The sequence below is a fragment of the Denticeps clupeoides genome, chromosome 5 (genome assembly GCF_900700375.1).
Source record: "Denticeps clupeoides chromosome 5, fDenClu1.1, whole genome shotgun sequence".
Lineage (NCBI taxonomy): Eukaryota > Metazoa > Chordata > Actinopteri > Clupeiformes > Denticipitidae > Denticeps > Denticeps clupeoides.
In genome coordinates this window covers 29,996,310-30,256,974 of record NC_041711.1, presented here as the reverse complement: position 1 = coordinate 30,256,974, position 260,665 = coordinate 29,996,310, and the positions used below count along the sequence as shown (strand labels likewise).

The window sequence follows — 260,665 nt, the reverse complement described above, 5'->3', positions numbered from 1 at the left end:
AATCAGTGGGGGAGGTGTCCCCTGTTAATTAGATCAATCATTCTATTGGTTCAAGCTACATGCTGGGACTGGGTAAGTAATCAAAGCCAGCTTAACCTTGGATCCCATGGAAATTTTTGGGCTAGACGCATGCACGAGGGGATTCCGCCACATGCAAGTCATATCAGACAACCTAGATCATGTGACCTGGGAGTAACCCTACAATAATCCTTCTGTCAGAATTAATTGGGCAGTCTGGTTATTTGCTTATGAAAGGATTTGCGGTGACATGCCGTGATTGATAAAAGGTTATCAAAGAGACAACAATTTCTTTAGGCTGCTTACTTAATTCTCGTCCTTCAAACATTCCACATGTGTGGCATCAAAAGCAACGTTGCCGTTTTTGGGTTCATCATAGGGCTGAATGGTACAAGACACAAGGGGTGTGTTGTGATGCTTGATGGGTCATAGCAGCCCTTGAGGGATGTTCCTGGTCTGCAGTGCTCGGGTCACCACACACTGCCTACTTCTCACCAAGGTGATTAGTGAAATGCAGAGGACACATCTTGTTGTGTGCACTGTGTGTTGTGCTGCAGTCTTTCACAATGACGCTCACTTTACTTTCACTTCACATGCTAGCTGAGAATACGTTTGCAGCCTTTCAAAATTGAGCTCAGGTGCATCCTGTTTCTCCTGATCATCCTTGAGATGTTCCTGCAGCTTAATTGGCATCCAACTGTGGGAAAAAAACAATTGGACATCATTTGGAAAGGCACATACCTGTCTATATAAGGCCCCGTAGTTGACCGGTCAGAACACAAACCAAGCATGAAGTCAAAGTAACTGGCTCTAAGCAAAAAATCTGGGGAAGGTTACAGAAAATTTTGTTCTGGACTGAAGGTCCTAATTATCATCTAAGTGGAAGAAGTTCAAAACCACCAGGACTCTTCCTGGAGCTGGCTAGCCACCTAAACTGAGCAATCAAGGGAGAAGGGCTTTAGTCAGGGCGGTGACCAAGAACCTGATGGTCACTGTCAGGGCTCCAGAGGTCCTCTGTGGACCGAGGAGAACCTTCTAGAAGGACAACCATCTCTGCAGCAAACCACCAATCAGGTCTGTATGGTAAAGAGGCCAGATGTAAGCCACTGCTTAACAAGGATTTTGGAGGATTCCTCATTTGGAGGAAACCAGGTACCACCCATCACCAGACCAATATTATCCCATCATGCTGTGTGAATGTTTTTCAGATGCAGGAACTGTGAGAGTAGTCTGGCTAGCGGGAAAGCCAACCACTGCAATGTACAGCGACATCCTCGATGAAAAACTGCTCCCGGACTCTTTTGAACTCTGGGACTTTTGAGACTGGGGCAACGATTCATCTTTCTGTAGGCCCTAAGCAACATCCAAGATATCAAAGGAGTGGCTTCAGGACAACCCTGTGAATGTCCTTGAGTGGCCCAGCCAGAACTGGGACTTGAATCCGATTGAACATCTCTGGAGAGATTTTAAAATGGCCGTCCACCGATGCTTCCTATCCAACCTGATGGAACTTGCGAGGTGCTGCAGCGAGGAATGGCCGTAATTGGCCAAGGATCGGTGTGCCAAGCTTGTGCCATCATATTCAAAAAGGCTATAATTGCTGCAAAAGATGCATCGACAAGTTCTGAGCTAAGACTGTGATTTCTCAGCTTATGAATTTTTTTATTAATAAATTTGTCAACATCTAGTGAACGTTTTTTACATTGTCATTAAAGGGGGTTTTGTCTAGAATTCATGAGGAAAACAATAAGCGTATGAATGTCCATAACATTTAGACAAATATTTACAGAGAGACATGACTGCCTGTGCCTTGAATAACTAGTCCTCTGATTTTTGAGGGGAGATTAGCGATATTTATTAGAGATATTTTAAGTAGTGTTGGGTTTTTGTAAACTAAACCAATGAGACTAAATGTGTACAAAATATCACTAAAATGTCTTAATTTTTGTTAACGAGAAGAGACATTATTATTAATGACATTATAATTATGCAGCATTTCTGTGTTCTGCGTCTTCCCTTCAGTCGCACAGATGAACGTCACTTCCTCAGGCCGCGTTCGTGGCATAATTTAGATTTCAGAAGATTTCACTTGTGGTGGGTTAGCATGTGGCTGGGAGAAAGAGACAAAGTGACTTTTGGATACACTTTCTTTACAATGAAGTGGAAATGAAAACAACGTGTGGTCAAAAAACTGGAACAAACCAGAGCGTCTTCTGTGTCTGGGATGGATGTAGAGTATTCTTGAATCTATATGGTAACAATAATGTAATACTATATTATATTATAACCATGTTAAGGTCAATACGTCAAATAGCATTGTATTACTAAACTGGTACTAGATCATTCTGCTGAGACTTTTAGTCAACTGACAGGACAAGCCGTTGGATTGAAGCAGGCGTAGTATATTTACTGATGTTTCCCTGTGGTGACATCTTTACACACTTCATTCATCTTGAGTAAAAGGGGTAAAAAAAAAAAAAAAAGAATGCCATCCCATCCTGCAGTACGTTTTATATCTACGAACCATCTGTCTTGAGGAAAAAATCTTATTTACACATTTGCTCTGCCTCTACTATTTCACTATGCCCTTTTTACCTCGGCCAAATGACTTTTGTTGAAAATCTTTATATCTGGTTCAGGTTTTTGTGACTCATGCCGGGAAGTGAGCTAACGGAACTGATTCTGTCACTTTGGCAGGGTTGAGGCCATTTATTCTATTACTTACAGTAGCCATGTAGGAAAACCATGCTTCCTGCTCACTCAGCACAAGCTGTTGAGACACATTTTGGCCTGACAGGCTTGAGCCTTGTTCTCGGCCGATTCGTGCAGGGTATGGTGAGGTTGTTTGGTGTCGTCCTGGAAACAGTCCCCCGGTGACCTTCTGTGCCAGTCGCGAGGACTCTGTCTCCACCTGGGTTGTGCATGGATTGGCCCATGTCATGACTCAGAGCGGGAGTGCCCACATGGAAAAAACAGTGTTTAACAGGCCCCCAGACCTCCTGATCTCATCCAGTCACAATGGCACCAGGGTGTTGCAGTGCCAGGTGGGCGCCAAGCAAAAGTGAGGCTCTTGGCTTTAGCATAAGCTAAGAGATATTTAGCTTTAAAGTCTGGTGGGAAACAAAAGTACACTTGCCAGCACCTTCACCTCAACTTCTTGGAAAGTTCTTGGCCATCGCTCAGTACATGTGACGCACTTCTCCATCACAGGTTTCCGTTCTGCAACTGAATGTTCTGTTTGCTAAAACAGGGCCTGTTGCTGTCAGGGTCTGAATGGCTGCTGGTGTCAGCCCATGTTGAGCGTGGTTTCCATTTACCTCGCGCTGGACTTCTGGACACAATGCAGAATTTGCAAAAAAAACAAAAGTTTAATCAAATTAGAAATGCTGTATATCATTAATAGTAATCATAATAATACATATACTCAAAGGTTAATCATTTAGCTGCTTTGGCATGTAGTTGGTAAAAAGCCTTCATGCTTGACTCCTTGATGGCACCGTGGTTGCGTTACACAGCTGTGTATTTGTTTGCTTGCTTGGCTGGCACCCTTATGCGGTACATTTACCGTGCAGCTCTTAACACGTGCATATTTACACAGCTGGATATTTACTGATGCTGTTTCAGGTGAAGTCTTTTAACACAGGCGGGCTGGGCAATGGGGTACACACCACAAGTAGGATTTGAACATTCACAGAAATGTCATGGGTTGGAATAAGCACACATGCAGACTGTGGACAGAACATTTAATAGCTGATTAAAATAAGAGTAGAATGAAGGGGCAGGCTTGAAAAATCACAGTAAATCCAAAAAGGCTGAAACGTACGGTTAAACTACGTCAGAGTGGTGAGCTAAATGTCTTTAAACCCACTGTTGTTTAGCTGCGGCCTGTGGATAATTTTATATTTCCATTATTTGGTTGAGAATCCTGTTGTAAGTAGCTTGTCTAATATCTCACAGAGACCCCAACTCTGATAATGCTGAGATTCAGACCACCAGCCCACACCCACTGTACTGTACAAAGCACACATGTTGGGTCTGCTTCTAATCTCGCTTTTCTGGGGTCTTGATTTGTTTTGCTTGTCCAAAAAAAATGTCATTATGTGCCAAGGACCAACTCAGTGCAGATTTAATTAGATAACCACGAAATAGAAAGGATTTAAATTGGACATGGTGTTGTACAGACAGCCCCTTGGCTTAGCAAAATTAAACACACATAGTAAAACTCCGACTGTCACTCAGACCTGTCACATATGGCCACTCCATCACTGAATGTGACTGGTCTGACCGTATCCATCTTCTCAGTGTTTCTTCTCTCTCCTTTTATTTTTTCTCTCACTAAAAATACAGTTGAAAGCATGGCCTCACTGTTGATAGAAATCAGATTGCCTCCAGTAGACTGCAGTCTCAACTCTCAAGAGAAATGCACAGGCATCAGTTTGCCAGTTCAGTATGCCAGGTTTTGTCAGGAGAAGCTCAACTGTGTGCTTTGAGCAGCTGGTGATTGTGAAATGAAGATAAATGAAGAGGCCTGTTCTGATGGGAGTGAGCACAGGGCCTTGACAGCCACACTCTGGGCAAAGGTTTTGACTTTTCAAACTTTGAGCAGACTGAGGACATTTTGTTATTGCAAAATGGCCGTTGTGAGAAAATTTTCAAACAGGAGGTCCTTTGGGAGGTTGTAAAATTCAAACTGTGTCACAGTGGATCAAGAAAGTTTTCACAGCCCATCACATTTTCCACAATTTTCAATTACAGCCTCAAGTTTTTTTTAATATGATGCCACAAGCTTGGCACACATATCCTTGGCCAGTTGTGCCTTTCCTCATTGCATTACCTCTCAAGGTCCATCAGGTTGAATGGGAAGTGTCGGTGCACAACCATTTTAAAAGCTCTCCAAATAGGATCATTCAGATTCAAGTCTGGGCTCTGCTTAAGCCACTCAACAATATTCACAGAGTTTTCCAGGATTTCTCTGTACATCTGTCCCTCTGTCATGACTAGTCTCCCAGTTCCTGCAGCTGAGAAACATGCCAACAGCATGATGTTGCCACCACCATGCTTTACTGTAGGGACGGTATTGTCCTGGTGATGAGCGGTGCCTGGTTTCCTCCAAACTAGACGCCTGGTATTCACACCAAAGACCATAGAGTTTGGTTTCTCCTTCAGGTCCCTTTTTAGCAAACACCAAGTGGGCTGCCATGTGCCTTTTACTAAGGAGTGGCTTCCGTCTAGCCACTCTACCATACAGACATGATTGGTGGATTGCTGCAGATGGTTGTCCTTCTAGAAGGTTCCACTCTGTCTACTGAGGACCCCTTGAGCTCTGACAGAGTGACCATCAGTTTCTTGGTGATCTCCCTAACTAAGGCCCTACTCCAACAGTCTTTCAGTTTAGATCGGGAGCCAGCTAAGACTCCGAGTGGTTTTGATCTTCTTCCACTTACAGATGATGGAGGCTACTGCGGGCATTTGGTCCTTCAAAGCAGCAGAAATGTTTCTCTCACCTTCCCTAGATTTGCGCCTTGAGACAACTCCTTTGTCTTCATGCTTGGTTGGTACTCTGACATGAATAGTCAACTGTGGGACCTTATATAGACAGTTATGTGTCTTTTGGACTCCAATTAAGTTGCAGAAACAGCTCAAGGATGATCAGGGGAAACAGGAGGCACCTGAGCTCAATTACACAATACACAATACTCTGAAGTAGCTCATAAAAAGGAAATATGAAGTATGATAGTGCACAGTATAAAATTACAAATAAAATATTTTAGAGAAAAGGGAGCCTGGAATTACTGAACAGTCAGATAGAGAGAGTCTGGACAGATTTTTTTCCACCACAGTGTATATTATTTGTATATTTTTATTGTAGTTTGAAATTTGAAGATTATTATCTTGTAACATTAAAATGCAATGTGTTTAATTTTTTGTCGTTCAAAATATACAAATGCCCACCACCCTGCCTACTTTTTTTGGGTGATTAAATATTTGTCACATCATTGGCTTCTACACCCATAGTCGTGCTAGTACAAAATAAAGGAGTTCTGACAGAGTTCACCCCCAAATTCGCTGTTCATCAGACATACCTCAGTTGGACTTGACATTCTTTGATTGATTTTGCTGATGACTGAACCGCAGGAAGTTGCAACAACTGTTTGTTTATACCAGTTAGTCCCTGGAGAGCTTGTGACCACAGCTTCTCTGAAACAAGGGCTCTAATGCAGAAGTTTCTAGCATTTACGTGACCTTCGGAGGGAAATTGCAGATGCCTTTGATTATGACCTGTACCCTATTTTCATTAGTTAATGAAAATTGAGAACCTTTGAAAAGCTCATTATACAGCTCCAGACCCTTGTATCCTCTTATTTAATATTGAAACAACAATGCTTGGTGACTCAGGTTCCAGATGCTGGAGATCTGTAATGCCCGGCATGCATAACCTCAAGTGACTGAAGACACCTGCAGGGATGTTCATAACATCAGCTTGAAGCAACTTGCCACGACAGACTCATTGGCTCTTAAATCCTCCAGGTTTTGTCTTGCTGTGGCGAGAGATAGTGAAGCCACCCCTGATTTTTGACTCTTTCCTGGTCTTTTTCCAACTGTCAGAGCAAGTTGGAAATACCCAGGTCCAGAACTATTCATCAAACAGACTCCCTGGCCTTTTGCAGGGCCCTCATCATATTAGGCCCTTTATCAGGGTGTGCTGGCGCTGCACTCCTGTGTGTTACGCATCATCTAATTTTTGCCAGTGCTCTCTCTCTCCAGATTTCCTGGTTTTAGGGGCTCTTATGCATGGTCTAATTGAGTTTTCTCCCTGTGCCCGATTCCCATTATAAAAAAAAAACACTTACAGAGGTTTCATTGAGGCCACCTGAATATAAAAGGACTTCATGTGAATGTGTTCACATTTAGCATTAATTTGAAGTTTATATGAAAATAAGACTCCATAAAGTCTTCAATAATGCAGTTTGGAGAACCTCATAATCTTTGTTTTTTAGGGTGAAGTTGATATGGTATAAGGTTTTGGATCAGATTCCATTACCCTCTGAATTTTGAATATGGATGCACAACTCACATGGCGAACCTCTACGTGACATATATGATAGTTGTCCTCTCATATGTATGCATGCCCTTGTTTGCATCTTAAGAAATCCCAGATGTACTCTCCAACAAAGGCCAAACATCTGGCCACTGGCACCATGTGACAGGTCTGCAGTAGATTGGTGTAATGCACGAAAACACACTCACATAGACACACTCCACTCCTGCAGTTTTTCACTGACCACCAAATGCATATCGTCATGCCACAGAACACTCTGGCTCTCCTCGGGTCCCAGTTATTAATTTTTTGTGAATGGCACCCACTGATGTGGTTAATTCTGTGACTAATTTCATCCTGTTTTCTTCCAGTCGAATTAGTTTAGGGAGGGATCTTTGCCATTGTTTACCAGTGAAAATGTTAGCTTTGACACACAGTAGAAGCAAACAGCATATGAACGTTATTATTCTTTTAGTGTTTTTTGTGTGAAGCCATCATATCAGTGCACCACAAAGAACAACCACAGTAAAGAATATGAAGCATTAAACCACAAGATGTTGATGCCATTGTAGTAATGTATCCACTGGTTATTTATATTGGCATGCAAAGGTTTGGCCACTGTGGCTTAAGATGTCTGTTTCTGTGAGAATGTTAGGAGACGTATATCGCTACTAGTTAGTTAGTAGCAGAAATGCATTTTAAGCAAAACTTGTGTGCGTAACTCCACATGTGTTCATTCATAGTTTTGATGCCTTCAGTAAGAATCTACCAACGTAAATGGTCATGAAAATAAAGAAAACACATTGAATGAAAAGGTGTGTCCAAACTTTTGGCCTGTACTGTGTGTGTGTGTGTGTGTGTGTATAGATATGATATACATATCAGTATGACTCCAGAGTGTCGGTGTAGGTGAAGTGTGAGTGTGTCCCCTGAGTGAGAGTAACCTTTCCTTTCCCCGTCTGTTACGTCCCTGGACGTCCGCTACCACGTGTTCTGTGTAGCTGGCTGTGTTTTTGTGTCATGTCTCTTTTAGGTTGACTTCGTGGGAGGAGTTAAATCCTACAAGCTCCACCTACCATCTGCCTATACGTCACCACCACCTACATAAAGAGACTTCAGATGGTCTTTCGCGAGGTCCCCAGGGTCCACGTATATCTGCAAGGAGCTCCGTTGGGGATCTCATTTGTGTGTCTTGTTGCTTTGTGTGATAGACCCCTTTGGAGACACCGTCTCCATTTCCATTTGCCCAAAGTAGAGCCATATATGTTTGTTCGTCCAGTTTAAATAAAATGGCTTTTATTCAAAGCCCCTGCAGTGGGGTTCTGTAGTGTTATTCTACAACCTTCATTTATTCGTTTAAGTGTTTCATCTACTAATGCAAGCTGATGTTTTACTGAGGCTAGTACGGTCAATGTTAGCTATGTTACGTAGTGTAAGATTGGACATCACAGGAGCATACTTTTGTTTTGCATAGCGACCGTCTACAAGAAGATATGTGACATTCCTGTGCCAATTGTTGTGCAACACCTCTGTTTTACATGCCTTTTGTCTGACGGCAACGTGTGAAGTGTCGGCCGTCAGGACCGCCCACTCTCTTTGTCTTCCCCAAATGGGAGGCACCGGGGGCGTGACATCAGAAACGACAGGTTCTGATTGGTCAGTGACAACTTTCTGTAGGCCAGTGACTACTTCCTGTAGGCCAGTGACAACTTCCTGTAGGCCAGGGGTATAAAGGTCTGCTCACATGTGGAAAAGGGACTGAGCTTTTTTGCTCAGGGGTTTTTCCATCGGAATCCGGAAGGCTTCTGAGTCTTTTTCTCTTCTCCCATTTTTTCTCATGGCTTTTTCTCTCTCTCCCCCTTTACTCTTCTTCTCATTTTTATTTTCACTGTAACCTTGGTACCTTTTTACATTCAATATTCACATGTAACTACAATAATTATTTACCGATGTTAATAAATTAGAAACTGTTCATTTTTAACCTCTATTGTGCTCCAACTTGATGTTACCTGGCAGAAAGAGGCATGGCACAATCGAGGTTAAAAATGAACAGTTTCTAATTTATTAACATCGGTAAATAATTATTGTAGTTACATGTGAATATTGAATGAATATTATTCCATGTGATAATGACACTAGCACAGCCTAGAGAGGAAAACTGGTTTCTGATCTCAACCTTTCCATGACGAAACTTCACATGTTTCAGATGTGATCTTTGAAGCAGGAGTTGGGTCTTGACTCTTACCAACAGGCCTTCAAAATAGACGATTTATAAAGGCTACAGGGTGTTTGTAAATGTATATATAACTTTTAATAGTTTACTTTTAGGATCATTTCTGGGAGTTATTAGAACCAAATTCTTGTGGATAGCGATAAGGATAATGATATCTTCTGTATTGATTCTCATTGTGTTGCATTTGTATTGATGTGGTATCAGACCATAATGGTCATAGAAGTGTTATGAATGCAGTACCCCCAATTATGGAGGGTTAATTCGCCATTTCACTGGTCTCATGATTGTTATTTTATGATTATTAATACACCGCCATAACGGGTGGCAGTAGCCTAGTGATTAACACACTCCTCTAGCAACCAGAAGACCCAGGTTCAAATTCCACTTACTACCATTGTGTCCCTGAACAAGAAAAATATTCTATAAAAAAATAGAGGAACAATTCACTTCATTGCATTGCGTTTTGCCATGGGTTTTCTGCACATTTATTCAAATGGAAATTCATTTTGCAAATGGAAATTCAATGGTTTTTTTTAATAATAAATAGATTAAATAATAAATAGAATAACAAATCACTGAATTGCAAATCATTTTGCTAATTGTTTTTGCAAATTGTTTTGCACAGTGTCAGAACGCTCATCAAGATGGACCTTTACTAACTACGCCACTTCCTTGTTTAGGGCCTCACCACCCAAATTTCAGGAAGGATTCAGTGGTGTTCTCATTTAAAAATCATCTTTTGACAAGTTTAGACATTGCTTGAGTGGTGGGTGAGGCCTTGAATAAAATGCAGAAGTAATCAGACAATGGCAAATTAAGAAAATTCTGATTAGTGATCACAAAATGTAAGGTATGACTTCATAAATGAGTTGGCTCAGATACATGTTATGTTCCAGAGATTTCATAGAAGATCGTAAGTTGGAATGTGAATGTTAAAATGACCAGTTTTAATGAATGAGTTAGAGATAATGGACAGCATTTCTGAGATAACACATCTAAATTTATTGTGTAGCTATTCATTCAGACAAAAAGGAATTGCACTGGAATGAATCTTTGAATATACCTGAGAAATTCAGCTAATTCAGCTAAAAACTCAAAAGAGCATCTGGAATTGTATCCCTCAGTTTAAAACTAAAAGACTAATGTTGGTGTTAGTAAGTGCTGACGATTTTGGGTTGCCAGACTTTTTTTTCTGTACTTTTGATGATACGTTAATTTTACACTCACTTAACTACTGCCATTTAGAGGCCGAAGATTCTCCATGCTTCTGTATATAAATACACATACACATACCCAAACACAATACCCATATTCTTCCAGCAGTCCTTCTACTTTCTTCCAGCAGAGTGTCTCATTCTTATTTTGGTATGGAGTCAAGAACATTTTCACAGTGAGACGTGAAGAGTAATGAATTTGACTTGTGCACAAATCTGAAGTACGCTGAACAAAAACTTGATGATACAACATGACTGCCGTGAATGTAAATGACTGCGTCACTTGCAGTTACAAGAGCGGAAGCAAGAAACAAATACAGGTAACATGTTTTCTTTTTCTTTTCTTTCATTCTGTGTTTCTGGTCTGTAAAACCCAGTAGGTTTATGTTTAAGCAGATGGATGAGAATTGGCTGAAACTCCCCTGGGTTGAAATCTCCTCGGCCACAGAGCCTGCTCCGTGTTTATCTTTGGGCTTTATTGGATGTTGATGTTGGCTCGGGGAAAGAACCTTTTGTTTAAAGGCTATTTTTAAGAGAAGAACCCGAGGGGTAAGCTCCCGGCTCTGGGTAACAGTGAACAAAATCCCTACCAAAGCAAACTTTTGGTCATCCTTTCAGGTACACATTGAAAACTCTAACAGAATAACATAGTATTTATCCTTGTGTGACCCTGGGCATCTTTGGCAGGCATCACATATAGTCACTGTATGTGATTAGATCAAAGGACTAAATTCATCTGTAAATACTGTAGATCTTCAGTGTAATTGTCATATCTTTCAACAGGATTGGTTTGATTTATTTATTTATTTTGGGGGGTAGGTACACAGCAACATGACCCAGTAGTGAACTGAAGGTCACATAAGGTCACATGAAGTGCTGAACACTTAATACTACCCACTTGCTATCCGTACTCTAAACAAGCGTAGTGCAAGGAAATTATATTTATTTGAAAGACTGATGTTCAATATGTACAGATTGTATATTTTAATAAAGCCGGTTTATATACAGCAGTCTTGTGCTCTGGTAAGACACAATGCTTAAAAATACAAGGGTGTTCAGCCTTCCAATGTTTATGTCAAACGTGTTTTCATGTAATTATTATTGCCAAGGATTTATAATATGTCACGTGACTATTTTTGGTTCAAATAACAGAAGGTGCCAGTGTGGTTCATGAGTAACCATAGGAACAGGGACTAGAAAAAAAAAAAAAAAAAAGTAATGTTTCTGCTGCGCTACGTATTCTTCAGCGAATGACATCAGTGCACCCCGTTTGTAAAATACGGGAGCAGGACGGCGAGCACCTGAGCTGTGTTTACAGAGACTCATGGCAAAACAAACCCGAGGACCGATCACCCTTGACTGTGACTGGCAGGCCTCTCCCTGCCTGCTATTTAGCAGAAATCAACATGGGCACCGAGGCCCCCTCACCCCGTCCAGTGTATATGGTCTCGCCTTTATCCTTTGGTTACCAGGAGCAACAGTTAGAGAGCATTGACACAGCTGCTGGCCCTGCTCACCTTACCTTCTTAATAATGGGGACAAGACCAAATACAGTCTTGAGGAGCTGCAGTTTATGAAACAGTAGCTACAGTGGGTATGGAAAGTTTTCAGACCCTCTTAAATGTTTCACTCTTTGTTATATTGCAGATTTGAAAAAATATTTTAAGTTCATTTATTCCTCAGTATACACACAGCACCACATATTGACAGGAAAACAAGTAATTGTGGAAATTTTTGCAGATTTATTAACAAATAAAATCTGAACCTTCACATGGTCTTAAGTATTCAGACCCTTTGCTCAGTATTTACATTTTTTTTACATTTTACAGCATTTATCAGATGCCCTTATCCAGAGCGACTTACAATCAGTAATTACAGGGACAGTCCCCCCTGGAGCAACTTAGGGTTAAGTGTCTTGCTCAGAGACACAATGGTAGTAAGCAGGGTTTGAACCTGGGTCTTCTTGTTCATAGGCGAGTGTGTTACCCACTAGGCTACTAACCACCCCCTTATTTATTAGAAGCACCATTTGGATCGAATACAGCCATGTGTTTTTTTGGGAAAGATGCAACATGGTTTTTATAACTGGATTTGTGGATCTCTGCCATTCCTCCTTACAGATCCTCTCTAGTTCTGGCAGGTTGGATGGTAAACATTGGTGGACAGACATTTTTAGGTCTCTCTAGAGATGCTCAATTCGGTTTAATCAGGGCTCTGGCTGGGCCATTCAAGAACATTCACAGAGATGTTGTGAGGATATCCCTGTACCCCGCCACATTTATCACATTCATCTTTCCCTCAATTGCAACCAGTCGTCCTCTGTACAGCTGCAAAACACCACACAGCATGACGCTGCCACCACCATGCTTCACTGTTAGGACTGTATTGGACAGGTGATGAGTAGTGCTTGGTTTTCTCCACACATACCACTTAGAATTAAGGCCAAAAAGTTCTAGAAGAATCTTATTTCTCACCATCTTTGGGTGTTCACCAAGTCCTTTGGGTGTTTTTTTAGCAAACTCCATGCAGACTTTCATGTGTCTTGCACTGAGGAGAGGCTTCCATCTGCCACTCTGCAATAAAACCCAGAATGGTGGAGGGCTGCAGGGATTGCTGACTTTCTACAACTTTCTCCCATCTCCCGACTGAATCTCCGGAGCTTAGCCACAGTGATATTTGGCTTTTTCTTTACCTCTCTCACCAAGTCTCTTCTCCCCCAATAGCTCAGTTTGGCTGGACGGCCAGTTCTCGAAAGGGTTCTTCCATTTAAGGAGGCCACTGTGTCTTAGGAACCTCAAAATTGCAGCACAATTTTTTTTGTAACCATGGCCAGATCTGTGCCTTGCCACAATTCTGTCTCTGAGCTCTTCAGGCCGTTCCTTTAACCTCATGATTTTCATTTGCCCTGACATGCATTGTGAGCTGTAAGGTCTTATATAGACAGATGTGTGGCTTTCCTAATCAAGTCCAATCAGTATCATCAAACACAACTGGACTCAAATGAGGGTGTAGAACCATCTCAAGGACAATCAGAAGAAATGGACAGAAGTTGAGTTTAACATATGAGTGTCACAGCAAAGGGTCTGAATACTTCTTTGTTTTTCTGTCAATATGTGGGTACATTAATGTACACACAGTAATGTCTGCAATATAACAAGAGTGAAAATTTTAAGGGGGTCTAAATATTTTTTGTACCCACTCTATATGTAGGTGAAGCTAGTGTAGAGCTAGATGTTGCGTGAAATTAGTAAAAAATTAAGAGGAAAAGGCGACAGTTAGGAATATTTGCATTTCCCGCTGTTAAAAAACCCAGCGGCAAATCTTTACTTGGAATGAAATAAGTTGGATCTGAATAATTCTCTTCATTTAACCACAGCCAGTGAGGCTCGGGATAGGAAAATCTCTGCCATGCCTGGAAATCATGTCTTAAGCCGAGCAAAACAGAGGGTAATCTCAGAAAAAAAAGCTGGCATTGGCACCGTGCTGCCCTTTTGCTGAGTTGCTTTTAAAACATCTTCGCTTTTGGGCGCATGGTAAACGAAGAGAAAGACATGGACATTTTGTGGTTGGAGGTAAGACAGGGACTCCAGTTAGTGACCACTTTCTGCCCATCTTTCCAGAAAAAAAAGCCTGACACACTGACCACAATCCAATGTGTTCCCAATTCCAGCACTGCAGATGATCACTTAGTGGATGACCACAAACATGTCCCTCCATTTCAGGCTCTGAGCCCATTGTGCTGCCGAGGTGCCGAGGACAAGTTGGATTCTCTCTAGGGTTTTAAGACGGAGGCATGTCTCCCCAGCAAGACCAGTATCTGCTAATTTTATCCTGCCACCTTTTAAGCTGTGTTGTTCTCTAGGAGCGAAAATGAGGCCTGGGAATCTGGACCTGGTTCATCTTGCTTGGGTTTTTTTAAGTTTACGATGTTTGTGAGCCCTCGTATAAAAACGCTGCTGGGCCAGATATACTGTAGGCCTTATGATCAAAATGGGTACCACACAAAACATCAGTATTCAGATATAAATTAATGGATATGACATTAATTTGTGAGGACGCTCTGGAAGCAAATTTTATGCCTTTATACCAGTAATAAGTCATGGCAATTTTGCCTGATCAAGTGATGAAAACAGAGATTTTTATCAAGGATATCAACTGTGAGTAATTAATGCATAAAGAAATGAAGAAGGAAGGATTCTGAGTGGTAACTCACAGCTCAGGCTTTGAATAGTTCAAGTTCAAGTTGAGCTTTATTTTCAATTCAACTACATACATGTCAGACCTTACATAGTGAAGGTCTGACATGGAACCAGATGTAGCATTTAAACAAAGTTACACACTGACATAAAATGCGTGTGTGCGACAGACATACTGGCTACATAAAGTGCAAAAATGGGGCACAGGCAGTGCAAGTCAAGTAACATCAAACCAAACATTTGAACAACAAAGAAGACAGGTGCAGAATGAGCAAATGCTGCTGTGGTAATGTGCAAATACTTAAATAGAAATGTAATAGAGATAGGTTCTGATCATAAGAGGTGTTTGTGTTTGTCAGTTCAGTGACGAAATTCCTTGAGGTGTCTGATGACCTGTGGAAAGAAGCTACTGCATAGTCTGGCAGTCCGGATGGCAGGAGGATGAAGAGTGTGTTAGGGGTGTGTAGAGTCCTTCGCAATGCTGGTGGCTTTCCTGATGCAGCGTGTTGTAGGTGTCCATTATGAAGGGAAGAGAGACTCTGATGATCTTCTCTGCTGTCCTCAGTATCCACTGTATGGTCTTGCAGTTTGATGCGGTGCAGCTCCCAAACCAGACATTGATGAAAGTGAAAGTCATTGAGATACACTGCAGCACAGCACACGGTGCACACAACAAAATGTGTTCCACAGGATGTAAAGATGCTGCTGGGCTGTTGAGCTGGTGAACCCAGAAGAGGTTCTCCTCTAGATGAACACTGAGGACAGCCACTTCCCTAAACATACAAGACACTGCTGACAGAGGCATTGATGGCATCCACTGATACAGGCCATTCGTCATCACGGTCCTCTTCCAACCTTAAAAGGATGGGGCAATGGGTTAGGTGGGGTTCATTGGCATGGTGGGCTTAAGGGGGAGGGCAGTGTGATCTTACACCCAGTCTGTGTTGGACATGTGACAACAGTGGCAAGCATATTCCACTCTTCCTTAAAAGTCATGTATAATGCATGAGTAACCATAAAAAATATGGTTAACACAAGCAAATGATAACCCAAAAGAACAAAAGTTGAAACGTTTAGGGTCATTTAATAGAATATGTCATTTAAAAATGACATAAATGACAGTCAGAAATAAAGTATTAACAGTTTCCTTCCATTTGTGGAGATAATTCTAATAACCCAAAAACATTTTTAAGTTTCAGACTTGCATAGGTGAACACAGCATTCTGGAAGTCAAGACTAGTTTTTTTGGTCTCATTAAATTTATGCAGCTATTCTATTCATAAACAGCCATTTCCAGCCACAATGGTCTTTGACAGTGTGAGCAATGGTTAGACAGCAGAATTTATCAATCCAATTTAAATTTAGTGGACAAATAATGCTTTCTATCAAGAACATGTCTAGATGGCCTTTGTAAGTCGTTGTAAGTCGCTCTGGATAAGGGCGTCCTCCAAATGCCGTAAATGTAAATGTAAATGGCCCAAAATGTTTGCACACTGGTGTACAAATTCTCAGGACTATTTCAATGTAGCAACAATTATTGGGTTCTAAGTACAACACAGATCATTATAAAAAAGAATGTAAATTGTGCAAGAAGAACACTAAGTGTATGTATGTGCTCCTGACATGTTCAGTTGGAGGCAGTTAGCAGAACGATTTAGCTGAAACACAAACACGACCAAGAGCCTAAATATTCTTCACTGTCAAACATATCAGCGCAGTCAATCGCGGACACTGGGTTTTACGTTCCAATGTAACATATTTTGCGGCATATAAACATTGAATAATTATGAATCACACTGTGGCATGGCTATTTTGACATAATCTCTATCTTACTCCATAACAGCTGTGCTCACTTGATTGGGCGTTCACTGAGTTCAAAACAAAAGCCATTTGATATTCATTATCCCTTGGATATATATAACATGGATGAGGTCTTCCATCATACGTAAGGGCCAATTCAAAGTCTACAAGTATTCTAAAAATCTCTTTTTAACAATAGCTTTATTTAAAAGGCAAACCCAAAAAAATAATGTTTGGTTTATATTGCTTTACTGTGTAGTTCACTCTGTGTTAGGTCATTCAAAGAGTGGACTGATTTAACATCGTATGACCTACACTATGGTCTGACATAGAAATACTAATTGGGGTTTCCTTCTGGTTCCATGATTCCAAAATGTGTTTTAGGTCCCTGACTGGTGCCAAAACAGGCCTGGCCCATCAAGGCATGAACTCTTTTAGATCTCTGAGTTGGATTGTGGTACCTGGACACCTTGAACCTGTTGTTGTGTTTTTAAAACCGTTCCTTGAACCATTTTTCCTGTGTGGCATCAATGACATCAATGAAGGGGTTGGATGTTACCAGATGGTGAACACACTTGGTCTCTCTCGCGCACAGATGCTAGCAGAGTTTGGCGCCTCATAGACAGCGCGGAGCAAAAAAAAAAAAAAAAACAAGCGGAGGTAGAGGAAAGATACATGGCAGAGGCAGAGAACTCTGCGCGAAAATATGCAAAAGCGACATGGCACGGCACGGGAGCACCACGGCAATGATCCAGCACCTGAAACGCAAACATGTTGGAGTGTTTGAGGAGGAAGAAGGGAGTTCAGCAGCAGGGTAAGTCGCTACAGAATCCTACTTTTGTTCCGTTTTGAAGTGAGGAACGTAATGTGCCCTGGTGCTGGTGTTTAACTCAGCGCGTAGGAGGAATAGGCGGGGACTTACAGCGCCACCTACAGGTGTGGAGGGGTGATGAAACAGCGTTCGGACTGTTCTCTGCGTCTCCGCGTGGACGACTCGCCATTTGTGTCCCTGAGCAAGACACTTAACCCTAAGTTGCTCCAGAGGGACTGTCCCTGTAACTTCTGATTGTCGCTCTGGATAAGGGTGTCTGATAAATGCTGTAAATGTAAATGTTAACCCTTCATCCAGCTTGACAAGCATGACAAGTTAGCGTCCCTAGCCTTTTTTGGACCATTCATTTTTCTATCTGTTGTCATGACCTTCTTCCATTGCTCCATTTCTGATACTGATGTGCCTTCTGTAGGTGCTGTTGGTGGTGGACACAGGTCAACATGACTGGTTCACTATTTTTCCTTATCATGCACACTTTTGGTAGACCAGGAAAATCCCAAACTTTTATAGATGCTGTTACACCCTGTGATATCTTGAAAATAAGACTGGTATATAATGTCAAAATAATAATATATCATGCAGCAAGTTAAAATGACCCCAACCCCTTTTTTGTGTGGTGTTTTACATTTACAGCATTTATCAGACGCCCTTATCCAGAGCGACTTACAATCAGTATTACAGGGACAGTCCCCCCCTGGAGCAATTTAGGGTTAAGTGTCTTGCTCAGGGACACAATGCTAGTAAGTGGGATTCGAACCCGGGTCTTCTGGTTCATAGGCGAGTATGTTACCCACTAGGCTACTACCACCCGTGTTTTGTAGCAATAGGTTAAATGGTAGGGCGGAGCAAAACAAACCACTGAGATTAAACAGAGGCATGGAATTAAATGAAAAAAACAAAAAAAAACAAAGTAAATGCTTTGTTGAAATGCCAACAGCTTGTGTGTGCACATTCACACATTTACAGACATACCAACAGTGGTTTGTCACTGCCAGGCCCCGGGACCTCCTTCTAATGGTTGCAGGCAGTGATATAATCGCATGACCACACACACTTTCCTCCACATCCATACAGATAAGATGGAAAGTTTGCCAACCTGTTCATTTTGCTCTGGATTTCTTCTGAGGGAAGAGTGTATTTAGCTTCACTCAGCCTCTTTTAAGCACAGAGTAATTACGGTGCTGCATTTGCTGACAGATTGTAATGTTTAGTTGAAGCCTGTGAGAAATATTGTTTTTTCCAAGATTTTCGTATGCATCTTCCTTGTACTAAATAACTTATCAAGTGGTACATCTTAACATAGAATATCTCTTGACCAATTGCAATAAAAGTCTTTTTCGATATTGATTATCTTATGTCAGTCTGTTTGGAAGGTGTGATAAGAAAACACACTGTATAAAATACCGAACCATTTCACCTTAAATTCATGATTTGTAAATTTTCTAATTCAATTTTTGTTATACACTGCTCAAAAACAACACAATCCAACTCCAAGTTAATCACACTTCTGTGACATCAAACTGTTCACTTAGGAAGCAACACTGAGTGACAATCAATGTCACATGCTGTTGTGCAAATGGAATAGACAACAATTATAGACAATTAGCAAGACGTCCCCAATAAAGGCGTGGTCCTGCAGGCGGTGACCACAGACCTGTGCTTTTATTCTAGTGGTAGGCTACAACCCACACAACTGGCTCAGGTAGTGCAGCTCATCTAGAATGGCACATCAAAGCAAGCTGTGGCAAGAAGGTTTGCTGTGTCAGTCAGCATAGTGCCCAGAGCAAGGAGGTGCTACCAGGAGACAGGCCAGTACATCAGGAGACGTGGAGGAGGCCGCAGGAGGGCAACAACCCAGCAGCAGGACCGCTACCTCTGCCTTTGTGCAAGAATGAACAGGAAGAGCACTGCCAGAGCCCCGCAAAATGACCTCCGGCAAAAAACAAATGTGCATGTGTCTGCTCAAACGGTCAGAAACAGACTCCATGAGGGCCCGAGGTCCACAGGTAAAGTGAAGTGATTGTCACATGTGATACATAGCACACGGTGCACACAGTGCTCTGCTTTGCTCAGTGGCACCTCAGTGGCACTTTGGCGGCTTGGGATTCGAACCAGCAACCTTCTGATTACGGGGCCGCTTCCTTACCGCTAGGCCACCACTGCCCCAAAGGTGGGGGTTGTGCATACAGCCCATCCACCAACGCCACGTTGCACCACAAACTGTCCAGAAGTTGGCAGATGCTTTAATCCAGGTCTGGCATGAGATCCCTCAGTAGACCATCTGCCACCTCATCAGGAGTATGCCCATTCATTGTAATTTGTATGTGGTGTTGTTGTCCACACGTTCAACTATGTAAAGAACAAAGTATTTAATATGAATATTTCATTCATTCAGATCTAGTATGCCTTTTTGTGGTCCCTTTATTTTGAGCAGTGTATAAGCTCAATTTGTTTCAGCCTGCTGTAAGCAGCAGTCAATATATTGTGCCCCCACATGCCCAGCTCAGATGAAGAAGATCTCCAGGTCTTCATCAGAACATTCAGGACTAGACCTTTGTCATAATTCACTTTGTTCCATTGTTGAGGTAATTCAGATGAAAGAAGGACAGACAAAGTATAATAAGGAAAATGAAGTTGTTCTTCCAAATCAACCACCGGTGAGCTCACATCATCAAAACAACACACTATGGCTGTTGGTCTATACTGTAGCTAGAGATCTTAAAAAATCCTAGGGCCCATTTTCATGGTGCTATCTAAGACATAGTCCACCAGACATCTGTGGACAATCTCCACTACCAAAGCAAACATGCTGCAAGATTATCAATGTTTTAATTCATGCACTGGTGAATATGACATTTTTGAACACTCCCAATGCTCTAAATATATTATAATGTCACAAAATAATTCCCAGAATCTGAAAAAAATTATAAAATGAACAATTAGTTTTCATGTGCTACACTGGAAACATTTTGTTTGTGAAAAGTGAAAGTCTGGAAAGCTTTAATGTCATTTTAATGTTTGGCTAGTATGATATGAGAAAATAGTTTTCATATGAGCTGCCCCAGCCACTTCCAGTGTGTGAAATTGGGCCTTTTGTCTTTTTCTCAGAACATAAGGCCATGGGAGTGAAAAAAAAGCTTCTTCCTGCTTTTCTTTGTCTCAGTGGGATGTCCCCACATCACCCTAAGGGGGTTAACAGTCCAGGAACTACCGGTGAGAGTATAATTAACTTTCGTTAGCGCCTAACTTTGCCCAACTGTGACCTTCCCCAGCATACCCCCTGTGAGTGGCATGTTAGCTCAGCATTAGCTTTAATGAGCTTTTATTTGGGGGGAACCCTCTCCCAGGGTTCTGTGCTCAAGTCTTTAGGAAAAATGTGGTGAGAAGGAATGCATTAATATGAGAGGTAAATAAGCTATGTTTAGGTGGGTGGGATGATTATGCATGTGTGTCTGTGTGTGTATGTGTGTGTGTGCAGTGGAGATTGGACTATGGCCCACCCCAGGTGTTTTTGTCTGATGGAGGTATCTACATCATGATGCATTTGAATCAGCTTAATGTGGCTGACCCTGAGGAGGCAAGGGGATGAGAAAATGAGGGAAATTGAGAAAAAGAGGACAAGGTAGAGAGGAAATGAGTAGCGAAAAGGGAGGGGTAGAATAAAAAAAAAATGAATGAACCAAAGAGAAGGAAGATTAAATCACAGAGTCTAGCATAGATAGAGAGTGTAGATTAGGGGTGATAAGCAAACAAGGAGGCCAAAAGGGCACCAGAAAAATACTCAGATCCGCACAATCTCCAGAGAAATGGAGTTAGTGGGTCCAGGAATCCCATCCTGTGGTCTGCAGGAGCCGCCTGTGGAGTGCGGAGAAAAGGCCTCTCCACAGAGCCAGCCTGGAATCCCAGGCCTGCCGCCCTCTACTCATTACTTTTTGGGGTCCCTGCTGGGGACAGAAGAGGGGGGACACCGAGCTTTATCTTCAGCCCCATTTGGGGTGGACTGAGGGAGGTCTGGTATTTACACCCCTGTCCTGAGGGAGGAGACCCACTGCTTTAGTGCTCTTACACCTTTCCATTGTTGTGGGAGTCAAGGGGTGACCTGGGGGTGTCTGTCTTCCACTCGACAAAAAAATTGGGAAAATGAAACCAGTGTCCCGTGTCTGAAGGGTTTAGCCACGACAGGCTTTTTGGAGCCTGCATTTGGGGGATTCCTTCTCAGCAGACACAGCACAGCACGATGATGGGAAAGCAGTCTGCTTGCTCTGCTACTTTCTCTCACACAATCTTATTTGAAATGCCTAAAATGTGAAAATTCCACTCAAACATGGCCTAATGGTATGGAAACGGGCCTGTATTTGGAACCACCGTGGAAAAGTCCATGTGCTGCGAGTTTATCGGTGACTCATGGTGTATTCTGGTGCATTTAGCGAGCATAATTGCGGCCGCAGCTCTAATTTCCTGGGGTTAGATCTTCTGCCTGCTCGGTCCCCCTAAGAACCCACAATGAGTTTTATGATATTCTTGTGTGTGTATGTTTGTGTTTATGTGAGACTATAGTGGACAGAGTTTTTCACGATGGCAGGGCAACACTGCTGGCCAGAGGGCCTGTAAAAAAGCACTTCCCATCTAATAGAGCACGGTATCATTCCTTCAGCGGTAAAGAACAAACACAGAGACAAGAAGGCAGGCAGCTTGACAGACCACATACTGAAGCCCCCGCTCTCTTTCTTTCTTTCTCTTTACGTGCAGCTTTACTCTCTGTAAATAAACACAGCTTTAACAGTGCCCACATCACCTGTGCCTCCATTCCTGTGCCAGATCCACCTCAGCAAGTGTTAGAACTGTGTTTTTAACAAACTCAAATAAGGAGTGAAACACAAATAGATGAAAGGTGCTATAAATTTCCAATTATTTACATCAGTTGGTGGCAAAACTATTTTTTCTCGATCAGACAAAGCCAAAAAGTCCATCTTCCAACATATACATACAGCCTTTTGTACTTTTTAGTATTTGTCTATTTAACTCATTTCAAAAGCAGACTAGATTTCCTTGGCATTAACGTTTCAACTACTTTTTGTAACACTAATAGCTTCTTTGTTATAAGGATAAGAATAAATAAATTAAATCTTATTTCATGAGTCTGTATTTTATGCATTGGTGTATTTTCATTTGATTTGTTTTTTTTTTGTCCACATATGTCGAGGTGATACCCACTGATGATTTATGATTGAACGATCCATAGTCCCATCCACCCAATGGATGGAGCTGAACCCACAAGGCAGAAAAAATGTCCTCACCATGACCCTGAGTCTGCTTGCTTTACACCACAACCTTCTAATAAACACATTCCTCTTCCAAATGACATTTGCACTTCTGAGACACCTGTGTTGAATTTGGTTCACCTACGAACTGCTATCAAGTCCTATTTAATGCTTCATAAACTGCTATGGTGCTGTGTTTATGTCAATATGAAGTCAGGTCCCAATACTGCAGATTGAGTGGACCATTAGCTTAATGGCTGTCTTAGGTTTCGTTCAAAGCATTTTACTGTCATGGCTGGGGTGCTTGCATTTCCCTTTTTATGGCTCCTTCAGATTCACAATGGTGGAGAAAAGAAACAAAACAAACAGTCACTTAGGTAATCTGATGACCAGGGGGGCAAAGTAGTCATTTACGTCTGGTGGGGTGGCCTTCACCCATTACTTTGAAGCACAGAGTAGAAGCTCTTCCTATAAACTAGGTTCAGACTTGGCATCACTGTCCAGCCCATTGTCTACTGGAGTGAACTTTGCCCTGCCCTTACCATGAAGATGTGATCTTTGGCCTCCTGCTCCAGCTGGTAAATAGCTCTTCATCTCTTCCCCCACTTTGGAAGGTCACCATCACCATCATGCCACTAAGGTATGCAAAACATTCACTGCCAGCAATTACAATCTGAGCCTGTGTTGGAGCTCCCGCCTTCCATGTGTGGAAGACCAACTGTACTTCCCAAATCAACTTGGGATTAATGGGGTATTTGAGCAGTCAAGTAACTGACCATATTGTTTTTATTATTTCCATATTTCTGCATAAAGCTAATTATATTTCTTCAAATATATTAATGAACAGTTTTAATCTCAGCATTGCATTATTCTGGTGATTGAGGACCAGCATTAATCGACTGACAGTAATTGTCCTGACGCCAGTCATTACCAGGCTGACATCACCATGATGGTGGCGTAGGGAATGTGGCCTGATCCCATGGACCTGGTGACTCATCAGAATGCCTGGCATGGCTGTTATTCAATTATTCTCATTGAAGTAGACCCTGATCTGATTTGGTAATCTGTGCATTGGTCATTGTTTCTGATACGTCCATGCACTTCAGCAGCCTATTTAAAAAAAATCACGGAGTGGATCATTTCCAGTACAGGAGATGTTTACAAGACCAGAAATACCCTACATCATGACTGTGTGTATGAGTAAGAACATCTTGCCTGAGTTTAGTACCTCAGCAAGTTCAAGTCCTGATATTGGAATTCTAATGCTGAGAGGGCAAACTGTACCCCCTGGAGGTTAGTTTTCCGCTCTTAGTTTGGGTCACCACCTCGGCATATGTCCCAGTGCTACAGTGTGGGGGGTCCTAACATCTGAAATTACATTAAAGAATTCACTGAGTTGAGAGGCACAACTTTTCATTCTCCCACAGCACAGAAGTTCTACAGCCTTAAATTTCATTCACTGCAAAACTAATGATTCCCATAAAGGATACTTTCTGTCATATAGCAGTTCTGCCAAGAGTGTGTGACATGAATAAAGTGAAGGACTAAACTAACAGTTTGACAGATAACACAGTGATGTTGGAGAATGTCTACTCAAATTTGGCATCTCAGTCAATGCAATAATCTATTTTTGTAGTACTATGGTATAAACCTAGATACGTTTTATTATAAAAAATATTTTTACTTACTGGAAAGCGTTTTTTTTTTTCACTGTGGCCCTCTCCATAAACAAATGTTGTATGCTGGATTTCTGAAAGTAGCTAAATGAGGCTATGGTAGTGGTGTCTGAGGAAAGAAAATGTCTAAATAATGGTCCATGTTGCTTCTAAATCTTTCCTTGCTCACAAGTTAGCATGTAAAATTATACAAACAGTTCAACATGTTAATTCTATGTCAGCTTTGTGTCCTCAGAGGAACTCTGTAAATTATGAATGTTAATAACATTTCCAGAAAAGATTTAAAAACGCAGCACTAATTTCCAACAATGTGCCACAGGCTGTCTTTATCAACAAAAATTCTGAAGATCATATATAACAACACTTCATCATCCACAAATTTCATTCAACTAAAAATGTTTTCAAACAGTGCACTATGATTGCAGCAGGATTTAGCATCATTGTGAATTCAAAATTTGGATCCTGTTGCAAGATCAAACAATATAAAGTGGGAAATGCTATTTGCCTCATTTTTAGCCTTTGTGTGTAAAAAGACAATATTAATCTTGCTATGATACATATTTAAAGTCACAACGGCAACAACTGTGGGAAATAGGATGAGGCAGGGAATGATAGGATATGATCTGCTCTTTATAATAATGCATTTGCAATAAATGATTGTAAGTTGATAAATGATTGTAATTTCTTGCAATCATATTAATTGTTAGATCATATTAAGTAATCACAAAATAACATGTTCATTTTGAAAGTCGTAATAAAAAAAAGCAGAGCATCATTATTTAACTGAACTTTAAGTCATATGAGAAAAAATATTAATTAAATGCATTTTAAACAAATTTTACCCCTAAATTATTGTCCCTGTCGCAAATAAATTTGTACATTTTAGGATTAATTCTTAATGAAGCATTAAACATGATTCATCATTATGTCATGTGTGACTGAACCGATTGTGGCATAACCGGACTGATTCACAATTCAAAAATCTACCCACTAGTCATTTTTAGATATTTTTTCAGGAAAATCCAATTGCAGGATAGATAACCAATGTTTCTTGACCAATGAAAAACAAATGTTTTTGTACCCAAACCGACTATGATATTCCCAGTTTTACAGTATGACATTTTTGGTGTATAGTTCATTGCCTGTAGAAGAATAAGGATTGACTAAGGAGAGAAGTCTTCATCATAGGACAGATGGGAAGCTTGCAGGGCGGAGCATTTATCTCCAATTCAACCCCCACAAAGGGACTGTGCCATACTGTCACAGCAGCACTCTTGACCCTGCTTGACCCCACTCCCCCCAACCCCTTGAACGTGGGGGCCACATCACTGGGGGTTATGGTCCTTTGGGCTATTTCCAGTTGCCAGAAGAGGATAATGAGCAAGAAGGCAGAGCGATCCGATCCTCTATGCGACGCCTGACAGAGTGAACCGCCAGGCGTCCGCGGAAGATGCACTTTCTCCTCTGTTCCCATCTGGAGGCTGTGAGGCAGATACTTCATGCGGATGGAGGGAGCCCCCCCCCACAGCAAATGGTTATGACACCCTGCTCTCCATATCTCCAGGGTTTTCCTGGGTGTGTGTCTGACAGAAGTAAATTTACATTTAGAGCATTTATCAGACGCCCTTATCCAGAGCGACTTACAATCAGTAGTTACAGGGACAGTCCCCCCCCCGGAGCAACTTATGGTTAAGTGTCTTGCTCATGGACACAATGGTAGTAAGTGTGATTTGAACCTGGGTCTTCTGGTTCATAGGCGAGTGTGTTACCCACTAGGCTACTACCACCTAGTAGAAGTGTGTCATTTATAGGGTTACTGAGCTATCTGCAATCACTACAGTCACAAAGATCTACAGCAGACAGCACATCACTCAACTAATCCATAATCTATTAGCAAAATGATGAGTTAATACTCTCGATGGTCACCAAAGCATGTGCAGCAAGCATACTGGTTAAAAACTGACCCTAAAATGATTTTCGGTGTTTTTCTGCAAATATTTAACACCGAAAGAGCTACAGGCCATGTGCGGAACCAGCACTGTTTAACATTACCTTAAACATGTTATGTAAGCTCCATGGAGACATTTGTTCGGCGGCAGTGAAGGAGTAAAATGGGGCCTTTAACTTCCTTCTCCACTGCTCCACCTCTGACTTGACGGCAGAGAGAAAGACCATGCCACGTCCTGACAAACATTACCAAGTGTAAATTATATTCACAAGGTGCTTTTCCACTTTGTCACCAGTGATGAACGAGTGGTCAGTCTGAGCAAGCAGCCGCTGTCCCATCAATTGCGCTCTCGTCCGCTCCCAGACACCACCATCCACCCTAATTTGGCACTGTCAGGTTGAGTCCATAGTGACAGGCTCTCACCCGAACCTCTCTCCGACACGTAGTGAGGTCAAGGGTCACATCAATGGTGTGAAGAGAGAAGCAGAAGTCACATTGTTGAAGAATCCTTGTGATAATGGTGTTATTTGGAAACGGGCTGAAAGGAGCGGTGTCTGCTTACCAGCTGCTGACAGTGCAATGCAGGGGCCAAGCGTTGATAAATGGTTCTCCTGGTCCCGTGAATCTTTACATGCCAGCTGCTGTCTAGCAGGAGACAGCATTTTCAAATCTGAAACAGTGATCTGTGTTGATACAGACAACGATTTCACATTTCCAGGATGAATGGTTTTGTGTGAGAGCGGGAAACATATTTTTGCTGCAGTATTTAGCAATTGTTCTTTATTGACATTTGAAAAATTTCAATTCTATTTTACACAACATGCATTTAGAGAGGCATTGTTTTCTTATGAAGGTAAGGTTTACCACTCACAAGTAATGACAAACAAGACATTTCAAGTCATTTCATGACTGAAACATGAAAGTTTGTCTGCAACCCGTGTTCCGTACACTCTTTTAATACACCTGACTCAACTTCTTTGCAGCAATGACAGTTGTTTTCTCTCTTTTGCCTCATGGGACTACTGAAATGAATGTGATCATTCCTGTAAACCCCAACAGTAAGACCCTCTGACCCCAACCAGTGGTTACATAAATCTTTGCGACCCCTCCTCAACATCTGCGTGACAGCCAGACAGCGCCAGAAAGACCGTGAAAAGAGCTGGAAAGAAAAGGCAAAAAGAATGAAAGAAGTGAGAAATTTCTCATGTGTTCTCTGTGTGTTTGTGTGTGAAAGTGTATTTACAGTCAAAAAAAAAAAAAGAGTTTGGAACATGTGGCTGCCATTACACATTATCACCTCCATCCCCTGCGGTCACTGCAGTGGACCAGTCCTGTGTGTGGGCTCTGAACAAGAACATTCATGACACACGTGGTGGAGTTCCAGGTGTGTTCTGCTAATTGAATCAGGTGGGCTTGTCAGAATGCAAAAGGAAGTTGGGAATAATAACTTCTGTTTGTATTTACTTATTTCTTAATTTAAATGATTTTTTTTTACATTTATAGAACTAGGTGAAATGTACTGACATTAACAGTTATTGAAATCATGTTCTTTTGTTTTATTAATCATAGCATGAACCGAGCTACATTTCTTTGTGCCAGTCCAAAGCCTGATTAAATGGGTAGGGTTACATCAGGAAGGGCACCTGGCATAAAACTTTTGCTGAGGTCGAAGAATGTGGGAAGTCCTCCTCCGTCATTATTCCATCGCTGGCAGAAAAACAGCCCCAGAGCATACATACCACCACTGCTCTGCAGAAGGCTCCTGGCTGCTCCTGGATGGTCAGTTCATGGTGACATAAAACTTGCTTGACTTTATACACTGACAAATTATTGCAACCTTACAGGTTCCTGGGATTTTCCTGAAAATCCTACAGGTGATTCCCTTTCTGTTTAATCAGTGCCGACCTGGAATCCTCATTCAGTCATGTTGATACATCATTATTTCACTGAACCGATTGTGGCATCGGATCAATCCAGCTCGGTTTTTCAGCCCTGTCCCTAGTAAGCCTGATCCTACTCTCCCCTTTTTAGTCCAACGTGCATGTTCCCTGTTCCTTATTTTCCCTATGCGGTATTCCCTGATTCACATCCATAGAGTAAACATTGCGATGCTCTCCTGCTCCTTTCTGCACATTTGCAATTCACTCGAATTGCAGAAAATTCTGCCCCTGACAGAATGAATATGTCAACTTATGTGAACCTCGTATGTACCTACTGCGCATTTCCTGACCAACTTAAAGCCCTCTTTCCGGGGCCAACAGGGAAACAGATGAACCATGTGAGCAGACTCACCTGGTTTTATCAGCACCTGGGTTTTTAATCACATCCTGGGTTTTTCCTGTCATGCTGTCCTGGGGTCTCTTTAAGCGACAGTTCCTTTTTTTTTCCAAGAGAGATGGGGTACTGAGGTCCTGCATAGATTTCAGAGGCCTGAATAAATTTACCATCTAGTGCGACTATCTTTACCAAGCTTGACCTCAGATCTACAATCTACAATCTTATGCCCATTAGAGAGAGCGACGATGGGCCACTATGAAAGCCTGTGATTCCATTTGGCCTCTATTCTACTCATTTTACTCATTTACATTTACAGCATTTACCAGACGCCCTTATCCAGAGCAACTTACAATCAGTAGTTACAGGGACAGTCCCCCCCTGGAGCAATTTAGGGTTAAGTGTCTTGCTCGGGGACACAATGGTAGTAAGTGGGGTTTGAACCTGGGTCTTCTGGTTCATAGGCGAGTGTGTTACCCACTAGGCTACTACCACCCTGGCACTCATCATCCTTCCAGTCTCATGTCCAGCATGTGAGAGCCGTGCTGAAGACTTGTATATTGTATATGTATATTTTTGACTCTGTGCGGTTTCTAGAAAATCCTAAATAAACTTCATTCCAATCATTCTAAGGAAATCATTGAAAGCCCAAAATAACAATGATATTCATGCCCATGATCAGTGTGTGTAAACGTTTGGCTGCAACTGATTCTTGAAATATTCCAGTAGGTGAAATATTGTGCATATGGGTAATACTTATTGTCTACTAACATCCCAGTGGCACATAAGGCTGTCTTTAAATACAGTAATGCCTGCCCTTTTCATTGATTATGTTTGGCTTGGGCAGCACCATACAACACCCCACTTTGGCAGCAACAATAATTTCATATATAAAACCTGAAAAATGTCAGCTGACAGTGAATGAGAAACATGTCCCACTCACCCATTATCTACCTTCAGCTTTATTTATTTCTCCAGGGAATATAGTGCTAAATGTATAGCTCTTTCTGGCTCTGTAATCCTACAAGGAATTTGCTGGGCTGTAAAAAGCTTAGCTGCTATGCTTGGTGCTATTTCTTGTTGTCCCTCAAATGAGGCTGCAATCTTTCTTTCCCTCCCTCTCTTTAAAGAAAGAGCTGGAGGTTGCCATAGCCCCAATGACATGTTAATATGGTTCATCAGTCGGCACAAGGTGGGAGTACCTCAGGACCACAGCTGCTCTGGCTTGTTTACGGGTGTCCGACAGGCCTTTCAGGGAGGTATCGCCGCACGGCCTCTCAACAAGTCCTGAGGATTAAAATGTAGCAGCAGAATGCAGAGATTCCAATGGCAGATAGCTCAAGCTATAAAAATGTGACTGGAAACAGCAGTTGGACTGACCTTGTTTGAATGGCAATTGGATTGGTCACTTCTCCCGCTCGGGCACCGCAGGAAATTGGCGGGACGGCTGGCTACTGTCTGCGGGGCTACCTGGGGCCTGTAGAGCCGCAGGAAGGAGGAATTCACACCCCGGCAACCGGCAGTCCTGTTTGGGTGTACAGCTGTGTCTCTCTTCCCAGAGCTGTATATTGTGATTGCACTTTTATTTATTCTCAGGCTAATTACTTCCATGCCCGGCGCAGCATTGCGCACACTGTGAATGGAGGAGCCGCTGGCTTCCCGACTCGTTTCCTGCTGCTCGCAGGGTGCAGTGACAGGACCCGGGGGCCACGGAGCAAGATGGATGGGTGTCTGATTATGACATCTTAAACCTGTTACCTCAAAGAGGCTGTTTATTTGAATTCTTTGTCTGCTGATATCATATTCGGGAGAATTCCCTTGAACTGCACCTTAGGGAGAGTAAATATTATAGAAAAGCCACTGAGACATGAAATGTCGTTTTAATTACGGCTCTGATTTACTGAGGTCAGGCCCTTGCGTGTGGACGTAACACGACTCCTTTCCTACGTCCAAATGAAATGAGCATGGAACTTGTTTGTAGGCCCGTGGGAAGTGCCGCTCAAGAGCATCGTGTGAGTCCTGAGGTGTGCCTGAGAGCAACTAGCTATCACCATGGCAATCACGCAGCTATCAGTTCCCACACAGGAAATATTTGTGTATTTTGTATTTTTTTTCGTCCTCAGAACAAGCAAATCCATTAATGTTTTTATGGCAGAACGTCTCAAATTAAAATTTTATTTATTTAGAATCATTAAAAGCTCAGGTAAATGTCAACAAGGAATTCAATGATCTTTTGACATGTTTATGGACATGTAGGTGAAGCCAGGTACATGGCACTGAGCTGAGACGAGTCTGGGGCTGATCCCGGTTCACAGGCCCTGGTATTTGTGTCCAGAGGGAGAAACAACTCACGAACACCCCGCACTCAGTGAAAACGATTCCTCCCAAGTTCTGCAAATGAAAACAATATAAACTTGGGGGGCTTGGGGTGGGGGGGAGAAAAACATGTCTGACATACCTGTTATTACTCTGCCTGGTGCATAATTTAATAAGGCATAAACCAAATGGATGAGCTGCAATAAAGTGGGTATTTACTTTCCCCTGTACGTGGCCGTAATCCAATACTGCCGAGCAGCGCAATTTAAGAGAAGTCCTGGGCCAGTCACAGGATATACTGCCCTGTGGCTCAGCCTAATGACTTACAACACACAGGGAGTTTCCCATGATGCTTCAGTGAAAAGGCAAAGTCCAATGTTTGAAACGGTAATGACCGTGTTTAAAAATGTGTAAAAATGTACAGCCCAGGGCATTATGACCAGCCGTTTGTCAGTTCTTTGTATATAGAGTAGTTCTGTATGAAATCAAGAGATGAAAAAAAAAACAAGACATTACACACGAAATCAGCAAATACTCTAGATCAGAATTTTTTTCTGGAATGTGTGCAAACATGGGCAATCAGCAATCAGGAGCCATTGGATTCTGACCTCAAGCCACAACAATACAGACTCTGCATATCCACATAACATTCAACCTGTTGCAAGTTTGCCAGAGGTTTTGCATAATTTCAAAGGAATATTCACCCTAAAAGTATAAAAACTTTATAGTCAGACATTAAATCTTTAATTTTTTGTTGTGGACGTTTTCACTTACTTTAACCCCTAATATATATGCATAATATAAAATGATTCTTATAAAATGTATTATGATACCAAAATACTGTGATTGCTGAGGTAACCTCAACCTCTTTTGGAAATGTCACCTTCACGCAGGGTCAAAGACTCATATCGTTTAGCAGAAGGAAATATATAAAATACTGAAATATCATCCCTAAAACTATATTTGCATGCATGTTTCCCTGCAGAAAATGTTTTTTTATAATTGGACAGGGACATGTTAAATTCCTGTTAAATTGAATAGGGAGAGAAAAAGATGTGGGAACTGGTGAGGTGCCGGTGTCAATCATTCCCATCAGTGAACCCGTACCTACATGGTCACTGCACTGAAAAAGAACCCTTTTGCATTTAAGCCATTATCTCCTAAGTATCGTAGTTTCAACAAGGAGGCAAGATTTATGTTCTTACTGTCACCAGAGTACTTCAGACTAGCAGAAATTTGCAAATGGGACCCCCTGCTTCCTGTGACATCCAGTGAGAGAAGACATGAGTGAGCACGCCCAAGGTTCCATCCTAATTTCCCCAGAACAGATGTTATCTGCTTGAAATTAAGCGTGCTTGTCATCACCAGTAAAATCCACACAGACAGCTTGCCTGGCTAGTCCACTATTCCTCCACTCCTCTGGGCCCTGGGAGGTTGACGGGAGTGGGGTCTGAACTGTTGGCTTGTGCAGAAGAGATTTCGCTCCTATAAATACCAGGACTCAGATCAGGACCCATCTTGTCCAATGGGGTGAGAGCGGCATATGTGGTGTATGACCTGACACTCTCCATAAAAATTCCTGCTTCAGACTCAACAGGCCTACCTGTATTAAAGCCGCCTGCCCACTATTATCACTACATTTATCTGTAGCAGATCTGGCTGGCTGGAATGTGTAAGAGTGTGTTTAGGATTCCACTTTTTAATGTATAAACGAAGGCTCTGAATAACATTGACTATGGCTGCATCCATCAGCAAGCACCTTTCATGAACTACGACTAACAAAGCTCCTAAAAACACTTTTTTTTTGTCTTATGAGAAATCTGGAGATTTTCTCTACCTAAAGCGTTTCACTTCAGATTTAGCCTGGTCCACCTCTTCTTCACTTATTCACTTCATCTGCATCGCTCCTTCATTAACTCAGAAACATCAGGAGATAAATGACAGTTTTGTGATCATTACTGGTGGCTTACGAGTCTATGCCTCATAACCTTGTACAGGTAGAACAACAAATCATAAAGGTTGACCCCTCCTGCCTTTCTTACATGTTAATACCAGTAACTGCTCTCTCTCCCTCTCTTTCTTGCTCAACATTTTCCCCAGATCCCTAAAGACTGGAAGATGGCATTTCTGTTCTCTCTCTCTGTGCTCTTTATGCAATGGAGTGCGATGCATTTGACAGCTCTGGAAAGGAAAACTTGTCACATTGTCTGAATGTGCTTGCACCGTGCTTATTTGTTCTCACGATTGTGTTTTTGGCAAAACATTAGGTTAAGAAAAATTATGTTATTCAAAGTGCAGCATTTGCTCTTTGAATGCACAGATAACAGTGGCCACGAGAAACAATTGTTTAAAAAGTCCCTAATTTTTGCAGAATATTGCATGGCTATAAGTAGCAAGTAATGTCCAAATAAAATTCTCAAAATAATGAGAATTAGTACATTTGAAAATATCCTGCTCCTACATAGAACACAAGACAAGTGCAAACAAGGCATGACACAAACAAGGCATGTGATTGTCAACCTGGAATTTTCTTCTCTACAGTATTCACCCATCGTTTCAAAATTCTTTACCCCAGCTCAACAAGAACCCATGGCAGCATTTTGGGAGAGAAACGGACCTTTGTTAGTTACACCTGTCAAAATCATTTATAGAAAACTGGCTCCTGTCTGTAATCATTTGTTTCCCTCAATCACTCTAGCAAACAAATCAATTTTAAGAAGCATCAAAGTAATTACCTCTGACAGACTTTCTCAGCGCAGCCCTTACCGACCCTATTCCATATTAAGTCTTTCATCTGAAATTCTGTAACTCAGATCCAGAGAAGCAAAGCAATGGGATGTTCATGGTACTCTGTTTGCTGACAGATCTCATAAATAAAATCCCATCCTGTCAAACGACCTCTTATGAAGAGTTTTAATCTGAAAGGCTTCACTGGAATTTTTGGTTGCTTAATTGGTTTCAGCATTGTAAATGCTTGACCTGGTTTGTGGAATAAATATACACTCATTGGCCAAATGATTAGAGCAACGCCAGCCGTGTACAGATCTTGTCAACGTGGCCTTACGAGTCTTGTGACAATGCACTGGAAAAACACATTTTCAAATTGAGCACGTTCAAGAGAACAGGAAGAAGGAAAGTCTTGACTGTTTTAACTAGACGTACATTGTGAGAGGCTTGTTCAAATAACGTCATTTTTAGAGGGAGACAGACTAGATGCCATGAAGTCCCAGAGGCGGCGGGCGTGGGAAGCCATGGTCCACAGCCCATCACACATTCCTCCCCCACCCACCTGGAGTAAATGACCTCCTAAACGGCTCCAATTACCCACCCACTGACTGACGGACAGATTAGGCTGCGCGATGGGGGCCTGCGGACAGGTCTGATCTACACAGGTAGACTGGGAAGGGCTGGCGGATTAGCTCGAGAAGCCGTGTATGACAGGTCCACTGTGGTAACGACAGCCGGGGATAGAGAAGCGTGAGTAAACAGTTGTGAAGTTGGCATTGGCCAGCGTGGTAAAGACCCTTTTGAGTGTACATGTGCGGTTTGTCAAACCAAAAGAGATCGTTGGGCCAGCTGTACCTTTAAAGATATTCTTTTTCTGTTTCTGAATTCATGTCTAAAACATTCTGCAGTTCACAGGTCAAAATTGCAGTCATAGCCTGTGTGCTACACACTGCTGCACATTTTACAAGACGTTGGCTGCCAGATCATTGAGAAAGTTATATTAACTAGTTTGTGGCAAATAGCTTAACCAGCCTGAAATGCAAACACTAACTCAGCCACATTTCCAAAAGCAACATTTGAAAAAAAGTGGGAGAGGAGATAAAACAAATTCACATGTCTTTCTGTACCAGCCTCAGGGCCCTATTAGGGAATTTGTAGGGTTTAAGTTGTAAGCGACCAGTAAATTGAGCTTTAACCACAACCACCACAAGTGAGTAAGAATTAAAGCTTTGTAGAATGATTTATTATTCCCGAAATGTTCGTCTTTTTTTTTTTTTTTTTCAACTTTTTATCCTGAAAAAATGAAGCTTTCTGAAAGGAATTTGTTTCAATTAAGGCAGTGTTTCACTCGGTTGTGCATAAAGCGATGACAGAGTGGTCCATGTGCTGAGGTATGAAGAAAGAGAAAGCTCATGAGTCTTTGAGGAGATTAGAACAGAGAACACATTGTTTGGAATCCATACATGATTCCTCAGTTACGCCCCTTCTTCCTATCTGCTATATTTTCTTCTCAAGCAGTGTTCAGTGTAACTGAAATTACCCTAAAGCAGAAGTTGAGAACTTACTTTCATGAATAATACAGCAACAAAAAAACTAATCTAGCTATTACGGTGCCTTTCACTATGCTCATAAGGTCTCTTTCTCACCCCAAGGGATGAAAGTAGGACACATGTAATTATAGGTCACAGCTACTTTTATTCTTTCCAGAGATTGATGGCTCAACATGAAATAATCCTTATAGACCAAATCATCATATGATTCTCAAACACATGAGAAATTCCAGTATGAAGCTATAAATGTGTAAATGCTACTGTAAAGCCTTATGCTAGAAGAGGTTGGACCCAGACACCTCCCAGGCAATAGATTGAGGAAACAAATTCACCAATTTAGCCCTCACAGCAAGTAGTGGGATGGTAGTGGCCTAGGGGTAACACACTCGCCTATGAGCCAGAAGACCCGGGTTCAAGTCCCGGGTTCAAGTCCCGCTTACTACCATTGTGTCCCTGAGCAAGACCCTAAGTTGCTCCAGGGGGACTGTCCCTGTAACTACTGATTGTAAGTCGCTCTGGATAAGGGCGTCTGATAAATGCCAATGGTTCCCAATGGAACCTTACTGTTGCATGCTCTCTCTGCATGTGACACAATCAACATTGGCAACCTGAGTGACACAAATCCACAAATGAATGTCCGAAACTCTCGCGCTCAACTACACGGCAGTCAATCGCCAGACAAATAAATTGTACATAGATGACACGTAGGCTTCTGGATCACATATCTATGGAGCCGCCATAATAGAATGATGTTTGTGCAAACGAATGGAATTGCATTAGCTAACAAGTCAGTTGGCACCAATGTCTCTGGTTGCATGACCCACTGTAGCAGAGCCTTCCATGTCATATTGATGGATTTACATTCACAGTCCAAGTTTTATGGACTGTCCAGTTGCTATTTTGCAAAACATAGCCATGTTATAACATCAATAACCATTTTTCATTAGATTATTTGCTGTCATAATGCTCAAAGTTTTTACAAGAGATAGGTCATGTCCCATCGGAGGGGTCACCACAGCGATTTGGTTGTCCACATAATAAGATGCCCCTCCTAACACATCCCTTTCCATACCCAGGCTTGAGACCAGCACCAAGAAACTCACAGTCATATACGTCCTCAGTGGCTGGGTTCTGCTGGTCATGTAAGAATACAACAAACTCACTTTATACTAATCAGCATGGTCCAACCAAAATGAAGCTATCAAAACCGCAGAGGTCTTGCCCAGTTACCGCAGGAAGCAAAGTAAATATGGAAACTGTTCAGTGTAAAATGATATTTCCCTTGAACAAGCACATGTGTGTCTCGTGTAGTTCTACATCCTGCTGGCTTTCTCACCAGGACAGTGCGAGCAATTTGAGGGCTTGCCCTTAATTTGTACTCTTCCTCATTTCTGCTGTCGCTCTGTAATCCCTCTAGTTTACTATCAACACATTCAGCAGCATATTTGCATGTCTGCTGGAAACTTGTCTCTAGATTAATGGAGACGTATTTGTTTTAATAGGTTGAAAATCACTCCAGCCTGCTCGCTGGCTGTGATGGAGTGGTGGAACAGAGGGTGTGCTAATAACCCCCGACACTGTGGCCCAGTCTTCCACAGCGTACAGTTACAAGCCACTCTTCCCTGTTTATTTAGTCAGGGAGAGGGAGAGGAGGAAGGCCTGCCGGACAGCCCTTCAAGAAGTTCAACAATCAGAGAGCCCGCTCATTGAAACCAGATGAGAGCTCCACGGATTGGAAACAAGAAGGAGTCGAGTGAGAGCGGAGGAACTGGCAAATATAGTGGGTTCATTTAATCTAAGTTTAACTTCAAATATCATTTCATCATATCACTGACTTCATTCGCATCATTTTAGAATGCATGTGTTGGATGACACACAAATCATGCCGCTCAGTGAGTTCTTTTTAGCTTTTGATAAACACTCTTTGATGACTGATTGTGGTATCTTGAAGTTTACAGTGTACATCATTTAAGCAAAGTTGTATTTTTTCTTTACTCGAAAAGAGAAATATTTGTTACGGTCAATGGGCAGACCACATCTAGTCTGAAATGTGATATATTGAGTGTTAAAAGTCGTTTAACAGATTGGCAAAACTCATTCAAGACCTACAGCACTCTAACGCAATGCATATTTTTATTAGGTCCTGGAGAGAAATTCTGTAAAAAGGTTATGCCTCTTTATTGGGACAGTACAGATTTTAAAAAGGCTCACAAAAAAGGCAGAACACTTGACTGCCTGCAAATATAAAGGTGGTGCAGTCTGTACATAACACAGACACACACACATATATGGCTTAGTCATGAACACACACATTTACATTTACATTTACATTTACAGCATTTACCAGACGCCCTTATCCAGAGCGACTTACAATCAGCAGTTACAGGGACATGTCCCCCCCGGCGCAACTCAGGGACACAATGGTAGTAAGTGGGGTTTGAACCTGGGTCTTCTGGATCATAGGCGAATGTGTTACCCACTAGGCTACTACCACCCACCACACAAGGCTTAGTCATGAAAAGCCAAACCAAACTTACATAACAAGAGGAACAGGAAATAATTTATGGGTGAGCGTAGTAAACTCGAAACAGGCATAAATGATGAATGGTGCTCAAAACAAGAGCACAAACATAAAACAGGAAGGAAAAACCAGTGTCCTAAGTGACAGGTGGTGACAGCTAGCTGTAGGGGGGGGGGCAGTAGGGCAGACCCCATGGGTCTGGTTTTGGAACATTCTCTGGGAGGAGGAGCAGAAGACCCAGTGGGGCAAACCACTGAAAGTCCCATATCAGGCAAGCGGGCCATGAGTAAGGGTCATCCATGGTGGCTCCACTCCTTCTGCAAGGAGCTGGTAGACTCAAGAACAAGAGAATACAAAGATTTTTTTTAAACGAAAAGAAAACAAAACCAAACAAGATTGGTGTATGTTAGCAACAGGGCAGAAAACCACACTGTAGGCAAATACCAAGAAGTGTTCAGACAAGGTTTCACCAACATTAACAGCATATAATTTGGAGTGGAGCAGGAAACTTGGCACAGGTGGGCTTGGTGAATGTGGGTGGGGACACGGATTTAAAAAAAAGAACATAAACACAAACCAGGAGATGCAAGTGGATGGGCCACACCAGAGTCGATGGATGACAGTACCAATCTCAATGGTAAAGAACAGAGACTACTGGTTCACAGATCACAGTTTCTGAGGTTGTAGAATGGCCCTCTCAGCTCTCTTGCATATCCAAATCAAGCAGAACATCTGCTTTTGTTTCAGCTTTTGCCCTTTCAAATACAGAGAGCAGGAAACTGTGGAGTCGCTAAAAACAATTCCTCTGGTTTCTTTGGATCACATGAGGAGGCCCAGGGTCTGGGATTTAGGCACGACGACAGAGAGATACCAAATCTTGGGATTTGCCGTGACAGAAAACATTCACCCCATTCACGGTTTCTTCTGCACGGCTGGAATGCACTGAAGTTGATGGATCTGGACGAGGACAACATCAAGGAGAGTGAAGAATTTCTTCTTCTTCTAGTCTTTTGGCAAGTCGTGCCCAGCGCCTTCGTTACATGGCGCTACTCCTTCGAACGCTCTGACCTTTTTCCCTGTCCAAATCGTCGGCTTGACTGTTGTAGGGTGTGCCAAGAGAAGATGAATGACTTGTTTTTTTCCACCACCCCTCTCGGCTCTCCTCCCCACTAATTAGTCACTCAGCTCTCAGTTTTTTAAAAAAAAAAAAAATAAAGGCGCCATTAACAGATTTTAGCGCCCCGGCTTTATTTGTTGTTAACCCTGAACTTTTGACTCCTTGGCCCGGCTGTTGTCCTGCGCATCATGCGTCAGACTCCTAATTACACCCCTGACATTCAGACAAGCCCTAAAAATAGGCTAAATAATAAGAAGAAGAACGGTGGAGATGATGGGCAAGTGTTGATGGTGGGCCGGACGCGGGGTGAAGAAAAGCCTCACTGTTCCTCCTGCTGCTCGTGCAGCCACTGTCCTGACCACGAACGCCCTGCGCCCCAGGTCGCAGGTGTGCAGAGGGGGTGTTTGTTTTGAGAACGGCCCGCTCCCACCGCTCCCCCCCGCCCACCGTGGCTATGGAACGTCTGGAATCTGTCGCTCCTCCTCGCAGCGCGGGGTTTAGGTTGCTGTCAATTTTTTTCCACACATCGATATAAAGAGGTTTTCCTACGGAGAACCCCGAAGAAGAACACCACCCACCCCAGAGTTCCGCAATTAGTGAAATGCCGTATCCAGACACGTCCGTGTTGAACTCTGCCAGGAGGCTTCGTATTGGGTGGCTGGGTGGATGCTGGTGTCGATAACCTCCACAACCTCACCCCAGCCTGGTGGAGGGGGTGATGTGTATTAGACGGTCAGCCTTGCCTGCCGTACTTAAAGGATCGCTGCTTGTCACTCATCCAGTGTTGTTTTGCCTCCTCCCAAGTGAACGAGGGATGACGCACCACACAGTGCCATGTAGGGGTTATACAGTGTCAGCATCAGCGGAGGACAAAAGACAGGGAGTCGCAGAAGTGATTGTAAAGGCATGTGTATGGTGGTTGTACACTAAAATGTAATTAAAATCAGCAGTTGGCCCTCAAATTTGATCCAAAGTGTACGATTATGGATTGTAGGCATGCATGTCATGGTTATGTGAGTTGAGTCACTGATTTGCTGAGGTGGAATGATTGGATAATGTCTGTCTTTAAAGATTTCCTTTTTTAAATACAACAATTTTGAATTTCATTTAGGATCGTATTGTTCTTAGGTAGAGCGAAAATGTGAAAAAGTAATTACCTATTCCATCATATCCAAGTATGTCATTTAGGACCAAATGTGTTGTGAGCAAAAGCACAAGGAAAGTTTGTTGGCAGCCTTCTGACAAAATTACACCAGTCGAGGGTCTGGAGATGTTTTTTTTTTCTTCCTGTGTAAAGAATGAAACCATTTGTGTTTATTTGAATTAAACGTGATGTGAACCAGGCACTAGAAACTGCCTGTGGAACAGTTTCACAGGATTAAATATTTTAATTCATTGCCCTGGTTGAGCATTTTGACTGAATGCTGTGTAATGAGCACTTTTTTTTTTACATTTGATGAATACGTGTAAACATACTCTGCTTAATGCAGCTATGACCTCCCCAATCAAGAGTTTCGAACTGAACTTGAGGTGAATCATTCAAACCTACAACATGTCAGCTAGAGCCTTCCATGTAGAGCCTTGAAGCTCTGCAACCTGACCTCGTGAACTTTTGCCATTTTTGCCCTCCATTTGGGCCTGTGCTTGGTATTTGCCATGCTTTTTCAAAGCATTACTAGCACTGATCTTGAAAAATATGCTATTTTGAAAAGTGAAAAGTTGAATTTATTTAATATTGTCAATATAAAAATAAAGTGGTAAAAGTTTTAGTCGAGTACAAAAAACAGTCTGATTGTTTGGTTTATGAAATTCAGAGAAAGTCCATGGAATTTCTGCCACAGTGTTAAACAGAGAAAGTGCCCATGCTTCTTACTGTTGCCCCTTGCTTTAATTAAGGTGTAAATGTCCACTTTTGTAGGGCTATAATTAGAAACTGTGAATCAAATGTTCTTACATTGTAGCACAGAAAAGTTTTGTGCTGCATTTGAGCCTGTTTCTTGTAGGAATGGCAGGAAATGTCTTTTAAACCAAAAAGATGGAAAACTGTGATTTACATGGACTCTCTGGGTACAATTTTTTGAAAAGACACAGACATTAAATGTAATATTTAATAGGCAAAGACATTGAAGGTGTAGATTTGAGTGAAGCCTTAGCTTTTCATTTCTGTCATCTAGGGCTGAACAATAATAGCATACTGGCAAAATGCATAACATGAAAAAAAAAACTTTATGCCACATATACATTACTCACAATAAGTTATGGATATTGTTATTTACATGAGTGTTTTTCCTATTTGCTCTGAATTTTAATGAAATAAGTAAAACTAAAATTTTGATATTTCTAATAATGTATGAGAAGAAACACCATTTTCATTAGTTTAATATTTATTACCCCCAAAATTTAGACAATAAAAGGGATAGCCCCAAATGACAAAAACTTGACAATATCAGTAGTGGGTGTTTCCACCATTTTCCGCAATGACAGCTTGACAGCCACGTCTCATGTTCTTCACTAGCCTCATGATGTTGTTCTGAGGCAATGTGACAAGTGAAGTGAAAGTGAAGTGATTGTCATTGTGATACACTGCAGCACAGCACATGGTGACACAACGAAATGTGTCCTCTGCTTTTAACCATCACCCCTGGTGAGCAGTGGGCAGCCATGACAGGCGCCCGGGGAGCAGCGTGTGGGGACGGCGCTTTGCTCAGTGGCACCTCAGTGGCCACTTGGCAGATCGGGATTCAAACCGCTAGGCCACCACTGCCCCCTGAATAGTAGCTGCAATTTTTGCAGAAATATTGGAGCACAATGTTTATTTTTAACTGGCGATATGAATAACTTTTGTCAGTTCCAGTAATGTGTCAGAACTTTCATCCAGACTCCTCTTAGAGTTTCATACTGTATTATTACAAGTCTGAGTGTGATCCAGCTCTGTTTCAAAACTGTTCTGACTTTCTATGGCACAGTTCTCTCCAGTGCTAAAATGAATTCAGTTTTTCTTCAATGATGGCATTGAACGGCGAAGCTAAGGTTCCCAAAAACATGCACTGCTTTCCTCAGGTCTGTATTGACCACAATGCCCCAACCTTTCATCCATCTGTTCTCAGAGCTCTGTTCCAAGCCTGATGATCTTCCAGGTGCTGCTTGGCACAGTTTTCGGTTTTTCGGGATTCAAGATTGCTAATCTGTCATGATTCCCCGCTTTTTCTTTTCCTGTTGGTGCAGTCATGAACACTGACATTGGCAGGGGTGAGAGAGGTGTCCCTGTTGTTGGTTGGTGCTTAGAAGGATGTTGGTCCCTATAGGAAAAATGCACTACTGTCCCAAATTTTCACTGGTTGGAAAATAATGCAGCAGTCTCCAGAGCTTTAAAATGAACCTTTTTCATGCTGGTCTGCACACTTCTTCAGGGCTCTGGGTTCAAGTGTCAATCTAAACCTTTCTAAACTCAAATTAGCCATGAAGCACACCCTGATTTTAGAAATAGCTAAAGGGAAAGTGTAAACAGCTAAATACAAAAGCAAAGTTTGTGCGATGGCAGTGGGGTCATTGGGCCATCACAGCCAGTGCCGAGGCACCTAATCAAAGAATCCTCAGCTGCAGACCATGAACCATGATTACTTAAGACTCCTTAAAACCTGTTCACCAACACGCAGTGGGGACTACTGCATTCATGTAGATCGTTCGTCTAACCTGTGTGTGTAACCTGTGTGTAGCCCCTGGCAATCGCCACACACCTTAGACCTTGTTTTTGTTCTTCCCGTGTTTTCCCTGGATTTGGCCCTCGTGCCGGTTTCGTTTTGATTTTTAGTAAATCCCCTTCCTTACCAGTGTCTGGATTCTGAGTCTTCCTGCTGCGAAGCCGCCCTGTGGACTGAGAGGACACAGACAACGATGGGAGCGAAGACGAGTCAAAATGGAGGACGGGCGGTGCTGTGTTGATGCCTCCCATTGCACCTTCAATCATTGACAGGTCAGTGTGGGCCCATGTGAATTCCTGTCGCTGTTAAGATCTCTTGCGTCTGACTGGGTCAGCTTGGGCCTGGGGCGTAGCCCTGCGGCAGCAGGGGAGAGACAGACAGCACAAGTTTCAGGGACTTCATGGAGCAGTTCAGGGCGGAGTTTGATCAGCCAGAACCCGAGCCATCGGCTTGCCTGTCAGAATACCAGCTAACCCCCGCACTAGCGCATGAAGAACAACCTACGGTGTGGGATGCAGCACTGGTTGGTTGCCCGAAGGTCACACCTCCCATGCCCCTGGCTGCGGAAACTGTGAGACCTGAGGTATTCTGTGTGTGTGTGTGTGTGTGTGTGTGTGTTTGTTGCTCCTCTTCATTTCACCCAGGTGGCCACCGATATGCAGGCTTGACCCACATTTGCCAGTCCAGGACATGGTGGCCACAGGAGCCACCTGAGTCCAGCCAGGGGGGGGCGCTCTCCCATAGTTTTTTTGGGGTGGGGCGTTATGCGGGTTGCAAGCTCCTCTTCAAGGAGTCCGCTTCGAGAGGAGCTGAGTACCACAGAGCCCCCTGGGTTGTATGAGGATCCAGCCGGGATGGGCAGAAAGAGAGCCTTCTCATCCCAACAGACGCAAAAGGGTCCAGCAAAGCCCCCACACTCACAGAAGGGACGTTCAGTGTCCAGGGAGGACCACTGGCGTATCCTTTGGTTGCGGAGTCCCGACGGTGATGGAGTTCGGCCACCTTGGAGCTGCGCCCTTTAGGGTTGACCCCCGGGGTCATTGGGCCATCACAGCTGGTGCCAAGTGGGCGCTGGTCATGGCTGCCCACTGCTCACCAATGGTGATGGGTTAAATGCAGAGGAAAAATTTCACTGTGTGCACCGTGCACTGTGCTGCTGTGTATCACATGTGACAATCACTTCACTTTTTTTTTTTTTTTCTCAGGACTCCTTAAAACCAGTTCACCAGCACGGAGTGGGGGCTGCAACATTAATTTGGATTGTTTGACTTACCTGTGTTTGTTCGTAGCTCCTGGCAATCGCCACACACCTTAGGGCTCATTTTTGTTCTACTCCTGTTTTCCCTGGTTTTGGTCCTAATGCGGTTTTTGTGATTATTAGTAAATCCCCTTCGGATGTCTGGATTCTGAGCCTCCTTCCCGCTCCAGCCCTCGGGCAATAAATTAATTTATGGAGCAGTAAAATAGTATTTTTGTTCTCTCTAATACTAAACTGACAATACAGATTCCAAAATTATAATGACAAATCAAATGATATTTGTGAAACGAATACAATTATTTTAGAGGTCTGCGAAGCATAAGAGGAGTTTTTAAAATTAGTATAATTGCTTAATTGAGTGTCACACGTCAGAGGATGACCAAAGACCTGAGGATGGGCTGGGAGGACGTTGCTACTGGGGTCACTTGTAGATGTGAGGTTTCAGAGTCCATCACTAGCGGCCTGCTGAAATCTACACTCTTCTCCACAGCACATAAACACCTGCCAGTTCCCGCAGCTCGGCTCACACATTCCCCAGTCTCAGACAATGGAAAACCACCCCACAGGCGACTTCGCTTCTCATTTATTCTCACTTTATCTCTCTGTCCACCTCGCTGTTCTTTATATCTATCTGGAGATTATGTTTACATTTTTCTCCTCTTACCAAGATAGATTCTCCAGATAGAAGTGATGAATGCATGTGAGAATGAAAACTAGCATGGAGCGAGAGTCTGAGAGAGGAAACACACTGATTGTTGTAGAGGGAGCCTTCGAGACACGGTACGTGTCCAAGAGAAACTGTTGAACATGTGGTAATCAAAAAGCTGTACAAATCTCAAGTATAAAAAGCAGACATTCCTGTTGGCAGCACTTGGAAGGACAATGTCCTGCTAAATTTCCTGAGCAGAGCATGGAGGTATCGTTACCCAACATTGTTACTAAACTTGCACTGGAATGATGTTGCTCGACCCATGAATTGGAGCAGATGGAAATGATACCTGTGTACTTAAGGTCATTGCGTGTATGCATGTACTTTAGTAGTGTGTGTGTGTGTGCACTTTAACAAACCTGATCCAGGACATTTCCACATCACTTTGTTTTCTGAACTGTGCCAAAGGCATACATCAAATTTAATAAAATCCATAAATCGCCTCCATGTAATTCTGGTTATTGAATAGCGGACGGTCAGAAGAGAATAAATGAAAACCACCGTGGCAAAAGCCACAGATGGGAAGGTGCAGTACAAAGTGACAAAGGTCACATGGCCATTAATATCCCGCTGATCCCAGGTCAAGTTTCACCATGCTGGGATTCGGACGGAAAGAAAGTTTTAAAAAATGAACTAAATGAAATGCTTTGTGCTAGGTAGGCCACACACATTGACAATTTCCAGAATCTGGGGTACTAAAATGTTCCTTCAAATGACAAGGGGTTAATGGGCCATCTCATTAAGTCTGACTCAATATCTCAACATAATGTAGGGACTCATTAAAATACCTTGTCCCCATAATAGATGAGAAACCAGCCTGGAAGCAATCAATCCTCCATCTCATTCAGTCATCTAATTAATCAAATTGTCTTCAATGTGTGTGAGTTGGGCGTGTGTACGACACGGCACTAACAAAGTAACAATAATGAGATCTTATTCTGTTTAAAATACACATACATCCTGATTAGGTCTCAGGCCTGGAGAATACAACAGGTCAGGCTACAGGAACAGCAGGGTGGGCAAGCAGAGTCCACGGCGCTTAAAAGCTCTTTATTCCATGGAAAGGCACGCGATTAATAAATGCAGGAAAGGAGAGCACTAACCAAAGACATCAGTCTCAGGACAAATGAGGTGAGGTTTCCAAATGTGTCCCGAGCCCTAACCTGACCCAAAAAACGTGGGGACTAGCAATGGAGGCAGAAGCTTCGAGGATATGTTTAGTGTGGGACAGACTGTGTCATGCTGGGGTCGCAGAGCAGGGTGAAAAAGAGCAATTTTCACAATATACAGGAAACCCCAATTGTGGTATGGCGCAAAAAGACTTTTTAATCTGTGACCGTATGTCAGCCTCAGCTGTAAACCAGCAGCGTATGCGGCCATACGAGTGACGTAGATAAGGAATGGAGAAGGGAGGAGGTGAGGGGAGAAAAAGGGATTGAGCTTGGAAGAGGAGCCTAGTCAAGCGTATGGTTCGTGCAGCAATGACTGAGCACCGAGCGCCTGTTTAGCATTGCTTTAGTAACAAACATCACCCACTTCCACATACGTGCCCATCACGCAACCAAAGTCACGTGAGCAGACTGTTATCTCACACGAAATGGGGATGTTTGAAGCTTTCAAGGGTACATGAGGGTGACTCCACGGGTGAAGACGGACAGACAGATGATAGATAAATAGTCTCTAATATCTAGAGGTGTGAAGTAAGGAGTTACATTTACTCCGTTACATGTACTTGAGTAACTTTTTTAAAAATATATACTTCTAAGAGTAGGTTTACAATGCCATAGTTTTTACTTTTCCTACATTTGTGAATTAGAAACTCTACTCTTACTTTGCTACCTTTTTAAACCATTTATATGCTTTGTTTTTGACTGACAGATGCCGGCAATAGATCTATCACATGACTATGTTTCACCATTCACATGTACTTATGCAGTCATATGTCAGCATACAAACCGTGGCAGCACAGCGGCACGAACTCATCACACAGCACAGACACAGAATGAAAAATGGCAGATGCGACCGTCTCCAGATTACGGAAAGAATACAGAATCCCAGTTTTCATACAGACCATGTCTCATGTCACAAGCTAAGTAGACCTCTATACATTTTCTGTAGAGGAAGTACATATATAAGATAGTTTGTATGCTCAGATTTAGTCCGTTCATTACTGCAAATCATAATTTACTTTAACAGGGCTCTCAAGTCCTGAGACCCCCCCCCATCAAAATCTCTCACATCCAGAATACCCATGAAGTTGTCTGAGAGCACAGAAGTTGAGCCACTGCAGAAAAGTGTGTGTGAGTGTGTCCATTCGAGCTGAGTACGCGACAGCTGAGCCTTTGATCCTGTGTGTTTTGAAGACGATGAAGTGGCTCACACACGCACACCTAATAGCTGCAGCCTAGGGGCACACATCACAGAGGACCAATAGATAACTTACGAGTGAAGTTGTAAAAGATGCCAGTGTTTTCAAGGGGCATGTGGGTGTTTTATTTAAACGTGATTTATTTGACCTGCTGTCCTTACTGTAACCGATACACATAACTACAGGAATAGTGTGCAAAGTAAGACTGCCAGCTTGGCAGGGCACTAAAGAGGACTCATTATATAATAAGCTGATGAACAAATGTCACGACTAGTGGGTAACACACTCGCCTATGAACCAGAAGACCCAGGTTCAAATCCAACTTACTACCATTGTGTCCCTGAGCAAGACACATAACCCTGAGTGTCTCCAGGGGAGGACTGTCCCTGTAACTACTAACTGTAAGTCGCTCTGGATAAGGGCATCTGGTAAATACTGGAAACCTGGAAATGTGTCCCTTGTAGGTGGGTGCCCTCCCTGGTGAAGGACAGGTCTCCTCTGATCTGGCTGTGGGATGTTTCTAGATCCAACCCCACAGCAGCTCTAAGCCCGGGCCCTCGAGGAGTGCCTGCATTGGCGGCCAAGGCGTTCCTGAGGGCAGGATTAACCCCTCTCAAAAACGCACTCCACCACCATAAACCTCTTCCCCAGCCGTAGCGCCCCGTTCTTCTTGCACAAACAATATGAAGTGCTGAGGGGTGAGTGTTTGTGTATTTGTGTGTGTGAGCGTGGCTCCATGGTGCCGTGTGCCGCGCAAGGTCTCCTCAGTATTGTAAAAGCTGCGGAAATGTCCTTCTTGTCTGTAGGTTCTGTTTGGGTGTAAATCAATGTCAGGTTAACCGTTACACGCCACATTGCCCTCCCGCATTCCTTTGCTTTTTCCTGGGATGAAAACCCGGATATTTGATTAATGTCTTATGCACAGGGCAACAGGCGTTTGTTTGTGAAGAAGCAGGATGGCAAAATAAAAACTCGGCAATTACGGTCGAGAGATGGCGAGGGGAGAGGAGAGGAGAGGAGATGGATGAACACCTGCTTGCAATTTTGGAACCAGAAACTCCAGACTCCAGGCCTGGCTGGCATGGCAGCGTCTGCATCCTTTTTCAGATAAATCCAATAGAAATCCAATATAAATGTTAGCCCTGTGAGAGCGGGGACGTTCTTGACACCACGCCAGTGGATCAGTGGAGACAGGCCGCAGGAAAGAGCCAACGTTGATCCAGGTAACGTAATGATCCAGTCAAGCTTGCCCAAACATTGGAATAGTGGAGGGCAAAAAGGAGGAAGGAACAGAAGAGGCGAACATTAACATCCTCCGAGATTTAAAGCGAAGGGACTAGTCGAGGACGTGGATTTCATTAACCCCAACAGAAACCTGCAATTTCAAATGACAAACAAAAATGTTAACAAGCACCCCGCTCTCAAGCAATGCTCCTTTTTTTATCTTTATTTTTTTTTTAACAGGAAGCCCCTTTTATTCCACCATGGCTTCACACACCTCCAATTAAAAAGAACGGAACCAACGTGGCCTCTGAGGGAGTCGAGTCTCCTACTGACGGTTCAAACCAAAGGCTGCGTGATTAAGAGGAAATGATTTGTGTTCTGTGCCTGGCAGACGGCGCTTAGCCCTTTAGTGTTGATATAAATATCTGATATTTTGGAGACCAGCTCTGATTTCCCAACCGCTCTTGCTGAACCACACACATGTTGCAGCTGGTTATTATTTTGGTATGCGCGAGATTCCCTCTTTCTGCAGTACCTGCTTTAAATTTGATGCAGATATCCATTTACAAAACCGCAAGGCCATCCATCCTCTCTGTCCTGGCTTGGAGCTGCCCAATTCCGTGAATTTCAAAGGGCATCCGTCTGTTCTCTGCTCCCCCTTTTTACCCTTTTTCCATAGATAGGCTCGTTTTCTATGGTACACTTGCGATAGGGCCGGGGATCCTTTTTAATGCTGCTGAACGGGCATGTGAAGAACATAATATTTGCCTTGTGTTTGTGATTGGGGGAATGCAGCCTCATGTCTCCTCTCATATCCTGGGAAGGAAAAAAATGATAGCTGAGGAGGGGCGGCCTCGGCCTCAGTCCTGCGAGTGATTATGATGGAGGATTTGATACACCGTCAGCTGCCACTTTATTAGAAACACCTACCTAGCACCTACATTCCTAACACACTTCACAAGGCACGTTTACCTTTCAAATGCACTAGAAAAGCCTACAGTCACAGGCTACAGCCCGGCTGCTCCAGTTCAGGTTTCAGACAACATATTTTGGTGGCGGACCTTGCTGAAAAAGGGCAGTGGTGGCCTAGCGGTTAGGAAGCGACCCCGTAATCGGAAGGTTGCCGGTTCGAATCCCGATCCGCCAAGGTGCCACTGAGCGAAGCGCCGTCCCCACACACTGCTCCCCGGGCGCCTGTCATGGCTGCCCACTGCCCACTCAGGGTGATGGGTTAAATGCAGAGGACAAATTTCACTGTGTGCACCGTGTGCTGTGCTGCTGTGTATCACTTTACTTCACAATCACTTCACTTTACTTTAACACATACACCGTTCGGCACCAGCTGAGCTATATTCTGTAACTGTGCACATAAAGGGTTCACTGTCAAGAACCAGCTTGAAGTAGAAGTCCATTTCTACAGGAAGATACACCACAGGTCTAATAGAGCAGTGGTTCCCTGTTTGTGTCCAAGACAAGCCAGGACCCCCCAACACCAATTACTTCCTACATACACACACTAAAAGAATGAAGTGATTAATTACAATCTTTCATTAGCAAAAAATCAGTTTTAGTTGTTTTCTCCTTGTTTTACACTGTAGACAATATAGAGCCTTAAAGAGCCTATATAGCCTTCCGGAATATACAGTTTTGATTGTCATGTTGGCTGTATTAGTGGGATTTTATACATTTTACGATGTGTGGACCCCAGGTTGGGGGCCACAGTAATAGAGTATACATGTCCACCTCAACACTTTTATAACGTAAGCATGTTTATTAAGTTCCTTTCTGAGTTAATGTTGGCAGAATTTAAACTTTTTCACAACCGTACCACCTAAACCCCAAATTTTGTACATGGATATTTTGATCATAGTAAATTTGCTTCAATTAATTTGTTTGTAACGAGCGCTCAGCCTATGAGAGTCTGACCTCTGCAGGGGAGGGCTGTTTTTGGAAGAGCCGGCCCTCGCCGACACGCACTTAAACATAGTGTACATTTCTCGCCGCTGGAGCGGAGGTGAGGCAGGACCACGGCCTCGCTGTCGCTCCGCACCTCAGCCTGCCGATAAGCGCGACGGAACAATGAGTCTGATTGTGTACCTCAAGGCGCACGGCTGAGCGAGGAGCCGTGCCGGAATGCACACCGCCGTCACAACTATGAAAACAAACGCGCTTTGGATGCGCTTCTTCAGGGACTCGTTTCACACACCCCAAAACCGTTCTCTCGCAAGGCTCTGCTGGTGTTGCTTTAACCCCCCCCACAGCTCTGCCTGTTGTTTGCTTTTGTCCTGTGGCGCAGTATTTGTTTGCACACGGCACTTGCTCCAGTGAGTTATGGCACATTGTCCGGTTATAATTAAAGCGTCTAAATGTCTAAAGTTAAAAGTAAAGTGAAGTGATTGTCACATGTGATACAGCACAGCACACGATGCACACAGTGAAATTTGTCCTCTGCATTTAACCCATCACCCTGAGTGAGCAGTGGGCAGCCATGACAGGCGCCCGGGGAGCAGTGTGTGGGGACGGTGCTTTGCTCAGTGGCACCTCAGTGGAACCTTGGCGGATCGGGATTCGAACCGGCAACCTTCCTTAACCACTAGGCCACCACTGCCCCCACTAGGCCACCACTGCCCCGTCTGTATGTCACTAGTGGGTCACTAGTCCCACTCTTCCCAGTCTGCAAGTGTAATTAGTAATAAAATTCAGAGACATCCAGCAGTTTGGAGCAAACCAGCACTTGCACGTTGCACGATTGTTTGTGTTCAAGGGCGCATCCACCGCTGTTTGCTCAGGGGGGAATTGAGCAAGTTTTGATTCGTTCGTGAACATTGCGCAGTAGACCTGCCGCCCCGCTGAAAACAGGAGGCTGCACGGATCATCAAGAGACAGAGATCTCCACATTCTCGAACCACTTAGCGCTGAGGCCCAGAGAGCACGTATCTGAAGGTCTCTTTGTAAATCTCTTTGCAGATAAAAAGTCAGCTTCCCTCATGTGAAGGGGGTCGCCAAGGTCCGATTGGAAGATTTTTTTTGTTCAACAGAGAAAACGGAAACGGGGAGGCTGAATGGGATCTGCACTTTGTTTGCGAAGGACTGATCCACAGGACCAGCCAGCACTGCCAGATGGAGTCTAACGGAGAGGAAAATACCAGCTATCCCACTCTTTTTTTTTTTACTTTGTGGGTGAAAGAAAAACACATGTTTTCATGCCCATGCAATTAATAATATTCTTATTATAAAATGTGTGGGTTCATTAAATCTATGATTATGATTTAGACACAAAATTATAAAAATTGAGAATGAATGCACTGTTATATGCATTAACATATATATATAGTAGACATATATAGAGTCAACATGATAGATAACTTGGTGTAGGATCCAGGACACATACAGAAATCAAGAGATAAGAGAAACGGAAATTGCAGGTTCTGGGCTATCAGGCTTGCTCATCACAGACCTTTATCAAGACCAGAGAAAGTGAGGGAAATGGGGGAATATGGGCAAACACTGGAGCCAAGTCCACACCCTGATTCATATATAAACTTTGTGTTTACATATGTCAGAATCAGTGGCGATCAACTCACAAACAGCATCCAAACTGCCCATCCAAACATACCGAGCTGTAGATCATTGACGTCAGACTGTGAATTTGAAACTATCCCTGCATTAATTGCTTGTACAGAGATCAGTGGAAAACAACAGTGAACATTTGCGGCAGATTCATCAGATAGCCGTGAGTGCTGAGCACGTAGAATAACCACCTGAGTTCAAAGCATCTGTGGGTCTTAATTCAACGTCCCACAGCAGCCAGTCCAATCCAAAGGAAAACAGGATGGCACAGTTCACATCCACAGGAGCGTTATGAACCTTTTGCGTCTCTGCTGAGGTGTTTAGGGGGTGAATCCAAAAGAGCGTGTCGGGATAAAGACTGCTAGATGTTCGATGGGGGCGTCATAATCTTTTTTGTATTGATAGGGGTGCAGAAGTGGCCTCCGGCGTCCTCTACCAACGCCATTCCACCATTACATCCTCACAGCTGCACCGTGTTTCAGAACTGATGCACAGCTCAAACGAATTTACTGTCACGTTTATTCCACTTGATTTATTGGAACATTTCTTTTCATATACTATTCAAATAAGCTGGTATATGAGGGTGGTAGTAGCATAGTGGGTAACACACTCACCTATGAACCAGAAGACCCAGGTTCAAACCCCACTTACTACCATTGTGTCCCTGAGCAAGACACTTAACTCTGAGTGTCTCCAGGGGGGGACTGTCCCTGTAACTACTGATTGTAAGTCGCTCTGGATAAGGGCATCTGATAAATGCCGTAAATGTAAATGTAAATGGCATTCAATGTACACGGAGGACTTTTTCTGCATTTTTTAAAATAATTCATGGTCCTTCTTGCAAGCTACAGTTTGACATGTCCTGTGAAATGATCGGAATTACACATTTTTAACAGCCTGACAAATAGCCTGTCTCCGCTGACTACAGTGCTTAAGGGAAAAGAACAAATAATTGGTTGCATAAATTGTTTTCATTTGTGGAGCTGCTCTTTGTCTCTGTGCAGAGTTGTATCAGAATTGATTGCTCTGTTCTAAAGTCACGATTTGTGCTCTTTAATTGAGTCCTCCAAAGAAATCCTTCATTTCACACGGTGCCTTTTGGGGTTTGTGGCTCATGGTCAAAGTGCTGCTTGTTTGTTGGAGGAAGAGAAAGAGGGGAAAGTGACTGATGTCCCGTGGAGTCTCTCGCACAGCTCAGGAAGCCTCACAGATCATCAGCAAAGGGGTTCACATCAAAAGCATGACAAAAGGAGGCCGACGGCGGCTTTGATACCTAAAGCCATGTGTCCACCTGTACGGCACAGTAATGAGCAAAAGATCGATGGCTGACTGAAGTCTCTGGTTGGCGTGATGAAGTCTGAAGTATTTCTACATGGAATTTGGTATTTGATTAATTTTACAGCTTTAAGAACATAAGATCACGTAAAACCATTAATTTAGTTGTGAGAACACAATATTGTTTGTCTGACTGTCCTGTGTCTACATTTTCTAAGATCTTTAAATGCTCACAAGTTATTATTTGGGCTTTTATATATTGGGCTTGTTATTTTGGTCTTACAGTGGAATGCTGGAATGGAGTTTCTTTTCTTTTTTCAATTGTTTCTCTTCTTGAATGAAGCATTAAGCCTTTGCCACTCATAGAGATGAATGAACTAAAATCGATTTATTTTTCTACTTGAGGAGAATGTGTTTTTCTACATTCTCACATGAGAATGCGGTCACCAACATGCAGTCTTCTAATCCATGTGTGACTGACACCTCTTTATGGTTTATTAACAGATGCCTCAGATATTATGTAATTGCTGTTCACCAAAGGCAAAAAAAAATTGGAACAAATTCCGTAAAATGGATCAAATGAAGGGTGCTGGTGGCATAAGTTATGATATGAATGACTTATCTGCCCTTCAGGAAACATAAGGTTTTTACTGCATGAGTGTAGTCCTGCTTTGAAGGACCGGTGGTCATTCCGGACCAGTGTTTCACCCCATAATTTATGTTTTTGTTTTGTTTTGTTTTTGTGCACCCCAGAACCATGCCTTAATGGCTGACATTGATGAATGCCTGTAAGGGATATGCTGCAGGTAGGATATGGTTACGGGCTAAGCTTATGGAAGGGGGTTAGAGTCAGATTAAAAGCCGTACAGAGAGGGCAGGATGTTTGTGTTCCAATGAGGCATGACCCTTGGAGACCAGGGTGGGGGGCGGGGCACAACATTATTGCTGGGCGAGGGGCTTTGGCGAGCAGGTGAGCAGAGACTAACGGCTCTGGGCTTCTCTGGCTGTAGTTTTCCCCCGTTGACCTTCCTCTAAATATATCCCACACCACCTCCACCACCCACACACACACCCCCGTCCTTTCCCCTCCTCACTCCGCATCTTTCGTACTCTTGCTATCTGTTTCTACCTCCCGCTCTATCATCTTTCCCAGTGGAACAGTGCGTTTCTCTCTCTGCCCGCAGTAATGTCATCGCAGGTGACTCTGGCTGTTGACAGTAGCCTGTGGGACTGTTGCCCTGTTCCAGGCTCTCTGTGTTTGGCTGTCTTCGGGCAGATAGAAGACATACGGCTACACTATATGGGAGATATTTACATTTATTTCAGAGATATTAACATTTACATTTACAGCATTTATCAGACGCCTTTATCCAGAGCGACTTACATTCAGTATTACAGGGACAGTCTCCCTGGAGCAATTTAGGGTTAAGTGTCTTGCTCAGGGACACAATGGTAGTAAGTGGGATTCGAACCCGGGTCTTCTGGTTCATAGGCGAGTGTGTTACCCACTAGGCTACTACCACCCACTACCACCCCACCCAGATATTAACATGTATGATATACAGTAATTATATGGTGTAAGACCTGTGTGCACAAGTACACATATGTTAGTATAAGGCCAAAATGGTTTCTTCTTTGTTAATATGAACTGACAATGACAATCGTTTTGGATGCAACCTGTTGTGATTCAGCTTATTTGTTTACATGGTTCCAAACAGAACAGTCATGTCATTTGCCATGAAATATTCACCTCGGTACCGTTATTTTATTTAATTTTCTTACCAGGGTTGTTTGTATCAGCACTTTCTAGAGACACATTTTGGCTTCCCCTTAGAAGCAGGATGGATAGGGTAATATTCCTGCCTGGAGTCGCCTCTCCCTGCCGTAAAAGAGGCAAGAGACTCAAGGCTTTGGGAGAAGCAGCACAGCGAGATTCACTAAGACCTGTACTTTCCGTTCTCATGCAACACCTCTCAGCGGTCATAAATCTCTCCCATTCAACGACCAACATTAACACGTCGCAGATTAAATAGTTGGAGGATGACTCCATTATTGATGCTAGAGAGAGAAAAATCAGTCTTTATGGCGGGCCAGGCTTTTATCTGCAGTGTTTGTGAGATCTGTGGAGGCTCTTGGCTCTTGGATGGGTAAAGGTGATCTCACTAAATAAGGAATGTGTCCAGGTTCATGTTTAATGGAGCATTTAAAATGCTATATTTTATTATTAATGGGCTACCCAAAACAGTTTCTGCACAGCACAATATTTTATCTGTTCATAAATACAACATAACAACACACAATGAAGGCGAGCTTACAGAGAAGGTCTGAAATTCAATTCAATTTCAATTCAAAGCAGTATCTCCTCTGTTTATGCCGTCCATCCCATGGCTTCATGGAGTCAATAGGTTCCATTGTTGCACTTGCAGCGAGCTTCACGTGTGTCGTGTAAGGCTTAGCTGGCCACCACTCACCACTATGGGCTTCTGGGTTTCAGCACGGATCTTGGTTTAGTTGACTGTCGACACCTGTTTTCACTTTTTTTTTATTCATTCAGTTGAGCTGGCCTTAGTTTCTGTTCACTGACTACTTTTACTTTGGTTCATTTACGTATTAAATGCGCAGAGACGTTGTTTGCCATGCAGCCTTTTTCTGGGACTCGTGTTCCATTTATATTGTGTTCTGTTCTCCTATTTTAATAAAGTTTCAGCTTACTGGCACTGGCGAAACATTCGTCGATTTACTCTGGAGTCTCAGAATTTCTGCAATAATTCTCAGTTTAGTAATAATGGCTGGTAGGAAGAAGCCCCCCTCAGCAGGCTTTAAAAACCTATCTGCCATGCAAGCAACAGCAATTGCATGTGTGGCTAATGTGAAGTGTGTTTGGGAGGGGCTGCAAGGTCACAGAGTGTTTCCCATCACAAGGGGGGGATCAGAGGGCTCGTCCACGCTCCAGAGGAAACACCCTGGAGACCACTGCTACACACACATTCACACAAGCAAGAGTGCTTCCATAGATTTCTTCATTCTCTGCCATGCAGCTGTCCACCGTTCTGGTGTTTTGGTGACTTTCTCCACCTGTTGACGATTAAAAAATTCCAGTAAGTTCCAGAGCAGGAGAGAAAATGAGTCATGTATCAGAGAAATGGCTAATTGTTGGGATGTGCTGACAATGTGGCCCCTTGCTGCCCCGGCTTTGGATTATGGTGTCAAATCACCGGAACAGTTACCACCACATTTCAGCCATTATGTGTCATAAAACTGAAGTCTGGGACACAACACACAGACACATCACGGGCGAGATTTGGTTAATCTCTAATAAAACACAGAATGATCCAGAGAAATAAAATCATTAAAATGACCTACATGAAGAAATCTTGATTTAAACCCACAATGTCCAGTCTTTAAAAACAGGAAATGTGTCACTGTAAAGAACACAAGATCTTTTACAATGACTCCATCAAGCCTCATAATCATTTTATTAGCATGCTTTTTACATTCTCTAGCACTGGGAAGGCAGTTAGTGAAAACAATTTTTATACAGATACGTCTCTTAGAAATGACAGGACAGGAAATTGGTCCCCAATACTGAAGAATTCAAATATAATTTTTATAGGGCTGTCAATGAATAAAATATAAAAATTAAGGAACTGGGTGGTAGTAGCCTAGTGGGTAACACACTCGCCTATGAACCAAATCCCACTTACTACCATTGTGTCCCTGAGCAAGAATCTTAACCCTAGTTGCTCTGGGGGGGACTGTCCCTGTAACTACTGTAAGTCGCTCTGGATAAGGGCGTCTGATAAATGTAAATTCAAGGAATTTCACTGTCCATCTCCATGTAGGGATTGTCTCTGACTAGGATGAATTTCACATCCATGTCATAGGTCAGATCCATGCAGGAAGTAAACAAAATGCCGATTTGTTAATTGCATAACTTATTTTTCCATGTTAAAATGTATAAATGAATAAGTGCAAGTGATCGTCAGATCACAGCAAACAGGAAACACAATGAAATCTGTCCTCTCGATTTGACCCATCACCCAGCCATGAAAGGTGTCTGGGGAGCACTGTGTGTGGACAGTACCTTGCTCAAGGGGACCTCGGTGACACTCGGTGCCCGAGTCTGCTTCCTTACCAGCTAGGCCACCAGTGCTCCCACAATGACGATAACATTTTGACAGTCCTTATTTATTAAGGTGATATTAATAGAGCTACTTTTATACTAAAAGTGTGCCTAAATTTCAGAAGATTGTATTTCAGAACTGACTCGATGCAAAATGGCGCAACTCCCTCTGGGAATGATTTGAACATGAGGCTTGATGTAAGGTTTGTCGTTTGAACACACAATGCTCAATTCAGCGTGGTGACTGGGGATTGGGGCCAGCGCCTAAACAGTCACACAACCATAGCCATAATTAGCATTGGGTTTCTTTTATGGTGGGGCCATTATCACTTGCTATAAACAGCCAAAAGCTGCCCTTCACTGAAACACCGGGTTTTACAGGTTTCACGTGCAAAACACACGGTACACACGTGTTCAACCCGACATGCCAGCGATCGATCAAGGCCGTTCTGGCCTCTCGGAAAGCTGGTCCGTTCAAACAGGGCCACTGCTCTGGGCATTAGCGTTAGAAAATGTTGCCTTTAATTATTCAGAAGGTTTTAATCATAAAAAAATCACACTTTGAATCACACTGTTTTATGGGTCCTCTGGATTTTTTTTATGTGATCTGTTTTAAAAACTTACAATGCGCGCGCATGCCGTCTTATTAACACCAGGTCGTTTTAACAGCTCTGTTTCTTCGTGCGCATTTATTCATTCGTTCATTACTCACAAAAGCACTAATTGAATAAATGCATAACACATTTCTGTCAGAGGTCATCTGTGCAGAGACCGCCGGGGTCATATCCAAGCTCTGATCAGACCGAGGTATGTGTGTGTTAATACAAATGATCCGTGTGATGGATTGGTTATTATTGCCCAACTCGGCAGCCGGGGCGGAGGAGAGCGCGGCTCTAATTAGACGCGAGCCAACGCGGCGCGTTCAGGTGTTCCAGCCATGGGCCGCCCGCCTGCTACCGAGCGCTGGCTGCACAGGAACAGATGTGCTTTCCAACAGACTCGCCTGGAGGGGAGAGGCGAGGGGGCTGGGTTTTTTTTTTTTTTTGATATTTCATCTCGGTGCATTCGCTTAAGCCAATCTGAAGCGGGGGAACTGTGTTTTTCACACATGCTCCATTTCACAAGTTTCCACCTAAATGGCCGAAAATGAAATAAAGCAGCCGTTGTTGCGCAACGAGTCCCACAGCTTCCAGTCTGAAAAGTTATTTAAAGATTATAAACAGTAATCTAAATGATGTCTTAAATCTCTTACCGGATAAACTTTTTACTACTTCCACACGTGAGGTAGCACAAGGTTCAAGCCGTTTTTATTCATCCTCTCAGCAATATTTTTGTGCTGTGTATTTACTAGCTTGCAGGGACATTTACATTTACAGCATTTATCAGACGCACTTATCCAGAGCGACTTACAATCAGTAGTTACAGGGACATGTCCCCCCCTGGAGCAACTTAGGGTTAAGTGTCTTGCTCAGGGACACAATGGCAGTAAGTGGGATTTGAACCTGGGTCTTCTGGTTCTTAGGCGAGTGTGTTACCCACTAGGCCACTACCACAAAACCACAGTAGGCTGGGACTAGGCCGCCTGTAACTCACGCCGCGCCCTTGCATACGTTTAAGTAACTCCCCGCTTCCTAATCCATCCAGATGGTGTCAATAACCCCTCACAGCGATGTCACAACAGAAAAGAAACATTTACTGCTCCAGAGAGAGGGTTTGTGCAGGTTGAGGTCCAAGCGCAAAATGTGGGGAACACAAAACATCCGTGCCGACTGGAAGATATATCGGCTCTCGCGCCCCCAGACGATGTGGTGTGTGTTTGCTTTATCTGATCAGCCATGAGAAAGACGAACGGCCCGGGGTGTGTTAGTAGCGGGGGGGGGGGGGGGGGGGGGGGGGGGGGGGGGTGAATTTTATAAAACGTCGGGCGTGTCTGATTTAGCGCGCCGCCTGTTGAGTTCCGACTGTCAGGCCCGGCGGCTCCAGATGTACGGCCTCTGCCTCACTCGCTCCGTTCGAAGGAAAATATTGCGGGTGGCTTCGTGAACCCCCCCCCCCCGCCGCCGTAAGGAGCGGCAGAGTGTAAATAAACAACCGGAGAGAGGTCAAGGGCGTCCGTAACACAACACCCACAATGCCTTTCTTTCACAGGGCAACAGGAACGCTGAAGCCCAGCACTCTCTCTCTCTCTCACACACACACACACACACACACAGAAGGCTTTTCCCAGTCTTCCCTGTCCATGTGGAGGCCGGAGAGCAATTACTGTGGGACAATAGTGGACCTGGAACAGAAAGACCACCTGTTATGAGAGAGGAGAAAAAACGGCTTTAATCAAAAGTGAAAGAATCTCCCGGCCTCGTGCAGATTAATATAAACCCGGAGCTCTTTACGGATCCAGATTCCTGCTCATGCAGCGTCCATCGGCGACACCCACGTTGCTCGGCAACACAGGAAGAGAATGGAGTGCTGGGACCGCCCTGATTAAATCTACGAATTTCTAAAATACCCTGTTTGTCAGACCCTCCGGGATTTTGTGGGCTTTTTTTTGATGATTGATGTGGCCTAAAATACCTGATTTCACTACAACCGATCTGGAAATTACATCAGAAGTGAACATTTTTAAATCAAAGGCAATTTGTTCCCGTGAAAATAGGATCTGTGATACTTGCCTGGTCTGCCCTTCACGTCGTGCCCAATCAGCACAGGGGTGCGTACAGATTCTTGGATGCATTTTCTATCCGTCGCAAGACATGCGAAAACCGTACATCCGGCGTTTAATACGGTTTGTCTAACATCTCGCTAACTGAAATCAAAGTGCATGGCAACTTTTTTTCTGACCTGTGTCCATGTCCATGTTGGGGTGGTAGTAGCCTAGTAGGTAACACACTCGCCTATGAACCAGAAGACCCAGGTTCAAATCCCACTTACTACCATTGTGTCCCTGAGCAAGACACTTAACCCTGAGTGTCTCCAGGGGGGGGGACATGTCCCTGTAACTACTGATTGTAAGTCGCTCTGGATAAGGGCGTCTGGTAAATGCTGTAAATGTAAATGTGTGTGCGGAGCCACATTAACGGCGGTCGTGATGATTGGTTGAATCTGCATTAATTGTTGCAGTCATGACATGGCAGCGTCCTACAGGGATAATCATTTGTGATAATAGAAGGTGGTTGGGGCAGTGGTGGCCTAGCGGTTAAGGAAGCGGCCCCGTAATCAGAAGGTTGCTGGTTCGAATCCCGATCTGCCAAGGTACCACTGAGGTGCCACTGAGCAAAGCACCGTCCCCACACACTGCTCCCCAGGCGCCTGTCATGGCTGCCAACTGCTCACTCAGGGTGATGGGTTAAATGCAGAGGACAAATTTCACTGTGTGCACTGTGTGCTGTGCTGCTGTGTATCACGTGTGACAATTACTTCACATTCACTTGATGTTTCTCTGGTTATTCCGAATGCAGATGCAATTGGTAGTTTTTGCACTCATGCCAAAATACACAGAGCAGCCATGTCAAAAGGAAAAATGCACAATCTGATGTCCCTCCAGTCAGATGTTTTGCTTTTTATCTCAGGTTTCATTTGTTTAAACTTTTTTCGGTCCAGCAAGAGACACGCCTTGGAAGGAATGCGTACTTAATATCCCAATCACACTCGAATTAGTCAGGGCCGTGGAGGGACTCCTCTGGGGTTGCTGTAATCGGCGAGCGAGTGAAGCGCCAGGCCTGTAAAAGACAACTGCGTAATGCCTCTTGCAGGCACCTGGAGAACTTCTGTGAAACGGGTCCGGGGCTCGTCCTCTCTAGACTCCGCTTCAGAAGCGACGGTGACGTCTGGCCACGAGACAGCCTCCCTGCCCGGCCCACACGTGTCTCCCCCCCACCGCGCTCTTCACACTTTGCTTATGCAGCTGACGACTCCTAACTCTCAATTATCTGGTCTTAGCAGCGTCCACAGACAACATGATCCCCGCGGCTACAGTAGGCGTTTCCACCTCGTGCTTCATGGTTTGATTTAAGCCACCTGAATCCAGATAAGAGACGTTAGTGGAGCAACAGGCTTTTATTAGGTGCTTGGCATATTAAACATCACATTCCTTGGGCTCTCCCTGCAAGTCTTTGTTTGGCTGACCAATGGAAAGAAAGAGTGGGGATCACAGTGGATCTCTGATAATGAGGTCATCTGCTCTGAAGACCAAAGCTGGGGAAGAAGCTCCTTTTCATCTTTGGCTCATGACTGCGCTGGATACAGCGAATGGTTCTCATTGGGAACGTGTGAAGTCATCGTCTGGAAAAGCTCATCTGCATACGGCTCGCATACGGAATGTTTACTCTCTGGTTGGGCCCGGATCTGAGGGGAGACCTTTTGATCCTGGAACGAGACGCCAGCTCAGCCGGCTCCTCGCCACGTTGGGAGGCCTCGGCTTATCATCTCAGCCCCTGGCTCTTGGTTTGATTTGCTCACCTGCCCGGTTTCCAACCGCGCCGCTCTGCGTTTGATTCGTGCACCTGCCCGGCTTCATTTCGGGGCGCTGACGGATCTCGTCGGCGGGTGCGGCGGGAGTGGCCAAGCGACCTCGCCCCTTCTCCCGCGCTCCCAGACAGCGATCTTCCCCTCAGACTAATTTATCAGCGAGCGGGTGGGGGGCACAAAGGACGGCTTTATTCTGCCCTCTCACTTCAAATCAATTCTCCTGGAGCTTCCACCTCCCACACAGCCGGGGGTTAAAAAAATCTGAACGAGCGCGTGTGTTCTTTCCAGCGAGAGTCTCGGTCAAATGCGCCGGGGCACTAACCAGCCGCTCGGTGTTGCCGTTGTGTTCTGCATCACTGTGATTGATGCAGCAGCCACAACAGGGGAAACGCTGGTCCGGCTAAAATTCCTATAAACATCAGCACGCTGGTTAGGAGAAGCAGGCCTCTCCTCCCGGTGCCAGGCGTGTAAATAAGCCTTCCTCCGGGCCCGCTCTCCCACGGCACTAATCACTCCCATGGCAAACACGACGCCCGCGGACGCACAAAAATGCGTGGATTGGTCTTTATGTGGCTCTCGACGCACATCAAGCTGTAGCCGTCCTGAGCGCCCGACCACGCACTGCGCCGGCAGCAAGGCCCTCATCCCACGGACTCCCTCTAGAGCCTGTGGGTGGGAGTGGCCACAGCCTCCCGCTCGTCTCCGTGCTGCTAGTGGAGGCTGAGCAGGATCATCTGGGCCATTGTGCAGGGTTCTCTGCGCGTGAGGGCACTGGGGCAGTTCCTGTGTGAGATGAGAAGAGCATGGGAATAGCAGCCGTCAATCACTGATCATCTGTTCAAATTTATTTATTTAATAATAATTCAAATGAGCAGGTATTTAAAAAAAATAATGAATGATAATATTGGCCCAAAAAATTACCCTATAAATGTTATCATTCGATTTTAGGAAAAAACTTAATTATATATGTTGCAATTAAACTATAAATGTTAGCATTGAATTTTTAGAAATAACTTAATTATGTGTGTGTGTGATGCGTGTGTATAAAGTGCATTATTAGTAAAGGCATCTCTCTCTCGACTCTCGATCACCATCACACCCTAATGGTCGCCACCGTTATCTAGGCGATCTGCTTGAAAGTGTGAATCTAATTTCATTTGCATCAAGTCACCTTTACCTGGCGCCTGCCATTTGGTTCTTGTCTGTCTGCCCGGAACGCAACTACAAGCGGCCTCGTAATTACGTGGAATTATCCACGCAGCCACGCGTACGCCGAGTGTTCTCCTGAGAACCGTTATTTAATGGGGGAATAATTGGGGAATAATCAGGACCCAATTATCTGTGGGATCGAGTTAACTTTTTTTTTTTTGTGAGGTGGGGGGGTAGAAAGTTTGTTTGAGAGTCTGGCAGGGTCTCTGACGTGGGGGTCTCTCTCCCTCTCTCTCTCTCTCTCTCTCTCTAAATAAACTCTGCCGTTCAGAGAGGGGGAAAGCGACGGCAGAGAGCTGAAGTCATCAGTTAGTGAACGACAGACAGGGAGAGAGGGAGGGAGAGAGAGAGAGAGAGAGAGAGAGAGAGAGAGAGCGTCCTGGGACGGGGGTTCATGGCTGGCCAGTGATGATGCGCTACTGCCATTTCGTCGTCCATCACATTTGCGTCATTAATGCAAAAAAAAAGAAAGAACTGAAAGAGTGACGTCTCGGCGAAGCTGATCGGACCGCAGCCGGCAGCATCTGCAGCAAGTTTCGGTGAGATGCCATGGGACCTCCTACAAGCCGGCCGCAATAAAGTAGCCTTCTCACCTGGACCAGTGGGGAATAACTCTGCCGGCGAGGATCCTCCACAGCCCACCGCCATGAGCGTCTTCGTCCGCTGATCCCCCCCGTGAACCCGTGCTGGAGTGCTGGCTGCCCGGATGGAATGAGTTCGCCCCGTCGGATGCCGCCCTGACCTGCTCCCCGCGGTGGCACATGTGCGGATCGCCTCCACGATGTCACTGCCGAGACGGCCCGCGTGCGCTGGGGCCACAGTCCGTGCGACGTCCGTCGTGTCCGAGCGGGGCCGGGAGCTGAGGTCCTTCTGAGGAGTAACGCGCGTCCCCCCGTCCACCCCCCTCGCCGGGTGGCATCGACAGAGAAGAGACAGACATCACCCCCGGGGTTACTATGCACTTGCAACTGGTCTCCTTTGTCCTGATCTTGCACTGTACGAAGTACACTCATAGTCACAAACGTGAGTATCCCGGGCCGCCCACCTGCGCCTCGAACCCCGAACCCCTCTCAAGAGACAGGTCGATGGCATAACTATCGTGTGTTATCATATATATATATATATATATATATATATATATATATATATATATATATATATATATATTTCTTTAAAAACTGTCCCGCTGGAAACCCAAAAGTTGTGTAGATGTTATTTTTTCTGTCTGTCCGGGGCCGTGATGTTATAATTTGAAAGTTGGAATGCTTCATCGCAGTGTTTTTTTATCGTTTGTGGCACCAGAATTGCTTCCTAATATTTTTTCCGTTCGTATTCGCTATACAAATAACAACGAGCTAATATTATAAAACAGAACTTTTTAATTTTTGGCAATTAATCATTTGCGTTCAAAATGTTAAGTTGCCAAAAAAAAAAAAAAACTGGGGTTGGATGGAGAAAATGAGCGGTTGAATTTGACTATTTTAAAATTCCACCTAATACACCAGTGGGCCTTGCGGTGGCGTCCGCATCGCAGCTGTCTGGACCGGTGCCGATAATAAAGTGCCACGCCACGTCGTGCATCGACGTCTAATGTCTTAACCCCCCCCCCCCTCGCCTCACCTCCGGCCACCGGCCACCTGCGCGTCCTGTGCGCGCCGCTTGGACATGTTCGGGTCGCTCTCTAGTGGCCACTTCATTGCGCGCAGCTCAGTCGAACTCGGTTCGCGTTTTCAGCGTGACTCCTACGGGCACAATTCGCCGGCGTTACACGCCAAGGCTAAAGTGGACCGATCAAGAGAGTCTCCAAAGAAAAACAGCGTGCAAACGACATCCAGGCGTGGACAGGACTTTCCTCCAGAACCCAAATAAGAACAAGGGCACCAAGAAAGTTGGTGCCGTTCCAGTGAATACAATGGATGGCGCAGAATGTGTAGTGGTTTGGAGACGAGCGCTTTGTCCAAGATTCTGAAAGCCTCTGTTGGTCGTGCTGCTACACCTCAAGTTATGGCGGAGGTTTTCATGCTGTCACTGAAAACCACTTCCTTAATGAGATGCAGGATTTGGCCGTATCCATTGTCATTAGTTTGATGCCAGTTGCTTGTCGTTGATTGAAAAATGCTAAACAATAGTACAGTTTGTTCCGACAGCACGTCGAGTGTGCAGGCCACTCCAAAGAGTTCAATGGACTGGCACACTAGAAACGTCTTTCTGTCTGCAAATAAGGCCATTTGTGTGTAATGGGCACAGTCAGCCCTAACTCGCTCAGTATGAAGCCTTCCGCGATCTTTTTTCTACCCCCATCTTTAAAGCATTCTTCAAACCATGAGCGAGTGTTCGATTCATAAAAATCCAATTTATGCACCAAAACATCATAAAACCACATCTGGAAAATGTAAAAAAAAAAAAAAAGGTTGATCATCATCATCACCACCACCATCGCTAATTGAAGAAGTCTTTATCAGCAGTGAGACGGGGCGTGGGTGAATCGGCACAGTGAGTGTTCACTGTCACTGTCCACGTGGCCAAACTGGTCACATACGTTTCCCTATCGCTGTCTTGACTATAAGGCCGACACGCATGTGACATATCCCCTCGGGCGACTGCAGAGCACGCATAAAAAGTGCTTTTAATGATCTTGTCCAATGAAGCACCTTCATTCAATATTTAATTTCTGATCTATTAATGATTCCAATGGTTCCTAATGTAAAAATCTTTTAAAAATGTAATATAAAGCATTTTGACTCACGTCTGAATGATTGTGAAGCAAGTTATGCAAGTGTCCATGAGCCCATTTCAATGAGGGTGAGCAGATATCTGAAATTCTTCCATTTTTAAGGTGCTCCAAAATGGAAGGGCCTTGGCAGGAAAGCATGTGGGCAAACGGACAGCAGTTGTAAAGATTGCTCAGATATGTCAAACAGAACACCTGTGATCTATGGCGATCTGGCGCCCAGCACTTGTCCTCGCACAATTCACCAGTGGTACGGAATGCTGAACTTAGGCAGAAAACCGCTCCTTGCAGACCCTCCGAATGCAGCCCAGCAGTGATAAACGCAGAGCTGCGCATGCTTCGCCTGTGCCCTGTCTCCGCATGCCGCTCCCTGCTGCGAGCGTCTACCACGGGAGATTTACTGGCCCGTCTTGCCGTACCACACAACTGCAAGAGCTCACACTGGGGGCTGAGGTTTCTGCATTTTATCTGAATATATTTTAATCTGAATTGCACAATCTGATTGTTTGAACTGAATGTCAATATATTCGTTTGGACCTGAATTCCAATGAAATCGAAACTGCGTTTTTATGCCCCTAAAAATGGAATGCAAGTCTGCTTCTCCAAATTAATTTCATTTTATTGCGTGGAATCTTTGCAAGCACATGTAAAACATTTCATTTCTTTTATTACATTTAGCAGTCGCCCTTATCCAGAGTGACTACAATATTCACTGTCAATTTGAATTAAGAACATGCAATTGTAACTCTTATCATATATTTCACATTCAGTCAATTGGCTGCTGGTTTGTAGATAGTTATATAATATATAGTATTAGCTCATAGAGAAATTAAGAATCTGAGTTCCAATTTAAAATACTGGGGACAATGCATGGGTCCCCTGATTTAAAATCTTGTTTAGTTGTTGTCAGGTTTTGATCCCTGTGGCAGGCAGTCCCAGAAATTGTCCCTAATCTTCATATTTTCAACATAGCAAAACTGCATGTTGATTTGACATTTGGCAACTATACCGACCATAGCGAGAAAGTGAGTGGAAAAACAGACGGCTGGTGGCTTTAAAACACGTTGATGCGTTTATGCCCTTCGGTCGTATACTGGCGGTAAACTGAGACTCAGTCAAAAGGATTCGCAAACTGGCATTCATCACCCATCACCATGGCCATTGATAGACCCCGACATGTAACTGGTGACTGATTGTTGTCCAGATGTGCATGTCCAAATGCCACGTCTCCCAGTTGTGCTCAAAGTAAACATTTAGACCCGCGGAATCTGTTATTTTTCACATATGATGTGACATCCTCATATATAATAATGATGAAGCGATGAATACTTTCAGGGACGCGAACGCCATGCGTTTATTTTCGTATGTGTGGGTGCGCTCATGCTGCTCTGGCTCCATGAGTCACCGCCATCCAGTTATTCAAACAAAATCCTGCCCCGCCAGAATAATGTACACTCAGCAGCGCAGGCGTCCGTCCGCTGATTTATGTCCCGCGCCGCACGGGAAACGAATGGAGTGTGATTTGGGTGAAAACACACTGCGTCCCGGCATGGGGAAAGCTCTTAGTCATGCCCGCGCACTTCCTCCTGTCGCGATACTGAGTCGATAGCTACTGAAAAGATTCTCTAGGAAAGAGAACATATTTTTGGGGGGGTTTCTCCACCTGTCTGTCCGTGATAAAACATGATTTTTAGATTCCAGTGCTTCAACCGCTGACCTCTCTGTGCCACAGACACTCCTGGGATGAGCACCGGGTGCCAGAGCGGGTGTCTGACCTGTTCCGACTACAATGGCTGCCTGTCCTGCAAGCCCAAGTTCTTCATTTTCCTGGAGAGGAACGGGATGAAGCAGACTGGCGTGTGTCTGACGTCCTGTCCCAGCGGTTACTATGGCACCCGCTCTCCCGAACGGAACGACTGTACAAGTGAGGCTTCTTATCGATCCATGCTCATGCGGTACCGTGAGGTCCTGGATTTACTGGACTCATTGCTATAACCTGTCTTCCAGAGTGTCGACCTGAGTGTGACTCCTGCTTCACCGGCAACTTCTGCACCCGCTGCAGGGCAGGCTTCTATCTCCACCAGGGCAAGTGCCTTCAGAGCTGCCCCGAAGGCAGGGCGCCCAACGATGCCCAGAGGGAGTGTGTGCCAGGTGGGTCAACCTGACTCCATTTTTGTCCCTGGGATGCTGAGCAATGACATTATAAATGGTTTACATTATTATTATTACATATGCAATGGTTGCAGTATTGCCCGTAGGCAATGACAGGGCGTGCTTCTGTGTGACGGCGTTTCAGAATGTCCGGCTGAATGCGACAGCTGCACGAACAGTGACACGTGCACCAGGTGTGCTCCAGGACACTACCTCCTTCTTGGGAAGTGTCACCACGACTGCCCAGAGGAGTACGAGCCTAGTGAGCCCCTCATGATGTGCATCCCTCCAGGTGAGATCAGCGATGTCCAGATGTTTTCACCCGAACACCGAGCGCGTACGAGCCCGTTCGGGGAGCAGTAATGCTTTTAACATCCATATCGTTGTGTATGACAGTGCATTGTGAAGTGGGAGGCTGGAGCGAGTGGAGCCCCTGTGCAAAACCAGGCAAAGCCTGCAGCGTGAAGCGGACGAGGGAAGTGATCCAGAGCCCTTCCCCGCACGGCAAGCCTTGCCCCGTCACGTTCGAAAAAAGGGGCCGTGTTCCCGGGAAAAAGAACTGTAAAGGTAAATGACACTGGGCAGAATCCAACGGTTTTACGCCGAGCACAAGCCGCTGCCGAAACAGATTCGGAAAGTACCAGTTCCATTTCCAGGTTTGTCCTTTTATTTTAGAAGGGCAAACAACAGCATATATTTAAACCAAAGCATTCAAATACATTATTATTAGTCTGGAATAATGATTGTGTAAACTGAGCCGTGCATTCCATCCTACAAAGAAAAATGTGGAAAGGATAAGGGAAGTTTTTTTTTTAATTATTATTCCTAACCAGAACTGGAACCAATTGGGAACCATGTGCTGTGATATTTCTATTTACATCACACATGCTCTGTCCTTTTTTTTCCGCCATTGTTCTGTTAGATTTGTTATTATGCAGAGCTCTGATGATCAATGGCCTAAAATATTGCAGCATGGGATGCTGGGGCTGCAAGCTGTGTTCCATGTTGTGCTGGATGATCAGGGTTGGGGCCAGACCCATGTACATTTGTGTCAGGTACAAATCACAGCTGAGCAAATGCCATACTAGCCTGGAATTTCATTGCTGGCACAGATGGCACAGTCTTCCTTCACTTAGACTGATGGAAAAGATCCAGTGATGCTGTGATGCATTGTGAACCATCTCTTTTTGGGTGATATTTTGCCCATTTTTATCAGTTGCAGCAGATAAAATGTGCTACTCTCCCCTCTGGTAGCCTCTCTCTTCCCTCACACAGGCTGAATAAAAATACACACACGTCCCAGCAGGGCTTCCGTGGCGCATTGAAGCTTAGCGAGGAGTCAGCGTAATGTTGATCCTCTGGTCTGCAGCTGTGGGTGCGTGTTACACGCTGCGGCCCCGGTTATCGACCTTGCCCCTGCGTGTGATTACCCAGCTGCCCTTGCTCCTCGAACATCAACTAAGAACTAATTATCTGCTCCGGCCCGTCCCGTCGATGTTTACGTTCCGCATACACGAGAGGGTCAGTGGTCCAACCTCGGAGTAATCCTAGGCAGCCCTCTGACACTGACCCATCCTCCCAGTTCCCCCCAGCCCTGCATCAGGCCCCAGGTTTATTTGTTTTGGGGTTTTCCTGTACGTCTCTGGCTTTTATTCTTCCTCAGTGGTTTCGCTCTCACTCTTGTTTTGCCGTTTTTAAGTCTCTGGGGTTTCAAACCCGCTGTTTAAAAACTGCTGTCTTGTTGTCTGAATATGTCTGAATAGTCAGAAATCAAACGGAGTTGTACTGCAGGTTGGCTTGCAGCGTTTTTGTGTATTTCACCCCATCCAAAGATAATCCACCAATACCAGGAAACGGGCGAAAAAAATTGCCTGTCAAAAGATACTAAAAGGCTGGTAGGCTGCAGCCCAGAGGTTTGGGGCGCAGCCGTTTTCCTTCTAATAAACGAAGTGCTGCTCTGTACTAATTTTAATACAAGAAAACAATCCAAATGACAAATTTCAAAGTGTAAATTAATGAATGTGAGTGTATTCCACCACTTTATCATAGCACAGATTCACCTTTCAACATTCATCCAATTTTTGGAAATAACTTTTTCAAGCATGTAAAGTTAGTATCAGTGCATAGATCAGCGATGGCTGATATGTCTTGTTCGAAAAGCAAAAATGATATGAGCCTTTTAGGCAAAGAAATGTGCATTAAATATTGAAAACCAGTCAGTTACTTCTATTATTTCTTATTTCTAATATATTGCTGTGATGGCCTGTAGTATACATATTTTACATATTTCTTTCTGAATTTTACCCAATTGAGCTCTACCACATTATAGTTTAATGATCAGAAAGACACCACTCAGTATCTCCTGATTGTGAGCGCGTGTGAATATTTACATGTGTGCCCCAGGCCTGCTGTCATAGCCTCTGTGTTTACACCGGCCAATTTTCGCTCTCCCATCTACACCTACTGGCCTCTGCACCCCCAGCGCCCCCTCGCCCCCATACCATCACTACCAGCCTTGCCTTCAAAGCCCCGGGCATTCCTGCTGTGGGACAGACCAGAGCCTTTAATCCATGCATGGCTCCTGCCAAAAGCCCCCGAGACGACAGCATGCCTGCCAGGGAGGATGGCATCCCCTCGCGTCATTAGTGTAATTGTGCCGCTCCATATCCAGTGTCCAGCTACAGGCCAATCAGCAGTGTGCATGTCACACAACCACGATCCCTCGAAATCACTCCATCTGCTTCCAGGCTGGAACTTTCTCGAACTGTCTTCTGCTCCTTCCTTTCACTCAAGCTTTCGTAAAAAAAAGCTTAAATAATCAATGCCAGATGCCTCCCCTCTGGTGAAATATCAGTGTTGAGCCGAGAGACAGAAGAAGCTGAAAGTCGAGATCTGGCAGGAAGTCTTGGGGTTGCAACACACGTATGAGGAGTTAAAAGATGACGGTTCATCCCCCTTGAGAGGGAAGTCTGATAATGCAAATGGACTTTATATATTTCGACAGGCGCGTGTGTGGGTAGGGTGCGTACTAAGTGCTTATAAAAATAGACCACACTGAAAGACCTCCGAAAACATGCCACATCTTTCTTGACGATCTGCAAAATGAATTGTCCAGTTTAATTGTGACGCCCGACAAGTTATTATGAATGTAACATGCTGATAGTGAACCGCAACCAGCATGTTCGTTATCGTCTTTGTATTTTAAGAACATGCAGAGATTCTGACTAATCCACAAATCTCTGAAATGTTACGACAAAGAAAACAATGTGTGCAGAGGGGACTTCCTGTGTTTAAAGAGTGTGTGTGTGTGGGGGGGACTCGGCCATACTCCAGACCACTTGTTGATTCAGACTCGAGATCTCTTGCTCTCCTTGACTTGCACACACATCCAAACAAACAACCGCACACCCTCTCGATCTTCATTCCAGGTCCGTTTATCTCCGAAACCCACAGCGAAAGCAAGCGCGAGCGTACACGGGGAGAAAGAGGAAACTCTACCAAGCGTACCACCCCACCGCGGGAGACGGGCTGGAGGGTCGTGGCCGGGTCTGCGGACAGTTGCGCCTCCTCACAACTGTCATTATTCCCGAGCACGGGCTGGCGCGGCCAGGGCCCCGTATCGCGCTGGCTGGACCCCAGGAATGTGTAGGTCAGCGTGGGCCGGCGTGAGCCCTCCTCGCGGCGAGCTCCGCTGATTAATAGGCCCGGCCGGGAGGGGGAGGTGACGGGCCCCGTGTCTACCTCAGCAGTTTTACAGTCCGGCACCTCTTCCAGTCGTCGGTTGATAAGACTCCGACAATGACTGTACTGCCTTGATTTGAGAGTTTGGCGAGGTGAGATAAACTAATGTCAACAGAATTTATTGGAGAGTTAAAATTAGATTAGATTGTGAATGACACCACACGGGCAGCACAGGAGTGACCTCTCATGGTGTAGCGGGCAAACAGGAGTGCGCACTCGGGGAAATGGAATCCACCCTTCATATACAAAACATACAAAAAGAAAGGTTTATTAATAATAGTACGCGAGTATTGTCGGACGTGCAAAGTTTAGTTTTTGGAATGTCAGCCGTCCTTGTCTGAGGAAGAGCAGAGTGGTTGGGCTCATTAAATAATACGTAGTCTCAAATGCTTCACTGTGTTCGGTGAGATAAGACAGTCCCTCCAGGATTGTGCGATGTCGCAATCGAAAACAGTTATTGCACATTCAACCCACATGAATTCTGTCCAATCGCTGTAACTTTTTTTGCAAATTTGAACAAAAAAGAACATTGTCTCTTGCCTTCATGTGAACATGCATGCATTCAGTACCGGAAAGAGCAGTTTGGCTGAAATAAAGAAAAATAAAAGTTTTTGTCTTGTCTAACACTATGACGTAATATTTCCCACTTTCTTAGCCATTACAGACACATACAGGACAACAGTCGGATGAATGAAAACTGCTGTTATGATCATGGGTTCTCTGTGTTTTTACACTAGACAGACGCAATCGAAACAATCGGAAGGAAAAGGAGAACCAGGACATTCGTCGGGACAGGAAGCGGGACCGGAAGGCCTGTGAACGAGAGAACCCCGAGAACAGGAACAAAACAGAGCGGCGACGGCGCAGGGGACAGGGCCGGAGCGCCGGCACAGCAGAGGGAGATGCTGTACAGTAACACCCCGGACCCCACTAAACCCCCCGACACATACATTTCACCCCCTTTCCCCTCGCTTCGGGGGTGCTGCTGCTACATGTATAATTTAAATGTATAGTGTATGATATGCACATAAGTGAAGGGCCACGTGGCACGCCGCTCAGGCCCACACGGACAGTGAGGTCCACTCGATGGGCAGGCTGCACCCCTGGGACTTATCTCCACCACCTTTAATGGCAAACCAGAGACCTAAAAGATGAGAACTTTGTGGCCTGACAGACAAGGATGGAATGAGAGGACCTAATAGCTTGTAGATCTGTTTTTTTTTTGTTTTTTCTCGTCAGAATGATGTTGTGAGTCTGTTATTTAAAAGGGCCCCAGGTACAACATTGTATCATGGTTCGAATGTAGGTTTTGTGGTATTATATAGAACTGTTGTATAAACATCTATATTTTTTTGCAGAATAAATTAAAATGCTTACCAGCATCATGGACTTCGCCTACATAAAGAAAGAACTCTACTGACCGCATGACGATTGGTGTATGAGATGGTTGGGCTGACTGGGACACTGATGCTAAAAGTGATTTTTTTTTTCCCCCCTCGTTGTTCAGAGTCCTTAGAAGAAGTGTTGCCTTGGCCTGTCTGTACGAACAGGATTTGCGCTTTATTGAAGCCATCTGAACAAAAATGAAAAGCACCTGTATGTTGAATAAAATATATATTACGTTTGTATTTATCTTGTCTGTGTGCTGTTGGCGGTATTGTTCAAAATCAGTAAAATCCCCTGAGTGGGATTTTGTTCCAATCATTTAAATGCTTAATGTTTAAGTGTTCAACCTTAAGAAACAGGATTTGTCAATGTCAGGTCTCCTGGGCGCAGACTTCTCTCTATTTTCAGACAGTCCATAAAGACGGCAAATGGGGATTTTGTCCCAACCATTTAAACTCAATGGTTCAGTCAGGAGGTTGAAAACAAAATCTCTCTAAAAACTAAATCCTGGCGAGGGTTTTTACTTGCGGACCTATTCGCCCCGGGATGTCTTTTATGTCTTCAAAATGATACAGATATTCAAAAACACGTACACCTCGGTCAAGAAAAAGGGGCAGACTCTTCTGAAGAAAAAAAAAAAGATAATTTACAAATCTGAATAAATCATTTTAAAAATGTATTTTCACCTGGAGTAGCTTGAGTTTTCATTTTTATATGGAGAAAGTTGACTCGTATGCCAAACACTTCCTCAATTTCATCAGTATTTTAAGATGCGAAACATTTCAAATAAAGTTAACGGTTCATCCAATTCAATCGCTGGTTCGTCGCACTGCCATAAATAACACACAACAGAGGGCCGTGCGCGTCTTGCGCGTCCGGGGCGTGATGACGCAGTTACGCACGGCTCGTTCCCTACGTAACCATCGCAGCGAGCCGGAGGAAGGAGGGCCGGGCCGGGCCGATTTGGACGACTGTTTTCGGGGGCCCCGTGCCGTTGAGCAGCCAGCGCACCGTGTCGCGGTGAGCAGCGCGAACGTGTCGACCGGGGGCTTTGGCCGCCATTGCCGACGGAGGAGGCTGCGTCTACTGCTTCAGCCCCGGCGATTCTGAAGCCGCGCCGAGAGGAGCGTCGAGTCGGTTTTTATTTATTTTGTAAATATATATATCTATGTATCTATATAAATGTGTGTATATGTACAGGGCTCGGACTACAGCGCGGCTTCTCTCCATTCCTCCGTTGTTTTTAGGACGGGGTCAAAAATAGCGTCGCGCCCGAACATCTTCCGGGTCGCGGGTGGAGCTCTCGGCGTCGGGATCGTTTCTGCGACAACTACCGGATTTAAGCCATTATTCCTCCACAACAAGTCGGGCTTTTTTTGTCGTTGTTGTCGTCGTCGTTGTCCGGACGCGTAGGTTCTTATTTAACTACCTAGATGGAACGGACGAAAATTACACGAAGGCCTCGAGGATTTCGGTGCGTTTTGGGCGCCTGCGCTTAATCTAAAACGCACAATTAGCCTCTAACTAGCCAAGGGGGCTAGTTGTGTTGATCCTGGGCCTGTCGCTAGCAGTGACAGTTTAGCACGCTGGAAAGTTCGCGACGCGTCTCGGGGATGAATTATTATTATTATTATTATAACAACTTTGTTCATATGGTCGCTGGTATCTTGTTTTTGGTCCGGAAAAGAATCTAACCGGGATCTTTTTTTTTTTTTTTTTTTTTTGTCTGAAGTTTCTAGGTTCGTTGAAGAGCAAGCCGAAGGAATAAAAAAATCTTAATAATAATAATCCTCCGACCCGATGATCCAGGCATAGCGCCTGTACAAGACCGCGCAGTAAGTGTTCCCTTCCGTCCGCCCGTGTTTTACAGAGGATTGTGTTTCAGATCGTGCGCCTCTCTTCTTCCTCAGGATGGCCAGCTGTGGCGAAATCGACCACTCGGCGAGCCTGTTGGCGCCCGGCAGGAAGGGCGGCGGCGGCGGCGACTCGTGCCCCTCGCCCGCCCTGCCCGTCCCGGAGTGTGCCATTTGCCTGCAGAGCTGCGTCCACCCCGTCCGCCTGCCCTGCCGCCACGTCTTCTGCTTCCTCTGCGTGAAAGGCGCGTCTTGGCAGAGCAAACGCTGTGCCCTTTGCAGACAGGAAGTCCCGGAAGACTTCCTGGAGCGGCCGACGCTGCTGTCCCCGGAGGAGCTGAAGGCCTCCGCCAGCGGCAGGGGCAGCGGCGAGTATGCGTGGTACTACGAGGGCCGCAACGGCTGGTGGCAGTACGACGAGCGCACCAGCCGGGAGCTGGAGGAGGCCTTCTCCAAAGGCAAGAAGACCACGGAGATGCTGATCGCGGGCTTCCTGTATGTGGCCGACCTAGAGAACATGGTGCAGTATCGGCGCAACGAGCACGGGCGCCGGCGTAGGATGAAGCGCGACATTGTGGACATCCCCAAGAAAGGGGTGGCGGGGCTCCGGCTGGACACGGACACTGTGGTGCAGGCCGCGGTGCGTGAGAGCTCAGCCGACGGGGCGGACACCTCGGGACTCCCTGGCACGAGTGCGGCCCCTGTCGCGGCCCCCGGCAGGACCGCCACCGCTCGCGGGGGTCCCCCTACTAGCCCCTCCGGCCACTCCGACGATGACGCCCTGTCACTAGACGGGGCCTTCGCCCAACTACAGATCAGCCGCGGCGTCGCCGGGGAGGGAGAGGAAGAGGACGAAGACGAGGAGGGCACCTCGCCCTCCAGACTGTCCTCCGCCCCGGACACCTCCGTGGACGAGCTGGGTAGCAGCAGTGAGGATGAGGACGACGAGCAGCCCGACGAGGAAATCGTGGCACAGTACAGGCAGAGACCGCAGCGGCCAAGACCGGGCCCGACGGATCGGTCCCCCCCGGGCGGGGCTCCCGGCGGTGGCGCCGTGGGCTCGAGACGTCCGGATGGCCAGTGTACAGTGACTGAAGTTTGACTCGTCTGACCACTTCACTGGAACTGAAACATTTCAGCCAGCCTTGCACTCAGTAACACAGCGACTCCAGCAGTAACCTTCCTTTTGGCGTCTGAAGGGCCTTCTTATTTTGGGTGTTGTGGATGATGATGATGATGATTGATGATGATTTGATGGTGGTGAACTCCCCAGAAAACATTTCTCTGTGTACGACAGATTTTATTTCAGGTTTTTTTTTTTTTTTCTGTTTAAGTGAATCGTTCACATGACTGACAGTTGTGAAGAATGTCCCCGTTTGTCCATCTTGCCTCCATTGCCTAATGCCCTGACACAAAAATTAGAACACAAGGCCTGACACGACAACGTAGCTTCTGATTTGAAAGCTCCAACATCAGATACATAAAAAACCTTGTTCCTGTTGGCCTGAATAACACACTTTTGAGCTGTATGCCATAAACATAGCATGGTGTTCATTTTTCATCAGTGTGCTAGTTTAGCTTATTATTTGTGCATGTTTAAAGAGAAGGTTCCTAACACTACTGGCAGAAGGACCATGTTTTTTTGTTTTTTTTTTAAGGGGGGGGGGCGACTTCAGCCCCTTCTGTGTGTGTGTGTTAAGTGTAACGTAAGAGAGGATCAGGACTGCTAAAATATTGTTTTAATGTGGGGTTTTTTTTGTTTTTTTTTTTTAAAGTTGCCCATGGTCATCATTGTGACAGTTCTATTTTAGATTTTCATTCTGATTTTTACTTAGTTTTGTTTTGATTTTGGTCTTTGTTGTAATATTTTGTTACAGGGTTTGTAATTTAATAAAGTCTGTGTCAGTTTATCATCCCACGAAGAGAGTGCTGCCTTTTTCCTCTTTCCTTTTACCTCTAGAATTATTTGCTAATACAATTAATAGCAAATAACATTACGGGGCCGCCTCCTTAACCGCTAGGCCACCACTGCCCCTAATAATAAGAAGGTTTTCAGTTCGAATCCCGATCCGCCAAACCTAATGCCACTGAGCAAAGCACCATCGCCACACACTGCTCCCCGGGCGCCTGTAATCACTACACTTTCACTACACTGGGTCTAACATACTACTCTTGTGCTTATTTTACAGAACTGAACAAATTTCATATGAACTTCCCCCGCCCCCAACACTAATATCCACCAGTGTGACTGTCCTTGGATCTCATGACTTTATGAGATCACATCAGTTTTTGGGCATCAATGGCCTCTTTGTGTTTGTTAATCACAGGCACAGTGTGATGCTGACCTTTTCTTATTTAATGGCACGGATCACAACGTATACTTGGGTCACACCAAGATCATGGAGCACATGAGCATCGCTTAAAAGGACTTTATGTTCTCCTTTATTCCTCTTAAAGTACTATACCTGGAGTCAGAAGGCCATCGGGACCAACATAGGATGAGCTTCAGAACAGTCTTGACTGTGGTTAACCCGACTAGCTAAACCAGAAATCGTATTCCAGGCAACCGTAATACGCATCAAAGTAGATTTACCACCAAGCCTGCAGCAATGCTGGGTCTGTGCGGTTTTGAGCGATCACGCAAACACTGAGACAATAATAGTATATTGTTTACCTTTATTCCATTATATATATCAGCACATTGCTATAGCTCATACTTACACGACAACAGCTACCTATAAAGTTTTGTACAAGCCTTCACAGACAGAAGGAAATAGTGTTTCAGTAAAAATAATATGGCAATTTCAAAGAGTTTCGGTTTAGGTTTACATATGCAATGTTTTTCGATCACTTACAGTCTGACAGTTCTGTTTTTTTCCCCAAAGCAAATGTGAAAAGATCCCGGTCACTTATGTTTAGATTTGCCAGCCAGGGCCGCAGTGTTAGCTGGCCCACCCCACACAGTCCCAAACACATCCTTCTCGGTCCTCAGGGCCTCCTCCAGGTGGCGCTCCCGCCCTGAAACCACCACCTCCTTAGCTGCCCTGACCACGTCTGCAGGGCCGGCGACGTAGCGGCTCAGCCACTGCTCCGCCTGGGGCAGCACGCCCCCGTCCGCCGGGCACTCCAGGACCCCATCCGACAGGCCGATCGCAGCTCCGAGCTCAGCATCCACCTTCTTCGCGCCGGCAAGTAATTTCAGGGCGCTCTGGCTCCCCACAATTCGGACGAGCCTCGCTGCCCCACCCCAGCCAGGCACCAGGCCCATGTGCTTGTGTACGAATTGGATCACACTGTCCGGGGCCATGAGTCTGTTCATGAAAAATCAAAGTACACAATCATTTATAGAAAGCACAATTTATGAACATTATATACCTCAAGACGTCATCGCCCTTCATTTACCAATGGGTAAAATGGTTGGTTTAATCCATTTTCAGCATTTAATGGGCAATTGGAAAAGACACACAGTAAACACACACACACAGGCAAAAACTGTTTCGGTTGGACTGTCCAGAACCCAATCAATATTAATAATCAGTTGCGAATATCTTTCCAAGATAAATCAGCAGGGAACACTGAAAAGCTTGTCGCCATCTTGGGCAACATGGACGGAGTCAAAAGATTCTGCATTTAGGCCACAGATTTAATTCCAGCAGACAAAGACCCAACACAACTGAAAACTACGGTGTAACAGAAATTCTAATAGAAATATGGTGCTTAAAAAATCTACAAAAGACACACATAGCTCAAATCCACGCAGCCAACGTTCGGACAGGCGTGCCAGGAGCAGCGAACGTGGTTACCTGAAGTCGCAGGCAGTGGTGAGCTCAGCCCCGCCCCCAAGGGCCCTGCCCTCCACCACTGCGACTGAGATGAGCGGCAGCCTGCGCCAGAGACGTGAGATGTTAGGACAGCAGAAAACCAACACGGGCCCGTGCATAAGTGAAGGCCAGTCACTAAATCCCAGAAAGAAAAAAAAGTGAAGTGATTGTCATGTCACAGCCGCACAGCACACAGTGCACACAGTGAAATTTGTCCTCTGCATTTAACCCATCACCCTGAGTGAGCAGTGGGCAGCCATGACAGGCGCCCGGGGAGCAGTGTGTGGGGACGGTGCTTTGCTCAGTGGCACCTCAGTGGCACCTTGGCGGATCAGGATTCGAACCGGCAACCTTCTGATTGCTCTGCCGTCACCAAAAAAACCTGATGAACTCAACAACAATACACTTCCAGCCTTACGCATCTGATAACATACTGACAATTTTGCACATCTCTGCTCTTTTTGCACATGTTTGTCTTGTCTTGTGTGTCCTGTTTGAAATATCCAACACATCCACTTACAAGCGTCCTACATGATGTTGTCCAGTTATGTCCTGTTCATTGTACAGTTTTACTTTCCTCTTAAAGACATACCGTACAGTATTTAAGTTTTAGTTAGTACAGTTTAGTTTAGTTTAGTGTGTATATGCATTTATATTTTTCTTTCTTTTATGATTGCACTATTGACAATAAACCAATCTTGATTCGCTTACCTGAGCAGCCTGGTCAGCGAATTCTGCATGAACATGCACATCTGCATCCCATCCTGGAGTAAAAGTAGATACATGGGTCTACAGAGCAGGGACCTCCACCAGCCACCTGAACGTGTCGGTCTGCGTGTTGAACTCACCTGCGGGTTAGATATCGCCCTGACAGCGTTCAGATCAGAGCCAGAACAGAAGGTTCCGGCGGCGCCCTGAACTATAAGCCCTTTCCCTTCCTTCCACATCTCCAGCTCTGTAACTCGCTCCTCCAGGTCCAGCATCATGGTCCCTTTAAAATGTACAGGCAGGTCAGAAGAGAAGATGGATTTTTAGATGAATTTCGTCTACTGGTATGTACAACTTTGGTGGGCTAGAGCCCCACCTTGCACCCAGTGTCCCCGGGAGGGGCTCCAGCAGCAATGACCCCGACTAGGACTAATGTTTGTGGAGTGAGAGAAATGCAATGGCGCAGTACAGGCCAAAAGTTTGGACACATCTTCTCATTCAATGTGTTTTCTTTATTTTCATGACCATTTACGTTGGTAGATTCTCACTGAAGGCATCAAAACTACGAATGAACACGTGTGGAGTTATGTACTTAACAAAAAGTGGAAACCTGGCCTCCACAGTCACAGTCGAGATGGTTTGGGGTGAGCTGGACCGCAGAGTGAAGGCAAAGGGGCCAACAAGTGCTAAACACCTCTGGTGTTGAACTCCTTCAAGACTGGAAAAGCATTTCAGGTGACGACCTCTTGAAGCTCATCGAGAGAATGCCAAGAGTGTGCAAAGCGGTAATCTGAACAAAGAAACTAGAATATAAAACATGTTTTCAGTTATTCCACCTTTTTTTGTTAAGAACATAACTCCACATGTGTTCATTCATAGTTTTGATGCCTTCAGTGAGAATCTACCAACGTAAATGGTCATGAAGATAAAGAAAACACATTGCATGAGAAGATGTGTCCAAACTTTTGGCCTGTACTGTATACATACTGCACCTGAAAAGGCGTTCCTGCGTGTGGGGTTGTTGACCGTCATCACCGCAATGCCAGACTCCCGCTTGACGAGATCAAGGGACCCCCCAGGGAACGCCCGGAGCTTCTCCTTGATTTCTTCTGCGTGGTACCCATCAGCGCCAGTGTACACTGCCCTGGCTCTGGCCCAGGCCCGGAGCTTGCTGGCAGAATTTGGATTGTCCTTCAAGAAGCGTCTGCCTGCACTACACAAGGCCATTCCCCTGACCCACAGCAAAAGCATGTCCAACAGACACGGAATTAGACACGGAATTACATCCCAATTATTTCCACGTGCAAAGGATGAAAAACATAGTGTGATGAAAATAAAGGTTATAATACATATTTAGTAATATCTGATTAGTTCAGTCGAGGAGGTAGTAGCCTGGTGGGTAACACACTCGCCTATGAACCAGAAGACCCAGGTTCAAATCCCACTTACTACCATTGTGTCCCTGAGCAAGACACTTAACCCTGAGTGTCTCCAGGGGGGGACTGTCCCTGTAACTACTGATTGTAGGTGGCTCTGGATAAGGGCGTCTGATAAATGCAGTAAATATAAATGTAAATGAGATGAAACATTGTCAACTGTGCATTAAACGCGCCAGTGGACACAGCGGCTTGTATTACAATAACGCGAATTCAGACCGTTTTAATAAATCGCTGTGTGTTTATTTACAACGCTGGTGACGGGACGAGGCCTTCGTCCTTCAGAACTGCTGTATCCGCACACGGCGACGAGCGAAAGCGAAATGAAGAGTCGAGGTCGCGTTCGGTCCGCCACCAACCTGCCAGCAGCAGCGGTGTCGCCGTGAAATGTGTCCCTGGGAAACAAGGACCCTCCGGGCCACGTTGACAGCAGCAACAATGCGAACGATGACAATCCGAGACGACGTCTATTGAACAATTTTGTCCCCAGGCCATGTTAATTATATGTACGCATTTCGATAGCACTGCGATGAAAAAGGCTGTTTTCCCTCCTTGTAAATTAATTTCTAGTACTTTCCATTGCCCTGTGAAACGTTTCCACGTGGGGGCAGACGTTACCGCCATTAACACGTCAACATACAGCACAGAAAAGGCAAAGGTTTGCACGCACCTTCTAATTCAACGTGTTTTCTTTATTTTCATGACCATTTACGTTGGTAGATTCTCACCGAAGGCATCAAAACTATGAATGAACACATGTGGAGTTAACAAAAATTGGTGAAATAACTGAAAAAATTCTAGTTTCTTGAAAATAGCCACCCTTTGCTCTGATTCCTGCTTTGCACACTCTTGGCATTCTCTCGATGAGCTTCAAGAGGTCGTCACCTGAAATTCTTCTCCAACAGTCTTGAAGGAGTTCCCAGAGGTGTTTAGCACTTGTAGAACACTTTGCCTTCACTCTGCGGTCCAGCTCACCCCAAACCATCTGGACTGGGTTCAGGTCCGGTGACTGTGGAGACCAGGTCTCCACTTTTTGTTAAGTACATAACTCCACATGTGTTCATTCATAGTTCTGATGCCTTCAGTGAGAATCTACCAACGTAAATGGTCATGAAAATAAAGAAAACACGTGTACTGTATATAAGCTATTTCCTTGCATCCCTGACAGATTTACAGCCTGAGCAATGTGTTACTGAGATTTCAAAGCCTAAATTCATCGCTCTCATCACATGTTGAGGTGATATATCTGCCACGTTAATGTTCGCTGTTTGTCACGATATAAAAACTGTGCTGTGAAAGTGAAGAGGATCTAAAAGCTTCCCCCGGAGAGACAGACAGCGAACAACGCAGGGAACAGGGCAGGTTCTGGCCTGACTGCAAACAAGTCTGTGTTGCCTCGAGGCAAGCGTAGATGCAAGATGAAATAAACTCACGCTGTATGTCTTGGCCTGGTGTCATTGCGGGGTCATTGCTCAACACACGGGCAGCCGAACGTGGCATGAGGACGGCGCAGAGGACATAAATCCTCTCCGTTCCGTCTGCAGCGGCCCAGTGGAAAAAATGCCTCTCCGGCCGCCTGACTGCGGCTGTGCAGCTGCACGTTTATCTGAGCCGCGTGAGAATATTTACAGTCCCCTGAAATAAAGAGCAGAGGACTCGTGGAGGATGTTACACAGACCTCCAAAAGGGTTTAAAAGAAGCATAGGTTTAGCCTTTCGCGCATTTCTTTTTCATCTGCTGACAGATTGAGAGTGCTCTTGGTCGTGCTCAGTGCACGGTGTTAAACTCACTGACCCCACGGTGCCCAGTCGTTGTCTGCAATTTGAGGTCAGGCTACTATAGGCTTCCACAAATACATGCAATTTAGGCTGAAAACAATGAGCAATTTTTTGAACTTTGAGCTTTTTTGTGTTTTAGAACACTTCAGGACGCCACTCTGTGAGTTCTGTGCCTTGGTTGTGGCCCCCGGATCCAGTAATCTATTCTGAGGGCCAGGAGGGGCTTTTGCGCATCACTTGACGTTTCATGGAGCATTCCAGTGCTCCCCTCTTGGTCCCCTGTAGACGCGCTGCAGCTCAGCGGACTGTGATGGACGGCTCTTTGGGCAAAGCGGTGACAGGGCAGAGAGCCAAACCTGGCACAGACAGGCCGGTGACACACTGCTTCGTCTGTTCCCACTCATAACGGGCCAGTTGTACTTCTTATGCACAAGCGGGGCCACGGCAAAGCACACACCCCGATAAACATTCCGTGCTTCTACTGCACACCCGCTCCAGTTTTTAAACTTGTTGTATTAACACCATCACATGCGATCCGTACGTAAATGTTTCATGAGGCCCGTCTGAAATTACAGTCTGCTAATGGATGCTGCGCGTCTGAGACAGTCGGCACCACGAGCCCCAGAGTGATGCATCCGCACAGATCAATACACGTCCATCTGGAGCGGCACAGGAAGTCCGCGTATTGCCTGGAGTCAGCGGTGCTTCAAATCAAACATTGACAGTAAATCCTGACGTTTCTCTTACTGAGGGAGGACTCCAGTCTTCCTCCTTTTGCTCATATTTAATCAGAAAGGGTGTTTCTAAGCAGCCTGTTCTCTGATAAACCATATATGAAAACTACGTGTCAGACAGACAATTACGAGCCATTCAATCAAAGCCGATACCGAGTCTGACCTACAAGTCAAGAGCATTTGGAGAATTTAAAGTGCTTTGCCCCGCATTCCGTGCATACGGCCGCCTACAGCAGCAGCGGCAGCGGCTTTGTTTCAGGGTGTGGCGGGTGGCAGCACAGCAGATGCCTCAAATGTCTGCGAGGCCCTAGGCTTCCTGTCAGGTGGCTGAGAGGTCAGAGGGCAGAGGGACAGATGAGGAAAGACACACCATGGCGCACAGCTGAAAGAGCAGTTCGCACAGACCTCAATATCGCACGGCTACTCTAATATGTTTGGGTGCATCACACCAAAAGCGGGTCATTTTCATACCTTACAGCGAGCATGCGTCTTCAACACGTCAGTGCTTCATATGAAGTGCCTTTAAGCAGCTTACGCGAATACCATTTTAGCAGAATTAAAACTGTAAGTGTACACGGGCGTGTATTGTAAGGTCAAATCTCCAACTTTTGTGGTCTGTAATTAGGAGGTCTCTGGGGATCGTGGGCAAGGGCGTTCTGCATCTGTCGACAAGATGATTATGGTTAACTAGGCCAGGAATGTCCCACGGGACCATAAAAATACATCCTCTTGTCGAGGCTACATGCTTTAAATGATCAGGCTTTATTATCACATCTTGATCATCACCCTTTTATTGTTTTTAATATTATTAACTTAATTATTATACACAGCAGTTAAATTCAAAGTGAAGATGCACACATCTAGCACCTTGTAAAAATAGGTTAAGTTGTATTTATTGGCCTGTTACATCATTGTCCTATATAGGATGAAATGGTTACAAAATTCGGGATGTTCTATGTACTATGAAAAGGTTCTGAAGCTCGGTATGTAAAATTATTTTAATGCTTATAGAGCTTCTATTCATTCTTGGTCTTTTGTGTGACCTCCTTGTAAGAATTCTACCTGTGCCAGTGCATGACAGAAATAAGAATGATCGCAGGAAAAGATCGCTGTATTTATACCACCTAAGGGATAGGATTTCTGGCTCCAAAACACAGTCACATCGGCTATTTTAGTCGAGGAGTGCCAGGTTTCAGTCACAGATCCAGTGTCTCACTCAAGAGAATTGATTCATTCCCAGGCATTAAAATATCTCTACATTGCTATACATAAACTGTTGGCTTAACAACAATCATTGGCAGACGCTGAAATTAGAGCCTCAATGAGGTGCTTGATTGGTCATCAGACTGTCAAGGTTCTCATCACGTTGGGAGACCACTAGGTGAATGGTTAGTGACAGCTTGGGTCACCCAAATACCCCAAGGCAGGTTAGGAGCCACATAAACTGCACTGCGGAGTAAACGTAGACAATGCAGCTTGAAATATGCTGACTTTGATGCCCTTTGCAGCACGTGTTTTTATTGCAGAATCTTGAACTGAATCCTTGTAATACATGGCTGTACATAAGCAAGGTTTTCACAATTCTATTGATTCCAAAACTTTGTAGAAAAGTTGTACATGTCGAAGCAGAAATTGATCGTAAAGCACTGTATATATATGTATATACAAAAAAAGAGATCAACATGTCTGGAAAACTTCCTGCTATAACTGGTGTTTCTTTAACTTCAACTTTTATAATCTGATACAAGTATATCAGTAACACATCACCAAGAAGGAAGTATGATACATTGCTGTACCTTTTTTTTTGTTGTCCCATCCCTATAAATACGTTTTCTTCATAACAGATGCTTTATAATTGCAAGTAATGCACACTAATGAAATAACTATATAAAACCAGCCTGGTGTGGTCTTGTACGTCACAATTTGGTCTAGTGTTAGCACCAAATCGAGAACAGTGAATACTGAAACGTTTTCAGCAGAAACATTTATTATCAGAAAGGGTGGCAAAGGCATCTATTTACTAATAACGTCACTTTAGTGACCATATTGAGAAGAAGACCATTCAAGGAACTGTGTCTTAAGGACACCCCTCCAATCAGAGTTCATAAAAGTTTTCTTTAATCAAAAGGCATTTATATGCAAGTTTGTAAGTTTTCAATGCAAAATCAAACACATACACATGTAGAGCAGGCCGCTTATTAAGCAATATGTAAATTACGTAGCACTTTCTTCAAAGGTGACATGAGAATAAAATGATTTTATACAGAAGCCTTTGGTAAAGGTGAAAAAGGAACTCAAATGGTCAAAATGAACAACACATGGGGATTTATAAAAAAAAAAAAAAAGAAGAAAAACTCATGCCAGGTGAAACATGAGAGTTTGTTACAGAGGCAACGGTCCACTGTGAGAAACTCCAGAGGTAAAATTCTTTTTAGGTATTATTTACAAAAAAAATAACAAGAAGTAAAAAGTGAAACATTCAGAGAGAGTTTTTTTGAAATATGTACGTCAGTTGAGGTTTCAGATGATGACTGTTTCAGTGTGGAAGGCTGAGTAGGAGAAAGTCTGTTTCTTCGTTGAGAGCGTGGCCTGGGTTACGGGTGAGGACGACGTGGAGGAGGATGTGGACGATGAAGAGGGAGAGCGACTCGCCCAGCGGGAGGGAAGACGCCGGTTAGCAGGACAGGCTGGACGGGAGAAGCTCTTCTTAAGGTTCACGCTGGACTCTTTGCTTTGCTGTAGAAAGAAAGGAAAAACAAAGCATTTATCATTCACTTTTTCATTTCTTTTTACTTTCCCTCCATTTTTGCTATTGTGTTGCATTGTGTTTTAATAGCACAATGCCTAATTGTCCTCTGCAATGGCCCTGGCAATCAGAAAGAACTAGATTGCATCAAAGCCCTTTCCTAATTCTCTTCAGATGGACCTGGCTCTGTTTTTCCCAGAATTTAAAGGCATTTCCAGCACATAAAAGTGATCTTTGCACAAGACTGTTTTTCCTGGATTCTGCACACCACATGGCTGGCCGTTTGGAGATATTCCTGTAATTACGCAACAGTCTCAGCCTCTTGCCCAAAAGGTCAGAAACCGTTCCCTTAAGATGAAAGGCTTGGATTTGGGGCTTGGTCAACTTGCTCGTTCTCCTCCGTGCCACCCATTCCAAACACCCCCCCCCTCAGGGATTTAACCGTTGCTGTGAAATGACTCTTGCATTTTTGTCAAGCCCCCCAAAAAGTAAACGCTTTTCCCTGAACCGGCGTCCTTATTAAGGGGAACGTGGAAAAACTCTTGCTCTCAAATTTGAGTTCTTTTTCCTGATAGCGGTCATAAATCCCAAGCTCCCAGGGATGGCCTCAAAGTTATGAAATCATCGTAAAATAGTGCCAGTCTTCATTGGCCTCCAGTGGCCTGGTTTCGTTTTTTGGCCACACAGGAAGTTAATATATTTTAACTGATTTTCACCAGAAGCTATTTATTTGCTATGGCCAATGTGCATTATTACCTTTCCATGGTTCTTTGGGTGAGGTGAGCCTGTGATTTGTCAGGTTGTTGGTGTGTGTGTGTGTGTGTGTGTGTGTGTGTGTGTGTGTGTGTGTGTGTGAGATGTACTAACCTGCAGTGTTACATGTATCTCTTTGTGGCCAGTTGCCTGTCGGTGTGATGTGTGCGAGAGTCTCTGACCGGACCTGGAAAGGTGCTCCATATCCAGCATGTCCAGGAGCTCAATGAGGTCGTCCTCTTTCCCGGGGCTGGGTGGAAGCTGCTGGGCCTGGTCCGAGCTCTCAAAGCTCTTCAGGATCCTCTCCACAGCTCCGTAATTCGACCTGGAGTCAACAGGCCGGGGGTACGCCGCAAGCGTTGTGGGTTTCCATGGATTTTCATTCAAAATTCTTGACCTGGTTTTTGACACATCCTGTCTCACGTTTTCTGTCTGCCTAAACTTTGTTTCATTTGTATGTCCACCCAGACCCCCCGTTGCAGTGTTAGATGAATCCATCTTGTACTTGACTTGCATGGAGCTCGCGCTCGCAGTCTGGGCAAACCGTGTCAAGGACGCCGCACTCTCCTGAGGAGCAGTGGCTTTGAGCACCGATTCAGAATGAGGTTCTGGTGATTGGCTGGACGCTCCCTTTCTGGCTTTCACCTCTGGAGGGTGTCTACTTGATGTGGGAATCTGGTCTCTGACTCTGACCACTGGATATTGCTGTGGGAGCTCATACGCAAGCCCTTTAAGCTTGGACTCCCCATATGGTCCTAGGAGCTCAACGGTGGCCTCTTCCAACTCCACAACTGCATAATGTGACATTGGATGTTTCTCCTCAAGGCACTGGTTGGGCTGCTCCGTTGATCGGACCTCCAGGTAATGTTGATCAACAACATTCATCTCACTTGTGTTTATCTTTGGCTCCTGTGGGGTAGAATCTATCTTGGAGATTGAAGAATCATCTTCCTCGAACCCCCGTCCCATCTCAGCCTGGAAAAGAGTGCGGTTGAACTTGGCCGTCTTCTGCTCCAACATCTCGTTCCTGCAAGGGGCTTTGGTACCACTGCATGGAGGGAGTATGTCCAAGGAAGGCATGCTTAAGTCTACGTGGATGTCCATGGGCTTGGGATGCCCCCCTGGGCCTTTCTGTGTCCCAGGCGCCTTAAGACCTTGGCTGCAGTCTGTTCCCATTGTAAGAATGTTTACTTCTGACAGGCTTTTTTGGACAGGCACATATGTGGACGACTTGCTGCTTCCAAACCGGCTTGCATCACAGGACCATCGGTTATGGCAGCAACTGACATTGCACTTCGAATCTGCAGGCACTGTGCATGGGACAATTCCAGAATCTGTCAGAATCTTGCCCTCATTCTCCTGCAGCATCGCCTCAAACTTTCTAACCACAGAGGGGCTGTTGCATTTTCTGCTCAAATGAACACAGGGACTTTGACATTTCCTGTCAATTGGGGGTTCTGGGATGCTGATTTCTGGCTCTGGAGCTGAAGTGCTGTTCAGGTACCAGGAGGTGCTACGAGGTGGAATGGGTGGGGCCTCTGTTTTCCTCAAGGGGCTGCTGCATTCAGATTCTGTTCTCATGGGGTCTTTACTGCCAGTTCTGTCCCAGCTGCACTCACTCAGTTCCTGGAGGTCTCTGCACCATCGATTCAAGCTGAGGACTGCATCCTCCATCTCCAGTTTGTTTTTCACGTTCTCCACACTCTCAAACTCCTCTGGAAAAAACAGTGACTCAGTTTGACTTCTAAAGTGAAAAACCAGAGAGAGACAGAGACTCGGTTATGTGGGCCAACTACAACCATCCAAGGCATGAATGACATAACAGCGAAGTCTGGAAGTGTATTCTGCTGTTTCCCCACACCTCTTCACTCCAGATTTCATCCTGATTTCATCCTGGTAGCTGCACAGCTCCTCACTCACGCGAGCTATTTCTCGCAGGGCCTGTAAAACACCAATGAATGAAAAGGTGAACCCATTACAGAATGGTAACTGGTAATGCTGATCCAGAACACCAAACTCACTGCATTCAGAGCGGTAATGTTCTTTTTCTTCTCTGTCCCACAGTTAAACTCTAGGCTCTGGAGTGACCCGAATGGATTCAGCAGACTGTCCTGTCCAGTGAGGGAGGGAGGATAATCCAGCCTCTGTCCCAGACAGCCCTGCAATATGTCCTCCAGCTCTGCTGCCTGAACATCAACATCCTGGCTCTGTGCAAGGTCACACAGACCAGGCGCCACGCTCTGAACGTCGCCGTGGGGATCAGTGACCTCCCTGCTGCTGTTGCTGTGGCGACCTGGCAGGTCTCCGGTCCTGTGGCTGTGCTGGACGAGAGAAGTGGAATAGCTGCTGCTACTGTTACTGGGAGCGTCTGAGGGGTCAGTAAGTGCAGTGGAGCCCGAGCTGGCAGAGTGCAGACTAAGCCTGATGGGGCTGCGCATTTCAGGGTTTGGTCCAGCATCGCCAACCTCGCGATGAGCCTTCACCTCGCTGTACAACTGCAACAGAAGCACAACAGCCATTTAATATGATGTCACTATTAACACAGCACCAATGTCAATAATTCAATATGGGGATATGTTGTTATTCAGTGCAAGGTTTCATATTCAGCCACAGATTGTACATTTTCCTTTTGAAAAACTACAGATGGCTGAATAGCAAATACACTGCAATAAATGCGATCAGTAATGTATTCTGTTACAGTACAGTACAGTAAAAAGGTAATATATTCAGAACACAAAATTAACCATGCAGGCATTAACATGAATAAAAGATCGGCCGGTTCAGAACCGGTTTCTGAACCGGCCGCTTCCTTAACCGCTAGGCAACCACTGCCCCACAAAATTAGTTTGAAAAGAAATTAGTTTGTGTGCCACTGAACAACGCAAATGAGTTAAATGCAGAGGACATATGTGCTGTGCTGCTTCCTTTTCTTTCCCAATCCAAATCCTACTCAGTATTATGCCTTTACGTTCTTGTTTTGGTGGGGTCATGTGTTTCGGTTGTTCTTGGTGGGGGTCATGCGGAACTCAAACGTTATTTCATGGCAGATTGTTCTGAGAGTTTTATGCACTACCCAGTCCCCTTTCTAGTACCTCATTCGTTAAAAACCTAATCTCCATTCCAAACAAGTATCGGATTAAAATCCTTCCAGTCAGATATCCCCTGGGCCCTCCTCCTCCTCATTCACCACCCAGCGTAACTCAGACTGACAGTTCCCCCACGCTGCAGCTGCACTGACCTCAGGTCTGCTACACTGGTGTTACTGTTTCTGAAATAAACCAGGAGGAAAGAGAGGTCAACTGCTCAGCGCAGTGGGGATGAAGCACCTTTGCACTGTATTTCCAGCTGTGTTGCATCACTTATCAAGGGATTTGTTTCGAAATATAAAACCCCACAGACAGCTGTGGAGTCTGCTGCTTCGCTGGGACGTTTGGCACAGTGGAAACTATTGATCTCTGTAATTACTGATATCTGTGAGTCTGCATCCTGCATTAGTCCCCCCCCCCTGTGTGAAGCATCCCACATCAGCCTTCTGCCTCAGATCCGCTCGTCCGGCCAGAATCGCGTTACAGCCTGACCTGGGCGTGGCAGCCGCACATTTTCTCCAATGTACCTCCTCAATCTTCCTCTGCATGTCCCTCAGCTGGCTCTCCCACTCCTTCCTCTCCAAGTCAAAGCGCTCCAGCAGCTCGGACTTCTCCCGCATCCAGCCCCGCTCGCTGTGCTCCAGCCGGCAGCGCAGGTCCATGGCTGCCGTGTGGGTGTCGGCCAGCAGCCTCTTCTGCTCCGCCTGCTCCCGCCGCAGAGAGTCCCTGGGCTCCGCACCCCTCACGACCTCCACACACGGGCTATGATCTCGAGCCTCCAGCTACAGCACACAGGGTGGGCAAGGGAGAGGGGGATTCATGAGAAGGAGGCGTAACAGGAAAAAGAGCGGTGTGAAGAACCGGGCCGAAGTGGAGGGCTGCGGTGGACAGAGAAAAATATGGGGCTGGAAAGACAATAACATCCTGCCCAATTTTAAACGGCCGCAGGATGTGAGAGCTGAGGCCTCCTCATTTACATCTCTAAGGGAAGGTCAGGCAAGCTCATTCAGACAGGAAGACTGTTACAGCTGCAACAAAAACTGAACAACAATGGAACCATTCACATTTCATTTTGTTCCAATCAATCAGGGATTCACTGGGACTACCAAGTTTCTGTGTGTGTGTGTGTGTGTGTGTGTGTGTGTTTAAAAATATGAAAACATAATAACAGGAATCCATAGGTTGGTGTTTTTTTTTTTTTAAATGAGTAAAAATCATGGCACAAGTGGGGACATGATTAAAAAAGCCATAAAAACATGGCAAGAAAGCTACAGTTTCATAAAAACATTGAAATTTAGAAGAATCATCAAGACATCTCTACAAGTCTACATCTCACATGAATGACCCATGGCTTTACACAGGCTTTCTGCAGGATTAAGGAAGCCAGATTTAAGACATTTTTAAAAATCTTTTTCATCCAAAAAAACATTTTTTTTTCACATAACTTGTTGGCCCCAGAGCCTACAATTATAAACATATATAATATAATATAATATAATATAATATAAGCAGACCCAGTACAAACCCATCTTTATACAGAGCACAAGAGCTCTTGAGACCCTGGGCCTGGTAGACCTGTTCAGAAATCCATCCCTGCTTTTAAATAGTTAACAGTGGTGGCCTAGCAGGTAAGGAAGTGGAATATCTGCTGTACAAAACTAATTTACAACATGCAAAAACGTTTACCAATCAATGAAACAAATTTAAGCAGGCAAAGGTAGGTACTTTAGACCAGACGTTCATGTTTGCTGACCGGCATTGTAGCCAGACGTATGATAATTATCATATTTGTATCATAATTTTACCCTCTGTATGATGTATGATCAATATATATATTTTTTAATTTTATGGGCTTTTAAAAATGTTATTTCATTAGCACGACATGGTACAGATCGCTGTTTTCATTTGGCAGTTTATGCACAGTTGTCTCATATGCCTTTAATGCCAATCAATGCCACAATCAATGCACAATGTAACACGTGGTGACAAACCAAGTAAACAATGATGAGTGGTTTAAGCATGGATTTGCACGGCAGAGTTGCAATAACGAAAGACACTAAGAGTAAGCATATGTAGCGTCGCCAGACTTACTGAAATGAATGGGAGAAAGACCCTAGTTTTACTGGGTGGTTAAAGCCTGTAACTTGCACTAACAATGAAGCGTTCTGTCGCTGTTTCAAGGTGCAAATGATTTTCGGTGCTGTGCAGTAGAGTTAAGAGTTGCATTACTATAATATACCCAGTCTATGATAATATGTGTGGTTGAAGCAGATTTTATGAGCAACGTCAAAATGGAAATTGTGTGTACAATAATTTCTCCAAATACAAACATTTTAAGATGCTTGTACAATACTTCAAAATGTATAATCTGGCAACACTGCTGACATTTTTTTTTTTTTTTACCACGCGAGTTTTAATCGACCCGACCTGAGCCCGACTACAATCGATGATAGAAAATGAGTCTGAGCCTGCCCAGAAACACAGTTCTAAAGCGAGGCGTGTTGCATTGCTCGGACTGCTGCTTTATGACCGGTGCTCCCATTCCCATGTGCTTAGTAAACCCGGAAGTGTGCAACGATGGCAGATTACTGACAGACTGAAGGCTTGTTTTGCCAGAGTCACTGGGTCTGCGGTGTTTTTAAGATATTTCAACTCTGGATTTAAGGATTACTAGTTATTTCTTGGTTTAGAAAATCCAATTCAAGATTTTTAAGGATCTGCAGAAACCCTGTTCACAGCTCGCTGTGGTTGCCTAGATGAACGTTTGGGGGCCTCAAGCATGTCACGCTTCTTTTGAACTTCATTGACATTCCGTGGTCACTGCCATTGCGAGGGCAGGCGGTAACAACCTTTCATTTACTGTTACTAGGCAAAACTTCACTCTGCTCAAGAAATACAGTACAGGCCAAAAGTTTGGACACACCTTCTCATGCAATGTGTTTTCTTTATTTTCATGACCATTTACGTTGGTAGATTCTCACTGAGGGCATCAAAACTATGAAAAAGGTGAAATAACTGAAAACATGTTTTATATTCTAGTTTCTTTGCTCTGATTCCTGCTTTGCGCACTCTTGGCATTCTCTCGATGAGCTTCAAGAGGTCGTCACCTGAAATGCTTCTCCAACAGTCTTGAAGGAGTTCCCAGAGGTGTTTAGCACTTGTTGGCCCCTTTGCCTTCACTCTGCGGTCCAGCTCACCCCAAACCATCTGGACTGGGTTCAGGTCCGGTGACGGTGGAGGCCAGGTCTCCACTTTTTGTTAAGTACATAACTCCACATGTGTTCATTCATAGTTTTGATGCCTTCAGTGAGAATCTACCAACGTAAATGGTCATGAAAATAAAGAAAACACACTGAATGAGAAGGTGTGTCCAAACCTTTGGCCAGTACTGTAGGTTCGGTCGAAAGCTGCCACATGCCACCCCGTTGTTTAGTTTGTGTGATCTTGCTCTATTAAGAGACGTTCAGTTTAATTTCTGTCTGAATACTCCAGAAAACGTCCTCTGGTCAGCGTGGTTTTTATCAGATGAATGTGGAAGCTTAAAATGGCATCTTGTGACAAGGACTCTCTCTGTGTGACCTCTGTCTGCGTATTACTATTTTTGACAGTGCCCAGAAGCCATAAAACTCTACAGTGTCTGCATAGCTCAGAGCCTTTCATGGTCTTGACTCTTTTTGCACCACTTTGGAAAACAACTTAAAATGTTCACCAAGCGAACAACAACAACAGCAAAAACAAATGGCCATTATGACCTGTAACCCTGAAAGGAACAAATTAAAGAGTTATGTGTGTGATTTCCCAGGAAGGTTCTAAAGAACATCCATACCGGGACGTTGTGCAATCTGTCTGGAACATCTAATCTAGCAGGCCTGGAGATCAGCTCTCCCGTTGCGGGTTTATGGCCCGTGCGTTTGAGCCACACTTGTTGCTGTGTCTCCGCGAAGAGTCTCTGTCTCTGGGTAACGGTGTCACTCAGCCAGTCATATAAATAGACGGTTCAACCCATGCTCCACGATTTCACATTCCTAGGGGCGAGGCCAAGGCACGGCCCAAATGAGAGGCAGAGTATGGCATTTCAAAATCAAATATAAATATATATATATGGAAAAATGCCCATAAATACACATTCCTCAGTGCCTGGTGGTTAAACCCAGAATGAGGTGTGGTAGGATGTGGCCTGCAAAAAAAAACAACAAAAAAAAAAACAACGTGCACCATTTCTTTTAGAAGCCTTCCAGTAGGCTCCTCCCTGAGCTAACCAACATTTCGCCCTTTCTGTGTAACAAAAGAGTTCTGAAGTTCTCTTTACGCCTCTCGGGAGGAGCAAGAAAGCTGCACAAATATAGCACAGGGATGGAAGGGAAGCAAGAAAAAAAAACCCCCAAAAAACGTGGCCGCGTTGTGCATGGACAGGGTGTAAAACAGGAAGCAGCGGATAATCGGATGTCCTTTCACGCGGACACTTAAAATAATTCGATTTTGAATGTGCCGCTGGGAGGCCGGCCTCGTCCCAGGGTGCCCGCCTCGCCGCTACTGTATTAGGAGCTCAGGGCCTGCGCCCTGGCATTGGCGCGTCAACACCGGGAAGGGATCAGACGTGCATCCATTCGCTTCGTAAACACAGTCTTTATAAGGCTGTTAGGGGAAGCTCGGGGGTGAGAGGGCCGTGGTTTTAAACAGACCAGACCACGGTGAAATCACGTTGGAATTGATGCGTTCTGCGGTCAGCATTGCACAGACCCTCTACCTCCGGTGGGCCAGGGCAAATAACACCAATTCCTCGACGAGGAAATGTTCGATCCGAACCCTGACCTGTGCGACCCTGCACTTCAGCTCGGCCCGCTCCAGCTCCCACGAGCAGCGGTCCTGCACGTACTGCAGCTGCAGCTCGCCGCGCTTGGCCTCCTCCCGCTTCACCTCCAGCTGCACGTCGTCCAGCACCGACTTCAGGTCCAGCAAGATCCTCCGGTTCTCTCCGCCCTGCGGGAGCACATCAACAGACCTCCTGTAACCCCGCCGCCATGCTCGCCACCGACCTCCATGCGTGTGCCACTGGGCGCGGTGTTACTTGGATGTCAGCCACTTGTCTCAGGAGGACCTCCTTCTCCCTCATCCACTCCTCCTTGTCCTGGCCGTGGCGCCTCTTTAGCTCGTCAAGTTTCTTTTTAAGTCGGGCGTGCTGGGCCTGGAGCTCCTGCCGGGCACCCTGCTGCTCGCAAAACGACGCCGGAGGGGACAGGGTCCTCAGGGGACTGCGACTCTTAGCCCTGCCCCCCTCTCTCCCCAGCCGGGAGCAGGGGACGAACTCCCACCCGGGGGCCTTGGCCACGCAGCCGCCACCTCCGTGCGAGCCCGACCCGCTCCCGAACGCGTTCCACATCCCTCCGCCGACCGTCGGACGGGCTTCTGGACCCCGGGCGCCGCGGCGCGTCTCCCTCTCATGCCCCCTCCGCACGTCCCCTGCGCGGACTGACGGGGCCGCCGGCGCGGAGCCGGTCCCCGGGATTATTTTTAACCGCCGCGCCGCGTCATCCCGCCGCGTCAGACGCTCCAAACGTAGCGCGCCGGAAAAAAACTCCAAAAAAAAAAAAAACTAAATATTTTACATTTTTTTTTACCGACAGCATCTACCCGCAGCGAGCAGCATTTTAAAACTCATGTCTAGAAATCTACTGTCCGGCACCCAACAAACGACTATCCAGAAATAACATCCCCGCTCCGGGACTATTTTCCCGGGCGCGAACCGGAGCTCCCCCCCTCCCTCCGCGGGTCCGCCGGTCTTACCTGCGGGCCGAGAGCGCCGGCGCGCCGCCTGGACGTCGATCCGCGGCCGCGGCGCATCCCTCGCCGCGGCCCTTAATAGCCGGCGTGACGCGGGAGTCCCGCGGGAGCCCGACCCGCCCCAGAAACTCCCCCCTCCGCGGACACCGCTCGACTGTCTCGGTTCTTCAAGACCCTTTTTTTTTTTAAGACCCGTTCACCTACAGTACAGGTCTGGACGCACCTTCTCATGCAATGTGTTTTCTTTATTTTCATGACCATTTACGTTGGTAGATTCTCACTGAAGGCATCAAAACTATGAATGAACACGTGTGGAGTTCTGTACTTAACAAAAAAAGGTGAAATAACTGAAAACATGTTTTATATTCTAGTTTCTTTGCTCTGATTACTGCTTTGAACACTCTTGGCATTCTCTTAATGAGCTTCAAGAGGTCGTCACCTGAAATGCTTCTCCAACAGTCTTGAAGGAGTTCCCAGAGGTGTTCAGCACTTGTTGGCCCCTTTGCCTTCACTCTGCGGTCCAGCTCACCCCAAACCATCTCGACTGTGACTGTGGAGGTCAGGTCTCCACTTTTTGTTAAGTACAGAACTCCACACGTGTTCATTCATAGTTTTGATGCCTTCAGTGAGAATCTACCAACGTAAATGGTCATGAAAATAAAGAAAACACATTGAATGAAAAGGTGTGTCCAAACTTTTGGCCTGCACTGTATAGTTGTCCAAAGGCCAGAGTTTTTCTCGGCAGACACTGTGTGAGGTTCAGATGCTCTTCTAAAATACAATATTAATTGTAAGAAATGTATTATTAATGGATATAAGACTCATATTCAGAGTTGGCCACAGCAAGCCATTAGGGGGCAACTGCAATATTTTTCTGCTTCTTATTTCAGGGCTGCACGAAAAAAAAGTCATATTGCGATATGTGAAATGAAAAATGGCACTTACACATCTATCAATAAAAAAAAAAAAGATAATTACTCAATAATAACAAATGTTATTTTCCCAATAGTTCCCATTAGCTCAGGTGGGGATGGATATGCAGTCAGGCAATGGTAGTTAAAAATGCAACAAAACAAGGCAACAAGACAAACATGTATCAGCAAAAAACCCTAAATAATCCCATTTATATAAAGCGGTTCCTATATACTACTATATGAGGTACATATTTGTTAATATGTACCTGTTTTGGAAAAAAAAACTTATTGATTGATTGGTTTATTGTTTATTTTTATGAAGCTGCAGCATTGGGAAAATGCTGAGCGCGTGTGTGTGTGAGACGTCCCACATACGACTTTTAAAGTGTGTGGAGTGCTTTAAGAGAGCAGCGCTGTTGTACGGGATTTCTTATTATATTTCATATTTAGAAATGTCTGTATGTCTCACCTGTTTGGAATTTTCCTTCAAACAGCAGGATAAGCATCTTAGAACCAGCCTAAAACAGAAAGGTTTTAAGCGATCATCACGTTGTCACTAGAAACAGATTACGAAGGTCCGACAACAGAGATGAATGCTCACGGACAAAAGGACCAAAGGGCAAATTCATCTGCACTCATACACATATATTTATATCTGCAAAAACAATAATTATGGCGAGTGCTCATAAATACTTCAGCGTGGGCTTTGATTGACGTGAAAAACAGGGATGTGAAATCTGAGCCGGCCCCTTTACTTCTGGTAAACACCGATTCTGGCTACTAATCAGCCACCCTGCAGCGGGGACTTTGTGGTGAGAGGCGCAGGCCACAGCTGGAAACTGCACACCGCTGCCATTGTGTCCCTGAGCAAGACGTTTAGCCCGGAGTGTCTCTGTCCCTGTGACAATCAGAATCTTACTGACTTGTAAGATGCCCTGGATAAGGGCGTCTGATGAATGGAAATGTAGCGGCTGGCCAATCAGGCCCCAGAGCTGTAAAGCTCCAGTTACATCATTGCAGCTCGGAAGAGAATGACCTTACCGCTGCTGTTTCTACGGTAAACATGACCTCAGCTGTGGTTTCTCCCAAAAATACCTCTGCACGGTCACAGTTATGTTTTACAGGGTTGCTCGTTGCGTAAAAACTGTATTGTTGTGATATTCTGGCCACTGCTGTTACGGTATAAATCTTTTCCGGGAACGTGACTCACCGTATCGATGGGTGGTGAAGACGGCATTCGCCAGCGTTTTGCTGCAAGCTTGTGTTTGTCTGATAACTGCAGCCTTTGCTCGAGGAAGTAAGGAATCTCTTCTGTCATGTCTCACCTTGATGGCATGTTCAAAACCAAAGGAAAGCAAAAAAAAGGGAACAAAAAAATGGGGCAATGACACAAAAAAATGAACACGGAATTTACAGAACGAAGAACAGAGTGAAAAGAAAAACTAATTTGAAGATGGTGGCATAAGAAAGTGAAGAAAACAGGACGAGGATGAGGATAAGCAAAATAATAGGTTGAAACATCTGGGTGGGTGGATGAAAGACAAGATGGTGGAACAGGAAAAGAGATTTAAAGGGTGAGCGTCTGAAAAAAAAAACATTAGTATAGTAGTACATAGTGCATACCCAATGCTATATACACTCACAGTGTATCTACAGGGTGGGCCATTTATATGGATACACCTTAATAAAATGGGAATGGTCGGTCACATTGAACACATTTTATAAGTAGTCGGAAACTTGTAAATAACTCATGAAAGAATAAAGTTATGTTAAAACCAAGCACCCCATTATTTTTCTTGTGAAACTACCAATAAATTTGATGTGTCACATGACCCTCTTCCTATTGAAAAAACAAAAGTTGGAACCAAGATGAACGACTTCAAAATGGCCACTATGGTCACCACCCATCTTGAAAAGTTTGCCCCTCACATATACTAATGTGCCACAAACAGGACGTTAATATCACCAACCATTCCCATTTTATTAAGGTGTATCCATATAAATGGCCCACCCTGTATATTAGAAAGACCCTTGAAAGTGTAGATTTAGAACCCGTAGCATTGCCTGTCATCAGGTCAGTCATCAATAGTCACTGTCAGTTTTAGGATTGTGGCAGCAGGGATGCTGACGTATAAGAAAATAACACTAGGACCATTCTTCATCAGTATCGGTGCTATAATGAGAGCAGCTGACCACTTAAATCATATCTGATCAGCAGTGGACCTTTAGACAGAAAATGGGTGACTGCTACCTAATAAAAAAGCCAAAAAGTGTAGAGGATAGGTCTGGGCGATCATAATATACGTGCTAATATCGAACGATTAGATTTTTTTAATTGATTAAAATTTTTTTCTAAAAACATAAAATGCCAGAAATAAACAGTTTATTAACATATAAAACCATGACTCTCAAGTACATTTTCAGCCATTTATCTCTTTGCTAGATTTAGATTTACACATCTCATGGTACTCCGTGTATTGCTTCCGTATTCCAGCACAACAGCAGCCCAGACACCCAAAAATCTGATGTGAAATGTGTTCATTTAACTTCTAAAGGACCAGTTGCTCGTTCAGTGCAGCATCATAGGAAAAAAAAAAATATATATGTATATATATGTATATATATTTTTTTCCTATGATGCTGCACTGAACGAGCAACTGGTCCTTTAGAAGTTAAATGAAGGCCCGCCTTCACTGAAATGTGATTGGATTATTTAGTAACTATTAAGTAATTCAAGCCGGATGCTCTATGTCTAGCGCGGGCTATGTGGACAGGCAACACACGCAGAGATCCACACATTCTCTCTCTCTCTTTATCTCTCTCCCTCTGATCCTGTCGTGTTCGTGCTTCTCTAAAGCAAGCGATGAACGATGTACTGTCTCGCGTGCATGGTCTCGTATGCTTGCTCTAGTTTCCAGGGACTTCATCCCGTTTGCAGGCATCAGGGAGTCGCTATCAATATGGGGGAGACACCCAGGAGAACGGGGCTGTCTGGCAGCCACGTGTCTCTATTCAAAATGAACGTAAATACGTATACGAAATATGCAAATTTCTGCCATGTTATCCTGATTGTGAAAAATGCCCAAAGCATATCGCCATTCATCGACCGAGATCGTATAATGGCCTGCCCTAGTTCAAGGAATGGTACGTGTAATAAAAACAATAAGACCTTCAAATTGATGAGCTCATACCTGTGCGTGGTTTTTCTAACGTCTGTGCTGGATTATGGATTATGAAGTATGGATTCTAACACTAGTCTGTGTTGGTTGGTGGTTGTCATCATGCAGCTGACTTACAGACAGTGGCTCCTCTGCATCCCTGTCTTCTGGTTTGGGAACCTCTAGACGATCGATGAAACCCTGAAGTTCCTTCCTGAAGGCCTTCATCTGGGCATTCATTCGGTAGAGAAGCTCATGCTCCCGGATGCGGCTGCCGTCGTCGTCCTCGTCCATCCTCCCGAACAGGTCGCCGTTGGTCACGTAGACCCGCGCCTCGGCGATGATGGTGCTGGTGTCCGCGATCAGCCTGTCGATGGTGCGGCTCAGCCTCTCTGCTTCCATGCGGATGTCAATCATCTGCTGGCGGTCCTTGAGGCTTCGGGATAAAAAACGGCCCTCGGGGGAGTAAAGGGAGCGGGTGGGGGTTAAGCAGCGGATGGTGCGCACCTCTTCAGAGTCGCTCTCGCCGCCGATGGGCCCCTCGCGCTTGCGGTGAGGAGGGAGGCGGGCGGAGTCGTCGTCGCTCTCGCGGCGCCCGCTGTCGCTCTCCGCGTCGCTGTCCCGCGGGCTGGCGCGGATGCCCAGGTGGGAGGCCAGGTCGTAGCGCTGCATGTTGGAGAGCAGCACTCGGTTCTCGTACTGCAGCTGCATGACCTTGCCGCTCAGCTCGTTGATCTGCAGCCGGGCGGCCTTGAGCTCCTCCTGCAGCGCCTCCATCTTGCCGGCGTCCGGGCCGCCGTGCCTGGCGCTCTCGTGGGAGCCCGCCTTGTACCTCAGCTTGTTCAGCTCGCTGGTGACCCTCTGGTTCTGCTCCTCCATGTCGGCCAGGTTGCGGCGCAGCAGCTCGGCCTCGTCCTCCACCAGCTGCAGCTGCTGCCGGAGGTCCGAGCTCTGCTCCCGGGCGGCGGGGTCGGCGAGGCCCCCGGCCCCCAACTCGTCCCCGCGCACGTCGTCCAGCTCGGCCTTCAGCCCGCGGTTCTCCACCTCCAGCTCTACAATCTTGCGGCCCAGGATGTTGGCCTCTTCCTCCACCAGGCGCAAACGGAGCTTCAGCTCAGACTCGCGCGTGGTGGGCGGCCCTCCAGCCTCCCCCTTGGGCAGGGGACTGTCCACGTCACCATAGAACGAGCGATACTTCTGCAGCTCCTGCTCCAGCCGATCTTTCTCCTTGTCAATTTTGGCCATCTTCTTCCTCATTAAAACTGCTTCCTCCTTAATGAAGGCCAGCTGACATTTCAGGTCTTCGTTTTCCTCCTGCAAGTGTTCCACAAAATAGCAACAATGTTGGTATATATGCACAGAAATAACAACCAGAGAAAAAATCCAAATTTAGTGTAATAATAGTCAATTTGAAAAAAAAAGCTATATATATATTCATATTTACTAACTATTATTTCAAATATATATATATGTGTGTGTGTGTGTATATATATGAAATAGAGTTTTATGGAATACATATATGCAGAGTGTCAGCAGATCAGAAGCCTGATGGCTTGTGGGTAAAATTTGCCTCTGGAAATGCTGATACAGATCTGAACGCTCGTCTACTAGTGGTGAGGCTATAAAATATTCATTTCACACAAATGCACAACCGTCTCATCCACTACATAAACCAGAGCTGGATCTGGGTGTCAATGGCACTTTATAAACCGAAATAAATGCATAAAAAAAATATTTTCACAGGTGTGCACCCTTCCCCCGTCCCCAAATCCGCAGCATATAAAAGAGACGTGGGACTCACCTCTACTGGAGTCTGTGGGGGCTTCTTATCTGATTTCTGTATCTCCTTTGATCCTTTTCGTTTCAGGGATGTCTAATAAAATATTAATATTGTTACGGCACAACATATATACAAAGTAGGCAAACATTGAGTGTTAATAAAGAATTCTAATAAATTTGTACTAAAGGGTGCTAATACGTTTAAGTGGTTGGCTTAGTGGTTAAGAAAGTGGCCCCGTAATCAGAAGGTTGCCGGTTCGGATCCCAATCCGTCAAGGTGCCACTGAGGTGCCACTGAGCAAAGTACCGTCCCCACACACTGCTCCCCGGGCGCCTGTCATGGCTGCCCACTGCTCAGGGTGATGGTTAAAAGCAGAGGACACATTTCGTTGTGTTACCGTGTGCTATGCTGTGTATCAAAATGACAATCACTTTCACTTTAAATTGACTCTGGATTTAAATGATCATAGACCTGTCTTACAACATATTAATCTTCTATTTTTAAGATGGGGTCAGAAGAAACCACATTTGTCACCTCTTTAGCCTTCTCCAGCTCGTTCTGCAAGGCCTGCTTGGTGACCTCCACCTCAATGAGCTGCTGCCGAAGCCTCTCGTTTTCCTCCTCAGTCTTTGTTCTTTTCTCCTCCACGTTCTCCAGTTCATTGTGTAGTCTCACTGACACATCCTTAGCCACCTGAAAAGAAAGATGTTTTGTCCATGTATACAGTTTTAGAGATATGTGCCATGAATGTGATCTCATATGTGTGCACCCACCTTCTCATCGCATCAGAGGATGACAGGAGGGTGAATTTTTCAAAAAACTACATTTAAAGGCATTTACATTTACGGCATTTGGCAGACGCCCTTATCCAGAGCGACTTACAACGTGCTTAAGTTACCATCGATGAAGAGATCAATTCTGGTTCACTAGGACCCCAACTATGAATACATCTATTTTATTCACTCTGTTGTAGATTCTGTACACAAAGTTCGACAACAAGAACATTACAATTTAATCTAAATATTCTTTAAAGAGGAAGGTCTTGAGCTGTCGTTTGAAGGTGCTCAGTGACTGAGCTGTTCTGACCTCGAGGGGAAGTTCATTCCACCACCGAGGGGCCAAGACGGAGAAGAGTCTAGATGAGGGTCTTCCTTTTACCTTCAGAGATGGAGGGACCAGGCGAGCAGTACTGGAGGCTCGGAGTATACGAGGTGCAGTGCGAGGTGTAATAAGGGCTGTGATTTAGGATGGGGCTACTCCATGTTTGGCTTTGTAGGCCAGCATCAGAACCTGATGCATGCAGCTACTGGGAGGCAGCGAAGGGAACGTAGCAGAGGGGCGGTGTGGGAGAACTTGGGAAGGTTGAAGATTAGTCGCACTATTGCACTATTTCTGCACTATTTCTCACCCATCCTATTCCTGCATTCTAACTGAGTATTTTGCTTTTTAAAACCAGACCAGTTGATGTTATGATTCCCATTAGTATCCACCCCTGTCCCACCCAGTAGTGAAACTGAATGCAGAGGCCATTGATCCCATGGGAATAATAATGAAAATACGCATGTTCAAAAACTGTTGTATCTTCAAGATAAAAAAAAAAATTCCAATAAATAAAAACAAAACTATTATGCAGACCCAGTAAGCCTGTGTGAAAAGATATGTTTTCAGATGTTTTTTTTTAACATTTTGACGGACAGAGATCGTTTGATGAAGCGCTTCGAAGCTATATCTGCAAAGGCCTTATCGCCCTTGGATTTTAAGTGAGTTTGTGGGATGACCGGGAGAAGTTCCTTAGATGTTCTTAGCGTCTTGGTTGATTTATTTTGCAGTAACTTTGCAGTGTAGGCCGGAGACTGACAATTTAAATCCTTGAACTCAAATAATACAATTTTTACATTAATTTTAAATGAAATTGGATTGAATGCAGGGAAACTAAAATTGGCTTTATGTGCGTGTTGGTGAGCATGAAACCCTAGGCCCTGTACATAAGCAGTCTCTGTGGACCCCATTCTATTCGATTTGGGTCTAGGGCTAGGGCTCCCCTACCCAGTTGGGTCCTGGGTCCATGCCAAAACGGGTCCTAGACCGAAATGGTTCTAATGTTAATTCGGGGTGCATGCCAGAGAGATTCCACAATTTGTTCCCAATACCATGACAGTACAATCCTATCTGAACACCGGCACCCCATCCCTCTATCTGTTGGTGGCGGCGATTATAATTCGTAGCCTGTATGGTCATCTAGACTCTTCTCTGTCTTGGCCCCTCGGTGGTGGAATGAAGTTCCCCTCGAGGTCAGAACACCTCAGTCACTGAGTACTTTCAAACGGCAGCTCAAGACCTTCCTCTTTAGAGAATATTTAGATTAACTTGTATAGTATGTGTATAGAAACTACAACAGAGTGAATAAAAAGATTGTATTCATAGTTGGGGGGTCCTAGTCAACCAGAACTGATCACTTCATTGATTGTAACATGAAAGCAGGTTGCAAGTCTGCCAAATGCCGTGAATGTAAATGTAAATGATAGAAGAGGCGAGTGGGCACCTTCAGGTCCTGCTCCAGGCTCCGGAGCAGCTCCCCATCGAACTCCCCGGTCTGCGCGTAACGCAGGCGCTTCCTCTCCGCCTTGCGCAGCCGGTACTGGAGGATCCTGCAGTTCTTGTTGGCTCTCTCCAGGTCCCGGCGCATGTCCTGCAGCTGGCAGGCGTCCTCCTCGTAGAACGTGTCGCGCATTTCGTCCATTTCGGCGCGCATCTCCTCGATCTCGTTCTGAAAGCGGCGCGAACACGACACGGACCGGTTAACGCGCACAAATATTTAACATATAAAAAAAAAAAAAAAAATCCTACCTTTAGATCTTCGTTCTCGTCCGCGAGACGATGGTTTTCGTCTTGCAGATGCTGGTCGGCCGCCGGGGCTTCGGGCGAGCGCTCCGGCTCCTTCGCCTGCATCTTGCCTCCCTTCTTCAGGCTCTTGTTGATGTGGAACTGAATCAGTTCGGACTGCAAGCACCCGTCTCTCCAGAAGCCGGGCCCGCACCCCAGGGCGCCCTTGGCCGCCTGCTTGCCGCCTCCTCCGCCCGGGCTCTTGCCTTTTCCCTGCGCGGATTTGGACGAGCACGGCTGATCGGACACGACTCGGCTCGCCGGCTCGGCGTCATCCGACGGCGCCTTGCGGCTCGCCTCCGCCCTCCTCAGCGTGGGGCTTTCAGCACCGCTGGGCTGGACAGCGGCCGCGCCTTTGGGGGCCGGTTTGTCCTTGCCGCCGGGCACCGTGACCGGAGAGCCGCACCGGCCGCTCTTCGGCTTGGACGCGGCGGGGCTCTTGGGGGCCGACTTGGGGCCGACCGGCTGCTGCTTCTTGCTATTGTCTGGCTGTCGCGGGTCGGCAGCGCCGCTGGCGGCGGGGTTCATGGTGACATCTGCGCCGTCAGTCGCCCATCGCCGCGCCCGGTGCCTGAAATTCACCGGTTTTTTTTACAGCTCAGAATTACAGTGCGAGCGGCGGCGTGACGTCACCGCGCATTCACGCTCGCGAATGTTACGCAAATATTTCAGACGCGTCCGGAATGGCCACGTGAATAAAGTACAGCTTCACCCCGCACGAAACGCGACAGCAACCAAGAGAACGAGGTTTTTTTTTTTTAAAGCTGTCGATTGTCCTTTGATTGTCGCGTTGAAGATGAACCCGGGCGGTCGGGGGGAGGTCACCTCATCCCCCGTCATAATTAGCTCATTATAACGGAGCCGGCCGGGCCGAGCTGGGACACGTTTCCCGCTGAAACCTTTTGTCTCCCGGTGACATTTCACAATTGACACAATTACGAATAATTACGAATAATGTCGAAGAGCACAGATCGCATTTGGAGGTGACTTGCTCATCACTCAGGCCCGCCAATGGTTTAATAATTAGTGCATATGTTACAAAAGCAGCTGATAAACGATGAACGGGAGAGACTGGTATTCCGTACCGAGTTGCTCGGATTGTCGAACGAAACTCCCCGAACGAGTCATTTTCAGGCGAGAATTTAAAATGTTGGTGTTTTTTTTTTCTTTCTTTACCTTGAAATCAACCAAGCTTGTATCCAGGTCCGATGGCGAGAAAGAGATGACACTGTGCATCCGGCGACGGAAGACCACCAATGAAAGGCGAATGGGTGACGTCACGACAGGGCGGGACCCCCGGCAGGAAAAGCGATGTTGAGCCGGTCCCGGTCCAGGCAACGTTTTAAACAACAACCTGTTGTCGGATTATATTATATCTGTTATTACTATTATTATTATTATTATTTCGACATATTTGGACATTTTGATGGAGGTATCAGGTTTTGTCCGCTGTTTATTGTACCAATATATAAAACCAATCATCTAAAAGAAAGAAAAGAAAGGGGCTGGACTGTTGCTGTATATGAATGAAACTGTAGTATAATCCGTGGCAAGATTTTAGGTGACGCCCCCTTGCATCACTGGAAGTGTAGATTTACTCACAAGAAACTGAACAGCCTTTTCTTAGAAACTCTTTTATTTAAAAAATAAACTGTTTTAAAATTAAAATAATTTTCAATAAAAGTAAAGGCTAATTAGTAAAGGCTAATTTGTTGGAAGGACAGTAAGAGAGACATTCCACTGAACCCCGCCCCAATTTTCAATGAAATTATTTAGTCTATTTGCCATCCTGTGATAACGAAATATGACCGAGACTGCCTGTTCTGAACAGACGTTGTCAGTGAACAGGGGGTAAAAGTTTAGGCTACAGACACTCAGCATGAAAAAAATGATGACAATTGTCTGGACAACATTCTCTAACAGCAGTCAAGTTGGCACTGTTTGTGAAAGTGAAAAAAGTGAGTGAAGTGATTGTCACGTGATACACAGCAGCACAGCACACGGTGCACACAGTGAAATGTGTCCTCTGCATTTAACCCATCACCCTGAGTGAGCAGTGGGCAGCCATGACAGGCGCCCGGGGAGCAGTGTGTGGGGACGGTGCTTTGCTCAGTGGCACCTTGGCGGATCGGGATTCGAACCGGCAACCTTCTGATTACGGGGCCGCTTCCTTAACCGCTAGGCCACCACTGTCAAACACATTGTGAATATGCTGTAACATTAAAACAGAAGAGGACTGTTTAATAATCTGTGCTTGAAGTGATGCTCGGAGCTCCCATGAATGGGATCAACACTATTTTCGGAAGAATTCTGGGGTGCCGTTTCTTCGCCCAGATACAATACTGCTATTTTCTGATTGGCTGTTCTGGGGGCCAGGGCGGTCCAGCACTAGGACCCGGCGGAGAAGCGCCTGTTTCCCAGTGAGGCGCTACTGTACCGCGTACAAATTATTTTTCCGCAGGAGTGCGTGACAAATTACTAATAAAAAGAGTGACTTCATAAAAAAAAAGAGTCACTTCAGAGACCTGTAGACGGAGGGTGGGGTGTGTGCGAGTGTGGGGTTACATATTATTATTATTATTATTATTATTATTATTATTAATACGTTTCATATTAAGACATTAATACCAACTAGTTTTAAGAATAGTTAATTTTTTAGTCTTTCTCTGTTTGTGGCATCCCCTGGATGGATGGTGTGTTCTGGCAGATCAGCATACTTTGTCAGAATAGCATACCGGTAGAGCAAACTCATAGCCCTAACCATAACCCTTACCCTAAACCTAACCCTAACCCTACCCACATGTACACTGACATTATGCCATTCTGACAGGTATGCTAATCTGTTAAAACATTGACCCTGTTCATATGTGAACGTATGATGTCCTCTCTGAAGCAGAGAACGCAAACTCGGTAACACAAAGTACTATGAATGTGGACAGCCAAGTCTGCAGCAGACAGATAAAAATGCAGCTCAACGTGGAGAAAGAAAATATTATTTCTGTACTACTTTTACTAGTATTAAAAACAGCTTCATCGGTTATATAAGTTATACATTCAGCCGTGGTCCTGGTTAGACATTATCCTTGATCCAAAGCCTCTAATACTGCCTAATTCAAGAAGTAGGGAGCAGCATGTCTATATTTTTGTGCCTTTATAAAAAGCATGGTTACCAATACTCTCCCTCGCAGCATCAGAACTGTAACTGCCAGACGCTGCAGTCAGAGCTCTCAATGCACTGCCGTCACCAGAACAACAATACACCTCCAGCCTTATGCACCTGGTTTTTGCACATCTCAACTAATTTTGGACATCTCTGCTCTTTTTGCACATTCCTGCACATTTTGCACATGTTTGTCTTGTCTTGTGTGTCCCGTTCTGAAATATCCTACACGATGTTGTCCAGTTATGTCCTTTTTAACCTGTTCATTGTACAGAAAAGCTTAACTTTTCTTATAGAGAAAACCTGTACACTATTTAAGCTTTAGTTTTAGTTATCATAGTTTAGATTAGTGTGTATATACATATATATTTTTCTTTCTTTTATTATTGCTGTATGGGGGGGGGGTCTGTGTGAATCATCATTTCAATACACAATATACTGTGTATACTGTTGTACTGACAATAAACCAGTCTTGAATCTTGAAATACTGAGATTTTGCTTTTCGGTGTGCAAGGGCAGTAGCATCAGCAAAAATGTTTTAAATCTGTGCATGCAGCATTTTGCACAACAGCTCGTGTACATGGGGCATCACAAGTGTTTAATGCCCCATGTCTCGTCTGACATTCATGTAACATTTGTTACTGCCTTCTCATGATAAGACGTCCTCAGCCTAGATGAATTGGATGGCCTTTAAGAAATTAACAGCTCGTGTGGTATTATTAAAAAGGACAAGAATGTTCTGACTTGCAGTGTTTTAAGACTTTCTAAAACCCCCCACCTAATCATTTCAGCTCTCATATGCCTTCTATAAACCCCCACAGCCGATAACCCCAAAACAGCATAAATCAGCCCAGTACAGACAAGTACACCTCATCACTTCCCTGTTGTAGTGTAGTGACCACATGGAACCAAGACAAGGGGATACTTCGCAGCGCGAAGTTGAGCTGAGGCTGAAATCAACAGAATGAAATCCAAATGAAATCCCTCTGGTCAAGAGTGTCCGCAGTATTTCAGCAGTACCGGAGACACGAGCAAACATATCTTAAAAAAAAAACAGTCTTCAGTATTGCTTTTATTGCAAGGGAAGTATTGATTTGTTCTCTTTCAGAGTGGCACTTCAAAGCACAGAATGGCCTGCCCCCACTATGCTGATTGACAGCTTGCAAAGCCACAGAAAATGAAAGGTCAGGCCCAGAGATCAGGGGACATCTGCTCATCATGACAGCTGAGAAATACAAAATCTGTAGAATTACTGCCATTGTACAACTTTACCGGAAACCTCATCAGGTGTGGATTCTGACGTTCTGACAAATTATAATACATCAGGAATACATTTCAATAATGTAAGCTTTATTGGCCTGTGTCTTCACATCGGGAGAAACAATGTGCAGCCATTGTTACACATGGATGGATGTTGCGGCTGGATAAGATAAGGATGTGTCAACATAAGATCTTTCCCATAGGAAAAAACCTCTGGCAATTTTTTTGGCCTTTTATGAAGTACTGTAAAGATTAAACATAAAAACATGCTGTACGGCTGTACATGCAATCTGTGACAGCATATTTAAAATAAATGAAATAAGCTCTATTTCTACCTCAATCTAAACATAACAAGCCACCATGGGCCACTCACCCAGGCTGATGCTTTCAAAGAACCGTGGCCATGTTCAGAGAAAGACAAATAATCTAACATATTTAAGTGTTCTTTTTCCCTGAAGGATACAGCCCCGCTGCCCCAGCTGAAAAACAACACACATAATGTTTTTGCTTTATTACTTTGAAAGCAGCACATATATATATATATATATATATATATATATATATATATATATATATATATATATATATATATATATATATATATATATATATATATATATATATATATATATATATATATATATATATATATATGAGTTTGTTTTATTTTTAGGAAGTCTGATAATTGGGCTGCAGCATTGATCTCAAAAAACACAATGGTGGGCAGGAACCAGAGGAAGAGGCCATCTGTATTCATCATTGCCATAGAAACCTTTGTCTAGGCCTCAACCAATTAATGAGACTGAGGAGTGGCCGTGATTTGATTGGTTCCCTGAAACCCATGTGCTCAGTGAGTAAGTAGTGAAGACAAAGAGGAAGATTTGGGACAGGGTATAAAGGAAAGATAGTTAGAATTCACCCATAAATTTGAACTTAGGTCCTCAAATAAGGCCACAAAGAAGCCATGGACCATACTTTGGACCAACTTAAAAAAGTAATTAAAAAATATTTAGCATTGAAAAGGTTCTACCCCAGATTCCATAGAACATAGATTGTGAATACCATGAGTTTAAAACTAGCTTTTGTCCATGATGCTCTAACAATATAAATTTTCTACATTTATTTTGGTGTAGTAAATCCAACTGTGGCCCGTATGGGTATATGTTCACTTTTAAAGTTCTGCCCTCTGGTGGACTTAAGGATCACTCATTCTTCCACTATCAATGTCCAAAAACTGATTTTCACAATATCTCAGAAATTCAATCATATTTATAGTTACATATTTTATATAAATAGCCTGCAGAACCTTGTCCTCTGCCCGGCCAGCCATGACTTTTTTTTTCATGTTCGAGCCATATGATATTACCCAGTCATCTAGACATGTCAAATTATTGCACATGCACATTTTATTCAGGCCACCTTCAAGGACAAAATGTTTACCTGCTGCCTAATACTTGCCACCCACTTTAACAAGAAAATTATTCATCATTTGTCATGACTGTGTATCTCATTATGATAAAAATATGACATGCAATGCATTAAACAACATGGGCTCATTTGGATCACCATTATGTTTAATTTTATTAGCAGCAATCAGCTGTTGTTCATTTAAAAAAGAAAATAAATGTCATGTAAATGTCCATTTTTACATTGATACGATGCCATTGTTCTTTTCCAAATGCACAATGTACAAAATTGCACAGCATGTACAACATAAAAAAAACAACACAAAAACAGAACCTACAGCAATACAGTTTTCAAACAGAACATATTTTTAAGAAAATGAGACAATTATTGTTTGATATACACTGTAAGAGACTTTCGCAGTTGAGCATGATGATGACTTGCGATAAACAGTCAGCACTTTGTACAATCCTTCATGGTTTGCTGTTTTAGCTGTGACCGTCAAATGTAGTTCAACCGAAGCCAGTTTGTCCTAATTTCAAGACAGGAGTCTGCTCTATATCAGGCCATGACTTGTCAAGACTCTTGCAGCAAAACTTGAAACAGCATGCGTGACTGCTGCCAAGCTAAGTAGGTACAGTCTACGAATATACAGAGATTTACAGCTCAATAAATTAATATAGAAAATATCCTTCATTTGTCATTCCATTTCTCTGTATCAAAACCATCCCCAGATGAAACTAGATGCGTTTTTGGGGCAAAAGCAAAATAAGGAGTGAATGAGGAATGCTTTTATCTCCATTTACAACCCAATCTTATCCAGTTGCTCTTCCCAATGGCTGCAATAAAATGTGACGGTACTTTTAAAAATCGAAACTAAGAATACAATGAAACTAGTAGATTGATTGCGCATAAGGGGACCCTAACGGAAATTTGATTATTCTCATATGCAGTGTCGTACTGTAAACAAAAAGTGCTGTTATGCACACAGTTTGAGCGCAATGATCCCAACGTACAAGAAAAAAAAAAAACTACACACAACTACATAAGGACAAACATGATGTGTATGAACTTAAAAATGATAAAAAGTTTGAAACAAAAGGGAATAATGCTGGATATGCTGCTGAGGAGCAGAACACTGAACAGGAACGAGCGGTGCTGCTCCACCATAAAAACTGCACGTCTTTAACCAGGCTCCTCCACCTCCGGCTGCTCACCCCCCATTATCACCACTGCCTTTACTATTCCTTCTCCTAAAGTCCGTGGTCATCCTGGTATCCACAGAAAGGCCTGCCAACTAATCTCACCTGCTCCCTTAGTCACGTTTTGCCCTGCCTTTCCGCTTCCTCCTCCCATTCTCCACCACAGCCGGCTTTTCCTCCGTTTTACCAGCCATGCCATTGCTTGCTGCTAGGACTCCGTTGGAGATACCATTAGAGATGGCCTTGGCATGTTTAGCAGAACCTTCGCGGCGAGGCTGGCGGCGGTACGTCTGGTAGTAGAAGTTGCCAAAAAGAATGATGAAGGTGATGGCGTACCCGATCAGAGCCCAATGCATCCAGTGAGGGAAGGGGCAGTCAATGTAGAGAGACAGGGCTGTGTGGCCAATGGTTACATGGAACTGGACCTGCAGAACACGGACGAAGAGCAGTGACTGGATGATCAGCTCAGTATTTGAATAAAATAGTATGAACCGGTTAATTAATAATCATTATATCCAGCAACAGTATCTACCGAGCACTAAAGACAACTGGCCAGTAATTAAAGAGATTACCATTTGGATGATGGTCAGGTATTTCTTCCACCAGAGGTATTTCTGAACCTTCGGACCACATGCTGCCAGCCCATAGTAGAGGTACATAAGAACATGAATGGCTGCATTCATGTGTGCCCCAAAAAACGCTACAAGAGATTTAGAGGAAAGAACAAAAATTCAATCTTATCTACTCATTTAAATCAAATTAAGTAAATATATTAGATTTCTAATTATAATCGGGGGTGCAATTCAGTTCTGTATCACAAAGATTTTGTTCACAGAGATTTACATATGGCAAAAAAAAAAAAAAAAAATGATGGCCATGGTCCAGTTTCCTCTTTCAATAAAAACTATTATTTGAAAAAAATCAAGGTTCCAAAACCACACAAATTCCCTGCTTTATGGCCTGTTTTATACAAGACGGAAAGTACAGGAATGCTGCATGTTTCGGCAGAGTTAGTAGTTTTACCTTAGTATTGTTAGTGAATGTTATCACATGTTATCTGTTATCACATTGTTTATATTTTTTTTTATATCCAAATCTAATTCACAACATTAATTAAACTATTTTAATAGTTCTGCTATTTTAACTGCTCTCTGGTGTTTTTGCTCACTGTACAGAGAATCTATGTCTGAATCTAACACTGAAATAACAAAGCAAATACAAAACAAATTTTTGGTTGTGAAACAAAACTCATAATATGAAATTGATAATATTCTATCAAGGGGTCAATCTTTGCTATATTTAGAATGTACAAAAACGTATCATCATAAACGAATAGTCTGTTTTATATAGAATCTCTAAACAAATATTTACATAGCTGTACAAGAATCCAAAGAACAACTGTGATATGAGAGGCGTTATAATGTTACAGCAAACTACATTCATTCAACCAATTCAAGAATGGAATTACTCACACTGTCCGCCAGCCACCCACTTGATGCCAATCCACCAAAGCGTGAACATGGTGCAGTGATGGTACACGTGCAGGAAGCTGACCTGGTTGAACTTTTTACGGAGGATGAAAAACACGGTGTCTAGGTACTCCACCCCCTTGGAGACGAAGTACCACCACAGCGCTGCAGCGATCTGTTCATCACCAACAGTAAGAAGGAATCGCATAAGTAACATGGTAATGTGACAGGATTTGTGTTATCCCCCCCCCCCCCCCCCCCCCCCCCCCCCCCCCCCCCATGCGGTCAACCTTATCCAGGATTCAGCAGTAGATCTCACAACAAACACATCTAAGTACAATAAACAGTGCTTAACTAGACTCCATTGGGTGAGTAAAGTCAAGGGTCAAGTGTGGGGGGTGTCAACTGTAGGGCCTGTCAAAGCCCATTGAGACATACTGTATGTGATTTTGGGCTATATAAGAAATAAATGTTGTTGTTGTTGTTCCAAAGTAACGTATGACGTAATCGTTCCCGTGATATACCGGCCTCCTATCTGTTTTTTCCCAAATATGCTTTATCCATTGGCCAGCGTGGACCTCTGACAATTCAACACCGAATTTAATATCCTGACGCGCAGAACAGCTCCCGATGCGAGCGGACGTGGCGTCATGGAGCAGCGACCGCCCTCGTGATCACGCCAAGATTACCTGGCTCCGTCAAAAGGACAGGGATCGTGTTGCTGAGCCTCAGCCTCGTCTCATTTCACCTCCGGTCGCCGCCTTTTCAAGTAGCCTGGTCGCGGCAGTGTTAATCACATCACATCAGGGCGGCTATGCTCGCAGTTGTACTCACCCTCACTTCGTTAGGATCATCAGAGTAGTCGACCGTTTGGCAAATGTAGCTGTACTTTGCAGCACGTGCAGCCAGAAACAGCTACAACAGAGCAGATCGCAGGACAGGTCCATTAAGAGAGGCGGCAGAGCGACGAGCACAGAAGTTCACACTCTAGTTCACAGGTTAAATGCAATAATAAGAGCGTTGAGCGCAATTCCGGCCATGAATTTTAAGGACCGACCTCTTTGAAGATGAAAAAATTTAGGATGACCATGCTGAAGTTGTAGACGATCAGTGTTTTCCTTAACTGGAATGGCTCACGGTTCTGCATATACTTGGGCCCCAACCAAAGGAAGAGCAGATACGATGAACTGATCGCCAGTGTTGGCAGAGGGGAGTCCATGAGCGGCCATTTCTCTACACGTTTGTCTGCAACAAAAATGGCACACGTCACAAACCTGATACTACTGTTTCTAAAAATACATTTCTTATGCTGAAAGCTGTACATATTTAAAGCTGAGGTCATGTATTTTACAATAATGAAAATGATTCTTGTTAAACACTTATTAGTGGTGGTCCAACAATGTAAGCAGTTTAGAGGGAAACCTTTTCTTTCAGTCCAAGTACATTAATAACGTGAAACGAGACTCGTGTGACCACGGGGGAAACCCAATATTGTAAAGCGTCGACGCCGCAGATCTGCAGCCCACAGGCGGTCCTGAGGGGGAGAGACGGGGGGGTCACCTGCGATGGTGAGACTCCATTTGTAGAACTCTACGGTGTCGTTGATCAGACGCGTCACAATCTCCATGCTGGCAGGACTGGTGGCGAACTTTCCCCGGGAATGGCGTGGGACTTCAGATTCACTGTGGGGTGTAAACGTGCGCAGAAACCTGCTTCTATCACAACCATTCCAATTTTTTTTAAAAATGACACAACAGATCCAGCAATGTCCGACTCGGATGGGAGGGGAGCTGATGGTGGGATTTTGGGGGGGCTGAGCATCGTGCACCAACAAGGGCAAGGGCAGCAGAGCGTGTCAGCAGGGCGTTTTAATGTGAGGGAGGAGTCCGTCCTCGTCCAAATGGTACAGATGTCTGAAAAGAGCCGCCGTGAGGGGGGGGGAACAGGTGCAATTCTGCCCCCGAATATCGGCAGAAACGCCGCAGCGCAACAACGTTGCGATTTACGCCCCCACTTTCGCGACGGGCAGGGAAAGTAAAAGTCTCGTGTATTCTGCAGCCGGTGTATCTCTATCAATTCATTTTATTATCTTATATATATATAAACGTATATATGGTCGATATATTCCGCTACCAACTCGTGTGCAGGTCGGCCAACCATATTTCCTGGCAATTCAGCATCATTAACTGTAATGGATGCGTGATGTAAATGGCTGTAAAAATGAATCCACTGCCACAGCGAAACAGTAAAATGAATTTAAAAAAAGCCTACTCACCGTACGGAGGTAAAAATCCGTTTAAAACGACACTCGGTTCAAGGTCATGCCACTCATGTGACCGGTCGTGTGGTTATGTTTAGCAGGAGGACACGCGTGTTTTGTATTCAGCGGAGATGGTGTTGTGATGGTGTTTGGTGGAGAATTGCCGTGTGAGGCAGACCACGATGGACGCGATTCTCCACTGCGCCCGCTGCTGCGCCAACAAGAGAAGCGCGCAGCTGCTCCGCGCATGCGCGATCCTGGAAGCGGCTGATGGCGGCCAGCTCCGCCGGCAACGAAAAAAAAGTGACAGATGGGATTCCTATTCTTTAGGTGTGGCTCGGTTTACGGCGTGCAATGACACGGAGCCCCTGGTGACATGGGGCGTCCCCACCCAGGCTGTTGCCCTCCACGGGACACGGCAGATTGCAGCGTGGGGGTGCGATGCATTGGGACCGATTAACAGGCCTTTTGTCGTGACTGTTCGTGGGCTAGAGTGCCAGCACTTCTTTTTTGTTTCTTTAGTCTCTCGTTTTTTCTCGTGTCCCCCAATTAATATACGTCATGAATTAATGATAAAGTCATTTGAACATTAGAAGTGGAATAAAATATTGAACTTCATTTTCAACTAAATGGAATCATGTTTCATCAGTGTCTGAAGCATACTCTTTGAGAAGAGACGACATGCAAATTTATTGCCTAATATGTAATGTCAAAAGAAAAACATTATTTTTTTTAGATTATGTGACTGCGTTCCCTCACAAACATGGCGGCCTTTTGGCGCCCGGTCGAAGTATCGTCTACGCAGGCTCTGCGTCATTTCCGGTGCCTTTTCGTGACTGCGCTAATCATGGAAGGCAAGAGCAACATTGAGGATTTAGACGCACGTCTGCAGATCCTTGAAAAGCGTGTTTACGGAGAGAGGGGCGGCAAAATTAACAAACCAGTCAAGGTAGACATCTGTAGCGTGGAACGTCCATATTCACGGAATATCCGTCTTCCACGTTCAACTCTCTCCTCTCACCCAGTGTTTTGCTAGTTACCTAGCTACGTCGCTATTCCTTGTCTTTTTGATTAAAGCGAACGTGTCATTGGTTTCTAATTTTCTTCTGCTACGCATGTGGATTTAGGTGACTCGGTGTAAAGGCCGTCAGTGAGTCTGTTCGGAAGGAAAAAAACGGGTGTGGCGCTGGCCTGCTGTCACGTTCAGTCGGATGTTGCATGTATTTTTTTTTAAAGCAATGTTCTTTTTTTTATTTGTGAAATAACAGTGTGCAGATGCCCTTGCCAGAATTAACACCGCCCTGGCGAACACGGCCAATAAAAGGGAGCGCGTCAAGATACTTCACAAAAAGAGTGAGATGCATTAAATATCGAATTGAACGTTATTGTTATGTATGCTGCGAGTGAACAACCCATGATACTTCTACCCCATCTCAGTTGAAGACCTGATGAAGTATCTGGACCCTCAGTTCACTGATTACATGGCGATGCCAGATTGCATGAAACTGGAGCTTATATTGGCAGGTAATGAGCTTGAAGCGGTCTGACGAACAAGTTATTTTAACCAACACCTAAAAAAAAAATCTAATTATATGTATTTTTTTGTTCCTCTCTCTTAAATAGAGGAAGATTTCCTACGTTCCCAGGCAGTCTTGCTGGAGCAGGTGCATAACCTTCAGCCACTCCTGGACAGCAGTCACATCAAAGGTATGTGAGAGCCGTCCCATGAATGCAGAGTATTTCTGTTTCTTATTTCATCTTCTCTTGTCTTCATGCATACCGGCTCTGTTTTTGTACAGCCGTCCCTGAACTGAGCACTAAAGTCCGGCGACTGGCACAGATTCATATTAAACAGCAGGTGGGGTCAAGTGTTGTTCAATAGAATGCCTATGTTCATGGTGTGGGGGAAGTTGTTAGTGATAGTACAGGCTGAGCTGAACTAATTCTATCCTTTGTCTCCTCAAAAATAGGACCAGAATGAAGAGCTTTCTGGGGACGTCAAGAGATTGTTGGATGAGTACAACAAAACTGTATCCTTACTAATAAAAAAAACTTTGTTCATGACTGCTGTTGAAATGAAAGAAAACAACTTCAGTCGTGCTGTGTGTTTTCACTGACTTTTGATTGGCAACCTTCACACTGCTTCCACCACTGGCCCATATGATATGACTTGCAGCAAAATGTATGCTAAATGATTTTTTAAAATCAATTTGCATTTAAGTTATATGGTTGATATGCCTTGAAAATGTTTTTAAAAGCACTCACTATATGGGATGCTACAACATGTGAAACAAATTACCTTTTGAATCCTTGACTTCATTTTCACTTTAGATGCTTCTCATGTCTAAACAGTTCGTCATGTGGGACGAGACCCTGCGAAAGTTAGAACCAAAACCAGCACAGCAAGTGGAGTAGCTTGATCATCCAAGGATGACTATGATCATACTGTATTAAAGTAGTATTTAACCTGTAACTGGCAGATATGATGCCTGTACTTCCACTTAGAGATAGCAATTCATTTTCAGACACATAAAAAATCATTCTTGATTTCTTTGAGAATAAATCCAAGGTTTCCTTTTGCTATTTTTTTTCATCAGTGTCTATTGTGGATGTCTAGAGCTATTTGTTCTTTTATTTTCTACATGAAATGTCCAAGAGATTTCAGTACTGTTGCAACGCTGCATGTTCTTTTTTTCTTTTATATTCTGACAATAATAAAGCTACAGAAAAGTATTGTTTTGGTTAAGGTTGAGGTTAAAACAAAAATCTCATTATAATGTCTTAAAAATGCATTGGTGGCTAAATGAAATAACGGTGCAGTGTGTATTTGTTACATATAAATGTGCTACATATAAACTGCTTCAGTTTAGTAAATGTGCAAGTAATATATCCAATTTAAGATTTTCTTTTAAACCTGTTCTGTTTCCTTACCAATGCAGCTTTTTAAAACTGCACCCGGCTGTTCAAGCATTCAAAAGGAAAGGAAGGATTCAAAAAGGAAATGTTAATGTGGAATGCTAACTAACGCAGGCTTCTCCAAAGTCTGGCAGCAAGGTTAGCGATAAAGATGAAAATTCTTCCCGGAGGACCCCATCCAGCATGGATCCTACTTATTTGTAATATTAGTTTCCGGGAGGTTGCAGGGCCTGAATACTTGATCTTTATAGAGCTGAGTGTTTGGCATACATCGGCTTGTTCGGGTTCCGGCTGTAAGTGTTCATTAGGAACCGTTTCCAAAAGGCACGGAGGACTCGACAAACACAACTACACCCTCCAACAAAGCCTGCATGAAAGGAGCTCTTGAAACCCAGAAATAATGACAACAGCAGCCCTGTAGCTTTAATGTTACCTCGGTAGCCATTGCAAGTTCATTGAAATAGTGCAAGGTGCAAATTATAGGAAAACATGGTTGCTGTCATATGATGATGGAAAATTCTGGACCATGTAATGGTTGTTGGTGTTAAAAGGGTATTCAGAGGAATCTCAGTGTGATGAGCGTGGATTGAATCTGAGGATCTTGGGTCAACAAGTCAAGAGTGGCCATTTTATAGTGGCTTCATCCTTGTTTTTATGCATCATCTGTTGAATCCACACTGAGCCATTCAAGTCGAGGCTGCGGTGCAGGAAAAACACGGTTTAATTTGTCTCTAAGAATATTTATTTGATAAAGTATTTGTCATTAGTGTGTTTCAGAGGACAATGTAGTGTTGTGATGGAATATTAAAGCAAATGAAGCATTCTACCAGATGGAATTGAAATAATGTAAACAGAATTTCACCTCTGTCGCAGTGTAAATTGTTGACCACTAGTTGGCGCTGTCGAAACGCGCTGGGCACGTCATTGAGCTGGGCGGAGGTTCCAGATACGAACTGGCCAATCAGATTCGGCCGTCAGGGGACGGGGCGAATTTGAAAGTGTTGCGGGGTAAACAGTTTTCGTCCAAAATCCCCCATTTCCATCCAAAACCGTGGGAGGAAATCATATATCAATATACACCACTTGTCACCAGCAGGTTAGTCCGTTTTAATTGTTCCTACTCCTCATTAATGGACTAGTTTACAGGTTAAGCGGTTTGTCACTTCCTCGCTGCAATTTAGCTTCCTCGCTAGCAGCTAACAGGCTAGTGTGGTAAACAACGAGAAACCTGCTAAATCGTTTCATAGTTGGCCTATCTTATCTCCTGATTACAAAGAAACTACGTTTGTTATTATGTTAGGCTCGGAGATTAAACGTCTAGGTTTGTTGATCAGTCATGTGTACCTAATAGCCCGTAATGGTTCAGTGCCAAGCAGCTACTAAGGGACGAACATGCCATGTCGTGGCTTTAGGTTGAATGTTTTGTTGATTCCTTGTCGTGATTGCTGTGATCTTTGGGATACGTTCCTGTGAAGTCGCATGGCTGCTCTTTACTTGTAGGATGGAAGAAGAGGAGCACACAGACAGGCAGCTACAGATCGCTGAGCTGTGTAAGAAGCTGCAGAAAATAAAAAGAAATATCAATGACGGTAATTTCAGTTTCCTACATGGGCACTACGCTGCGTTATGTTTGCAGTTTTGTTGCTCATGGAAGATTTCTCTTATTTGTCTGCATCTCTTATTCAGATGACACAGACAATATTAATCAGATCATCACCTTGAATTCCCCTGAAACATGCCTGACCTACCTGCGAAATCTGGAGAAGAAGGGTGATCCACGCATGGACCACAGTCTTCTCAACAAGTTAATTGACTGCTACACGCAGGTCTTCTCCAGCATGCCATTGGGAAAATACTGTCAAAATCCTTGTTATGCCCGGATGCTTGTCAGATTTGCTGAGCTTAAAGCGTAAGACTTTTATTTTGCTACCACTGAATGTTTACTGTGAATTTTGATGTCTTTTTACACTGCCCATTTTTAGTTTAGTGTTTACCTTACATGATTTGCCTGCATTTCCCCAGAATTCAAGATGTCAGTGAAGCCCAAGACAACTTTCATGTTGCAAGATCACACTGCCAGGAATTTGCTTTTGTCCACATTGCTCATGCCCAGTTTGAGTTATCACAAGGTAAAATACTGCACAGTAGTACTTTTTAAACTGAATTATGACTTTTGTACAAAACTTTTGTGATTTATGGCATCAATAATATTTTTTTTTATCAGGCAATATCAAGAAAAGTACTTGGATTTTGCAAAGAGCACTGCAATTAAAGGCAAAACCAACTGAATGTCTGGAAGCTGCAATGCAAAATTTAAAACTAGGAAGGAGTCGCCTGTTTTCTCAAGAAAATAAAGAAAACACAAGTAATTGATTTTTGCAATTGTAATCAATTTTTATCAGCAAATTTTTTAATTGTATGCAAAAATATTTAAGGTATATTAAATATGTTTTTTACAGCATCAACTTTTGATAATGGACAAGAGAGTATAGTGATGGACTCAGATTTTGGCAAGGATTATAAATCAGATGAATCAGGAGATTCACCACTAGCATGCTCACAGTAAGACCTTATAACCTTCAGTAACATCACATGCCCACACTAATATTAGTTTACAATGTGACCTTTGATAAAAACCACACACACGCTTCTGTATGAACGTTCTTCAGTCGATTTAGGTTCTCCTAATGATTTGGACCCATTCACTTTCAGAACTGATCAGAGGAACAACTCTGCAGGACATGAGATGCCATACTGGAGGTCCTCAGCAAATCGCAAGAGAGCAGTTGCCATGGTAGAGTACGGGCCATTATGTCATATAATCATCACTGCCAATTGTAATCTAATTGTTTTTCCAGCCTGGTAGATTTCCTTTGGTACCACGATTCATCCAAGAGGAGGATAACAGTGATGAAATGGGGGTTATTAACAAGGGTGAGGTGTACGCCTCCAAAAATTATTTATCCAGGTGAGGAACATAATTGCCTAAGCACAGTAAATCTCTTTGTGCGTATGTATATGCCCTTTTTTTCTTTTAAACGCAGGCAAATATCTGGTTCCTGTCTCAACACTAGAATGATTGCCCCAGGCAGACAGAGCACTGGGGACAGCGACTCCTGCAACTTGTTGAATCTAAAGGTAGTGTTTCATATATCTGATTTGACCTGTAATACAGTGTCACGGTTTCAAACCAACATTACTTCTGTTGTGTCCCTGAGCGAGACACTTAACCCTGAGTGTCTCCAGGGGGACTGTCCCTCTAACTACTGATTGTATGTCACTCCGGATACGGGTGTCTGATGAATGCTATAAATGTAAATGTAATACAGCATCTCATATGCCACTATCTATTAATGCAGTTATTAATTTTCAGCCATCAGCTATTAGCCCAGAGCCTCTGCCATGGGAAAATGCTGGGGTTGTAGATTCCACTACCACACTGATGTACAAGACAGAAAAGAAGGACCCATCAAAGTTGGAAGGTGGGTCTGTCATCTCGTTTTCTTCTGATTTGCACATTTTTTGCGCAGTTTGTATCATACTAGGGTTCTTTTGTTTTGTGAAATATGTATTTCTCTTTTAGATTCCACGTGCAGTGTTAACCAGGTCCTCTGTTCCAAATCCCCTGAGTTGTGTATGACGTATCTGACAAACCTGGAAAAGGCTGGAGACCCGCGTTTGGATTCTACGCTACTTGCAAAGCTCTTGGATTCCTATTCTAGAGTGTTTGCCAGACTTGCTTTGGAAAAATACAGCAAGAATGAATGTTATGCTCGTATGCTGGTCAAATTTGCAGAGCTGAAAGTGTGAGTGTTGTCTTCACGGATTTTGATGATCACTGCAACAGTGGCTGTTCTTATTGAAACATGTTTATTTAACGTCTCTTGCTTTGGATCAGGGCCTCTGCTGAATGCCATAAATGTTATGTACTTTTGTTTTATATTTATCATTGCATTGACTTCTGTGAATTAATTTTGGCAGAATTGAAGACCCTGATGATGCGCACGATAATTTTCTTGTTGCCACCACAAACAGCAAAGCATTTGCTTTTGTGCACATTGCATATGCTCAATTTTTGCTCTCACAAGGTACGTTTCATTGACACACATGCTATGCATTAATGTGTGTGTTGTTGGAACTTTTAAAAAAAATAATAATAAAATTTTGGTAAATTTGCATCTTCACCATATTTTGCTTATAGGAAATGTGAAGAAAAGTTATGCAATATTGCAGAAGGCCATTGAGTGTAATGCCAAGCCCACTGAACTGCTGCATACAGCAATGAAAAATATGCAGTCTGGGAAAAAACAGCTCTTGCTCGTTGAAGATAAAGAGAATATTACTGGTTTGTATTTTTTTCATCAAACCAATTTTGACGTTTCACTCAGTGTTGTTGCAAGGTGGGAACTGTGGGCAATTAGAGTAGTACTTCTACATGCTACAGTGTCTCAGCTTGGGCTAACAAAATGTGAATAGTCAGTCATTCAGGCCTAATTTTGACTGATTAATACATTTGTTGGGACCTTTTTTTAAACTGTATTTACTGTAGATCCCCCAACCCTGACCTCAGCTGGGAATCAGATGGATGTTCAAGATAAAGAAGTGAATCGGTGTCAGATTTCCTTAAACCAAGTCCAGCAGAAACCTACGTTCAAGGATTCTCCCTCGGAATGGAAGATTCCTGCACGCATTAACAGATACGTGTCTCCAGAGGTCAGTTAACACTCAGCATGCTTTTTAACATTATGGCAGATATGGCCAGCAGTTTGAATAGGATGTGATGGTTGTTTGGTGGCTTTCAGGAAAAGAGGCCTGTAGAGTGCACGCCCACTCCACGCCTGTTAGTTTCAATACCAACGCCCTCTGTCTCACTGCCATATAGACAGAACGCAGTGGCTCAGACACCCAGTTACAAAGAACCATGTGCAGCCAGGTAATGTATATGTGCTTTTTACTTCACCATTGACAAATAACTCATAAAGGGAATTGTTCTAATATGCATTTATTTTTGGTCTTTGGTTTTACAGTTTTGCCACTTGTGTGTCTGAGAAACCAGCTGTTGCGCCTCACACAGTTCAGAACATGAGCCACGCCCCGTTCCTATGCACTCCTCAGAGTAAGGTGTCCTATGTCCAAGCACCCCTACAGGTAAAGACCAGTGCACAACATAACATCCTGCATTAGAATTTTCCTTGCTCCATTGTGTACATGAAGTAATGAATGCATATGTTTTAGACACCCATCTTCTCGAATGACACCATAACTATTAAGGGTCGGCAATTTTTTATTCTGAAAATGATTGGCCGTGGAGGTTCGAGTAAGGTATAAAGTTTTATTTTTACTAATTTCTGCTCATATTGTTAGTTCTGTTGTGTTTATACATATTGTCTTCGGGTTATATTTTTTGAGAAAGGCATGATTTGCCTCTTTTCAGGTGTATCAGGTTCTGGACCACAGAAAACAGCTCTATGCTGTGAAGTATGTGAATTTGGAGGAGGCAGATGCCCAGACTGTTGAGAGCTACAAGAATGAGATTGAGTATCTGAATCACCTTCAGCAGTACAGTGAGCAGATCATTAAGCTCCATGACTAGTAAGTGCTCGTGGTTCTGAAATGTTTTGGTGTATACTTCTGCTCAAGGGCCCAAAAGGGATTTGCTTGAACGTTGATCCACATCTCTCATTGCAGTGAGATCACTAACAACTGCATCTATATGCTCATGGAATGCGGAAACCTGGATCTGAATACCTGGCTACGCAACCGCAAGAGCGTCAACCCTCTGGAGCGGAAGTTCTACTGGAGGAACATGTTAGAAGCGGTCCACACGATTCACAAACATGGTGATTTGTCAGCACAAAGATCATACTAATCCTTTTTTTTTCCCCCCACTGTGTAATATCGCTCTCATTTTTGGCTCATTTGTTCATAAGGAATCATCCATAGTGACTTGAAACCTGCCAACTTTGTCATTGTCAATGCTTCACTGAAGCTGATTGACTTTGGTATTGCCAATCGAATCCAGCCTGATATGACCAGCATTGTGAAAGACTCACAAGTAGGTGGTCATTCCCTCTTAGCATCTTAACACCAGTCTTCCATTCAAGGATATGGCACTTCAGTCTGCTCCTGTTTCACAGGTGGGTACACTAAACTACATGCCACCAGAAGCCATCAAGGACACATCATCCAAGGCTGGCCATCCAAGCTCTAAGGTAACTTTTTTTTTTTCCTCAACTGTTTTAGTTGGGGCTATGATAGCAAGTTTTGTTCCATTTGTATTCCTCAGTGATCTCAAAGACCTGAGATTAGTTTTACCATCAACATTGGTACTGTGGCTGGCTGGAAGCCATTGGTATACCTTATGAATTGGAGTGGTTTGAGCCATTTTGGTCTTTGTGATCAAAACCTTCTAGAAGTCACAACACAAATTATGGTACCATACAAAGCCCTTTCTTGCAGTGTTCAGAACCAGGTCACTCATTGTTCTCTGATCTTTGTGACTGGAGTCAACCTGATTCCATTCCATTATATTCCAGTGGGAAGTAGTAGGTCAAATGTGTTGATCTTCCTCACAAATGATGTAAAGATCTGGATGGGCACTGTCTAATGTAGTTTTGGACTTTTTTTTTTTTTTTTTTTTTTTTTCTGATCCTCAGATCAGCCCTAAAGGTGATGTGTGGTCTCTCGGGTGCATCCTGTACTGTATGACCTATGGCAAAACACCATTCCAAAGCATCACAAACCAGATGAGTAAATTGCATGCCATCATTGATCCGTCCCATGAAATTGACTTCCCCAACATTGCTGAGCAGGACCTTTTGGATGTATTAACGGTATGTTTTGTTTTGTTATATATATACATAAACATTTTTATTGTGATTAATCACACGGGTGTCTGGGATTAATCATGATTAATCGCACTGTTATGCGCTACATATACATTCTCAATCATTTTTTGCATTGTAGCAATGAGACATAAAAACAAAATGCACTCAAATTAAAACTAAAATAAGAAGGAAAAACAGAAATAGTCCATAACAGAAGAACAATGTTTTTCCACTCATATATATGTCACTTAGCTCCTGATGGCTGTAGGTATTGTCATATAACACACACACATTTATACATATGTACAGTATATATGCATAAACTTATACGTAAGTTTGTTTTAATCAGGTTTTTAGATGCAACTTAATTTAATCAATTTCTATCGTTTTATTACAGCGGTGTTTAGTGCGGAATCCAAAAGAGAGAATCTCGATTGCGGAGCTCTTAGAGCATCCTTACTTGCAGATTCAGCCACAGCAGCAGCCTGAGCCTGGTAGGACATTCTGTCACACATTGGTACTTCGTATTGCAAGTTATTACTTGTGGTGTCTTAATCCTGTTAATGTCTTTTACTGCAGCACAACCCTGCAGTGGTGACTTGAAGAGAATCTTAAATGAGCTTGCTGCTTTACAGTCCCCAAACAGCATTGCAAGGGCAGCAAGCGTAAGAAGATTAAACAAGTCTTGTACTAGATGCTTTCGTTTGATTTCAGATTTGATGTTAAAGTTCTTGTTCTCGACCACAGAACCTGGCCAAAATGTGCAACAGTGGGAAGAAGCTAGACATCTCAGAGTGTGTAAAGACGTCTAGCCAGACCTCCTGGAAAATGTGAGCGCTGTGATCCATGAGCCTTGGGACTGGTGCACACCCTCCATTCCACACGCTACAATGCCACTATAGCACCTTCACACGTACTGCAACGCTCAGGACTGTTTCTGTTTCTCCGGTTGGATTGGACCACTCCCCACACGCCTGTAGCTTGTTCATTTTGCTAGATCCCTCAGGAACTTCAATTTCAGTTGTTACTGTAAAGGATGCAATGCAGAGATACAAATAAACTTTTTTAAATTTCACTTTTATCATGTGATTTGAATGGTTATGATTGTGACCAACTGGATGTTCCATGAAGCACCAATTCTCATCTTCGGGGAAATTGATAGGAGCTTCTTGGTGCCATGATTGCGGTGCACCGAGATAAAGAATCTCCGCTACTTCAGTTGTGTGAGCGTGTTAACACTGCTGCGTATTCCGTTCCAGGGCACCCTAACGGTGCCTCGTGGGGTTTTCAGCAGAAATGATGTATCAAGGCGGCATTGTAGTGCTGCAGTGTCAGGTCGGGTTTCCTCACCTCATCTCAGCATCCATCTCCTCCCGTTCCAGGAACTACAGGAACAAACGGACAACATGTTTGCCGCACCACAAATAAAATAAGCGACATGTGTGCCCATTAGAAGTAGATGGTTGCAGTGGTGGTAGTAGCCTAGTGGGTAACACACTTGCCTATGAACCAGAAGACCCAGGTTCAAATCCCGCTTACTGCCATTGTGTCCCCGAGCAAGACACTTAACCCTGCGCGTCTCCAGGGGGGGACTGTCCCTGTAACTACTGATTGTAAGTCGCTCTGGATAAGGGCGTCTGATAAATGCTGAACATGTAAATGTAGATGGTTCATGCACCTTTCTCTTCGCCTCTCTTATACAAGACGGATGAGCGTCAACATCTCCAGCCGCGGGTTCGTGCAACCTGACTGCGTTAACCGTGCCCCGCGTCCAGCATTTATTCCACTCACGTGTTGCCGAACAAGTTCCTACGTTCGGTGTCCGCGGGAACCTCCTGTCGTGCAACGTGTCACTTCTGGCGGTCCCCGATCGATCTGATCTTGTACGTCGAAACAGCCATCGCGTGGTGTGGGGTGGTAGTAGCCCAGTGGGTAACACACTCGCCTATGAACCAGAAGACCCGGGTTCAAATCCCACTTACTACCATTGTGTCCCTGAGCAAGACACTTAAGTTGCTCCAGGGGGGGGACTGTCCCTGTAACTACTGATTGTTAGTCGCTCTGGATAAGGGCGTCTGATAAATGCTGTAAATGCAAATGGTGTTGTTCCCCGCTTTGGGGTACAAAACCTACTTATACAACCAAGTTTTAACGTTCTTTGGGGTCTCGTGTTTTTTTTTTTTTGTTATCTTTCTTAATTTTTTTAACGTATGAAGCAGGACTGTTATTTTGAAGGGGCGCGCCGGGCCCGATGACGGCGGAAGACGTCTTGTAGGCGGCAGCCGAGACTCCCTCTCCGCCCGCCCGCCCGCCCGACCGACCGACCGACCGACCGACCGACCGACAGACAGACGGCAGGAAGCGCTGCTTCGCTCCCGCACGGTTCCGCAAACTTTTTTATGATTTATTTTTTTTACCTCTCCACCAGAAACGCGGACAGGAGGACCGCCGCCGCCGCCGCCGCCGCCGCCGCCGCCGCCGCCGCCGGTAAGAGCTCCGCGCCCCCGACTCGGTTTGGGTTGCGGACGAACTTTGTGTTCGTGCTTTTTGACGGAGCCGGAGGGTCGAGGGCGCGTTTTGGGGGAGTTTTTGGTTGAAACGAATCATTCGTTTTACACTTTATGCAGGAAAACTCCGGGAACGGGCTGGTCTGCGTCACTGACTACTGTTAGAATTTATTTCGACGAGTTAAATCGGAAAACGTGGAATTTCGTTAACTTGCTGTTGAAATGTTAGCATATGCTAACCGGCGCCACGTCTTTTTTTCTTCTTCTCTCCTTTCGTTTTTTTTTAAATACGAAAGGGGAATAAAAACGACCGTTTCGTGTAAATGCTGGATACAAGCGTGGAATATGTCGTTTCTTGTCCGAGAAAAAAAAAATCCCACAAATGTCGGTCGATGCCGGGAAAGGCGCTTAACACGTTACGTGTTCTAGACGTGAGCTTAAGGGAAGGTCAGGGTTTTTTTTTTTATTATTATTATTATTATTATTATTATTTCTTATTTAAGTTTGCTCTGTGACATGAACTTTTAAAGTACAAAGTCCAATTCCGCTTGCGTTTGCCGAGTGGAGGATCAAACTCCCTCCAGGGAGTTTGGTTTTTCATCAGCCCAGTTTGGTTTTCATCAGCCCAGGAGAAGCAGGGTTCCCTCTTGATTTAATAACTTATTTTTTAACTTATGTATAGCTGTAGTTCCTCTATTTAGATTTTTATTTTTTTATTTATTTTTTTTTGCATGCAAAGTGAACGCCGCCGAGAGGCTCCTCCTCCTGTTAAATGGACCCCACTGTGGTGCCATGACGCCCTGTGTTCTCACCTCCTGAGTGGATTGGGCGCCATGCCTTGGCACGGCCTGGTAGGCGCTCTTTCCCGTCACCTTGTCCTGCCGGTGACACCGCGCCCACCCGACCTACTTCATCTGGGTAGCTGCGAGGAGTCACCTTGTACCAGGAGTGCTGGAAAGTTCCTTCCTTCCTTCCCCGAAGTACTTGTTAAAAATTCCACTTCTCCGAGTGGTTTTAAGCGGTAGAAGGCTCGTGGGATGGTTTCGACCGGCCTTCCAGCACAATTACGGGCTCTTTTAAGAATGGCCTATCATGGAGGCGAGCTCTTACGCGAGTCTCGCTCGCCACTTCAGACGCGGTAAACGGCGCTAACAGGATGTTTGTGGTGCTGAATAAATGGCATGGAAGTTGTTGCGGGGTACGAGATCATACGGTCCGCCGGCTGCGAGGGGCTGGTTCGGTCTCCATCGGCACGTAAACAGAGCGGCGAGCACTCATTTCTAAGGTTTTTTTTTTTTTTTTTTTTTTTTCTTAATTTTTTTAATTGGCCGTTCTTTTTTAGAATGGCAGTGATTTTTGATTTTTATTTTTAATCGTAGCACGGCCTACTAGGCTTGTTAAGGTATGGCCATTTCACACAGGCGGCTGCTTGTGCCGCCGAGCCATTGCTTACCGGAATGGAATCTGTGTTTGTCTCTACAGGCCCTACCAGAAGCAGCCTCCCTTGAGCATCGCGCCGTTGAGGGACACGCCGACTCGCCGGGGCGTTTGGGCAGAAACTCCGGGCCTGGGGGTTCAGGGGGTGCGTCCCAAACACGTTTATTTGTGGCTCGACTCGGGCCGTCGGCTCCCAGAAGCGCGTCCCCCCTCGTCTCGTCGGTAACAGCCTGCAGGGTGGCGAGGGACGGCGAGGCCACAAGGCGCGGGTCACCCGGGATGAGTGAATTCTGGCACAAGATTGGTTGCTGTGGGTTGTCCAAACCGCCACCGGTGAGTGAGCCCCCTTCCCCGTACATATCCAGGTGTTCCTCGGTGAAATGCTAACTGGCTCAATTAAGGGTTTAGTAGAGGGTTTGTGTCAGGGACTACTGGGATGTGTGTCCCCAAGACTGCTGTCAAACTGGTGGCGCAACCCAGTCCAGCATAATAAAATTTGCACAATATGTGTTTAAATGCACGAATAAAGGCAAGGATGTTGGAATGGAGGAGGTCTGGACCGCATTGGCTGTCTGTGGACATGTCAAAGCAAGAAAGCTACTTAATTTATTAAAAAAAAAAAAGATTTACTCTGTCGCATATTCGGATGTTTTATTTTGTGAGGTGTTTTAAGACCGCAATAAGTGAAGCTCTGATGCCGAGAGATGGCGCGCTGCAAGTGGGATAAATGCGTGCAAGGCGTACAGACCCGGTCTCCTCTCTGCACCGCCGAGGTTGATAAAATCTCGAGCGTTGGCGGAAAAACACTCACATAATGAAATCATGGGAAGCTGACCTGCTTTCGATATTAGATTTAGCCCCCGGTCAGAGTTTCCTAAGAAGCATCATGAGTTTTAGTCTGCGGTGCCAGCTGGCAGCGCCTGACGCCACAGTTGGGACGTTCATGCTGTCCGGCCAGTGGGCTCTGTTGAACCAGGGAGGTATGGGGAATATTCGCCCTGTAGCCAGATGCAGGGCCGATCCGGGAATTTTACGATGTTCGGCCTGCTCTTCCGGGTTCAGCATTAGGATGCGCGTGTTTTGCACTCTGTAAACATGCCGTTGGTTTCTGCTCTTAATAAAATGGATGGAAACGTCCTGTGTTTCAAAGGCCAGCTCTTACCACCGCTTCCAGGAACAATGTGTGGGGCTCGCAGGGGAAGCTGGAGTCTCGGGCTATTAGCAGTGAGCTCATTCTCTTTCCTCCCTCCTTCCTTTTTTATTTTTAGGCCTGGGTTGGCTCCATTGTTGAAGAACATGGCTGCGCTGCACTTTGCATTTATAAGCAACCATCCAAGTTGCATCAGAGCGCAGAACTCTGGTACTTTCTGGGCCTTTTTTTTTTATTTGTCCTAATAGAACAACAGGTATCATTATCATCTAATAATTTTAGTTTAATTGACATATGGACCTCTCGGGGGGGACAATTCCAGAGGAAAAACTGCCTCTTTCCATGGCGTCTGTTCCATATCTGCTATTAGTTAAATTTCAAGACCAACACACCTTCAACGTGATTATTAACCCAATCTCACCAAATAAGGAGTAGACTTGAGAACCATTGCTGTGTAATTAACCCTCTGAACTCTTCCGAGGCTACATACTTCTTTATTGTTTTTATAGTGTATATTAACAATTCTAACCAACTGCTTTAGCTCATAAAATGTGCTTTTAACAACTGGAGTTCAAATCAGTAGTTAAAGAAAATCAGTAAGAGAGATTAAAATGTTTTTCTTCCATACTGTACATAATCTGTATCTACAAATTATGTGGAATTGTAATCCCTTATTGTTTTATTTGAAGCCCTAATTTTGAACCCGTCTCCGTGGTTTACTCGCGATTTAGTAAAAGTTCCGTCGAATTCATGTCATCAGGAGTAAAATTCTTGGTGCCACGATTAAGCTCTGCTTGGGCACGAGGAGTTCTCTGCCAATGCTCCATGTTGCAATAAGTGTGTGTTGCTTCGTTTGAAAGCTGACAAGTGACGACAAGCACACTGAGAATGGAAGTATGTACATGGATACACCTTAATAAAATGGGAATGGTTGGTGATATTAACTGTTTGTGGCACATTAGTATATGTGAGGGGGCAAACCTTTCAAGATGGGTGGTGACCGTAGTGGCCATTTTGAAGTCGTTCATCTTGGATCCAACTTTTGTTTTTTCAATAGGAAGAGGGTCATGTGACACATCAAATTGATTGGTAATTTCACAAGAAAAACAACTGACCACTTATAAAATGTGTTCAATGTCACCAACATTCCCATTTTATTAAGGTGTATCCATATAAATGGCCCACCCTGTACTCTTTTTGTTAAGTTTGGAGTACGGTTACATGTCCTTTTGTTTGGTTGCAGGTTCCTTGTTTTCCTGCGCTGGAGTGACCGTTGCATTAAAAACCTGTAACTCTCCCTTTTGTTTGTTGCTTCAGAAGAAGAGGCGGAGGAAGATTGACCGCAGCATGATCGGAGAACCAACAAACTTCGTCCACCTGACACACATAGGATCTGGGGAGATGGCGGAGGGCCTGCCACCGGTACGAACGGCGCTGTCAGATTTTGCCCGCAGCCGCGCACCGTGACGTAATGTCCTGTTGTGTTGGCAGGGGAGGCCCGTTTGTGGTGGTGCCGAGTGAGCGGCGTACCTGGGCAGAGTAGAACAGCCCGGGACTTGCTGGGAGGAATGTTGGCCAGGGGCCTGTGTATACAGAGCCACAACCACTTCGCTCCAGCCAGGGTGTTGGGGGAAACATTTAGTCTTTACCGGGCTTCCGCCACGTCTGTTAAGTGTGTGGTTGCGTTTATTTCTTTGCAAATGTTGCCGTTTTTTATCATTCCTGGGACTTTCTCACATAATTGCCCTGCCCCTGTTGCGTAATCCCGTTCCCACTCTCCGGTTTTAAATGCATGCTGGGGTGTATTGTTTGAGCAGAGCACACTCGATCTCTTGGGACAAAAAGGCAACTCTGCACCTGGACCTGGAGTCAGAATTGTCGGCTTTTTATTTTTTATTTTTATTTTTTTATCTCTCCATTTCTAAATGAAACTGCATCTGCGAGCAGAAGCAGGAAGCTGCGTGCTGGCCTCTCTCCTTATCAGTGCGCGGCAGTTGTCCCAAAGTGTGGAATGCTTATCGTCTGTCCTCTGTAGCGTGGTGGGGGTGTCCCGTTCCCGTAATCCTTCGGAGAGCGCGAGGGTTCGCCGGCGCGTGAAGCGCATGGTACGTGCTCACATGGCGAGCGCGGGAGGACGGTAATTTCCCGAGAGACCGACGCGGAGGCGACATAATCCGCTTGTGATGTAACTGTTGACTCGCGCGGGTGTGGCGCGGAGCCGCTCCGAGTGCGAGAGGCTAGTTCATGCTTGACTGTCTGACGGTTTCCCAGCCCCGGCTCGGCGGGCACGGTGTGTGTGTGTGTGTGTGTGGAAAAGCAGCCGAGTGCCAGTTGCAGCCATTAATCTTCTCGTGGGAGGAGGCTGTGCCCACGTGGTCTTCTCCTGAGCCCCGAGTCCGTCGGGACTTTACCTTCGCTGTCAACTCGGTCGATGTGATTTGGATGACCGTGTCTGAATCCAGCTTGGCCAAAACGTTTTGGTGGCCTAGCGGTAAAGGAAGTGTCCCCGTAATCAGAAGGTCGCCGGTTCGAATCCCGATCCGCCAAGGCGCCACTGAGGTGAAACTGAGCAAAGCACCGTCCCCACACACTGTTCCCCAGGCACCTGTCATGGCCGCCCACTGCTCACTCAAGGTGATGGGATAAATGCAGAGGACAAATTTCACTGTGTGCACCGTGTGCTGTGCTGCTGTGTATCACATGTGACAATCACTTCACTTTTATTTTTTATTTATTATAACTTGGGACGTATCACACTCCATCCCTGCCTTTCCCTTTTCAGTCAGGGGCTGTCCAGGAACAGATGAGGTCAAAAGTGCCCCACGCCAACGGACGCAACAGCCTGTTATGAACCTCCCAGCCTGTGAGTAGCAAGTCACAGACAGACGCCTCCTTCCCAACTGTAAAGAGGCGCTGCTTGTTTCCGTGGCCGCAGTGTCTATATTTTCTTGTCTAATGTGCTTTCGTCACGTTTATCAGGCTGTAAAGAGAGATCGCTTCTGCTCCCCTCCACCCCGGCTTCCTCCGTGGGATGTAGCACTTGGCATATCTGGAGAAGAGATTGGAGCAGTGGACCTGCATTTTGTCCCGTCACTTTTTTTTTACCAAACCCACTTCTGCCAAACAACAAAGAACTTTGTTTTGTGGACTCTCTTGTATTTCAAAGATCCAGTTCTCAGTATCACGTGAAACGTTTTAATAAGGACTATTATTATTATTATTATTTTTTTAAATCTAAAATGAGTGTGAGTATGCGAGAGCGAGTGTTTTTGGGGTGTTGCCATATTTTAGATTCCATGATACACTGGCTATGTTCACCTCAGAGGGGCAGGCGGGTTAAGGGTCCTACTGCCCCCCCGAAGGTATGCATACAATGTTGAGCAATACACTGTTTTTATTAGTCAGTATGTCACTAAGTTTTTTCTTTATTATTATATATTCCCACATGTATACATTTGAGGACCATCTGCCCTGGTGCAGCTTTTCTCACCAGGTTCCAAAGATGAATGGTCGTGTCTGCCTGTAACATGTTGAATGAGGGATTAACTTTTTAAAGAAAAGTCCACCAGCAGTCCAGAAATGTGCGTAATTCCTTTCTGGAAGAAAGCAAATGGTTAATTCAGAATATACTGCCATGGAGCTGAATGCCAAATTTCATTGACATGTACGCTATCTCCTGACCTAATAATACCACAGTTAACCTTTTTTTTTAATTTTTATAATTATTATTATTAGCTGGTGCTCTAGTAGCTTTAGAATTCTAGAGTTCTGTTCCTAAACTACGATGTTCGTGCACCAGCTTGATGTGTAATATTGTGGGATAATATTTAGTAAAGAAGCACCAGGATTCTTTCAGACTGTTTCATGGAAAGGAATTGCACATTAAATTGTGGAATGGTGTTTGATTGTTCATTTAATTCCAAAGTATTACCAAAGGCTTTTTTGGGTTTTATTTAGTGTTATTTAATTCCATTTTTAAACTTAATTGAACAGGATTGAACACTGGATTGTTTGTGTGTGCGTGCGCTCTTTTTGTATTCTGTTGTATTTTGTGCGGTCTTTCATATTGTACTGCACCAGACCATAGCACGAAACGAAATGCATCAAGTGTAGTTGTACTTATTCACAGTGCACAGAGAATTTCTTTACCGACACGGCGCCTTCATTATTAATTTGTCACAAAAATAGCATTATTGTGTAGCACTCAAAAAATAAATAAAAATCCCTCATATTGCATCCTGTACTGGTATCATACATGCTACACATGTCTGTTCTTGAGAACTCTTAAGTAAAAGCCCAAATTTTTCCCCATGAGACAATTTAATTAGCATGACTCATTTCTTGAAAAATTTTTTTTTTTAAATGTTTGGTATTAATCCTGTAACACGTCCCTGTAATAATCCAGGTGCATTTAGCTCGCTGCTTCTGAACGAAGATAATTTTGAGGTTCTTTGCATTGGAGACTGAACTGTTGGATGTTGAGAATGTAGGCGTTGTTTTGTCTGCTGTTTAAAACTCCTTTGTACATCTTGTACTTTTGAAATCGAATGTGTATTGCTTGGTTCGTCGTGAAGTAATACAGATAAATCTCTGCTCACCCCTGTTCATTTTAAACTGCTTGCTTTGTGATTCTTCAGTAGAAAGCATTTTGCCAGTGACCCCTGAGATTGTTTTTGTAACACTGAGGGTTAAATACATCATTTGCTAGGTGAGTTCAAATTCCTTTAGCATTCTTCTCCCTGGATCTATAAATATAGAAGTGCTTATCGCAAATTCCAGACTGGCAGGAGACCCTTGGCGTCTGTAACCATGTGAATCGTGTCTAAAGTTCTTCACGTTAAAGACTTGATAATAATAAAAAAAGACTTGATAAAGCTATTCCTCATAAAACTTGACAGTGTCCCTGATGTCTTCCTGACTGCAAGACTCACCAATTCCAACAATTCTGTTGTAGCTTTTTATTTACAATAGCAAAATATCTGACCACCACCAGGCTTTCAAGAATATGGGGAACTGATTAGAAATCGCATTGAAGAGAGAATTGTGTTAAACCAGACTGACATGGTGCTCCGTAACACTGAACTCTGTTTTCAGATAGATTAGACTGTTGCAATATGGATTCCTGAAGTCACAACTAAATAATCACAGCCTTGAGCCTAAAATCATAATGCAAATTTTCAACTGTCTCCATCAGACCGTACATTATTGAGCCTTCCTAATTGATGCAGTTATATTAATATGAAAATGAATACACATTTTGCTATTAGTTAGCTCACTTCCTCCTGCTACAGATTTCTTTTAGTTGTAATTTTATCAATGAACTGCTTTAATTTTTAAGTATTGCATGAAATTTACTATTAATCGCTTTCCTGTGTTCATGTTCATGTTCGAGCACAAATTGTTCAAGTATTTGCTTGTATAAATACCTGTGCTACATTTAACAACACTACATAAATGCTTTAAATGGATTTTTTTTAAACAAAGTAATGGCCCTTTACTAATATTTCAATACCAATATATTTTAAACAACCCCCTGTTGAGAGTCTTCTCTTTTCCTTGTAACAGGAACCACGGCTGCTAATAAATAAGAATTTAAATTAAATTCATTCCTATTATATCCTACTGTACAGTAATAATACATAGTTTTAATAAGATTGTAACCTCCTTCTAGGATCAATTGGTGTGTAAATGTAACATGAGAGTAAAGTTCTGTTCCTTTTCAGCACCTGGATATGTTTTTGCTGTTATGAATAAGTGTAAAAATAATCCACTGTTTCAACAATTCAGTGTTCATCTGACTTCGACCCCTGCTGGTTTGGAGGAGCTTCATGTTGTCTGTATTTGTCCATTTGAGCATTATATGCTGCTGCCCTTCTTCTAAAAACACTTCACCTGTTCAGGGTCTTATCAAATCTGCAGGAAACAAACAAAAGGAAAAGGTAAACCTTCAAGTTCCCACATGCCGATATGATGATGATGATGATGAGAATGAGAATGATTCTGTGTAAAACAGGACGTCTCCTCACTCCAGGATGCAGTCTGGGATCTGCAGGTGATCCATGGGGATGAACTCAGAGAGATCATTGAGTCTGCGGACGAACCGCACTTTCTTGCTGAACTTCTCACTGAGACAAATCACACCATCGTTTCGAAGAATCAGATTTCACTCGATCGTGATGCACAGTCGTGCCGCGTCTCGTTTTCGCATCGCACGTGGTTTAATGACGATGCCCGGTAGTACGTGACCTCCATACATGCGTGTCCTTACCTGATGAAAGGCTTGACCAGGGTAATCAGGGCCTTGACGTACCAGGCTGGGTGCACCACAAACAGACCTTTCAGATCCTTCTTCAGCCTGTTCCAAAATGCCAAAAACGCATGTTACTGCCACCCTGTCTATCACTCACTGGGCGCAGGGCCGGGAAAAGCAAATACATATGTGGTGTGCATTAAAACGCTAAATAATATTTTCATTTTGAAGGAATGAATTTGACGTCCTGGCATTTAAATGACAACATTTGCAGTGACCCTGTTTTGACGCTGGCAGAGGAAGAGGGTGACGCTATGACCATCTGCATGTGGAGGGTGACACATGGCAGGAGTCACTGTCCTTTGTTTGCCAATCCAGTCTGGGTGGCTACAATCTCGCTGATTCACACTGAGGTCATAATAATAGTAATAGTAATAATAATAATAAAAAATCCCCGGATCAAAGACAAGCAGGGCATGTGTATGAGCGCCAGCAACAGGATCAACAGTTCATACTGTTGACCGGAATTGGTTGCAAAATTCTACCCTCCTATGGAAGGACTGCGATGCGGTGCTGTACTAGTGGATATGGGAAAGGGTTTTTATTGTGTGTGTCCCCCACCAGAAATTAAAATAACATTTATCTGAACGGCTACTTCATCATAGCTCTGTTTGCGCTTTTTAAACCAGAGCTTGTTGTAGAGCGTGGCATGCGTTGCTTTAGCATGAGATCATGTGCTGATTCAGTCAGGGAGGATGGGACTTCACGCGGCTCGATGTTGTCCATCTCTAAATGCCAACTATCGCTCCAGTCGCTCATGAGGTGATGTCTGAAATATTTCAGCCGTGAGGTGGGAGCTTTTGTTTTAGTCAGCATTACTACCGCTGTGAGGTAATGAGACTGATTCGTGCCCACCGAATCTTTAAATGTGAAGTGAAGCACAGCCCAGCACACGGTGCACACAGTGAAATTTGTCCTCTGCATTTAACCCATCGCCCTGAGTGAGCAGTGGGCAGCCATGACAGGTGCCCGGGGAGCAGTGTGTGGGGACGGTGCTTTGCTCAGTGGCACCTTGGCGGATCGGGATTCGAACCGGCAGCCTTCTGATTACGGGGCCGCTTCCTTAACCGCTAGGCCACCACTGCACCACTACCACTGCCAAATGTTGCATTATTTCCATTCTGTAGGTGAAATGGAATCGGCTCTGCTTGTTTTATCCTGTGTGCTATAATTTCCTGGCTCTTTGAAAGTAAAATGCATGAACAGCCATGTAAACCTAGAGGGGATCTGGTGTAAATCTTTTGTGTGAACCATTATGCTGCCATTACATAGGCTAAAGAAAGTTTCATTGGAGCACTGGCAGTAAACACAGAGGAATATGGCGCATGCCTTATGTCCGTTTCATTGTAAAGATGCCGTACCAGCCATCAGGCCTTCGATTATCTGAACTGACAGCATCTGCAAATGGGACACTGCACTGCACAAACTGTGACCATGAACCTTTAAATGGCCGTGCTGTGCTGTGCATTCAGCACTTGAGGTCAGGGGGTTATCTAAAGAATGCTCTCCGGGAACTCCTTTCCTCTGATAGCAAGTCCTCCAGCCTATGAATAATTACAACATTCCCGTCATATTTCATACGTGGGGATGGCTGAGACAGAGCGGCGAGAAAAAAACACTCTCCATCGAGACACTCCCAGTCGATAGGATCAACATTATATTCTTCACCAGAGCGCCCTCTCCTGGGAAACCACACAAACCACTGTCTCCAGGCGAGACGTGTCATGCCCATGAAACAAATTACATTTCGAGTTGCAAATTGAAAGCAGACGCGGCCCTTACCTCCTGTCGATTAAATTGTAACACTCCCGCAGCCATTTCATAGCTGGCATTTTGCTCCTTGGGGCCATTCCACACAGATACACCATGACATAGTTCTCAGATACCATCAGGTCTAACGTACCCACAATGTACCTTACAATTAACACATACAAAAAGACAATGGTGGCATGTCATATAGTTATAGTTATAGTTTATAGTTTAGTTTAGTATAGTTTAGAGTTATAGTTTAGTTTTTAGCACAACTTCAACACGTCAAAACTAAGCACAATAATAATCATTAACCTGATAAGCATAAACAGTGGATTGCACGTATTCAGTAATAGCTCTGTAACCAGGTCTCACCTGAAGAGGTTTTCCATGACATATTCATAGTTCTCAACAGTGTTATCTGGTAAATAACAGGATGAGAACAAAATGATGGCATTCAGGCCATCTCCATAGTAACCTAAACATATATAAAGAGTAAAAAAATTATTACAGATCTACAGGGTGGGCCATTTATATGGATACACCTTAATAAAATGAGAATGGTTGGTGACATTGAACACATTTTATAAGTGGTAAGAAACTTACGTTAAAACCAAGCACACCATTGTTTATCTTGTGAAATTACCAATAAATTTGATGTGTCACATGACCCTCTTCCTATTGAAAAAACAAATGTTGGATCCAAGATGACCGACTTCAAAATGGCCACTATGGTCACCGCCCATCTTGAAAAGTTTGCCCCCTCACATATACTAATGTGCCACAAACAGTTAATATCACCAACCATTCCCATTTTATTAAGGTGCATCCATATAAATGGGCCACCCTGTACACTTCCCATCAGGTCTTTGTCAAGCTCAGACTCACCACCATGGGAGAGAACTTGCAGGTATGGTTCCAGAACACTCATGTTGACATGATAGTCCTGACCAGCAATGCAGAACCGACGCCACCGCCGTCCTTGGCTGTCCACCCGATCCAGCTCCATATGTGCCATGCTTGCGGAGCTGGCACGCCTGCTTTTTCTTCTGCCCATCCTCGGCAGGTCATCTGATACAGGGAGAAGATTCAGACACAGACAACCTGAGCAATCATCTCCACTCCCCGCAGAGTCTGTTCTCAAAACCATCACGTCTTTCCAGCCGAGAAGATCACTGGGTTCTATCTACCGACACAATGGACATTTTACCCCGTTATTCCATCAGAACCACCACCTTTTTACTACAAACTCTCTCTCAGTTTACTGCCGCTTTTAAAAAGCCGACATTATTGGTGATAAAAGTTTACCCTCCCACTCCCAGTTGTAGGATTCGCTGTCGGACGGCGTCTCCAGAGCCTCCAGGTTGATGTCCAGCTCCGTGTCGTCAGGGGAGGGGGAGAGGGCGGCGGCGGAGAACTCCTCCGATTTCAGGCTGTGGTCCAGAGAGTCCGTTTTGTCCAGCGTGAGACTGAGCGTCGGGGCCACCAGACGCTTTTTTCCAGTGCTGTTCCCTGTCAGTGCCAGGCTGGTGGGGGGCACTAACGCAAGACACACAGAAACAATGCTTGTTTAACATATTCGGATATGTGCAGAGCAACAAGCATAATTTACACTAACTACAGTTTCATATTTAAGATTTTTCATGCACTTCTCTCTCTGGAATGTATCAATTCCAAAATAATCATCATGATAATAACCATTAAACAAAGTCATAATATGGGTTCCTTCCAGAGGAGCCTTGTAGGATTACACCTTTACATTATGTTATATATATATTATCGTAAGCATGATTTATATGTTGCTACAGAACTTTCTACAGCAGGTACGGGGCATTTTTTTGTGCCTTGTTTCTGTTATTTTCTCAGATCCATATCACTCACATACTCTTTAAGCTGCAGATCCGCTTTGACAGGGCAGAACTCACCAGGTCTATTTCCGTTGGCATCGGGGCTCTCAGGCTCATCCTCTGGATTCTGTGCCTCTTCTGGCAGCGGCCTTCATGCAAAGGTGTCAAAAAGGACATGCAGCTGATTTAAGGATATATCCATCTCTATACCTCACAAACTTACTCCACAGACCTGGGGAAGTCCTCGTCCTGCCACTCTTCCTGAAGCTCCATATCGGGTATATGTGACAGTGTCTTGCTGTTCTCAGGACACCTGAAGGAAACGCAGACATCCTCTAAATCTGGTGATTCCATGTTATCAGCCAGGGGTTGTATGTGGGTAAAACTTTCATTGGAAGAATAAACCCTATATAACAGTCTACAAAAGGCCCAGTACAACCCTGCTGGTTTTCATTCCAACCAAGTCACAAATACTTAACCAATAAGAGGATCTCACATAAATGCTTCTTCTTTTGTAGGACGTGCAGGTTACGTCTTTTCCCCAGAATTCACAGGCCACACAACACAGTGCCTGCAAACCCGTGAAATAATAACCCTTGAAATGGACAGTATTAATGTCATGACATGATGTCATAATTTATCTGCTGCATGGCTCATAATTCATTATTCTGCATTGTTATATCACCAGCTGTCAAATAAGGCCAATAGTAGACAGACAGATAGATAGACAGATAGACAGATAGATAGATAGATAGATAGATAGATAGATAGATAGATAGATAGATAGATAGATAGATAGATAGATAGATAGATAGATAGAAATGTAAACATTCAAGCTCACCGTTTACTCCTGTCACAAAAGAGTCAGAAACCCTACAAGCTCCGCATTTTCGTCTGTAATTGCGGAAAAAGCCTTTAAACGTGTCGGGACGTTTCTGTTACGATGTTGTCACGGTTCATCCGCGACGCGACCTCACAACAAACAGCGTGTCAGAGTCTCGCAGCCAATCAGAGCGCAGCTCCGGCGGCGGCACCTGGGAGGAAGGTGATTTGCCACGCCCACACCCAGCAATGCGGAACAAGCCCACGTCCACACCCACGCTGCGGTCCCGGCTCCGCCCAGATCCCCGCGAGCACAGCCAGTCCGGTATGATACTGAATAGCTTTAATATAAATACATCAAAGTATTTGCGATGAGAATATTATATATTTAAATAGGCCAAGCTGACTTTACTAATGTCTTAATGTAACAACTACAACGATCATGACTGATATAAATTATACATGTTTATATTAGATTAACATTAATAAATTATTAATATTATATAACAGCCCAGACTGTAAATAATAGCACCAGAGGACAGCAAATAAATGCTACACATTCAAACCAGGGGACAATAGTTTAACTTTCTCCATCACATGGCCACATTAAACACCTGAAGATCAAGCTTGTGCTCAAGCAATCAAAGTATTGATCAGTTGAACAAAAGCTATTGGCAAAGCCAAGTGCCAGACTGCAACCAGAAACAAGCCACTGTGTTCCACTTTACTTGTTCTTCTCCAGGCAGGAATTCACAAATGCGAGCAGAAGCACGAGCAACGCCGTGTACTCTAATCTCTCCGGTTTTACACTAACCTTTGTTTGGGTCACACCCTGCAGCAGACTGGCATCGATGCCTGACAAAAAAAGCCAAGTGGAAATGCCAGCCAAACCTAGAGCTCATCGTTGTAATGTCCACTAATATTTGGTTCTGTCTCTCACTTTCTGTCTAAATAATTACATTTACAACATTTATCAGACGCCCTTATCCAGGAGACACTCGGGGTTAAGTGTCTTGCTCGGGGACACAGTGGTAGTAAGTGGGATTTGAACCTGGGTCTTCTGGTTCATAGGTGAGTGTGTTACCCTGATCTACATTTTATGAAGTTGCCCCAATCTAACCAGGGCTTATTTAGCCATCTGCAGACAGAAATCACTCCAGTGGAGTTTGGCAACACTGTTAGGCTGTTGAGTCACAAACGGTCACGAAGCACTTTCACAACAGAGCGATCGCTGCGGTGAGCTGTGATATACCTGCTCGCCTGTGATGTCCTTCTGAACTGCGTCGTTGTGACTTTCTTGGAATGCTCGTTTCTACACTCGCCGCTTTTCACTTTTCACTGTATAGAATATCCTGTTCAATCTATGGAATTCTGGAAAGCAGAACTCTTTAAGATCAGATTCGTCGCTGACCTGAACCTTTAACAGAGGTCAAATCACAGCTGATGACCAGGTGGCAAGGCCATGGGCCTAAAAGATGATGTGTGTGGGCAGTGAAGGTCTGCACATCCTGTCTGATTCCTCAGAAGATCAATGTTGTCCACTGGAAAACTAAGTTGTCTGTGTGTGCATTGTGAAAGATGGCGCAGAGGGCATTGAAGGGAGAGAGTGGGCTATTGGAAGAAGTGTGATGCTCTCCTGGATGTTCGTACCTAAACACATACTAAGTACGTAAAGACTGTTGCAGGCCACGTGTACCCACTCATGGCAACAGTGTTCAAGGGTGGCATTTCTCTCTTTCTGTAGGATATTCACATTTGTGGGCTGCACACCTTTTGGTAGAGCGTTCTATTTTAAACACCCTTACTCATAACCCTAATGCTTATCATATGAATTCAATTTTGTTTAGTTGAAATGTGAAAAATAACAATTTATACAATGCCCAGTGCTATACTCCAATACCCCATTACACAATACCCAGTGTTATACCCCAATACCCCATTACACAATACACAGTGCTATACCCCAATACCTCATTACACAATACCCAGTGTTATACCCCAATACCCCATTACACAATACACAGTGCTATACCCCAATACCCCATTACACAATACACAGTGCTATACCCCAATACCCCATTACACAATACCCAGTGTTATACCCCAATACCCCATTACACAATACCCAGTGCTATACCCCAATACCCCATTACACAATACCCAGTGTTATACCCCAATACCCCATTACACAATACACAGTGCTATACCCCAATACCTCATTACACAATACCCAGTGTTATACCCCAATACCCCATTACACAATGCACAGTGCTATACCCCAATACCTCATTACACAATACCCAGTGCTATACCCCAGTACCCCATTACACAATACACAGTGCTATACCCCAATACCTCATTACACAATACCCAGTGCTATACCCCAGTACCCCATTACCTAATACACAGTGCTATGCCCCAATACCTCATTACACAATACCCAGTGCTATACCCCAGTACCCCAATACCTCATTACACAATACCCAGTGCTATACCCCAGTACGCAATTACACAATACCCAGAGCTTATAGAAGCCCATCATTGTTTAGTATATATGGTACTAGGCTGAGTGTCTGTGGCGAGCTAGTTCTCTTTTAAAGAAACACCTCAATGTACAATATCAGTAACAAAATGTGGGTCTGTATTCCTTTGTATTTTTCCTTTTCCTGTAAGCTCCTCACATTTGCATTCAAAGCGTACATCAAGACAGAGCTACTGTAACACCCAGTTTAAACTACTCACCCGTTTAGCACGTACTGGTCCCTCTTGTCTGAATACGTCCCCATGTCAGTACGCAGACGTGCGAACTCTTACTTGTAAAATCCTGAGGTCTTGCATCTTCACAGAAGACGTCAATTACTGTGGGTGTGTGTCGGTAACTGAACTCACCCTCTCTGTCAGTACAGGTTTTTCTGCATTTCATTGTGATCTCTCAGGACCTGTTCCCCATTGGCTCAGCTCGTCTTACCTGGGCAACGCTTCTGTCTGTCTCAGTCTGAAGCAAGGCAAACAGGGAAGTAGGAAAGACACCAAAGCTGCAAACAAACCCTGCATGGTCCTAAAACACACAGGCTTTCTTTCCACGCCTCATATATGAACGTTTGGCTCAGAGCTCTTTCTGCCATGCTGCATAACCAAACGCGCAAACATGTGCGTTAATGAAGCTTAAAATTACACAAATGATTAATATATACACACATGCACACACACACACACACATGCACACACACACACACAAAGAGGCTTCAAAATCATTTTTAAAATATTTTTTATATGAACAGAAATTAAACACTGTAGGGTAGAAACACTGAATTTTTGGAAACATTACATTGCTACTAGTGGAGCATATATTGAATTTATAAATCACGTGGAATTTTTCTGATTGCCCTGCTTATCTCCTTGTATGCCATTGGTGATATTTAGTATCTCCATCCAAGCAATGCCGAGCACAATATCACCTTTTAAAATAGACGTGGGTCCATTCGACAAAGTGAACAAGGATTATATAAAGTGATTAAAATTAATCAGAAAAAATTAATCGGTCATTTGAATATGATAGATACTTTGATTCTTTTAACAAATACATTTTATGTTATAATTCCTTATGGTTAATGAATAATATGTCATTACTAGGTGTGGGTTGTGTGGCCCGAAAAGTGATTTCTGTGATTATCACAAAAAGAGCAGTCATATTCAATGTAAAATTGAGGGATTGATGATACAGAAAACAAATATATCATTACACGGTTTGATGTATAAGAACAAGCTGAATATTGTGATAATACTGTTAATACATTTTTCATGGGATAGCACTACCCAAGGGATTATGAATAAATTGTACACACCATTCAAGTCACTCTCTTTGATCAAGTAAAAGCATGCTTCACAATGTCATTTCCAGGTAGCTTGTTTCCATTTTCCCTCACAGCTTGAAGACAACGCTATTAGAAATTTCCTCAGTTTTATAAATGATCTCAGCGATTACATTTTAAAAACACAATTCTTTCAGAAACTGTAAAGACTACATATTCAGCTCAAGCTAAACAAACGCAAAACTGCACTGGTCGCTACTTGGCGTGGCGTCTCCACTTACTTTTGTCATGTGACATCCTGTTTGACAGAACTGACACAGTTATAATCATTAGCTGAACGCCGGGTTTCGTTTCACCCGCACACAGTAGGTTAATAAGAGCGAATGGACATCGGTCGAAGCTCCATGACCAACAACAGGCCAGCGAGCGGTAAAATCACTTCATCTTCCAAACCTACATCACTCACAGGGTTACATTTGTACGTCCTGACAGCATATCAAATACCCCAAATAACACATTCGTTGCTTTGGATGACACATAAAATATGCTTCACAAAATTCAGTTTACAAGTGTCATAAATGCAGAAAGCTGTCTGATATGCACGTTGTTCATACTACATCTTTCCGAAGGTACCGTATACCAATTACATCAAATCAAAAAAGGCATCAGAACAAATTAATGGGAACATCCTAATGTTACACTCAGCTGCAGCTCGGCAAAATGCACTGACGTGGAAAATTGATTCCGGTTTCCATATTCATGCAGTTCGAACCAGTGCATGCAGCTTGGATCAGCTGTATTAACCCTGCTCCAGAGCTGGGGAACGCGTCAGCGTTAACACCCTTCCGGTTCCTTGTCGTCGGGGTCCTCCTCACTAGCCATCTTGATTATCTTCTCCACTATGGCCTCTTCGCTGATTCTGGGGAAGCCATTATCGAGAGGGCAGCCCTCGACTAGGCTATTCATAGGCGTGGGAGGCACCTGGGAGTCCTCCTCTATCCCAGCATCCTCGGGCGCTGCATCACACTGATGAGAGTGATACTGACCGCCTTTCTCCATGGCAGGGCAGCAGGCGCCCTCCAGCTCCCCTAAGTCATCCAGGTTGCCACACTGGGCTATTCTTTTTTCCCAGGACCTCAGGAATTCCTTGATTATGGGTAAGACCTTCTTGCGTGAGGCCACAGTGTTTCTTTGATTGTACGCCTTTATGTCACTATAAGGGCTACGTAGTGGGGAAAGGTCCAGATTTGGATTCTGGGCATTCTCTAATGCTTGACTCATCTGGTAGAAAAAAAAAATATTAAGAAATAGCAGATATGTTGCTTATTTTATCTTGACAAATACAAGGCATGGTACCATGAAAGGTATGCACAGCAGGCATGGGAAAATTCACAGGACATTAAAACATTCAAACTAAAATGTTTGACAATGAAGTGTGAAAGTCACCTCCTCCCTGTAGACTGTACTGGAGCTGTAGACCGCCAGCTGACGGAAAGGCTCATTGTTTTCGCTGAACGAAATTGTCATCGTGACCAAAAGGTTGTATTTGTGTTTATGGCAGAATTCACAAAGTTCTTGCTGCAAGCCACTTCTCTGTAGGAACGCCTGAAAGAGGACACGATTTGATGCTGTTAGTAGGCCATATGGTTCGCAAATACAGGCCTGTCATCAATCAATGATATCAGTGCATAAACTCTGGGTGTGGCAAAAACAGTGCTAGGTGTGTCCTGGTGGGAAACGGGCCAGTTTGAACAATGAAACATTTACCCTTCACTAGTATTAGGGGAATGCATATGTACAAGTTAAGAAACTCTCCACAAGAAAAAGACTTGATTTAAGAAAGAAAGCTCAATAGCAGCCATGATTCTTTTGGAATGTAAACATCAGTGAATGGATCTACATACCTAGTCACGTTTAAGAATAAACTTAAAAAAAAAAAATGCACACAGCAAGTTAAATCATTAATAAAGCCAATGGCACCAAATCAAAAAAGCACAGGATCCAAGTACAACCATCGATCTCACCTCCATTTGCATATAAACGACACTGACGGCAAGTTTCAAGTCCCCTCCTGAGGCTGCCTTCATATCTTTCAGCAACATCTGCTCTGTGGAGAGACCTGTGGCACCAAAAAAGAAAAAGATGCCTCGGTTGACATGTTTGTGTGAATCCTTTTCTGACCTCACACTGTCACATAAGTTCTCTTCAGGCACTCACCTGACACGTCGAATCTGGCGTTCTGCAGAGACTGAAATAGCGTGCCTCTTTCGGGCAGGTTTGGGAACCGTGACTCTAGAAGACTGGCATACTGGCTGTCCTTGGGTGTGACCTTCCCAGCCTCAGGGGCCATGTTAACACAGTCTAAGACTATGGTACCTAGCAGGAGTGCAGAAGAAAATGTGTTAAATTAATAAAAATCACATCAGAATCCGGGTGATGGTTGTCATATCTTCCCCTGACAATATTCATGTTACTGTTTGCTGACAACTGTAAGGTCTGGGATTTAATTTTAACTACACGCTGGCATAGGCATGGTGGGTGGCTGCATTGCTTTGTCCTTTTCATGTCTGGACATCTGTGCACATCTTGTGTTGTGCCCTCTAGTGTACTCCTCCAGTAACACACACACACACACACACACACACACACACACACACACACACACACACACACACACACACACACACACACACATATATATATATATAAATGAATGTAAAAATATAATTCGATTTTTGTATGTTCTTTTGCAAAAACGCTGTGGAAGAAAAATTTAAATCACTACAGGAATCTGCAGCTGATCTTAATAAATTGCTCTGCATGTGGAGCCACCCAGGCTTTGATACAGCAACCAGAATCCTTAGTTAGCACTGGCTGTGACACCAGCTGCTACTCTCTCATGTGTGCCATGTTGCTATGGTAGTTACCGTATAAGAGCTGTGCCACCTGCTCATCAAACACCTCGGGGGCCTTTTGAGCAATCCGCTCAGTCACCAGGGTGGCACAGGAGCCCACGGTCTCTACCGTAATGGGACATGATGGAGAAGGCTTCCTCTCCACGAGGTGATGGTCAATCACTTCCACCACAGCCCCCTCCAAATCACTGTCCCCACTGCAGACAAAAGGACAAGAGGTGTCATGAGAACCTTGCAGGGACACTTATAGGCCATACGTGGTTATACAGTCACGTTTAACCATTTATTACAGATTTACTTATAATGAAGTGCACTTTGTCGTCTGACAGGAGGTGAGTTCTAGTCCTTACTCTGGCAAAGAGATTCAGGAAATTGTGCCATGTCACGGACCTAAAATAGATTGGGTAATCGTCCAGTTGCAACTGGGCAAAAGGGGGAAGAACTGCAAAGTGAACTTACTAAACAAATATGTATAATATCACAACACAGTTGTTATAGAACGCCGTTGTTGTGGCCTAATATAAATGAATTTATCCTGACCTGGGTAAAACATTGTGGTCCACCAGGGTTAAGGCCAGCTGTTTAGCTTTGTGCAGGCCGTGCAGGTCGACCTCGTCGCGGAAAACGAGCACGTCCTGGGGCAGGCCGCACTCCCTCAGAAGGAAGACGCTGTCCGTGCGCAACGGGAACTCTGACCGTGGGATGTTGAGGACAGGCACAGCTACCTTAACAGGGTCCAGAGACTTCCCCCCCCCAAAAAAAGAACAGCAGATGGGTTCACAACTAATACCTTCCCCCTACTGTACTTTCTACCAAAATACCTATAGCTTCTCCATGAATTAATATACTCTCTGGCTTGGTGGTACAGATTTTAGATATATGGATTGTGTGTACTAAATCACCATCTGTTATGACATTTATCCAGAGTGTCTTACAACCAGTAGTTATAGGGACAGTCCCCTTGGGCTGCCAGGTATAAGCTACCGTGATAGCATTACCTCATAAAGGGTAGCTGTTTGTAAGAGGCATTTATTAGGAGGCTCCAGAGGCACTCACCTTGGAAAGAAGGTATGCAAACGTGAGGGCTGACACCACAGAGTCTAAATCGCAGGCCTCGTTTCCCAGGACCACATGCAAGCCAGGCCTTTCTTTGGCGGGACTCTGATATTGAGCAGGAACACAAACAGTAGTCAAGTTCCACATGTAAACACAAAAAGGCAAAAATCAATCAATCACGCGGCATCGTGTCAATCAGCGTTATCAGTGGAATTTTGCAGCTGTAGAGCGATTATACAAATATTATACTGTATAAGCCAGTCTCTACACAACTGACAACTTCAATATAGTGCACATGAACACATTAAATGCAACAAGTATGTGCATTTAAAAATATATATATATATATATTTGCCTGTCATTCAGCAGGTTAATTCATGTATTCTCAACAAATCCTCTTTTCTTAAAAAAAGCACAAATGATAAATCAAATATAATTGGAAGAAAGAATTATAGAATTCTGAGTAATATGCTTTGTCACCATGAAAATATTATATCTTTGCTTATAATGCAGCCTGACACATGATGCTGATGCTGTCTGGCCTCAAAACCATCCAACTGGAGTATTAATCTGCCAGAGGACTTCAATCAGATCTCTCTGATAAATGAAATGAAAAGAAAATGTCTTTTGTGATTTAAGAGAGCAAAAGAACAGTCAGCGGTGCCTTATGGACTCCAGCATTGGTTTAATTAACCGCATATCTGAGGAAAGTCAGCGAAAGCACCCAACTTGAGCCGAAACCCTGACACGTGCAGCGTATAGGATCTGGTCCCTACGCTACATCCCTGCGTTTCTGTTCTCTTATTTCGTATTCTGTTTCGCTCAGCAGACAGCAGCACTTTCCACAGACAGCGTCTGATGCCATAGCTGCGAAACAGAGAAGTGATATATATATACGGATAAAGATAGTCGTGTCATCACATCAAACCTCATGTGATAATTAGGACACCAGCAGGGGAAATAAAAGCGCCTCACCTTTCCCCGGGGTGGATGAGGAGATCAGAGGAAGTGAGGCATGTCTAAGCGAAATGGAGCACGGGACGGTGAGTAAACACCGAGTGCGGAGAAAAACACGGAGAGCCATGTTTGGTCTCGTCTGCGCCAGCACACTGGAGTGGTTCGTTGGACCAGAAACCACACAAGCGAGAGCGCTTCTCGCCACTCTCCCTGGTTCTTGTGGTACGGCGCGCGGCGCCGGTGCGACGCCAGCGGGCCTTATCGCCGCGCCTCTTGTTGACAGCAGGTGGCATTGTTTGGAATGACAACAAGCCCACCCCGCTCCTCGGGGACCAAAGGGGAGACGTGAGCCCTGTCCGGCCTAACCATTGCTACACAGCATGCTCTTTCTGCAGCCACACCTTACTGCCCTGCTGTAGGTTAAACAAATGATTTATATTTATGTCTGTAGAGAGGCAGACTTACTGCAAAAACAAACCTTGAAATAAATCAATAATTACACAGACTAATCCTAACTGGCCGTAAGCTCCTCAGTAATGACTAGTATTATCATGAGGAGGATTTAAATAAAAACCATACCAAACAAAACTATAACTTAAAGACTTACAGAAACGTTGTTATTCTAAAGCTTATTTCTCAGAATTACTTGCACAAAGTAACATTGAACATTGCGAAATTAACCTTACAAAACATTATAAAACACAGGATTAAAAACATTTAAGAAATAAAACTGGCAGATCATAACATGGTCAACTGCTGTAAACTGTTTACTCGGGAGCTCGCGCTTTAGGGTTCGGGTTTTTAAGACGTCGTGACGTCACTGAAACGTTTTACGAAGGCTCGTGGCTTAGTATTGTCTCCTAATTAAAAAAAAAAAAAGAACCTCAGTGAGGTTAAACTTAAAAAAAAAAATTAAAATGAAACAGAAAATGGATGAAGCCAAGCAGCCACGCTCGACCCTGTTGGACGTTCGGTGGCCTTACCGTCAGCGCCTCGCGGGAGCTCCGTAAAAACGCCTCCATCTTCAGCAGGTCGCCGCGGCTCGACAGCAGCCTATGAAGCGCAATGACGCCGCCGTTTGCGCTTGAATAAACCCCGTATGAGCTACCAATGCGCCTTCAGGGTGGCTGCAAATAATGGGCTAAGGGACGGGGACTGCTTTAGTATTGCCATGCGTCGCCTCAGGTTGAAGTTGAACTACGCGAGAATGGGATCATGGGTAATGTAGTTCTACAACAATGAAAATGCCTCGTTCTAAAATAGCGCTAGAGCGTATGACGGCGTATTGGGGAACGCCCCATGAACAATATTCTCCAAAAAAAAAAAAAAAAAAAAAAAAAAAAAAAAAGATTAAAAAAGATTTTTTTAAATTTCAATTATGAATTTTTCAAACCAGGTTTCTACGCCCTAATATTCCCAAATGGCACGCTCTACTTTTACGTGCTAATTATAATAGTATAATTATGTTAGTTGATCATGGCAGTTGTAAGGCAGAGCTCGACAAACATTTAGAACTTTCTTTGACAGTGAAAAGCACCAGACTAAACCTCTTCATTATCAGCATAACATTTCATTACATTTGTGTTTTCTGCAAATAACAACAGGAAATGAAAATAGTAGCAGGGGCGAACACTTTTTACTTGTTGTTTTGAGGGTACTGTACATTATTAATATACTTCAAGTTAAGCAGGATATTGAAAATAATAGAAAACTGTCAGATAACATAAAAAAACTTGTTACTGGATTTTAAGATTTTCTTGCTAAAAGGTCACACATTTCAGTAGTTTAAAATTACAGTAATGAACCTTTTAAAAATATCTACACTAGTCATTTAATAATCTTAAGAGATTTGGTGATACAAAAGGGGATTTACCATTTTTTATTGTGAGATATATACTGTTGGTTTTAATACAGACTGTAAAGTACAATATTCCTGTTAGGATTACTAAAATTAGTATGTTTTTTGATCCATTGAGAACATTTTGGAGCGTAAAGGCATTCCCCTGACTAGGTTCATTGTCGCATTCTTTCTTGTCCTCTTGCAGTCAATGGTCATTTGATCCAAGTTGATCTTATCCTCTTTAGAGCTTTTCAACATAGTTCCCAGGAAACACGCCCTCTTTCCCACGTAGACGCCCAAACCACCAACCCGATGGATCTGGACATAAAAATCACATAAAACAGTGACTGTATATTAGAATAAGGGACAAGTTTACAGTTAATGAGACATTTACAGAAGACTACCAGGCTTCTTGTGAGGTAACTCATTTTGTGGCTCTAAGCAGTTTTTACATGAGGTGTAACTTCATACCTTCATTGATAATCTCCATGACGTCATCTGCATTGAAGCTGAGCTCATCTGTGTCCTGAGCATCATATGCATACAGTGCTCTGCACTGTGGTGTGCGTGGCTTGGGTTTGGGTGGAGGCTTTGAGCGACCTGCACCTGGAAGTGGCCTATTCTCCTGTGAACGTCGACGATGAAGCCTAAAAGACAGAAAAGGCTAAAACAGTGAGGGACTGTACAGGGTGCGGTATGAACGATGCTTTTCAAAGGATCTCCTCCCCCCAACACTCACCCTGCAACTCCCTGATCAGGAACCTTCATAAAACCCATGTCTATTTTGCTGGGGCTCAGATTGCGGCTTTGGCGAGACCCCTGGTGCCGGGGGAGAGTGGGCTGGTCCATGCTGCTCTGCTGACGTAGAAGAGAGTTCCTCACTGAGACCTGGCTGTCTCTTCCACTTCGTCCTCGTGGGTTACCCCTTTGTGCTGCTGACATCCAGAATCTTGTTCTTAAAGAAGGTCCTTCATGTATAACAATATTCATCACATGACACAGGGCAGCTACTTACCACCAGAACATACACCTGACTTTGCCTGTTTCCCCATATACCTGCTCTTCCGCTTGTCCTGTCGGGTAGGCCCTGAGAGAATTGCAACAGATACCATTGAGTAGGGTGCAGAGATGCTGCTGACACACAGCGTTAAAATGATGGTCCCCGTTGAGCAACTTTAAGATTCCACGATCCAGTGTATCCTGCACCTTTGCTGCCATCTCTTCCCCAGGTGAATGGCACACAGAACCTTGTTGACAGTTTAATGGTTGCACAGCAGGCGCACCGCACAAGACCTGCTGTTCTGCATATCTACTGGCTCAGGTGTCAAGTCAGTCAAATCCTTATATTTGGCACCATGTTTGAGTACATTTACACCGGTCAGAGGGTAAACAATTCTCTATGCTATCCACTTAGTCAGTGGTTTAGTTGACTGGTCTAAGTCATTCAATTTACTACGGTGACCTAATACAGCCTATTTGATGAATGAACGCGGTCAAGAAAACGGTGAAAACAGTGGAACTCACTGGAGCTTTTTGGAAGTCCTGGTCCGATACTGACGGTCAAGACTTTCCCGCTGGGCTTGAGCACCACTTCATCTCCCTGGCCTGGTTGGAACTGGATCTGCCTTGAGCCAGATGATACAAAAGGACCCCAGCCTCCCTTTTTCACCTTGAACTCAAGCCTGAGCGCAAAACAGCAGAACAACGTTTGAATAACTGCTGCATTACATTTCATGTAGTCATAGAACAAAATGAAACATAAATACACAATATTAATTACAGGTTGTTGAACTTAAGGGGAAGCTTCTTCTTAGTTTTCTCCTCATAGCGTTTGAACAGCAGACTGAGGAACTCGGTCTTAAAGATGCACTGCAGTACGCTGTCGTAGTTCTGTTCGTGTAAAATGAAGAAATCATCCTGTAAAGTACTGGGAATAAAAAAAGAAAAGTGTGAAAATGGATTATTAGAAATGTATATTATTATAAAATGAAACCAAAAATCTTATTTCCACTCATACAATTTCAAGATTAAAAAGGTGTACCTAAGGGAGACAGACTGAATGTTTTCCAGCTCAATATTTCTCTTGAGGACTTCTTGAATCTGTCCCTTGTCTGGGCCCTGCTTAACCTTCTCTCGACCAATCAGATAAAGGAATTTGGAAGTCAGGATGAGGTCACGCTTCACAGACTGTAGAAGAAAAAAATAATTCTTTAAAATTTCATTTCAAATCAGTCAGAAACAGGAAAAAAAGGACACATGCCTTAAACCTGCGATCATATTTCACAACAACATCAGCGAAGTCGATCCTTTCCCTGCGTCCCACAAACTGACGGATCTCTGGATGGTTTTCTGTGCCAATGTAGTCGCCCACAAAGTTCCGATTCAGACTGTTCCTCCGGCGTTCCTTCTTATTCAACAGGATGTCTGAAGCTACAGCACAAGAACAAATATCATGCATTTGTATTGCTGACTAAGATGCAACGTGTAAACAAATCACAGCTTCTCTTTCACAGACACGGGACTCTTACCTTCTTCTCGCATTTTGACGTACTTGCGGACAGCAATGTGTTTGCGCCACGCCTGCTGGATGACCCGGGCATACCCATTATACTTCCGCTCCCTCATCTCCTCCAACAGGAACAACTGAGCACACAGACAGCTCAAACTGTGATTTCACCTTCATCATCATCATCATCATCATCATCATCACCACCACAGAATGTCCAAATAACGTGTGATAATTCTGTGTGGAAATCACTTGGAATTCAGGGACCAAAACAGGGAACAGGAATAAAAGGGAACCGTAGATGCTTCAAGCAAGCATCTACTGAAATAAACTGATGTACAGTTGAAACCAAAAGTTTACATACACTGTATAAAAAGACATAACTTTTTTTTTCTTACTATCTGATATTAAAATCATACAAAACCCTTTCAGATTCCCAAAATAATTTCTATTTGAATAAATGTCAAAATAATGCGTAAGAATTTTTTGGAGATTTTTTTTATTACTTTCTTCAAAGTCAAAAGTTTAGATAAATTTTGCTTAGTAATCGGTAGAACTGACTTTAAACTAAATTTTATCTCAAAGTGAAGTGATTGTCACATGTGATACACAGCAGCACAGCACACGGTGCACACAGTGGAATGTGTCCTCTGCATTTAACCCATCACCCTGAGTGAGCAGTGGGCAGCCATGACAGGCGCCTGGGGAGCAGTGTGTGGGGACGGTGCTTTGCTCAGTGGCACCTCAGGGGCACCTTGGCGGATCGGGAGGTAAACCGGCAACCTTCTGATTACGGGGCCGCTTCCTTAACCACTAGGCCACCACTGCCCCTGAGCAAACGCTTTGGTTATCCTTCCACAAGCTGCTCACAACAGTTTAATGGAATTTTGGCCCATTCCTCCTGGCAGAACTGGTGTAATTGAGTCATGTTTTCAGCTCTGACCACATTTTCTATGGGATTGAGATCAGGGCTTTGTGATGCACACTCCAAAACATCGACTTTGTAGTCCTTAAGCCACGTTGTAACCAATTTTGCAGTATGCTTAGGGTCATTGTCCATTTGGAAGACCCATTTGCGCCTGACTGATGTCTTGAGATGCTGCTTCAATATTTCAACATACTGTTCTTTCTTCATGATGCAATCTATTTTGTGAAGTGCACCAGTCCCTCCTGCAGCAAAACATCCCTGCAACATGATGCTGCCACCTCCGTACTTCAGTTGGGATGGTGTTCTCAGGCCTGAAGGCTTTTCCTCCAAATATGATGATGTCCAAACAGTTCAATTTTTGTTTCGTCAGACCACAGGACATGTCTCCAGAAATTTGGGTCTTTGTCCCTGTGTGTATTTGCAAAGTGTAATCTGTCTTTTTTTATGTCGCCTTTGGAGTAATGTCAGTAGCCTTTCAGCGCATGTCGGTACAGGACTCGGTTCACTGTGGAAAGAGATACACTCTTACCAGCTTCAGCCAGCATCTTCACAAGGTCTTTGGCTTTTGTTCTGGGATTGATACACACATTCCGCATCAGAACACGTTCATCTCTTGGACTCAGGAGCCGTCCCCTCCCTGAGCGGTATGATGACTGGACATCCCCATGTTGTTTATACTTGCATGTATTTGTTTGAACAGACGAACGTGGCACCTTCAGGCATCTGGAAATTGTTCCCAAGGAGGAACCAGTCTTGTGGAGGTCCACAATTCTCTTCCTGATGTCTTGGCTGATTTCTTTAGACTTTCCCATGGTGTCACAAAAGGAAGCAGTGTGTTGAGGTGTGCCTCCGATCAACTCAAGTGGTGTCAGTTAACCTATCAGATGCTTCCAAAGCCATGACATCCTCATCTGGGCTTTCCCAAATAGTTTAAAGGGATAGTAACCTTAGTGTAGGTAAACGTCTGACTAAGAAGACTAAGACTTTGACTAAGTAATAAAACATTTCTCTCACAAATTATTTTGACATTTAGCAAATAGAAATTATTTTGGGAATCTGAACGGGCCTAAAACTGAAAAGGTTTTGTATGATTTAATATCAGACAGTAAGAAAAAAAAAAAGTTTTATGTCTTTTTATACAGTGCATGTAAACGTTTGGTCTCAACTGTATATGCAGGCACTCAATGTCCTGCAGCACAACGTTACCATTGATTAAACAATGTTTAGGGTCTGACTTTAAAACCTCACTTGAGGTTGTAACGCTGACAAAGAAATACCTGTATTTATTATGAATTTGTTAACAGGTAAAAACTTGACTCAGAAATAAAATATGCTGATGTTTCCAAAAGAAACTAAGGTGACAACAATGTCCAAGACTAGCCATTGTTTATCCTTATTGTGGGCAATATGGCAACGCCCTGTCAGTAGTTGAATAGGAACGTACGGACTCGGGGGCTTTGATAAAGATCTTGCTCTTGCCCAACTGGTACTGGTCAGCGTCCATGTTAACTGAGCTCAGCAGGTGCAGCACCCCTTTCCTCTCCTCCCCTCTCCAACGGGGCCATGTCTCTTTGGTTAGAATGGCATATCTGCATTTGAATGACAACAAAATGAAATATTATTTAACTAATCATTTTAACTATCCCTGCAAACTCTTCAGATGAATACCCCACTTATGAGAATAACTTGTTTAATAAATATACATTACTTAACCCTAATGAACTTATTAAAACACACAAAAAGCATGATATCGTATGATACTGTACATATGACCATGAGGCCCACTGATGTACCTGTTCAAGAACTTTCCAAAGGGTCGGCGGAAGGCGTAGCCGGCCCTACGTACACGGATGTTCTCTCTAAGGCCCAGGTACTCCACCTGATGCTTCACCCTGCTCTCCTCCCAGTCACGTGGGCGCTTCGTCTCGTTGGGCTTGATGCAGCGGATATAGTGGGGTGTGCACTTCATCAGGGTCTGGACCAAGTCATTGGCCTGTTTCTGAAGTTAGAAACAAGGACACAGCTCTAATCAGCATTACACTACAGAGCTTAAAACACGCAGGTCGCAAGTGCCTTGTCCATTATATACTCATTATAACATTTACAGGCTGTAGCACAGGGCATCAGCCTTCCACCTCATTCATCCGTGGTCAGATTCAAAGGTACGTCACATTATTTGAGTAGTGGAAATAAGTGGAGTCCTGACAAAATGTTCATATGTAAATGTGGACAACATTCTGTTGCAATCATGTAGCAGAAAAACTGACAACTGAACTACACAAACTGCATGAGGCATGTGACCATACACTGTAGCAGCTACACATACCAAGGGTAGACCAATGAATGTGTAATAATTATTTTTCATTTGTCCCTGGTGACCAATCTTACTTTGATTTTTGCACCAGCAGTGGTGGGACGCCCTCTTTTCTCAGCTTCAAGATTTTCTGGAAATAGGTCTTTGATGAACACACTGGCCACAATGAGGGGGAAAAAAAACCATTCAGAAACACATTCACATATGAACATGTTCGCAGAAATCAACAGGAGATCTGGCTTGGGACATAAAAAAAATTCTGTAGAAGATCGGCAATTTAAAGAAGGAAACTTACAACTCACTGCTCTGCATGAGTTCAATGATGTCATTGAAAAGCACATCTCTGTTTCTCTCACAAAATCCACTAACATCATAGGACACCTAAACAAGAGGAAGACATTTTCCACATTCAGTCAAGCAAAGTCATTACCTAGTCCTTTTTATTTGAATTCAGCACATTTATTCCAGGATTTCTTCATTCCTTCTTTATGAATATATCTACATATCTAATTAAACCCAGTTTGGAGAAATTAGTGTCACCAACATGGTTTATCATTCTGTTGGTCATTTCCTTCAAAATTTCTTTACATAATTATTAGGTTTGACATATTATTATGTAGTGGATATGTAGAGTGAGACCCTAGTCACTGAAGTATTAAAATTTTGACTCAACTCTATATTATGGTCTGCAATATAAATAGATATATTGCATAAATAGAAATTTGCCAAGGTGTTTTTTTCCACTTCCTACTGGAGTACAGTCTGGGTGCTGATTTATTATTCTCCTCCTCTCTGCCCATGTTATTCCATTTTCTCTGTTCTGCTCATATTCCCTATCTTCCTGACCTGTCTACCCCCTATATGATGTTTGTGTATATGTACGGTTGGGTACTTGTAACTAGTGATATGGTGTATTGCAACAGCAATAAAGGCCTTATCATATCATATAATATCAAAACAATCACCTTCCCAGCATAGTGATGTACTATGAAGCCTTTGTTCCAGCTGTTGAAGTGCTCATGAGAGCCAATCTGGGCCTGAAGCTTCTGGAGAAGAGTCTGGTCTGCACCCTCACCCTTCGCATGCATGGTTGCGCACACATCATCCAGAATGCTCATGACGCCAGGGGGGTTCTGCATTAATAGTATGGATCAACAGAATATTTTAATGATTATGTGGTTTGTTCCAGTGGGGTATGTGATCACAGGGGTATGTCACATGCTCACCACTTTGGACTCAATTAGGTCACACACAACTTTGTTGTTGAAGTACTCAATCGGTGTCCATTTGATTCCTTCTTGTATGTATTCTTCCTGTAAATGAAATAAAATTAATATCATGTCTCCTTTTTGTCCTGTTTTAAACTCCATATGTCTTCTGTACCTGCTCAGCTTTCAGTGTGAGCTCAATGAAAATCTGCTGCAGCTTCTCATTCACAAAGTTGATGCAGAACTGCTCAAAGCCGTTTTTCTATTTAAAAATAGAAAATATTTTCTGCACGAGTCCTTAAAGGCACCAGTTGCATGTTTTAAAGCAAACATATCAGTTATGCACTCTTATCTCAGAGAACGTGGAAACCTCACCTGAAAGATCTCAAAGCCATAGATGTCCAGGACCCCAATGTTGTTTTCCTCAATGTCTTTCCGAATGGCTTTGTTAATTGCCTGTGGCAAAAGCAGGAAATTATCATTGTACATTTTTTTTGCATACTGAAGCAAAAAACAGGTTAAAAGGTTAACAGAGAGCGAAATCATTTTCTTGCTTGATTTACAAAGTATCATTCAAAGCCAATATTTTTATGTTACATCAGGAACAAATTATATCATTACCATGGATAACTGTGGAAATATTCTAAATGTGGGTCTCTACTTAAATCTTCATGCCCAGTTCATTCAGATCATGACATGGCACACATCAACCCCAAGCATGGCTTCCACTTGCATGGATTCATGGATTTGCATTAGTTCTAAACAAAAATGGTCTTACTGACCCTTAATTATTATTTTCTGTGTGTGTATTCTATAGGTGCCTTTTTATTTTAAATCAATAAAATGATTGATTACTATATAAGGAATGCCAAGTAGCACTACAATCAAAAGAAGGCACAACATACACGCCTGTTCTCGCAGGAGAACTGAGATTGGCAAACATGACCAAAATAAAAGCGATTTCATGCCTTGAGGCTCATATGCACCATGCAACAGTTCTGTGTACATGATGATCAAGGCTTCTTAATAACAATTAATGTCATGCCACTCGCAGCAGAAATATGATCATTTGATTGTTGATTAAGACTCACGTCAACAAGGTAGTCAAATAAGCGGGAGTACAGTGCTTTGGAAAGGGCGTCTCTGGAGAAGGCAGCCTGTTCTGTGTTGAGGGTCACTGAGATGCTCTCAGTTTTACCTCCCCACTTGCTGTCCATGACACGACTGGTCAGTTTCTTCTCTAAGCCCTCTTGTGAAATTCCCAGCAGATAGGACGGGAAGGCTAGGACTGTGAAGGGGGTATAAGGGGGACTTTTGTGAGTATTGGTACCGAACTACGCTTGACCAGGAAGTGATCGGTTCTGGCTGAGCTGTTTACTCACAGTCTTTACTCTCAACCACCGCATAGTTGCCCTCCTCTCGGAAAGCAATGTTTCCGAGGTGAAGAATTCCTGCCACAATCTGCAGTACAGTGTCCTGCTCATCCAGGGACAGGCCCACCACTGACATGGCATCCTAATTAACATAATTGATCACTGATTAGACACCAATATTGCAGCGGAACTCTTCATTACTTTCCCTGTGAAGAAACAAACCATGGTGTCTGCAAATTCCTTCCTATCGTTAACATCCTCAACGGTGTATGTACCCGACTGGTTCAGGTAGAGGTAGTAATCCGGTGTGGTGATGCCCAGGTTCTCTCTCTGCGCTGTAGAACCACCGCTCAAGAGCTAAAATATTTTTTAAAAAAAGCAAAATTACTGGATGTTTAGAGGACGTCGTGCAACTCAATGTTTGGTGCACTACCTGATAGTATATATGAAAGTTCCTCTCGCCATGATTCTGAGAGACCACTCTGGACTTTTCCAGAAGGAAGTTGGAAATTTTCCCACCATCAGGTTCACCTCCTCGACTAAACTGGATCTCGAAATACTTGCCCTGGGTGCACAAACATAAACAAGGTCCTTTCCCCACCATTTGAACATCAACTTGTCATAGTCCCAGCAAATCACATGGATCTATATGAAACCCAATAAAGAAAAGCTAATTAACTGTAAATATTCTCTCAAGTATATTTCACTCTACTCTTTACCCATATCAGCCACAACATTAAAACCACCTGTCTAGTGTTGTGTAATGCACCTCCACAAGTCCTCTGAAGCTGGGACCCCATTCTGTATACATTTTTCAGCATGTCCCACATATGATTGACCCGACAGAGAGCTGTGATTTTAACGCTAAGGCAGCCCATACATGGCGGCCTAATATATATGAAAATTGATCTACTTAAAACAGCTGTATGGCGCTTCTGGTTAAAAACTCACAAATCGGCTGGAGTTATTATTCCGCACGGTCTTGGCATTCCCAAATGCTTCAAGCAGAGGATTTGATTTAAGGATGATGTCTTTCACATGCTGAGTTGAACAAAAGACAAACGAAAACACGAGAAAAGAAGTCATTTTGCTGAAAATGGTTCTCAAAATGTGCTTTTACTTTGTGAGACCCACCTGAACCTTAGGTCCGCCCCCTGACACTTTGGAAATGTAGCCCATTATGTACTTCGCTGCCACCGTCTTTCCAGCGCCACTCTCCCCACTACAATGGGCACAGTTTCTAGTCACTATTACACAGAAACTCCCATTGAGAAGCAATGACAAAGCATCAAAGAGCTTAGTGCTGCAGGCTCAGCGGGCCAATGAAAATTATACAGAAAAGCAAATGACAACTTACGAAACTATACTGGAATGCAGTAAAAAAAAAAAAAAATATCTGAATAAGTAGAGCAACTTGAGATAAGTGATGTGAAAGTACTATGCCCCTACCTGATGATGACACACTGGTTCTCGGAGTCAATCATCATGTTGCGGTACATGTTGTCAGCCAAAGCATAGATATGTGGAGGATTTTCGTACTGGGCCTGATGTTGGAACACACACACCAGTAATTAATGCTTCTCCATTCACTTTCAAGCAACTAAAGACCCAGGCACTTTAAACCAACATCACAAATGCAGAATTTGGCTCTTTTACACAATACTTATTGGTAATTAGACAATCTTCCATAAGCTATTCTGGTATTATTAATTTATTTGATATGTCCATATATGAAATACAAGGCACTTTCCAAAATGAAAATGATAATTAAAAAACTAAGTCAAGTACACTTTTTATACTCTATTTCACCGGGATGGATTTTTTTTTCAGAAAAGGTTACTTCCATCCCTGCTTCACAACAGTTTGGTTTTTTCAAGACACATGAACAGTACTTACAGCTCCCTGGTACAGCTCAATTTCCCGGTCAGTGAAATATGGAAGTTGTTTGAATGGATTGACTGAAATCAGCACGGGGCCAATGTAGGTCTTACAGTTAAATAGTTCAAGAAAAGTGACTGATTCAAAACATACACATAATAAGTATTAAAGTAAAGGTAAAGGTATTTTTTTATATTTTTAATTACAGCCAGATATACAGGGTGGCCCATTTATTTGGATACACCTTAATAAAATGGGAATGGTTGGTGATATTAATGTCCTGTTTGTGGCACATTAGTATATGTGAGGGGGCAAACTTTTCACGATGGGAGGTGACCATAGTGGACATTTTGAAGTCGGCCATTGGATCCAACTTTTGTTTTTGCAATAGGAAGAGGGTCAAATGACAAATCAAATTTATTGGTGATTGCACAAGAAAAACAATAGTGTGCTTGGTTTTAACGTAACTTTATTCTTTCATGAGTTATTTATAGGTTTCTGACCACTTATAAAATGTGTTCAATGTCACCAACCATTCCCATTTTATTAAGGTGTATCCATATAAATGGCCCACCCTGTAGAGTCATTGTTGTGCACATCTCACATATGTAAGGATACAAAGATGAAGTCATCCATGTACCTCTTCCTCAGGTTGTCTGTGATGCCATCTTCATTGATCTTGGCAAGGAGGACCATATCATCCACCCCACTCACCTTCACATTCAGCGCCTGCCAGTGGTACCGTTCTTTACTCCCCTGAGGCGGACAAGACAAGAGATTTCAATTCAATTCTCCGTTGCCTTGTAGTACTCTGTAATGACGTTACAACACCGAAAAGCACCTTCATGCCCGAATTCGGTTCACGCTGGTCACAGAATTTTACTGTTTTCTGTACTTCTTTTTGAAACCATTCAAATCAAAGCGAGTGCAACAAACGGGGATCAGATTTCTCACAGTGGACCTGCCTACACATCACAGACGAGTCGTTTTGGTTAATAATTACACGTGCAGACGCACAAAAAAAAAAAAAAAAACAGACACAGGGCGTGGTCGGGAATCACCAGTGGTCTTAACCTGGAGAATGCATCAGCTCTTCTCCAAGCCGCAATCGGACGAGCCCCGGGTCGAATCGAACTTCAGCACATGTATAATGAAAGAATAACACAGCTCTCCTTTTTGTTAATAATAAAGAATTCATTAAGGGAAAAAAAAACAAACAAAAAAACAGATCGAATGTTCGAATCCAAAAACGTCCCAGATGTCTGTGCAGGAAACAGACGTGGTGTTCGGTGGTGAGCGGTTCCTCATAAAGGCACGGGCCGCACTCACTCAGCTGAGCACGCGCCGGCCCCGGGGGCGAGGAACCTGCCTGACGGGAACGCGCGGCAGGCCGGTTTAAATCGCTGCAAGAACCCGAAACCGGGCTCTTCCGACGGGCCAGAGACCACGCGGGAATAAAGCCAGCCTTTACTGTTCATTTAAGGCGGAGGTTTCATTTCAAACGGGTCCACTTTAAACCCCACATGACTTCATACGTCCAGGTGAGACGTATTGACCACTCCTACGTAAAAGCTGAGGATAAATCACACAACTCGAACAGGACTAAATAGGACTGCCCACTCGCTAGCATCCTACATGATGTTGTCCACTTCTGTGCTTATCGACCCGTTCATTGTACAGAAAAGTTTTACTTTTCTCCTATGGGGATAACCTGTACAGTATTTAAGTTAAATTTTAGTTAGTATAGTTTAGTTTAGTGTGTGTATATACCTATATACAGGGGTCTGTGTGAAACATTATTTCAATACATGGTATGCTGTGTATACTGTTGTGCCTTGAACCTTGAATAAAGCAGAAATGAATGGAATTTTACTGTAATTTTACAGGAAAGCCTGTTCTGTTTGTATATTAGGAAGGAACGGCCTCATGACACATCAGATGGTCTGGATGTCGCAACTGCATTTAGGAGTTGGCGAGTGCCAAGAAAACGAACAGCAGCACACGGCGGCAACAACGACAGAAAGAGAAAGAATCCGGGTGAGCTTCTCATCTTCTGAGGCATTAAACGGCGTGCGGGACGCGTCCCAGCCAGGCTTCAGACTCCTGATCTCAGGACCTCCGGGCCCCGCCCAGACACGCTGGCCCTTTACCTTTCCAGCATTTACCAGACGCCCTTACCCAGAGCGACTTACAATCAGCGGTTACAGGGACGGTGGTCCCCCCCGGAGCAACGTTAAGGGTCTTGCTCGGGGACACAATGGTAGTAGGTGGGGTTTGAACCCCAGTGTGTTACCCACCAGGCTACTAACCACCCCCACGATCCTCAACATTCCTCCTCTTTCACGGCGAACCTCGATTAGTTCAGATAACTTGACAGTTGACAGAAACTCGAGTCTTGCTGCAACTCCACATGTGTTGATGGGGTTTTCTTGTGTGTGTGTGTGTGTGTGTGTGTGTGTGTGGAGAAGCTCTGGTAAAGTGGCCGCTGCCGTGAGAGAGAAAAATGTGCAAATGTGCGAACGAGTGATGCCACATTAACCTCGAACAGACAAAGCGGAGTCCAGAAAGCGCACGACGTGTCGCACAGACGCGGTGGCAGGTAAACGCCACCATAACACGTTGGGGACGCGGTCGGTACTTACCATGGTGAGTCGAGCTTCGCGAACACTTCCTGCTCACTTGGCTCAGGAGAAAGGGCCGAAACGCGAGGAGGAGGAGGAGAAGAAAGCGACAGGCGCCGAATTCCAGAACTCTTGCGACTTGAGAGTGTCGCGCCGTCACGTCACTCGCGGGCCCGGATCAAACGTCCCAGTCGGTCCATGGCTCGGTCCTGGTGCCGGAGTTCCACGTTTTGGGAGCGGCCAGGTTGTAGGAAGACGACGTGGAGCTGATGGAACAGCGGCAAGTGTGGACAGGTAGAGCAACGCGCCGGCGACGGCGGAGGCTGCAGCGCCACCCAGAGCTGCGCGCAGGAACGACACTCGTAATAAAACATAAAATCTCCATTGCGATAAAAAAAAAAAAAAAAAAAATATATATATATATATATATATATATATATATATAAAAAACCGACGTCTGCGTATTAAATTAAGAAAACAAATCAGTGGTCGCGAGTGACTTGAAGTGAGTGCTGTATTCATACGCGGGAAATATTTTAATTTACGAATACATAAAAAAAAATGTTTTAAAGTGCTTTGTTTATTATTGAATCGTGCTAGTGGGGAGAACTGATCTTTTGAAGACGCACCAGGTTTTTTCCCCCATGCGGACTGAAGCAGGTTGTCTGTCCGCATTTCCGCATTTTTTGAGCGCCACCCCAGTATTCCAGTTTTAACAAGAAGCTCCGTGTCTGGCGAAGAGAAGCGACCCGGCGTCGCGACGATCGAGCCCGGAGGTTCACAGCTCAGCGGCAGCTACTGCTGTTCTATTAGGAATAAAGCGGGAGACCCGCACCGGTGGCTCTGAAATGGGTTTCCTTTTTAATTTAAATGACATTTAAAAAGTCACGCAAAGCAAGCGCAGATAAAAATGCATGATTTCACCATTGTATTCTACCCTTATGCAGAGTCCAAATAACACATACACGCGTGTTTACTGAAAGCAGAGGAACAAACATGAACATTTAATTTATTATACAAACAGACATTCACAAGTTAAGGGAGGTCATTCACATAATCAGAAGAGCTGGTCCATTAGACTGGTTACAAAGAAAGAGGTCTGACGAAAACAAGAGGAAATTTAGTATAAAAGGTTAAAAATACATATTCAACAGGAGAGGGGGAAAGAAAAACATTCTGCTTATTCTAATAGTCATAACTTCTAGGTAAACCTTGAAATCGTGGCATCTAATGAAGGGCTTTTAAAGACAACAAAATAGGACTTTGGAAGGAACGAGAAGCAGGGGCTGAAGCTTTTCTGTTCCAGCAACGACGAAATGAATATTTGACTACGGGCGTATGAATCTCGGCGTTCCCATTCCCCTCCCCGACAGCCTGGGGCTTGTCGCGTTGAAATAGCTGGTACATTTATTAACTAGCATTGTAGCCCTTTCTGCTCTCCTCCCGAGGCACTCAGTCACACAATTGAAAATGTTGAGTCTGTTTGTTGTCTCCGTGTCCCCAAACAAGAAAACTCCATGTCCTCCTCCTCCTCCAGCGTAGCAAGGGTCAAAAATGAAATACTGAGCAAGTTGAGAAATACTGTTCATCTATCCCAAGCACTGGCTGTGAACGGGCTTTTGCAGTCACTGACAGAGCAACGGTTTGTTAAAGAAAGATCACAAGTGGTCAAGGCCCACGTTTTAGACACAATGATGTCTTCCACATTGCAGTTCCCTCAACACAAGGAACAAGAAAATGTCAGTAGATGTCTCAGTGGCTTGACCACATTTCTCCAAATAAATATAGTATTTATAGACATCAAATTCATGTTCAAATCCAAGGAATAATTTAGCAATGAAATCGATGAAATCCCCCATCTCTATAAAATGTATGTCGATAGGAAATTAATTTGCTTATGATTGAAACAAGAAAAAAAAAAAAAAAGAAAAACCTTAAATGACTTTTACCCCAATTTTACATTTACCCAACAGTCTCTTCAGTCTTCTCCTGTTATAACATTAGCAATAATGGGATGCTGTAGCGGTTTTGCATATGAGAAATTCTACTTTTACAGGGCATTGTGATCGCGAGGCAATGCGTCAAACAAGACACCACTCACGTAAAGCCAACAGGCCTCCAGGCTGGAGTTTTACAGAGGCGCTCCAGAGCTCCATTAAAATAAACTAGATAAATAGACACTCGGAGTAAGAACCAAAACAAGCAGATGAGCTTCAGGGGGGTGTTTAACAGAAGAGAAGATCACACTTCACAGCTCTTCAGTCAGGATACAATCCTCGAGCAGTCTGATGTGCAGTTAAAAAAAATGGGAAAGTCTACAAGGTTTTGAGTCAGGGGTACAAGGGAGAGGGGGCAGTGGTCTTTGCCAGTGGTGCAGTCCAAATTTCCACGAGCACAAGGCTGATCACATGATGCCATTGGTGAGATACTGGAAGCCATCGTACAGCTTGGTGGTGATAGAGCGCATGGAACCATCTACCATCTGCTCCACCAGGACCTGAAGCTGCTCCTCTGTCAGGCTCATGTGAAACCGTTCCTTTAGGTTCCTGATGGTGCTGGATCCATGGAAGCAGGGAAGCTGGGAACCTAAAAAACAAACAAAAAAAAAGGAATAAATAACCTGCTGTAGCCACATGTGAATCCACTAGAAGTTTCTTTCACTCATTGTTCTGCTTTAAAATAATTTACTTTGCTTTAAAATACTTAAAAATAAAATATAGTATTTAAAATTTACTATAACTACTATTACTATAAGATTTTTTATAGTATTTCTATGAAGAAATACCTTGTTGCATGATCTCCACAATCTGAACAACCTTGTCCATATGCTTGCGAGCAGCGATGAGACCCTGAAGCATGAGCATCTTATAGTAATTGAACATGTCACCATCCAGACCTCCCATTACCTGAAGAAGACACAACGCGGCTCAGGAAATGACACAAGACTATTTTTAGTATAAACACTGGCATTAAAGTTATTTTTTCCCCAAATATGGCCTCACGTCAACAAATTCACTGGTTAATTTAAAGGCTGATGTCTCAAAGCCCAAGTTTCTGGGAGAGCTGGACAGGATGAAGCCGAAATCAATATGGATAATGTGGCCCTCGGAGTCCAGCAGGATATTGCCATTGTGCCTGAAAATGGAAAAAAAAAAAAAAAGTGAGCAGAAGAACATTCTGAGCTATTTTAATAAAAAGCACTGTTCATTTGAACTCAACACAGACACTGACAAGAGTTAAGTGAATATCATGAGCACAGCTCTGCCACCAAAAGGCAATCACAAGCAAAAAAATAATAATTTTCAATTTAGCAAATGGCTTGACCGCGTTCCAGGCACTTTTTAACATCTCCACTCTCTTTAAGAGCTTTACTGAAATCAAGGTCAGCGTCTAATGGCCACTCCATCATGATCTCACCTGTCCTTGACCTGCAGCAGGTAGCAGATGAGGCAGTAGCCAGCACAGCTCTGCACAAAGTTGCGCTGGGCTGTGAGGAAGGCCTCGGTGTTGTAGCTGCCGTGCTCCTGAAGGAAATAGTCCAACAAGGACAGTTGGCTCTGCTTCTTCACCTGATGAATGGACACAGCATTCACCACCGGCTCGATCATGCCACTGTCTGAGGAGATGACCAGGATCTTATATGGCTTTATCCACAAGGGAACCCGTTCCTGTTCCCAGATTGTCTGTAGAACAGAGAAAAAAATGGACCCGGAATCAGAAGGATGCTGGCTTGAAACCCGAACCGCAAAGGTGCCACTGAGAAAAGCTCGCACGGTGCCTTTCATGGCTGCCCACTGATCACCAAGCGGAGGACACATTCCGTTGTGTCAACGTGTGCTGTGCATTTACAATCACTTCACTTTCAATCTGCTTTTGGTGAGATGATCTGGTCCAAGTGTAATTTGTTGTGAATGATTAGGTTACCTGCAGTTGCTTCAGCACTTGGAAGGCCAGGAGTTCTTGTCGAAGGTCATCCCCACACTTCACTATCACTGAGAGGAGACGCCAGTTGGGAAGATGGCCATAGGGGGATCCCTCTCTTATCCGACTTTATATGGGAAAATTACGAAAAAAAATGTATAAATAAGAAAACAATAATGAAAGTGAATTGGTATGCAAAATAAGGAAGGAAGGAAATAAAGGAAACTGAAGGACACCCACTGGACTTTTTCCTGCCATGGTTCTTTAAGAGCCACTGCTGATGGATCTTCTGGATCCTTTCTAAATGTTGTAGGGGTGTGAGCGAGTTGCTCAGAAAGACGCCGTCTGAACAACGCAGAGAAACTGTGAACATGACTTCTCGCTAACGAAGTAAAAAAAAGTACAGAATGAAAGCGAAACAGCGTGACATTTGCACCTGATGTCCCCAGCAGCGATGTAGATGGGTTCTTTGCTCTCTTGGCTGGTGATGCTGTCAACTGAAAACTGAGAAATGTTGTCACAGCTGTTGGTGTGGATCTCTGGTAGCTGCAGTAAGAGAGAAAGGAGAGAAGATGAAATGATGCCAATTCATAAGCAAAAACACACACACACACACACACACACAAAAGTAGGTTAGGATACCTCCACCTGGAGCTCTCCAATGTCATCTACAGACCAGGCCTCATCATCATTGTCATAGTTAGACACGGCATAGAAGCTCCCTGTTCGTTGTTCAGCTGTGACACCACAGTCTGGCAGGTTCTCCACCGAACGCGTGCTACGTATGCGTGTCTCCGGAATTCGCACAGGAACGCTGGAGGTTTCAAAGTTGTCACACTCCAAAACTTCCACGTAGATTAAATAAGGAGCCTGAAAAGACGAGAAAAGAATTAAGCAACTCACAGAAAGCCCAAGACACAAAGTAGCAGAATTTTCTTTCTAGTCACCAGGACGCTGTCGCCTCTTCTTGCTCACCTTGTCCTTGGAGTTGAGCACCACCGCCTGCGTGTGTGGCACTCGGACCACATGGTGGTCAAAGGCAGCGGTGGGCAGCCAGACGCGGGCCGGCAGCTTGTGGTTGAGCAGCGACAGTTCGCTGATGAGCCGCAGGGTCTTCTGCTCTTTAGTAGGTAGCGTGGCCAACCGCTTACCTATGCCCATCAGGGACTTTATGAACTCTCTCTGAGGCGTCAAGCGTACCGGCTGGAGGGGTGGTGGGCATGGTGAAGAAAACATTATTTAAGCAGGGCCTACATGAAGCACGAGTAACTGTTTTAAAACAGCAAAACTCAATTTAATGCAAAAGATGTCAAGTATTATTAAATAATTACTGGATTTGTGAGTCGTACAGATGATATAGCTCTGGGTTATGTGATAATATTTAGTGACTAGGCTCAAATCAACCAGTTTCCAGTTGTATTGAGAAACAATTGTTGTTCAGCAACAGGAGACCATCAGATGGCACATGAGAGGCATGCAGTCTAAAGCCATAGGAAGAAAAGTAAGTTAATCTATGGAAGCCTGTATCCAAAACGAAGAGGAGAAAAATAACTTATATATGAATTGAATGTCAAAGTTTATAATGTTTTTATTTTGACTATATCCACTTCAATACCTGCATTCATGTTCCATTACCAGATGAAGCTTCTATTGAATTATTCAATCAAGTTCCAACTATTAAAGCAACCACCGCTTGCAGACTCATGCCATTTTTCCCTCCGCCACATCCCAGAAACAGGCTTCCATGTTTTACCCACTGCCTTGCATAGCACCATCACAACTGCCAGAGCACAGAGCCGGAATCTCCAGAAGACCTATAAAGAGAACCTCCCCATGCCAAATAAAATAAGGCCAGCCAGTTCCCGTTCTTATAACTATGGGCCCCACTCTTCTCAAGGATGAAAATTAACAATTATGCAGATTCAATATTGCTGAAGGAAGCTATATTACTTCATGCCACCTAAAATGCAGCAGTTATTTCCAAGAGCTCCCTGATGTCATAAACTTGAGAAGAGTGGTAAAGCTAAGGATGCTCTGATCCATCAGCTGTCCATCAATAACTGCCGATATTCATTGTAAATAGGTTGATCGGTGCTCTCAGATGACGCATGACCAATCAGATTCATTCTAAGAGACATCTCCATGCATGACAAAAGAGGCCTGCTGTAATGTCATAAATGGAAATATGAACACATTCATCTGAATGTTGTGCAATGCCAGCAATTCAATTATATGTTTGTTTGGAAGCCCAAAAAAGTTTTTTTTAATAACTGTAATAAATAAAATATGATAAAAGGCTCAAGCCACAGCTATGTGGTCCATTCTGGATTAACTGAAATAAATGGCTCTGAGAAACTGCCATGAATTTTTTAACTGAAGATTGGTAACCTGGTGGGATTTTATCAAACCACTACGTTGACTGACCTGCCTGCTGCCACTTTTAGTCACTACACTTCTATTCATTAGAATATGAAATAATTACATTGATTTGTAAACTAATTCTTTACTGCTTTTAAGCAAAAACATTTTACAGATCAAAAGATGAAAACTATGCAACAGACCAACGAAGGCTCAAAGCTGAGGGTGATCAACCCAATCTGCAGTCTGACCAAAAACCCCTGATCGGAGCATCCCTAGTACAGACTAATTTGAGGATGGCATGAAGTTAGAGAAATACAACACTTTGGCCCATCTGAAAATAACTGATTGGGAGTAATTTCAGAGGCAATACGGTCATTCAGACATCAGATGAGCCAAAGTTTACTGTTTGTGATCCTACAACCTCACAAAAATGACCAAATACGTTTTTTTACATTTACACATATACATGTATATCCAGAAATGGGGACTTCATACCCATAAAATAACAGATGTAGACAAAAGCCCCAGCCACAATGTGAGCATCCAATAATGCACAGCAAATAACATTCAGGGGAGGATGTGGACTTACTGTACCAGTCTCTAAGTCAAGACTGTCAGAGCTCGAGCTCCGATCCTGGGAAACAGGGTATGGGTGAGGGACAGGGAAGGAGGGGTTTACACAAGAGGTGGTGGAGCAGGGAGAAAAGCAAAGCAGAGCAGAGCAAAGCAAAGGGGAGAAAAGCTTAGCGTTACTTTTGGAGGATCACCATGGTCAGGGGGCGGAGTGTCAGATCACCGCGTCATTTATCCCCGACTACATCAGCCTCTGCTTAATCCCCAGGGGGCAGTTCAGGCCTGAGCTGGACGGTGGCCCGGCTCGGCACTAATGGCTGCCCATTAGTAAAGTGTACAGAGGCAGTTGCACAGGCAGTGTCGTCTGTTTAGTGCAAACTCTTTACAGACGGCACATGTTATAATCAGCGAAATAATGCTTTCTGTTTTCAATATTTGAAAACTTCCTATAGCGTTCATTTTATTTTTCAAAACCTCTTCTGCACTATACTCAAATCACCATACAATATAACGACACATTCAAAATTAAAGCTTTGTCTTACATCTTACCGCTTACTAAACATTACAAAAAATACATATACACAATAGCCATTAAGGCGGATATAAAAACAAGTGGTAAATGTGCCCAGCGTTGCAACTGGTCTGGGTTAAGGCCTGTTGCCCTCAGCATGACAGCACCTGTTAGGAACACATTGTGCAACGTTCCATTACAGAACAGAATTTCACACAAACCATGGGAACCTTGAACAGACAGGCCATAATTATCAAAAAAAAAAAAAAAAAAGAGGAGGAGTTATAGCATATGCATTCAGAGCCACTCAAGTCAGAACTCACAGAACCAAACAGGTATATATTGCTCTCTATTGTACGTTGTACTGTGTGCTTGAGAGACTCCAATGGCCAGAACCAAATACCACGTATGTGTGCGAACATAAACATGATTCTGGTCTGTGTCTTATGTTCTTGTCTGACATAAATATTTAGTTGCATTTTAGCTTGCTTAATTTTGTACTAGCTGTATTCTTCTTTTATTCTATTTTCCTTCTTCTGTTTTATTTTTATAACTTTATATTTAAAGGCCCCCTATTCATTTTGTGAGATTATTTAACATAAATACAAGTTCCTCTAGCCTGACTATGGTACTGCAGTGGCTAGAAATGGCGACATGTATAAAGGGTCCTTTGGTCATTCTGCTTCGCCGTTCAGAGAGCGGCAGCACAGACGGTCTGATCTGGAATTTGTCCCATTATGTCGTTATTCCCATGCTTTGTCCACCCAGAGAATTTCCCACCCCTCCCGTAAAAAAGTAAAACGTGCGAAGCATTGCAGTTGCAGTCCAGAAATGTAATGCACGCAAGATTTTTTTTTCTGTATAACAACGAAACGACTTCCTGTTGCAGAAAAAAAAAAAAAAAAGTAATTATTGTGAATGCCCGCGCACTCCTATAGGCCACTCGCCTCCTCGTCCCGCCTCTCTCCTCCTCATTTGCATCTAAAGCTACACACACCAAAACGGTGCGTCATGGGAAAAACTCATAGTGTGACTGCCTGAAAGTGGCTGTAATTCTGCACCACAGCTGAATTTCGGAAAGAGATTTCAGATACAGTATTGGAGAATGACTAACACCAATAAAAAAAATAAAAAATTTTAAAAAATCATAATAGGGGACCTTTAACTATGCAGAGCAAAAACAGAGCAGGTCAAGATGCATTTCGCTGCTTGTTGTAATGCTATTACTATTGCATGGTAACAGCGGGGATCCCTCTAGTGGTGTTTCCTTATATGTGGGGCCCTATAATTCCCGCGATGTGGAAAACGTGACGGAATCGCACAATTCAACAAATAAAACAGAATCTGCTATAAGATGCGAATTTCTGGCCACTGCAGCCCACTACACGTGTTTCCGGTTGAGTCGGGACTTTCACACACACACACCAATGCAATGTAAACGCGTAGTAACTCACTACATGACGCACTAAAAATAATGATGTAATTTTTTTTAAGATATCTCGATATCTTGAAATTTCCTCTAAATCAATGGATGTTTCCCCACTATAATAACTGGGATATTTTTGCATATACACACGCAATATATTTGATCATAAATAATATTTTTATCAAATAATATTGTTAGAAGGGGTGTGAACCTTCACTCCTCTCACGATTCAGTTATGATTATCAATGCCTCGATATCGATGCATCCCATACATTTTCTACATGGTCACGTGATTTTTTTCCAAATATAAGAGTTAAGGTCTCGTACAGCTGCCCACCGCTCGTACATCCCACCGCTGCCATTATTTGGGGCAGTGGTGGCCTAGCGGTTAAGGAAGCGGCCCCGTAATCAGAAGGTTGCTGGTTCGAATACCGGTCCGCCAAGGTGCCACTGATCAAAGCACAGCTCCCCTGACGCCACAAACGCCTGTTTCAGGCGTTAGTCGAGCGGGGACCGTTTTTCTGCTCATTTCAGACCGAACGCACGGAGCTCAGCGCAGAAAATATGCGTGTTTCTCTAAACTCACGGTAAGACGACCATGAAGTGTTGTAGATCTCTGGACACTCATATAGAAAGGTCAGCTTTTCCTCCATTCCCGCTTTGTGTGTGTGTGTTTTTAAGCGACAGAATGAACAATCTCCTGCTTTGATTCCATCGGTCAATTATATTATACGAATCAATTATAAGATTAATTTCAACACCCCTAATTGTTAGGATTTATATTCAATATTCATGAAACATCGCACGCGGAACACACAGTGATACATCGCCCACCCATAAGTGACAAATCATGGAACGCTACAAGATGCCAAACAGAAACGTTACAAGGCACCACAAGAATTATAGTCTACATCAGTGTTGCTCAAACGTGTTCCGCCTGATCCCTCATTCCTCAGGTTCAACTCTGATCACACCCATGCAATACCCTGATATCGCTGAATTTAAAATTATTTGACTATTAAAAGTTGCATAATTCAGTTAATAGTCCAAACCCTCCGAGCCACACATTCCCCCAAATTACGGGCGTTCTGAATAAATGGTATAGGAATATCATTGAGTGACTGACTAAATTTGCCCTATGGAATGGTACTGCCATAGCAGGGTTTCCCCATTCCCTTTTTTGAGGTGGCTCATGACCACATCAACACTGACACTTATTTTTCCAGAGCTGTGTGCAGTGCATCGATTCACTCAACTCTCTATTTCTATCTTAAATTTACATTTACAGCATTTACCAGACGACCTTATCCAGAGCGAGTCCAGAGTTACAGGGACAGTCCCCCCCTGGAGCAACTTAGGGTTCAGTATCTTGCTCAGGGACACAATGGTAGTAAGTGGGATTTGAACCTGGGTCTTCTGGGTCTAGCCACTAGGCTACTATCACTACCATCTAGAGTGACAGACCCTAGTCACTGCATGCACACTGAATTAAAAAAATTCCATATATGACAGGGCTGATACAGAGATTGCTGTCAAAAAACCAAATGCTCGAGGCCATGTTTGTTCTGAATATGAAGACAAGGGAAAGGCCAATCAAGGAGACAGGCATGAAGTAAATGGGCTAACATCTTTTTAAAAAAAAAAAAAAAGTATAAGCTGTATTGAACATAAAAATGGTCATGTTTGTGAGGAATCAGTGTTGATATAAAGAGGAGGAATGATGCAACACCGACAGCAGGCCTAATCTGACGTTATATCACTTATGGGTGATAAGAAGTCGCTCAGTGATCCTTTTACATAACGGCCAGCAGCTCCACGGATATTCAAAGCACCAGAGGGGACGTTATTACCTGTCCAATTCCGAATAAAAACGGGAACAGACGAGACAGCAAGATGTCGATTGATTTCTCCTCCACAGGCCCCACGTCAACATTTCCCTCTTTATGTAATCAGGCCGAGGACGTTTCGCGTGTAAGTGCTACTGAATCGATCGCTGTGCAACAAGGCCCCCCCCAAAAAACATCCGACCGTGTTCGATTTGACCGAAATGCATCTAAAAATATTTACGCAAAAGGTTGATGGAAGACGAGGCCAGCAGGCAGATCATTAAATAGCACACGGTTAAACGTTCTTCTAACACGTCTCCACTGCAGACAGGGCGTTTTAACAGTCAGTCACTGTGCTCACCTCGTCCTGGCTGTTCTCCACTTTGGGGTTGCTAGCTGTTCTCTTCAGGTTGCTGCTGAGGCTGATGCTAACGGTCGCATCGGACTTGGAGCGCTGGTGTGTCCGTTTAGAGGGCGAGAGGCCATGATCGGACAGGCCGTGGGACGTGGGCGGCGGGAGCTCCCTGCGGGCCCGGTGGCTGGCTGGCTTCAGCTCGTCCGACAGGATGAGTTTCCGCAGCTTGGTCCCGCGCGAATGGCGCTGCGTGGAAATGTGCATGTCGGAGGAGTAGGCGCCCAGCAACCAGGCACACTGCAGCGAGAAGCTGATGCTTTGCCGGCAACGGTGCACCACGTAGGGCTTGATGGCATCACCCACGTCCTCGTCCATGTGTATGTACATGTTGAGCAGCTGTGGAAGGTAAAAGTCCACGTCGTCGTGGCGGAAGCTGAACAGCCGGTTTCCGATGTACGCCTGTACGCCGGGTTCTTTGGAGTTGTACAGGTAGGAAATGGCCATGGAGATGTCGAAGAGCTTGGACTCGAACAGCCGGAGGAGCCACGACTGTTTGGAAGAGTTGTTCTTCTGACGCCGCTGGGCGCTCTTCACCGAGCCAGGGAGGGGCTCCTCTTCTTCCTCACGGATCTTTGGTGGTTTGGTGCCCCCTCCGTCTCCAAGTTCTGTATGTGCCGTCCCATTGACCAGGTCTGAGCTGGCATCAGGATTTTCTGGGTCCCCTTTCTGCTTCTTGACCTTCTGCAGAACCTCCTGGCAGGCCTTCCTGGCCACTTCTGGGTCAATGACAAGACTCAGCTCACTGACACCCTCTGTTATGATGTCCAGGGTGGGGCTATTGGTCAGCAAAGTGTCACCCGTGCTGGGGCTGTCTGAATGGTGGAGACCAGAGGAGGGTGAAGATGGCAAAGAGAAGGAGGAGGTAGTGGAGGTGGAGGAGACAGAAGGGCTCTTCTGGAGATCCTCCTCCAGCTGGGCAGGTGACAGCTCCAGCTCTGTGTCACCCATGGCCGGTCACACTCAGGCCACTGTGGAAAGATGCAGGAAGAGTTAGAGATTTATTGATTTATTGTTCTGATGTAATACTTATTCTCCACTCCCTATTTTTGTGATTATTGGAAGTATAAATACACAAGTTACCAAGGCAACTGTGAAGACAAGCTAAATAAAAGGCATTTCATCCTGCGAATCCATACACATAAAATATGGCTTCAGTGTGCAGAACCTGAGGTGATTATGCATAGCCAGCCACTCTTCACATGACAACACACTCGATCACATGCCACGTCGCATCACATGCCCAAACACATCTCAAACAGTCACAAGAGAGGGGGCAAAACCACACACACACACACACACACACACACACACACACACACACACACACACACCACATCATGGAAGCTGTCTTGGTTACATATTTCATCGATTTGCAAACGTCATTGGTGACTGAATTTATTTGGCACATTTTCCCAACTCAAATTTCAGCCACACGAGACACTAAAAGCCAGTGAAATTAAGTAAATTACAGCCCTTCTTTGTTCAGACAATTCCCAGCGTCATGGGCAGTTGTGCACTAACATTCATTTGAATTAATATCATTCATTCGTATGGAAGCCACGGCAGTGCGCTGGGTGCGGGCCACCCGCCTCCCTGCTGATCCGTACAAACGTACCACACATTCACATAAATCCCCGAAAGCTGATTACCACATCGCGACCAGTAGCGCTCGGCACCCGGTCCAATAACGGTGTGGCTCGGAATACAGGCCAGTAAGAGACATGTGACACTCCATGTTTCAGAGAATCAGATCAGGCCGAACCCAAAAGAGGAAGGAAGGAGATTCGATTGCTAAATAGATTAAATAGTCAATCAAACCTGCAATAATCTACACGATTAGATTAAATTGATCAATTTCTCAGACGTGATTTGTGAAAAGGAAGAGAAACAACGCCCGCGGAGCTTTATCAAGTGGCCTCACCATGCAAAAGACTCTGAAGCAGAGATGTGACGGACGACCTCTGGTTTATGCCAACGTGACACGCCTGAGTGCAAGCAAAGGCTCGGTGAGAACGAGAGACGGAGAGTTGCCTTGCCCGCATGACAACACGCCAGTGAAACGCCACGCAGATGGATCGGGTTCATTTCCCCCCCTCCGTGTCGTGTAATGCGACAAGCCGCAGCCTGAGCACTGGAGGGGGGGGTGTTAAACTGCCCTCACAAATGCCGAGGCGCATTCAACAACTTTCGAGAAATCCCATTAAAAAAAAAAAATGTACTAACCTTCACAGTAAAAAAAAAAAAACGAGCAAAAGAGTTAAATCTACACCGAAAACATGTTCGTCGATACTGTCACCTGGAAATGTCACAACTAGTTACCATTTTGTAAGTCCAGCAAACTTTGTAAGTAATAGTTACGCACGTTTATCTAGCGGGCTAACCATGCAAAGTCAAAAGTCTAGTCGGAGGGGGAAAAGACCCGAGTTAGCTGCGCTAGCTAAGTCCAAGTTAGCCTGCTGTACGTGCCCGCGGCTGTACCACTTCGCGCCGCATAAAGAAAAGGAAGAACGCGGACCGCGGGCGCCCGCTGCCCGGCTCTTTTCCGGCGTTCGAGAGCGGTCGGTCGCCGCACGCCGACAACTTTACGCCCGGCCGCTAGCTGGCTACGGCGCTCGGCGACGACGGCTAAGCGGCTAGCTGGCTAAACCCTGACGTTTTTTTTTTTTTTTTTTTTTTACAAAAGGCGCCGCGACGCCACCGACGACGACAGCGGCCGCAGGGCTCGGTCGTACCTTTACAAACAGCCGGGCGAAGTTTCGCTCCGTCTAACTCGCCCTCCTCGGCTCCATTCGGAGGCGCGGTCGGCTCCCTCGCTGCCCGAGTTCCTGCCTGCGCGCCCGGGGCTGGCCGACGGCGCCGCCTGCCTGGCCCGAAGTCCCCGCTTCAGATGCGAGGCTGGCGCAAGAACCGTGTGCATTCAGGGGCAGCGTCTCCACGGTGCGTTCTCGGTTCCAGCGCCGGGAGATCGTGCTCGTGTCGCTTGTAACTGGAACTGGGTGCTGGCCGGCCGAGACAAATGCAGCGTGTGGAAACGATATGCACCGCTAAATTAAAAATTAGCTACCGAATCGCACAACAGACTCGACGTGTTCTTTATATTATACTCGAACTTTGTCAGATATCCTGCTTGTCGTGAAAAAGGTATAAACTTTCGACAGATTGCAAACTTTTCCCGAAAACGAAGTGATGGAAAGTCTTAAACAAGGACTAACGTGTACGCCTGTGTCGAGTCACGTGGCATAAATAAAGCATCCCATTGGTTAGAATTATTTAACAAACATGCCAGACAGATTTCTGCATAATACATTTTAACGTCAGCAAATGCATGTATATTGATAGCTGTGAAAAAAAATTTTTTAAACCATAATCCACTGCTGACATACCATTGGAATTTTATTTTCAAAAACTACATTTACGGCATTTATCAGACGCCCTTATCCAGAGCGACTTACAATCAGTAGTTACAGGGACAGTCCCCCCCCTGGAGCAACTTAGGGTTAAGTGTCTTGCTCAGGGACACAATGGTAGTAAGTGGGGTATGAACATGGGTCTTATGGTTCATATGCGAGTGTGTTATCCACTAGGCTACTAGCACCCTATAATGACGTTAACACGGGGCGGTCAGACACTACATAAATGCTACGTCATTATGTGAATATCTTTTAATTACCTACAAAGTGGCAATATGTGTTAAGTACAACCAGTACAATATATGGTATACAGTTGCAAAACAATGTAAAGGATTAGCATTTAATTAGTCAGTTTCTTGTAAAAAGCACACAGTCGCCATCTAGTGGTGGATTACAGAATGTATTCAATAACAAAACAAAAGAAATAGGCTGTGTTGTTCTATAAACAAGATATTCCTAAACAGTCAAATGGTGAGGAAAATTATAGCATGATCTAAATAAAGTACAGCGAAATAGTGTGTTGGAACTACCTGAATTTCCTAATACATGATATAGGAGTGTATCATATTATGAAAATGATATGATATGTTATGAAATATGTTCAGAGTTCTTTGCGGATGAGGCAATTATGTATGATTTTTAGTTTGAAGCCTTAGAGACACTGTCCCTGTTATATAGGGTTCGAAATGAATAAAGTTTTTTTTTTTTTTTTTTTAAATGAAAGTTTTAAAATGAACCTCAATATAACAGGTGGGTTAAGTAGATGTGTGTAATATAGACAGTGCTGGTTGAGCTTGTTCATTAGAGTGAGGTGTATTTAAAACACACCAGTCTGGCAACACTTGCAGTTTCCGGTCGGTCTCCTTCATCCTTCTCTGTTTACTTTATAATAAAACTTCAGTAAAATCTTCAATGGACATCACAAATCTCTATTGTAATCATGTCCGTTACAAAACTAAACATGCAGATAGATTTCCAGCACTTTTATTCAAGAATTCTGTACTAGTCAATCTAACATTCCTAAGGTCATCCAGTCTGCAATGTCTGAAGAAACAAAATACACCCCAGACCAGCTGCTTTTTGCATTTAAGATTGTATATTAGAAAGCACCACAATACATTAAAAAGCATGGTGTTCTGATAATATATTCAATATGTTATATATTTATTAGAAATGCAATAATCTTAATCTTTTTGTAATAGTCTGTATTTGTGTCTCTACAAACAAAGCAAACATATTTTACATCTGGACAACTGACTGACTGATATTTTAAGTAATATCATGGGAGAGGAAGAGAGGTCTTCTCACTTTACACCCAGATGTCAGAAGTGCAATCCCCTCCAGGGTAACGAACCTCATGGGCGAGGGCTGGACCTTCTGGTTCTGCGCCAAAATCCACCAAGAAATTTTCATTGAGTTTAAGCCCCCCCTTTGCTGTGTCCACATCTATCTGCATCATGACCGAGCCTTCTCTGTGGACAGAAAATATCACATGGACAAGTGGACTCAAAAGAGTGAATATTAATAATAATATTTAAAGTTAGAGATTTTAGCATTACTTTATAAGGTCAGGGTAAAACTGCTTATCCCAGGCACTGTATAGAGAAGTAGTCACATAGAGCCTTTTCCCATCCAGACTGAGCTGAAGCATCTGTGGCCCCCCCTGAACCTTCTTCCCCTGTAAGAAGAACAATACTTCCTTATTACATATTCAAATCATAAATTGCTTTATTTCAATTTTAAAAATGTAAATCTTCACAATATAAATTATTGACTGTATCCATGATATTTCAGTATTGTGAACCCATAGTCTATTAATTTGGTATATTGGATCATGAGCTATAAGTTTTCAACAATGCATAAACTGTATATATTCTTTATATATGTATAAATAAAACGTCTCTTTGGGACACATGCATTGCTATAGTCCAAACCTTAATAACACATGGTGGCTGGCACGTGAACTCCTTATCCAGTACTTTAACAGGGCCACCATTTACAATACTTCCACCCAGAAACACCTGAAAGCACGAAACCATGGTTTTGTATAATGCATACAGTCTATGTTTATTTATAGATATCATGTACAGATGTAAGATTAATTTAAGTAATCATTTCACACCTGGCCCACCATTTGTGGATTACGTCGGTCAGTAATATCATACTGGCGAATGTCACCATGCAACCAGTTGCTGAAGTACAGGAAGCGGTCGTCCAGGGAAATCAGGATATCAGTAATAAGGCCTGAGACAAAAATGGGTTCAGTAAATTAATAATACAAAGTCAATTGTTATTGCTGTGTCCTACAGCCAATCATGTTAGTCTCATTACAGCACTCACTTGGCATATCTGGCAGGGCCCAACCTTCCACTTTTTTACTTGGGACACTAATAACCTTCTCTGCAGACCAGTTATCTTGCTTTGAGATAGAAGAAAAAACATTATTTATAATAATGAATTAAAAAAATATAACATAATATTACATATTATTTCAAGATTTGGAAAATAAATAATGTTGAGAATTGGGTTTTGAAAGGTAAACTATTGAGGCTTTACTTACTGGAGTCTTATAGAAACGGAAGATAGAGCCACTGAGAGCACAGCCCACGTATCCTTCTGCTGCTAAAGGGTCATGCAAGAAGCGGATCTCAAGGGGAATGGCACCCTCTTCCCCCAGGTCTATTGTCTGCACACGTTTGTGAGTGGTCCAGTCCCACACATGGAGTCGTTTACCATAGAGACCTGTGCATATATTATGTTCCGCTGAATTCCACCAGGGATATGAGAATAAGACAAACATACAGATGCACACACGATAAGCCTACCTGCTTTGACATCCGCAGGGTTGAAGCCATTGCCCAGAGCTTTGGGTGCTCCCCATTCAGTACTGATCATAACATTATGTCGTGGTTGGTACCAGAAGTCATAGCCCATAGGCGCAGAGTCCCCTGGTGCCTCCCAGTTACCAATCACTTCAAAGGTTTCACCGTCCAACAGGACAAAGCCACCTGATTTTTACAAAAAGCAGTCATCATTGTTTTTCTGTGATACTTGATTTATTGTATTTTTTTAATGCTGTTGAGTTCACTTAAACATTGCAGCAATAAAAGCTTGAAATGTGAATACCACTGTTGTGGATGTTACTTTGATATGTATTCACAACTTCAAGACCAGAAGAATAATTCTGAAAATGGCCCAAACAATTGGGCATTTTACGGAAGTGATGCACAACACTGAAGAAGAACTGGTCTTACCTTTGCCATTACCTGAAGGATCACCCAAGGTACTTATCATGATCTGACCACTGCCTAAACAGTGGGAAGTGTGCGGGTGTGCCAGGTCACATTTCCAGTAGAGGTCCGTGGGCTCTATAATCTAAGGAAATCCCATCTCAATGACTATTCTAAAGGTCTATAAAACACTAATTAACAAATGATAAACCTTGTGCATTCGGGGAGCACGTGGATCCGTCCCCACATCCACCACATAGACGCGAGAGGAAACAAGGCAAGGAAGGATGAGGCGATTCCGTTTCTTTGAAGCATCTCCAAAACAGCTGCTGCAGGCATTCCAACCAGAATGGTGGAGCTCGTCTCTCAGATTAGGCATGGGTAATCTATGGATCACCTGGTAATAGCAAGAACCACCGCAGTGTAAATGAATGAGAGGCCTGGTGTACCCATGACTATTTAGACATACATACATACATACACGCACCTTATTTAGGCCTATATCACAACTGGCAAAATCTTGTTTTATTAGTTTAGTTAATAAGAGTTGATATTCAATGAATAAAGCCTGAACACAACAAAAAAACAACGACAAAGGAAAGGTATTGCATCTTCTTCAAAACTGAGTACAACTGTCCATACAAGAACATTTGGCCAACACAGCAGATACACATCAGCGACTGCTGTCTCTGAATCTTTTTCTGTTTGCTAATATACTGATGGCAGCCACAAGGCAAATATCACCTGATAGCAATTTATGGCAGATATATTGGTGCATTCCTAGCCAATAGGAACATGCCAATCAACAAGACTAGCATGGTTAATTCCAATCATGACACTTTTGTACTGCATACTTTTAGCATATTGTAAGGAAACTTTGCATGCTGATTTAATAACATGAGTAACTCTTGAAAATGAATTGAGCAAGTCTTGGATCAATATTAAGGGGGTTACATTTACATTTAAGGCATTTGGCAGACGCCCTTATTCAGAGCGACTTACAACGTGCTTTCAAGTTACCACCAATGAAGAGATCAATTCCAATTCACTAAAGAAAAGTAAAGTGAAGTGATTGTCACATGTGATACACAGCAGCACACGGTGCACACAGTGAAATTTGTCCTCTGCATTTAACCCATCACCCTGAGTGAGCAGTGGGCAGCCATGACAGGCGCCCGGGGAGCAGTGTGTGGGGACGGTGCTTTGCTCAGTGGCACCTCAGTGGCACCTTGGCGGGTCGGGATTCGAACCGGCAACCTTCTGATTACGGGGTCGCTTCCTTAACCACTAGGCCACCACTGCCCACTAGGACCCCCAACTATGAATACAATCTATTTATTCACTCTTTTTTGTAGATTATGTACACAAGTTAGACAATAAGAAAGTTACAAGTTCATCTAAATATTCTCTAAAGAGGAAGGTCTTGAGCTGACTGTTCTGACCTCAAGGGGTAGTTCATTCCACCACCGAGGGACCAAGACGGAGAAGAGTCTAGATGAGCGTCTTCCTTTTACCTTCAGAGATGGAGGGCCCAGGCGAGCAGTACTGGAGGCTCGGAGTATACGAGATGCAGTGCGAGGTGTAATAAGGGCTGTGAGGTAGGATGGTGCAACTGCACTGGTTATATTTTTCGCCCTTATCCAGAGCACCTTACAATCAGTAGTGTCTTGCTCAAGGACACAATGGTAATAAGTGGGGTTTGAACCTGGGTCTTCTGGTTCATTGTCTCACCCACTAGCCTACTACCACCCTATTTACCTTAATGTAAGATGCACATAAAATGTCTCTCATATTGTTTTAAAGGTGTTGTCCAGCTATATAGACTGAAGAAATAATATTCCACCCCCATACTGCCAACTATTTACAGTGGATACATCACTTCATCCATACTATAGAAAACACATTTTAAAAAACTGCAGCAGTCCCATGCTTCTGACCTTGCAATAGTTTGGTGATTTTGGATCCACATCAACCGTAGCAAGGTAGTCCGGCTTAAGAATATCTGTGTTGCGGTAAATGCAGGGAAGATAGACAATCTCTTCTCGTGGTCCTTGGAAAAACATGCCAAAAACTATATTATTTCCCATTGTATCATTCCTTCACCTTAATATGCTGCAGAAAAATGTTTATTTACTCACCCTTCATGGCTTCCAGTGGATCTCTGTAGCCAGGTCCACATCCTGAGCAGCTGGTGGCTTCGAAGAAAAAAAGCAAATGAGTCAGGTTCCTTGTGCTCTCATCTTGGACACACTGATAACGCCATAAAAAGTTCAGAATGCCTCTTTCACACTGGAAAGTGTTCAGTCTACAGCCTTTCATCATTTCTCTTTTTACGACAGATTGACTGGCCTGGAAAAGAGTGCGCTGAAAGGCTTTTGTTGTTATGCTTTACATTTACAGCTCTTGTCGAGAGCAATGTACATGTAATCTTCCTACCTGTATAGCCAGACTTATAAGTTACATAGTCACAAGCCCTAAAAACAGTAAGGAGAATACCTATAATTGAAGAGCTTTTTTGTAATGCAGAAGTCCAGTAGATAGTCGTTAAAAAGGCGTGAATTTAACAGTCACTTGACCACTGAAAAGAGTTGTCTTGTTTTTTCGATGAGAGGAAGCTCAAGACGAGCTGTGCTCGAGTCCCCGAGAGCACGAGATGTGATCTGCTGTTTCATTTGTGCTGAGAGATGGGAAGCAGCAGGTCCATTCAACTCCTTGTGTTTTGAACATAACATGGGAAGCCACAGGAGGCCAGTGCAGTTTTTTTTTTATGATGAGAGAGATAAGATGGTCCTTTATTAGTCCCACAAATGGGAAATTTACATTGTCACGGCAGGAAGTGGAGAGTACAAGATAAGAGCAGCAAAAGACAATAGTACAGACACTATGTCGACGGTATGATATAAAAAATTCCCTGTACAATTAAGCAAAATAAATAGTCCACTAACCAGAATAATCCAGGTTTTTAAGTATATTTTTATTGCTACATGGCAAACAAGTTACCAGTAGGTGCAGTAGATTCTCAGACAACAAACAAGCCCCAGCATTCATGATATGCATGCTCTTATGGCTGTGCAATTGGGCAATTAGTTGAAAGGGGTGTGTTAAAAAAATATACAAAAATATTTTGCACAAAAGTTTTTGTTTCGAGGATCCTGTGAATCGCTAAACTAATATTTTGTTGTATAACCACGTTTTTTTTTTTCATTTTTGATATCACCCCACAAGTTCTCGATTGGATTAAGGTCCGGAGATTGGGCTGGCCACTCCATAATTCATTTTGTTAGTTTGGAGCCAAGACTTTGTGTGTTTGGGGTGATTGTCTTGTTGAAACACCAATTTCAAGGGCATGTCCTCTTCAGCGCGAGGCAACATGACCTCTTCAAGTGTTTTGACATTTGCAAACGGATCCATGATCCCTGGTATGCAATAAATAGGGCCAGCACCATAGTAGGAGAAACATGCCCTTTACATGATGCTTGCACCACCACGCTTCACTGTCTTCACTGTGTACTGTGGTTTAAATACAGAGTCTGGGGGTCATCTCACAAACTGTCTCTGGCCCTCGGACCCACAAAGAACAATTTTACTTTCATCAGTCCACAACATGTTCCTCCATTTCTCTATAGGCCATTTGATGTGTTCTTTGGCAAATTGTAACCTCTTCTGCACATTTTTTTAACAGAAGGACATTGCGGGGGGAATCTTGAAAATAGATTAGCGTCACACAGACGTCTTCTAACTGTTACTTACAGGTAACTCCAGACTGTTGATAATCCTGGAGCTGATCAGTGGCTGAGCCTTTGCCATTCTGGTTATTCTTCGATCCATTTTGATGGCAGTCTTCCGTTTTCTTCCTCGTCTCTCTGTTTTTTCTCCTCATTTTAAGGCATTGGAGATCACTTTAGCTGAACAGCATATAATTTTTTGCACCTCTTTATAGCTTTTCCCCTCTCCAATCAACCTCTTAATCAAAGTACGGCGTTCTTCGGAACAGTGTCTTGAACGACCCGTTTTCCTCAGGCTTTCAAATGCAGGTTCAACAAGTGCTGGCTTCATCCTTAAATAGGGGCCACCTGACCTGGTTTTTCCACAAAATTAATGACCTCACTATTTGAATGCCACGCTGCTATTTTTTTTACCACACCCCTTTCAACTAATTGCCCAATTGCACAAGAGCGTGCATATCATGAATGCTTGTCTGAGAATCTACTGCACCTACTGTTAACTTGTTTGCCATGTAGCAACAGAAATATACTAAAAACCTGGATTATTCTGGTTAGTCACGTTGCACTGCTATTATTTTGAGCAATACTGTATAAAATATATATTTTTGAGAGATGTAGAGATCTCCACATACGGAGAATACATTTTCACATACAAGTCTTTGCAGTCGTCCAGTAGGGAGATGACCAAAGGCTGTAGAAGACACTTAAATAAAGTCATTTCAGTAAATCACAGCGGAATTATTGTAATGCCGACAAATACGGCCTGCATGTTCCGCATAACGAACATGCTGATTTATATCTTCATTCCAGCCGGGAAGCCAACAGCAACAGCTGCACAACTTCACAATGTCTGCAGAAGCTCGGACTCCAGCCAAAGCTCTACAATGTCCTTTCCCATGCAAATTTTTCTCCTTTTTACTTTGCTTCTGCTCACCATCGCCTCTGTGTGTGTATTTTCAGCACCGGACCCACGTTTAACTGGACGTAAATTCAGAACAAGCGCAAAAATGCCGAACAATTATCGTCCACTTGTGCCTGCTGGAACCCCCGCACAACGTCGTCTTCATCCTGGGATCTCCGAGAAGCGACTTCCCGACCTCCCTCGGTCCTGGACGGCTTTACACCCAGGTAAAGTCGAGTAACCTGGGCACGGATCTGCGAATCATTAACTTTTTTTTTTTTTTTTTTTTTTAGCCCTGGAAGCACGACGACCTGTCGCGACAGCGTGCACGTGGCAAAAAAAAAAAGGTGACGAGCGACGTCAAAAACGGGGACACGTTCGGCTTTCTGGGACTGCGCAGGTCGCGGCGAGAGAAAGTGAAGAGGCTCCACGTACCCATGTCGCGTCCTGGTGGCCCGTCCGTCGGGGCTGTGGCTGTCCGCTGGGCTCTGGAGGAGGAGGAGGAGGAAGAGGAGGAGGAGGAGGAGGAGGAAAGACGTGCGCTGCTGCTGTAATTATTAATGAAGGTCACCAGGGTCAGACCTCTCATGGAAATAAAACGAACAATAATAATAATAATAATAATAATAAAAGGAGTTTTTACTCCTTTGCTTGTAGTCAGTCGAGATAAAAGTTGCTCTTCTGCAGCTACGGCCCGTGAATAAACCGAGAATGAAGGACGCCGTGCTTTCTGGCTGCCCTTTTGCCCCGAAACGACAGATTCGCGTCCGTTGCTGGAAACTAAACTCTTGGCTGAACCGAATGACTTTGTTCTGAACGGAAATTAAAAATCAAATTAAAATAAGAAGAGTGAAGGTGACGTGATTGTCATTGTGAAACACTGCAGCACAGTTTCAAGACCACTTACATTCTCACTGAAGGCATCAAAACTATGAATGAACACATGTACTTAACAAAAAGTGGAGACCTGGCCTCCACAGTCACCGGACCTGAACCCAGTCCAGATGGTTTGGGGTGAGCTGGACCAACAAGTGCTGAACACCTCTGGGAACTCCTTCAAGACTGTTGGAGAAGCATTTCAGGTGACGACCTCTTGAAGCTCATCGAGAGAATGCCAAGAGTGTGCAAAGCAGGAATCAGAGCAAAGAAACTAGAATATAAAACATGTTTTCAGTTATATACACCTTTTAGTACATAACTCCACATGTGTTAATTTGTAGTTTTGATGCATTCAGTGAATCTACGATGTAAATTGTCATGAAAATATAGAAAACACATTACATGAGAAAATGTGTCCAAACTTTTGGCCTGTGCGTATGTGTGTGTGTATATATATATATATATATATATATATAATGAGATACATGCCAATAGCTGCAATTTGCTATGAACATCTCATGTTCATAGCAAAATGGGATACCAAAGCAGATTATCAGAAAGCTATTCCATTAACATGTTCTTATATTGAGTACGATTTTAAAATATTCAATGTTTTAAACAATCTTTTATTTCAGAACATTAAATGGAATGTTCCAAAGTCACTCGTGCATTTACATAAATATTATATACAGGCATCCATGGGTCTTCGACCTCCTCATGAAAATACAAAATATACAATATGAACAATGTTTACCTTGGCAAAAGCTTATCAAAATGTAAAAAACAAGTCTTGAAATATTTTACAATCCTTCAGTGTGCCTGCTGATTTTTTTTATATACTATACATTTCAATTAAGGCTACCAATTTAACAATAAATCTTCATGTGTTGAAATGTGCTGTTGTTATTCATCATACTTTTTTATACATAATGTATAATTATTATACATACATTTATACATTAGGACCATTCAAAACAAACCGAGAAATCAAACAAGCAAGGTGTATAAATGCCACAGAACAATATCAAGGAGTAGCTCATAACATTACTCAAACACGACACAATAAGGTTGTGGTTTCTTCTAAATTTGACATTGTTGCTGGTTAGGTTCCACCGTCAGTCATAAATACAAATCAAAGGTTGAAAACACTGAGGATCTACTGTGTCTCAGACGACAGCAATGAAATGTGTGGTTTATTGGAGGGAGAAGCACGAGGGCTTGTGTTTTCATCTAATATCGCTGTGCTTTTTTCGGCTCCACCGTCTTCTAGTAGACCTGCTGCATTTTTCTCGGTGCTGGCATCCAGTTCATCTAGCTTTGTGGTCGCTGGAATGCTGTCCATTTCTTTACAGGCCCCTGGAGCATGTGGACTGCTCTCAGCTCCTTCGCTGCTTTTGCTTTCTGGTCCTGTGTCAACTCCCAGTTGGTCAGCTGATTCGGCCATTGCCTGCTCGGTTCCAAGCATGGCTTCTACGAGTGTGTTTATCAGCTGCATCTGAGCCTCTGCTGGATCGTCATCGGCTTTCTCTGGTACCACGTGTGCGAGGCAGAAAGACTGTTGCAAGGCTTCAGGCCTGTCAGAGAGAATGGCCAAGGCCTCCACCATCCATGCTACCACCAACTTCACCAGGTCTTTAGGGTTAGCCCCTGCAGCCCCGCCCTGTGCTGCAAGCTGACCCCAGCGAGCCGAAAGGAATTTTTGCAATGCCGGACGAACACATATTTCCAACGGCTGGAGCTTAAACGTACAACCAACAGGAACAATGGCAGGTAGTGTGTTGGTAGCACTGATGGTGCCAACGGAGGACTCAGAAGTGTGTCTGCGATGACTGTCCATGATCAGCATTGCTTTACTTGCATTCTGCCCTCTTAAGTACTTTCGCCACACTTCATTGGTCCAGAACTCCAGTTCCTCTTCTTCAGTGAAACCCTCAACTCGGGCCTCCAACAGGACCGAATCAGGCAGGCTAGCATGCAACCGACCAGGAAGCTGACCTTTGAAAAAGACTACAGCTGGTAGAACTTTACCATCAGCCAACACTGCAAGATGGATGTCAACCAACGATTCACCAGTTCCTACAAACTGGAAGGCTGCGTCTTTGCTCAAGGTGGCAACATTCGCAAGCGTGTCTACGTCCACAAAGACAGACAACTGGACTAATGCACCAATGACAGAGTGACAGAGGTTACTTGAATTGATTTGCTTTTGGACAAACTCTTTAAAAAAGCCCACCTTATCCTCCATGTAGTGGGGAAGCGGCAGACTCACGGTGGTGCTGGTGTGAAGGCCCAGGTTGTGCTGCAACATGAAACTCACAGCCCACTCATACGAGATCCGAAAAGGGATGCTCTGGCTGGTGTGGCAATGAACCTCAGATGCCTTCTGGAAAAGGTTTTCCTCCGTCACTGGCAGCTGCTGTTCCCGCTGCGCAAGCACCCACTCCACCAGCTGGCCAACAGCCGGTCCACCTTCTCCAGTGGAACTCTTACCATGACCTTCGCTTTCCAGCTTCTTCTCCTTCTCCTTCAACCAGACTCTTATCAGCTTTGGTTCAGTGGCCAGCTTCTCTGCAGCTCTATGTACGCCAGAGCACAAAGCAAAGAGGACAATTCGGAGCTGTCGCACGGACAGGCTCTCCTCAGGCTCTTTTCCATTCAGTGTGGCATCCACAGGCACAATGGGCTTCTCAAACAAAAGCTCCTGCTTCAAGTTGTCAAGTATTCCCTCAGGTTTTTGGAGTTCTTTCTCTGTGTGTTCCAAGTCAGAATCGGCATCTTCTAAAGGAGCCAAGTCTTGGTCCAGATCTTCATCCAAGCTGGATGAGTCTCCCATGGAGGCTTCGGAGGTGAATTGTTGCGAATTAGTATCTAACTGCCGAGCGCTCCGGATCAGCTTATTACAGCTGTAAAGAAATGTCAGTAAGTCAAACAATGGCTTCCATTTGTATTTCTGTTTAAATAGTAACAAATTTGCATACACAGAACTAACTCAAAAGCTGTTAAAAATTTCAGGTACCTGCTGATGAAGCCAATTCTAGGGGAGCCTATGAGAAAAAAAAAAAAGAGAGAAATATTAAGTTATTAAATGAAATGTCCATGCCGGGTAATATTAAATTATGCTTTTTTCCAGGATTTAAAATTTATGGCTACTTATAATAGAATTTTTTTTCGTATTAACATGAAGTATATTTGTAGCCTGTGTAAACCTTGTCGATGAGATGATAGGCCATGGTATTCCCAAAAGCAGCGGGGACGCTTGCATAAGTTCACCCCACAGGCCGAGCAACCAAACACACTCTCGTGACGCTGATTCTTCATTGAGCAATTCTTGCACCTCCTGGTCCTGCGGGTAATTTTCGCCCAACAGTGTCTTACTCCTTTGGAGTCGCCTACTGTTTCCTTGTCTTCCTCTATGTCTTGAGCAGACATTGGCCTGGAACTAGCTTGAGGCTGTCTCTCAGCGCACTTCGCCAGCTGATAGCCCAGGCGTTTCCGGTAGTGGGCCTGGGAAAAGCGTCCACCTTCAAACCATACCGGTGGGTTGTCTTTGCGGCTTTCTCGTAGCACAATGAAGGAGTTGACGATAGACAGGTTGACCAAGAAATAGAACAGGCACTGCCAGTTTGTATCAAGGTCCAGCCTACCCAAAGGGTTGCAAGCTAGCAACTGGTTGCAGATATCAACACCGCGCATGTTGTCCTGAAGGAGTTTAAATGCTAACGGACGTTCAATAGCGATCAGCTCACCAACCAGGGTGGGAGACTTCCTCCAAACACGATCTGGCTGACCTGGCTCAGCATTGGTGGAGATGCAGTACATCTCCTTGGTGTCCTTCCATCTGGTGGCAAGCAGGGGGCCAAATGCATGCTGCTGAAAATCTCCTGACTTCTCAACTGGGCAACTGGGATTCCAAAAAGCCTCAGGAAGAATCGGACTTTGAGGTAGGACAGAAGCAGAGGTGTAGATACGCTGATCACATAATTTTTGCATTAGTGGGATCGATGCCAGGGAAGGTGACAGGAAGACATGGTGATGTTTCTCCTGAAGGCCGTCTAGTAAAGGAGGCACAACTGTCAGTCCCAGGTCTTTGTCTTTTCCTGTAGGTGTCCGAATAAAGAGTCGATGACAGTAGCCAGACCTGGAGTCACAAAGAAGCCACACTTGCACCTTGTTCTGTTTTTCTTTGCCAGATTCTATCTCCAGGCACGGTAGCAGGGCCTGATCAATGGTCAAGTTCCTGTTGGGTTTGTAAGCTCTCCACATGCTGTTTTCCAAGACGTCCAACATTCTTCCTAATAAATTCAGTTTGTCCCTACTGCTATCTTCTGTCAACAAGCTTTCCATCCGAATGTGTGAAGAGATCTGCCGAAAGCGCTCATATGACATTGTTTTTACAAAGGTGGCACAGTTAGTGGAATGCCTCCAGGACCAGTAAAGCTGACTCTCAGGAAGACTCTGAATCCCCATGAGGACAGAAAGACCAATGAAACCCTTAATTTCATCGATTGTGGTGGGCATCCAGTCAGGATTCCCCTGGTCCATGAACAGTTGACATCTGGCATTGGTATTAGTCTCATATGTGATGAGATCCAGCAGCGAATTGGGGAAGAGTAACAGGAAGTAGTCGAGAGCGTCACTACTTTTGCCCAGGGAGTGACGGGACCCACACGGCTCTTTGAAGTCTGGAATGGGCAGGATGCTGCAGGCCTCTCTCCAGTTGTCCATGGAAGCCCATTCTGGTTCCTTCCCTACATCACTAGCTCCTTCCTTTTGTGGTTCCTCCACCTCCTCCTCAACCTTGCCGAACTCAATATCCGACTCCAGACATTCTGTGGAGGAGGGGAGGGATCATAGGAACATAAGTTAGTCCTCTGCTCCTTCGAGATATTCATATTCATTACTACTCCATCTTACAACTCGGCAAAGAGGAGGAAAGTAAAATGGCATGTCAAATGCTGTTGATATTGCCTCCATGTATATTCCTTTTCTGGTAAGACAATTTTGAAGCTTCGGCATTTTTGCTTTTAAATGCACTTATTTTCAGTTCCTCTTGTGAAAAAAGTGGAAGGGGGATTGATTGAAAGGAAAAGGATTGTTATTGTGAAACACTGCACACAATGAAACGCGTCCTCTGCTTTTAACCCATCACCCTTGGTAAGCAGTGGGCAGCCATGACCGGTGCCTGGGGAACAGTGTGTGGGGACGGTACTTTGCTCAGTGGCACCTTGGCGGATTGGGATTCGAACCGGCAACCTTCTGATTACGAGGCCGCTTCCTTAACCGCTAGGCCACCACTGCCCCAGTGATTTCCCAGAGTAATTTCACAAAGGCTTGATGTTTAGTCCTGTGGAGTGACTGGGGGTGAAACTTCAAACCCCAGACATGTGTTCTTCCTAAGGTGGTCATCAATTTCAGTCTTCAGCTATATTACAGCTGTATTATGCAAATTTACATTTTGCTTTGTTTCAAGATATAATACAGAACATTTATATATTGAAGATCTTAATGTTTGCAATGTTAAGCAATCTCTAATTGCAAATTTAGAAAAGTAATTCTAATGCAGCATAATGATAGTCAGCATAATGAATCTTAAGAACACAATTGTACAGTATGTTTGCCAAAACAAAGTAAAAGCTCAAATCATAAAACATTGTGCAATCACAATGAACACATTTTAGTTTATTCTTTACAGATTTTATTCAGATAAAATTAATATGCAAACAAAATGTTTAGACAGACATTGAACAATTGTCTTACTGGGTCCAGCATAATAAATAAACCATACTACAATTTGCTAAACTATAGGGCTGGTCATCAAAAGACAAAATCACAATATGAACACATAATAAAAAAAAGTATCTACATACATAAATAAAAGTACCCAAAATAATGTTTTAATAAATAAAGTGAAAATAAATCAAAAGTTGCATTTAAGTTTTCCCTGGGTTTATTTGTCTGTTGGTGAAATTATGACCATTTTGCCTTTATTTCTGTTTCAAGTCTGTATGCAGCCACTAATGCTTGTGAATGACAAATATATTAGACCGTATTCCCCTGATAAGCTTCATTTTACATGACATCAATCCAAACCTGACAATAAAGTCAACCATACATATGGACAAATGTTATGCTGTCCCCCAACATGACAATTACACAATGATTAAGCACTAAAACGACAGATGTAAACTTCTAAATTCATTCAGGATTGTCTTTGGGTTATAAACACCGACCTTTTGGAGTGCAGATACTAAAACAATGGTCAGGGTGCTTGACAAGGTGTTTGGCCATCAGGTCACCATTACAAGTATTGTATTCACAGGCAGAACAGGTCAGCTTTAATGAGCTGCAAAGAAGAAAAAAAAAACAAGTCAAGATAATACAGTAAGTTAGAAGAAATAAACTGAGGTCATTTTTCACAGTTTTGGTGTCAGTCTGCGATATTACTCAATAATTTGACAGAACCATTCATACCTTACTTTGTATAAACCAGGTCAATAAAAAAATTAGTTTACTATCCACATGCTTGAGCGAGTAATAGATGTCTTTGCATCCCAAGTTGGATTGAAAGACATTTAAGAATGTTAACTGATTGTCCCCTGGAGTGGTTACCTTGGAGGTGGCACTGCAGGCCTGTTAAAAAACTTGGGGTTCTTGCGTGGTACGTGGCTGCTGTAACACAAAAATAAACAAATCCAGGTGCAAAATTAGTCTTTTTAATCCCACGCTTACAAAAGAAACACATACAACTTCACTCACTTTATCATGTGGTTTGCATAGGCCCGGGAACAGCAAGTGCTATAGGGGCACAACGAGCAATGAACATAGGTGGGGTAGTGATGGGTGAAGTCCGGGATTTCGTAGTTACACTCAATGCACTTCTGCTCGCCAAGGAACTCTCTGGGGACAATTATAATGACAAATCAGCAATAACCACACATATATTTATGGCATTTGGCAGATGCCCTCATCTAGAGCTACTTACAATGTTATCATATCATGCCTGCTTTTCACATTAATGCAAAAAAACTACTCCTTTACAGTGTTCAGAATTCTTCATAAAACAATGTGTTCCTTGTGTCTAATACTAAACTTGTAAAGTTCAGTAAAACAGAATTTTGTGGCAGCAATAAAGAGGGGATGGTTTACACCACACACATCTCCTACCTCTGCTCTTGAAACTTTGTCAGCAGCTCAATCATCTTACTGATCTGCTTCTTGGGTGCTGTGGGTCTTGTTGGAAATAGATTTATGGGCTGTTTCCTCTCAGGAGCAGCAGAAGATTGAGGGGTGTCTTTATTTGGCTGTGAGGCTGAGCCTCCAGGCAATACAGGGAGGGATTTGTTTTGTGCATATGCTCTTATAGTTACCTGAAAAATACAAAATACAACTATTCTAGAGGGAGAATAAATAAAGAAATACAGGATTTCAGTTTAAACCTCAAAGGAAAACTTACTTTAGTTCCTGGTGTAAGCCCCTCTAGCTGCTTTGGCTTGCGGAAGGTCTTATGGTGGCTCATCTTATGCTCAACCTTATCCTTTGTGAAGAGGAACTGGAGCCGGCACTTATTACAGTGGTACACAGTTGTTTTCTGAAGAAGAAGAAAAGAATTAGCACCGGAAAAGATAAATGTACTGTAACGATCAGAACCACCACCTGCACATGAAAAGCAGCACCAAGACACGTTTCGTGTGGGACTGCTAGGGTTATGAGCGTTCAGAAATACCATATGATACCATCTGATGTGCACAATGAAACTCTGGAGAAATGTGTGTGTGGGTGTGGTTCCAATATTAGAGGAAGTTTGCTGGCCAGACACTACCCGCTAAAACCTTTTACTAAAATGAGGCAAGAACATTGTTGGAAAGTTATGTACAAACCTAACAACCATAAGTATTTTTAGTAAGGATGACTAAAATATTATTATTTCACTATGTATATAGCCAGGTGGTCCAACCCTCAGTCAGTGCAGGATTTGCTAAAGAGGTGGGATTACAAATAAGCAAATTCATACAAAATGCCACTTTAGCCCTCTACCATTTCTATTTATTCAGGCAAGGATGAAAATATGAACGGCGAGTTCGGTGTGTACCTGGTGGCGTGAGTAGTGTTGCTGGTATGCATTGGAATTCTTGAAAACCTTCAGACAGTACAGACACAGTAGCTGACGTGTGTCCTCGTGCCACGTACGAAAGTGGTTGTAAACGTCAATGTAGAAGGAAGACCTGTACTGGCACACCTAAAATTTGACATCAGAATTCAAATCGTTATTAGGAGTAGAGACTGTCTCAAGTAGTTCAAACCATGAGCAAGGAGTGAACTCTTACCTGGCAGACGTAAGGCATCTCACCAGGCTTGTGAGTGTTCTTCATGTGCTGGAGGAAGACGGGCTCGCTCTCAAAAGCCCACTCACAGATTTTACACTTAGCTGCAAAGAGAGGCAAACATTAGGAAGAAACTGCATTAAAATCATGAATGAGATAACTGATGCATGTTTTCTTCCAACATGTACAGAATTTCTGTATACTGGAAGTTCTAGTACAGTCTGTGGCTTTGTTTTTCTCCCTACCCCACCCTTCCCTGCTACATCTTAGTAGGAGGCTGACTTCGTTCAATAGTATACATAAAAAACAGCATCCAGTAAACTTATGTTTCAAATTTTAAAGAAATTCCACCATGGTATTCATTATGTATCTTGATTCCAAAACTGAACCAGTAACATTAACCATAAGACAATCCTGCGCATATATAACTCCAACACTTGCGCATATTCCTTCAAAACATTCTTCAGATTTTGTGTTGCCAACATAATTGGTTTTATTAACAAGTGATCTTAGTGTTGAGTCAACAAAGACATTACTAATGTACTTACTGCTTGACTCGTAGAAACTATGCACACTCTCCAGGTGACACTGTAGCTTGAATGGAGTGGGGAACTGCCGGTAGCAATGCTGACAGGAAGTGTGTTGGTCTACCTCGCCATTCTGCTGCTCCAACTCCACATGATGCTTCATGTGGTTCATAAACCTGCAGGATACATGAAGAAACATAAATAGCAAATTCATTTGGTAAAGTGATACCAGGCAGCTCAACTCCTTTTAATGAGTGCTGTAAAACAGAACCGTGTTGAGGACCCTTTCTGCTTGGTACACACACAAGTATTTCAGGTCTTTGGTATTTAAGGCAAATGGTGTGCTCTCTGACCTGATGTTGTTCCTCAACTTCTTTGCACAGGTGAGACACTTGAACTGAATAGGCTCCTTCAGGTTGTCCATTGCCTCACCGTCTATTTCAGATGTACCATAATAGAATTCATCTACTAGCATAACAATCTTGTCCTGAGACTTTGTTTCCATTCCTGCCGTATTGTCAGGCTGACTGGATGGTTGCATCTCACTAGTACTTGGTGCCTCTGTCAAATCTGGACAACAGAACTGGGAGGGGCCAAGAATAAATTAAATGAATTGCAAAACTCTCATGGGAAATGTAAAAAAAAATGATGGAATGTGTGTTAGTCACGTCACATTGGATTTTATGTACTTACACACATATGACTGCGGAGGGCTTCCATCATTTTGAATTGGGCGCCACAGCGTGGACATAACTTAGATGCTGAAGATGAGGTAGGAGTTGCTGTTTAATAAAAAGAAAGTTTAACTGTTCAGATCTTTGTATATAATAAGAGGCACTGCTATATTACATGATTCATCTGAAATCCTGGGCAGGTTTCATTAAAAGTATGGAACTATATAAAACTTATATAATATGTTTACTCATTCTTTTACTACTAATAATTTCCACCCGGAAATTGTAGATGTCAATAATAATTGGGAAATTATCTGATTATCGATTGCATAGATCAACTTCAAGCCTAATTATTTCTCATAAGGACAAGTCTAAACTTATTCAACACTTCTTTATATGCTTCTATATATACTTTGACAATCACATTTATGCCATAACACAAAACAAACATTCAATTAAGTGTCCGTTACAGACCTATGGTTCGAGAAGAAGGGGAGCTGGATAAACCATTAGTCTTCTGGTTTGCAACCAGTGTCTGATAAGCATTGGCAACACTGCCCTGTCCAGGCTTCAGTGTGTTCACCACATTGCTTGTCTTCACAGTAGTAAATCTAACAGCTGAATGTAAAAATAGAAATTTCATAGACATGAAATTCTGATTTGCAATTGTGTACGTATATTATGCAGAAACCGCTCACCATTGCTGATTTGCAGGCTTGGCGCTCTTATAGAGGTCAGAGTTTGAGGGCTGGCTACAGTGCCAATGCTGGGCAGAACTCGTGCACTTGGCTGCAGCGGGTTGCCGGGGTGTGTGTTGCGAATAGTAAGCGTGGCAGGAATCTGGACCGTGGTGAAGGTGCTGTTTGGTGCCATTGCTGGTCGATTTAGTGTGACAGGAGCACAAGGCCTCATCTGAGTGGGCTGGTTTAAAATTTGGGGAGCAGCAACTGCAGGTTTGAAAAACTGTGTTCCAGGTGCTAGAAAAACCAAACAGATGACTTACAACCTCTTACAGTACATGAGAACTAAAAGCATTTATAGTTAGGGAACTTTACCTGACACCAAAGTTATGGGCTTAATGGTTTGACCCTGCTGAACGTTCAGTACTATACCCAGGGGGTTCTGTGCAGCTGACAGGTTCTGCACAGGCAGACCCTATAGACAGACAGAAATAACATCTGGTCATCCTTTTTTTAATCAGTGAGGGTGACTATTACCAATTTCATCTAGTTCCTGGACTACCCCTGCCAAAATGTCAAAATGGATGTTTCCATTTTGGAAACATTCCTAGCTGCTTTATTGGACCAATACACATTCAGTTGAATTCGGTACCAGAAGATCTGCCAGACTATCAACCTCATTCATCTCAGTCTGCAAAAGAATTGAAATTCTTTTGTATTTTTATTTTGCAAGTTGGCAATATATATTGCTGACATCCTAGCAGGGAGTTAGTGGTTGGCCTTGTGGAAGGTTGCTGGTTCGAATCCTGAACTGCCAAGGTGCCACTGCACAAAGCACCGTCCCCACACACTGCTCCCCAGGCGCCTTTCATGGCTGCCCACTGCTCACCAAGGGTAGTTGGTAAAAAGCAGAGGACACATTACATTGCGTCACCGTGTGCTCTGCTGCAGTGTTTCACAATCTTTACTTCACTTTCACATTGCATTAGGGGTGGGGCCAGCTACATTGCATCATCTCCCACAAAAAAAGTAATGCACCACACAGTTCACAGTCTTTGTTCACCTATTACTTTCTTAACATTTTTGATGAATTTCCTTTGCATGCACTTTAAAGATTTTGCAGTAAAGCAATAGTTCGAATGAATTGTCAGCAACGTTAACAGACTAATACCAAATAGAAACCAACAATACTTGTTGATCCACTGTATAAAGGTTTTAGTGATGGCTATCGGACTGATAGACTAGACAGGTACGGGGTTTACCTGTGTTGTGATGAATATAGGCTGGTTGCTGGGGTTGCTGGGACCAGGCTGAGGTGCAGAGAGCAGAACTTGTGAGAGGGCTACAGTGCCTAGCCCTCCTGCTCCCTGGGTCAAGATCAGCTGTTGCCCAGGAGCTGGTTTTGGGAGACAGTTTGGTACTGAAGACGGCACTGACACAGAGGTCACTGGAGAAATTATGGGCGCTGCAATAAACGTACATCACATACAAAATCTGTAATCAACTACTATTATGATGGGTAACCTGGAAGTGACATATAACACAGGTGTTATAACTAATACCTTGGTCACTAATACCTCGGTCAATGACAGTATGACATTCATTTTTTCTCAATTATGCTTTTTTGTGAGGCAGTGGTGGACTCATAACCAAAGGGTTACGGGTTCAAATCCCAAGCTGCCAACATGCCATTGCGGTACCAAGATGCCCTTGAGGTACAGTCCCCACACACTGCCTCCCTGGGCACCTTTCATGGCTGCCCACTGCTCACAAGGGGAGATGAGTGAAAATTCACTTTTCACTTGACACTGCTACTATTCTCAGTATGTTGCTATGCTATTTGCTACTGCAGGTCCTGCATTATAACAGAGATTAAACCTGACTTCATAGGTGTTAGTAAGGAGTGGAATAACGGTCTCTTTACTGCTGGCTAGTGAAGGACTGGAGATCACGATGTGGGTAGACACCGCTGGAGTGGCAACCGAAGGAACCACTGGCTGCACAGCTGGCTGTGAAGTCACTGCTGACAGAGAACACACACAAAAAAAAAACATTCATTCCAAACACACTGTTGGCTTATTTAAAGTGAGAAATGGTCTTAACATGCTAAATGAAGGTCCAGTATCTTTGGTGAATCTCAAATACAAAATGTAATTAAAATCTGTGCAAACACATACCACTGGTATTCTTGCTATTCACAAAGCCTAAGTCTTCCTCCTCAGTGTTCTCATTCATCTGTTGCCATGGCTCCAGCTCCTCCTCCTCACACTCCATGAACAAGTCTGTGTCAGCCATGTTGCTTAAAAAAACATATATTATGAGTACAGACGTGCATAGAGAACGTAAAACACCTACTAATAATTTTAACCAACCACTTACATGGCTGAAGAGATTATATTTGAGACATTATACATGCTATCTTTACCATATTGTGAAGCTGTTTGTCTGAGATATTAAAGTATTTTTTATATATTCCATTTTATATTGGATCATATTAAAACAGATTGCTGGAAACCAGCAACAGAATACTGTTATCAAGTGTAGAATTGCAAAAGTAGAATTACACAAAATTTTGGTGTAAGATGAACAAACACTACATGGACAGATAAACTGCAGATGTTGTGTTTAATAGAAAAATTGAATTTTGTCTAATTAAAATCGTTTTTATTACAAGTTCTATCTACGAAAAATTCACAGTGGCGGCACTACCTAATTTGACTAGAAGGGGCGGAGAAAAAATAGTCCCCGCGATTCCATTCGAGTTGAATTTCCCAACTGCAGCTCCAAACACCGCGTTTTCATGTTAGTGCACAGTGTAAGTCTCGCTCTATTTTTGTGGCGGTCCGAAAAGTGACGTTAGTCGGCTTAAACGGAAGCCATTTCCCGGATGGAAACAATTTAACAATTGGGAACGGCGTGCTGCGTCCCGCTCCCTCATCGCATCGCGGCGTTGAGTCCGCAGCACAGCCGACAAAGCCGCGACAAAAAGAGGCGAACAACGTGGACACACGTCCACTGCCCGGCCTGTTATACTGTCCTAAAAAAAAAAAAAAAAAAAACGACAGCGACTCACCCTCTCCTTACCCAAAGTGTTTGTTACGACATGTGTTATGAAAATTTCGTTGCGGTCGAGTCACTCGGCGAGACGAATTCCTGCGCCGCGGGGACAGCCGTTTCCCCTTCTCTACGGCGCGGACTGGCGGATCTACATCTTTGCGTAATTTCCCTTTTAGAAAACAAGGCCGCTGATTGGCTGTGGACGCGCTTAAAGGGAGGAGGAGCCGGTAACTAAGATGGCACACTCGTTTTAACCGATACGTTCCTTTAATGGAATGACATATGTTTACCGTAACGATTGTTCTGATTGGAAATGTCTTAGGAGGCGGCCAGGATCGAACACAACTGATCAGTAGTTTATGATTTATTGTACTTGTAAAGTCTAAGAAGCACCAGGAATGCATTAATCCTGCCATGAGTGCGGTGCGTGTGGGCAGTGGTGCGGCTTCCGCGGCGCCATTTCACAATCAGGCCACAATGGACGGTGCCCATATCAAATTAAACCAATCACAAGGTTGATCGATACAATGTGAGTGAGATCCATAAGCGTATCTGAAAGGATTGGTTTTTATTTTTAATCAACTATCTCAAGTGCACAGTCCCTGTACATTGTTTGTCTGTAGATTTCGCGATCGTTGCATTCGTGTGGCCGTATAATGTCGCCATTTAAGTGTCGCCGAAATTACACAAGTTAGCAGTGGCAACAAATCATGATATTGAATAAAACAATCATTACACTATCAGATAATGAGCAGTAACATTCGTCATTGAGTATATCACAAAATAGTCCCAGGATGAGTCCACACTCCACAAAGAGTTTGCAAAACAAATATATCAGAAGAATGTTTTTTTTTCAGATTCATGTGGTATGTGGTAAAAAAATACTTTTTTCACGTATCATTTTGATGTGAAAGGGCAATTCGAATGTGCGTCAATGTGAGTATTTGCCACATTCTAGCCGATTTTTAATTTACTTGCAAAAATTGGTATCTGTTACATTTACTGGGAGATAAGGTGAAGTTAATTTACAAGTACTTTCATGATTAAAATTTCAATTACATCTTAATATTGTATACAAAAATGTTAATGGGAGTGGTGTTTGTATCAGCCAATTAGCGTTCAGTGCCTTAACATCAGAAAAAGAAAGAAACACAATCCAAATAAATATCATTATAAAATTATTGGAAAATATAGCTCAGTCCAAAGTTAAATTTAGTTGAATTTTGATCTTTGAGCTTGCATTGTTTTCTGTTATAGCCATGACTACAGGGTGGGCCATTTATATGGATACACCTTAATAAAATGGGAATGGTTGGTGACATTGAACACATTTTAGAAGTGGTCAGAAACTTGTAAATACCTCATGAAAGAATAAAGTTACGTTAAAGCACACCATTGTTTTTCTTGTGAAATTACCAATAAATTTGACGTGTCACATGACCCTCTTCCTATTGAAAAAACAAAAGTTGGATCCAAGATGGCCGACTTCAAAATGGCCACTATGGTCACCACCCATCTTGAAAAGTTTGCCCCCTCACATATACTAATGTGAACAAACAGAACGTTAATATCACCAACCATTGGAATTATTGGAAAATATAGCTCAGTCCAAAGTTAAAATTTGTTGAATTTGTCGAAGAAGGCGGTATGCTGCTGCGTTGTTTAGTATTGCTGTAAGGTAAACACTGCCAACTTATAACATTTCAAAATGGTTAACAGTTAAGAATATTCATTCATGATTTACAAAAGCAAATGGAATTATTTATATTACTTTCATATAATAATTTAAATTGTTACACTACTATTACATTTTAAATACGGTAACCTGAAATTGCAATTCAAAAGTAATCTTCCCAACACTGCTTGTTGTCTGAAAGTTGAGTCATGGCAACTGGACTTGTCAATCTGAGGGAAGTTGACTTGTGCCCACAAATTTATCCTCCGATCCTAAGCGGATCGTTAAATGTGGCCAACCTGGTGAACGTGTGAATTGGGCCTGATTTTTCCTGGAAATGGATGAAAGGGCAGCAAAATAGGTTGGAGATAGGTTGTGTCTTCATTTAACGATCCACTTAATGGGGGCAGGAAGAACTGCCAGGGCGGGGCTGTCACATCCAAACCTGCCATTCACATATTCTCATCACTGAGTCCCAATATGTGAGTATATAGAATACATGTATACATAACACTGCTACAACAACGACAACATTTCTTTTTTATATAGCCCACAATCACATACACTATGTCTCAATGGGCTTTGACAGGCCCTACAGTTGACACCCCCCACACTTTTGCATACAAGGAAAATCTCCACTAATAAACTCTAAGAGAGATTAAAAGAAAGGACGAAACCTTGGGAAGGAGTGATACAGAGAGGGGTAGAGTGAGCCTCCAACTGGTGTCAGTGCAGGGTTTGTGAGGATTTGTCCTGTGATTAACATGGAAAGAAAGAGCATCTGTCCATTATTGGAGGTGCCAGACGGTGTATTTTAGTATTTTAGTCCAGTGTCGTGGTGTACATTGCATGTCCATTATAATGCTACTGGTCCATTTGATGATCCCTGAAGCTTTAACCATTATGGCGGTGGTGGCTACGAACCTACGAGGGAAGCTACGCTCCCTCCACTGGCTCCCAGTAGCTCCTAGTAGCCTACAAAGCCGAACATTGGGTAGCACCATTCTACCTCACAGCCGTTTATTTTACCTCGCATTCTCCGACCCTCCAGTACTGCTCACCTCGTTTCTCCACCTCTAAAGATACAAGGAAGACACTTATCCAGACTCTGGTTTTGGTCCCTAGGTGAACTTCCCCTCAAGGTCAGAACAGCACAGTATTTTCAATTGGCAGCTTAAGACTTTCCTCTTTAGTGAATGCTAACTTGAACTTTCTTATAGCCTAACTTATGGAATAACTCTTAACCGATAAAATGAAAATGATAGAACCACTTTGTAAATCGCTCTGGATAAGGGCGATTTAGCAACAACTGCAAGCATTTGCAATAACCTGCAATGAGTCTTTTACAGCTCGGTGGAGAAATTCTGGCACACTCATCTTTGCAGAAATGTTTTAGTTCAGCCACACTGGAAGGGTTTTCTGTCGTTAATTGCCTTTTTAAGGTCATGCCACAGCATCTCAATAGGATTCAGGTCAGGACTAGACCACTCCAAAGTCTTCATTCTGTTTTTTCTTCAGCCAATCAGAGGTAGACTTGCTGGTGTATTTTGGGAAGGTTAAGCACTGTTGCGCGTTTTCACCATTTGCAGATAATGGCTCTCACTGTGGTTTGCTGGAGTCCCAGAGCTTTAGAAAAGGCTTTATAAGCTTTTCCAGACTGATAGATCTCAATTATTTTCTTTCTCATTTGTTTCTTTGGATCTCGGCATAATGTCTAGCTTTTGAGGATCTTTTGGTCTCCATCATTGTGTCAGGCAGGTATTATTTAAATGATGGGGCAGTAATCAGGCCTGGGTGTGGCTAGAGATATTGCATTCAGGTGTGATGAACCACACAAACATAAAAAACATAACCAACATAAATTATGTTTTAACACTTTTAATCACTTTGTCACACAGGGCCATGAAGGTTTCATTTCTTTCTCCCTTTATAATAAAATCCTTCACTTAAAAAACATTTCGTTTTTACTTGTGTTGTCTTTGAATAATTTTTAATATTTTTTGATGATCTGAAACATTTAAATGGGACTAACATGAAAAAAGGTAAGAAATCAGAGAGGGGCCAAATATGTTTCACACTGCTGTACACTGTGCATATAATGTGCTGGAAAACATGAGATAAGAACTAAAAATAGGGATTTGAGGGGGGAAAATACTTCCATGATTTGAGAAACTTGATAACAACTAGATTCTTCCTTGATTATTCTGTTTGTCACTGTACTTGAAACAACATATCCAGATGAAATGTAATGGTCATCACTGAGGTTCTCTCGATTTACAGAGGTCCTCATCCTCTAAGGAGAGCAACTACAGCGACCCTGCAACCCTTCATGACCGGCGCAGCGGCCACAACATTGCACATGCTGATCCAGTCTGCTTATCACTCTCACTGTAGCACTTTGTTGAGTTCATGATGCACACACATCCAACAAGAACATTTTATAGTAAGAAACTGACCAGAATACAAAATATAAACAAATCTTAAATGCCAAAACCCAACTTTGATAACTTTTATAAAGTAATGAGTAACAACACCAAAGCAACGCATCGAGAGGAGCCAGTTGAGGTGGTCTGGGGACGCCTTGGGGTCCTGCCGGAGGAGCTGGTGGAGGTGGCTGGGGAGAGGGCTGTCCGGGATTCCCTACTTGGGATGCTGCCCCCCCGACCCGGACCCGGATAAGCAAGGACAAGGACCAAACCAACACAGACAGGCAACAGGACTAGACACAGGAGACTGTTATCAGGACATGACCCTGACCTTTTTTCTCCATCAGTGAACAAGACTAGAATCCACTTGAACTCCTCCACTTGGGGCAGCGCCTCACCCCTGACGTGGAGAAAGCAGTCCACAACATAATGCTACAGTCATTGAGAATTTGAGTTGAGTTAGATCCAAAAACAAGTAACCTGAGAAATTTTACACCTTTAGATGTTGTATGATTTTTTTCACGTGTGTGTGTATATACAGTGTAATAGGAAACGCGAGAGGGAGCTGTAATTAAATATATTTGGTGGTTATGATTCCCAGTTTGGCATAACAAGTGACATTGAATTAATGTTTGTCTGCTTGTTAATGTTTTATTGTTAGAGCTAAGCAGCTCTCATCAGTCAGTCCAGGAAAACGCTATTGGTATAAATGTACTATTTCAGTTTAAATAACTTATATAATGTACGTTTAAATGACAATTTGCTGATTTAAATTTTTTTAATCATGTTTATGTAAATGTCACGGTTTCCGACATTGTGGGGTACTCATGGTGCCTATGTTGTTGTCCTAATTCCTGATCATGTTTACCTGCCGTTATGTATATAAAGCAGTCCCATTGTGTCTAGTTTGCTCTGGGTTATTGTATTTATATGTATGTCTATGTACTGTGTCCTGTACAGTACAGGCCAAAGGTTTGGACACACCTTCTTATTCAATGAATAAGAACCATAAATCAAACTCATACATTTTAATACTTGGTTGCAAATCCTTTGCAGTCAATTACAGACATCACCAGACGTTGGGTTTCATCCCTGGGGATGCTCTGCCAGGCCTCTACTGCAACAGTCTTCAGTTCCTGCTTGTTCCTGGGGCATTTTCCCTTCAGTTTTGTCTTCAGCAAGTGAAATGCATGCTCAATCGGATTCAGGTCAGGTGATTGACTTGGCCATTGCAAAACAGTCCACTTCTTTCCCTTCAAAAACCCTTTAGTTGCTTTTGCAGTATGCTTTGGGTCATTGTCCAGCTGCACTGTGAAGCGCCGTCCAATGAGTTCTGAGGCATTTGGCTGAATGTGAGCAGATATTATTGCCCGAAACGCTTCAGAATTCATCGTGCTGCGTTTGTTAGCAGTCACATCATCAATAAATACAAGAGAACCAGTTCCACTGGCAGCCATACATGCCCACGCCATGACATTTCCAGCACCGTGCTTCACTGATGAGGTGGTATGCTTAGGATCATGAACAGTTCCTTTCCGTCTCCATCTCTTCTCTTCCCATCACTCTGGTACAAGTTGATCTTGGTCTCATCTGTCCATAGGATGTTGTTCCAGAACTGTGAAGGCTTTTTTAGATGTTGTTTGGCAAACTCTAATCTGGCCTTCCTGTTTTGGGGCTCACCAATGGTTTACATCATGTGGTGAACCCTCTATTCACACTGGTGGAATCTTCTCTTGATTGTTGACTTTGACACAGATACACCTACCTCCTGGAGAGTGTTCTTGATCTGGCCAACTGTTGTGAAGGGTGTTTTCTTCACCAGGGAAAGGATTCTTCAGTCATCCACCACAATTTTCCGTGGTCTTCCGGGTCTTTTAGTGTTGCTGAGCTCACCGGTGCGTTCCTTCTTTTTGAGAAATTTCCAAACTGTTGTTTTGGCCACGCCTAATGTTTATCTGCTATCTCTCTGATATGTTTATTTTGTTTTTTCAGCCTAATGATGGCTTGCTTCACTGATAGTGACAGCTCTTTGGATCTCATCTTGACAGTTGACAGCAACAGATTCCAAATGCAATCAGCACACTTGAAATGAACTCTGGACCTTTTATCTGCTCATTGTAATTGGGATAATGAGGGAATAAGACACACCTGGCCATGGAACAGCTGAGAAGCCAATTGTCCCATTACTTTTGGTCCCTTAACAAGTGGGAGGCACATATGCAAACTGTTGTAATTCCTACACCGTTCACCTGATTTGGATGTCAAATAAAAGCTGATAGTCTGCAATTAAAGCACATCTTGTTCGTTTCATTTGATATCCATTGTGATGGTGTACAGAGCCAAAAATGTTAACATTGTGTCGATGTCCCAATATTTATGGACCTGACTGTATGTACTTAACAAAAAGTGGAGACCTGACCTCCACAGTCACCGGACCTGAACCCAGTCGTGATGGTTTGGGGTGAGCTGGACCGCAGAGTGAAGGCAAAGGGGCCAACAAGTGCTAAACACCTCTGGGAACTCCTTCAAGACTGCATTTCAGGTGACGACCTCTTGAAGCTCATCGAGAGAATGCCAAGAGTGTGCAAAGCAGTAATCAGAGCAAAGGGTGGCTATTTTGAAAGAAACTAGAATATAAAACATGTTTTCAGTTATTTCACCTTTTTTTGTTAAGTACATAACTCCACATGTGGTCATTCATAGTTTTGATGCCTTCAGTGAGAATCTACCAATGTAAATGGTCATGAAAATAAAGAAAACGTATTGAATGAGAAGGTGAGTCCAAACTTTTGGCCTGTACTTAACAGGATGCCACAATACTGTACTTACTATTATACTGCAGCCTGCTTTTTTGTCTACTTCCATTTCTAATAATATGAGTTCAGACATGACTACATATTCATGTTTGTAGATATGGTAAGGGGGCACATATTCATGGATAAGCCATGAAGAAATGAACAACGCTCCACTCCTTATTTGGACAGTCTGAAAACCTCTTTTGGTTATGCAGTATTGAAATGTATCTCAAATTGATAAAGACATTATAAATCCTGCAGCACCTTTCAATTTCAAGTTTTTTAATGGTTACTGGAGGAAAATATAGTGACATAGTGAGGGCATAGATGATTTGTACAATGAGCATTTATTAACAGTGTAAGAACTCAGTATGGCAGTGGTGCATGGTCCTCACAATGTAAATATGCTGGAGGTGTCAGATGGAGGTAATGTCACAAAAAACCTATTACTATGTTAAACTACAGCACAGATTAAGAGCATTTTGAAATCCCAGAGAAGTTTGTGACTATAAACATCTCCCAGATTTACCACTTTCCCCTAGACAATGCTGCCCTCTTCAGGCTGCAGTGCATTTGCCGGCCCCCAATATTCACTACAGCTCAAGAATGACCCGTCAGACCCTCTGAATTCTCTCCTTCTAATCTGTTATCTACGAGGCTTCGGCGAACAATAACGGTGAATGAGAAAGGCGTGTGACTGAGTGATAACATTTTGGCCCACGATCCTCAAGGTACTGCGAGATGACCTTGATCTGTAGTGTGATCAACAGGGGTGCAGCACAAAACCCTGAGACATAAATTCCTTTTGATCCAGGATTTGTTTTGGGGTCCACCATCCATTTGGGTCCCGGGTAATCGTAACAGAATTGGAGGTCACGGGAAGAAACAGACATGCTGTTGCACACTGGTCAGACTTACAGCACAACAAATACATCCTTGGAATACGTCCCTCTATGTGTGTTAGTTATTTAGGTTGAACAAAATTAAAATTATTTCTTGGTGAAGCGAACTCGCTTCCACTCTCTGTTCTGTGATTAATTTAACATTTACTTATATTTTTATGAAATCCAAAAATACTAAATTACACTTTCTATTTTTCTAACAGACATATTAAAAACCTGGTCAGAAAGTTAACATTAAGCAACTTTATAAATCATAATGTAGATGTCCTTGTTAGTGGTATGTTTTAATGTAGAAACATGCAAATATATTCCACTGTACTTTTTCTGTATTGGCATTAATGCATGTATGCAGTGCTGGCCCAGGGTAATGCTTGCTATTGGCATGATGGGCAGTAAACCCTCCTCTGCCCGGGGGCTGAGACAGTAATCACCCTATCCGCACCTAACAAGCGTTAAGCTCCTGTTTAAGTTGCTTAAACCTATTGATAGCCTCGCCAGGGACTGGGATGTGGGGAGAGGAAACATCGGCAGTTCAAGAATAAGGTGCGGTCAGGAGTGTGAGCGACATGTGGAAAGAAGTTCCCCAGTACAGCGCGGTCACTGTGATCACAGTCTCTTGTAAGTCGCAGCCTTTGTGTGTCTGTCTATCTGCCATCTTAACACGATGGCCATGATATTATCATCACTAGTCAGGGTTTATCTCATTTTCTCTTAGATGGCGGGGCAGTGATGCATCTCCTTGCAGTTTGAATTTTCCCTGAAAAATACTTTAGACTTGGTCATTGTCCGTTGCCCCAGTACTATAAAGAGACCAATATGGTGTAGACTGGAAGTGCTTGATAGTTAAATTAGTGACATGGTGACATGGTTTATTTATTTATGGTGTTATGTAATAGGATAAGTAGTTATCTGCACCCAGAACTTTTCATTTTAAGTGGGTGCTAGTAGTACAGACAGGTTAAAATTTTTGCTTGATGTTTGATAGGTTTGTTTGTGTTGAGAAAATGGATAGCTGGTGGTAGATGTCACAGCCGGGTTTTTCTGAGGGGTAAAACAGTGGTGATTACTGGGGCCAATACTGGCATTGGCAAGGAGACTGCCCTTGACATGGCGTGCAGAGGTAAGATGTTCTGTTTTATGGTCAGCTATAGTATAGCATTATAGTAAAACATTATTTAATAACAGTTAATGCGGCATGACTTTACTCAAGTACGCTTTAATTTCAGGGGCTCGGGTGGTGATGGCATGCCGGGATTTAACCAAGGCTGAGAAGGCAGCAGAAGAGATTCGACAATCAACCGGAAATAGGAATGTGGTGGTGCGACACATGGACCTGGCCTCCCTGTACTCTGTCCGAGAATTTGCCAAAGAGTTCATTGCCACAGAGGATCGAGTGGACATTCTCATAAACAATGCAGGTAAGAGTGTCATCCCTGGACATATAGTGGTGAATACAGTTGGTTTTTTAAAGATGTTTTAGATATTTATAGGACAGCTTTTTTTTATTTTACTGTAAAGGATATGTAAACAGACCATTTTTCTGCGTCAGGTGTTATGATGTGCCCCAAAAATATCACTGAGGACGGCTATGAAACACAGCTGGCTGTCAATCATTTGGGACACTTCCTTCTGACAAACCTCCTCATAGGGTTGCTGAAGAAGTCGTCACCTAGTCGAGTAGTCAATGTATCCAGCATGTTGCACAAAGGCGGTATAGTATAACATGCACTGAAAAATTGTATATGTATGTACACACATACAAACATACACATAAGTCAGCAAATCAGGAGGAAGCAATAGAATTGTGAAGATTGAGGGTGGGGTGTTAACAGCGTGTTATAATAGACATTACATACTTTAAATAAGTAGATGCATATAGCAATTTAGTAAGTGAATATAAAAAGGGGGGCGTCACATTTTAGTCACATGTAACGTTTAGTCACATTTAGCAACATGTTTTTTATGGTGAATTTTTGCAGGTAAGATCCATTTTGATGATCTGTTTTTTGACAAGAGACAGTACAACTCACTGGTCAGCTACAGGCAGAGCAAGCTGGCTAATGTGCTGTTCTCACGAGAACTTGCTCGTCAGATGAGAGGTAAAGAGCCTTATGCAATGAAAAGCTTGTATGTGCTTAGCAGATTAAATTCCATCCCACTGGCATGCATAATTCCCACACACATAGCATGTATTTAGAATTTCTTTTGTGGTAATCAGTCATATTTCAACTGCATTTCCTCCATGTTCATTCAAGCAAGGTTTTCTACAAATGTTTAGACTAATTCTAATATTGCAAAACCTTGAGATATTACTTTATTACATACAATGAACATCTGTGAAAAATCCTATAGGAAACAATAGGAAGTAGCCAAAGCAGCACCAAATCATTCCTGAGGACACACAACATATACAAGCCTCCTTGGATGGGAATGACATGACCTTCCATCTGCAGAAATATTGCTCTCACGTGGTTTGGTTCTTGGTTTGGTTCTGAAGCTCACTTACAGTAAGACAGGCAGAATATGATCCAAAATCTGCCACCTAAATGAAATAAAGGAGATATACAGTACAGTGCAGCAACTGACATCTATTTATTTCAGCATCATGGACTCTAGTGTACATCTATTCTTTGGTTCATAATTATTCTTTGTATAACTAAATATATTGAAAGAGACTGGCTTTATCATTATAAAAGAGAGCAGGCTTCATTGTTTTTCAAACAGGTTGCAGGAACACATGGCCAATGCTTCTCTGTAGACTTCTTAAATCTTTTAAAGGCCATTGGATTCTTTGGCTATTCACTTTCCCATGATCAGTGAAGTATGAATGGAGTCAGGAGGGTGTTTATCTGCACAGGAACTGGCGTCTCGTCTTACAGCCTCCATCCTGGGGTAATTCGCACTGAGCTAAGCCGGCATGTGGAGAGCTGGCTCCCCATACTAAAGTTCCTGCTTTGCATCCCTTCCTACCTGCTGATGAAGACACCGTGGGAGGGTGCCCAGACATCCATATACTGTGCAGTGACAGAGGGGCTGGAGTGCAAATCCGGTTGCTACTTCAGGTGTGCATTAAAAGCAAATGATCAATTTTAAAATGTGACTTCTCAAAAACATGAAAACATGCCAAAATCTAGCTATGGCATAAAAGCTCGGTTTTACTATAAGAGTTTGACCGTTTACCATTTGCCTGTGACAATTAAAAGCCTGAGCCATCATTTTCCTGCTTGTTTGTGTGGTTTTGTAACACAGCGACTGTGCTGAGACGGAGGCTGCTCCGGAGGGGAGAGATGATGTGGTGGCGCGGAGGCTGTGGGAGGAGAGCGCTCGACTGGTGGGCTTAAATGTGGAGGAGTGAAGGATGCCTCCATACCTGAAAGTCGCTCTCAGTCTGTGTCTGACCCACTCACGGTCAGACGGTCCTGCACACCAACTAAAATCTAGCTGCGTGACCTCGGATGCCAGAGTCTGAAGGGGATAAAGCCCGAAGTGTTCAAAGGGTGTTGTCATGGGAATTCTGGTGTTACCAAGACAACCACTGCAATTTGCATGAAAGCAAACTGATTTTCCTATGCATGATTTTCATCTAGGTTCCTGTTTTCCTCTGCATGGGGATGGAAAAGCCTAATTTCTTCATTTTATAATCAGCAGTGTGTTATGTAATTGAGTGGTTTCATCTAGCACTGCTAAAACAGTTCTTTGTTTTGTAATAAGTTGGGAAAAATGGATAATGTTTCGATGGAATTTATTTAAAATCTGCTACAACGCAGAAAGTGTAAAGTTACAAACATTTGCAAAAATATAAGTGTAATGTTCATAAAAGTGTTAATACCGAATTTCAGCAATAAACCCATGGCAGTTTGGGAAAGAATGAGAAGGATTAAGTAAAAGAAATGGTCATTGTTTTTTCCTGGTATTATGTGTGCTGCATTCAGTTGCTTTTATAAAATTTCACCAGCAGAGAGCAGGATTGTTAAGTAATTTAAAAACATTTTGATTAAAACTAAAGAGAGCAATTACTCACATTGGTGTATATGTTGTATTGCGGTCTAATTAATCAAAGATGATTAATTGAAATGAACTCGATTGAAATGAACTTGCAAAGTACATATATATTCATTTAACTATGTGCCCATTAAAAATATAATTACTTCACAGTGAAAACATAAATGCCTTTAAAAATATCTTTGAATGTTCTATATTATTAGGACTTCTAGGTGTTATTGCTGTGTGCAGCAACAACCTCTGTTTAGACTGTAGGACAATGTACAGATTACAATGAGAGTGAACAGAAGAATTCATGTATTTTTAAAGGTATTTTTTCAATCCGTTAGCTTTAGGAAACAGAGGTGAATACTTTTGTCATCAACAGCCCTACACTTTCAATCACCTTGTAACTTGGTCTAACCCAGATTTGTTAACCAAAGACTACCTCACACCTGCCCTTTCTCATTGGCAACATAATCTGCACTAAAGGGGAGCACTTGACGCACACTGACACCTGCCTTTTGACCAGCACGACCCCTCTGACACCCCGTCTCCAGCTCGGCAGATCCACTCCCTTCAGCTTTCGGGACATTCCCTGCGGCGTGCCAGCCGAATCAATGATCAGTCTGGGCGGGACAACCCCCTTGGCAATTGCACCCACTACCTGCACTCCTTTCCCAGACTAATGCAGTCTGTTGGGGTGAAAGCATTGATCAGGCATGATTGGAAGGGCCTGGAATGAGGAAGGTAATGGGCTGTGTGGTTTCTCTGACACAATCCACTTAAGTTGTATTTAAGTTGTATCCAGGACTTTAACATGTCTTTTAAATGGCTTGGAATGTCACAGAGCTGAAATCACAGAAATCTTGAGGTCAAGTTGTAAACATGTAGTGATATCAGTAAAGGCACTCATGTATTTTGGGGCAAAATTTAGTTCGCCTAATTGATTCTTAATTATGTGAACTCCTCTTTGTGCATCTTTGCCTGTGACCTTTCCCTTTGTGTGGGAACTTGTTACTGGCTCCAGACCTACGCTAGACAGAGGAACAACAGCCCTGAGACGAGGAACATGGTGTTGACCCACTGCAGGCAATAAAAGATCTGTCCGGGCAGTGGGATGAGTTGCCGGGTGAAACTGGCAAACATTGCGAAAGTGTGAGAAATCTAGGAGGCGTTTCACTGGCTTTTCAGACCTAAGCGATGTGTCTTCCCAGAAAAAAGCGGCAAAATTAACCACCGCTGGTTGACTGAGCGAGGGACATCATCATGACCTCCGGCAGGGGGGGAAGGGAGCTTCTGTTTTTCTACCAACACTACCACAAGATTCCCTGACAGGACTGCTGGGAAAAGTTTGCAGGAGTCCAGGTCCAAGCACGCTGACATGCAGCCTGGGCCCGTATCTGTAGGGTCTTACCTCCGGTTAGGTCATTTATGCGCTCCCCACACACCTTTCTCTTACCCCGGAGACAAAAACAAGCCAGGGGGTTGGTGTCGTCACAAATGGAGGCCGGTAAAAATAGCTAGGAGAGACGGAGGAGGGGTGACAGCTCATTTTCATTCATTTACAAAAGAGGCACAGGGCACAGGGACAATCCTTTCATCTCTGAAGGAAAACAACCTCCAGAGAGCTATGGAGGAGGGCTGCCGGCTTTTTCTATTCAGTTCGAGGCTGCTGGAGTAGGCCACTCTTAAGACACGAGTGCCAAATTTCTGCCTAGTGGATTGTAAAATGTCAGTATGGTCACAAAGCGTGGTAGAGGAAGAATGTGACCATGACTTGCAAAAACGCTGGCATATCGGTTTTCTTGTTTTTAACCATTATACGAACATAAAAGAATTGTAATTACCAGCCTTTGTCAAGCAGATCATTGTTAGCTGTTGTCAGATGCCTGAATCTAAATACCTAGGCAGCTTTATTTTGTTTCTAGCATGTACCAAACTAATCTAAGCATGTCCCTATTAAATTTTGTCTGGTTTGGCAATGGTCAGTATTCACCAGTTTTGTATGTGTGGGGAATTTTTCGCCATGGTGGGGCAGTGGTGACCTAGAGGGTAATGCATCAAACACACAATCCTGAACCATCAAGGAGCCACTGAGGTCCCCTTGAACAAGGTACCGTCCCCACGCACTGCTCATTTTCTGTAATCTATGAAGAGGTTTACACCACAAGTCACCAAACTTCATGGATTTGCATATTGATGGTCTAATGATGCCCATAAACATAATGTCACTTGTGTTGTTCTTGTTTAGAATGCACCCATAGCTTTTGTTTTCAGAATATGATCATGTATTCCGTTCCATCTTAACCATGTGTTAATGAGTGTGAGCATATGTTTAGTTGGGCTATGGGTGCTCTAATTACAGTGTGTGAGTGTGTGTGTATGTGTGTAAAAGACCTGAACAGCTGACATACACACAGGCACATAGTAGTGACACAGCTGACAAAATGGCCAACTTTATGACCCTGTCTGCACATGCTCAGTAATGTCATGAATGGAAACACAAATCTGATGACCAGCACTTTATAAATGACTAAAGTGTTTGAAGTATTCATATTTGTGTGTTTGTTTTCTCTGGGTACAGATAACTTTCCACTGTCATAGCAAAGGATGGAGTCTGTGCCAATCCACCCATCAGAGTCTACACCATTTCCACAGCTTTACTATCTGAATGAACCAAGCAGTCTGCATGCTTCTCAATATATTCAGTCTGGTCTCCCTGGTTTCTTCATGAATGGAATGTCTGGTGGTCCTACTGCATTCTCTGAGGAATGATTATCTCATGTGATCATGATCTTTTAATAGTTGTGAAGCAGGCCTGTGTGAGGCAGCTTCTGTAGAAAATCTCCGGGCAGGAGGCCAGAGGCCGTACTGCAGCACATGGGGGAAAGTGAAAGACTATCTGGGGACGATGGCAGCTGCTCTGACCCCCAGACCATGGCACAGATTTACACAGCCAGCAGGCACCTACATATTCACCTGTTCTCACAAGTGTATAAGTGTCTCCTGTTGTGGATGCAAAATAAGAAATCATTTTTAACCAGAAAATATGACATTAAATTGTTCCTTTCAACAGTGCTAAGAACACAAATATGATTTGGAGCAGGAGTCAGATTTACCTCATCATCGTCTCATCATCGTGGATAACGAGACTTCTGACCAGAGTTTGGTCCACCGTAGAATGACTGATTCATAGGCCAAGAAATATGACTGGCTGAGCCCATATGCATTGTAGGAGGCATGTGCCAGATTGAAGCAGAAGACTCTGCCATGGCTGGGTGATAACAGCAAATCCGGTTTGCTGTGACTGGGTGTTTGAACTGTGAACAAAGTGTGACAAAATGTGTAAAGAGTCCCTTGTACAGGTGACTGTTCACCGCCCAGCTGTTTCCTAGAGCCCAGCACAGGCCCAATCCCCCTGGAACAGATGTCCAGTAATTCTAGTGCTTGACCTCTTAACCTGACCCGTTGTATCCCAAACACAAGCTTTGCTCTCTGCGCCACTGGTCTCTGCTTTTGGACACTGTGATTTTGTAATCTTAGCACCAGGCCACGGGCCAAGAGAAAGCAGCTCTGTGGAGTTGGGGGATGGGGGGGTGCAGGCAGGGTGGATCATGCCTGGGGTGTAATTAATGCCACGCTCCGATCGAAGCTCATTGTTGCGGTGCGTAATCTCACTGCTCGCCGCGGCTACACATACCGTACATGTGCTAGGCTGCTCACAAAGAACCTCAGCAGGAGCATTGTGCAGACAGCTGGCTCATTTTAAAACCAGGACAGTTCAGCACTTACCAGACGCACACACACACACTCACACAAATATGGGACATACGCAGATCATGTACTGAAAAGAGACACACAGGAAACACACACAGCAGGCCAGGGTAGAGCTCGCATCATGGGCTGTGGCTGTTTTTATTGGGCCACATGCACTGATGGAGACTGCGAGCACACAGGTCAGCCTCGGCGCTCCCCTCCTGTGCATTTTTGAACAGTGTCAGAGTTGGTTTCCTGAACGCTCGGCATGAAGGTGCTTTTTGCCGCCGACCATCTGGCATGTCCCAGCCTGGACATTCCGACGGGATCTTACGGTGGCATGCTGCCGACTGGCACCGTACGTGCCTTGTCAGAATTTTTAGATTTCTTCAGGATGCCATTTATTTGAGTTTAAAGGTATTTCCTGTGCCACCAGCAAAAAAACATTATTCTTAGAATGTTAAAATTAATTTGTTAGTTTGTTCAGTGACACTTTTGCTAAATTCAATCATATAATATTAGACAGCGGATTGAAAGGACCTCTTCTGGAGCCAGTTGTGACAATTTACCACATGAGAAAAAACATATAGTGCCAATAAGACAAGGCAGTTCATGACAGAAAAGAGTAAACATGACAGTAAGTCAAAGTAGTGCAACATAATAGGATAGACAATGTTAGGGGATTGGAGGTGATAGGTCAAATTGTAGTTGTATTGATTGTAAGATTTGGGTATAATTATTTAGAATTCTTTAGGTCTTTAGCAGCATAAAGCATTTACATTTTACATTTTATGGCATTTATCAGACGCCCTTATCCAGAGCGACTTACAATCAGTAGTTACAGGGACAGTCCCCCTGGAGCAACTTAGGGTTAAGTGTTTTGCTCAGGGACACAATGGTAGTAAGTGGGATTTGAACCTGGGTCTTCTGGTTCATAGGCGAGTGTGTTACCCACTAGGCTACTAACACCCAGACCAGTATAAAACAAAAATGTACACAATATTTTGCTCTACTAATATATATTCAAAAGATGTGGACTGTAAAGAAAGAAAATATCTGATGTGTCCTCAGAGGGTCTGGAGGGTCAGAACAGTTTTCTCCTGACAGCATGGCCCTGGCTGGGAGCACTGCGGCCTGGATCTTGAATCCTATAATTTTCCCTTACAGCCTTAGAGCACTATCAAACCACAGCCACACCCGGAGTCTTCCCATCCACATCCACCACAAACACACATCCCCTAATGAGCAGGGAGGAGAGCGGAGGTATTGATTTGGATTCATCTCAGATAGACTCTACTCCCCTGTCGGTCGGGGGAACTGGATTGCATCTTATTGCCTGAAAGAGTGAATGGACCTCTTGCTCTTTAATGCTGGGGTGGGTTAGAAGAAAAATCTGAACTCATTAAAAAGTCATCATAAATCAAAACCCCGACGACGTCTGTGTTTTACGAGTGTGGAATATTTTAGTGTTGCTTTTTTACAGGTTGGCTGAAAGTCACTGTGACATTCAGTTTTGTTTGTTTGGGCCTGGAACGGCTGTAAAGCAGGATAGGGTGGTAGTCTATTGATTTAAAACATAGTGATTGGGTTATCTAACCTAATATGGCCGGCAGACATTTCCAGTGGTAAATGGAAAAAGCATCAGCCAGTCTGTGACGCAGACAAGGGGAACAGTCACCGTGTGGCCATCTGCCAAATGCAACCACTGATGGACGGGTCCGATCAATATGATATACGCTGAAATGGCCTGGACAAACTGACTACATAGAAGTCAAACAACTAGAGGAAATTATGCAACTTTGACTTTGACTGCCGCTCCCGTGGATTTTATTTTGCCCATAGTGCTTGTGAGAAGTCAGAAATGACGTAACATAGGTCAGTACCAAATGTCTTTCAGAATGCTTCTGTTGATGTTTACACTGTGATTAGAGTTGTCAATGGCGGTTTGGGTGGATGGCGGATCAGCAGAGTGCCCACAGACATTTAGGAGCAGGCAGCAGCTGAGAAAGGATGCCACAGCTCTTTAGTGAGGGCCTATGAATAATGGGCAAGCCAATAAAAGATGCTTTAATTATTTATGAATGGCACTCAGATCAGAGCCTTGTCTGTTACCTGATTTCAACTGCATGCAACATATTTGCATTGTGAGACTAGTAATGGCTATGCTTCACAAAAAGAATCTGGGGTAAAACGATAGCTGGAACCCGTTGCCTTAATTTGAACTAACAAAAGGCCTTCGGACTTATTTAGTGGTGAAACAGAATAACTTGGTTGGGAAAATAGCACTTCACGCAAAATTAAGGTCCGCTCGCGTGGAAGAAACAGGATCCGGCTTTGTGGTCTGAATATCACATGTTGTCCCCCCCAACATGTCAATAATTCCACGAAAGAAAACAGAGCACTCTGCCATGCTGTCATTGCAGTTCAAACACAATCACCAAATTACCAAAAAATATTTGAGCGCTTTAACACCCAATGACTCAAAATGAGGAATGAAACTGAAGCGTTTTCTTGTGTTTCTTCAGCATGGACACCACAGTTAAAGAAAATGGAAGATGGTACTTGTGCTGCAGGCTTGGTACACAGTGAGCGTCTCCCACGATGGAATGCTCCATTATTGATGGGTGTTCAGGGTTGGGTGACAGGGCTTGCATTACTGAGGTACACGCACAGAGAGTGAGAGAGTGAGAGAGAGAGAGAGAGAGAGAGAGAGAGAGAGAGAGAGACAGTTTTTCAGACAGTTTTAGTTTAGCACACATGGGGTGTGTAGCTACTATCAGTCTGTCTCCTCTAACCACAAGCACTGGGCAAAAACAACAATGGCCAATGAAAAATTGATTCTTAAAACATTATCTCTATACACTGACATGGGTATAAAGTTACAGAAGAAGCAGGAACCACAGGACTGTGCAGAAAACAAAGTTGTGCTTAAACACCTGTTATGTTTTAGGTTATAAAAGTTATGTTTCGGGTATTGCATCGGCCTAAAACTCTCTTGGCAGTTGATAAAGTGAGAATGCATACAAACTGAGAACAAATTCTGCACATAAAATCTGCGCATCATTCTGCAAGAGGTAAAAGTTTGGTCAATATTTGAAGACATTTAGTGACATCTAAGAGCCCACACAGGAGGCATAAAGAAGAAGAGTATGTACTTTTTTTTGTACTTCGAGTAAATGTCGGCCCATTTGAGGAATGCTTAAGGATGAGGAGGAGCATGGGGCCATGCAGGGGTGATAAGTTCTCGGAGAAATTAGGCCTTTGTAGGCTTTTTGATCAAGGAAACTAAGGAAAGCCAGGGAAGGAGAGAGAAAGATGTTGCAATGAGAATACAGGAAGTAGTCTAGTCTTGAGATGACTATGGACTGAGTTGCCATGTGTGGTTTCTGTCAACTTTCTGTAGTGTAGCGGTTATAATGTTCACCTTATAATGTTCACACCTAACGCTTTAAGGCGCAGTCTCACCTAGAGGCCAACTTTTTGAATCCAACTTCTGACAGATGACTTGTTTTTTGGGGCAGGGGTGGCCTAGCGGATAAGGAAACGGACCCGTAATTGGAAGGTTGCCGGATCACACACCAGGACAGCACAGTCCTCACACACTGCCTTTCATGGCTGCCCACTTCTCACTAAGGGTGATGGGTTAAATGCAGAGGACACATTTTGTGTGCTCTGTGCTTGCTCACAATGACAATCACTTCACTTTCACCTCAGATGTTATTCTGACGTTCACTTATGATGTTAAATTAACGTGAGAAAGGGAACTTAGCAATACCCTAATTATATCCCTGAGGTTGTGAGTGATGAGTGAAGGAGGCATCAGAAATTCTGATGAAGGGATACGTCTGATAGGAGCAACAGCAGTTCAGTTTTGATGAGTTGCAGTCCACGATGAGATCTCTGCCAAATATGCACAGATCTGGGTGGAAACTGGGAGTCAGAGGGAGGGAAGGAGAGGGTAAGGTGAATGTTGTCAGACTAGCAGCAGTATGAAAACCTATGTGAGAAGATGACCTCAGCAAGCGATTGAAGGAAAACAGAATAGGACAAAGTACCAAGATGGAGATCCCATTCATGTCACATGATATGATCAATGTTCTAGGAAGCAAGTCAATTTGAACCAAAATTTTGATTTGTTTCTAAGACTAGGAACTAAGTCTAATGATGATCTTAACTTAAACTTTGAAAACATGAGAAACATTGGCTTCCATTGGAAATATTAACAGTAATTTAAAAATGTTGGTCTAACGTCTTCTTAACATAACAATACATAATCCTCTTGAACATTTTTAGACAAAGAACCACTTCTCTCAAACTTGAGAAACTTCAGCTGGGGTATAAAAGGGTCGGTCTTCTATAATCATCCTGCAGTCCTAAGGGGGAAATGGAAACATCTTAATAAAACCAACCAGCCTAAACAAATAAAAATCTGAACTACTCAGCAAAGCACATGAGTCTTATAGTTTCTTGTAGTTTATAAAACCTAAAGTAACTAAAAGTGTTCTCGCTCACATGGACTTCAGAACATCCCAGTTTCAAGGAGGCAACCAAACTGTATCATGCAAGTTCCCCTATCATAATAGGTCCCCTATTATGAAAATGTATTTAGTTCCGTCACGTGAGCCTCTGAAGAACCAGTGGGTTAATTACATTTTTTGCTGGAAAAAAATTGAATTGTGCACCACGTCTGTGGTTAATTCCTTTTAGATGCCTTTTGGTTGATGTCATGTCTTTTGAAGCAGAAACAGGCTTAGGTTCTTTTAGAACAACCTAGGCCTGTTCAGGGTTTTTGTATCAACTCAGACATTGCCCAGTTTATACAGTAGCTTTATTAACAGTATTGGGTATGAAATCCCACAAGACAGCAGTGAGCATGGATGTAGTGATGATCATGATGGCGAACTCCTGGTGGATAAGCAAACTGTTAATTATTCCCAATGGCCCCATTAAAGACAACATTAAGATATCTCCAAAGATTTAACCTAACAACACAACACAGGTTACAAGAATAGAACAACTGTTGACCACACACACAGACATAACATGCTTAACTTCATAGGTAAAACAATTTTGCAATTTGAAATGATCTCTTTCTCTAGAACAAGCACATCCGAAATATAACTTAACACATCAGTATGATTATATGCTAAAACAACCCACAGAGCTGGTTGCAAGACAGACAAATAGGTTAAGGGCTTGTAAAACCCTCTTTTCTGGGACATCCTGTCTAACACCCATGCAGGAAATGGAGTGTCATTTTGGAGCACTAACTGCCCCTTTAGCTCTTCCACGAAATTGACATCTAGTTAAATTCCAGGGCAGTCAATTACATTATCCATGTCAGAGGGGAATGAATTAAACATCTAAAGAGGTTCAGATGAGGATTCTTGTGCAGTTTGGTTTGTATAATCTGAATATAATTCCAGTTGGAGCAAAATACATCTGAAATCTTATTTATTAACCTGGCTCAGTAGACTTTGACTTTAATATCACTTCACACCACATTATCTCTGGGTAGAATTAATTTAGAAATTAGAAATCATAGCTCTCTGTAAAAACATTTGGGGTCATCTGGGGACCAGTTTGTGTTTTCTTGATATTTCAACTCAAATATTTTGCCTTTACATTTATGGCATTTATCAGACGCCCTTATCCAGAGCGACTTATAATCAGTAGTGACAGGGACAGTCCCCCTGGAGCAACTTAGGGTTAAGTGTCTTGCTCAGGGACACAATGGTAGTAGGTGGGGTTTCAACCTGTCTCTTCTGGCTCATAGGACAGTGTGTTACCCACTAGGCTACTAGGCTACTACGAGTCCTATTTTGACACTCCCATGCCATTGGTTCCCTTCACTCTTACACAATACTGCCTGGATAATCTAACCTCTCTACCACCCTGGTTGGCCTGAGACTGACCAGTAGACCAGACACGATCATGGATGGGATTACTCTAAATTTTACATGTACTAGTGTAAGGTGACACGCCACCAACAAGCCCATGTGCCCCAGAAAGAAAAGTCTTCCATCCACCTGAAATGCTGAGATTGAAGGAATTTTTGGAATTATGTCAATCATCTGTTCCTTCAAATGTCAGCCCCTAGCTGTACAAAATGAGATGCAATCATCTCAAAATGTCACGAAAATCCAGTATTATTGTTTTTTTTATTCTGAACAGGTTTCAGAACTGCTAGTTATTAGTGAATAATCAAACAATGAGTGAATAATGATCTCTGTTAGTTTAGCCCTGCACTGGCCAGTGCTAAATTTCTGTTGTATGGTATGTGTAACACATTGATTCGATCATTCATTTAATAAACAAATATACACTCATCACAATAAATTAGGGATATTGTGAGAGACTTAGTGGATGTCATACATGTTGTGTTTGTTTCACTTCAGACATTTTTGGGATAGGGAGGCAATATTGGGGTGATAGACACACCTCATTTTGTGTTTTCCATGTAATGGTCTCAATGGTCTCAATAGGGGCAGTGGTGGTTAAGGAAGCGGCCCCGTAATCAGAAGGTTACCGGTTCGAATTCCGATTCACCAAGGTGCCACTGAGGTGCCACTGAACAAAGCACTGTCCCCACAAACGGCTCCCTGTCATGGCTGCCCACTGCTCACTCAGGGTGATGGATTAAATGCAGAGGACAAATTTCACTGTGTGCACCGTGTGCTGTGCTGCAGTGTATCACGAGTGACAATCACTTTTCTTTCACTTTCAATGTGTACAGGTGGGCCTTATATTGGAGTCAATTTCAAGAGACAACCTTTCTCAATGTGGCGTCAATTTCAACATTCTGTGGGTATAAAAAGCTGGTATTGTCAGTATGCACTCAGACATCTTACACAACTGCCACACAGCGGCAGGCCCGTTTATGAGGTGCGAGGGGTACTAGGTTTCCAGACAAACCATTCGCAACCGACTCCACTGCTTTGTCTTGAATGCCAAAATCCCACCGACCCCAAGGTGGGCACAAGACCATGTGACCTGGAGAAGGCGAGGTGAGCGATACGATGATATCAACATGGTTTGCTTTGGTGCTTTTGGTGCTTTGCAGTGTGGCCAGGCATCACCAGTCAAGCTCAGTCATTGCACGTTCTTACCACAGAGACATCATACAACCCCTAATCATCCCCCAATTCCGTCAGCACACCCCCAACTTTCTGTTCATGGATGATAATGCTCCACCACAATGTGGCAGAATTGTCATAGCTTGACTTCAGGAAGTTGGAGTTCCTCATATGGTATGGCCATCAATGTCCCCTGACCTGAACCCCATAGAGTCTGGGACCAGTTCAAGCAGAGACTGAATGATCATACCCCACCCCCACGTGACCTGGCAGAACTGCATGTAGCACTTGTGGAAGAGTGGAACACATTGCCTCAGAACAACATCACGAGGCTTGTGAGGAGCATGAGACGTCACTGTCAAGCTGTCATTGCGGCAAATGGTGGAAACACCCACTGCTGACATTGTAAATTTTTGTTAATTGGGGCTATCCCTGTTATTATCAAAATGTATGGGGTAATAAATATTATTAGAAATATAAAAGGGAACTTTTAAGTATTTCATTAAAATTCAGAGCAAATAGGAGAGGCACTCGTGTAAATAACAGTATCCCTAACTTATTGTGAGAAGTGTAAATAAATAAGGACACATAAATATATTTATATTCTTATCTATAGCGGTACATTTTCAGACCACATTAACCTCTAATTATGAAATCCCACAAAAGTGGCAACAGGAATGTGTTTTAGGATGTATTTTTTAGCTATACTATAAAATGTGGAGTGAGAACTTACAGTAAAGTTAAAAAATTGTAATGTGCAATGGTGAAAACTGGGGTTAGAACCAGTCATTTCAAACAATCTTCTCTTGAAGTCAGGAGGTTGAGTCTTGCTCAACAGGGTAAGAACGCGTTTGTTGTTCTAACTCCTAGTTTTCTGCTAAGTCAGCCCACACACCAGGGGCCAGTGGCTTTTTCGCTGTACGGGCGTTTCTCTGTGGCTATGGCAAACCTGGACACCAGGGAATGATTTCCCAGACCACAGCATCGGCTTCTGAATTTCTCAGCCCACTTCCATCTAGCTCACGGACTTGCCAAAATGCATTTCACAGTTTGAGGCCGTACAACAGCCATCCAATGAAATATGCATTTCACCAAAAATGACTGTGCAATATATTCACAGGGACAGCAATGCAGCAAAATATGTAATGTGACAAGTGTGGGACTATACGCTCCTATAGTGGCTCCTTGTCAAGAACAGATCCCTTAGCGTTAACAGCCATTTGAAACCGATTTAATACAGCTATGGACATTATTCATTTACTTTAGGAGGAACAGGATCACAAGTTGCTCTCATGTGGTAATGCAGAGAGGTTTATGATGTCAGAGGCAGGCAATCATGTGCTTTTCGTTCATGTTTCCGTTTTTCATACTGTGGCAAGGCCTGGTTGTGACCCCTTGGTAATGCAATCGCTGAGTGCTATTCTTGATCCTCTTTTCTCATAATAGGTCCAGTGTCAGCGCAATGAAACAGCCTCCTAATCATCAAACCCTGAACCTTAACTATTAGTTGACCAGGTACCTACTGTATTTTGATGACAGGTTAAATGATGGAGTTCACCGGCATTGGTTTATGGGCATCTATATCTGTAACAGGAGAGCAATGACCTTGCTGAGTCTCCAAGTACAGGGAAAGTGACATAATAGAGTCCATAACTCTTTCCATTGCTGCAATTCCTGTGGTGGTGTGCTGAAATACTTACCAATACTTACTGAAGGACAAAAAGTACCTACTGACTTGTAAGACCTATTATCAGTATCAGTACTTTAATTTTCCTATGGTAGTTGCATAACAAATGTCTTTGTTTGTTCAGGTAATGGATCATGCCCCTTTCACCCTTTGTCTTCACTTTCCTTTCAGCTTAGTCAGAGCATGAAGGCACACAGGATAACTGTGCCAACAATCTGATTTCGGATCCCTGAGCCTTTGTGGCAACTATCCCCTCTCGTGGGGTATGTGAGGGTTTTGAATGACACAACAAAACCTGGAATCCTCCTCTGCACCCATGTGAACACAGACCTGAGGTCTCTGCCCTCAAACCCCCCCCTCCCTATCTCATTTACCACCCCGGGCTGCCAGAACCAGTGAGAAGCCCAGGTTTCCCAAAGACTTTCTGAGCATGGCCCCAATGTGCCCTACATTGCTGGATAAACCTGACCATCTGCCCCCTGGCTCCCTCAAAAGTCCCATAGTCTGGGGTATAATCTCCATTCTAATCCACCAAACGGGACCGTTGGCTAGAGAATTCCCCTCATATAATTAATAATGAGGCTCTTGGCCACATTCGCAGATGACCAGCCCAGCCCTTAGACTCATAAAGCCAAGCCTTGATGCTTTACCAAACCATTGGTTCCTGTGGTGAATATGTACACTGCGCTCTGGATTTGTTTTCTCCCCAAAATACTGTACATGCCAATCCTCTTATCTAGACGGATTTGATCACGGCACAGTATGGACAGATACTGAAAACATTTGGGTTGCATTACACAAATCGGGTACAAGCCAGTGTTCAAAAACGTACTAATCTCTGTACGGAAACAGAAGGAGTACACACTATTATTTGCAGCTCCCCGATCAATAAATCTGATTGCATTGGACAATTTGAGGCACCAACAGCCCAGTCGGCCTCAACTCTCACGCCTCTCTGCGCCCGATTAACGTCCAGAGGCAGTCACCTCGGAGGATGCAGCACGGGATGGGGCCTGACCGCTTCCCCGCCAGCTGACAGCCTACCCACCGAGCAACAGGCTTCTGCCGGTGACACGGGCGTCGGCTGGAGGAGCTCAGGCTATTAATAGGACCGGACCTTTCTTTCGCACGCGGACCAGCACTTACACAGACAGAGGTTGACCTTGTCAGAGGCCGTGGACTGTGGCAGCGTGGTGGTCGGCTGCATGAGTGATAAGATTACTTACAAAGCCTGACTGTTGCTCAACCAATACACAGCATCAATAAATTAAAACTAAAACAATATATATATATATTTTTAACGAATGACTATACTATCAGACCATTGTGTGACTTTAAAACCAAGAGAACCCTCATTTATTATGGAACAAGGTCTGTAATTATGTTTTCGGGAGCCTATAATAAGTATATCAAGATTAAACAGACAATGTGTTGATTGTGAATGTTTCAAAGTGTGAGGCAGAAAAAAAAATGTATTCTTCACAAGAATAACATCTCTGCCCTGTTTAAAATGCATGCAAATTACTTTTTGCTGCGGACAAGCTCTTCTAAAAATGATTATATTGTCTCCTGCCGTTGTGAACCTCAGTTGTCGTGCAAAATCTTCTGCAAAACTCAAAGGCTTGCCGGGGTTATGTGCACAGAGGGTGGGCTGCGAAAGCGTGCAATTAGAAGGGCACTCCCACGGCCCGCCCCGAGGGCGCATTTATTCCGATGGACGTTCTCTCCCAGAGAAAGTGACCGCGGACCTCTGGTTCTTGTGGCGAGCGGCTGGCGCAGGTGAAGCCGCCCTCACGATAAGCTGATTTGCAGTCGGCGTTGCGCAAGAGGCCCATTTAAACTGGGGCAGTGGGCCTTCTTAACTCTGAGGCCGGGCTGGATTAGCGGGTGTCATGCTCAAGCTTTTACCCGTTTCCCATTTTAATAAAGATATCCTTGTTCATGCAAGTACACTGGGGGATTATAGGCACTCAGAGACGGTCATTGGCCCATTTCTACCATGTATTACAAATGCGTTGCAATTGCATCATCGCCAAAATGGTCAGTGCTCATAATGTCTGTGGCGGAATTATCTTAATCTTCACAAGAACATGCTACTGGAATTAAGGGGGCCAAACGTCCAGACCCAGATATGGCTCCCTAGTGCATTCTTCCAGTCCTAACCAGACATGCTCACCACCTCCCAGCACATTAATCCTCATCAGCAACTCCACAGTAGGCCGGGAAGAACGTCCATCTGGGAAAAATGGCAGAATGTCGCTAAATCAGAGTTGAGTGTCAAGCGAATCATGAACAACCTAGACATTTTTTTTTACACTTACTGACACTTACATTTACATTTAGGGCATTTGGCAGACGCCCTTATCCAGAGCGACTTACAACGTGCTTTCATGTTACAACTGATGAAGTGATCAATTCTGGTTCACTAGGACCCCCAACTATGAATCCTTTTATTCACTCTGTTGTAGTTTCTATACATAATTCAGGCAATAAGAAGGTTACAAGTTCATCTAAATATTCTCTAAAGAGGAAGGTCTTGAGCTGCTGTTTGAAGGTGCTCAGTGACTGAACTGTTCTGACCTCGAGGGGAAGTTCATTCCACCACCGAGGGGCCAAGACGGAGAAGAGTCTAGATGAATGTTTTCCTTTTACCTTCAGAGATGGGGGGACCAGGCGAGCAGGACTGGAGGCTTGGAGTATACGAGGTGCAGTGCGAGGTGTAATAAGGGCTGTGAGGTAGGATGGTGCTACTCCATGTTTGGCTTTGTAGGCCAGCATCAGTATTTTGAACCTGATGCGTGCAGCTACTGGGAGGAAGTGGAGGGAGCGTAGCAGAGGGGTGGTGTGGAGAAGTTGGGAAGAATTTGGGACTCATGTCGTCTGATCCAAAATTCTTACATTTACATTTACAGCATTTATCAGACGCCCTTATCCAGAGCGACTTACAATCAGTAGTTACAGGGACAGCCCCCCCTGGAGACACTTAGGGTTAAGTGTCTTGCTCAGGGACACAATGGTAGTAAGTGGGATTTGAACCTGGGTCTTCTGGTTCATAGACGAGTGTGTTACCCACTAGGCTACTACCACCTTTACAGACAAAGCTGCATTTACCTTTGGTTGTCTTTAGAATTTTGATGGGTCTCTTTAATCACAAACCAAATTCTTTTACTTTAGGCTGAGGGAAGATGACGAGGGTCCATCACCAGGGGGATCGTCCGTGTATTTTCATCGCGGAGAAGTTGCTCTCCAGATCGGGCCGTGACATCACCCCCGCGTGGCTGCGGCCATAGGTGGAGCTGTGGAGTGAAGAAGGGAAGAGAGAGAGAGAGAGAGAGAGAGAGAGAGAGAAGAAAAGAAGCGGGGCTACCCCGACCGCGGGCTCCTCAGTTCTCCAGATCCACGCCACGGAGGAGGCGCGACCGGCGTAACCGGAGACGCGCGGCGTGAATAAACATTAACTGGGAGGGTGGTTCTCTTTCTCTCTCTCTCTCGTATGACAGTCTTTTTTTTTTTTTTTTTTGCGCGGATTCGTGAGCTGCCGAAACACGCCGAGCCCACGACTCGCGGAGCGGGGCGAATTCGCGGGGGGCGGGCGGGCTGGAGCGGCAGCCCCGGTTCCGTGACCATGAAGAAGAACAACTCCGCCAAACGGGTAAGGCTGGCCGTGTGCGTCTTTTGTGCGGTTCCGGTCGGTCCCCTCGGAATCCTGGCCGTCGTGTGTCGAGGTGGGGGTCCCCCCCCCCCCCTCCGGTCGCAACTTCTGCTGCGCGCGTAAACGCGCGTTGACGCGCCGCGCCGCACCGCGCGGAACGCGAGCCCATCTCCATGACAAAGAAGGTGACACGGGGGCCCTAGCGGCCCCCGCTCCCCCGCGCACCGGCCCTTATCCGCCTCTCCTCGGGTGAACATGCAGGGCCCGCAGGACGCCGGCCAGCAGCAGCCCGCGTCGCCGGACAAAGTCGGCTGGATCCGCAAGTTCTGTGGCCGCGGCATCTTCCGCGAGATCTGGAGGAACCGCTACGTCGTGCTGCGTGGAGACCAGCTCCTCATCTCGGAGAAGGAGGTGAGTCCCGCTTCACGCCAGCGAACGCAAAAAAAAAGACCATACAAATCCGTCTTTTTCTATCTTTTTTTAAGAAATACACTTTTTTTTGTAAGAAATACACATTGTTGCAATTTGCACGTTTTGAATTGTGAACTGGTCTTCTCTAGTCTGGATTACACCGTGCCCCCCTGTCCCCCTTGTCCCCCCCTGTCCCGCTCAGCTTGTGGCAGCAGCTCAGAAGTTTGAGGGACTCCCTGTAAGAGTCGCCCAGTCGGGTCCTTCATCCTGGAATAGAATCACAGGCCGCGCCTCACCCAGGCGAAAGGGGGGGACGGCCTGCACCAGGCAGCGGGGAGCGGGGTCGTAGCCCGCTCACAATGGGTGGTAGTAGCCTAGTGGGTAAGACACTCGCCTGTGAACCAGAAGACCCAGGTTCAAATCCCACTTACTACCATTGTGTCCCTGAGCAAGACACTTAACCCTAAGTTGCTCCAGGGGGGGACTGTCCCTGTAAATACTGATTGTAAGTCGCTCTGGATAAGGGCGTCTGATAAATGCTGTAAATGTAAATGTAATGTAAACGGAAAGTTTCCTGCAAGCCGTGCGTCCTACCTGTTGGCGTGAGCTGTGCAGAGTTGAGTGTCGTCGGTGCGCTTCGGTCCCGTGCGAGCACCTATTCTGTAGTGTTTTACCGACCAGATCACTAGATTTCTCCGCACTGCACCCCACTTACCCCACTTGCACCCCACAGGCATCCTCATGGCATAGAGGACGAGTAAAAGACTCGGGGTGTTTGGATATACGTGGATTTAAATATTTATTGGGATTAAACATAATGTTGCTACACTTTTTGTATTCGGCACCCACGTCACTAACATCGGTGTCATAAGTCATTTAAATATAACATATAACATAACATAGAGGGGTAGTAGCCTAGTGGGTAACACACTCGCCTATGAACCAGAAGACCCAGGTTCAAATCCCACTAACTACCATCGTGTCCCTGAGCAAGACACTTAACCCAGAGTGTCTCCGGGGGGGGGACTGTCCCTGTAACTACTGACTGTAAGTCGCTCTGGATAAGGGCGTACGGTAAATGCTGTAAATGTAAATATGTTGAAAAGCACTTGTTTTGGTGCTGTGGTGAACCTTCATTCGTGGGCTGTGTTCTCACGCAGGCCGTCACCGCCACCGCTCCCTCTCGGCTATGATGGCGGCGCGGGCGGGACGCGGTGAGGGGCCGAGCATTAGCATTCTGCCGAGCTCAGCCGGAGCTTAGCGAGGGACGCGGTGGCCGCTGCTCTAGAGGGGCGCCGTAACACCTCGATCCGACCGTAAACAGTGGCTCCCGGCGTCACCACGGAGGGCTGGGCGCTTGTGTGCTCTTTCCCACTTACCGGGGAAACCGCGGGCCGTGCCAGCGTTTTTTGACTAACAGGATGCACTTTGTGGAATAGTTACCCAGATTTCCCCCCAGACTTCCGCCCATGAGCCCTTTAGCCGGAGCACCGCTGTCGTTTGCCGAGACCGATTGAGGTGGCCCGAGTGCGTCACGGCCAGACAGGGCGGTTGCTCGCTATCATTTGGGACAATATGCACCCTGCAGATGACTACCTGCGCAGCCGTCGCGTACGGGCGGCCCTTTCAGCCATTGTCACGTTGTTGACCCTGCTTTGTGCCACATTGAACCATCACTTTCATTCCTTTGTAATGATTTGCAGGTTTTATGTACAGTTTGGTCCACTTTTTCATATCTAACCATCAAGGTTTGTTCCGGATTTGGTTTTAGGGAGACACATTAGGAGCCAGTCTGGTGTTTGTGCTCTTAAATCCTATAAAATGACTTGCTTTTTTTTATTGTGGTTGAGCATTTAAAACACTGAGGTCAGATTAAAAGCACACTATATTATTACTAAGAGATTATGACAAGAACAGTTATGACGTGGTAATATCACGTTAATGACCCGGCGCTGGTGCTGAGCTCAGTACTGTGGGGACAGGAACAGGGACGATCATTAGTGTGTGGCCTCACTAATTCCTGTAAAGTGGCATTCGGGGCCGAATATCATCTCCGCATTATTGTCTGTCCTCGTCTGGACAGGAGCTCAGGTTTCCGGGAGACCTGAGCAGCCTCCCAAGAGCGGGACAGCTGTGGGGAGTGAGGTGGGGCATGTGGTGCCGGAGCTTAAATTTCATTCGGTGGAGTCTGTGCCGCACACACACACACACACACACACACACACGTCAACATTTATCTCTGCCTCTCTCTCTTATGATGATTATATGAGCTTTGCGCGTGTTTAATGTGTTTCCGTGGTAAAATTACTGGATCATGAATTTAGATGCGATGCTGGGACCTCAATTCAGAGTTTAAATTGAACCAATTAAAACGGTCTTCTAATTAGTAATGAACGTACGGTAAAAACCTGTCATTCTACTGTATTCATTGCGCTCTTGTTTTTGAAGGCGCGTCCTGTGCATGGCCGAATTAGTACATTTTTGATCTCTTCGCACCGCGGCTTTGTGGTTTCGCACCCATGTCGGTGTTCAGTTGTGCCTGGTTGGTCTTTAAATAAACGAGAAGCAAGCGAGTCTTGAATTTTTGAACCGCACGTTGAACGCTGCCATCGGTTATCTGACGGACGAGGTACAGGGACGTAACTCCCACTGCCGCGGCGGACCGCTCTCTACGCCGCTCCTTCCTTTCGGCTCTTCGTTCTTCATTCAGCTCTGCCACGCCGTGGCTCAGTCGCAGCTGTCTGCCTATTCACGGCACGGAAGCCCTCGTCCGCTTAATGATAGCTCCTCCAACGATGCTCTGTTGGATCCCAGCACTTCAGGCGAGTTGAGGAAGGGGGGGGGGGGGTGCCGTTTCCACGACCAGGTTTTACACTAAAAAAAAATAAAAATAAAATGAAAAAGGTGTCAGTAGCAGCATGGCTGACATGTAGGTGCTAATGCAGCAGCTCTTACTCTGGACGCAGGTCCGGTTTCTGGTTAATCTACATTTACATTTACAGCATTTATCAGGCGCCCTTATCCAGAGCGACTTACAACCAGTAGTTACAGGGACATGTCCCCCCCTGGAGCAACTCAGGGTTAAGTGTCTTGCTCAGGGACACAATGGTAGTAAGCGGGATTTGAACCCGGGTCTTCTGGTTCATAGGCGAGTGTCTAACCCACTAGGCTACTACCACCCTAATCTCTGGGCCCTATGTGCTGTGTAAGACCATGGTCCACACACACACACACACACACACACTAGCAAACCGCCTGTTTACCGCAGTGCTGAAGAGCTAAATAAGTACAGGACGGCTGTAGAGATGCTCATTATCATACCAGCAGACAGGAAGCCCATAGTAGTTGTCGCAGCACCACATTTAGCCTCCGCTGAGCTCGAGGTGTGAATTAGATGTATAAAATATAATAGTCTGCCTTGTGAGTCACTGCTGGGGCACCGTGACACGCGCAGGAAAGTAGACGAAGGAACGGTGTTACATCATCAAGAGCTGCATTAGGCCTTACAGGACTTGCTGATTGTGGACACTTTTTAACGCATTATGCAACTTGGATTATTGGAATCCGGACTATATTAAAGGGGATAAGTGTCGAGACGGCCGCGTGGCACGAAAACATTACATTACATTTGCAGCATTTCACAGTAGTTACAGGGACAGTCCCCCCCCCCCGGAGACACTCAGGGTTAAGTGTCTCGCTCAGGAATGCTAGTAAGTGGGATTTGAACCTGGGTCTTCTGGTTCATAGGCGAGTGTGTTCACCGCTAGGCCACTACCACCCACTACCACTACCATTACGACGTATGTGGGTCACTCCCGCTGCCGACATGATGTGACGGCTGATCATCACAAGATATCGCGCTCTTCAGAAACAGTATACAGTGTGTACTTGAGGGCACTTAAAGGTGAGAAGATACTCTTAAAGGTAATGAGTGCAAGGAGCCACAGAGCGTGGTGTTATATGTCCGGAGTGCCGTATAAACTCTCATAAAGATGAGTGCCGCCGCCACGTACTGGCTGAAGTTCATACATTTGGTTTTTGAAATGAGATGGAACGTAACGAGAAGAGGAAGGACCAGGGTGAGATGAAACTGGCCATTGCCAACACAGGAAGTGTTGACACGTTTGTCATTTCTGCTTTTAGGCTTTAGACTTTTTTAAGCGTACAAAACCAGCCACGCTCACGTGAGAATATACAACATACCAGACACATTATACAAGTATAAATCCCAAAGACGCATGTATTATGTTAGACAATAGGGCGAATGTATATTCCGTATAATGTGCTGATGGATGTTACGATTCCGAATCATGGGAGTGGTTTTTCTCCAGTGTGGATGTTGCTTCTTCCCTTATGAAACCCGATAGTGCTTTGAGGAACTACAGTAACTTCCTTCTCCGACTTTTCCCGTAATCAGATATGAATTGTGTTTTATTGTGCGCCTCTCAAGCCACTAGCATGGCACGGGGCGGTCGTGCCAGCAGGTATTATGGTGTTATGGAGACATACCTGGCATGATGTCTTCAAATAATCTGTAGTAGATTATGCAGGGTATGCCATATTCACAAAATATCTCGAGATGAGGACACCGGCACGGCAGTGGATTTTGTTGCCATATAGCATCTCCTGATAAAAACTTGCGCCGTTTAAATGTAAATGAGTCTGTAAACGTGAATAAGACTAAAACTGATTCAGCTTCTTCTTCTTCTTCATTGAGACCTGAGTAGGAACGGCCCTGTGCCTGGTGAACGTGTGAACGTGTGCTATGGGAACGAATATTACTATTAATCAGAGAGCGCTGCCTAGCTGAGCGGCCTGTGGGAAAACACGAAGGCATGTTGCCTCTTTCAAGTTTGTATTCTCAGTTGTGAAAAATCGGGGTCTCCGAACCCAATAAATAATAAAGTATAAATAAAGTGAAGTGATTGTCACATGTGATACACAGCAGCACAGCACACGGTGCACACAGTGAAATTTGTCCTCTGCATTTAACCCATCACCCTGAGTGAGCAGTGGGCAGCCATGACCGGCGCCCGGGGAGCAGTGTGTGGGGACGGTGCTTTGCTCAGTGGCACCTCAGTGGTACCTTGGCGGATCGGGATTCGAACTGGCAACCTTCTGATTACGGGGTCGCTTCCTTAACCGCTAGGCCACCACTGCCCCAATCAACCTGTCCGGCTCCATTCGACTAGCCGAGACAAATACCACCTTTAGGAAGCAGTCGAAAACCCACTTATTCAAAAAGTATTTCAGATGAATGCGTACACGCTTACACACTGCACAAAATAAAAAAATAAAAAATGTTAAATAATAATAGGCACTTAACAATCTCCGAGCATGTTCTTTTTCTGACAAGTTCAACCTTATCAGGGCTCTTAGTTTTGTAAACTCAAAATCTATAGAAGTCGAAGGAGAATTGCTGGTGTCCTCCTCTTGTAAGTCGCTTTGGATAAAAGCGTCTGCTAAATAAAGTAAAGTAAAGTAAATAATTTGAGGCTGTGTGTGTGTGTAATGTGATGAGTTCGGATTACTGTTTCTGCTTGAAACAAGGTGCCATTAAAATTCTGTCTTTCTAATTCTTTATTTAATGGCTGATCAATAAAGCAGCCGAGGCCAGAATTGAACGTGGGATTTTATGGTGTTATCATCCTGCCACGCACCGAAAGCTGTGCTCAGTAGCGAGGCCATATTTGACGCACCATGTGAGCGGTAATGAGCTGCTTGTGTTATAAATTCTCTTGGCAAAAAAAAACTTTGTAATGAGCAGGAATTCAGCACTTTACCATCAAAGCACACATTTCCATAATAATGGGTTTTGGCTCATTTGCATGACTTACTGAAAGACAATGTGCCTTTCTTTTACTGCTCATTACCCGTTTCCTCTTCACTCGTGAAGGTATGTAGAACGACGCTGAAATAAAAGCTAAAATAACTGTTAAATAAATAATGAATTAAAAGAATAAAATAAGCTTAAATGCTCATTGAAACATTTACGAATTTTTCATTCTAACCAAGCTGGTATTGGGGAGACCTGCGTCAACTGTCCAGCAGTCTACGACGTGGCGTCGCATGTAATTCAGGAAGGCGATATGTGCGATTCGCGGAAATCACGACCGTCTGGAGGCTGAGCTCAGCAGGAAATCAGCTGATTTATCGCGAACAGAGCTGCAGATGGACCCAGCCTGCCAGAGTGACTCACGCCCCAGAAGTGGGGGCTTCGGGGTGCTGACTCAGTCGGGAACATTAGTACAATAACAAGTCTCACTGGAGGATTATCACGCTGTTCAATACGCTGCTTTTTTACTGTAGTGGTCAGCTGTGAGGGTCCGACACTTGAAATATGTATTTGATTTAAAGAGAAACACAGCAAAATGAATTGCTTCCATGTTAACTATGGATAATATGGATAGTAATGTGTAATTACTCAGAGCTGATTTCTCCTTTTCTTTTTGGTCAATCTGCCCTAAAAAACAGTGTTATAGTATTTGGCTGTTAAAATGCTGCTCTCGTGCTTGTTAAAGGTTGTGTTTGTGACATGTCATACCCTGGCAATTGTTTGGTTTGCACAAAAAGGATAAAAGCCGCAAGTATGCCACATGAAGGATCATTTTGGAACCACCTTTTTATTTTCAATGGTTGGTAGACAATTCACCTCTCATAGGTTTAAACCTCACTTACAGTAACTGTGTCCCTTTGCAAGATTGGTAACCTGGAGACGTCCCTGTAGTCACTCTGCCCAAGAGTGTCTACTAAATTTAATACAAGGTTGAGCTGTACCCAAGAGACAAAAAAAAATCCTGTTACTACAATCTAGCACATGTCTTTGGAGTATTTGCTTCACGTTTCAAAGCATAAGCTTTGTTTAAAACACTCATGTGGTTTGTGTACATAGAGAAACAATTAAGTTCTTTGACCGAAGGCCACACGCGCCTTGAATGCAGCTTTCTTAATGAGTATATTATCCCAAAAATCGTCAGCTATTCATGAAGTCGAGATCATGGAGCTGGTAGCAAAACAGCAGTATATGTGATCAGGGAACATGATATTTTTGGCATTCGATGAAATGCGTGCAAAATGCAAGTCTGAATATATAATATATTTTAGATGCATGAACTCTACCTGGGGGGGGGGGGGGGGGGGGGGGGGGGGTGATAGGTTTTTAGAGAGTTTTTCTTGCTTTTTCTTGCATGTTTTTTTGCTGACAGTCATTTGATCTTTCCTGGTGTGTTCCAGCCAGTGGTTCATGCAGGGCAGGCTTGGCTGTACTAACCTTTTTTCATCACTGCCAGCACCGCGTTCTCATGGGGATTGGGCCGTTGCGGTGGGAGAGCTGGACATGTCATTGTTGGTGTTTCATTAGGCTACTGTTAGGACATCTGCTTGAATAAAGAAAGTAAGTAATGAATTGTATATAGTTCAATAAGAATGATTAGCATTTTTATATCAATGCATTGACCGTAATTCTGTTGAATATAAATCATTCAGAGGTCATTCAGATTGTTAAAAGCATCACATACATTTTTAATAATTTAGTGTGAAGAAATTGAATTAGCTTGATGAAAATAAATGTCCAAAAACATAAGGAAAAAATAGACGTTTGCTTGAATTAATGCAGTATTATTTTCTGGCTGGTTGTAGATAAGTATTTGCTTGAAAAGGGATGCCCCTATTTAATTCTTAATGCGCAATAGTGGGCAAATGAAAAATTGATGCCCCCCCCTTCGCCGTGCAATGGAAAAGCCCCCCCCCAACGGTCCCTGCCTACATCCTCTGCCCAAATTAGCGTCTGAAATCTTTTGTGCAGTGAGCGATCGGGTTGCTGCTACCTGTGGGGTCGATTAGCCATCAGAGTGTAAACCACCGGATTTTGAAAGGGTCCTTCACAAAAGCGGCCTGATGAAGCAAAAGCGATAGCCATGGGCCTCGGCACCTACATATAGGCAGCACGCTGCTCTTAAACGGTCCTTTAAAGAGGGTTAATGAGGGTGAGCATGTAGTCCGTGAGCTAAGTGTTATTTAGAATACTTTCCATCGCTTCTATTGTCCATGCAAGGGCCGCCTTCCGTCCGATCCCGTAAGTTTGACGTCAGCAGATGTCTCCAGTGTTGCCTTGACAAGTTCCTGACACTGGACTGTAAGAGTATTGCGTCACTGTTCCCATATGTGTCCAAAAGGGTCACATCATTGTCTGCTAATTTGCTGTCTTTGTGCCTTTGGAACAGTGGTGACGCTGTTACAACAGTCATTTCCTGGAGGCCCGGTTGTGACATCCTCCAAAATGGGGAACACTGAGCAGCAGTAGCACTGGGTGAAATGGTGCCACCCCTGCTTTTCTGGTGGAAATTGATTATATGGTTTGATATATTGATATATGGTTTGTTTATATAATGCAGATCATGCAACAATTCAGAGGTTTATTAATTTATTAATTGTTATTATTAATGTATTATTAATTTGCCTATGAACCAGAAGACCCAGGTTCTAATCCCACTTACTACCATTGTGTTCCTGAGCAAGACACTTAACCCTAATTTGCTCCAGGGAGACTGTCCCTGTAACTACTGATTGTAAGTCGCTCTGGATAAGAGCGTCTGATAAATGCTGTTAAAGTGCTGACAACAGCACACATGTTAGGGGAAGTTAGGAAACTGGCCATGTCACCTCAGTCATTTGGAAGTGGTTTGGATGCCAGTCTGTTTAACCGGACTGAATGGTGGCTTTGGCGTTAGATAATTCATATTTAAAGATTTCATTGGTTAGCACTTACACATGAAAAGTTGAATGTTTAAACTTTCTGCCACAAGCAATGCAAACCAATTCATTTAGGCAGTGAGGGTAAAAAACCTTCATCGTGTCCATGTGAACCCAGCCTGGGAGAGAGATGGTCAACAGTAGCAACATCTTTTTCATATTGCGTAGATTACGACAGGAGGGGAAGAAATTATGGGTAAAGTGACTTATTATATCAAAGATATAAACTGAAAAAATACTTTTTCTGAATGAACTATCTACATCACAGTACTCATGAAAAACCACAGAGCTGGCGGCGGTTTTGATAAAGAAAGACATTTCGGTGAAAGAAGAAATCGGAAATCGGGTGCAGGTTTATCGTCCAGCTCTAAAGATGAAGACACTTGATAGTCTCCACACTTGCCCAGTATTTTACCCCCTCAGCTACCTCCGGACTCATGCCCTTGATGTGAGGTGACGGAGTGTGAAGAGGGGAATGAGTGCAGAGTGTCACTGTGTGTGTGACTGTGTATACCCCAGTGCGGGAGAGGACACTCGGGTCCCCCAGCCTTCTGTTGGATGCCAGCTCCCCTTTCAATCAGGAACGTATAGAGTGTATCCAGTCTTGCAACAGAGCTCACAGTGTGCTTCAGCCATCTGTTTTGTGCGAAATAATGGGGGTGGTCATAGCCCAGTGGGTAACACACTCGCCTATGAACCAGAAGACCCAGGTTCAAATCCCACCTACTACCATTGTGTCCCTGAGCAAGACACTTAACCCTAAGTTGCTCCAGGGGGGGACTGTCCTGTGAACCAGAAGACCCCAAAGTCACAGCGTTGTTGCGTACTTTCACCAGTGAGCTGATTCTGATTCCAAACTGTCCCCTTTTGCATTGAGCTTTTAGCAGCCGATCCCACCCTGCCTTTATGCCCCCAGTGGCATTAAGACACCCTCATCTGGTTTGGGTGATGACCAATGCACATTCAAGTGTGCGGACGTTCCTCAGACAAAAGTCTCCATCCCTGATCCAATTTTTTGTACCGTTGTTTCATCCGAAGGCTGAAAGACATATGAGTATTTTGTGGAAAGAAGTGCGGAAGAGGTGAGTGTCAATAACCAAACTAATTTCAGATGGGGGAAAAGGAGTATTTTTCCTCTCTAGCCTTGGGCCTGGAAGCAATTCTTGCACTTAATCACACAGCAAATGCAAATGTCAGTCAGATCTCTCACCAGCATAATTAGATGCTAACGGATGGATTTGCTCTTTTTCTGCAGGTGAAAGATGAGAAGAAAATCCAGGAAGTGGTGGACCTGACGGACTACGAGAAGTCAGAGGAACTTCGCAAAGCCAAGAGTCGAAGTAAAAAGAACCACAGCAAGTTTACTCTGCTGCGCTCAAGGCAGCCTGGCAACACGGTAAGTAGAACTCAACAACAGGAAAATGGCACAAAATGTTTAACTTTATGCAAAATTGGGATTTTTTTAAAGAAATGGCTTGGAGCAAGCAAGATTTTAAAAGGGTAATAACATAATATCTAAGATGAAAGGATAAATAAGTCTTAATTATTATTACATTACATTGTGGTTTAAGTTACATTTAGGAACTTTGAGAAACAGACTTGATTAACAATATTCACATTAAAAACCATTTAAGAAACCATATGTGAAATGCTATACACCATCATCATACTTATTTAATAGATCTGAAGCACAAACACACACATCCAAACTGAGGGCTTAAGGTTTTGATTTCCTTATTTCTTGATAGACAGTGAACACTCATGACCTCAGAATGTTTGTGTGATGGGGAGACTTGCAGAGTGACGTTTTATTTAAATGACACTGAAAATGTAGAGCGTGCATGAGAGATTACAGTGTGATTACACTAATGTATAGACAGCGAGCAAAGTTTCAGCTTTCCGCAGCAGAATGATATCCTTTAAAATGGGTTTATTCTAATGTCTGGGTTTACATATAAACACTTATAAAACTGTGTCTGAATTTGGTGTGGCTTTGGATGGGATTCGTGACCTAACTGGCAATGCAGTCGGAAAGAAAAAACAAAAAACCCCAAAACAGCGCCTAAACTGAACAGTCTGCCGAAATCCTGAGCGGGAGCAGGTGCGTAACACTAGGATCTCAAGCTCTCGGGGGCCTGAGGGGGACTCCCAGAGCTCCCCACCCCAACAGCTGCCGAGAACCTCCCTCCCAGCAGGAGACCCTCCCTGTGCAGCGTCGGGATAAACCCTTATGCTCCGCTGGTTAATGGTTGCGCTGCGGCAGCAGATCTGCATTAGATCTGCAAGGGACCAGCCGCACAGGCCCAACGCTCGCCGGTTTGAATCCATTTAAAGGTTGAAGCGACGCGCAGCGCAGGTGCACTTGTTTGGTGTGGCCGCTTTCTCCTGTCAGCCGTTGGGTGACGGCGGGTGGCAGCAGCAGGGCTGGCCGGAGCTTCGGTTTCGGTGGCTTCGTGTTTAAAGAGCACGCCATTTGTTCCTTTGAGTGAAGGTGGCCGCTTCATTTTCCTGCCGACTCGGCAGGAGGACCATATGGCAGCCCGGTACCTGCTGATCTGCGTTTCTCTTTTAGAATGCGCCTCTTGGCCGAGAGCTGGACTGTGGGAAATGTTTCTCTGCGCCCTGTGATTTCTCGCCTGAACACTCCTCACATTGTGATTAAACTGTACCTCTGTTCTCATCGTTCCTGTTCTTCACTTCCCACCCACACTCTCCCTCCTACAGGTCCCAAATCTCGTGTTTCTGGCAGTGAGTCCAGAGGAGAAAGAATCCTGGATCCATGCACTCAATGGAGCCATCACCAGAGCCAAAAACCGCATCCTGGATGAGGTAAGAGTCTGGACACCTGATATTTCAGCCTCCACCCCACATTCCCTTCACTTCTCACAGGAACGTACCCTCACCAGATGTTAGAGTGCACAATAGATCACAAAGACCTTCTCATCTTGGAATACATTTTCAGTCCAGGCATTTAGCCTCTTTCAGCCATCGGCCTGTCCTTAAAGGGTGCAACCAGAGTAGGCATTTAATGAAGTGGTTTAGGTAGGTAGAACTTCATGCAGGTGAGAGGCTTGTGTGCATCTGCATGATGAGGATCATGACATCATCATCTGCCCACCCGTGTGCCGCCACATCTCATGAGAACGTGGAACGGGAACACTGAGACAGGGCTTTGTTGTAGCACGTTACTCATTCTGTACTGAGACGTCATTCACTCAGTCTGTCAACATGAAGTTCTTCACCTGTTCTTTACGGTAACTAGAGAAGGACCTCTGCCACCCTGATCTCAATACATGGGTTTTGAAACAGAAAGTTCAATCAAAAGATTTTTGAAACATTTTTTTTTTCATTTTGAAGGGAATCTGGAGAACAAAAACATTTCTGTTACTTGTGAGATTCTTCTTCTCAAACCAGCTTTTTCTTCAGCTCAAACCAGAGTGCCCTCCTCACTCTCAATATAACAGAACAACTGAAATCGCAGATTTCTAAAACAGAACGCTTGCTTAAACAATATGCAGTGTAATTATGGCATTATGACTGAAGGATTTGTAGGAATCATGAAGAATGGGCTGTTTGATAACTTCTAGGCCACCAATCGCTTGCACAGCATGGCGGTTCCCATGTGTCCTTTCCATCACATGCAGCTAATCAATGTGCATGTCGGTTGAAGGGATCGATAAGCTACGACCACCCATCCCATCACTTAGGGCCCGGGCTGGCATAGAAGCATGCTGTGTCTCTGTAGCTCTCAGTTGTTTGTTTATCGCTGAATCCCTGAGCACATCTTTATGGCACGGTTGTCACCTGCGTAGGTTACAGTGGAAGAGGAGAATCTACTGGCCCATCCGACACGCGACCGGGCAAAGATTCCCCACACGCGCCGCCTGCCCACACGTGGGCATCTCATGGCTGTGGTAGGTGTCTATGCTTTAAAATTCTCAGGTTCAATGTTAACAAAAGTATATGAAGGCAAGTTAGAAATTCTATTATTTCTCTTCTTTCCATGATAGAGCTAGCAAGCCAATCTTATGTGCACATCAGTTACAACATTTTAATTAAGTGCAGGGGCTATGTGGCTCCATGGTCCTGTAAGTGTTAAGGGGTTTTAATATCAGTAAATGTCAGTAAATATCGCTAAATGTAAAATGTTCTTTTCCTAGGCATCCACTTCGACCTCAGATGGCATGTTAACCCTTGACCTCATTCACGAAGAGGATCCATCCACTCCAGATGGCCAAGACACGTGTGACAGAAATGTCCGGGTCAGCCTCAACAGTTCACTGGCCCAACTCACACCAGACACCCATGCCTTCAGCTGTGACAGCTCCAAGCTCTCTGCAATGCCTGAGGCATCAGGGAAGTCTCAGAGCTTGCCCAGGAAGAGTGAGATTTCATGGGAGAAGACGAACTGTGACGGCCAGGCCCACATTCACACACCACAGCCTGGCAAGAAGCTCACTGGCACCGAGAAGGCCCGGTGTGCCTCCATGGATGAGATCCTTTCTCAGGCTAACAAGCGGACCATCCCGCACTGTTCCGTCTCAGCACCCGCCCAGCCCATCAGCCAGCTGCAGGATCTGATTTGCCAGAAGCTGGAGAGAACTCAGGAGCTGCTGACAGAGGTGCGGACCCCCACGGAACGGAAGACCCTGGACTCTGAGGGGGCACGGGCCGAGGCCCAGCGGCTGCTGGAGGAGGCGGCCTCCACCTGGGGCCAAGCCAGGGAGGTGCTGGAGGAGGTGAAGGAGCTCAGGGTGCTGTGCCAACAGCTGGACTCCTCACTCCCCTCCACCACACCTAGTCCGTCACAGAACAGCAAGCTCACCAGCCCACAGCAGACTAACTACCGAAAAAGCATAATGTGACTGTAAATCTGAACGAGGCAAAGATGTTATTTTCTTTCATGATTTTAACCAGTGGTGTCACAATAGGCTCATTTTTGCCACCAAACGCTGAATAATCTGATCTTCATGTCTGAATTTGTGAGCCTTAGAGCACACAAAGACACTTGGTCTGGTTTCCTTTGTTATCTCCAGGGGAAATGAACAGGGATGTTTGGTTTCACCTGTGAATTTTACTATGGGCAGGCGGGGTGGTTTGCATAAATAAGAATGCCTGAAAAGAAAGATGGGGCAGCGTCGGACCTGATGGCCGAGCATCTGGGATGCCCAGTCTTCTTGCCATTCCATCTGAATATGAATGTTTTATCTTTTTATGATTTATAACACACTGGACAGATTCCTTTCCAAGGTAGCTGCAGGTTCCCATGGCCCTTTAAAGCCAATAGGGCTTACTACTAGGTCTAAGGTTACTACTGGGTTGCTGTCGTAGGTCAACTGCAGCCACCACTAATAGAAAGGTCTGCTTTTTTTTGCTCAAATGCTAGCACTCTGTGCACAGGGCCATTAAAAAGAATATATTTATACACTTGTCTGTTCTTATAACTCTCCTACACACATACACATAAAGGTTTTAAATAATTACAGATATAGGCAAACGAAAGCATCCAGTTGTGGGACTGGCATAGCTGAGCAGCTGAAGCGACAAGTTTATGCAAATGAAAAATGAGCCCGACTGGTGTGTGGCCAACCGTATTGTTGAATGTTGCATTCTAACCCGTAAGCGTCCGCTTTATTTGGCATTGTCAAAAATGTCTGTGCATTCCCAGCCACCGCAGACAAGTGAACAGTTACTGTAAATAACCTGAAAGCTTCCTGCTCCTCTGGTCATGTGAGTGTTGTTTCTGCATTTCTGCATCTGTCCAGTCTGGCCTTTAATCGGATTTTAATGGCCCTCTGTATACCTGCATTTGTGGAAGTAGCTTTAAGCAGCCTTAAGATGTGCAAGAATCGCTAGTGTTTGGTCTGAGCTTCCATGCTGTGCTGGGAGGGGGACGAAAGCAAGGAATGCTGGGGCCGTTGGTTTTTTTTATTATTATTAAGTAACTATTAAGAAATCTGTTAAATGATGAGGGCGACTCTGGCATGCAATCTTTAAAGACAATCTACTGTAGCTAGGAAAATATATGGGTGGACCTGTACAGCCAACGCTTCTTGCACCTCAGTGGCATTTCCTACGCTGGTGGAATCCAAAAATCTCAAGCTGCCTTAGTGGACTTTGAAGAGAGCGTGGTACCTCTCACAAGTCGCCGTGGGTTCATTTTTGCAGTTGGTGCGCAAAATACTGTGGTTCCAAGGTTTGAAAGCTATGCAACACTGCATATAAATACCGAGACACGGCTATACAGGCACCAGGCAGGTCTAAATATAACGGGGTGTATCAAAGCCAGTAATCCACAGCTTGTTTTACAGTCAGCAGCTATGTAATGTGTTTGCACACTTCTGTGGACACAACTTTCTCTCTCCTGTCATTCATACGCACCTACCAATAGTGTTGCATACGCATAAGTATATTTTTGGTATTTCTTTCTGCTTTTTGTGGGGTGGAGAATGCAGAAGAAATCAAAAAGCGGCTTGATTTCAGAGGACCACACATCGCACATTCCCAGTGAAGTGAAGTCATGCAAATAGCGGCCGGTGGAAAATGCATCTGCCAAAGGTTTGGAGAAGTTACGAAGCACAAGTAGTTCTTCCGGCTGTGGGAGGAATTTTATTCCAGTTGCATATCGGCCAGCCCACCCCTTGTACCCTGTAGACCCATTTGTCTACGTTTTAATTGTGGAGTTGAGGCTCGCCTGTGTTTGTCAGCTTAACTCCGAGCTTTGTGGGGGTAAAATGGCAGGCTGCTGCAGGGCGAGTGCATGATTCATACAATCGCTCTTTCCATCTCGCCCAACCTGCGCTGTAATGACATGATGCGACGACAGAAGCGCTGAACTCATTACACAAGCATCTGTCAGACACCGATGCCCGTTTATCTGTGAAACCTATACCCTGAGAGAAACTTTGCTAACAAAGAGCAGGCAGGTATACAGTAAGCAGTTTGGCATTATTGCCTCTCTATGTGTAATTGCTGTAATTAATACACACATCCCTACAGTACAAACCTCGCTGAAATGAATGGAATGGAGACAATGTATATTATTATTATAATTATAATAATTATTGTTCCATGCGCCATGGGTGGATTAAAGAGGGATTTGGTTGAATTTGACTCAGTGCGAGTATGCAGGCCGTAGCTGATTGTTTACTTTTTACTTTTTTTTTTTTAGAACAAGAACATTCCTTTGAAACAGAACAAAATAGTTGTGTCGATGGCGGAACAGGACTGTTTCCCATGCAGCCGTAATTGGCCACTTTTTGGATGTTGTGTGGTTTGTTTTTTTGAGGCTTTTGCATCACATCAGGAAAGGATTGACTGGTTGCTCGCGTAGTGCCAGCAAATGCAACTTTTATTTTCGAGCAGGAATTGGCTATATTCAAAATGAGAAATGATCCACTTTGGCTTCACTCTCCAGTCCTTGTGTCTTGAAGAGTCAGGTTGAAAATACACAGCGGGTTCACCTGGTTACACAACTGTTCCAAAAAAAGTTTCTGTTTAGTCAAGAAACCTTTCCACCAAATGCTGTACCATTGGCAACTGTCTCAAAAGACACCGGTTTCAATTTATTTGACCATTTTTAAGTCCAATGTGCGTTTTTTCTATGAATTATGTATTTGAGAAACAACAATTTGTGCAATTACCAGTACAGTGTCCCTCACTGAACCATAAATATGCTTTTAAACTTGGATGTGCTTAAAACACCTGATGTGCAGAAGGGGAAACATGAATTTTCATATAATGGCAATAATGCGCCAAAGATACCAGGGTCATTTGGCCTAATGAGCAGGTTAATATGTGAATAGTTTGGTTGACTTGTTTCTTTACCCAAATGCACATGAATGCCAATGTGTTTAAAATGTATTGTTTTAATGACAGCCATTGTTCCACATATGACTATTTAAATAGCAAGAAAACAACATGGATGCTGGATTGTAGTACATTTTCTAGATGTATCAGGTTTATTGTCAGATCAATTGCTCAGATTCTACATGCATATGGCAAATGTACATGGTTCTTATTTCAGATGTCTTCCATTATTCTTCCACTGTCCACTTTTTAAAACATGACAAAGAGGAACAGGAATAACACTCACCAAGTACAGGCCTTTTTTTTATAGAAATCAGTACGTCAAGGCTCAGGTTCGGTTGGCAAGGGCTTTTTAAAAACAAATCAAATGTTACAGCATTTTGATCGGTGTATTTTCCTTTCAGTTGGATAGAAAGCAAATGATTTCATAAAATAATTAGTAAAGACGAGGGCAATTAATAAACAACATTTTATTCCTTCTCATAATTCAGTCCCAAACGTTTAGGGCTTGATTTGAATAAATGTTGTATTTTTAAAAAAGCGGCTTCACTGTCTTCATTTTCACCCTGGTCAGTCATAAACCTTGCTTTTGGTTGGCAGTGGAAATCGACCCATAATCAGAAGGTTGCCGGTTCGAGCAAAGCGCCCCGGGCGCCTGGCATGGCTGCCCACTGCTCAACAAGGGTGATGGTTAAAAGCAGAGGACACGTTTCGTTGTGTTACCGCGTGCTGTGCTGCAGTGTTGCACAATGACAATCGCTTCACTTTCATATTATGGGTTTTTTTTGCAACCCTGAGGAACACCTGAGGCCTAGGGCGGGGTGCTCAGGAAGACGCAGGCCTTGTGGTTGCTGCTCTGCCGCCTGTGAGCCAAGTGTGACGTGTTGTCAGTGCCGAGCGGAAATGTTGCACCTAATTAAATGTGTGCAGGGTGTCAACGTATTCATAGCACACGTCACCGAGAAGGGGGAGGGGGGTTCCCACATTCGACCCACCCTGTCTGCCCTTCTGCTACCATGGGGGGTAAAAGCGAAGGAACTCTGACTGATTGAGACAAACAGGTCCTCCAGAGGGAACGGGCGTGGCTCTAGTTCAGTTCCACTCGTGATCTCAACTCAAACACCTTCAAACAGCCAAAATATTCCTTCATTCTAGGAATTAAGGGAGGAAGAGCACAGTCTCAGTGACGATGCAATTGTGAGTAATTAGGTTATCATGATGAGCACCCATGAACACCCATGTTGACAGGAAGGTGTATGTAGTTTTTTCACTCTATGTGTGTGTTTTCTTCTATACAACTTGCCTCACATCAGAGATTATTCCAAACAGGAAGACACACTTCCTGTACAAAAACTGAACTGAATTAATCTCCAAGAAATGTTCTGAATATTGAAATAACTGTTTTCTGTACCTTTATTGACCTCTGGTGTGTAAAAACTGTTTTTGCCTGCTTTAATTTAGCATCATAATGTCTATGGAACCCGTGCCTTAGAATAAAGAGCATGCATGGGTAGGAACTTTTTCGGAAAATGTGCTTTGAAGCTGAAAAATGTGTATAAATAACGCTCTGTCTAAGCATTGTTCTGGCCACAGTCGGTGCTTAAATAATTCAAGATGAGAAATCGAATGGCGAGTACAGAGAAAAGTCTACATAAATCAGACAGGAAGTCATATTCTGTAACATTTATATCGATCACTTTATTCAGTTCAGCAAAAGCAAATGAAGCATTTAAATGAATAGAAATGTATATAATGCCGATATTGCATAACTTTTTTAACATTTTACTTGCTATTTAACGTGTAGTCTTTGTCATGATGCTGCATGCCCAGGTAAAAAGGAACTATTTAGAAGGCATTGGGTGTATTGCGCGCATTTCTGCTGCATTGCTCCTGACGGTGGGTTTTAGTGGCTTTATGTTTTTTACATGAGAACAATTCACAGGGGCATTGTTTGACTCAGCATGCCGGGGTGGGGGGGGGGTCTGTGTTTTGTCATGGAGACCTGAAAGGGGCTCCAGGGGTCGGGCTGGGTGTGGGAATATGAAGGAAGAGACGACCGTGATTAAGCTGGAGGCTCCGGAGGGGCCACAGATGCTCGGCCCCGTCCTGTCTGCCCTTCTCACAGGACGCCCGGTTCCAGACAGGAGAATGGAGGAGAAGGGTTCAGCAGAGTGTGACGCATGCTGAGCGCAGGACCGGCCAAATTTTGGCAACATAACAGGACGTTTCTGATTTGCAGGGTTGCGGGTGGACGTGGGTGGACGTGGACGGGTGAACGGTGCCTGCTGTGACGTGAGTCTACGCGTGTCTAGTATTTTTGGTGGCCTTTTCGCTTCATTTGGTTCCCACAGTTTAGTTCAACAGAGAAGAAGGACGACTGATTTTCTGTAAAGCTGGGCCACCTAATGTTTTGGCAAAAGGCCTGTGGGCAACATCTACATAACCCGCCCCCCCCTTGAAAAAAAAAAACAGCGGGTCCTCAGTGGGTGGGGTTGCTATTAATGTGCGCGGTGTAAATTAAACTCAGGGCGACGGCAGCTTTAAGCATGTGGCAAGGGTCTTTGGCTTGAGCAAACGGACAACGCCTGGTGTGCACGCCGCCTGATAAATCCTTCCCTTTCACAGCACAGGCTCACCATATAAGGCATGGTGTGGCTGAGGCGCTCTGATTCGCTGACTGAGACAACACTTGGCGTGGGGGGTGGGGGCGGTGGACGGCTGAGAGGGGAGGTTAATTGCTGTGAGTAGTGAGGTGTCTGTGTGTGAGTGACTTGCGGCAGTGTGAGAACAGTCGGGATTGTAGAGACGCAGGGAACTAGAATGATGCGGAACATGGGCCTAAATGCAAAATAATGCATGTAGGCATATAGTTTTATATTAAATGTCCATAGATATCGTGTCACAGGAAACAGTTTGGCTATTTCTATTTTGGAGCCACTGCACAATGCCATATCCTCGCACGCTCTTGCATGGTCAGCACTCAGTAGTCTATTTTTTGCACGCAGTTTGGTGTGTGAAAGATGGAGAAGAAGGAAGACCAGCCTGAGATCAGAGGCAGTGTGGGAGGACGGTGACTGGGACGGCAGCCATGCTGTTACATCACTGTGGCAGACAGCTGTGTGCTGTTTGGCCAGCAACCCGATTAAAGAGTGGGGTCCCTGTGTCTCATCTTGTCATGTTGAAGTGAACTGGGACTCATGAACTGCCTTCATTACACACCACTCATCCCAGTCTGAGCCACATTAGGCTGAGCCCCATTGCCAAAGCTGCATGCAGCCGGGCACAGGAGGTCAGCCATCGGTGCGGGGCAGGTGCGGCTGCGAGCTATGCAAAGCACCATTTGCTTTATTTGTTTGATTTCTTTCTCAAATCAGGGTGCCAATGGTGCTGTTACAACAATGAAGCATAATGAACAATCGCTTGCTTTATGATGTAAATATGATGTAAAGCGATCTGGTTAAAGGTCGCGCTGGTCATTTATTTATTGGAAAGCCGCACAAACAATTAGTTTTAATCCAATGTTATGGTCATTCAATGGCTTCTTCCATTTTACTGTATACTACTAGTAGAAAGACTGAAAACAGGTTCTACTCTACCTCTTCCAAACTAGTGCAGCGAAAAAACCCTTCTTTTGGGGTTTTTCACCATGCAGCAAGGTAAACGCCATCCTGATTTCACCACCAGAACATTTCAATAAAAGCCAACAGAGTCTGCGCAGACGCTAGGAGTTGGCAGCGTTATGTGTTTGAGCTCCTTTTTTTTTCAGCTTGAAATGACAGAAGCAATAAAAACTTTTCCAAGATGTTGTGGTGAAGAAAAGAAGAAGAAAAGAAAAAAGAAAAACACGCTGCACTTACAGACACAAACTGTAAAGTAAAAGATGAGTTCCGGACATGATGATCATTCAACAATCCAGACCACAGAGTCGGGGTTACTAAATGAGCTATGGAGTGGAAGATAAATGTCCTGAAACGGCCTATGGAGAATTTAGGGAGAACCCTGCTCCTGGATCCATCTCATTCCAGACAGACATTTTTCACGAACCACAGAGTAATTCAGAACATAAAGACTATACTGGCGACCATAAACCCACAACGGGGCTCCGGTCCAGGCTTGGAGTCAATCCCAGGTTGGATGGCAGTCATTCCCCTACACCGCTGTATTAGCAAGAATTTCAGACGTTGTGCCGGTTGACGGGCAGACGGGTGAGTTCCAGCTCCGTCCAGACTGCACACAGAGGCATTTCTGTAATCTGTTACTTCCTGGACTTTCTTCAGCCTGCTAATGCCCCACCACCACGCCACATAAATGTACTCTTTGATGCTCCACTAAAAGGGAGCTTTATGACGGACGGCAGAGGAAGTAGAGTTTTGAGTCATTCGTGGGCCTGGCCGCCAACTGGCCAAAGCTTTGACTGGTCACCACATTTCCAGGAGTCAAGAGAGCATCTCTGTTTCCCGCTGGAGGATCGTGGTCCAGTTGGCTGGGGTTAGCAGATGTTACGCTTAGACTGGACACACACACACACACACACACACACATATACATACAATTAAGTTAAGTCAAGTATAATTGGGGTACTGGGCTGGTGATCATTTCAACAGTGCTTCATAGAAACAACATTATTGGTGGAGTAGTTAGTAGCTTTCTTACTACTTAAAGAGGATTTTTTAAAAAGTATTTACATTGTCTTACATGTAAATACATTTACATGTAAAAGTATTTACATGATTTTACCTGATTTAGTGTAAATCCTCCTCCACATCCCCCAATCTCCGCTTACGCAGAAAGGCCCCTACAACCTCTGCTTTTAAATCCAGGCTTAAAACTCATCTGTACTCTTTAGCTTGCACAGACTTTTAAAGTTTTTTTCCCTGAATGTGTTTTCATTTTGTCAACTTTTTAAAAAACTTTTAAGTGTCTCCCCCCCCCCTTATTTTATTCATTCATCCCTATTTGTTGCTTCTACAGTCCATGTATTTGTCTATATTCTTCTTATGTATATCTGTGTTATGTATATCTTTTATGCCGGTAGAACACGTCGGTGCAGTGGAACTGCTGTTAAAGTGCTCTAGAAATAAAGTAGACTTGGCATTACATCAATCAGCCATAACACAAACCACGTATCTAAACACTGCTGCCGACCAAGTCGAGTCCTTTATGCCGGGGCATTTCCAGATGCCAGTGTGCCCCACCACATGCCCGATACCTCAGCATAGCTTAGGTGGTCTAGTGGACTCAAGGCATCAGTAACCAAAACAGGCGCTAACAACAGGCTGCATGATGGTCCTGCTGTTAACAACGTGGCTTCACACCTCCAAAGTTGTGAGTTCAAATCCTGGCTGGAACATTGTGTGTTTGTAGTTTGCATTCCTCTGGTTTCCTCCTGCCATCCTAGGTGGACTGGCGACTCTGAATTTTCTGTGTGTGTGTACACACGGCCATGCAACAAGGTCAGGTTGGGGACATTTTCATGACACAGGTCACCCACATGGCTAGACTGAACACACCAACAAAACACAAGGTAGGTATACTGCACCAACAAAGTCTTTCCTAGACAAAGATTTCAAAGCAAGGCGTGCTGTTTCAGCTCTTTCAAAGAAACACAAAGAAATAAGAAATGTTCGGGATCGGTGATGACATGGTTGGCCACAGAACCTTAAACAAATCAAGCGGAGTTCCCTTCAAAATATTTTTGCACCGCAAACTAGCACACTTGATATAATCATAAGTGGGGGGAAAAAAAAGATCAATCATATTGTCAGAATCTATCCTCTTATGTCACTAACCTCTCAAGTGGGAATCAGATGGGAGGAAATAATGAACCAATTGTGCAATCTTATTTCAATAGCTCATATTCTCTTTCATTTCCTATACGCCTGACTGAAGCTGACCAATAAGAGTTAATAAGTCTCCAACACCACCTAGTGGTCCAATTTATTAATAGTAATAACATTCATTTTGGGTTTAAAAACTATGTTTCTTTTTTTTTTAAACTTTGCTATTTCTTTTGCTCGTAAGAGGATTAAAGAACGGATTAGTGTTATATGCTTAAATGCTACGATAAGAAAAAGAACACAATCACAAATCTCCAGCACCAGAAAGACAAAAAGCAAGTCAAATGAATTATTTTACTTAAAAACACTCTTTAGAAGATTACAGCACACAAACTCCAAAACACAGGTTTATTGACAGCTGAGGACCAAAAATATAGCTATATTGAGGAAAATCAAAGGTCTGAATCTTATCCTGACCTGTGCTTTGCATTACTCCAAAAAGGACCAAAGATATTGCAAGTTTTTAAAAGATAAAATAGTTATTAACAAAAGGACTACATGATAGATGGATCAGGATCTATTTACAGGTCAAACAGCGTAAAATTCACTCTAAAAATCATAAAAAAAGAGACAGAGAGAAAAGCAGTCGAAGTGAGCAGTACTAAGTAAGAAACAGTGAGATGACCGATTATACTTCTGGAGATCTATGGAAGCCTCCAAAATTTTGGTCCACCTGAGCATTTAAGTTCTGATTTCTGATCATTAGGAGTTGAGCAGTATGCCTCATCTGGGATATTCAGAGATCTCCTACAGCCTTTTGCCTTAGCAACAATGACAGGTCATTAACATACTATGCTTAATAAAAAAAAACAAAAAAAAAAACACACAATTCCCAACGTTGCACATAATAGGTTAATGATTCCTATATTCTATGCCAAAGGGAGGCAAAATGCAAAAAGACAAACCTTTTGAGGCTGGAGGACATTAATTCATTATTACACAAAGCTTTTATAAATCTTGCTGCTTGGAGATATTTAATCACCTATATAAAATCAGACATAAGTGACACAAAAGGTAGGTTTTGCTCTAAATAACTGGATTTTAGGGGGAGTCACGACAATGGCAAACATCAATAGAGGGTGCCGTTCGTCTTCTAGCAGGATTCTTACAAGACATTACAAAAGGAATGTGTGAATGAGGCCTAAGAGACAGAACCTTACCCACTTCACATGTAACAAGCCCACCACATGCAACCAGAACATTGCGCAAAAGTGCCAAAAAGGGCTGGACGTTACGCATCCTCACCTGTGCTTGTCATTTTGGAATTAAAATCTTGCCATTTTGCATTGTATGTGGGTGGGTGGGGGAGTAACACTTTATCCACTACAGTGATATCTATGATATACAAAGAAACTGAAAACCCAAAGACCATTTCATGTTTCTCATCTATAGCTTAATTGTAGAACACACACTCGTTTCACTGGACAGTGCTAGTCGTCATCCTCTTCATCGTCCTCGCCCTCGTCATCTGGGTCTCGCTTTCGCTTCTCCCCCTGAACTACAGCACCATCTTCATCTGTTGTGAGAAAGCAGACATTTGGCAGTTACGGGGACAGTCCCACAGAGGTCTTCCTCATGTACACAATGGTAGTAGTGGGGCTTCCTGTCCCACTTAACTATGGTCAGATGGACAGGTGCTTACCCTCAACGTCTTCCTCCTCTTCCTCTTCTACATAATCGTCGTCATCTTCTTCATCCTTCAACACAAAGACATGCATCAATTTTAAAACAAATCCAAAACTATTACATTTACGAGGCAATCATTAAATCTCATAAATACAAATTTTGTCTGGTTATGGCACTCAGACCAGGTTTTTTAGACAAAGATTGATATTTCCGAAACAGAAAAGTCACTACCTGAATGCCTTCTTTCATGAGATAAGAGAGGCCAACTTCCTCTTCACCTTCTGAGCCATCCTCATCATCTTCATCATCTTCACCGTCACCAGTTGGCCCAGCACCATCCTCATCCTCATCATCATCATCTGCACAAAGTAATCATAAAACAGGGCTTCTCATTTCAATTCAGTGCACTGATAAATTCCATCCCATCATCAGACTACATGAAATATTTTGGTGAGAACACACTTCACACTCTTCTAGAGTAGAAGTATGCAGATGATACTCTGACTTGGACCCGAACATAATTGAAGTCACATGGGTTCATCCAGATGGCAAAAAAACTGCAAAAGGGATAATTTAACAGAAGAATACTACACTTGAAGAGCTGTGAACCAAAGAAAAAAACCCTTCAAACCCACATGAATTTATATTCTAGACCCACCATCATCTGCTTCTGAATCTGGTGCTTCATTGTCTTCCTGGTCAAAGCCATCCAGATAGGTGACCTGTGGCAGCAGCTCAAAAATGCCATCCCTGTAGTCCTCTAGCGAGGTGATCTCACAATTAAACAGGTCCAGGCTCTTCAGGTTCTTCAAATTTTGCTACATAAAAAAATGAAGAAAAAAATAGATTAAGGCAACACAGAAACACAAAACCAAAAAGTTGGACTTCCAGAAAGGAGGACACCCATTGGGACTTACCAGAGCTTCTACCGTGCTCAGATCTTTGATCTTGTTTCCACTTAAGTTCAGGTAAGTCAGATTGGGGCATTTCTCTGATAACACCTCTAAGCCTCCTGAGATGCTGTTATCACTAATCTCCAGCTGCACAGATGCAAATGGATATTATGCACAACGTACTCAACGTACACGAGCTTAATAATGGAACCCAGAACTTTATTTAGGTGCTTACCTTGCGCAGTTTTGGCAGGGAGGGCAATTTTGACAGAGCGGTGAGACCCACGTTCACCATACTCAGAAACTCCAGTCCCGTGAAGTCATCAGACATGCCTTCCACTTCTCCATCACTGGACCGGCAATTATCCACCACTAGCTCGGCAACCTACATCGCAAAATATGACAATGCCTTGGTTAGACCGAACGGTGGTGCAGGACAAGGGTGAAAGTCATTCTATTTACCTTTTTCTTCCTCGATAATAGCAGAGGAATCCCCTCCCCAAACTGTCAGTGTATTAATATGCTCCCCTGTGGCAGGACTATTGTCATTTCTGTTGAGAGCTCCAACCAAAGAATACTTTTTGGAAATATTTAATGCCTCTAGCTCATTTAATAAGTTTTAATCAGATTTTATCTTTCAATAAAAGGTACCCAACCCTTACTGCAGAAATAGCAGACACCTGCCAAACGTCTACCACATGTTTCGCTTAAGATGCACTAAAATTCATGGACACGTGGAGATGTTTTTCCATTTCATCGCGATTATTTTATACTATACAGAATGGCCTCCGTGGGAGCAGTGGGCAGCCACGAAAGGCACCCGGGGAGCAGGGTGTGGGGACGGTGCCTTGCTCAGTGGCACCTTGGCGGTTCGAACAGGCAACCTTACGATTACCGGCCGGCTTCACTGCGAGGTGACAAACATCTGGACTAATTTCATACCATTTCAATTCAAATTCCAATGAGTATTAAAGTCAAAGAGCAAAATACTACTGAATCATATCAAACCAAACTGTGAAAGTGTGTATAGATATACAGGAGTACATGTACACATGTTGGCCATAAAACGCATTACTCACTCAATTCGTTTTAAAATAAGAATGATCACTTTTACTGCGCGCCCCCACGCGTTACTGTACGGTTCACGATTCTACACATGTCACATTGTCGTCGCCCCCCCCCTCCTCGGTCCTTCCATGACGGCACACTGGACGGCTGGAGCCACGCTTGGTGCGAACCGAACTACACGCGAATTTAAACGGCGGCACGTCGACCCGGTGAACCGCTGCCGAACACGAGGTTCGATGCACCTCGGGGACACGCGGCGACAGAACTAGAACAACACATCAAAAGTCCACGCTGCCTCCGCGTCCCCCGCGATGGTTTAATGACGAGGCTGTTTCGGCCGGAATAAATGGAGGTGAGGGTGGCGGAGGCGGCAGACCCCGGAGACGCCCCCCGACTCCCGCGACCGCGGCGTCCGAGGACGCACACCGAACCGAAGTTCAGCGAAGTTTTGCCCGGTTCAGCACCAGCGTCCCTCCGGCGCGCCGGGCGCGTCGTTGGCGGGTGTGTGTGGCGCGTCGGCGCGGGTTCCGCTCATCGCGCCCGAGCAAACGGTCCGCTTTCCCGGGTCTCGGTTCCCGGTGCACCGCGGAGCCGGCCTGCGGACTTCGCCGCCCCGATGCAATTCTTTCCCCAAACTTGTGTGCATATTACCGTACCTCGGCCGGGGTCCTGTTCCTCAGTTCTAAACTGATCCTCTTCTTCATCTCCATCGTCGAGTCGATTTGCGGGAGGAAGCAAAAAAAAAAACAACAAAACAAACCGAACAAACACGCCGGAGTCGAAATCAATAAAAAGGGAAATTAAAGGAGGACAAAGTGTCGAGGTGTGACACGCCGCTCTATCCCAGTCAATGGCCGCAACACGATTACTTTGCCACCATGTTACTTCGCACCCAATTCCCCCTCTAAGCCCCGCCTTCTTTGCGTTTCAGTGGGCTGGCCTTGCTGTCTCGCACCTGATTGGTCGGCTTGGACGTCACTCAAACTCGCCCAGCGAATTATCATAATGTATTCCAAGCGGCCAAGACAATTGGCCAGAGCCGAACACACATTCCGACCAGGGGCAGCCAATCAGCGTGTCGGCACACCGTTTTTAAACTCTCCTGCCGCCCTCCTCTTTGTTCTCATTGGCGCCATCTGGAAAGCGCCACGCTATTGATAAGACAGCCTGCTGTTTTTTTTATTTTTATTTTATTCTTTCTGGGTTTGCGCGAGTTAAACTGGGCGTTAAGTATCCGGTAAATACTTCGTGGTGCCCTCTCTCAGGCCACTCCAGGCGCTTATTTCTGTCCCTTCGTCCGCCTCGTTTTATTGTGGTTGGCGAGCCCCCGTTGCAGGCATCGCGTTATCAAAATGGCTGCCGAGACGGTAATGAGCGCCCGAATCCTCCGGCTACGTCGCGCTGTCCCGTGCAATGCGACACCACGGAAAGGTTTTCAGGTGCCACGTCTCCCCGCATCAACCCGAAGTACCCGTGGTTGCAAACCCGGCGCCGTGAATTACGTGGGGGGTTTATTTAACGCGGCATGAAATATTCCGGGAGGCGGGAGCTTGTTCGTTCGCCCGGTCACCCTTTATATGGCAGGACGGACTACGTTTACACCCCAAAAACGCAGCGAACGTAGTGCACACGTTTAAATGCCCCGGCGCTGTATTTTACATTCGCGTAGAGTGCAAATCAACAGAGGAACTGCACACGACTCGTCAAAAAGGAACAATTAAATAAAGAGCAATTTGTCCACCGTAGGTAGAATAAGGGGGCACGACCGAATAAAAACGAATGAACGCGATTCATAACGAATCGTGCACTTATAACGACTCATTAATGTGAAGTCGCCAGGTATAAAGGGGAGGTGCACTGCCGCGTGTAGACGCTAGGTGTCGCACTGCTCACTGGCATGCCATTAATGGAACAATGGGCGACTTCTAACCTTACCGCCACCGAACCCACCGCGTGATTTCAGCAGTCAGCAAAATGCAATTTGTGCCACTCGATACACGCACACGGCAGAGGATAAATGTGTTCAAACGTCATCCTTTTTTTTTGTTGTTGTCCCAGGGGCAGAGTCTGGTGTTAGTGCACCAGTTGACAATTCATCTGCCAAATCGGTTCAGCCTATTCATTCAGTAATAATAAAGCGGATGTGATTACTGGTTCTCGGCCTATATGCACAACTTCCCAATGACTTGCATTTTTTGAGTAATGATCGTCTCGGGTAAAGACGTTTTGTAGACTGGTGGGGCACTTGGGGTAGGTGTCTGCATTTGTTATGTGACAATAAATGGCGAGCACCAAGAATAGGAGGATGTTGGTTTGTATTGGGGTTTTTTTTGTAGCTATTTGGTGTTAAACATATTATCTGTGTCTTCATGTGCGCTTGCCCATTTGATATATTCATTATACGTTAAAGCATTATGACTCCTGAAATTATTACACCTCGCACTGCACCTCGTATACTCCGAGCCTCCAGTCCTGCTCGCCTGGTCCCTCCATCTCTGAAGGTAAAAGGAAGACATTCATCTAGACTCTTCTCCGTCTTGGCCCCTCGGTGGTGGAATGAACGTCCCCTTGAGGTCAGAACAGCTCAGTCACTGAGTATTTTCAAATGGCAGCTCAAGACCTTCCTCTTTAGAGAATATTTAGATTCTTATTGTCTGACTTATGTACAGAATCTACAACAAGAGTGAATAAAAAGATTGTGTTCATAGTTGGGGGTCCTAGTGAACCAGAATTGATCACTTCATTGATTGTAACATGGAAGCACGTTGTAAGTCGCTCTGGATAAGGGAATCTGCCAAATTCCTTGAATGTAAATGTAAATGAAATACCCATGCTTTTGCCCCTTTTAAAATGACATAAAGAAAGGTGAAAAAGAAGATTAGGAGGAAAACCTTAGCGTGTAATTAATTCTTCTTCCACAGAAATACACTTTCACTTGTGCTTTCATATTATTAATATAATCAAAATGACCTTTATCTACTTATTTGTGATACTGACTTTGCTGTATAGCTTATTAGAATGGTCTTGGCTTTTCTTCATCTGGATCAGACACACGACCTTCCATGAACTCTAGGGCTGGTGGATGTGGGCGTGGAAACTAATGGAGTAGAATCCCTTTTCCAAAAGGACCGTAACTACTGTAAACACATTATAATTATAGCTCATCAAGCAGTATTTCTTACCTCACTACAATAATGTTAATTATTAAAATGAATTATTATAAAGTAAATTAGTAAAATACACAAATATAAATTAAGTAAGTTGAGAGAGTACAAAATGGCAATGGGCACAGCAGTAAACACGGGCTGTTCACTTTCTGCTGCTTTAAAGTAGCACCTCACTACAGGACATGCCCATGACTGCATATACAGGTGCTATTTAAAGGTGGATGCTGGGTGGAGCCTGTCAGCTCTCAGGCTGGCAAGGCCACAGAACCAGGAGGCTGTTCCTTCCCCTGAGAGTGGATGCAGATCAGCGGCCTCACCCTGTGGCAGCTGGATTTGTAGGTGCTCTGTTCTCCGATTCCTTTGGTGTAAGTCTGGCATTTGATTAGGTAGGGTGCTATTGGCCTAGAGGGTGAGACACTTGACAATGAACCAGAAGACCACAATGTCACAGCATGACAATTAACCCCTGTCTCCAGAGGGACTGTCAGTAGCTCTGGATAAGGGTGTCTTATAAATGCTGTATATGTAAATGTAGGACTGAGAGCGAACAGAGAACAGACATTGAAAAATTTCCTTTATATATTAAGGAATAAAATGAATATCTGACACATGTATGCTCTACACTCCAATGAAAAATGATTGTCATTGTGAAACACAGCACAATACATGGTGACACAATGAAATGTGTCCTCTGCTTTAACCATCACCCTGAGTGAGCAGCGGGCAGCCATGACAGGCGCCCGGGGAGCAGTGTGTGGGGACGGTGCTTTGCTCAGTGGTACCTCAGTGGCACCTTTGGGCAGTGGTGGCCTAGCGGTTAAGGAAGCGGCCCCGTAATCAGAAGGTTGCCGGTTCGAATCCCGATCCGCCAAGGTGCCACTGAGCAAAGCACCGTCCCCACACACTGCTCCCCGGGCGCTTGTCATGGCTGCCCACTGCTCACTCAGGGTGATGGGTTAAATGCAGAGGACAAATTTCACTGTGTGCACCGTGTGCTGTGCTGCTGTGTATCACATGTGACAATCACTTCAATTTATTATTATAACCGGCAACCTTCCGATTAGAGGTCAGGCCACCATTCCAGGGATCTTTAGTTTGAGCCAGCATTAATAATGGGTTAAATTCAGAGAAGCAAGCTACTAGTCAGTTGTTCCTAACTGATAATCTTCAACGCCCCCACCCCGTCTTCACTTACAGCTCTTCGTCTCTGACTCTCTGTGTGTGACAGAAAGCAGTGACAATGGAAGACTGACCTAAATGCTGTGCCACATAGAGTACAGATGGTTTATTTCTGTGGTGACGACAGGAGATAATGTAAGCAGAGGTTTGATAATGAACTTTGTACGGCTGGTTTGACCGGCATTCCTGCGTTCCTGTTGTGACACCTGTTTTGAACATAATCCCACACTACTGAACATCTTAACAGAGATGTGTAGAAACAATGTACATTGTAATTTCAAATGTTTCATTTTAACATGTACAGAGCCACACACACACACACCGAGTGTCAATATTGAGCGAATCGAAGAGTAGAAGGTTGTATTTATTTGAAATAAATGTGTTAGCTGTTTACTGTTGGAATATATAGATACAGCTGGGGATTTACGGTGATCAGGATGAACGATAACGGCATCTCCAAGCAGGAGTCCGAGGAGGAGGCATGAATCTTGGCCTAGTTACACAGGGATTCGTTCCCATGAAGGGCCACCACATACCAGCATAGAATGCCATGTGCATAGATCTGTTTTTGGCCACCGATCCATCGCGCCGGGAGCTGCAGTCTGCACAAGAACAGTGTTTTGTTTTGAGGCCAGGAGACCATGAGAGAATATGCTGGGTATGAAGTTTCGTTATCTGCTGTCGAGTTATGCTGGTTCAGGCATGCTCTGAGCCACTCGAATCATTCAGATGGCCGTTAACGGCAAGGATTTCAACAGCGGTGACTCATAAAGGGGGCTTCCTTTTGTTCTCTGTATTTTATATGGCAACGGTTGTTTCTCCGTACCGTCACTAATCAGTGAGAGCGAATCAGACCCAGACAGATGGGTCTGCTTGAAAAACAGATTCTCAGGTCTTGTCCACAGGATCATTTCTGTATAATAAAATGTTTTTCCTCGTCACGGTTCGGGTGCAAAGCTGAAATAGGTGCGGAAGGTTGTCATGATGAAGAAGGGAATGTGTCGATATACAACACAAACTGGCACAAGGGCCAGAAAATAGGGTGCAGAACCCAAAGGCGTGTGAGTTAAAGGTGCCCTATTATGAGATTATGAGATTTCACATTTAGTCCACATTAATATGGACATTATTTCCTTTTGTGTTTCTGTCTTCGGGTTCATTTAAGTTAATTTCTGTTTCCTTCAGTTCGGCATTGTGATTGTGTCGTTTGTATATAAATAAAAATCTCTTTCCTGCCGCTTTGAAAGTGAAGTGATTGTCATTGTGATGCACAGCACATGGTGCGTACAACAAAATGTGTCCTCTGCTTTTAACCCATCACACAAAGTGAACAGCCATGACAGTCGCCCGGGGAGCAGTGTGTGGGGACGGTGCTTTGCTCAGTGGCACCTCAATGGCACCTTGGCGGATCGGGATTCGAACCCGCAACCTTCTGATTACAGGCTTGCTTGCACCACTGCCCCACTGCTTCTGCGCCTCCTCCCCATCCAACCGCAAACCATGACATGCTTAAATTGCCAAATTAGTTTGTGCAAATACAGAAATATTGCTTATCTATCAAAAGAAGAAGAATGTCATTATGAAGCAGTACGATGAAATTGAAGGGGCGGTTCACTAATGGTTCTTGTACACTGAGCAAATAATAAGAATATAAAAGTAAATAAATGTAACGTAAGTTACACAATCAGGAGTTATTAAAATATGTTTTATCGTTTAAAGTTTAAGAATGTAATGTAAAAAAAG

General features: G+C 44.0%; 16 protein-coding genes and 1 long non-coding RNA gene across 31 annotated transcripts; 7 read left to right on the top strand and 10 right to left on the bottom strand.

The window, feature by feature from the left end:
- Positions 1 to 62,930: 62,930 nt before the first annotated feature.
- On the top strand, positions 62,931 to 72,874 carry rspo3 (R-spondin 3). Its single transcript, XM_028978778.1, has 6 exons — positions 62,931 to 63,646; positions 67,087 to 67,278; positions 67,362 to 67,505; positions 67,651 to 67,797; positions 67,902 to 68,072; positions 71,984 to 72,874. The coding sequence occupies exons 1-6, from the start codon at positions 63,580 to 63,582 to the stop codon at positions 72,160 to 72,162; spliced, it is 900 nt and encodes a 299-aa protein (XP_028834611.1). The 5' UTR covers positions 62,931 to 63,579; the 3' UTR covers positions 72,163 to 72,874.
- Positions 72,875 to 73,519: 645 nt separating this feature from the next.
- On the top strand, positions 73,520 to 76,403 carry rnf146 (ring finger protein 146). Of its 6 annotated transcripts, none has more exons than XM_028978772.1 (3): positions 73,520 to 73,652; positions 74,365 to 74,467; positions 74,543 to 76,403. In XM_028978772.1, exon 3 carries the CDS (start codon positions 74,544 to 74,546, stop codon positions 75,585 to 75,587), a length of 1,044 nt encoding a protein of 347 aa, XP_028834605.1. In that variant the 5' UTR covers positions 73,520 to 73,652; positions 74,365 to 74,467; position 74,543; the 3' UTR covers positions 75,588 to 76,403. The 6 variants fall into 6 exon arrangements, with proteins under 6 accessions (XP_028834605.1, XP_028834608.1, XP_028834606.1 ...); XM_028978775.1 differs by having other exon boundaries at positions 73,549 to 73,652; positions 74,372 to 74,467; XM_028978773.1 differs by having other exon boundaries at positions 73,632 to 73,765.
- A 766-nt stretch (positions 76,404 to 77,169) lies between these two features.
- echdc1 (enoyl CoA hydratase domain containing 1) lies at positions 77,170 to 81,067 on the bottom strand. Of its 2 annotated transcripts, none has more exons than XM_028978759.1 (6): positions 80,701 to 81,067; positions 80,007 to 80,245; positions 79,155 to 79,297; positions 79,018 to 79,070; positions 78,289 to 78,369; positions 77,170 to 77,796 (listed from the first exon to the last, which is right to left on the bottom strand). In XM_028978759.1, the coding sequence occupies exons 1-6, from the start codon at positions 80,943 to 80,945 to the stop codon at positions 77,391 to 77,393; spliced, it is 1,167 nt and encodes a 388-aa protein (XP_028834592.1). In that variant the 5' UTR covers positions 80,946 to 81,067; the 3' UTR covers positions 77,170 to 77,390. The 2 variants fall into 2 exon arrangements, with proteins under 2 accessions (XP_028834592.1, XP_028834593.1); XM_028978760.1 differs by having other exon boundaries at positions 80,810 to 81,067.
- A 3,367-nt stretch (positions 81,068 to 84,434) lies between these two features.
- On the bottom strand, positions 84,435 to 105,312 carry LOC114790703 (uncharacterized). The gene is made up of 15 exons (XM_028980992.1): positions 105,240 to 105,312; positions 104,028 to 104,634; positions 103,723 to 103,947; positions 101,715 to 101,873; positions 101,202 to 101,273; positions 99,539 to 100,714; positions 96,712 to 96,760; positions 95,332 to 95,402; positions 94,616 to 95,122; positions 94,360 to 94,527; positions 90,075 to 90,329; positions 88,483 to 88,956; positions 88,323 to 88,402; positions 86,576 to 88,205; positions 84,435 to 85,698 (listed from the first exon to the last, which is right to left on the bottom strand). Exons 2-15 carry the CDS (start codon positions 104,589 to 104,591, stop codon positions 85,483 to 85,485), a joined length of 5,646 nt encoding a protein of 1,881 aa, XP_028836825.1. The 5' UTR covers positions 104,592 to 104,634; positions 105,240 to 105,312; the 3' UTR covers positions 84,435 to 85,482.
- Positions 105,313 to 110,039: 4,727 nt separating this feature from the next.
- elovl4a (ELOVL fatty acid elongase 4a) lies at positions 110,040 to 115,066 on the bottom strand. The gene is made up of 7 exons (XM_028978777.1): positions 114,834 to 115,066; positions 114,119 to 114,240; positions 113,616 to 113,803; positions 113,393 to 113,473; positions 112,562 to 112,733; positions 111,662 to 111,789; positions 110,040 to 111,514 (listed from the first exon to the last, which is right to left on the bottom strand). Exons 2-7 carry the CDS (start codon positions 114,183 to 114,185, stop codon positions 111,203 to 111,205), a joined length of 948 nt encoding a protein of 315 aa, XP_028834610.1. The 5' UTR covers positions 114,186 to 114,240; positions 114,834 to 115,066; the 3' UTR covers positions 110,040 to 111,202.
- A 573-nt stretch (positions 115,067 to 115,639) lies between these two features.
- Positions 115,640 to 117,551, top strand: dctn3 (dynactin 3 (p22)). Its single transcript, XM_028978779.1, has 7 exons — positions 115,640 to 115,767; positions 116,087 to 116,171; positions 116,256 to 116,342; positions 116,442 to 116,525; positions 116,618 to 116,676; positions 116,789 to 116,848; positions 117,150 to 117,551. The coding sequence occupies exons 1-7, from the start codon at positions 115,666 to 115,668 to the stop codon at positions 117,231 to 117,233; spliced, it is 561 nt and encodes a 186-aa protein (XP_028834612.1). The 5' UTR covers positions 115,640 to 115,665; the 3' UTR covers positions 117,234 to 117,551.
- Positions 117,552 to 118,567: 1,016 nt separating this feature from the next.
- On the top strand, positions 118,568 to 125,556 carry ttk (ttk protein kinase). Of its 2 annotated transcripts, XM_028978754.1 has the most exons (25): positions 118,569 to 118,830; positions 119,235 to 119,323; positions 119,421 to 119,643; positions 119,757 to 119,863; positions 119,959 to 120,099; positions 120,194 to 120,296; positions 120,447 to 120,528; positions 120,593 to 120,702; positions 120,779 to 120,872; positions 121,108 to 121,216; positions 121,318 to 121,540; positions 121,716 to 121,822; positions 121,936 to 122,079; positions 122,284 to 122,447; positions 122,537 to 122,667; positions 122,762 to 122,882; positions 122,970 to 123,056; positions 123,169 to 123,326; positions 123,423 to 123,574; positions 123,665 to 123,789; positions 123,872 to 123,946; positions 124,391 to 124,567; positions 124,959 to 125,055; positions 125,141 to 125,226; positions 125,309 to 125,556. In XM_028978754.1, exons 2-25 carry the CDS (start codon positions 119,236 to 119,238, stop codon positions 125,393 to 125,395), a joined length of 2,991 nt encoding a protein of 996 aa, XP_028834587.1. In that variant the 5' UTR covers positions 118,569 to 118,830; position 119,235; the 3' UTR covers positions 125,396 to 125,556. The 2 variants fall into 2 exon arrangements, with proteins under 2 accessions (XP_028834586.1, XP_028834587.1); XM_028978753.1 differs by having other exon boundaries at positions 118,568 to 118,830; positions 125,141 to 125,556.
- Positions 124,616 to 127,085, bottom strand: LOC114789618 (uncharacterized). The gene is made up of 4 exons (XR_003749695.1): positions 126,979 to 127,085; positions 126,353 to 126,506; positions 125,912 to 125,946; positions 124,616 to 125,588 (listed from the first exon to the last, which is right to left on the bottom strand). It is a non-coding gene; the product is annotated as an uncharacterized LOC114789618 (long non-coding RNA).
- cdc42se1 (CDC42 small effector 1) lies at positions 126,864 to 134,269 on the top strand. The gene is made up of 5 exons (XM_028978782.1): positions 126,864 to 127,048; positions 128,551 to 128,838; positions 130,973 to 131,077; positions 132,438 to 132,518; positions 132,635 to 134,269. Exons 2-4 carry the CDS (start codon positions 128,785 to 128,787, stop codon positions 132,504 to 132,506), a joined length of 228 nt encoding a protein of 75 aa, XP_028834615.1. The 5' UTR covers positions 126,864 to 127,048; positions 128,551 to 128,784; the 3' UTR covers positions 132,507 to 132,518; positions 132,635 to 134,269.
- Positions 134,270 to 134,598: 329 nt separating this feature from the next.
- Positions 134,599 to 143,398, bottom strand: bnipl (BCL2 interacting protein like). Of its 4 annotated transcripts, none has more exons than XM_028978768.1 (11): positions 143,126 to 143,398; positions 140,058 to 140,132; positions 139,794 to 139,874; positions 139,640 to 139,710; positions 139,023 to 139,253; positions 138,603 to 138,785; positions 138,090 to 138,192; positions 137,748 to 137,879; positions 135,924 to 136,010; positions 135,682 to 135,780; positions 134,599 to 135,568 (listed from the first exon to the last, which is right to left on the bottom strand). In XM_028978768.1, coding segments are annotated over exons 2-11 (1,014 nt in total). In that variant the 5' UTR covers positions 140,060 to 140,132; positions 143,126 to 143,398; the 3' UTR covers positions 134,599 to 135,543. The 4 variants fall into 4 exon arrangements, with proteins under 4 accessions (XP_028834601.1, XP_028834600.1, XP_028834602.1 ...); XM_028978767.1 differs by lacking the exon at positions 140,058 to 140,132 and having other exon boundaries at positions 143,126 to 143,221; positions 143,352 to 143,377; XM_028978769.1 differs by lacking the exon at positions 143,126 to 143,398 and adding an exon at positions 140,403 to 142,341.
- Positions 143,399 to 143,634: 236 nt separating this feature from the next.
- Positions 143,635 to 150,299, bottom strand: prune (prune exopolyphosphatase). Of its 2 annotated transcripts, XM_028978757.1 has the most exons (8): positions 150,107 to 150,299; positions 148,167 to 148,271; positions 147,651 to 147,853; positions 147,123 to 147,307; positions 146,413 to 146,571; positions 146,220 to 146,314; positions 145,642 to 145,800; positions 143,635 to 145,476 (listed from the first exon to the last, which is right to left on the bottom strand). In XM_028978757.1, exons 1-8 carry the CDS (start codon positions 150,143 to 150,145, stop codon positions 145,030 to 145,032), a joined length of 1,392 nt encoding a protein of 463 aa, XP_028834590.1. In that variant the 5' UTR covers positions 150,146 to 150,299; the 3' UTR covers positions 143,635 to 145,029. The 2 variants fall into 2 exon arrangements, with proteins under 2 accessions (XP_028834590.1, XP_028834591.1); XM_028978758.1 differs by lacking the exon at positions 150,107 to 150,299 and having other exon boundaries at positions 147,651 to 147,801.
- A 438-nt stretch (positions 150,300 to 150,737) lies between these two features.
- Positions 150,738 to 164,070, bottom strand: myo1eb (myosin IEb). Of its 2 annotated transcripts, none has more exons than XM_028978751.1 (27): positions 163,813 to 164,070; positions 161,789 to 161,926; positions 161,189 to 161,278; positions 160,742 to 160,836; positions 160,427 to 160,514; positions 160,244 to 160,333; positions 159,726 to 159,857; positions 159,515 to 159,649; positions 159,302 to 159,434; positions 159,011 to 159,207; positions 158,295 to 158,375; positions 158,095 to 158,181; positions 157,938 to 158,024; positions 157,677 to 157,844; positions 157,007 to 157,092; positions 156,786 to 156,867; positions 156,191 to 156,396; positions 155,842 to 155,986; positions 153,492 to 153,606; positions 153,224 to 153,393; positions 153,005 to 153,150; positions 152,744 to 152,890; positions 152,488 to 152,645; positions 151,979 to 152,050; positions 151,703 to 151,898; positions 151,435 to 151,610; positions 150,738 to 151,281 (listed from the first exon to the last, which is right to left on the bottom strand). In XM_028978751.1, the coding sequence occupies exons 1-27, from the start codon at positions 163,813 to 163,815 to the stop codon at positions 151,205 to 151,207; spliced, it is 3,300 nt and encodes a 1,099-aa protein (XP_028834584.1). In that variant the 5' UTR covers positions 163,816 to 164,070; the 3' UTR covers positions 150,738 to 151,204. The 2 variants fall into 2 exon arrangements, with proteins under 2 accessions (XP_028834584.1, XP_028834585.1); XM_028978752.1 differs by having other exon boundaries at positions 151,703 to 151,895.
- A 693-nt stretch (positions 164,071 to 164,763) lies between these two features.
- On the bottom strand, positions 164,764 to 178,043 carry pi4kb (phosphatidylinositol 4-kinase, catalytic, beta). 2 transcript variants are annotated; one of them, XM_028981050.1, is made up of 12 exons: positions 177,557 to 178,043; positions 174,771 to 175,792; positions 170,663 to 170,707; positions 168,688 to 168,915; positions 168,355 to 168,582; positions 168,149 to 168,258; positions 167,953 to 168,057; positions 167,716 to 167,839; positions 167,209 to 167,474; positions 166,794 to 166,926; positions 166,577 to 166,697; positions 164,764 to 166,377 (listed from the first exon to the last, which is right to left on the bottom strand). In XM_028981050.1, the coding sequence occupies exons 2-12, from the start codon at positions 175,770 to 175,772 to the stop codon at positions 166,196 to 166,198; spliced, it is 2,544 nt and encodes an 847-aa protein (XP_028836883.1). In that variant the 5' UTR covers positions 175,773 to 175,792; positions 177,557 to 178,043; the 3' UTR covers positions 164,764 to 166,195. The 2 variants fall into 2 exon arrangements, with proteins under 2 accessions (XP_028836883.1, XP_028836884.1); XM_028981051.1 differs by lacking the exon at positions 170,663 to 170,707.
- Positions 178,044 to 178,552: 509 nt separating this feature from the next.
- Positions 178,553 to 186,808, bottom strand: selenbp1 (selenium binding protein 1). Its single transcript, XM_028980720.1, has 12 exons — positions 186,526 to 186,808; positions 183,603 to 183,659; positions 183,402 to 183,514; positions 181,676 to 181,861; positions 181,489 to 181,609; positions 181,060 to 181,242; positions 180,795 to 180,976; positions 180,575 to 180,653; positions 180,357 to 180,478; positions 180,169 to 180,255; positions 179,794 to 179,912; positions 178,553 to 179,706 (listed from the first exon to the last, which is right to left on the bottom strand). The coding sequence occupies exons 1-12, from the start codon at positions 186,677 to 186,679 to the stop codon at positions 179,544 to 179,546; spliced, it is 1,566 nt and encodes a 521-aa protein (XP_028836553.1). The 5' UTR covers positions 186,680 to 186,808; the 3' UTR covers positions 178,553 to 179,543.
- A 21,692-nt stretch (positions 186,809 to 208,500) lies between these two features.
- Positions 208,501 to 211,928, top strand: LOC114789902 (retinol dehydrogenase 12). 2 transcript variants are annotated; one of them, XM_028979365.1, is made up of 8 exons: positions 208,501 to 208,644; positions 209,012 to 209,146; positions 209,253 to 209,444; positions 209,576 to 209,737; positions 210,006 to 210,125; positions 210,884 to 210,918; positions 211,009 to 211,088; positions 211,276 to 211,928. In XM_028979365.1, the coding sequence occupies exons 1-8, from the start codon at positions 208,593 to 208,595 to the stop codon at positions 211,379 to 211,381; spliced, it is 882 nt and encodes a 293-aa protein (XP_028835198.1). In that variant the 5' UTR covers positions 208,501 to 208,592; the 3' UTR covers positions 211,382 to 211,928. The 2 variants fall into 2 exon arrangements, with proteins under 2 accessions (XP_028835198.1, XP_028835197.1); XM_028979364.1 differs by having other exon boundaries at positions 210,884 to 211,088.
- Positions 211,929 to 227,708: 15,780 nt separating this feature from the next.
- Positions 227,709 to 245,692, top strand: plekho1b (pleckstrin homology domain containing, family O member 1b). Its single transcript, XM_028980600.1, has 6 exons — positions 227,709 to 228,181; positions 228,443 to 228,592; positions 238,599 to 238,739; positions 240,068 to 240,172; positions 241,156 to 241,257; positions 241,504 to 245,692. The coding sequence occupies exons 1-6, from the start codon at positions 228,023 to 228,025 to the stop codon at positions 242,206 to 242,208; spliced, it is 1,362 nt and encodes a 453-aa protein (XP_028836433.1). The 5' UTR covers positions 227,709 to 228,022; the 3' UTR covers positions 242,209 to 245,692.
- Positions 245,693 to 251,323: 5,631 nt separating this feature from the next.
- Positions 251,324 to 255,441, bottom strand: LOC114790287 (acidic leucine-rich nuclear phosphoprotein 32 family member E-like). The gene is made up of 7 exons (XM_028980225.1): positions 255,233 to 255,441; positions 253,744 to 253,893; positions 253,533 to 253,655; positions 253,274 to 253,433; positions 252,847 to 252,974; positions 252,632 to 252,686; positions 251,324 to 252,505 (listed from the first exon to the last, which is right to left on the bottom strand). Exons 1-7 carry the CDS (start codon positions 255,284 to 255,286, stop codon positions 252,420 to 252,422), a joined length of 756 nt encoding a protein of 251 aa, XP_028836058.1. The 5' UTR covers positions 255,287 to 255,441; the 3' UTR covers positions 251,324 to 252,419.
- Positions 255,442 to 260,665: the final 5,224 nt, after the last annotated feature.

Coding starts and splice junctions, on each gene's coding strand:
- rspo3 (XM_028978778.1), top strand. CDS start 63,580: ATGCACTTGCAACTGGTCTCCTTTGTCCTGATCTTGCACTGTACGAAG. Junction 67,279..67,361: donor CGAACGGAACGACTGTACAA/GTGAGGCTTCTT, acceptor CCTGTCTTCCAG/AGTGTCGACCTGAGTGTGAC. Junction 67,798..67,901: donor CATGATGTGCATCCCTCCAG/GTGAGATCAGCG, acceptor TGTGTATGACAG/TGCATTGTGAAGTGGGAGGC.
- rnf146 (XM_028978772.1), top strand. CDS start 74,544: ATGGCCAGCTGTGGCGAAATCGACCACTCGGCGAGCCTGTTGGCGCCC.
- echdc1 (XM_028978759.1), bottom strand. CDS start 80,945: ATGGCCTGGGGACAAAATTGTTCAATAGACGTCGTCTCGGATTGTCAT. Junction 80,246..80,700: donor CTCGTCCCGTCACCAGCGTT/GTAAATAAACAC, acceptor GCTGTGGGTCAG/GGGAATGGCCTTGTGTAGTG. Junction 78,370..79,017: donor TCGCTGACCAGGCTGCTCAG/GTAAGCGAATCA, acceptor TCTCTGGCGCAG/GCTGCCGCTCATCTCAGTCG.
- LOC114790703 (XM_028980992.1), bottom strand. CDS start 104,591: ATGAACCCCGCCGCCAGCGGCGCTGCCGACCCGCGACAGCCAGACAAT. Junction 103,948..104,027: donor ACGAGAACGAAGATCTAAAG/GTAGGATTTTTT, acceptor CGCCGCTTTCAG/AACGAGATCGAGGAGATGCG. Junction 96,761..99,538: donor ATGCAGAGGAGCCACTGTCT/GTAAGTCAGCTG, acceptor TTTCTGTTTTAG/GCTGGTTCTAAGATGCTTAT.
- elovl4a (XM_028978777.1), bottom strand. CDS start 114,185: ATGGAGATTGTGACGCGTCTGATCAACGACACCGTAGAGTTCTACAAA. Junction 113,804..114,118: donor ATGGAGTCTCACCATCGCAG/GTGACCCCCCCG, acceptor TTTTTGTTGCAG/ACAAACGTGTAGAGAAATGG. Junction 113,474..113,615: donor ATTTTTTCATCTTCAAAGAG/GTCGGTCCTTAA, acceptor GCTCTGTTGTAG/CTGTTTCTGGCTGCACGTGC.
- dctn3 (XM_028978779.1), top strand. CDS start 115,666: ATGGAAGGCAAGAGCAACATTGAGGATTTAGACGCACGTCTGCAGATC. Junction 116,526..116,617: donor GGACAGCAGTCACATCAAAG/GTATGTGAGAGC, acceptor GTTTTTGTACAG/CCGTCCCTGAACTGAGCACT. Junction 116,849..117,149: donor TGGATGAGTACAACAAAACT/GTATCCTTACTA, acceptor TTTTCACTTTAG/ATGCTTCTCATGTCTAAACA.
- ttk (XM_028978753.1), top strand. CDS start 119,236: ATGGAAGAAGAGGAGCACACAGACAGGCAGCTACAGATCGCTGAGCTG. Junction 119,864..119,958: donor CCAGTTTGAGTTATCACAAG/GTAAAATACTGC, acceptor TTTTTTTATCAG/GCAATATCAAGAAAAGTACT. Junction 120,873..121,107: donor GCAACTTGTTGAATCTAAAG/GTAGTGTTTCAT, acceptor ATTAATTTTCAG/CCATCAGCTATTAGCCCAGA.
- cdc42se1 (XM_028978782.1), top strand. CDS start 128,785: ATGAGTGAATTCTGGCACAAGATTGGTTGCTGTGGGTTGTCCAAACCG. Junction 128,839..130,972: donor GGTTGTCCAAACCGCCACCG/GTGAGTGAGCCC, acceptor TTGTTGCTTCAG/AAGAAGAGGCGGAGGAAGAT. Junction 131,078..132,437: donor TGGCGGAGGGCCTGCCACCG/GTACGAACGGCG, acceptor TTCCCTTTTCAG/TCAGGGGCTGTCCAGGAACA.
- bnipl (XM_028978765.1), bottom strand. CDS start 143,169: ATGGGGACGTATTCAGACAAGAGGGACCAGTACGTGCTAAACGG. Junction 138,193..138,602: donor GCAAGTTCTCTCCCATGGTG/GTGAGTCTGAGC, acceptor ATATATGTTTAG/GTTACTATGGAGATGGCCTG. Junction 137,880..138,089: donor GTCATGGAAAACCTCTTCAG/GTGAGACCTGGT, acceptor GTTAATTGTAAG/GTACATTGTGGGTACGTTAG.
- prune (XM_028978757.1), bottom strand. CDS start 150,145: ATGGAGGCGTTTTTACGGAGCTCCCGCGAGGCGCTGACG. Junction 146,315..146,412: donor CGCCAGATTCGACGTGTCAG/GTGAGTGCCTGA, acceptor TTGGTGCCACAG/GTCTCTCCACAGAGCAGATG. Junction 145,477..145,641: donor GTACAGTCTACAGGGAGGAG/GTGACTTTCACA, acceptor TTTTTCTACCAG/ATGAGTCAAGCATTAGAGAA.
- myo1eb (XM_028978751.1), bottom strand. Junction 153,394..153,491: donor CGTCAAAATGCGAGAAGAAG/GTAAGAGTCCCG, acceptor CTTGTGCTGTAG/CTTCAGACATCCTGTTGAAT. Junction 151,282..151,434: donor CATGGAGATTATCAATGAAG/GTATGAAGTTAC, acceptor TTTTATGTCCAG/ATCCATCGGGTTGGTGGTTT.
- pi4kb (XM_028981050.1), bottom strand. CDS start 175,772: ATGGGTGACACAGAGCTGGAGCTGTCACCTGCCCAGCTGGAGGAGGAT. Junction 168,916..170,662: donor TTGACTTAGAGACTGGTACA/GTAAGTCCACAT, acceptor CCACCCCTCCAG/CCGGTACGCTTGACGCCTCA. Junction 166,698..166,793: donor TAACCAGTGAATTTGTTGAC/GTGAGGCCATAT, acceptor TGTCTTCTTCAG/GTAATGGGAGGTCTGGATGG.
- selenbp1 (XM_028980720.1), bottom strand. CDS start 186,679: ATGAGAGGTCTGACCCTGGTGACCTTCATTAATAATTACAGCAGCAGC. Junction 183,515..183,602: donor TCCACTGGAAGCCATGAAGG/GTGAGTAAATAA, acceptor TGTTTTTCCAAG/GACCACGAGAAGAGATTGTC. Junction 181,610..181,675: donor GTGCTCCCCGAATGCACAAG/GTTTATCATTTG, acceptor GGATTTCCTTAG/ATTATAGAGCCCACGGACCT.
- LOC114789902 (XM_028979364.1), top strand. CDS start 208,593: ATGTGGAAAGAAGTTCCCCAGTACAGCGCGGTCACTGTGATCACAGTC. Junction 208,645..209,011: donor CACTGTGATCACAGTCTCTT/GTAAGTCGCAGC, acceptor GATGTTTGATAG/GTTTGTTTGTGTTGAGAAAA. Junction 209,445..209,575: donor CATTCTCATAAACAATGCAG/GTAAGAGTGTCA, acceptor TTTCTGCGTCAG/GTGTTATGATGTGCCCCAAA.
- plekho1b (XM_028980600.1), top strand. CDS start 228,023: ATGACAGTCTTTTTTTTTTTTTTTTTTGCGCGGATTCGTGAGCTGCCG. Junction 238,740..240,067: donor CAAGGCAGCCTGGCAACACG/GTAAGTAGAACT, acceptor TCCCTCCTACAG/GTCCCAAATCTCGTGTTTCT. Junction 240,173..241,155: donor AAAACCGCATCCTGGATGAG/GTAAGAGTCTGG, acceptor TCACCTGCGTAG/GTTACAGTGGAAGAGGAGAA.
- LOC114790287 (XM_028980225.1), bottom strand. CDS start 255,286: ATGGAGATGAAGAAGAGGATCAGTTTAGAACTGAGGAACAGGACCCCG. Junction 252,975..253,273: donor AGATTCAGAAGCAGATGATG/GTGGGTCTAGAA, acceptor TACTTTGTGCAG/ATGATGATGATGAGGATGAG. Junction 252,506..252,631: donor AGAGGAGGAAGACGTTGAGG/GTAAGCACCTGT, acceptor TTCTCACAACAG/ATGAAGATGGTGCTGTAGTT.